We start from the raw sequence: 288,358 nt of genomic DNA on the forward strand, positions 1-288,358 counted from the left end.
TAGAATAATTCAATATGTTTTATAAGGGTTATATATAGATAGAGAGGTATTTTATTAAATTAAGAGTGCTACTTGAAACTATAAACAAACATTTTATTAAAAAAAGTATAACCATTTTTACATGATCATGGTTAGAAATAATTGTTCCCTGACTAGATGACTAGTGGCCCAGTCAGCAAATCGGCATTTGTCCAATTGTACGGAAATCTTTACAAGAAAACCCTTTTTCACAATTGATCCCAGATTTACAATATTTTAGGGAAATAAATAAAACAAAATAAACCACCACTGTCTTTGTCTCTCTCCCTCTCATTGCATTTTCCGGTCGGCGCGTGCACTCACTTTTGTTCATCAACCCCCCCCCCCCCCCTTCTTTTTCAGGTATCTACTACATTTCTTATGTTATCTTCATGTTTTTATTTTTATTTTTTGTATACAGTGTATTGTCGTTTGATAGTTTCAGTTTGATAGCTTCAGTATTTGTTTGTAAGCTGTAAATATTTGATAATAATCGATACAATTCACCTTTTAATCAAATATATATATGTATGTATGTATGTGACTTTGTGTTATGAAAATGTTTGTATATATGCGAGCAAAACGACGCCCGATTGTCGTTTTTTCAAATATAACTATGTGTTTTCTGGATAATTTATCTTTGTTTTTTTTTAAAATCCAATAGAACAGTATATTTTGGATTATTGTGATATATGTGATTATATGTCATTTTATTGATGTGATTACTAATTATTGTAGAAACTTTCAAAAAAATAGTTGTTAAACTGTACGAATATTGTCGTCTATTTGTGTTTTTAGACGGAAATGATTGGCTTGGAATATATATTTATAACGATGCATTTGATTTTATCTAACAGAAAATAAGAGATTGATCTATTATGGAACAAGAGGATGAATATAAAGATTGCATACCCATCAACATGTACCTGGGTGAAAGGCGAAAAGACTTCAGTGTAGACATCGCTAAGTTTCATCGTATAACAAGGACAAGACTTCAAAATGACAGAACAAAAACTCTGAGTAAAGATGAGGTTGAACTGTATGACGTCCGTGTTGATGGAGATGACCGTTATAAAAACTTTGTTATACAATATTATATGAGGCGAGATAATCTTTTTTCAGTAGTGGTCGCAACAAGTAACGACGACGGAGCTACCTTTACAGCTCCTTTTGAAATGCATGAGAAAGAAGGTACTCCGGACCATATGAAATTGGTTATAAAGGGGTCCGAACACATACATTTCGGGTTTGGGTATGATAAAGACAATTGGGGTGCATACAACGGGTTATGCTATGAGAAAATACTAGAAGCGTATGACTATGTGATGAAAACTTTAGGTAATTCAGAACTCGATCCACATGAGCTTAAGAAACTCGAATTTAGTTGTCACATGATAATTCAAGTATTCAGTGAATCAGCCCGGAACTTATTTGTGGCCAAAGTTTATAACAGAGTTTTAAACGAGTCATTTGTGATTGAGAATATGTTTGGGCTGTTGGTTGCTCCCTACTCTGGGAGTGGGGTTCACATACAAAACAAGCAAGAAAATTTGGAAGTTGTACTCCATTTAGTGAAGAACTGACAGATCTATTCAATCGGGGTAACCTCGAGCTTTTCACTAATGAAGATGAGTTAAATAAGTTGAATTTATCAGCTGAAGAGAGGAAATACGCTTACAGAATGGCATGCAACTGGATGCTTACCATGAAAAGTCAACAACCTTGTGATTTTGAAACTGGAGATTATGTCTTTAAATACCATACTAAAGAACTCAAGTGAAGGGGCAAAGTTAGAAAGCTTGGAGTTAGTTGTTGAGAAATTAGTTAGTGTTACAATATAGTGACTATCATTAAATCTATTAAATCTTTATCTATATAATCAGTTATTTAGTTTTACCTATTATTATCTATATATTCTAAAGTTGTAAGATTGAAATCAATGCTAAGGGTTTAGAATTGTTAGAGCTTTTATGATTTACTTAGAAGCTATTATTTTACTGCTTTATTAGGATTAAGTGGAATGTGCTGCAGTTAATTGAGTTGTTATTATGTGTATATGTATTGATTGATGTATATAGAATTTAATTCGTGAATATATATATATATATATTTATCTGATGAATCAACAATTGATTGGAGATCGGTTTCGAGTGGGGTGTTTGGATTGTATCAGATGCCGGATTTTGTTTGTATACATTTGTTGTCGATATCTAGAGGAAAGATAACTACGGCCACTTTTAATGATCTTGGGAATTGGTTGATGTTTGGGTGTGCGAAACTTGGGCAGTTGCTTGTTTGGGAGTGGAAGTCGGAAAGTTATATATTGAAGCAACAGGGTCATTATTTTGATGTTAATACCATTGTGTATTCGCCAGATTCCCAACTCTTGGCTACTGGTGCTGATGATAATAGAATTAAGGTTCGTTACTTTTTGAGATACACTGTCTACTCTTGATTAGAAGAGGGTGTTTATATCATTCTCTAGGGTTAATAGTATATATACATTTCTGGTTATTTTTCATGTTGTCACACTTCATTGTTCAGGATTGCTTTTTTTAGTAGAGATCATATGATTATTGTGTATGCAAAATTGAAGTAATCAGAAGAAAGTAATATGCAAACAAGTTACAAAAAGTGATTTCTCTGTGTTACCCTAGAGAGAAAATGCAGTATTGAAAAGAAGGTTGAGATATGATTATTCAAAAAGCTGTTTTGCGAATTGCAAAATCTTATTTGAAAGAGCAATCCTTAACACCCTTGAACATATGACTTGAAAATTTTGTAATTTGTTTGCTTGTTATAGGTATGGACTGTATCTTCGGGATTCTGTTTTGTGACATTCTCTGAGCATACAAATGCAGTTACTGCACTGCATTTTATGGCTAGCAACCACTGTTTACTAAGTGCATCCCTAGATGGAACTGTTCGTGCATGGGATCTGTTTCGTTATCGTAATTTTAGAACTTTCACCACCCTTCTTCTAGACAGTTTGTTTCCTTAGCAGCGGATCAAAGTGGGGAAGTGATTTGTGCTGGAACGCTCGATTCATTTGAGGTATCAATCCCTAAATGTGATTTTTGACTATCCTTCTTTTGTGAGCTGTTTTGACTCAGCATTTTCTGTTCTCTTTAGATCTTTGTCTGGTCTATGAAGACTGGTCGATTGTTGGATGTTCTTAGTGGGCATGAAGGTCCAGTTCATGGATTGATGTTCTCTCCTACAACTGTAAGTTGTGGATCTTTACATGTTGTAAATATTTATGTGCTTGGATTTTGCATTCGGGATTGTTCATATGATTAACACGACTTGAAGTTGTGGTAATAGTTGCTTTTCTTTTAATAAACATGTTCCGGTTTTAATTATTTGTTATGTAACAGCATGATTAGTTGGGATAGAAGTTTTATACCAACTGCAGCAAAACTCTTTGTTTTTTTAGAGCAGCAAACTATCCAACTATCCTACTCCTAATTCCTAAGCTACACGATTGTCTTGTTATCCCAGGACTTCTGAAAAACCTCCCAATAATCCACCCTTACAAATATAGGAAGTGGGCCTAGAATCTGGGTGGAATTCCCCAAGGTCAAGGGCCTTGCCGATGGGCCACCAACCCATTGGCAGCAAAACTTTATTTTTAAGGGTAAAATCAAGTATTATCCTCTTTTGAACATAATCGTGCTAATTCTATTTTACTTTTGCTAACCATTCACTTCCTTCCATGTAAATACATTCTATTAGCTAATTTTATAAACTGTTCAATTTTCAAAAAAGTCCATTTCCATTATCATTTCAAATAATAATTCATTTCTTTACTTGCTTACTTTTTCTTTTCTCCTATTACAGGCAATTCTTGCTTCATCTTCATGGGACAAAACTGTTTGGTTGTGGGATGTGTTTGATGGAAAAGGTTCTGTAGAAGCATTTCCTCACACTCATGATGTTCTTAAAGTCGTTTATCGTCCAGATGGTAAGCAATTGGCTAGCACCACATTGGATGGTCAAATTCATTTCTGGGATCCAATTGGTGGCATGCTAATGTACACCATTGAGGGGCGTCGAGACATTTCCGGAGGACGCTTGATGACTAATCGTAGAACAGCAGCCAACTCTTCATCTGGCAAATTCTTTACAACTTTGGCTTATTCTGCTGATGGCAATTACATATTAGCTGGAGGAAGTAGTAGATACATCTGTATGTATGATGTTGCTGATCAGGTTAGTTTCTTCTTTCCTTTCCTTTTTCCTGAATTTTTTGACTGATTCTGTTTGTGAAGCTAATATCACTTTTCTCTTAGATATTCAGAGTTGAGAATTTTGACCTGATTTCTTTTGAATTCGTTGATTTGAGTTATATTTCTATCACCAGCGGGGCCAAACAATAATCTTCTTAATGGAAATGGGTCAAATGAGTGGAATTTTGCTAATGGACATATCTTAATCTCTGAGAGGCTGAGACCTTATCTATTCAACATAAAGAACTACTCGTAACTTTATTATTCTAACAATAAAGTTTCCGTTATCTTTTTACCAATAATCATTCATAAAATCAGATTTTATGTTTTTAGACCAAAAGAGGTAGGTGTAATCCTGTCCAACTTGTAAAGAAATATTTGACCTGTCTGTCACCTGACTCGTTACCTTGATCGTCCTTTTGACCACCTCTGTGTTTGTCATATATCAAGGGAACGAAATCTATCAATAAGTAGCAATCAATTTTAGATTAGATATTTATGCTACGAATATACTGGATATGATGGGTGTCATCTTGTATTCTGTTGACTCGGAGGTGGACTAGTAAATATGTAGAGGTGGCAAAATAGATGGTTTTGGTAGTTAGGTCTAAAGGGTTGTTTTTGGTACTGGCCAAAATATTGTTGGTGGGGTTGGGTCGACCTTAGGATGTAAATATGTAGTAAAAACAATTAGTGTATTGCTGAAATGATTCAGAAGGCTTTATGCATAAAAGAATACACCTTGGATGATTTTCGACTAGTTTGGCCATTTTTTGTTTTAGTTCTATTTTACGGGTTTGACCTTTTAGATGGGGCTTAATTGACGTGCCTACTAGTATGCCAAAATAAGCTTTATTGTTTAATACTTAGCAAATCCCCTTGGATGATTTTCGACTAGTTTGGCCATTTTTGTTTTAGTTCTATTTTTCAGATTTTACGGGTTTGACCTTGTATATGGGGCTGAATTGACATGCCTACTAGTATGCCAAGATAAGCTTTATTGTTTAATACATAGCAAATCATATCTTTTTATTTTTGATTTCATTTCTGTTGATTGTTCATACAAAGTTGGTCAAATTCCGCCATTTTCTCATCGTTATTCAGATAGTAGACTATTTAAAATGTCATTTCTGTTGAATCTGCAGGTATTGCTGCGCAGATTTCAGATAACCCTCAATATGTCTTTGGATGGAGTTCTAGATGTTTTGAATTCCAAGAATATGACTGATGCCGGTCCTTTGAATTTAATTGATGATTGTGATAGTGATATAGATGATGGTATTGATAAACAAACACGAGTCAAGTCAAGTTATGATCTGCCAGGAGCGGTGGCTAACCGTGGAAGGCCTATAGTTAGAACCAAGTGCATAAGAATTGCACCTACCGGGCGAAGTTGGTCAGCTGCAACAACAGAAGGGGTTTTGGTTTACTCAATGGATGATAATTTTATATTTGATCCCACAGATCTTGACATAGATGTTACGCCAGAGGTAAGAAAATTTTGATTAATGTATCAGTTTATGAGTAAACGTTGCATTTACACTGATTTGTTTAAACTACAACAGATTCTGGTTCCTAGTTACCTAGTTACCTTTCTAACACATTCATTCCTGTTCTACATTAGTCTCTTATCAAGAAGAATAGCCATTCTGATAGCTTTCTATCTTTTAATTTTTGAAACAATGATAATTTGTGTATTATTCAAACAACTGAACATCTGATCTTTCCAACTTCAGACAGAGACATGCAAAAACTACTTTCGACAGCCTATATATTGCAACTGATTATGTGGCCTGGCTGTTTAGTTTATGCCACTTTCAATCATACAAAGCCCTACAAAAAATAGTTTATTTGATGGTGATGGACTCCACTAATGATAATTTCACCTTTTTTGACGCACAGGCAGTTGATGCAGCGCTTGGTGAAGATCAACCAAGCAGAGCTTTAATCTTAAGTTTACGCTTAAATGATGACGGTTTAATCAAAAAGTGTATCATTGCTGTTCCTCCTGTAGACATAAAGCCTGTAGTTGCGTCAGTCCCTTTCAAATATCTAAATAGATTGATTCAGGCTTTTGCTGAGATTTTGGAAAATTGCCCCCGTTTGGAATTTATTCTTCGATGGTGCAGGTATCATATGCATACTCCATACTAGAGGTTGTAAATTAAATTGTGCCTAGGGATCGCAAATAAACCCGTACCCTATGGGGAAATCCAAAACCCGATGTTTTTGGGCCGAGTTCGGGCCCGGGTATACGGGTTTAGGACCGGGTATGGGGATGATATTAATTTTTTTGCCGGGTCCGGGACGGGGACGGTTTTAGATGAAAACTCATATACCTGGCCCGTATACCCGAAACCCGTCCGAACTCGTTTACCCGACCCCTATATATTACATTACATAATAAATATGATATATGTGTACGATTTGAAGTGTGTCTATTTGTTTTTTTTTCAAAAAAGAAGAATAGAAAATAAAAGGAAGACTTAATAAAAAGTGAGGGTTCATTTACTTATTTCTAATGTACTGTTGTTTATTCCTAAAAAACGGTTGATGTGCTCGATTCTAAATACAAACAATAAAAATGTCCACCAAAATGAATGACAAAGAGTTTGTAAGTGGCCTGCTGGCCTTGTGAGTCGCACACTCGCACGGATAACACAACAGAAGAGATAGGATATAAAATAATAAAAATAATAACGGATCCCTGTTTATCCGCGGGAAAACCCGTTACCCGACAGTTAATTACTAAACGGGGGGGCGTTAAGTCTGGGTCCAGGATTACTAAAACCCGACCCATACCCGGCTCGTTGTCATCCAGAGGAGGGGTGTGCAATGGGTCAAGATGGGTTGACCTGAATCATTTGTTGCTCTTTCTTTGAAAATAATTTCAGTTAAGTTTTATTAAATATCATTACAGAAAATCTTTAGTAATAAACTACATATTCGAATCTAGTGATTAACGATCTACTTTGGGCAACTTATAATCCCTTCTGTTTTCAGCTTCCTGGTTTTTATATACCAACTAAATCAGATATAAAATGTTAACCGGTGTGTTGGGTAATAGGTCAGAATTAATACTTTTTGGTATGGGTCATAATGAACCGAGTTAGGTTGCATTGAAAGCACTTGTTATCGGATGAATAAAATTATCTTTGGAGACTATCAACTTGTGTCTTATACTCCTATTTAGCTATTATTTTCTGTGACCAGTAAGAAAGAAAACACAACTTAAATTGACAAGTGAATGAGTTGAAAAACAGTTTATTACATTTCACTATACTCTCTAGTTTGTTTCAGATTCGTTTGATATAAACTACAAAATATGTAATTCACTTTGCTTTACAGGAGCTGTCCAAATGCCATGGTCACTCGATTCAGCAAAACTCGCGGAATCTGCTACCTTCTCTCAAATCATTGCAGAAGGCAATTACAAGGTTACATCAAGATTTAGGTGACACATGTTCTTCGAATGAGTATATGCTTCGATATCTATGCTCCACAAGCTCCAAGCCATGATAACGTATCTACAATGTATGTTATAGTATTTGCAGGAAGCTTGCAAAGAGTTGGCTCATTACGTTTGAGATGTCAATTTTGTTAGAAATGTGTGTAGGTTATGGATATAATAGTAATTAAGGCAGGATTTTGTTGGTTTTTCGTTAAACTACGCCATGGCCTATTTGTTACAAACATTCTTAGATCATCTTCATCTATAAGGTTCTATGTTGTAAGCATTTTTCCTATTTATCAGTTATCACAAATTAACTCTTGCTGTGAATACATTGATTAATTGAATGTGTTATTTTAGTCTTTTAGATGTTGATAGAGCTAAATTTATTATGTTTGAATTTTTCTTTTAATGAGAAATAATAGGGAAGCCTAAAATAAAAGTCCTAAAAATTGACCTACGCATATATAGCTTACACCTCGCAAAATGATTTTAAGTGCAATTTCTTTTACCTGAATTCCTATTATACCCCTAATATAAAGTCTTTTAGTATTTACTGTATTTTTGAAACGGTAATATTTTAAGGGTGTTTTGTCAAACAAGTTTTTGAAAAAAAAAATTTATAAAACCAGTCAAACCGGTATTTGAAATACCGGTTTCAAATTTTGGGCTCGAAACCGGTATTTGAAATACCGGTTTCAGAAAAAGGACATTTGAACCCGGTATTTCAATTACCGGTTTCAGACTTTGTACCATCTTTTGCAGAGCAACAGTTTAAACAGTGAGCATGCAGGCTGGGATTATGACTTGATGTGACTACACACTGGTTTCCTATTACCGGGTTCACGTGAAAAAAGTACATCAAAACCTTTATCATCAAAATTTGTTACAAATGCAACTGACAGAGATATCCAATCAATTCTTCTCCTAAATCTGTCAACATAATATTTCCTAAGAATACTTAGGAGTAGCAGCAGGTAGAAGAGAAGCACAAACACCAAGTGGAATATTTCTACAATACGTACTTTGTATATCTGGCGATTTCAAATCGAAATGACCTTGATGAACCATGGTTATGCCTCCTGCCCATAAATTTGTAATTACTTTATACTTTCAGCTTATTTGACTCTTGCATGCTATGAAGTCACTCCATGAATGCAACTACGTGTATTTTAGTACTCGTATTTTGTTACCGAATGGGGACAAATGCAATAGGTAAGTATAACTATTTTAGTATTTTTACTATTATATATCTGATGATAGAGAGATACAAGTAAAATATTTAAAATACCTACAAATCAATAAATTCCAACGAATTATATATAGTTTTATCAAAATTTGTTACAAATGCCTAAAGCAATAGAATTATATATATAGTTGATTTGAAACCGGGTTTGGAAATACCGGTTTCGAAATATGTGCAATGAACCACTGTAGCCAGTCAACTCTTGTACCTCCCTTGTCACATCGTCTGTACAAAGTCTGAAACCGGTAATTGAAATACTGTACAAAGTCTGAAACCGGTAATTGAAATACCGGGTTCAAATGTCCTTTTTCTGAAACCGGTATTTCAAATACCGGTTTCGAGCCCAAAATTTGAAACCGGTATTTCAAATACCGGTTTGACTGGTTTTATAAATTTTTTTTTTTCCAAAAACTTGTTTGACAAAACACCCTTGAAATATTACCGTTTCAAAAAATTTTTCGTAATACTTCACATCCTACATTAACTAATATTGATCGGCTTTTATCAATCTTCCCCCGCCACTGAATCGGTTTATTTCGGGTTGGAGACATAAAATACTTGCTAAAGCTGAAAGCACCACGGATAGTGTATGTGTCGTGTAACCCCGCTACATGCGCACGTGATATTGATTATATTTGTTATGGTTTGGTAAGTTCTACATCTACCAATAAACTAAAACAAGATTATAGCATTAATTAAGTGACACTTAGCGCATTATTTACGCGACATGTGTCTTTTTTGTCATATTTTTATTATAAAAATTAAACTATTGAAGTAATATATTTATATTAATAAATCATTTATAGTATCCGTAATTTGCTAATTCTAATACAAGTTTCCCTATTATACTAAATTTCAAACGCCTACTTTCAATCTTATATATATATAACCTATTTAAATTAAAACTATTGGATTAATATATTAATAAATTATTTATAGTATCCGTAATTTCCTAATTTTAATACAAGTTTCCCTAATATACTAAATGTTAAACGCATACTTTCAATCTCATATATACACCTATTTAAATTAAATTATTTGGTAATTTGTACATATGTACCTCTTTAGATTTAACCAAGTTTTTTATTGAGAGTTTTATACAAGATCGAATCAAACAGTTTAATTCAAGGTATTACAGTAATTAATTTAATTAATTCTAATTTTCATATTTTTGTGTGTTTGATTGCTTATTGGATAATAAACTTATATTTGTATTATGTGTATGTGTGTTTTGTGTGAACATATAGTTTTGATTTTGTGTACATCTTAAACAATAACCTACATGATAATCAAATTATAGGTACGTTTATAATATTTATAGATTTAACTATTTAAAATCAATTATAATAAATGTTTATGAACCGTGCATCACGCATGGGTAAACTAATATTTTGAAGTCTTCATGTTAATAACTTATTATAAGTAATATTAATAATAAAAGTTGAAGAATGGAGAAAGAAAAAGAAAAAGAGACAATTTATTAATGAAAAAACGATTAATTAAATAAGATTATAATGTCTTTTGTATAATAAGCCAAAAGTTAGAGTTTAACTATAGATCTAATAAAAAAAATAAAATCTATATACCGTACTGATTAAAGATTACGTCACGTGCGTGTCATTTCCAAAACATGTTTTTAATTAATGGTAGATATACTTCTATGTATGTCAATGAATAAATATTAATAAAATACATATGAATGAATTTACTAATAGTTAAATATATATATGGATAGATGATATTAATACGTATGCCAATCTATACCACTAATATAATCATTATTGGAAACAAACAAATATATAGATAATATCTATAATATTAATAAAATACACATACATATGAATTTCTTAGTTAAATATGGATAGACGAGATTAATATAAGGTATCTATTAAATAAGATTTTAATAAATCTGATTAAATAAGGTATCTATTAAAAGTACACTTGTCGCTTTAATATAAGGACACGCCGCCTGCCTAACCCTTTCATCCGTTATTGTTCTTTGTTTGTTTTTAATTTTTTGGTATATCGATTTCTGTTGGCTCCATCACTAATAATAATATTGTTGTTAGATTAGATACATATATATATTTTGTAAGAATAATATATATAGATCCCCCATGGATTTGGATTCTGAGTCGGACAAATCATCATCAGCAGTAGCACCTATTGAAGAGAGTAATAATTTTTTTTTATCTGTTTTTGTATATCAATTTCAGCTTGTTAGAGGTATAATTAAAATTAATTAATTAATTTGCTAGCAAAACAAATATATATCATCATCATCATCGTTGATGTATAATAATTAAGTAAAGACATGATTATTAAAAGCCAAAGCCTTAACAACAACAACTAACAAATTGATCGAGATTGATTGTAACGTACAGGAGGCCCACGAAGAAAGGAAAGTATCCGCTATCTGGTACTACAATTTCGGATTCCGACATACATAGAGATTTTGCTTTAAATCATTATCCAGAGCTAAGTAGATCTCAACAGTTAGTTAGCCTCCTCCTCCTATCTAATTTGTTTATTTTCGATTTATTTAGCAAGTAAGTAAGTAAGTAACTGCTCAGTGCCCGCCTTTCGCGGATTTTGAGCCCAATACCTCGACGGTATATGGTAGAGGTTAAGATGTAGGCAGACCTTACCCCTACCAAAGTAGAGAGGCTGCTTCCAGTTTCTACCTAAATGATAGAAAAGGACCTCCGACCTTTGCATGGGATGAGGATTGAACCCTTGACCTCTGTCTCCAAGGGTCAGGGTGTTTACCACTGATCCAAACCACGCTTTGCTGTATGTATGTAGGCTGCTTCGATTTATTTGTTTATTATTAAATATATAAACAACCCACCCTTTGCTGTATGTATGCAGGCGTATGTGCTTATTAGCGGCTTGCTCCACAGTCCATTTGTGAGCCTGCCTATCTATTCCTTAAATCACTTTCATTCTTTCATATTTTGTTTCTCTACGGCTCTAAAAAATTAATGATTTTGTTGTTGTATACGTAATAGTCCAAAGGTGTGTTTTGTTTGTTCATCTGTAGTCAGGAGGAAGAATTTCAATGGTCAAATGAAGCGGTCATGAGCAAGAAGGAAATGTGAGTACCTAGCTAGTAATTTTAGTATAGATTGATTATAATGTTTTGTTTTTATTGCAATTTGATTCCTCGGTTCAGTTACTTTATTACTAATTACCGATTGAGAGATTATTGTTGTTGAAGGGAGGAGGTGAAGGCATTGGTTCTAAAGAAGGCCGAGATGATAGGCGAAGATGCCTCTGCGCTCCATGCTCATATCAGAAAGCAAAGCTGGCAACCATGCATATTGAATGACGACACAAGACATGAAATAAATAAGGCGACGAAGCGTCGGCGGGAACTCAAACTCGAAAATAAATCTGATGATGATCAAGGAGCTTGTTCAGTAACAATGTTCCATCAATCTGATGACCAAAAAAGAAAAAAAATGCTTGTGAAGAAGGCAACAGAGAAAAGGTTTCCAGACTTCGTTTGGTAATCGGGGGATAGTCAGATAGAATTAGTATATAATTAGTCTCACCACAACATCGTGAACATATATTTATAGGTGTCCTCTATCAATGCAAGCAATCTCTTAACCGTAGCTTTCATTCCTTCCATGTTACTATGTAAATAAGAAAAAAACCCCATGTATTGAAAAAAATGTTTATTAATTATACCCTTGCTACGTTAAGTTGATTCCCATCATTACACCTCAGCGTACAGTTTTTGTCATGTGGGTTTTGATTAATATGGGTTACATGGGTTGAGTTGGGTTTGGGTTCAAATTTTGGACACAATCACTAAATGGATTGTGTCTAGGTTGAGGTATATGAACCCGGTAACACACAACCCGAACACGACACGATTGCCACCCCTATATAGAACAATATAGAGAAGTTTTCATTGACCGTAACTTAATTCAATATAGTAACTGGATTCCTATTTCCCATCTGTTGTAAAGATTCTGAAAGTGGAGCCTGGTGGCTTCATAACTATGGTCTTTAGTTGACACTAAATGAACAGGCAGTCGTTAGTAAACTGAACAACATTTACACTAGACAGTGTGAGGTTTCCTGCGACAAGAACAGGGGTATAGAACCTCGATCTTGAACAATGGAACTAACTTCAACAGGAGATCCTTGATTACATAGATGTAACTTTATCAGCATGAATAGTACTTGATTACATAGATATAATGTATAAAAAGAGAATCTCTAAAAGGAAAACAGATCAAAGGGTCTAAGTTTACACAATTTAATTTGAAGTGTTAAACTCAGGCTACTAAACTTAAAAGATTAAGAGCTGTTGTGAGGAATTGAAGGCTGCATGGAAAATAAATTAAAGGGCAATGACGATGCAGAATTAAATGATCAGGAAGGCTTGGTATCATTTCTAATTAATGAAGATCAGCCCATTTTTTACAAAAGAACAAGAATTGTAAACGACATTAATTTCATTAAACGGTGTTTGAAGGAGATAGAAATGACATTGACACACAAAATACATAGTTTGAAAACAAATTAACATACTTCCAATATACATAGTTCCATGCTAGATTAAAAACGATTAGTCGTTATTAGAAGAACAAGCGGACATCTCATTATACTAACAGCGACTGCAACGCATATGTCCTCTTCTGTAGCCCATATTGTGTTTTTTAAAGTTGAATGTGCTTTCTGGATTGTGCTTTTTAGAAGCTATCGCGCTCACTCATTTCAATTACATCAAAATTCCAAGTAAATCGATTGTAGAATGGGATTTTGGCAATCTTAATAGCAGGCATGTTGAAGATAGCATCAGCAAACCCCCCATCATGTATAGTATTAAGCATCAGGTTAATGAGGCTGTCGACGTTCAATTGCACAGCAGCCTGATATGAGAAGAGAAAATTGTGAAGCATATTAAACAATAATCATATTCATAAAAAAAAAAAAAACGTCCAACACAGTATATATTAACTAATAAAACGACGTCATTTGGGCTGCTCACATTTCCAGCAAGGCTTATATCTCTGGGATCCTTATGACGATTTTCTGGTTCCATGTCCTCCTCCTCTGCTATGCGCACATCCGTATCATTCATATAGCCAGACATGGAATTAGATTCATACACACATTTCATATCCATATTCACAATCCCATCCGAACAACCACAACCAAACGTCGGCGGCGCCGGCGTCTTCTCCTCTGATGATGATGATTTGGAACCACCCTTATTATCCATGGTCGGTCGGTCGGTCGGTCTGTCGATGATTCTGATGATTTGGGAATAAAAAAAAAAACCTAATTTTCAACAACTTATATTCCCATTTTTTTTAATTTCAAACCAGTCCTCACTAAATACTTACTTGATATTTTCAGCCCTTTATCTAATCTACCCGTACATTTCAAGTTTTCAACCGCCAGTTTTTTCCTTTTCTCTTTTTTTTTTTTTTTTTTATTTTTTTTACTTTTAGAAAATAAACTTTACCTGTACAACTTATTTTTGATTGATTTATTGTCATTATTGTAGTGTTTCTATACAAACATTATTCAAATACAATATATTTATAATTAAAAGTAACGAAAAAAGACTTAACTGTATCGTTAACCATATCTTTTCTAAACGGGTCCGAGTTGAGTTTTTAGGTTATTCAGTTGATCCGTCAATACGAATAAGTTGTTTTTTATTAATATAATTATAATTAATGGTGACTCATTTGACCTCAAACTAACCCATTTGACCTAGCAACCCACGAACTCACATCCCAAAAAATGATCATTTGACCGCCAACTCACTTGACCTAAACCACTCAACTGGCCCAAAACTAACCCATTTATATATAAAGTTGAACATGTTTGTGTGTTTTATATATCTATTGATTCTAACTCGGTTAACGACCGGGTATAGATCTAGTTTCAATGGTTGCAGATTATCCTGCTAATCATAGTTAACTAGTTAAAAAAGCTCTTGATAAATTTTAACATTTGTTTGTATATTTATTTATGTATTTTAGTTTATATTTTCCCTTTTAAACGCATGTTACTACTAAGTATTTTGTGCTTCGAAAGTTCAGTTTATAGCAATACTTATTTACAAGTTAATAAATAACTTGTTTACATGATATGTGGATAATTGAATACATTAATTGATATTTACAAGATTTTCCATTTTAAAACCTAAGTGTGCTAATGTATAGTATTTTTATTTTAATAACTGGGTAATAAAAATAATCTAGTAAAGTAGTAATAAGACACATATACTGAGCTGGTATCTATAATCTATAATCTATAACCTCAATAAAACAGATTGACTTATCTATTTTAGAAAATTCAGCATTTTTTTCAATATCCCCAAACTAACTTAAAAAAACACCGATGTGTTATCTGCATTTGCATTTGGTCTGTGTGTGTTTCAAAACGTCGTCGTTTTGACAGATTTCAATATGTGTTGCTTTGGATAATCTGAGCCCCCGTGTATACGGCCACGGGGGCTTATGCTTTTATTTCATCTATATTCCATAACTATAATCCCTTATAAAACATATTGACTCTCTATTTGAGGATATTTAGCAATCTTTTCTAGCTATATCTCCATATTGCTCCTAATTCACACATTACCTCTAATTATATATCTATAAACACAATCAAACAAACACCCTACCAAGATCTAACAAACAATCACTTTTTTCTCTCCTTCTAATTTACACATACGCATATCGATTCCTCAACCACTATCACTGTTTAACCGCCACAACGCGCGGGCACTAATCCTCGTAAGCTCTAAGCATTTTTTTGGTGTTTGGATTAGCTTTTGTGTATAAGCTGATAAGCTATTGTTGGGTGTTTGGCCTAGTTTTTTTTTAAGTTAGCGTATGTTGATAAAATGAACAAAAAGGACATATTATCACATAACTTATAAGTCTATGTATTTAGTTCTTATTTAAGAGTCATAACAATAACTTTGGATAAATTTATATTTATTATAATTTTAACTTATAGTTAAGACAGAAAGTAAACAAACATGCACGAAGCTAATAACAAACATCATTATCATGGTTCAAGCCCATGAATTGAAAATTAGAATTATAAGAAGCAACTATTAGCCAAGTCGTGAAGGAATGATTCAAAAATAATGTCGATTTAAATACAAAAAATAGACCAATGTTCGTTGCCTAAACATTTATGATTGCTATTACCTTTTCAAGCTTTGTAATTTAATATACAAGTTATGGCATTGTTGCCTAACAATAAAAAAGTTGCAAGGCACATTAATATACATTTTTAAGCTTAGAAATATTTATTAGCTCTTACACTTACACATTTATTATCAGGCAACCAATCTTACTATGAAGCACAACAACAAATACCTATGTCAGCCAAACAAGATTACTATAAAGCACAGGAAATAGGTGGATGCTCTTAACCCACCCCCCCTATTTTATAGGATGGTATCCTCTTCATCTTATCTTTATTTATTGCTTTAATGTTTGTTCTTGCTTTCTTTTATATCTTCTTTCAAGATATATGTAAAACGCATCAAATCTCTTTCAATTTTTGCTATCATACTCATATCTATCTCTCTATTATAAGTAGTAATGTACACATAATTTCTCTATTGTTTATTATAATTCCCTTTATAAATTTCAAATTTCTAGTTTTTGTTGATGGGTTTTATACAGATCCAAAAATGATGAGAAGAAAGTGATAGGTTTCAAATTTAGATGATGAAGATGGTGGTGTTGGTGAAAAGTAGTGCCCCGGTATTGTCCTGGCGGCGGCTCCAGGTGGGACTGGGGTGGTGGTGGCGCGACTCCAGTGGTGTTGGTGGTGGATGGAGATGTGGGGTGGTTGTAGATGACTTTGAAGGTGTGTAATGAATTTTCCGGTGACCAGGCGGTGGCAAGAATGGGTAGCTGGCCGAAAATATTAAGAAAGTAGGAGAGAGAGAGTGTTTTGTTGTTTGTTTATTAAAGAGTATATGTAAGTGTATATGGGTTAGTGGTCCCCATCTATACCTGTACTTGTTAGTAGTCCTCATGTTTCAACTTGTGGTCCAACACGTATATGGAGGGGTGCTCCAATCGGGCTCCAAACTTGTTAGTGTTTAAAAATCAATTTATTATCCATGGTCCAACTTGTTAGTGTATACATGTACATATACATATACACTATGATGTACAGGGACGCCTGATTCGTCAGGATACCCGTCCCGGGGATGTTTGGGGGACGGAGACAACTATGATTCAACATGGGGACGTTTCGGATTTGGGGGATGGCTAGGGAAGGGTTTTGGGGACATTCCGGGGGAATTTAGGGACGTTTCCTAGCCTATTTAGGGTTTACTGTTTGTATACCCTTCAAATTAGAACCACCCATAAAAAAACTCTAAACCATCTGTGGATTGGTACGTACATGACAGCTAAAAAGTAAAAAATCTCAATTAATATCCTACACATCGATCGACTATCGAAGACGATCAACATTCATCATTCATCGGTTCATCAATCATCACCATCAAGGCATGAGGATCATATTTTGAGTTTACACTTTACATCAATATCTATCTATTTTAAGTTTTCTTTAATAAGTTTTTTTTTTTCCCGAACGGCTGCTTACATTGAATTGTAACTGATACTTTTGCTTGCAATATCATAGTATGAAGAGCAATAATGCAATGAGATTTCAGATCTATAATATTGATTAAAAGAGTTTCATTCTTTTTAAAAAAACAACTTGTCAACCTCTTGGAAAACTTATGGGCAAGAAAATATGATTGATAGTAACTGCAGTCCTCACAGGCTAGTATGGAGGTTTTTAATTTTTATAATATCCTTTTTTATAAAACAAAGCCTCATCTAATGTTGCATTTTTATTAGCTAAAGTATGTAGCTTTACTTAATTTAGTGGCCGACATTCTCATCCATATAAGAATATAATGTTTTGACCATGGTACCAATCAAACAATTGGGAAGTGTGGTATTTTAGATTGTGTTGGTAAAGCATGCTAAGCTGATCAGAGTGCAAATAATGTGTTAGAACAAAGCTTTTTTTGGCTTGATTTATGTAATTTTATACACAAAATTCATGTCAAACATTATTTTCTTTTTTTGATTGAAGGCTGAATTGAAAGGTGATTGTCTTTTTGGAGAGGAGGTTTTCGCATAGCATATAAAGGCGAACTGATAATTCAACTGAGGTTAGTTGAGTTTGTTTCCGCCAGCCTAACCCTTTCATTGGTTAGTTTTTTTCTTTGTTTGTTTATAATTTTTTTGTATATGGATTCAGTTGGCTCCAAACACAAATAATAATACTCTCATCCTCATGATTGTTGTTGTTGTTGTTGTTAGATTTTAGAGGTATATATATATATATATATATATATATAGAATAGAGATCAAATGAGAAGGTACCATAAGGAGAGAAGGGAGAGAAGGTTCGTTTTTTATTTTTTTTTTTAGCTTGTTTTTTTGAACTTTTTTTCCTTTTTTCATTCTTTCTTTAATTAACCAATTTCATATAAAACTTTTAACATTTTTAAAAATTTTTTTTTTTTTCAAAAGGGCGGAGCCCGTAAGCTATAGGCGAAGCCTCTCATAGTAGTCTCATACTATGGCAGAGCCATGATAGCTAAGGGCGAAACCCGTTTGGTAGATCACCCTATCACCGATCACCCCTTATGACCTATCACTCCTACCAGCTACCCCTTATTAATATCCTTAGATGGGGAACAACCCCATACTCATTTTTCCCATATATATATATATATATAGGGGAAGGGATATAAGGTTGTCCCATACCTAAGCTTAGGTATGGAACCCCTCACATATCATTTTTTAACCATAAAAATCATGGGGGGCCATGTGTTTTATTAATTATACAACAAATATTAAAATATTGTTAAGTAAGGGGTTCCATACCTAAGCTTGGTATGGGAGAACCTTATATTCACTTTTCCCTATATATATATATATATGTATGTATGTGACGTTGTGTTATCAAGATGTTTTGTATATATGTGAGCAAAACGACGTCCGATTGTTGTTTTTTCAAATGTATACAATCAAAATCCGGCTATAATACAATTCAAACACCCCACTCGAAAACAATCTCCAATCAACTGTTGATTCATCAAATATATATATATATATATATACTCACGAATTAAATTCTATATACATCAATCAGACCATATATACACGTAATAACAACTCAATTAACTGCAACACATTCCAATTAACCCTAATAAAGCAGTAAAATTATAGATTCTAATTAAATCATAAAAGCTCTAATCAATTCTAAACCCTTAGCATTGATTTAAATCTTATGACTTTAGAATATATAGATAATAATAGGTAAAACTAAATAACTGGTTATATAGATAAAGATTTAATACATATAATGATAGTCACTAAATTGTAAAACCAACTAATATCTCAACAGCTAACTCCAAGCTTTCAAATTGTCCCCCTACAGTTCAGTTCTTTAGTATGGTATTTAAATACATAAACTCTAGTTTCGAAATCACTAGGTCGTTGACTTTTCATGGTGAGCATCCTGTTGCATGCCATTCTGTAAGCGTATTTTTTTTCGTCAGCCGATAAATTCAACTTATTTAACTCATCTTCATTTGTGAAAAGCTCAAGGTTACCTCGATTGAATAGATGTGTAAGTTCTTCACTAAATACAGTACGACTTCCAAATGTTCTTGCGTGTTTTGTAAGTGTACCCCACTCCCAGAAGTGGGGAGTAACCAACAACCCTATCATATTCGTAATCACAAATGATTCGTTTAAAACATTGTTATAAACCTTGGCCACGAATAAGTTTTGGGGTGATTCACTAAATAACTGAATTAGCATGTGGCAACTGAACTCGAGTTTCTTAAGCTCATGTGAAGTGAGATCTGAATTACCTACGGTTTACATCACATATTCGTATGCTTCTAGTATCTTCCCATTAACACAATCGTTGTATGCATCCCAATTGTTTCTATCATACCCAAACCCGAAATATACATGTTTGGACCCTATTTGTGACCAATTTCATACGGTTCATAGTACCATCATTGTCATGCATTTCATAAGGAACTATAAAGGTAGCTCTGTCGTCCTTACTTGTTGCGACCGCTACCGAAAATAGATCATCTCGCCTCATATAATACCTTTTCGGTAGCGGTCGCAACAAGTAAGGACGACAGAGCTACTCTACCTTTTCGGTAGCGGTCGCAACTGTAGAGTAGCTCAGTTGTCCTTACTTGTTGCGACCGCTACCGAAAAGGTATTATATGAGGCGAGATGATCTATTTTCGGTAGCGGTCGCAACAAGTAAGGACGACAGAGCTACCTTTATAGTTCCTTATGAAATGCATGACAATGATGGTACTATGAACCGTATGAAATTGGTCACAAAAAGGGTCCAAACATGTATATTTCGGGTTTGGGTATGATAGAAACAATTGGGATGCATACAACGATTGTGTTAATGGGAAGATACTAGAAGCATACGAATATGTGATGTAAACCGTAGGTAATTCAGATCTCACTTCACATGAGCTTAAGAAACTCGAGTTCAGTTGCCACATGCTAATTCAGTTATTTAGTGAATCACCCCAAAACTTATTCGTGGCCAAGGTTTATAACAATGTTTTAAACGAATCATTTGTGATTACGAATATGCTAGGGTTGTTGGTTACTCCCCACTTCTGGGAGTGGGGTACACTTACAAAACACGCAAGAACATTTGGAAGTCGTATTGTATTTAGTGAAGAACTTACACATCTATTCAATCGAGGTAACCTCGAGCTTTTCACAAATGAAGATGAGTTAAATAAGTTGAATTTATCGGCTGAAGAAAAGAAATACGCTTACAGAATGGCATGCAACAGGATGCTCACCATGAAAAGTCAACGACCTTGTGATTTCGAAACTGGAGTTTATGTATTTAAATACCATACTAAAGAACTGAACTGCAGGGGGACAATTTGAAAGCTTGGAGTTAGCTGTTGAGATATTAGTTGGTTTTACAATTTAGTGACTATCATAATATGTATTAAATCTTTATCTATATAATCAGTTATTTAGTTTACCTATTATTATCTATATATTCTAAAGTTGTAAGATTGAAATCAATGCCAAGGGTTTAGAATTGAATTAGAGCTTTTATGATTTACTTAGAATCTATAATTTTACTGCTTTAGTAGGGTTAATTGGAATGTGTTGCAGTTAATTGAGTTGTTATTATGTGTATATATGTACTGATTGATGTATATAGAATTTAATTCGTGAATATATATATATTTGATGAATCAACAATTGATTGGAGATTGTTTTAGTGTTTGATGTCGGATTTTGTCTGTATACATTTGTTGTCGATATCTAGAGGGAAGATAACGACGGCTACTTTTAATGATCTTGGGAATTGGTTGACGTTTGGGTGTGCGAAACTTGGGCAGTTGCTTGTTAGGAGTGGAAGTCGAAAAGTTATATATTGAAGCAACAGGGTCATTAATTTGAAGTTAATACCATTGGGTATTCGCCAGATTCCCAACTCTTGGCTACTGGTGCTGATGATAATAGAATTAAGGTTCGTTACTTTTTGAGATACACTGTCTACTCTTGATTAGAAGAGGGTGTTTATATCATTCTCTAGGGTTAATAGTTATATATACATTTCTGGTTATTTTTCATGTTGTCACACTTCATTGTTCAGGATTGCTTTTTTTAGTAGAGATCATATGATTATTGTGTATGCAAATTGAAGTAATCAGAAGAAAGTAATATGCAAACAAGTTACAAAAAGTGATTTCTCTGTGTTACCCTAGAGAGAAAATGCAGTATTGAAAAAGAAGGTTGAGATATGATTATTCAAAAAGCTGTTTTGCGAATTGCAAAATCTTATTTGAAAGAGCAATCCTTAACACCCTTGAACATATGACTTGAAAATTTTGTAATTTGTTTGCTTGTTATAGGTATGGACTGTATCTTCGGGATTCTGTTTTGTGACATTCTCTGAGCATACAAATGCAGTTACTGCACTGCATTTTATGGCTAGCAACCACTGTTTACTAAGTGCATCCCTAGATGGAACTGTTCGTGCATGGGATCTGTTTCGTTATCGTAATTTTAGAACTTTCACCACCCCTTCTTCTAGACAGTTTGTTTCCTTAGCAGAGGATCAAAGTGGGGAAGTGATTTGTGCTGGAACGCTCGATTCATTTGAGTGATGAATCCCTCAACATGATTTTTGACTATCCTTCTTTTGTGAGTTTTGTCTTGACTCAGCATTTTCTGTTCTCTTTAGATTTTTGTCTTGTCTATGAAGACAGGTCGATTGTTGGATGTTCTTAGTGGGCATGAAGGTCCAGTTCATGGATTGATGTTCTCTCCTACAACTGTAAGTTGTGATTTCTAGTTGTATCTTTACATGTTGTAAATATTTATGTGTTTGGATTTTGCATTTCGAACTCTGTGATTAACACGACTTGAAGCTGCAGTAATAATTGTTTTTAGTTTGGATAAAAAGTTCTGGTTTTAATTATCTGTTATGTAACAGCATGATTAGTTGGGGTAGTAAGTTTTATACCAACTGCAGCAGAACTCTATCTTTTTTTAGAACGGCAAACTTACAAATATAGGAAGTGGGACTAGAAACCGGGTGGAATACCCCAAGGTCAAGTACCTTACCAATGGGTCATGTATCATTCTCTTTTGAACATAATCGTACTAATTTATTTTATTTTTTGTTAACCATTTACTTCCTTCCAAGTAAATACATTATTTCGTTCTTCTATTAGCTAATTCTAGAAACTGTTCTATTTCTGTTATTATTTCAAAAATAATTCTTTGCTTTTCTTGCTTCATCTTCATGGGACAAAACTGTTCGGTTGTGGGATGTGTTTGATGGAAAAGGTTCTGTAGAAGCATTTCCTCACACTCATGATGATCTTACAGTCGTTTGTTGTCCAGATGGTAAGCAGTTGGCTAGCAGCACATTGGATGGTCAAATTCATTTCTGGGATCCAATTAATGGCTTGTTAATGTACACCATTGAGGGGCGGCAAGACATTGCTGGAGGATGCTTGATGACTGATCGTAGAACAGCAGCCAACTCTTCATCTGGCAAATTCTTTACGACTTTGTCTTATTCTGCTGATGGCAATTACATTTTTAGCTGGAGGAAGTAGTAGATACATTTGTATGTATGATGTTGCTCCATCAGGTTAGTTTCTTCTTTCCTTTCCTTTTTCGTGAAGTTTTTTACTGATTATGTTTGTGAAGCTAATTTCACTTTTCTCCTAGGTATCCATAGTTGAGAACTTTGACCCGTTTTCTTATGAATGCGTTGATTTGGGTTATATGTTGATCACCAAATGGGGCCAGAATAGTAATCTTCTTAATGGAAATGGGTCAAAGGAGTGGAATGTTGCCAATGGACATATCTTAATCCCTGAGACCTAATCTATTCATCATAAAGAACTACTCATAACTTTTCGTAATCTTTTAACTGAATAATCATTCATACATCAGATTTTATGTTTTTAGACCAAAAGGGGTAGGTTTCATCCCAACAAACATGTAAAGAAATATTTGACCCGCCTGTCACCTGACTCGTTACCTTGATCGCCCTTTGACCTCCTCTGTGTTTGTCATATATCAAGGGAACGTAATCTATCAATTAAGTAGCAATCAATTTCAGATTATATATTTATGCTACGAATAACTGGATATGATGGGTTATGGGTAGCATCTCAAATTCTGTTGACTTGGAGGTGGACTAGTAAATATATAGAGGTGGCAAAATGGATGCTTTTGGTAATTAGGTCTAAAGGGTTTGTTTTTGGTACAGGCCAAAACATTGTTGTGGGGTTAAGACGACCTAAGGATGTTAGTATGTAGTAAAACAATTAGTGTTCAGCTGAAATGATTCAGAAGGCTTTATGAATAAAACATGTAAGAATGATTTTCGACTAGTTTGATCATTTTATTTTAGTTATGTCTTTCAGATTTTACGGGTCTGACCTTTTATATGGGGCTGAATTAACATGCCTACTAGTATGCCAAAATAAGCTTTATTGTTTAATAGATAGAGGGTTTTGGATAATCTGTTTCATACAAACTGCAACAAATCTACCTAGTTACCTTTCTAAAACATTCATTCCTGTTCTACATTAGTCTCTCTTATCAAGAAGAATAGCCATTCTGGTCGCTTTCTATCTTTTAGTTTTTGAAACAGTGATAATTTGTGTATCATTCAAACAACTGAACATCGGTGTTTCCAACATCAGACGGCAGACATACGAAAATAGCCTATTTATTGCAACTGATTATGTGGCCTGGCCGTTTAGTTTTACGCCACTTTCAATCATACAAACCCCTACAAAAATAAATTGTTTATTTCATGGTGATGAACTCCACTAATGATAATTTCACCTTTTTTGACGCATAGGCAGTTGATGCAGCGCTTGGTGAAGATCAACCGAGCAGAGCTTCAATCTTAAGTTTAATCCTCCAGTGGACATAAAGCCTGTAGTTGCGTCAGTCCCTTTCAAATATCTAAATAGATTGATTCAGGCTTTTGCTGAGCTTTTGGAAAATTGCCCACGTTTGGAATTTATTTTTCGATGGTGTCAGGTATCATATGCATACTCCATACTAGAGGTTGTAAATTGGGCCAGAGGAGAGGTGTCAGGTGTGCAATGTGTCAAGATGGGGTTGACCTGAATCAATTGTTGCTCTTTCTTTGAAAATAATTTTGGCTAAGTTTAGTTAAATATCATTACAGAAATTTTCTAGTAATAATCTAGTTATTCGAATCTAGTGATTCATGATTTACTTTGGGCAACTTATAAGTTATAACTCCTTTTGTTATTAGCTTCCTGGTTTTTATATACCAAGTCAGATATAAGATGTTAACAAGTGTGTTGGGTAATAGGTCAAAATTAATACTTTTCAGTATGGGTCAAAATGAACCGAGTTAGGTTGCATAGAAAGCACTTGTTATCAGATGAATAAAGTGATCTTGAAGGTTGTACTCTTAAAAAGTATACCTTTGGAGACTATCAGCTTGTGTCCTGTTTAGCTATTATTTTCTGTGACCAGTAAGTAAGAAAACACAACCGAAATTAACAAGTGAATGAGTTGAAAGTCAGTTTGTTACATTTCTCACTAGACTCTTTAGTTTGTTCCAGATTCGTTTGATATAAACTACAAAAAATGTAATTCATTCAGCTTTGCAGGAGCTTTTCAAATGCCATGGTCACTCAATTCAGCAAAACTCACAGAATCTGCTACCTTCTCTCAAATCATTGCAGAAGGCAATTACAAGGTTACATAAAGATTTAGGTGACACATGTTCTTCTAATGAGTATATGCTTCGATATCTATGCTCCACAAGCTCCAAGCCATGATAACTTATCTACAACATATGTTATAGTATTTGCAGGAAGCTTACCAAGAGTTGCCTCGTTACGTTTGAGATGTCAATTTTGTTAGAAATGTGTGTAGGTTATTACTATAATAGTAATTAAGGCAGGATTCTGTTGGTTTTTCCTTAGGCCATGGCCTATTTGTTACAAACATTCTTAGATAATCTTCATCTATAGTTTAAGCTTCTATTTTTTAGATGTTGATAGAGGAAAGTTTATTATGTTGAAAAAATGTTTTTTAGTGTATAAAATATCTATCAAAATGCAAGAATCAATACATGTTAGCAAATAGACTTGGAACTTTTGTATTGAACTTAAATATTTATATACTTGATTGAAATTTACTATTTTACCATTCCACTTTATATTTTTATCTTATGTTATTTTATTAACTATTTTACTTAATTACTTATACTTATTCTTAATTTTTATGTATATTAAAAACTAGCATGATAATGTCAGCTGGTGTCTTCTATTATTGCATGTAATAATTGAAATTTATAAATTTCATTACTCAATTTGATTTATACTAAAGTTTAATATTACTCGTATATGTTTAGATTTAAAAAATTAACTACAGTTTCTATGCACGATTATAATTTCAGTAATATATAAACTTGACAAGCTATTGGAACAAAGTTTACATGCCTTTATCAATGAGTCACCACCATTACAGTTTAACTTTTCATATTTAAACACCAACAATAGTTACACTATGTTCTTGAGTTTTTGTAAAAAGGGAAAATAAAAAAGAACCCAAGTGATTTTAAAACAATCGGTCATCACCAAATGATTTAGTGACAAGGAGTTTTGTTTTCTCATAAAAAGCCTCGGGTTCAAGTTATACTTTAGGCTTATTTAAAATAACTACAAGGATTCAAGATTTACTTATGGTAAGCCTTAGTGAATTTTCTTCTCCAAGTGTTTGACCCTCAAGAATTCTCATCAAGGGGTTTAGATTGGAGATCCACTCTGCGAACGACTTTTTAAAGCGGACCCGGTTAAGACAACTTATATTTGCAAATAACTTTCACCTCAAAGCAAAATAAAATAAAAATAATTAATTAAACCATAATCGGTTTATTTTTTTTTTCTATAAAAACTTGTTTCGGAAGTGAAAGTGTTAAATAATAATACGAGTATCTGTTAAACGGCCCATAATAACCAAATAAAAGGAAAAATTGAAAAATACCCTTAAAACGGCCCAAATACAATTGCCCATCCGGTCCTAAAACCCTCCGGCCTCCTCAGCCCTCACCTTCATTCCCCTGTTAACAAAATTTTAGGGTTTTTGCTCTGTTTTTTTTTTCTTGTAATATAATATAATAACTAAAATGGCCAAAGACAAGAAATTTATATTAAAGATTTCATGTTTTAGTTCAAAAGGTGAAATCTTTGCTGCAATACTTCCTGATAATACACTCAAAGTAAGTTTCTCTCTTTTAATTCAAGAATTTATATATTTTTTTATGTTTGTATTCACACATTTATTTGTCTATATGTATATATATATATTTGTTCAGCTGCAAAAAGTATAAAACTGTTTTGGGTTGAATTTGAAGTATATAGAAATGCACAAAAGGATGACTATATATATATATGTATGTATTATATATATAGCATGTTTTGTTATGAATATCTTGCCTAACTGTTATTTAACGGTAGACGAATAGTACACGAAAGCTAAAAAAAATTAAAACACATGTTAAAGATTCTAGTCTTTTAGGGTATGCCATGTTTTAAGCATAGGCGATGGAAATTTTTAAGCCGAATGGATGACTTGTATGGAAATTCTGATGCACGTTTAGGATTGGTTATGGGTTGTTATGTTTTTTGAAACCCGAAAGGCACTTTGAAGTGTTTGGATACCTAGTGCGTTTTCGCTTATTTTAGGGGTAAAACACACATAGTTTAAAGCTGGTAGGGTGCTCGTTCTGAATGAAACTTGTAAGCCATAAGTATGTAGAAATATGTGCAATCAAGCAACCAATATTAAATCAATATTGTAGTTAGAAGTTGCAATAATGATCTTTTTCAGTGTTCAGGTAAGCTATGTAGGGATTTTCCGTACTAAAACTGATGCAGAGATAAATCAATATTATTTAACTTTTAAAAGTTATATATATTTTTTATTATTAGTGGTTTCGATTTTCCAAAGTGGTCTGGTTTGCTAAATCGTAATAAAGGAGCTCTATATCTGTATCAGTCATGGACTTTGAAAAGTGAATGTAATTACGAATTTATGTTGATGTTGTTGTAATTACTAAAAAATTCCATTTCATGCTTAAAGGTGTGGAACACGAACAATGGAAATTTGTTAGCTGAATGGAAGCATTCTGATGAAGATTCTGATGTTCAGTTTTCTTGTATTGCCTGTAGCTTTGTTGGAACAAAGAAGGTAACATCTTACACCAGAAATCTCAATCGTTGCACTCTCTTACTATCACTGCTATACTGATTTTGTATTTGAGTATAGAGTTTCCTGTTTTTGTTATAAATTTTTCAGCGCAGAAAAGAAAACGGAACTTGTTTGGTGGCACTGGGAACAGATAGTGGTGAGGTTTTTACCATCAATGCTACTAATGGCGAGTTAATGTGGAAATCATCTGGAGATCATCATGGGTATGTCAGAAATATACTAATATTTTATGGGTATCCGCAATTTTAGGATTTAAACCATTTTATTTGGCAGAAAACCCCAAACGAATTTTTGAGCCGGTTATTTGTTTCTGTTGGTGATACCACATACTTTTATGAGGTGCTTCTAACATCCTGAACTTTTTTGGCTGCAGTAGAATTGTTGCTCTCTCATTTGCAAATCAAGGACCGAAAGTTTGTGTTATTAGCACTGATGGCACAACTTGTGAATTGAACTCCGGAACTGGAGAGCTTTTGAAAGAAACAAAATTTTCGAAGAAATATATCTCTACATCTGTATATATTTTTGGTGAGCGTTCAAAGTATATTGATTTCGTGAATTATCATAATCTTACATTATACACTTTTAACACATGTTTTCCTGTATGGTAGATGATAAAATATTAGCTGCAGCGAGTTCCAAGATTCGAGTCCTTAGTTTGGAAGACGGGAATGAATTACTCAAGTTTTCAACCGATTCGGTATGTTACTAAGTCTATTCTATCACTAAAACTTGCTGTAGGGTGGTTTCTGACTTGTGTTTGCAAAGTGATTATATTGAGTAAGAGCTATGGATGGTTATATACTCGTATCATTTAGCTTTTATTCTAAGATTCTCAATTTTTAGGTTTCATGTGGCAACTTGCTGCATGAGAAATATGGATTCACTGGGGTGCTTTGATTGCGGTATGAAATCAATCGCCTGGTTCAATAGGGTGACTTGAAGTCTTATAGTGTAGTTTTTTTTATTATATTTATGATAATGTGATTATTTGAGGTCGAATAATCAATTTTGGATCATTAGTTTTATATATACCTCGGAATGCACATCCAAAGTTCCAAACACCCTTTTAGTTCAACCGCGATGTCTATTGAAATTTGTTTTTGCTTCATCTTTCAGGGTCCGGTGCAGCTCATGTGTATGTTGGACAACTCAAACGCCATTATTACATCCGGACATGGTGACAATAATCTTCAAGTGTGGAAAAACAAATCAGACACCGGAAAAGTAAGCAGTGGACCTGTGTTGTCAATGAGACATCATCCTTTAGCGATTGAATGCAAGAATGGCCCCAGTGGAGATGATTTAGTTGTACTCTCAGTTTCAGAGTCGGGTATAGTTTATATATGGAACTTGAAGACCTCAACCAAAGGCAATGTAGATCCAACAAAGATTAAAGTTGAAGCTAGTAAATCTAAAACTGACATCAATGATGGTGGGAAAACCAAGAAACATCACAATTCCATACTAGCTGCTAAAATATATTCAATCAGTGGTGATGATCAGGCTACAGCCCTTATTGTTTATGGTCTATTAAACTCTCCACAGTTCGCTTTAGTAGATGTTATTTGTTCTGGGGAAGATATTATTGTAAATGCTAGTGCTGATATCCAAGAAAATATAGTGAATAACGGAAAAGGTACACAGTTTCTATTTTCTAAAATTTTTTTTTTACTTCCTGTTTTTGAAATAGTTATACTGAGCCTTGTTGATCAGCTTTCGAAGTTTATGTGAAGATGGCATTTTCAAGCTCTTTAAATTAGATTTTCAATAGCCGATTTGGCTTATATTTCGAGTTGACATGGTCAAATTGTTCAAAGTTTTTCCAAAGTGTATTCTAGTACTTACAATTTCTTAAATTACTTGGAATAATAGACAACCTTTTTATTTAACAGATAATTTATAATATGTGCTTTTTAGCTCCCAGAAAGTAAATATTTTGTATTTATTAAAACTGAACATCTAGCTTTGTCATCTTATTTATTGAATTACTAGAACTTCTGAAACATTTTAACAACTACTTATCTGGTCATCACAATTTCATAAAGCAGAAACACATTCAAACCCTATCTCCGGCAACACATATTGTTACACGTGATTATCTGTCTGATAAAAGCTGGTGAACATAATACGTTACAAAGAGCACCTTTGCACACCCCCTAATTAGTTATTATGCTTTCTTCTTCGCAGACCAGAAAGATGTGCGAAGTAAGAAACGTGCTGCATCTGATGCAGACTTTGAAACTGCCGGAGTAAACCTTGGTAAGCAATGGGCTTACTTGGTTTATGTTGTATCTTTTTTTTTTATATAAATGAGTAAAGTTTATTAAGTTAGTATAAACATGTCAAACCTGTTATCTAGAGAGTGTTTAAAATTTATAAAACCTTTTCAATATATCTATTCCAAAGTTTAAGTTATTGATTGCAGCCGTAATTTATTTGGTGCAGATATTATATTTCCAAAGTTTTGTTTGGGAAAACTAGTGTTTTGTTCGGCCTGACCCAAACTAGTGTTTTCCCTCTCTTTGATTATGTCCTTGGATTCAAAGTTATTATCTGTAGTTCTTAATATCTTAGATTGCATTGTAGATATAGATCATGCAGACCCTATGGATGGAGTTCAAATTGATGATGATATTGGTGCACCAACAATGGGTGAGAAGTTGGCCAGCTTAAATATAATAAACAATGAAGATGGGAGTGACAAGAAAGCTGAGATGTCTACTGCCAAGCCTCCGAGTGCTGATTCTGTTCATGTTTTGCTTAAACAGGCACTGCATGCAGAAGATCGGGCGCTTCTGCTTGATTGTTTATCTAGACAAAACGAAAAGGTAATGCTTGATGAAGTTTTTATAAGTAATAATTTTAAAATTGTGCTTATAAGATTATTATTATTATTTTTTAATCTGCTTCTCTTGTTTGCAGGTTATTACAAACTCAGTTGCTCTATTAAATCCATCGGACGTCTTCAAGCTTCTTGAGTCTCTCATATCCGTGATCCAATCCAGGTGCGATCTACGAATCTTATTTACGTTGAAAAATAGAGTTGAAAGTTGGACTGGTTGTGTGGCTGGTCAAAGTAGGGGTTAAAATGGGTTGGAAGTTGGATTCATTAAAAATTTTGTTTGAATGTTATACCCTTTAATTAGTAATCATCATGATAATAGAAACCATATTAGAAAATGAACAATTTTTTGGATAAAGCTGTTTAGGAGGTTGGAAGCTTTCTAATACACTTTAGGCGACACTAGGTATCAAATATAACCCAAGTTGGCCCATTTGTTATGAGTTGGAAGTGTTGTGGTTATTGATTATCTTTAAACGTGCAACGAATAATAGATCACATGTTTTGCATTGTGATTATAGGGGTTCTGTTGTAGCTTTTGCCCTACCATGGCTTAGAAGCTTACTTCTTCTACATGCAAGCAGTATAATGTCTCAAGAGTCGTCTTTGATCGCTCTCAACTCCTTGTATCAGGTAAGAACCTTTATTTGTCGATATTTGACTTTCAAAAGTAAATTCATGCCGATCTACTTCATAGTCAAGTTTCACAAACCTCAAGTCATCTATCCTTAATTTGAACAGACATGTTTCCAAAGCTGAGTAATGAATGAATATTTCGAACATTCGAAACCAACTTTATTACAACGATGAATTACCAAGCTTAAGAAAATTGTTTTGCAGGTCTACCAGACCTTATTTGACCCATATAAGAAATTACCCAATGGCCTGACCCACCCTTTCTACCACTCCTTGATCAAAATTATATTATGATATGAAGTTGATTTTTTTTTCTTTCCTGTAGCTTATTGAATCTCGAGTTTCAACTTTCAATTCAACGCTTCAACTGTCAAGTTGTTTAGACTTGCTATACACAAAGGTAAGCAACATAGCCGCTATTGTTAAACCATCAAAGAGGGAATCTTCATCTATTCATTTTCTTGGTTTTATTCTTATGTGCAGACGATTGATGGAGTTGATGAAGAAGAGCCATTGGAGCCTATTATTTATGAAGATGAGAGCGACGATGATGAGTCTGAAGAAGATGGTGACGCTATGGATACTGATGAAGAAGACAATGAAGAACTTGAAGCAGTCAGTAATGTTAGCGATCTTGAAGGAAGTGATGGCATGATTGACTATTAGTATCTTGTCTTTGTTACCTACGCGTTGTAATCCCATACCCTTCTAAGTTCTAACATTGTATGCTTATGGGTGTATACGAGTAGTATCAAAATCCTAGTCAAATTTTATGAACAAAAACCGCGAGTGATGTATCTGAGAATATACATATCTGGAGATGGCAGTTTTGACACATATCATTATGAATCTGATGTTTGGTTCACTAGATCTTTGATTTGTATCCACATTACACTTTCCAACGTTCAGTTCCTACTCCATATATCCTCCTTGTCGTACCGTCACATCGAATGTATACGTTCCAAAGTCTTTCTTTAGATTTTTATCCAAATTTTTATCCACGTCTTTTTTTTTAGACGGCAAATGTTAGATTATTCACGTCTTTATTTAGATTTTTTTCCAAATTTTTATCCACGTCTTTTTATTTTAGATGGCAAATGTTAGATTATTCTTCTTTCTTTTGAACGGCAAGTGTTAGCTGGCAAATTTAACTTGAAAGCACAAAGGAAGCTACAAAGATGAAAGATTGACATTCATAGTCAAAAAGGTCACCATGTGCCAATAAAATAATATTACAAAAAATAAAAATAAAAATGGTAATGTAGATACCGAAGTTACCATAAAACAACAAAAGTCTTTAAGCCCAAAATCCGAAATACAGCCCCAATAAATCCAAACACCACCAATTTACCACAATAAAAATAACATCAGCCACAGTCCCGTCAATTCTCATTAGTCAACTGTACTGAGTACTGACTTCATCATAATCAGTCAGTCAGCGTCAAGATATCAGGCTTCATAAGCCTATCATTTTTTTTTTTTCTATATTTATTGATTTTATTTTTCATGGAAACAAAATGCAAAGAAATTATGTGATAAACTACGAGTATACATCATTTCCGCTCGGGACCCAAGGAATTTGAGGGGAAGGGAATGATTTTTTATTTTTTATTTTTTTCTCGTCATGTTTAAGTTGATAGAAAGTTTTAGATTTTATAAAATCTTTGACCCCTTAAAAGAGAGCAAATTAAGGGACGTAAAATCTTTGAAAGTGCCTGACTTCATGTCTTCATCATGCATGTTAACCCAAAACCAAATCCCAAAATGATAAACATCAAAATATCAAATAAATCAATCAGTAGTTAACAACAAATGCCCATTTTATTTGAAATTTATAGACCAACAGGAGACAAAAGTGGACTAATTAAACATACGTACATGACACACCAAGTCATTACATACATAAATACATCCACTTATCTCGACCCAACAACATAACAAAAGGGAGCCATAAAAAACTATCCCTCAAATATAAAATCAGGTTCGTTATCATAACGAACCTGATAAACAACAAACTTTAAAACTTTGACACAAATGCAAGACACAAATACACAAAACAACAAAACAATAAATTAAGTATGACTCCTACGAGTCTCCCTAACAGTGGTACGGGTGGTACCAGTACTACCTGTACCAGTCTCCTCGGTTGTACCACCACCCATTCCCAAAGTACTTTTCACCGCTTCCGTGGCGCCCTGCGCCATACCCTTCACCGCCTCTCCAGTCTTTTGCAACACCCCACCAGTTTTTTCTTTTCCAGCCTGCGCAGTCTCTTTAGTAGACTGCGCCATATCTGAAGCCTTTTCTTTGGTGGCTTGACCCATTTGGGATGCTTTATCCTTCATTTCTCCAGCTTTTTCGGACATGTAGCTTCCGGTCTGGTCTTTCGACTCCATGGTCTTGTCCCACGCCGAACCGGCAGCTCCAGATGTCTTGTCTTTGCCTTGTTGTGCTTTGTCTCGAATGTTGTCGAACACCTGTCCGGTTTTCTCCTCGGCTTGTCCTTTGACTTCTCCGGCCTTGTATGCTTTGTTTTGTGATGCCATTTTTTGGTAAATTGGAACAGAAAAGAGTTTTTTTTTTCTTAAGTGTTTTAAAAGTTTATGATATATTTGAATAATGATGATTTGCTTTGTTGGAGAGGTGCATTGGGTTTGTAAGATTATATAGAGATGTATGGGTGTTTAGAAGCAATGACACGTGTAATGACGGTGCGACGCGTGTCATGGTTACGTGCACTTTTATTATATTTTGTTATTGTTACATGACCTATACTCGGTTCATTTCGGTCTTGAAAAAAAATCTTTTGTGCATGTGCAATATGCATGAGCATCTTATCCATTATCTCTTAGTTTATTTATTTCTAGATTTTTTGTGTTTTCTTTATTTTACCATAATTTGTTTCGTTGAAACTGTACGTGTGGGACTTATAATTTTTACAATGTTATTTACATGGTGTGAGTTCTTTCGCAAGGTCATTACATATATATACATGTCGGTATACGTATATATATATATGACTTTCTGTATTTTGTTTTTTTTTCTCATTGCATCACAAAAGTGCATCGTGTTATAGAAAAAATAAATTATATGACCGGCCTTTAACAAGTATCATCGGCACAGTATAGCAGGGCATCAAAAATTAATGGGCACCAAATTTTTATAAGATACGTTTAATAAATATAAAGATTACTCTAAGTTTAATAAATTGGTGTGAGTGTCTTAATGTAGTCAAAGCCCAATTCTAGCTAGTCAAAGTCCAATATATTTATTTACACAAACCGTAAAAGTATTGAAATCAAACATATATTCATTTACTTAATTTGATTAATTTCTTTTTTATTATTATTAATTCCTATTAATTAACTATTGAAAATGATTTATTATTCTGGTTCTAAGAACTAGAAAAATGACACTATTTAAAGCATAAATTATGATGTATTTAACAATTAGTTAAAGAGTTTTGATAAGTTTTTTTTGTTTCACGACATTATTGGCATAGTTAATTTGATGCTCTGATAAAAAGTAGTGATACAATCCATTTAGCGAAACATAATAAACCCACTTTTACTTGTTGTATACATGACTAACGTTAGTTGTACAATAATATCGATCACTACCTTTTATATAGCAATTCTGGATAGGCATTATAGATTTATATCTCAAAGCCCTCAAGAAGTTAACACTGCATTCTCTAGTTTTGAATAAAAAAAAAATAGAGGTTAAAAATAGAAATAATAAGAAAGGGTAAATAAGTATACATATAAAACGCATTCTCAAGTTAAAAAGGAAACTAACTATGTTCTTGAGTTATATTTTAAAAGAAAAGAATTAAAATGATAAGATGAGATGAGAAGAGAATAGATAAAATCCTTCCAAATCATCTCAAAAATAAGAGGAAGATTTTTAAAACAAAAACAATTAAATAAGTCTTTCAAATCATATTACTTCATTTCCTTTCCATCATTAAAAAAAAAACTCAAAAACTCAACTTATATAAAAATCATTTGGAATCTTTTCTTTTCTCCAGTAAGAAAAACTTAAGAACACATAGTAAAGAAAGGGAAAGAAAATAAAATGTTAAATACATTCTCAAGTTGAAATGATAAGAAAGAAAAGAAAAATATATGTAATTTTACAATTATATCCTTCACATAAAAGTTAATTAAAAATAAATAAATTGTACATATTTTTTCTTCTAATCAAGAAAAAAACTACATGTGGTGAAATATGGTGGTCCAATAAGACGAAGGTAAGTGACAACTTAGGCAACATGTTGTATTGTATTCCATCCGAATCCAGCCATTTTGGGCGGAAAACTTTGAGACAAAAAATGACCAAGTTTTCCATTCCTTTCAAATCTTTTCTTTTATTAAAGAAACTTAAGAATGCAAGATAGCAAATTATCCATTCCCTTTCCTTTCTTTTCTATCATAAATAAAACTCAAAAATATAGTGTAAGAGTCAAGGTCATGACTCATGGAAGAACCGAAAAAGTCAAGACTGGAATATTGGGCCATGGTATTATATTTAATCCTATCTTATAAAGCATTTTATTTTATTTTTAAATCTTAATTAAGTAAATGAATTACTTAAATTATATTTTTTCTTTATTCATTAATTTAAACATCTCTACATAATATACCCATAATACCCTTAAATTTCAACCACTCGTTTTTTTCTTACTTCTTAAATCTCAATCACTCATTTTTTTCACTCTCATTCATAAATCATTTTATTTATTTAATTCATTCAAAATCTTTTATCTCAAAAACCGTATATCGATAAATTATAAAAAATTGTATGGGTGTTTTTAAAATTTTATGCTCTTTTATTAGAGATGTCATTCGATATACTTTCGATGAATTTTTAAATCCGAAGGCGGAGCCCGTATCGCTAAAGCATTTGGCTATCATACTATGTGACTTGACCTATCACCCCCACCATCTCAACGTCGCACGCGCGGACACTATCTCTCTTATATTTAAATGTGATGGGCTCTAGAGTAAGAAGAGGTTTTGGGCTTAAGCGAAATGGTGTGTCATGTATCACGGATTACGGATTCACGGAGTATGCATGTCAAGTTTAGTTATTGATAATAATAATAATAATAATGATAATGATAATGATAATAATTTAGTTATGTTTTACTAGTTATGTTTCAGATATCGAAAAAAAAAAGATTTTTTTTCGACAACTTGAAAAGTCAAGTTTAAGGATCCTCTTGTACTAGTGTTTAAACTATGTTGTAGTGTACTTCTCCATGGCTATCTTCATAATATTTTGTATATTCTTTTATTTCTACTTAAAAAAATGTTAAAAAAACATAACCCTTTCACCAAATATTATGTTGAAAATGTTTGAGATTTTGAAGAATAAATTGAGCTCCGGGGGTGCACTACATTCCCATATTAAGAATTTGGAAAAACACAAAGCTTTTTCATTCATATTTATGATATTTAGTTACTTTTAAATCATTTTTCTTGTCCATTTTTTTATTATTTACTTAAGAACATCCAAACCCAAAACTTATAGGACATCAAAATGATGGCCACTTAAGAAAAATTAATAAAATTAACAACCAAAAGTATCAGGACTTTAAACCAAAAAATACACTCGTCATACATGTAAGCCATGTAGTGTCAATCATATTTGTTTCTTTTTTCACATTTGAAGGTCATAAAAGTAAATAACACCTACAAGTAAGGATTTACGGTTATTGACCAAGTCATTTCCCTCCAATTTAAATAATCAATTTTTTTTTCCATTTTATAAAAAAGAATAACCACCCAGTAACTTACCAACACCCCAGTGGTATTTAGGTAACCAGACAGTAATCCTTCCCTCTCAAACTCTCTTTTGATTTCATACCTTAAAAAAAAAATCCAAATGATTTTAAAATAATTTTGTGTTCTTAAGTTTTTTTTAAAAAATGAAAGAGAAATGAAAGAATAGGAAGTGGATTAATAATCTAATTGATTTTAATCTCTAAATATTCCTCCCACTTTTAGGATGATTTGAAAGGATTTAATATCTTTTAATCCAATCTCATCATTTTTTTTTTCCTTTTAATAAGGAACTCAAGAACATAGCATAAATGATCTCATTAAACAATATTCATTAACATCCTTTTTGTAATTATTATCTGTTAGTAATATTTATTTTTTTACTTAATCAACCATTAATCACTACTTAATGACTTTCAGTTGAATTTACAATAATCATGCTTTATATATTTTGTTGCAGATTAGTTTGTCTACTAACAATTAACTAAGTTAATTCTCATTAACTAACAGTTAACTAAGTTAATTAATCACTAGCGACCGATCCACGAAGTTAGGGACTACATGGAAGGGAAAACTCACCAATTTAACCGTTACAGAAGGCACGACGTTAGATTGGAGGTAAAAACTCGCCTACTTAGACTCAAAACCCTGGTCCATGATCCAAGCATCATTACAGGACTTCGGAGTGCCGCTGAGGTTTAAACCCATTAGCATTAGACAATATTGATTAACATCCTTTTTATTTTATACGAGTAGTTATTATATATTGATAATATTTATTATTTTACTTAATTAACCATTAATCACTACTTAATGACTTTCAGTTTAATTTACAATAATCTTGCTTATATATTTTCGCTGCAGATTAATTGTCACCTACTAATAATTAACTAACTTAATCATCATTATTCTTCATTATTCTCTCAATGCCTCTTCACTTCTACACTAATTGGCCAAATCATGATTCCGGCTACACCTCAAGTTTCCAGCCACCTTCACCGGAACTCTTAAATCTTCATGAAGACTTCACCGTTTACGATACTGAAATCAACAAACTTTTCGAATCGAACTTGTCATTCCCGGGGTATCTTCCATCTCCGGTTACACCCACCGGACATGTCATCAAACTGTCGCCGGAAAATCAAGATTTTCAAAGTTACACCTTTAACTATCAAAATCCTTACTACAACTTCCCATGTGATCAATTCTTTCCGGCGAAGTACACAATGCCGGTGACCCAACTGGCGGAAAACCACCAAAGTGGTGGCTATGGTGGTTATAATGTTTCAGCATGGCCTAAAAGTACATTTTTATATGATCAAGAAATTAATAATAATAATAATAATAATAATAATAATAATAATAATAATAATAATAATAATAATAAAAATAATAAGAAACAAAATGTTGTGGGAAGAAATGGTGGTGGGAGAATTTCGGCACAGAGTATGGCGGCGAGGGTGCGGCGGAGGAAGATAAGTGAGAAGACATCGGAGCTCGGAAAGTTGATTCCCGGCGGACGTAAAATGAACACGGCGGAGATGTTTCGAGCCGCTTTTAAGTATATTAAGTTCTTACAGGCTCAAATTGGTGTTCTCAAATTTATGGCTTCACTTCCGGTATGTATTAATAGTAATTCATGATTATGCATAATTGCATACACAAACATGTGTAATGTCTATATCTATCCATTATATTATGATTAGCTATATCACTATGGGAAATGATAAATCTATATCAATTTTTTTTTGTTATCTACAACAAACGTATATATTATACTGCACAGTGTATAACTATATAAAGCGTACATTGTTGTAGATAGCAAAAATTTGTTGTAAATTTATCACTCCCCATATCACTATACGTATATGTTTGTATATAATTTCTTGCACATTGAGCATGAAAACTTAATTAGGTATATATATATATGTGATTAGCATAATTTAGTTAATCAATATATTTATTATTATAGGTAGGTAATGTATATGAACAATAACCACCAAAAAATAATATATTAAGCAAAGTAGTGATATTATCTATTTTAGTAAAAATGTTAGTAAACAATTTTTTTTTAATTGGGGGATAACAATTTAAAGTATATATTTGTTTATAAAATTGTTTTAAATTTGTATATTATTATTCGCTAATTAATATTTATGTAGCTCGATTAATTACATTTCAACTCTATTCCTGTTTAAATAATTAAATTAACACCCCATGACATAACGGTTAAAACTCGTATCATGGAATCTCGCCTGGTTAGGTTATGTACACGTGAGTTAAAAAAACTCGCTTCTGCCGGTTAAACTAAATAGAGAAAACGTTATCTTTTTACAATATTTATTATGTAAATTGTTTTTTATTTAGGGGTACAATCAAATAAGAACAACCTTAAAATAAGAACACGGTGAGAATACTTAAAAACTACATTTTGATGCATTAAAAGTTCATAAAACTAACATAGTGCATAACTAGTTATCATTATTTTAGTGTTTAACAACATATTGATCCGTCAAAATCGAAAAAATCACATTTTTGTTGGATGCATCATTTTGATGAATATGCATCCAAGATGGACACAAAACATGATTTTTCTCGATTCTGATAGACCAATGTGTTGTTAAACACTGATAATTAGTTATACACTATGTTAGTTTTATGGACTTTTAATGCATCAAAATGATGTTTTTAAGTGTTCTCACCATTCTTAATTTAAGAGTGTTCTTACCGGAGTTTTACTCTTTTGATATATACCTAAAATGTGCCAAATGGAGTAATACACTTGCTATAATTTTATTTTTGATATTTACATTAGTCATTGAATGGCGAAAATATATTAACAGACTACATTAGTCATTGAATGTGATTAGAGGTGGTTGCTAGCTTGGGGCAGTTTTGATATTGGAAATTGTATGAGAGAAACAAAAAATGGAAAAGTGTAAAAAGTCTAAAATTGTATGCAGGAAAGTGAAGAAGTTTTGAATAATGGAGAAATGAAAGCATTGGTAACATGTCCATTGATGCAAGAAAAGTTGTACAAAGCAGAGAATTGCATTGGACCCGAACAGTTTGCGGAAATCCTAAAAAATGGTCATTAACGGTTTTTTGGGCAATCATTTGCCTTTTTTGATTATTTTAGTTTTGTTTATATTACCCTCCTAATTTTGCTAATTATGTTTCTAACCTAATTAGTAGTTTGATTAGGTAGTTTCCTAGCTATTTTGCAAGTGAGTTTAGGTTAATCATTCCCCAATTTTTGTGGGTATGTTGGATCATGATTATTTCCTTAATCTTGGCATTGTGTAAGCTGAATTAAGTGTGAAAACAAGGAATTTTCAACTTAAATTTTGTTTAGTATAGAATATTATTCATTATGAATTAAGGTGTGGTTTCATCAAAAATTTACTTTCACTCATACACCAGTTACACTTTTTCAAGCCAAACATCATGACAAATTATATAGTACTTAATCGATCCAAATTCAATATTAAGAAAATAGTTATAAATATGAAAACGTTAAATGAAGCATTTAAAGATTTATTTAATGTACACAAAAAAAACTATATCTCCTTATATCAAAAGTCCATTTTTAAATTTTATGGTAAATATATATTTATATTTATTTAATATATTTTAATGCACGTTCTAAACCCGAATGAATATATCCATATTCCATATGATAATAATTTGATTATGTTGTGCAATATTTTATAACCTTATTTTATGTGAACTTATGGTTCTATCTTAAACATTATTAAACTCGTTAACCGGTAGAGTCTTGATAAAGCATATTAGGGTAAAAATTCTTTCAAATTAGGAGTAACTTTACCTTTCAATTTACTCCTAAATCTTCGCCCATTATATCATCACATTCTGAAAAAAAAAAAGAAAAAAAAGTTATAAGAATGAGATACATTATCATCATATGACCATCATACTTTTTATTGTGAAAAACATGTGATGTAACACTCACTACCTTTTACTATCACTCTAACTACTTAATCCAATATTTGAATTTGATATGTATATAAGTATATAACGTCTTTTGGAATTTTTTCTAATCATAGACTTATGGGTCATGATTCATAATCAATAAATAATACTTTACATAAAAATAATTTTCAACTAAAAATATTTATATCAACAATTCATATACAATTTCATTTTCCAAAATCTCATACTTTTCAAACAAAGTTTAGATTGTATTAATTAATTACATCTTTTTTGATTGTACTCATAGAAACCAGATTATTGTTTTAATTATCCTAGTAATTAAAGGGTAGCTAAACGTAAAATTACCTTAATCTTCTCCTAATCCTCAGGGGATCAGTTATACTAATTGACCCATTCCCACGCGTTTTTTATATTCGTTAACCACCCCAAAGTAGTTAATAAGTAATTAGTACTAGTGTGTATCGATCTCTATCTCATGTTTCTATATAAGCAGCAAAGGTCCACTTTCATTCAACAACAACAATAGCTCTTCCATTTCTTTTTCTTTCACATTCATACATACATATAGATATAGATTCTTTAAATCTCAATGGCTGCTCTTAGCTTCCACTCCAACTGGCCAACACCTTCTACATTCCATCGCCGTAACACCGCGATCGTCCCTCCGCCACCACCACCCGACTTCCTGCCTCCATTCCATGACAACTACCATCATTTCTCAACTTTCAACAATAATGCCTTCACTTCTAACCACCTCTCTTTTCATAACTCAACAAATTTTCCGACACTTTCATCATCATCATTTTATAACAATAATAATGATGCATTCTCTCCATTGACAAATCTTGCTCAAGATCAATTTTATTCAAATAATCCACTCTTTGTCCCTAATAATGTATTTGATCATCATCAAGAAATCTTGCCAATGAATATTCCTATGGAATATCAAACACACCCACAATACAATTCATATGATTCATATTCTTCTTTTTTTCGTGATCAAGATTTGTGTCCAATGGACCAAATACTGCAGCCCGAATTGCCACAATTGCCCGAAATTTATAATTTTGGTAATGTGTGTAACGACATTATGGGTGATAATGTTAAACCGAAAAAGGAAAATAACAATAATGGTAATGGTGGAAAGGAGAGGATATCGGCGCAAAGTATGGCAGCAAGAGTGAGGAGAAGGAAGATAAGTGAGAAGACATCAGAGCTAGGAAAGCTCGTTCCCGGTGGTCATAAAATGACCACGGCCGAAATGTTTCAAGCCGCTTATAAATACATCAAATTCTTGCAAGCCCAAGTTGGTGTTTTGCAACTCATGTCATCCTCTCCGGTATATATATTATATCATACACTTATAAATTTTCCTTTTTTTTTAATTAACTGAATACATATTAGAGGAAAAAAAAAAGTTCCAAATATTGTAAGATTTCGACCAAAATGTTTGGACAAATTTGTTTTAAGGCCCTAGAATGCTTAATTTTTGTATAACTACACAAATATTCATGCTCTATATAAATGAAATTTGAGAGAGAAAGTCGGTCCCTTCTTTTTATTACTAATTTTTGTATGTTGTGCAGGAACTTGGCGAGGAACTTCAAGCTTTCATAACGTCCCCCGCCGTGCAAGAGAAGTTATACACCGAGGAGAAGTGCATTGTATCCCAAACACTTGCCAGGACCATAGCCGATGATGCTCAAGTAATCTAGAAAAATTATCTACAAATAAATTATGATTATTATGATATCTTAATTTAACAGTTAATTGATTAGTTTTTGGTTTCTTCAGATTGATTGGTAGTTTAGTATCATTGTTGATTAGATGATGTTGTGAATTATTGTATTTATCACAGTTTTTGTATTGACAAATATGTGATGTAATACTTTGTTCTAACAAGTTTACTTAATCGATTGATAGCTTTTTTTCACCATTTGATTATATATTGATCATCTTATGTTCTCAACTTCTCATTTATTTATATTTTGATTTGATTAATTTTGTTGTTTTTGCACAATTGCACTGCTATCATAGTTAAATAATTGGTTCGGTTATAGTAATCGATGAACTGGGCTAACCATAAGAGTAACAGTAGCATGTAGGCTTCAAAATAAAACCCAATAATAGATATTTTTCATTGTAAAGCCCAATAAATTGACATTATTCATTGTATTGAAATTGAACAGTCGAACAGATAACATCAAGATGTTCTATATTATTATCTACACAACCGTCTAAATAAGATAGCATGTTACTCGTATAATAAAACATTTTATATTATTAATCTTATATAATATCATGCTATTTTTACCTTAAAGGTTAAAAAAAAATGTTTGATATTTAACCAAAAAAGTTTGCTAAATGACTATGGTTAAGAGGTGCACAAAAAAACCAGTTAACCTAACTGACCCGTTCAGAAATCGGTTAACCTAACGGGTTACTAACCAATTATTACTGTACCGGTTGTAGGTTATTATAAACCGTAGGTTAGTAACCGATCATGGCTTTCAAAACAAGAACCGGTTAACCGATAACCCGTTTTCTTTAAGTAAAATTAACCTATAACCAGTTAACCTATATATTATTAATAATATTTAAAGAAAATGTTACAAAGAGTCCCTGTGTTTGTCATATTCGCATTTTGCCCCCTGTATTTTTTTTCGTTGCAAATGGTCCCTGGATTTTTCATTTTCGTTGCCAACAGTCCCTGACACTAACTTATGTTGATTTTGGCCGTTAAAATGCTTCACATGCGAACCATGTAAGGGTATAATCGTCTTTTCAATAAACACAGGGACTATATGTGATAAAACAATTTTTTATTTAAGAATATAATATATATATATATATATATCTGTGTCAATGTGTGTATGTGTGTTAGATCCCTTCAAGTCTTCAACAACTTCCCCCACAAACATTCCTCCATTCCCAAACACAATTCTCTAGATCTTCTACAAGAATTTCATTTGATTTTTCACTAACTCCAATCTAAAAGATACAACTTTATGTGTAAGTATACATATCAGTATACATATATGGAAGAAAACACGATTCATCCATCAATCTATAACTCAATCATCTATCCGTTCTAAATATATATACATGTATTTGTTTATATATTGCTCTGTTTCTATCTATTATCTTTATAGGATGGGATCCTATATTCTCTCAAAAACCCACCAGCCATGAAACTCAACGTCGCCGCCCACTATATTCTCTCGCCAGAAATGACAAATATCCCTCGATCTAGTTATCCCTTGCCATAAAACACAATTTCGCCGGAAAAAGCTCCTTTGAGAAAAGTCTCACCAGCCTCTTTGCTTTAAGCCGCTTCTGCCGCCGGCCATCGGAAAACCCATCCATTGGAAAAAAGCTTCTTTTCTTCTTTCCTTTTTTTCCGTTCGTTTTTATATGTGTGGGTTGATAATTTAGATATGAATAACTCAATGTCAAAAGTCAAATACAGGATTTGGGAGATGTCAATTGGCTTCGAAGTTCAGAATTTTTGTCAATTGATAGTTTATGTCAAAGTTTTTTTTCTTTCAAATTAAGTATTCTCTATGCATATTTATATGGTGATTGAATATACATACATGTCATTTTTTTCTGTTGGAATCAAGTTTAGGATTTGTATTGTTTATTACATATAGACATATGTAATATATGGATACATATATTAGAATGTATGTACAAAATTGAATTGGAATGAGAGATCTGGGGAAAAGAAAACATGTTTGGCCAGATTGTGTTGATTGTGGTGGTGGTTAGTAGAAGGAAGAATGAGGAAGGAGAAGGGTGTTTCTTTTATGTGAACGGACAATAATACCCTTACTAACGGCCTTAAATTAACGGATGTTAGTGTTAGGGAGCGCTGGCAACGAAAATGGAAAATCCAGGGACCATTTGTAATGAAAAAAAACACCGGGGGCAAAATGCGAATATCACAAACCACATGGACCATTTGTGACATTTTCTTTAATATTTATATATATCCTGTAAGTGTAAACATCAATAAAGTGAAACCCCATCGTTAATATCTCTGTAGTGGGTTTATTAACCAAATAATCAATGGAAAATAAGTTTTGAACTAATATATACATTCAATCATATTACACACATCATCATGTATCTACACATCACACACACACATACCTGTAAACCCATCGTCGGAAAATCACCATCATCGGAAACCCATCGTCGCTGCCTCTCTTTTTCTTGATTTCACCGGAAAATCACCATCATCTATCAAGTAACCGATGACGATGTATCGACATATCTAACACAAACCAACACCGGCCGGAAAAACACACACACGCCACTCACCGGATGACGATGACTGTGGGTTTCTTCTTTCTTTCTTTTCCTTTTCTGGTTAGATGACGATGACGATGACTATGGGTAATCAAGTAACCGATGACGATGTACTTTCTTTCTTTTCCTTTCTCTTTCTGCTTCTTCTTTCTAGCTGTGATCTTTTTTCTTTTGGTTGTGGTTGCGTTTGGTGGGTAGATATTTATTTGGTGTCTAGCCGGTTAAAAAAAAAATCAAATAGGTTAACCGGTATCGGTTAATCGGTTATTATTAACCGGAACCGATTACACCGGTTAAGGTTTTTCCAAACACAAACCGGTTATTAACCGGTATAGGTTAACCAAAACCGGTTACTTTTTTTTTTTTAAAAAAACCAATTTCGGTTATCATATATAAATAATCTAACTGGTTAACCAATTGTTGCACCTCTATGGTTAACTAGTAGACTAGGTTTGTTTTTTTTTTAAGTTGAATTTCGCTTGAAACTTCGTGTCGCGATTCGATAGCGAGATGTCTTGCATACGCTGTTTTAATCGGGTCCGCGCTAGAGAGCTCACTCGAAGTAGAATTGCCTATTTCAAATACCCAACTAGGAGAAAACTCTGTCTTCTCAGACTTGAACCTATATATACCTCCAAATTACTACACCAACTCATCATTGATAACTAGTAGACTATTAGTAAGTAGTAACATATTGTACATAATACTCAAATATTACTTTTATAGATGATTATATTTATGTTGTATAGTTTAATGTGTTTCTATCTTTTATTAAATGAAAATTTTGTACTCAACGACATCACAACATTATATCTCATAGCTAGGGATGGCAACGGGCCGGGTATGGGCCGGGTTTAAGTAATCCCAGACCCGGACCCGATTAAAATCCACCGACCCAGACCCGGACCCGACGGATCCCCGTTTAATTACTAACTGTCGGGTAACGGGTTTCCCTGCGGGTAATCAGGTATTTGTTATTATTATTATTATTTTCAAAATAAAGATTGGTCTAAACATTTGGATGATGCAAAATGTTACTGGGTGACTTCGGAGCAAACTTAATAAATGTATTACTTTCTCCGTCCCAATTTAAATGTTCAATTTTGACTTTTGAAGTCTCTTATTCGTAACTTTGACCGTAAACTGTTTCGTGTGTGTTATATAATAATTGATGTAAAATATATGAATAGATTGAGCTTTACATGTACTTTTCATTGATATAACTTTCATTAAGTATCATATTATACAAATAAAAATACTTACGGTCAAAGTAAGAGTGGAAAGACTTAGCAAGTCAAATTTTGACATTTAAATTGGGACGGAGATAGTATGATTTATGAACTTCTGGTTACAGTGTAACATCGACTTCGATAAGGAAAAAAATGCTAAGCTAAAATATTTGTATGTGATTTCTGAGGGGCTGAAGTATTGAATTTGATATTTTGATGATTCTAACTAATTGTATTTGGAGAACCATTAAGAAATATGCTTTAAGATGTAAACATACTATTATTATGTAATTAATATAAACGAGTCGGATATACGGGTCGGGTATGCGGGTTTTCAATCAAAACCATACCCAAACCCGGACCCAGTTAGAGTATTAAAACAATCCCCATACCCGGACCCGAACCCAGACCAAAATTGTCGGGTTTCGGATTTACCCATTAGCTGGTTCATTTGCCATCCCTACTCAGAGTTTTAATTTCAAATAAAAAAAAAACAAACTTTACTCTTATTTCAACCCGAAAAATATTTTGTTCAAGTCCAAATTTTAACCCAAAATCTTACTCTCCCTCCCATGTATCAATCATCTGTTTGTTTTTTACTTTTTACCGAAAAAGCCCTGAATTGCGGATACCAAACCAAAATTCTGAAAAAAAATTTAAAAAAATAGAAAGTCCTACCTTGTACGGTACAACTCAAATATGCACTAAATAAATTTAACAAAAACTTCTGAAACTTCTCAAAAAAAATAAAATAAATTGGGGAAAGCTTTTTATACTTTTAGGGCTAACATAAAACACGAACATTCAATCAAAAACAATAACAAATTAAAAAAAAAAAAATGGAAGAAATAACAGAAGGAATGAACAACATCTCAATTAAAACAACAAACAACAACAATGATTCTTCTTCATACAGAAAAAACAGAATCCAAGTTTCTAATACCAAAAAACCCCTCTTTTTCTATGTCAATCTCGCCAAGGTATCATTATTAATTTTTTTCATTATCTCAAATTTTTACATGCTTTTAATTTATTTATTTATTTATTTATTTATTGATTTTGATTTTTGTGTGGTGTTTTTACTTTTTTTTTTCTTTTCTTTTAGAGATACATGCAACAGCATAATGAAGTCGAACTTTCAGCTCTTGGAATGGGTATTCTTATCTCTCTTTTTTTTTTTTACTATTTTATATATATATATATAGTTTGAATTTTTGGATCAGATTGGGGGTTAATTAAGGATTGTATCATGATACTATACTATTATATATTTATTATTGTGTGTATATATATATATATATGTATGTATGTGTGTATATATATTGAGGATTGTGTATACATACTTTATGGAGGAGTGTGAGAAATTAGAGTCAACGCGAATTAATCTAGACGGTTAAAAAAAATACCCGTTAACTTAACAAAATATGACCCTAGTACATTGCGATATAAGCTTATCGGCACTTGCAAATAAGGTTGCCTGAAAGTGTAATTAGAACGACTTTTAACGCCGCCATGTATGTTAAGAATTAGTACGTTCGCCAAAGTGAGACAAATTGAAAAGGGGTTAGTCGTAGGTAAATAATACTTTGAATAACTATCATTTTTTTTGTTCTTTGTAGAATAAAGTTCGGCTTGTTGAGATAAAGTGTATGTCTGGATAAATGTACTCGTATAGATTAAGCAATATTGTTGTTTGTTGTATGTGTTGAGTGGACGCCGGACGGTGTGTTGAAAGTTATTGTTTTATAGTTAAGTCACTCTTTATGGGTTAAGTATAAAACAAACAAACCCTTGTGAGTTACTTCATTAAGATATTATGTCATTATTAAGTCAATTAAGTTGAATGAATCTCCAGCTCAATCATTTGTTTGTGTATAACTATACATGTAAAAGTTGGTTTTATTAATGGTTTGCTTTTCACGTTATCATACATACATGTTTTGAAAAATCTTGACAGTGTGTTATTATTTTCATATAGTGTTACCTTTTGTTTTTTTAGGTTTCAGTATTTTGTTGTAAACATAAAACACGCGCTATCAGAAACAATTTTTATTAATGGTTCAACCGTTTGGTCTACTGGTATTTGAAGGGACCCATCAACTAATAGGTCAATTAAATTAACAGTTCAGCTCTTTGGTCTATTGGCATTAGAAGTGACCCATTAACTAATAGGTCCCTGAGTATGGTCTCATTAAGGACAAATGTATGAATATCTGTGTAGAATAGTAACCACAAATAATCTGAATGCATACATGTGTATATAAGTATATTATCATATATTACGTCCCAGGTGGGCTATAATTGGAGATACCATTTTTCTGTTACAGAAGTTCCTATGAAATGGGAAAATGTGCCTTTTAAAAGAAAAATGAAGTAAATGGTATTTATCAGAAAACTCATCTGGGAACTCACCCTCATTTGCTTACAGTAATAATACAGAGTTAAAACACATTTTTTCAAGCTTCAAATATGCACCCTCATGATTTTTCTGCCAACGGAAAAAAATTCGATTGTTCATCGTAAGGTGTGTATTTTCCCCTTCAGTATAATTTATTTTGCGGAATTTTTTTACCATATATATTTTTCAAGTTAAACCCTTCGATAATGATTTTCTGGCTCTCGGCTCTCCCCTTGTACTAAGTTACTGGCCTCCAAATAGATCCAAACTAGCATGTGTTTATGAGGGAATAGATACCACATGCATCCATGACATTGCACTCTATTGTGAAGATTTGGTAGCATGTGGAAATTGATATATTAAATTCTAGAGGTGATGAAAGATTAAACCTTTAAATTTTAGAGGTAATGAAACTATGAAAGATTATGGAAGCAATTGGGAATTGATTTTGTGTGCATATGTGACATTGTTCTCTATTGTGAAGAGTTGGTAGCATATAACTGTTGTGGTCACTCCTATGAAATGAGCAATATTTCCCTGAACATTACCTGCGTAAGAATTACAAATTTTTTTCATGCCTGACGATATGTATCTCATGCAGCAATTGCAACCGTTGTCACGGTGGCTGAAATCTTGAAGAACAATGGCTTCGCTGTTGAGAAGAGTGAGTCATTCTGTTTATGGATATAAAGTTTATCACTTGAAACGTATTACGTATATTTAACGCTCTTGATATCTCTATGTGCAGAAATAATGACGTCAACTGTAGAAATGAATGGAGAATCTAGGGGAAGGCCAGTTCAAAAGGCCAAGGTAAGTTTTTATTCTGATATTCTGTATATACTTGTTTAGCTTGCATCTATCATTCCTTCACATAGGTATGCTTTCAAGTCAATTGCATGTAGTTGTTGAAGATACATGTCATGTTTAACTGTGTAGAAATAAACATTGCTTATTAACGAATCGATTTGTGTTGTATTTTTTTTTTTTTTTTTCAAACGGGTCAAATGGGCTGAAAGTTTTCAAAAGTTAATCTTAAGTTCATGCAACCTCTAAATCCGCTTTATACTTGATAGTAGTACTAATACAGTAGAAAGTAGAAACTGATAAGACTTTTTGCTACCATTTCATTGTGCATAGAAATATAGAATCACTTGTAGAAGTAGAAAACTGGTTGTTGTCAACCTACCTGGCACAGTGGTAAGTTGGCCCGTTTGGCCTGAACTATATATTACACCTATTAGACCACCCGCTTATTTGGGACCTCTATAGTCTATTCATAGTAATCTACTTTTCCACTTTTGACAGATTGAAATCGTGTTGGGGAAAACTGAAAATTTTGACGAGTTGATGGCTGCTGCACAAGAGGAGAGGGAATTGGGATATGCGGAGGAGCAGAGTTGAAGAGGAAAGTTTCTGCTACATTGGGTTAGTAGGCGAGTTATTAATATTCAGTGTTAGATGTTCAATTTATCGATTGGTCTGTTTGAGATGCATGGTAGCATTAAGATTTGTTTTCCTTGCCTTGAGTTACTTGAGACTATTTTCCATTGTTGTTCCTGGTTGAAACTCTTTAAAACTTGCTCAATGTTGAGTACATAAAGTTTATTTCATTCTTATGTGAAACTATTTCATGCGTACATGGCATATAAAATTTTAGGTTCAAAAATTTGAAACATACCAATACAAATGGAATTGTTTAAAATCATAACTGCGGCTGACGATAAGAGTAACACAATTCATTAGAAAAGTAATTGCAATGTAGTAAATAGACACACTCTTGTAGTCTTGTTATTTTATGATACCAGAAAAGAACATTGACAAAATGACTCTTGACTTAACCATGAAATCACTCCTATACCACCGAGTCTAAATGTTTCAACATTAAACCACGAAGTTAAGAGATTGTGAAATTCATGTAAGAATCTTGAAGTAGAATCAATGGCAGATATGATTGGTACTACTGAGAACTAGAATTCTATGGTAGACTTTTATTAAACAGTTGTTCCTTGATAAAAATAATCATTTTTTTCCTCAACCCTAAACATTAAGAAGATGCTTATAAAAACCGAAAATGAACCACAGCCGCTTTTACTCTTGCAATGAATTCCTTGTGTTTACCAAAAACTAAATTAACATAAAGTCGGTGATTTATCACTGAATATCAATCGTTGAAAACATTTTCTGAAATTCCTCGTCTCATTTTCCTATCCCTTCATGCCAAGGAGCTTTCATGTACCTTGGCACCTTGCGATCTTATTTATTTATTTACGTCTGTGTCACATGAGTTTTGATGTACGCAGGTTAGGCATTTAACCATTCTAAGACTTTTATTTTGAGACCATTTTTAAACAACTATACCACATATTTGAAGGGATGTTAGGTGGAAATATTATATATTTTTTTCTAACATTTTTTTTTTTTTTTTAACGGCTAAATCTACTTCTATTCTAAATCTAATACTCCAATTAATACACCAATTGCTCCCTGTGGAGCTTGAATAGATGAAGACGTTAGATAGTTGAACATTTGCATAACCAGTAAATATGAACATACATACATGCATGGTAGATGACCAAACAATTGTCTCCATTAAACCATCTTACAACAACCATAAAAATAATGTAAATGGAGGTTAAAGGGATATGAGGAAGGATTTTACCCATTAAATCTCTGTTTGTATGTTACATATCTCTCACTACTTGAATAAAACACACATATATACACATTGTCCATCATTGTACTAAGACTCGCCACCTGAATTTATTTTGAATTGTATTCCGAATGTACAATTGAGTAATGCTAAAATCAATCTTAGTTATTTACCTTGTTTGGCAAAACTTGTTAGTAACATCTTTGTTTTTGAAAGGTACTTGTTGTAACATCAAATAATTGAATTTTACTCCTTTTTTTTTCTTTTTTTTTTAAAGGTTTTTCATTCCTTTTCGAAGTAGTCAAACACAATTGATTGATTTTTTTTTAAGTTAGAGAGAGCAATTGATTGATTATCTTTTTTTCGAAAAGTTGAATTCCGCTTTTGAAAATTCGTGTCGTGATTTGACAGTTGAAGGTCTAGTATACGTTGTCTTAACCGGGTCCGCGTTAGAAAGCTTTCTCGAAGTAGAAATGTCTACTTCAAATACCTGCGGGAAGAAAATCTCTTACTAATTCGCCCAAAGGCACGGCGATTAATAGGGGTAAACTCTGTCCTTCAGACTTGAACCTGATCAAGCCCTTATAAAGTAATTTTTTATGTCAATCTCAATGTTTGAACACAAAACATTTTGAATGAACGATGTCTTTTCAACCACTGAGTTAATAATCAAACGCAATAATTGATTATATAATATTAGGAAAAAGACTAGTTTGGTCAAGTTATGCGGTCCATTTTCTATGTTTCTACTATGCATTTTAATGTGCTCCATTTCTATGCTTTCATTATTCGTTTTAATGTGCTCCATTTTCTATGCTTTTATTGTTGATGACATGACTTTTATATATGTGCTACATATATTATCTAGAATGAAATAGAAAAAAGAAAAAAAACTTAGGACATAATATCATTTAGCTTCATAATAATTATTGAATTCTTGCGAATGAATTGTTGGCCAATTGGTAAAGTCTTAAACCTTGATGAAATTTATTAGACTTCGAATCCCACTTTTTACATTATGGGGGTGGATTATTAGGGGAGTTTTCGAGAGCCTTTGATTTCATTTCAGACATGCGTGATTCGAGTCACGTTATACCCAATTGGAAGTCATTAACAAATTTCAGTCTGTCTAAATCAATAATAATCAAAAGGAAAAAGAAAAAAAATATATACTTATAAATTGTCTAAATAACAGTTAAATATTATAGTTTCAACTATTACTGAATGAAAAACGATTGATAATAGTTAACAAACGATTTTAAGTGCCCTTTTCTTATTTCCCAATTAATTCACTGACATTCAGACTAAGAAAAAAAATTAAAAATTGCACAAAATTTTTAATAAAAAATTGTATATCTTTTAAACTTATTTTTTAGAGTTAAATGTACGGATCGCCCGTGTGGTTTACACACAACATCACCTTTGGTCCCTATCAGCCGTCGTCCTTTACATACGAATAAGGGTAAAAGTTAGTCATTTAAGATGACGTCTGTTTGCTGGATTCCATCAATCCTCACACGTGATCTTCACATAACGTCTTTTTACTCATCTAAAGGACTAAACTTGATATTCTTTTTTCTTTACTTTCTTCTTTCCTCCTCTTTCTTCATATAAAATACAATCACCTTTATATATGAGAAAAATGATCAGACTTTATCTAACCTTAAGTACTGCCACTTTAAAAAAAATTCTAAGTTAAACCTTTGGATTTGATAAACATACATAGCACATTAGCACCCCTGAATTTTACATAATCTCCCCCATGTTTTACCTAAGATAAGTACTGCATGTTTTACCTAACCTCTCCCTATATATATATATATATATATATATACATGAAATCACAAACCCAGAAAAATAATATCTATCATGTAATTCAAAATCAAGAAAATAAAGGTTCGATGTTTCACTAGATCTATTTGATCTATTCACTATTCACTTTTCTTGGTTAATGTTTTTTGAACAAAATAATGCTAAGAAAGTTTCTAACTCCAATGATCTTTCTTTTTTCTTTTATAATTTTTAATTTGATAAGATACAAATATACGGCCCCTCAAGTTGATACCCCAACTTGACTCAAGTTGGGGAGATTTTTGCCCTCAGATAAAAATCAAAGGTCAAGATTCAAAGATGATATTTAATCATAACCCTTAATTTTCATTTAAGGGCTAAGATTTTTTCAACTTAACCCTTCAAATTAAAAGTAACTTTGAGGAGTTCTCCGCCCCAAATATACAATGAGTACGAGGCTATGTGTTGGTGCTATTACATGTCAATTCTACCCACTTGCCTACATTCCAACTCCAATAATTCAATGCTCTTTATATCGATTGATCTTGACATCATGAAATAGCAAAACGAACAAGTGTATAATCTTTTGCATATGTGTCTTCTATAGAAATATATATATATTATATATATATATGGGGATGGTAATATAAGGCTATCGGGTATCTAAGCTTAGGTGTGGAACACTCACATATTGTTTTTTTAATCCATAAAAATCATGGGGGCTCATGCATTTATTCATTAAACAATAAATAGTAAAATATTAGTATGTGAGGAGTTCCACACCTAAGCTTAGATGTCGGACATCCTTATATTCCATTTTCCATATATATATATATATAAGAAATTTCACACCTAAGCTTAGGTAACTAACAACTTTATATTCTCATCCTCATATATATGGGAAAAAGTGAATATAAGGTTATCCGACACCTAAGCTTAGGTGTGGAACCCCTCACATACAAATTTTTAAATATTTCTTGATTAATGAATAAATGTTTGTGCTCGGATGAATTTTATGGATTAAAAAAACAATATTTGAGTGTTCCACACTTAAGCTTAGGTACCTAACAGTCTTATATTATCATCCCCGTATATATATATATATATATATAATATCACCAAAACAAACTACACGCGTCCTCAGGGGAGTGGTAGGGTTCTAGTGTTAATCAACGACCAAAGTGGTGGTGGGCAGCGGTGGCTCTACGGCGGCAGAAACATCTTTAAGGATTTCTTTTTCTTTTTCGATTGAAACACTATTCAAATCTTTTTCGATTGCCAACCTGAATATCATCTGGGGTACCCCACTGTTAATCGTTCCTTCAGTGTTCTGTTGGTGGCCGACCATCAGAGTAGTGGTGGCCAGCGGCGGCTGAACGACGGTAGCCTGAATTCGAGGGTTTTCATGGGTATTCTTGGATGTATCTTTTCCAATGGTTGTCTAAAACAAATTTTAGATCAGGGTATTTGTGGTTGTAGTATGTATACTTTGTATACAGAGATATAGATTAATATGGAAATGGTGGACATGAAGATGATAGATGATTTTGGATCTTGATTAAGTTGGAAATGGATGGATATAAAGATGTTGAAGAAGAAGAAAGAAAGATAAAAAATATCAAGTTTGGTCTTTTAGACGTGAAAAAGACCTTATTACCCTCACGTGTAAGTCACGTGAAGGGTTTAACGGAATACAGAAAACGTCCGTCAAGTTAAAGGACGAAACTTGACCCTTATCCGCCTGTAAATGACGATGTCTGATAATATGAAAGCACAAAGACGAAAAGTGATGTTGTGTGTAAACTAAATAGACAATCCCAACATTTAACTCTATTTTTTTTTTAGCACATAACAAGATCAAATGACCCCCAATTCACACGTGCGAACCAACTTACCCCCAATTCACACGTGCGAACCAACTTATTCCATATAGATATCCTCAGTTTTTTTATTTAATTTATGCGATATTATAACAAGAATAACATTTTAGTTTTGGAAGTTTTTATTCGCATCATAATTTTTGATCAATATACCATAATGTACAGATTTTTGCAGTTGACTGTACAAACCAATGATGTACGGTTGTGGTAAATTTATAAAAAAAATGTGATACCGATATCATTTCCCTTTGTAAAATTATGTAATATTTTCACTTAACATCCCTAAAAATATTTTCTCTTACATTACTCCCTTAATTTTAATGATTAAATTATACTATCAATCCTTTATCTTTTAAAATATCCCCATTAACTCTTTACATCAATTACTTTTACATCTAATATCTACAACACTTGGCGTCTCATCTATCACCAACAGTTGCCCCCACCACCACATTGCGCTGTTGTAACATTAAGTTGAAATATAATAGAGTAATACTCTACCTAAATTTTGACTTTCATATCTATAAAAATCTTTACCACCTATTAAATTTTAACTTAAGCTTAAATATTTTTTTCAAATTAAATTTCCTTGAAAACAACTTTCTCTTAAATTCGCTTGAATTATCAAGGATCAAATCAATAGCATGCTAAATCAATAATATCTAAATTCGAGTGAATTGTATTCCATAAATCACAGGGGATGTTTGGTTCAGCAATTTATTAGAATTTAATGGGAAAAAAAAGTTACAATATCCCATGTTAATCTAATATGAGAATAAAATTACTTCTCATTATAGCTCAGTGGTTGAGCACCAGCTTTACATGCTGGAGGTCTTAAGTTCGAGACTTGAAAAGGACATTTGAGGGAATTTCACAATAAAATCCTCCAGTGAAGCAAGTTTGAGTCCTGCAGAGGTGGCAGGGTTTTATCCCAATTAAATGTCGTGTCTTCGGGCGGTTTAGTTGGGAGTTTCTCCTCCTACTAGGTATTGATGGTGAGGGGACTCTCTAGCGTGGATCCAGTTAAAACAACGTAAGCTAGATCCCATGTTGCTAGCAAATAATCCACACCGTTAAAAAAAATCTAATATGAAAAAATATTAAATTCCTTTTTTATCAAATACCATTAAATTCTTTAAATCAAACGATAGTCTGTTAAGTTTATAAAGTAAATGAATAACCAACCCTCTCGAATGATTTTACTACAAAAATTTGCCTAATAAGAGTTGTTAAATTCATTTTTTTTCAAAAAAAAAAAAAAATTAAAAAAGTACTTGTGTACAGGGACGATCTGCAAAAAAACAAAAAGCGTGATTTTTTCGATTTTGACGAATCAATGTGTTGTTAAACACTTAAATAATGATAATTAGTTTTGCACTATCTCAGTTTTATAAACTTTTAATGCATCAAAATGTAGTTTTTAAGTGTTACCATTTGTTCTCATTTTAATCTGGTTCTCATTTGATAGCTACCTTATATATATATATATATATATATTACACTTTTCATCCCTGAAGTTGACATGTTTTTCACTTTTCATCCCTAAAGTTTAAAAATTACAATTTTGACCCTAAAGTTGGCCAATTTTTTCAATAACCGTCCTTCACCAAACGTCGTTAAGTTTCAGCCGTTAAGTAGGTCACGTGCAAAACACGTGAGGGACTGAAAGTGCAAAAAATTACAAGTTCAGGGACGAAAAATGAAAATTACTTTTCTGTTGTCGGAAAACTTCATCTTCTCCGGCTGATTGGCCGGAAAATTCGCCGGAAAACTTGAAATGTCGATATCTCACTCGTTTCTTCGAATTAGACCATGAAACCACCACCAAACTTCTCAAAATTCATTTCCGCATGAATCCTAACAATTAAAAGATAAATGACCATGATACTTACCACATGTATATATATATATATAGTTACGATATATATATGACTTCCATGTTGATAAATTAGCATCAATCATACAGTACTATCTATGACTTCCATGTTGATATCTCTACTGATGTACATAACATTTCACAAGGTCCTAAGCATTCGTATATCATGTTACTCATTTTTTTTTATACATATGTGGCACAGGGGCCTATTTTTTTAAAAGATATTAGATGCTTTGTAACCATGTAGGATTAGAATAATAGAGTTTGAATAACAATAAAATAGCTATATCTTAAAGACGGTTATACTTGGAATACCAGTCAAGGAAACGGGTTATACTTTGAATAACAATAGAGTGTGTCTCCTGGTTTTCGTCTCTTCTGGCCGAAGACAACAAACAGAAAGCTAGATTGGGCTGTGGTCGAATGAAATCAAGGTAGGAAAGGGTTGTTCATGTGGTAAGTATATATATATGTATGTATTTGTATATTCATGTGGTAAGTATATATATATATATATGTATTTGTATACATCGTAACTATATATATATATATATATACATGTGGTAAGTATCACAGTCATTTATCTTTTAATTGTTAGGATTCGTGCGAAAATGAATTTTGAGAAGTTTGGTGGTGGTTTCGTGGTCTAATTCGAAGAAACGAGTGAGATATCGACATTCCAAGTTTTCCGGCGAATTTTCCGGCCAATCAGCCGGAGAAGATGAAGTTTTCCGACAACAGAAAAGTAATTTTCATTTTTCGTCCCTGAACTTGTAATTTTTTGCACTTTCAGTCCCTCACGTGTTTTGCACGTGACCTACTTAACGGCTGAAACTTAACGACGTTTGGTGAGGGACAGTTATTGAAAAAATTGGCCAACTTTAAGGTCAAAATTGTAATTTTTAAACTTTAGGGATGAAAAGTGAAAAACGTGTCAACTTCAGGGACGAAAACTGTAATTTACTCTCTCTATATATATATGTAAGGTAAGGTTAATGTGAGAACAACAAATATATATATATATATATATATATATAGGGGATGAAAATATAAGGCTGTTAGGTACCTGAGCTTAGATGTAGAACAATCATATATTTTTTTTTAATCCATAAATTCATGGGGGCCCAAACATTTATTCATTAATCAAGAAATATTAAAAAATTTGTATATGAGGGGTTCCACACTTAAGCTTAGGTGCCGGACAACCTTATATTCACTTTTCCATATATATATATATATATATATTAGGTATTTTACCCGTACGATGTGCGGTTATTTAAATTGATGATGAATATTGTTTGTAGATACTTGTAAAACATGTTATAAGAAAATGGTATCAAAGTTAATTAATATGTAAATTAGTAGTAAACACATTCATGTTTAATGTCATATACAAAGGAACTACGGAAATATGTCATACAATGTAAAAATAAAGGTAATTTGATGGGAATTCTCTGATTCAATGTACAACATTGTTATGTTGAGTTTTTTTTTTTTTTTTTTTTTTTTTTTATCAATAGTTAGTTTCCATTCTCAAACTTTTTGGCAAGAGTGAATTTGGGTCTTTCAAAACACAAATCTTCAATTACGTCGTGATGTGAGTTGGTTAACAATATTAAAATGAGAACAAATGAGAACACTTAAAAACTACATTTTGATGCATTAAAAGTCTGAGTTGGTTAACAATATTAAAATGAGAACCAAATTAAAATGAGAACACTTAAAAACTACATTTTGATACATTAAAAGTCTATAAAATCTTATTTAAGTGTTTAACAACACATTAATCCGTCAAAATCAAAAAAATCACGTTTTTTGTTTGATGCATCATTTTGATGAATATACATGCAAGATAGATGCACAAAAAAAACGTGATTTTTTTTATTTTGACGGATCAATATGTTGTTAAACACTTAAATAATGATAATTAGTTAATATAACACGTATCTTTGAAAAATCTTTAAACCATCCGTTGTTTTTTTGTTTGAATGAAATTATTAATTTTTATTTTAATACATAAATTAAATAATATTTAAATATAAATATAAATTGTGAGAAAAAATATGGGTATTACCTTGATCAATAAAAAGCCCTTGAGTAAGATAAATTAGTAAAAAATAGTTAATAAAAAATAAATAAATTATGTATTTAAAGTAATTTTTTGTTTGAATTGAGGTGGAAAGTGACTGCTCCTATACACTATTTTTTCTCTTTTAAGAATTAAATCATCAAAACATTAATTATCAGATTTTCACATGGCCAATAAATCCCAATTACAATAATACAATCACGACGAAGCCAGAGTCTTATTTTCTGATGAGCCAAACTTTCTTTTTTAAAAAGTATATATGAATCGATGACTAAAAAAATTAAGTCACAATAATATTTTCATGTAAAAACTTATAAATTGCAATTGATTTCCATAATAGATCGTTTTTAAAAATATAAATTGTGGGAAAAAAATATGGAGATGCCACATAGGATAAATCCTACGTGCCATATTTTTAAAATAGGTTTGATTTTTTAAAGACTTTAGAATCGTTCGGTTTCCTACTGTTTTAATAATTATATAGATATATATTATGGGGGATGGGAATATAAGGGTTGTCGGGTATCTAAGCTTAGGTGTGGAACATTCACATATTGTTTTTTTAATCCATAAAAATCATAAGACCCATACATTTATTCATTTAAAAAGAAATAATAAAATATTAGTATGTGAAGTGTCAGATAACCTTATATTCCTTTTTCCATATATTATACAAAGAAATATGTCTAATCTCAGCAAAAAAGGGGGTACGAGAAATAATAGTGGAACAACCATAGTCGTCAAATATAATCCTAATAAAGCAAGACTCTATTACATCCTGTAATGCATGTCTGTAATGCATGTCAGTTTCACCGATTACCCATCTCATTTCTCTTATAAGAAAACCATATATATTCAATTTATTTATGCTATATATATTATGCTATATGTTAGTTATATATCTTACCAAAATATATATATTTTTATGTGTTTCAGCCACTGCATTAGTTGACATTTTTTACTAGTTTTAGTAAGTTTTTTTTTATTTTCTTTACTGATGTGTTTTTTTTTTTTTTTCTTTACTGATGTGTACGGGTTTTTGTTTGGATCAAAGTTGTCTGTTGGTTATTTCTGTAAGTATGTAACTTTAATTTTTTATATTACACATGAATTATGATTGTATAAAAAAAAAAAAAAAGCTTTGCATGTCTAGTTTTAACTTTTTACCAAAAGAAATATAGTATGCAAGAAACTTTCTTTGGACATAATGTGCAGCTTTCCATTTAGAAGTTTTTTGTGTCACTTGTTTCTTAAACTTCTTATAATTAATTATGTTTTTCTTCTTCATTTTTGCAATTAAAATAAACGTATAACCTTTTTCTTATAAATGTCACAAAAATAAACTTATAATTATTTTGATGTTACCTCAATTTAATTAAGTAAGTCTTCATTCCATGTATATGCTTGTTAAAGAGATGGGTAGGAATTATTAGTTTTGATGTTGATGAGCGACTAATTAAGGTTATGCATTCGGTTATGTGATATGTTGCAAGATAGATGATGGCTCAGATACTGCTTCATGGCACTCTTCATGTAACAATTTATGAAGTTGATAAGCTTCATAGTGGTGGACGTAATATTTTCAACAAGGTACACACCATATATTTTTTGGTAGAGATTTCCTCAAGTTATCAGAACTTGATGGGTAAAGTTGCAATGCTATTGACCATTGGATCAAAATTAATGGTAAGAGATTTAAAAATGAATATTTAAACTTGATCATTGATTTCAATCTAATGGTCATGATCCTCTTCATTTTCGCGTTTTTACCTGTTTTCATAAAAAAAGGAAAAACTTTTAATTTTATACCATTAAGGTTCAAACAGAATATGAGCAAATGACAAGCTAGATGGATTAGGATTTGTAATTTAATACCCTTCCTTATGAACAAATCAAACAAATTCAGTTTAGAACATACGAGCATGGTACCCGCGCAATGCAGTGGTGGTGGTGGGAAAGACGGTCCGATGGTGGCGGTGAGAGTACTTTTTTAGAGATGAAAATAGTTGAAGGGCATAGTTGGTATATCACATGAGAAGGTGCCTAGCATGGAAAATTATTTAAGAGTATTTTTGTCTTATCAGGTTTTTAATTAAGTAAAGAGGAGAAACCCAGTTTCCTTTATAAGGGATTATAGATAAAAGTATGTAGAGTTGTATGCAAACTTTTGGTAAAAATGTCTGCAATTTTATTTTAATAGTTTGAACAAAATTTCAAGTTGTTTTGTTCTTTCATGAAACATGGGATTGACAACGATATTAATAACTGACTTATTATCACAAAGCAAATTGAATTTAACATGATGTTTTGGTGCATTTCCGGGTGACAACATCATTATAGAAGTTTGTCTTGAGTCTATTGAATATGTACTTGTAATAAACGTTAAGTTTTCGCGTATAATAAAGTCAACCTTGACTGTTGACCAAGTCAAGCTCGACCTTTGACCAGGTCGAGCTCGACCTTTGACCAGGTCGAGGTCGAGGTCAAGTCAAGGCTTTGGCCCGGTTCATGTTTAAGCCTATATATATAGATGTAAGGTTTAGGTTTCAAAAGAGAGAGAGAAAGAGAGAGTTTGAGTTACAACTCATTAATCTTCTAGTTTTTGTTTTTTCTCATACTCTTTCACTTAGGAACTTGGTATTTACTTGTAATTGCATTTACTGAAGTAATATACGGTTCGAGTTTATTCATATTCGTGTTCGTATTGATATATTGTTGTTGACTGCTTTTGTATAAGATTTTCCGCACATATACATTAGATACTTAATCTTGTTTGATCCGATGGCATAGGGACTTTCAGTATGCATGATCATTGATATGTAAATCCTTTATATAATTTCTAAGACATAGATATTTCATAAATAATATCTGTATTTAGCTTTTGTGGAAGATTTATAAACTATATATTTTATGCTTTTTACTTCCCCAAGATACAAGAGAATCAAAAGTTATATACAAAAACCAGTAACAAGATCACTTATTAACAACACACTTAGCCTAATCAACATCAACATATGGTTCAAGAAAGATATGAGGAACAGAATGTTTTAGAGGGAATTCAATCATGAAACAAGAATAAGATGAAAGTCAAATTTACCGAATAAGATGTAAATGGATCATATACATCACAAACAATGATGCGTGTGAGAGGTTTTCTTGAATCCTAGACGTTTAAGCGATGTCACATCCTTTATATATAAACCCTGTATATTGAGTGAGTTTTTGCATTGTTTCTAATATTCTAACAGATTGTGGCTAACATAGAGGAGACAGTTGGATTTGGGAAAGGAACCCCCAAAATCTATGCAACTATCGATTTAGAAAAGGCCAGAGTCGGACGAACTAGAAAGATCGAAGATAAACCCCAAAACCCAAAATGGAATGAGTCTTTCCACATTTATTGTGCTCACTCGGCTTCTAATGTCATATTCACTATCAAAGATAATAATCCCATCGGTGCAACCTTAATCGGACGAGGTTATGTTCCTGTTAAAGAACTCTTGGATGGGGATGAAGTGGACAGATGGGTCGAGATTTTAGACGAGGACAAAAATCCCATAAGTTCTGGTTCTAAAATCCATGTTAAGTTAAAGTATTTTGGTGTTACACAAGATCGCAACTGGGCTCACGGACTTAAAAGTGCCAAATATCCTGGAGTTCCATATACTTTCTTTTCTCAGAGACAAGGATGTCGAGTTTCCTTGTACCAAGATGCTCATGTTCCTGACAACTTCATCCCCAAAATACCCCTGTCTGGAGACAAGTACTACGAACCCAAAAGATGTTGGGAGGATATATTTGATGCTATAACCAACGCGAAACATTTCATTTATATCACGGGCTGGTCAGTTTATACTGAGATAACTTTGATCAGAGATTTAAGAAGGCAAAAGGCTGGAGGTGATGTCACACTCGGTGAACTTCTAAAAAAGAAAGCAAGTGACGGCGTTCGGGTTCTCATGCTTGTTTGGGATGACAGAACCTCTATAGATGTACTAAAAAAACACGGAAAGATGGCTACCCATGATGAAGATACCGAAAACTATTTTAGCAACACGGATGTTCATTGTGTGTTATGCCCACGTAACCCCGATGATGGTGGAAGTTTCATTCAGGACCTTCAAATTTCCACAATGTTCACTCACCACCAGAAAATTGTGGTGGTGGACTCTCAGATGCCGAGTGGGGACTTACAGATCCGGCGAGTGGTGAGTTTTGTAGGTGGTATTGATCTTTGTGATGGAAGATACGATTCTCAGTTCCACTCTCTTTTTCGAACACTTGATACAGCTCACCATGACGATTTCCATCAGCCGAACTACACTGGGGCTTCCATAACCAAAGGTGGACCACGAGAGCCGTGGCATGATATCCACAGTCGACTAGAGGGACCCGTGGCTTGGGACGTGCTTTTTAACTTTGAACAAAGGTGGAAAAAGCAATGTGGGAAAGACCTTCTTGTTAATTTAAGAGAGCTTGATGGCGTCCTTACCCCGCCATCTCCAGTAATGTTTCCTGATGACCAAGAGACATGGAACGTGCAATTGTTCCGCTCCATTGACGGTGGGGCTGCTTTCGGGTTCCCTGAGACACCCGAAGAGGCAGCTAAATCAGGTCTAGTGAGTGGAAAAGATAATATAATTGACCGAAGCATTCAAGATGCTTATATTCATGCTATAAGGCGAGCCAAACGCTTTATTTATATAGAAAACCAATATTTCTTAGGAAGCTCTTATGCATGGCAGTTTGATGATATTAAGGGGGAAGATGTTGGTGCTTTACATCTCATCCCAAAAGAGCTTTCGTTAAAGATCGTTAGCAAAATCGAGGCGAGAGAGAGGTTCACTATTTATGTTGTGGTACCAATGTGGCCCGAAGGGAGCCCAGAGAGTGCATCTGTTCAGGCAATATTGGACTGGCAAAGGAGGACCATGGAAATGATGTATAAAGATATTGTTCAGGCTCTTGCAGCTCAGGGTCTTCAGGAAGACCCGAGAGATTACCTCACATTTTTCTGCCTTGGTAACCGTGAGGTGAAGAGAAGCGGGGAGTATGAGCCTTCTGAAACACCTGAACCAGATTCTGACTATTTGAAAGCTCAGCAGGCCCGGCGGTTCATGATCTACGTCCATTCCAAAATGATGATTGGTAATTAGTCCTTAAACTTTTTTTTCTTTGAAAATGCGGCATTTTCAACCTATTTATGTAGAAGGGGTCAATTTGGGTCGACTTATAATGATAACCGGTTGATAAGTTTAAATTTCTGAAAATCTTGTATGTATAGTATAGTTTCACGACACGGGCCTTAAAGAAAGTGAGTTGAATGGGTAACGGGCCAAAAGTCTGGCAAGGTGTATTATAAAGCTTTACTACCACCTAAATCGGTTTTCATCATGTTGCCAGATTAATATATGAATTTTTAACATATTTAGTACACATATAGGTCGGTCAACCATTTTGACCCTTTACCCAACTAGTCATTTTTGTGAGGTATGTTCATAAAAGAATATGTTCATATAAAAAGTATATGTTTATATAACATCTTTTTAATTTGTTGTTAGATTCTAACGTTTTTGGATTTGCTCTTACATTATACTTTCCATGTCACACAGTCGATGATGAATACATAATTGTGGGATCTGCCAACATTAACCAACGTTCCATGGATGGTGCTAGAGATTCCGAGATAGCCATGGGAGCCTACCAACCTTACCATCTGTCTACCCGTGAACCTGCAAGGGGTGAAATCCACGGTTTCCGTATGGCTCTATGGTACGAACACCTCGGCATGCTTGATGACAGCTTCCAGCTCCCAGAAAGCACAGAATGTGTGAAGAAAGTTAACCAAATCGCCGACAAGTACTGGGATCTTTATGCTGGTGAGAATCTTGAACAAGACCTCCCTGGTCACTTGCTTCGCTACCCTATTGGTGTTGCTAATGAAGGTAATGTTACTGAACTGCCTGGAACCGAGTTTTTCCCTGACACAAAAGGTCGTATTCTTGGTGGCAAAGTTGTTTACTATCCTCCAATTCTTACTTCCTAAGAATGGAGGTTCATTAAGCTTCAAAAGATGTTTTCTTTTTGTGTAACTTGTGGTTTGTGTGATGTTTAAATGAGTATTATGTAGATATGGGACAACTTTTATGCAGAGATGTTCCTATAAGGGATTGTGTGTTCTACTAGTTTTGTGTTATTTATGCATTTCATTATTAGATGTAATATATGAGATTGTGTATTTCCTCATGTATGTGCCATGATTATGTTTTTCTGTCTTGTAGTTAGCTCTTTCTTGAAGTGTTCCCTTTTGTGTAGATAACTTTGTTTTTAATATCGTGTACACGTAATGTTGTGCCTAGCTATGAAATTTGCTAAGAAAAGAAAGTGTTAGTTGTAACTGTTGCGTTCTGCTATGGTGAACTAATCGATCTGTTATATTGTATTCGTTGGTTCTATACTTGTGACTGTTTTATAGTATAAACATATTTGTGCATCCAGTTTGAATTAGGTTTAAAAACAAGTTAATATTCCTATTCTTGCAAATTACAATGATTTGAAAATTGAAACAAGTTCTAATATTGCATTACTAGCTTTTTGGTAGAAGTTCAAAAACAAAGTCTTCTATTCCGCACACAATTCTTTTATCCTTAATACGACTTCATTGTGATCATAAAAAAGGTGACTAGTGCTTATCACTTATCAGAATCAATTCGGCGGTCGGACATAAAGTTACAATATAATACTAAACTATTAGATAGCCAACCAACTAAGTGAGTCCAGCAACGCACGTTCGTAGCAAAAACAAGTAGACCTGGCCTTCTTATTGTAGTACACGAGATTTGTAAGTGGGTGCAATTTCATTAGCAAGTGGCTTCAATTTCTTTAATTTTATATATATGATGTGACATGCTCAATGTATATATTAAAAAACATTATAATGTATTAAAAAAATATTATAATGTATTAAAAAAATAATTTAGTTGAGTTATTGATGTGAGTGTAAAAATTAGTATTTGTTGGGTTGGGTAAATACAAGAGAGAGAAAGTAATTTTTTAATGAATAGTATCGGTAGGTTGGGTTGTGAATGGAGATGACTTAATGACAAAATTCTTGTCCGGGTTAGGAAAGTGGCCTTTTGTTTGGAGTTACCTAAGGAACTTCCTTGAATTCATGATACTTTTGAACATGACACCAACTTTGAAACAAGATAAAGTGGGTTTGGGTTATTAGCAGGTGAATCCATCTAACCTATTCATTAAATGGATTTATATGGGTTGGGTCATTGACAAACGGGTTGAGTTATTTAGGCCTTTGTCAACGATACTTTCAAATGCTTAAGTTTTCACTTTCACGTCATAGCCAAATTATTCTTCTCATAATTTATCCAAAATTTACCCTTTACACAAAATGTTCAAGCACACCAGCCACCTTAGTAACACGTCAGCAAAATATACTAAACTACATATCCAACTTGACATATTTTCTTCTTTTGTTTTAGTTCTCGTATTATATTAGAAGATCAGCTTACAAATGGAAATGAAGGTTGCATGAGAAATGAGACCGTAAAACAAAACGTCATTTTGATAAACATTATATATCTTCCATGCCATTAATTATAACCAACCAGCTACACATTTGATTACCAAATCTATGATTTATCGCTACAATATTACAGTACTATGCAGTGACGGATCCATGATTTCACAAGATCGGGGGCTGAACTTTTTTTTGTTTAGCTTAAATTAGGTTGAAGCAAGGTAATTTTGGTTGGGAGATAATGTTAAAACATAAAAATTTATAAAGAAAATTTTGGTTAAGGATGGGGTGTTGACCACCCTACTAATACACTTCATCCGTCAATGGCAACACGCTCGGTCATACTAATCAGTGGCGGTACCACATGGGGGGCAAAGGGGGCAAGTGTCCCCCTCAGTTTAGATTTTGTTATGTATTTTCAAATTTTTCATCGATTTAAAATTTTTTTTATATAGGTTTTAATATTTTGACCCCTTTTATATTTATATATCACGAATTTTTTAATTTTGCCCCCTTCTGAGATTTTTTTCTGATACCGCCTCTGATACTAATCGTATTTATTTTAAATACACTAAAAACTGAATACTTCCATTCCATAAGTGTTTAGACATATGCTATTGAAGTAAATTATGTTATCTTTAAACCATTATAAAGTAAATAGGGATATATGGTTTTTAAAGCAACATCTTACCACTCTACTAACTAATGTTGGTTTGTTAAATTTACTTCCATTAAATATATATCATTACTTTCATTTGGATATAAATTAAATATCTTTATCTAATATATTTATGATACTTTTAATGAAATGATTTATATCATACATCCTTTAACCTTTAAAATAACTACACTACCTCTTTACATCAATAACTTTTACATTAATAACCACATGCTACCACCACCCGTTTTTGTCATTGCCGCCGCATTACGCGGGTACCCTTCTAGTTATTTAAAAAGAGAAATAATTAAGTTATTTAAATATTAATTTAAAAATTCTCTTAAAATTTTAAATATAATGTGAATTCTATTAATTATGTTTCCTAATTATGTCTTTTTGTTTTTCCAAAATATTAATCTTATAGTTATGAGTAATTTTAAGCTAATGAGTTAAAAGGAATCTTATTTAAACTTAGTAAAAAAAAATGAGAAGAAAAGAATTAAAGGGTTTTTAACTTTAGAAAATCTAAATAATAATTCAACAACAAAAAGATAGTACTAAAATTGCGTATTTATTCCTTTTTTTAACAGTAAAGCAAATTGCAAAGAGGAAAAAAATGATAAAAGAACTGCATAAAAGATGTAATTAAAAAGGTATGTCATTTTATTTTAACTAGATCAAAATAGTCACACATTCACACGTGACAACCAATCCCACATATAATATTAGCTTTTATAAGAAATCATTTTTACACGTGAGCCACGACATGGAAGGATATCATAATCTTGATATTTTTTTGAAATGGTCATTTTAACATCCAATTAAATACTTAATTCTCAATTAATTAGTGAGAAATGATAAACTTGTCTCGAGAACTATATTTAACTGTTGCACAATGAGTTATAATATATCATGTTAATAAATCATCTTAATAATCTTTGTCTCGAGGCTATGTATCAATAATTTCCTTAGTTAATTTTCTGTTCAAATATTAGTATGAAAAAAAAAAAGAAGCTTAGTTTGCCAAAAAAAATTTTCACTTTCATATCTAAAAAACTCTCTATAAACTATTAATTGTAATTCATAAATCATAGCCTGGCTTGTCAAGTATAAAGTTAATCGAAGCTATTGATTATAGTGACCATATTCTTGAAAAAAAAAACGATCCACTTTATATCATAAAACTATATTATATTCAATTCTCAAAAACGAGTAATGCTCGTATTACAAAATAACTATTATGACATGTGTTGCTCTTATTAGAATTATTAACAACAAACGATATAAAATAATCCACACATTGACATGTGCCAAGAAAACCAAGTTCCCTTAAATCTTATTAAGCTATTTATAAAAGTACTCTTTTCAAGATTAAAATGATTTTTTTTTTGAGATATTGTTCCCACGAGCCACACGATGTAGACACATATTGTCACATGCCACCTCATTTAAATAATTATTGTCCTAACCTTTACAACCAAAAAGATAAAACAAAATAAAAAGATAAAAATCCATGATAAGATATTCACACAGTATTATTTTATAAGTAAATTATATTTTTCGTCCCAACTACATATTATCCAAACATTATATTTTTTTCAAACGGCTCTCTCCCTCTCTCTTTCTCTCTACTCTCTGTCTCCAAACGGCTATTTCTCTTAATTTTTAGATCGGAGATATCAGCATATGGTTTTGAGATCCAGATTGAGTTTTGAGATTGAGAGCTTGAGATCGAATCTTCCACTTCAGTGGATCCAACCCTATTTTTTTCATCTTTGGGCCAGAGGTCCCTTCCACCTCGTGGATCTGGAAGCAGTCTCCCTACTTTTGTGTAGGGGTAAGGTCTGTCTACATCATACCTCCCTCGTAGCCCGACTTGTGTCAGGATCGAGTATCTTTTTGTTGTTGTTGTTATATTTTTTTCAAAATAAAGATTAAAAACTTTGATATATTTATTTAAATTAATTAATTATCTACTTATTTATTTCTATCCGCCATTTAATATTACGCGCGAGTCACACGACATTGACGGATACTGTCACACACATACCTCATCAATCAACTACATTAATAATGCACCATCCTAATTCTTTTTTTTCTTTAAACCAAAAATAAAATATAAAACATAACAATAATAATAATAATTGAGCAACCATATATAAATCATAGTAACATTTCATGATACTAGTGCTTCACCGATTACCCATCTCTCATCAGTAAACAATATCTTTTCATTCTATATATATATACTTTACTATCTATAATATAATAATAATTATATATCTTACTAAATTTAGCAAGTTCTTAACATATTTTTATGTGTTTCAGCTACTGCATCACTTGACATTTTTTACTAATTTTAGTTAGTTTTTTTTTTCTTGGTTTCATGTGCAGGTTTTCTATTTGGATCAAAATTGTGTGTTAGTTATTTCTGTAAGTATATAACTTTAATTTTGTATATTATCATAATATTATTCTTTTTCTTCTTATTATTAGTATATATACATGAAATGTGATTTTATGTTTAGTGTAGTATTTTTTGTTGATTTTAGTGAAGATAATGAGTATTTTTCAAGCTATAGTAAAATATATATATATAAAATGATCTTATGAACTTTTTGACTCAACTCTGACTGTTTTTAAGTAACTTTAGTTCAGATTTGTGTAAGATTTCAAGTTGATGAGGCAAAATTTTGAAACATATGAACCTGGGATGAAATTAGAGGGTTTTGGGGACATATATGGGATTGGGTTCGTCTTATCTGTTTATTAAATGAGTTGTTTTGGGTTGGACCGGTGATAAACGGGCTAACCCGTTTAAGTATATACGGATTTAGATAAAATAAAAAATGTTATATAGAGAACGGTTGTCGGTTGATGTGCTCGCAATGTATCAACTTAGAATGTAATGATAACGAGAATCTTTTGTTTATTTCTTTTAGCAATTCTTGTTATTTTGAAGTTAGACTTTTTCACAATTACTTGTAAAGTGTTTGATGGGTTGAGTATCCAACAAATTTGACATTCTTGACACCTGGAAACCCATTTCACTCGTTTAGTTAACACGTTACATGGGTTGTGTCTTGGGTTACCGTGTTTAAGCATGTCCACATTATGGTGGAGGTTTTTGACACACTTATCATGTGGTAGTGTTTTGGTTCGATGGATCTAACCCGTCATCTGTCAACCCAAACACGGCACGATTAACACCACTAGTTTTTTATAGTTAGGTAAGCAATTCTCTATAGGGTCCGTGGTTAGGGAAAAGGTAGAAATTTTCTAAGTAAACTAAACATGATCCTTTAATATAAAAAATGTATATATTTAGTTTTTACTAAAAGAAATGTAATATGTAAAAAAATTTCCTATAATCTGCAGTTTTCCTTTAAGAAGATTTGTGTTACTTGTTTCTCAAACTTCTTACAATTATGTTTTTTTTGTTCCATTTTTGTAGTTAAAATAAACTTATAACCATTTCTTTTTGTTTTAGTTTGGTTTAAATTTGGTAATTATGTTACATTTTTCCTGGAACTTGCTCCTTAATTGAAGTTGCAATAACAATCCTGAAGTTTCTTATCCGATTAGTTGGTGCTGCGGGTTTTGATTTTATTCGATTACTTTCGATATAGCTTCAGTTTAGTTTTGTGTAAACAAGTTAATTTTCATTCAATGTATGTGCTTGGTAAAGAGGTGACATTAGACTAATGTTGATGGCTGACTTATGATATGCATTTGGTTACGTTTTATGTTGCAGGGTAGATAATGGCTCAGATACTGCTCCATGGCACTCTTCATGTAACAATTTATGAAGTTGATAAGCTTAATGTCAGTAGTGGCCGTAATATTCTCAAGAAGGTACACCATATGTTTTTCCCAAATTCATTTTTTCCTAATTAACATCTCTGAAGATAACTGTTTTCGGTTACAAAAAAACTACTCTTGTTACATTGTGCTCTGGAGCTAGAATTGTATTATAATATCATTTATAAGTTTTGTGTGGATCTATATGATAAATTGATAATATCTTGATTCGAAATCATATTTGTCCTAAAACTGTGTATGGAGGGTCTTAATAGGATGCAAATGGATCATGTATATCACAAACAATGGTGCGAGAGGTTTTCTTGATTCCTAGACGTTTAACCAATGTGATATCCTTTATGACATTGTTTGTTCTTCATCTTATTTTCACTTTTCTTGTCTGTTCTTGCACATCGCATCCTGAATACGTGCAATACTTGTATACCAGAATGATACATGACTCCCTATATCGTTTTTTTCCACTTTTCTTAATAAGCCTTTTGTTATACGAATAAACCTATTGCAAGTGAACAATGTTCTATGTTGAGTAAGTTTTCTAACTGTTTCTGTTTGTTAAACAGATTGTGGCTAACATAGAGGAGACAGTTGGATTTGGAAAAGGAACCCCCAAAATTTATGCAACTATTGATCTGGAAAAGGCCAGAGTCGGACGAACTAAAAAGATCGAAGATGAACCCCAAACCCCAAAATGGAACGAGTCTTTCCACATTTATTGTGCCCACTCAGCTTCGAATGTCATATTCACTGTCAAAGATGATAATCCCATTGGTGCAACTTTAATCGGACGAGCTTATGTCCCTGTTGAAGAACTCTTAGGCGGGGATGAAGTCGACAGATGGGTCGAAATTTTAGACGAGGACAAAAATCCCATAAGTGCTGGTTCTAAAATCCATGTTAAGTTACAGTATTTTGATGTTACACAAGATCGCAACTGGGCTCACGGACTTAAAAATGCCAAATACCCCGGAGTTCCATACACGTTCTTTTCTCAAAGACGAGGATGTCGAGTTTCCTTATATCAAGATGCTCATGTTCCTGACAATTTCATTCCCAAAATACCCCTTGCTGGCGGCAAGTACTACGAGCCCAAAAGATGTTGGGAGGATATTTTTGATGCTATAACTAAAGCGGAACACTTCATTTATATTACGGGCTGGTCGGTTTACACTGAGATAAGTTTGATCAGAGATACAAGAAGGCAAAAGCCTGGGGGTGATGTCACACTCGGTGAACTGCTAAAAAAGAAAGCAAGTGACGGTGTTCGGGTTCTTATGCTTGTTTGGGATGACCGAACCTCTGTAGATATACTAAAAAAAGACGGATTGATGGCTACCCATGATGAAGATACCGAAAACTATTTTAATAACACTGATGTTCATTGTGTGTTATGCCCCCGCAACCCCGATGATGGTGGAAGCTTCATTCAGGACCTTCAAATTTCCACAATGTTCACTCACCACCAGAAAATTGTGGTGGTGGACTCTGAAATGCCGAGTGGGGACTCACAGAACCGTCGAGTGGTGAGTTTTGTAGGTGGTATTGATCTTTGTGATGGAAGATACGATTCCCAGTTCCACTCTCTTTTTCGAACACTTGATACAGCTCACCATGACGATTTCCATCAGCCGAACTACCCTGGGGCTTCTATAACCAAAGGTGGACCACGAGAGCCATGGCATGATATCCACAGTCGACTGGAGGGACCTGTTGCTTGGGACGTTCTTTTTAACTTTGAACAAAGGTGGAAAAAGCAAGGTGGGAAAGACCTTCTTGTTAATTTAAGAGAGCTTGATGGCGTCCTTACCCCGCCATCTCCAGTTATGTTTCCTGATGACCAAGAGACGTGGAATGTTCAAGTTTTCCGCTCCATTGATGGTGGGGCTGCTTTTGGGTTCCCTGACACACCCGAAGATGCTGCTAAAGCAGGTCTAGTAAGTGGAAAAGATAACATAATTGACCGAAGCATTCAAGATGCTTATATTCATGCTATAAGGCGAGCCAAACGCTTTATTTATATAGAGAACCAATATTTCTTAGGAAGCTCTTATGCATGGCAGTTTGATGATGTAAAGGGTGAAGATGTTGGTGCTTTACATCTCATCCCAAAAGAACTTTCTTTAAAGATTGTTAGCAAAATCGAGGCTGGTGAGAAGTTCACTGTTTATGTTGTGGTACCAATGTGGCCCGAAGGGATCCCAGAGAGTGCATCTGTTCAGGCAATATTGGACTGGCAAAGGAGGACCATGGAAATGATGTATAAAGATATTGTACAGGCTCTTGAAGCTCAGGGCCTTCAGGAAAACCCGAGAGATTACCTCACATTTTTCTGCCTTGGTAACCGAGAGGTAAAGAGAAGCGGAGAGTATGAACCTTCTGAAACACCTGATCCGGATTCAGACTATTTGAAAGCTCAGGAGGCCCGGCGGTTCATGATCTACGTCCATGCCAAAATGATGATTGGTTAGTAGTGCGTTTCACTTTTTTCTTTGAAAGGGTGATAATTTCAACCTATTTATGTGATAAGGGGTCTCTGGGTAAATGGTAAATAAGTTTAGATTTAGCTGTAAAGAAAGTGAGTTAAATGGGTAACGGGCCAAAAGTCCGGCTAAGTGTATTGAAATGCTTACTACCGCCTAAAATTTTTGCTTCATATAGCCGGATTAATAGTTCTACACCTCATCTCACCTAACCAAACACTTTCTGGCTCATACTTGGAAGTTTCTCAGTTTAACCTAGCCCTTTCTGACCTGTTATCCAACTAGTCTTTTTTGTGTATGCCGTATGCTCATGTATAGAGTTTGTTCAGATAAAGAGTCTGCTTTCAATTTCAACTTATTTCAAAGTTTACCCATCTACTCGTCTAGCATAACTTGATGGAGGGACTTGTGCTCTCATCTAATAAAAGGAGTCTCTCTCTTTAAATTTGCTTTGTGGCGGTTTTATTTATAAATTCTTAAATAGTCATGATTTCTTAAATACACACTTAACACACAAATATATGTATTTGAATATGTAGAAATATGAAACGTAAAGAATGAGTAAATTGAGAGCTTTTGCATTCAAAATGAAAAGTTGGTACACAAAATAACTTCTATCCGTCTAAGTCCACGTTCCCCTAAGCTTTAGCATCATTTCAACGTCATTTCTCATTGAACTCGGTAAACAGTTGGACCAATTCTTTAACAAGCCAACGTCCCTAAATTCACGTGGGTAATTTATTTTTCTACTGACCACATTGGTACCCGTGACTCGAGACCCATGTGACCCGTGAACTAACCCGATTAACCCAAAAGTTAAAGAACAGATTCTGCTACTAGTATAGTTCATTACAGTTGAAACTTGACTGTTAATTCTTACAGGCTAAGTTCTTCTTCAAGATGACTGTTAGATTGTTTTTTAATTTGCTCTTTGATTATAATGGTTTTCTGGTTTTCTCTAGATTATAACGTAATTTATATTTGTTCTTTCAATATAATTTATGTCACACAGTCGATGATGAATACATAATTGTGGGATCTGCCAACATTAACCAACGTTCCATGGACGGTGCTAGAGATTCCGAAATAGCAATGGGAGCCTACCAACCTTACCATCTCTCTACCCGTGAACCTGCAAGGGGTGAAATCCATGGTTTCCGTATGGCTCTATGGTACGAACACCTCGGCATGCTTGATGACAGCTTCCAGCTCCCAGAAAGCACAGAATGTGTGAAGAAAGTTAACCAAATCGCCGACAAGTACTGGGATCTTTATGCTAGTGAGAATCTTGAACAAGACCTCCCTGGTCACTTGCTTCGCTACCCTATTGGTGTTGCTAGTGAAGGTAATGTTACTGAACTGCCCGGAACTGAGTTTTTCCCTGATACAAAAGCTCGAGTTCTTGGTGGCAAAGTTGATTATCTTCCTCCAATTCTTACTTCTTAAGAAGTGGTTGATTAAACTTCAAAAAATGTTTTGTTTCTGTTTAACTAGTGTTTGTGGTTTGTGTGATGTTTGAATTATTATGTAGAGTTGGGACAACTTTTATGCAGAGATGTGCTTATCAGGGCTTCTGTGTTCTGCCGGTTTGTGTTATTTATGTGTACCATTAGTGGATATAATATATGAGTGTAAATCATCTTCATCTATGAGTGTTGATTTTGTTTTTGTCTTTGTAGCAATTTTCGAAAGTGTTCCCTTTTGTGTTGGTAATTTTTAATACTAGTGTGTGAAATGTTGCGACAGATCGACATCAGAAAGAGAAGATAGTCAGAGTGAGGTGACATGTTTAGAGAGTAGCAAGAAAAGAGTGTAGTTGCAACTGTTGAGTTCTGGTAATGGTGAACTAATGGATTTGTTCTGTAGTATCATATGAAATTCCTCGTCGGTTCTACATACCATCTTGTTTTAGTCCCAACCCATTGTGACCCGTTACCCAACCTGTCTGACTCCTCTCATTTGACAACTTTATCTATTCTCATATAATCTTGACTGAAAAATCTTATTTAGAGTGGCTATTTGAGTTAACATTTGTGGAATGAATTATCTGATTCTCGTGACTTCAAGGCACTATTTGCCTTTTGCGTTTAGTTATCTAGTCTAATGATTCAGAATCACATAGATTACTGGCAGAGGTGGCTCAACAGTACTATGGGACTAGGCGATCGCTTTAAGCCCCCAAATTTCTAAGGCCTCCAAATCTTGTATATTAGACTTAGTGTTTGAATTTTGGATTAAGTATCATTATATAATTTGCATTGCGGTAACGCCTTTTTGATTTTTGCATCAACATCTGCATATTTTTTTTTTATTACTTGTAGTTCAATAATAAAAAACGAGCTACTTTTTTTTTTTTTTTACTTTAGTTTATATGGTAATGAACTAGGCCCCCAAAATTAATCTCATTTGAGGTCTCCAAAAACCTTAAGCCGCCACTGATTACTGCTATTTTTCTTCTTCAAGAAGATGACAATCTTCAAGGCATTACTGTTGGATCTGCCAATACCAAAATGCATTCCATGGACGATGCTAGAGATTCTGAGATAGCCATGGGAGTCTACCAATCTTATCATCTCTCTACCCATGAAATTCACGGTTTCTGTATGGCTCTATGGCACAAACACCTCAGCATGCTTGATAACAGCTGCCAGCTCTTATTAAGTGCTGAATGTGTGAAGAAAGTTAACCATATGCCCACAAGTAATGGGAACTTTATGTTTCACTTATTGTTGTGTGATTAGGTGTAATGTTTGAATCATTTTGCAGAGGTGTTCTTATCAGAGCATATGTATTGTTGTGGATTTATGGTTTTTGCTTTATTTTTTCTGTATATTATTAGTGAATACAATTTTTGTGACTTGTGTGATTCCTACTCATGTATGTGTTATGATCTGAGATTTTCGGTCTCAGACTGCTAGTAATTTGTATCAATTTTTCAAAGTGTAACCTATTGTGCTACTTTTATCCTTATTGTAACAATTTCTCAAACTGTGCGAGTAAGTTGAGGTCCAGTTGAAGCAATTAGTGATGACTAAAAGATACCTTAAAGCATTATATCTTTGAGTAAGGTTTTCTAGATGCAATAGTTGTTGGTCCCAGTAGGATCAAGAACAAACAATATGTAATAATCTTTATATATTGAATGAATAATTGTCATTACACACTTCTAAATTGTTGTGCATATTTTCATCTTGTCTTACACATATTTGTCATGCTAAAACTATACATTACATATGACCCATATATTTATAGACAATGAATGGGTGTGTTGGTTCATTGGTACCTTTGATGAACCATTGTATCATTTTCTAATAGACATATCCTTTCCAACTAATACACAACTTTCTAACTAAATAACGGACACACCTTTTCTAACTAATAACCAACTATAACTAAGTATAAGTGACTTTAACCTTTTAACTAGACATAGACAATTAACAAGTCCAATAATAATTAGTCCACAAGGTGATGAAAAGGTGGTGTGTTTATTGTAAATGAACATAATTTGATAGTTGATACTATAAGGATTACTTTCAGTTATAAAATTCGACGATGAGATTGCACAAGGGTCTATATGACTATATGGCCAGCCAGTTAGGCACGGTTACAACTATGAGTAATTCAACTAAAACAACTTGCCTAAGTTTGAAAGAATTTGATTTGTTGATCGAGTGAAGAAGGGAAGGTCAGTAAGTTTGATGAAATAATGTAGGATAGGTAATGAGCCAGGTGTGGGTTTGGTTTTAGATAAGTCTAGAGTCTTGACGAAGTCCCACACCGAATTATATAGTTACCAAATCCAAGAGGCCATGGCTAAATAAATTATGTCCTGTTTGCAACATATCCTGCACGTACTGGGGAATCCTGTTTGGTTTAAATGATAATATTTACACATAGAGGTGTCCAAAAACTGTTTTTTTCCAAACCAAACCTGATTTCAGCCGGTTTTGGTCAAATGTGTACCTTTTCTTTGCCGAAAACCAAACCTGACCCGATCTCTACCAGGTCTGAATACCCAAAATGGTTTGGTCAAACGGGTAGGAAAACGGTTTTTGGAAACCGGGCTTGCCCAAACCGGTTTTTTTAGTGTATAAACTTTATATATATACATACCGCCGCTAGCGATAATATAAAAGAATTAAATCTGACGAGACACAACACTGAAACTTGTTATTATTAAGTCGGGTATCAACCTAGTTATTCGGGTCTAGGTCTGAGTGTGAGATTATCAATAATCAAGAAGAAATGTATATAATATGTATATGTGACATTACAGACGTGGTTTTGAGCATAGTTGTTGAACTCTTACGAGTCCATAGTCGACTTTTACGAGTCGAGTCGATTTACATAAAAAATAAGTCAACTCGCTTGATGACTCGTTTTTGTCCAGATTCTTACGAGTCGCTGTGTGAACTTGGAACGAGTCACGAGTCGCAAACTTATAATCATTGTAGTTTGATACTATGATTATACTATAATATATATTATATTTGATGGTATATTGTTTTCTGTCGTATTTATGTAGTTTTGATCTTTTTATTGCGAATTTCAAGGTAAACAGTAAGTTTATGACTGAAAACTGTTGAATATGCAGTAATTTGAAATATCTATTAAGATAATGATTTTATTTTAATAATATTTACTATTTTAGTATAATATATCAATACAATACAATATTTCTACAACAAAAATTTATATATAATTATAAAATTATATATTATCAAATATCTTGATTCTTACGATTCGAGTCACGAGTCGAAAAATCATATTTCGAATTGAGTAAAAAATACTGAGTCTCTAACTATGGTCATGAATCAAAATAATTGGATGGATTTGACAAGAGTTCTTTTGATGTTGAGGCGTTGATCCCGTACTTGTTAAAAAAGAAAAAAATAATAAATATAATTAACTAAATATGGGTTAATGTCGGCAGTGTATCTTGAACAGTTGAACTAAATACGGTGTACAAATTAATATTTACTGTTTCAACTCTCAACCCTCAATAAGAGAAACGTATTGAAATTGCTGACACTATCACACTAGTTCTTGAATCAGAATAAATTACCATGATTTTCTATACACTATGCCACCAACTACCAACTATACCACATAAGTAGACGACAACTACAATTACTACAAACATGCATGACCATATATACATTATATATAGCTGTTATTATTGCTAATTAATCATGGTAGATCACCCATTAACATTTATGTTGGATTTAAAAACCAGTTTTGTGATTTCCACACTAGCTTGGATTTCTTTCCAGAAACGACAGAAGCGGAAGTTACATTTTTGACAAGATTCGGGGGCTTTTAATTCAAATATACAGAATGGCCTTCAGAAATAACAAACACTCACTACTAGTTTGAAGAAAACTTATAATATTGAAGAATGAAGATATAGGTCATCAACTAGCTGGAATCAAAATACCAGCAAGATTGGTGTTATATATAACATATAGCTAAACTTGACCAACTTTTACAATTATTTTTATTTTTTTAACAGGTATTTGGTTGGTTTCCGTTACAACATACCGAGAATAAAAATTAAATAAGAAAACTCTTAAAATGAGAATACGGTAAGAACATTTAAAAACTACATTTTGATGCATTAAAAGTCCACAAAATTAACATAGTATTTAACAACACATTGATCTGTTAAAATCAAAAAAATCATGTTTTTTTTTTGTTTTGTTTTGTGCATTCATCTTGGATGCATATTCATCAAAATAGATGCATCCAACAAAAAACGTGATTTTTTTTTTATTTTGACGGATCAATGTGTTATTAAATACTTAAATAATGATAATTAATTATACACTATGTTAGTTTTTTAGACTTTTAATGCATCAAAATGATGTTTTTAAGTTTACTCATCGTGTTCTCATTTTAAGGGTTAATTAAATCGTTCAATTTTATCAAATTGACTTTTGCTTATATCATCATTTAGATTAACAATAAATTAAAAATCATAATAATCATTATCTAAATGTATTAATTTTCCATCAACAATTTACATTTTTTAACCCCCAATACTTAATTTATACAGTATATATTTTTAGCATCAACTTGAAGAGATTTTTTTTTAAAAGTTATAAAAGGTATTTATATTTAGTTTTTTAAAGTTTCAATTGTCACTCAAATCAAGAATCTTAATTGTTATCAAAAAATATAAAAACAATCCTAATTGTTATCTAATTATCATAGGACATGTGATTGAAAGTAAACCTATTCGTGTTATGAGTCTGCATCATAATCAAATACATATACTTGAATGTCAAGTACAGGACCACAAGTATGTTTATATTTTAATTCCTGATTATCTTTAATAATAATATCAGATTATGAGTACAACTGGTTTAAAAAATGCTATAATAGAAAAATTATTGTAGCATGTGCCTTGTGGAATGACTACGACATACAATTTCATCAATATGTCTCAGCTAACAATGACAATGACGAACTTGTGAGTAATGTAATACAACTTGCAAAGTATAACACTTAGAACCGTATACGTTCAAAATTATAAGCTTTTATGAATTAAACGTATAAACGTCCAATATTGACAATATCGTAAACCCCGTGTCTAGTGTTGGACACAGGTCTAAAATCTAGTCTAAAATCTAGTATTGTATGTATAGCAACTTATATATTTCATGTTTGTTTAGTTTATTAGTTAGTACATCTACAATTCTCGTTTAATGTTACAAACAAATAAAATCATCTTTTAGCATTTGATGAAGAATAAAACTTTTTTTGGTTAGTACGTATTTCGTTTACTCTAAAGTGGTGTTAGATGATTGTAACCAACGGCAACATTGTCACCAATCGGTAAAGAACGACAGTGGTGACTGACGTTGGGGAGAGAGACTTTGATTGATGAAGTGTTTGCTGACTAACAACGACAACGATGAGCCGTGAGTGGCAAGTGCCGCTGCAAGTTAGGGGTGGTTTGTAGGCCAGTTGTATGGTGGTGTATGCCCAAGTTTTTCATCAAAATTATAGCTATGTCCATCGGTGGAACTTGAACAACGGCACTGGAGGGGTCAAAATTTTTTTGGGTTTTAGGTTTTATCTTTTCTGCATCTATGTTTTGTTTCTGAAGAGGTGAAAACACATAAAAAAAAATTTTATTTATCTTTAAATAATATATAATTGTTAAATATGGTCCAAAATTTTGGAGGGACCAAAACCTCCTTTGGTCCTTCATATCTTCCGCCACTGGCTTTTAACAAAAATATCATTTATTTACGCTTACTTTTAACAAGTGTGAAAAAATTGCTTAATTTGTTCACACTTAAAAAAGTTTAAAAAGTATTCACCTTTAAAAGTGTAGATAAATTTGAAAAATTATAACTTTTTCACACTTAAATATGTGGGAAAAAATTTTCACTCTTATAATTAAGTGTGTAAAGGTATATTAGTTGTTCACACTTAGAAGTGTTAGGATTAATTTGTAACACTAAATTTTTTCACACAAGAGAAGTGTGGAGAATTTAAGTGTTACAATTTGACTTTCACACTTTTAAATGTAAATATGTTTGAAATTTGTTCACACTTTTAGGTGTGAACTTTTTCTTTTCACATATATAAATGTGAAATAATTATAACTTTTTAAATTTCTTCATACTTTTAAATGTGTATACTTTTTAAAATTTTTTAAGTGTGAACAAATTAAAAAAATTTTGCACACTTTTTAAAAGTAAGTATGAATAAATAACATTTTTGTTGTAGTGGATGTTTAACTGTAGATTTATTGATAGTGAGGTTGATTATTGTAAAAGAAATATTAAGGTAAAACAAATAAATAAGACTTTGACCTTTAGATCATTATAAAATTGATAGCAAGAAGATTTACAAAACACAATTATATATATTATAGTATATATACATACATATATATATATATACATATATATATAGGGGATGGTAATATAAGGCTGTCGGGTATCTAAGCTTAGGTGTGGAACAGTCACATATTGTTTTTTTAATCCATAAAAATCATGGGGGCCCATGCATTTATTCATTAAACAATAAATAGTAAAATATTAGTATGTGAGGAGTTCCACACCTAAGCTTAGGTGCCGGACAACCTTATATTCCCTTTTCCCATATATATACATATATATATATATATATATATATATATATATATATTATATAGAGAGAGGGGGGGGAAAGTTTTTTGAGTCTAGTTTATTTTGAGTCCAATTTGAGTCCATTGATTTCCTTCCATCTTCTCAAATCCCAACCACCTCCTACCACCACCACCATGATTTTTCCGACGACGACGACCATCGCCACCACGATTTACACATGTGTAAATTATATGAACTCAAAATAAGTTGGACTCAAAATAACATGCCCCTATATATATATATATATATGCCCTTTTACCATTTTTGTTTACTTGAAATTAAATTCTATTCATAATAATGACATTAATACCACCAATTCATCTCAACCTTTGATCTAATGGATCAAATAGACGATCATGGTTTTTTAGTTCTCGACATATATTTATTCACTATTTTATAACCCCATTTCTTTCCCATTTCTTCACTATTTATTCACTATTTTATTATTTTATTTTTTTTACACAAAATTAAAAAAAAAAACACATTTTATTAATAACTAAACACAAATTACATTACTTAAAATAAAAGACAATACAATAAAAAAAAGACAATACTGGAAAAAAAACAAAAAAAACATAATAATGATACGATTACTCTTCATCGTCATCATCTTTGATTGACATATTTCCTAATCCACGGTAAGCCGTTTCATTGGCCCACTACTTGTCGTGTTCTGGATATTTCACTTCCCACGTTGATTTGTCTTCTCCGCAGTTGTCGTGGTACGATTCGGCCCAAGTGCATTGGTCGGTGAACGTGTGACCGGCCTTAAAAACATTGTCGATCACCCTCTTCACTCTTTTGCTCTCATCCTGCAGAAAATAAGAATACGTCTCTTCGTGTTTCGAGACCCTGCGGCCTGGTGCTTCTATTTCCTGAACGTGTTGGTCGCATTGGTGTCTCTTTTCCGTAGGAAACCCAGAACCCCAGAGAGTTCATTTTAAAGGAGGGTGTCCTCATTGATATCGGCCATGATTCGTGTTTTCATCTCATCTTCGGTGAGACGAGGTCAGTGAACGTTCTTCTTTGATGATGATGAAGCCATTTGGAATATTAAGTGAGTTAGCAGATGAAACAAGTTTTTTGAATGGTGATGAAACTGGTAAATGCTCTGGGTTGGTATTTATAGAGTAACATTGTAGGTGGTCGTTAAGGGACTATAATTGTAAATTTTTTTTGAATTTTTGGCCGTTTGAGGGACTGTAATTGTAAATATTTTGAAGTGAACGGTGGAAGGACTCTAATTGTAAATATTTTGAATTTTGAACGTTGGATGAGCGTCTTTGACTTCAGCTATAAATACTGTCCTTACCAGATATTTCATTTCAAAACTCAAACTTTTATATATCTGCAATGGCTTCTTCATCAAATGCCCCTTACCGAAAACGTCCAATAACTGTCGATCAAGTGAATGACAATATCATGGCTGATATCCTCGACCACCAAATGTTCAAAGACCAACTTGTTGAAATTGGTCTAAAACTTCAAGCGAAAAAGAAATGGTGTCAAGAACAAATCAGTTATATACAAACGGGGCATTGTACTGAGCTTGAGTGTCAATACTTTACTTATTTGCAGGGGAAGTTTAACAAGATTCAAGAAGATGTGGAAGAAATTGCTTGTGCGGTCATCACCTTAGATGAAATAAGTAGGTTCTTTTAATGTTATGTTGTATGTTTTTCTTTATTAAGTTTGTAATGTTATTAAAATTACGAATAAACTTATTTTATTAAAGTAGACTTATTTTATTAAAATACTTAAGAACATTACAATAGTATAAGACAACACATAATTCAAACTACTAAAACACACTTAAAAAAACTAAAGCACACTTAATCAAATTAAAAAGTCTACTTCATAATCCAAAACAACTAAAAAAGAACAAAGATAAGCTGCCTGAAACAGTGTTCGTATCTGAATCCTCACCCATGCTTCTCCCGATATATCTGATGTTGCATAATTATAAGATATTGAAAAGAAGTAAAATGCCTCAAAATTGATTTTTATTTTAACTAGCTCCCCTTTGACCCCTTATAACGAAGATTAAGTACTAATTCTTAATGGGTAAATTTCTGTTTCATAAATCTCTATATATATTCTTAGTAAATTGATTCTTGATGACAACTTTTAATTATAGACGAATTAAAAATTATACATTAATGGTATGATTCGAGCAACCATCAATATGACCACTATCACAACTTAATCAATACGAAAGCTAAAAAAAAAAATATGAAAATTAACTCCATATAAATATTCATTTCAGTTTACCCTTTTTTTTCAACTTTAGTTAAATAAAAAACATAAGAATTGAATGTTAAATAATAATAATAATGATTAAATATGAACAAAGTATATAAATAAAAAACTCTTTTTGGTAGTTGATCATCGTATTTTTTATTTTTTTTGCCGTATATTTTTTTTTTGGGTTTAAAATATGTAGGGGTGTTTTCTAGGTGGTATATATATAGATAATAATAATAATAATAATAATAATAATAATAATAATAATAATAATAATAATAATAAAGATTTTTTTATTAATGGTCGGACATTATTTATTAAATAAATATTAAAAAATAGATGATTAATAAGGAGAGAGTATTAGACTAAAAGAGAGGATTAGAGGTGCCAAATGTACCATCAACCCCTCTTTTAGTTATATTATAGATAGATAAGAAGAATCTTTACAAGAAGAATTTAGTTAACATCTATGACTAACGAAAAATCATTCTATAATTTATTTTTCATTTTGAACCCTTTCTTTTTGTCATCTGCTCCCGACTCTAGTAACATCCGTTTCATCACTTTATGCTTTAAACCCAAACCCATACTATCTATATGTTCTGGTTAAAATAAAACAAGTATTAAAGTAAATATATATAAAACAATAGATTTTTCTTCACCGAAAATCATCATGCATCATGAAAACTATCGTGCAACTATATATAAATATAATCAAAAGATTAAATGAGAACCAAAAATATATCGGAAACTACCAAAACTAGTATTTCATTAATATGTGTAAGGGTATTATTGTCATTTGATAAATACAATTTAATTAATAAGTAAAAATCCCCCATGAATAGCTCATATAGTTATATAATCTCGAGCAGTTACAAAAATAGCTATCCTTTTATTAGACTTTGAATTGATATTATTTCAATTAGTGTTCCTCGCTACCATCCATTTTGACAAACTTTGAATAATTATATTTGGTAAGATATTACGGATAGCATTCAATCCATATAAAACAATTTAATATCTTTTGGGAGGTGATCCCTACGCAACATAATTTTACCAAACACAACAATATGTGTATCAGACAGTTGTACTGTACAACTATTTAATGTATATATTGTTGTGTATGATAAATTTGTGTTGTGTAGGGATCATTTCCCATATCCTTTTATGTTTATTAGGTTTTATCTTTCAATCTTTTTTATTTACGATTAAGATGTGTATCTTTTCCATTTTTTTGGTCTATTGTATTATAGCTTTAGTCTTTTTGAGTGATAAATCTACATTAGTTATGAGCTATCTACAACAATATATATATATATACACTAGGTCTTTTACCCGCACGATGTGCGGTTGTTTAATACGATTGTTCAACAAAATTTTGATTAACATCATAATATTTTGTAGATATATATAAATAGAAAAAAAACAATATTTCAAAAGTAAAATAAAGATACTATAAGCAATGAACATTAATATCATTCATAAAAGTTAACTTCTAATTATATACAAAATAAACTATATTCTTAAAATAATGATATGGAAATTCAATGGTATACAGAATCCATATATCATCATATATAATAATAAAATTGGGAAAATGAGGAGCAACTAGGCTAGAAATATGTAAGAAGAAAGCTAGAGATATGTAAGAAACATTGAAGTACTTCACATTATGTTATCATAGAAACTTATATATTTATCACAAAGCCTAAGTTTAAATTATTTTTTTATAAACATATATGAAACTTATATAAAAAGATGTATTAATATCTACTAAATGAAATTTTGGTAGTATAAACTCAAAGGATTTTAATTCTATTTCAGTTAATTAATTAGTTCAAATAAATAATTTTTCAATCTTCGATCTTCAAGTTTTTAATTGTTTGTCCATCTAATCTTTTCTAATCTTTGCAAAAGGTGAATATAATAATAATATAAAAAAGAAAGAAATACATTAATAACGATCCAAATAAAAAAATTTAAAATGAAAAAAATACATTAATAATGATCCATAAAAAAAATAAGTATTAAATATTTTTAAAAAGTGCATAATAATAGAGATTATTTGGTTTTTTGGGTTTCACCAAATTTATCATCAATGACCCATAATTAAAGTTTTAAACCAAAAACCAAATATATAATTCGTTTCAGTTAAAAATCAAATTTATAAACTGTCTGGTCCTTTATGGTTTTTTAAATGATTTGGTCTATGGGTTAACCGGGTAAAAACCAAACTGAAAACACCCCTAAGATGTGGGGCAATTTGTTCGTTAAGTAATGCGCCAAGTCTCTAGACATCACCGGAAAATAATCTAAGAAATAAAATCAAATCTTATAAGATGTAACTATTAAAGATTACACTAATCATGAAAACCCCTTTTGATATTAAGCTAAGTGGAAAAAAAAAGGCATGAAACATCCAATCAGTGACATTTATATGACAATTATCGAAGAAACAAAATACGATAGTTAACATAATAAAAACTATACCGATTATATGATGATACACGATCAAATAAAAAAGCCTAAACATTGAAAAAGAAAATTAATATTCGAAATAAAGCTTCAACTAAGACTACATAAAAATATGTAGAAAGCACAATAACAAAAATTAATTACCTTAATGATCATAATTCTTTTTGTAATAAATAGTCAAATTCTTGGTGAAAAAAATCATAATGAACCTAAATTTCTAATGTATGGATATTCCAATGGAAATATAGACTATTCTAAATTTGATTAAAATTTTTTTGCTTAAAAGGTTTGTAATAATATATTAGTAAACAAATATATTTAAATATTATACAATCTTTTGATATTATTTTGAATCATTAAGTTTAGTGATCGGATCTAATGGTTATCGTATCCATAATATATATACATTTTTATAATATGAGATTTATTTTTTAATTTTGTAAGTACACAGTTAAAATTTAATATATTTAATATTTAATTTAAAATAAATATTGTAAATAAATATGAAAATAACACTTAGGATTAAGTCCTATGTGACAATTTTATAAGCTAGTTTTTTAAGTTAAAAATGCTTTAGAATCATTCGATTAACTATTGTTTTAATAGTTATATAGATATTAGGGATGAGATAAAACTCCCAAGTCTCAAGTCCCGCCCAGATAACGTCTCAATCCTGTTACCAGAAAGTGAATATATCGAGTCCAAAGTGATATTGGGTCCAGAACAGAACAAAAAAATCTCGTAAACTACGGGATTTCCCTGTCCTGTCCCATTTCCGTCTTATATTGAACCAGGATTGGTACCACATTATTTTTGTGATTTTTGGGATCAGTATTTTTGGTATCGAAACTGATACGAAACCAATTCCATGTCCATCCTTAGTATGAAGGGAGGCAAGTGGGAAGATTTTGAAAGTAAATTTGGATGGAATGAAACGGCTGGCTTGGAGGAGGCTCAATGGGTGCATGAGATCCAGGCCCAAACATCTTTTAGGGCCCACCATTTTCATGAAAAACCTGATATTTATGATAAAACCGTTAAGACCATTAGCATCTTTTACTAAAAAACCATTAAAAACATTTGCATCCTTTTTTATGACCTGATATTTTTTACGGCATTTAAGTTTTCCAAGATCTTTTGTTTACAGTTTGTTATTGTTTCTATTTTAATTCAATTTAGTAATTTATTAAAATATATTTAATTAATTCATTTAATTACATATACACCACCAAATGTGTTTTATAGTTTTGTAAAACATTACGAGTATAATTTTTATTTTGTCATACAATACTTTGCTTTTAATGTCAAGAATACTTATCATTTTAATATATTTTATAATAATTGACTGAGCTACTTTTTATTTTCGAGCCAAACCTCCAACTTTTTTTACATCTTTAAAGACGACACTAAATGAATGCCCCCTCATTTGGTTGAAAGCATTTTAAACCCTCCTAGCGAGAAGCATAGTTATTAAACTCTAATAGTCAAAAGTTATAATTCTTACGAGTTAAGAAAAGTTAGTGTACGAGACAACTCGATTTTACGAGTCGATTCAAGCTAGCTACAACTATGACCCAATAATAATGGGTTAAGCGTTGAAATCTAACTAACTATGACCAAATGTCTATAGTGAGAATGAACTATCAGATTGGATATTGTGTGTTAAGAACTTAGTAAAAATATTCAAATCATGAACCGACCAATCAAAAACTTACACGTGACAGGTTATATGGGTTGCCACGTACGTCATATTACATAAATTGAAAAATTTATCAAGTTGTGAAATACAATGTCTAAACCTTAATTAGTTCGTTCCTAATATATAAATTTGGTTATAGTTACTTACATTCCACGGTATTTAACCCAATAGTAATTATAGTTTGATACTACATGTTATACATTACTCAATATATCATATTTATGGTTACATCGATTTTTGTGTTATATGCATTTTTTTAATCGTTTTATTATGAATACGGTGATAAATTGTAATGTTGTGGCTGAAACAAAACGAGTTTAGATCGGGTTACGAAATTGATCGATGTTACACCAAGTAGAATCTTATGGACAAGTTAAATTGTGTCTGTATGTATCACCGACTCTTTTCAAACGTAATAAATGATACTAAGCGCCCTAGCTAGCTTATAAATACATGCATGCACTTGATGAATCGTTACATATTTTAGTATCAAACAATGACAAACCTAATAACATACACTTTAGATGGTGAAAGTAAACCAGACTACAAAAAAATATGGATGTCTGATGTGGTTGTGGTGAGGAATAGGAACCTATTTCTCGGTCGTAAATGGAAATTGATAGATGTTGTAACCCTTCTTTGGATCTTAACCGTTCACTTGCTGTCACTTTTTGCACCTTTTACATTTACTTGGGGTGCCTTCTGGGCAGCACTTTGTGCCAGTTTTTTGTCTGGGTTTGGTATAACCCTCTCTTATCATCGAAATCTGGCACACCGTAGTTTTAAGTTGCCTAAATGGCTCGAATACATATTTGCTTATATTGGGGTTCAAGCTGCTCAGGTTTTTCTTATATCTATCCCTCAGTTTTTAAAATTAGTTTTTAATTATAAATATTTATATACATATCGGCTAACCTCTTACCCAAAAAAAAAATATATAACTTGATAAAGTTGGCATTAATTGGCATACTTAGGGTGTTTTGGATTATTTTTCTAATTAAATTTGATTTTTTGCGTTTCAAAACTATGTTCTGTCTTTATGAAAACGCAGATAATCAATGTTTTAGCTAAACATTTTGCTCAGTACAGAATCAACTCAAAACTCAATTTCAAAAGCCCCTTAATAAGCCACTTACAGAGAGTTAAAATATTCTAAAGTTGGTTTTTCAAAAATCAAAAGGCTTTAAACGTAGTCCATCAACATATAAACATAAAGTGCCATCATTCTTTTTATCTCATGATTTCTAACTTTTTTATTTGAAAAAACTTGAAAGGTTTCAACTTCAAAAAATCTCTAACTCAAAACCAACAAACTATCACACATATACACTTTGCAAGGTCTTAATTTTTTATGCCTAGCACATGCATGTTTATTGTTTTCATTTCAATTTTTAGTGACACATGAAATGTCACTAAAATTAGAGTTCTCACTAGAGATATATTGTTCGCATAAATTAAAACGATAGTATATTTAGAACTTTTTAAATTTTAGAAAACAAATATATACTGAGTGTAAAACTACTCATGCATATATAAATGTTAATTATATGTACCGATAACCAGATTTAGACGATTTATTATATACAGACAACATATGAATACATTGAAGTTCGTTATGCATATTCGTTTGTAATTATTAAGATTTTAAGACACTTATTCCAAACTAAAATCATATAATACATCTTTCATCCAAATTGACATATTAATTGGTAGACTTAATTATTTCAAAAACTATTTTTTTAACACCATGAGAACTTCTAATTTTTATATTGGATCACAGGTTTTTAAAGTTCATTTACAGTTTTATAAAAGAAAGTTCTTGAAATAAAGGTGTCCCCTGATATATTATATATATAGAGAAAGAGAGAGGTTAACTTTATTTTTAATTTATCTTTTCGTTCACAGAGGGACCCGATATTTTGGGTGAGCATACATAGATCACATCATCAATACGTTGATTCGGAAAAAGATCCACATTCACCCACAAACGGGTTTTGGTTTAGTCATATTGGTTGGCTGTTAGATAGTGGCTACATCGTAGAAAAGGTAAATTGTCATGGTGTTGTTAAACATTATTTTAAGTGAATTTTGTGTATTATATTCTGAAATGTTAATTAGTCGTTTTTGTTCGCACATGGATTTAACTTGCAGCTTAAGGAACGAAAAAATGTTGAAGATTTAAAGAGCCAACTATTCTATAGATTCATTAGAAGCACCTATCTATATCATCTACTTGCATTTGCGGCTGTTGTCTATGCTTTTGGTGGTTTTTCCTACCTTGTTTGGGTGGTGGTAAGTTTCCAAAAAACTGGTTTTTCGGTTGAACCAATTTATCTTGATGACCAAAAACAGTTGAATCAGTACATGGCCGAATCAATCGGTTAATTAAAGACAAAAATTACATAGATTTCATATATATAATTATTATAGAAAATGATAAATCCTTTTAAAAATTAGCCTAAAATTTTTCAAAAAAATATGAGAAGGTAACATGTTTTATTCACTAATTTTTTTTCTTAATTTTGTCTCTGATTTTATCACATGTATTCATCTAATAGTTTAGAGAATTTTTAAATCAATCTTTTAGAATGATTAACCATTTCTCAATTACTATTATATATTTAGAAAATTTTCATCTAATATTACATAAATGACATGTTTAAAGGTGTGCTTAATAATGAGTAGACACATGTCAAAATAAATTGTGTGGATTAAGAAAGAGAAAAAGTATAATCTATGTGTAAAAAATAAATTGAATAGACATGTTATTAGACATATTTTTGTATACATATGTATCACTAGCTACTGTTTATTAAAACAAAATTATTTTATAACATTTTATATTATATTGTGTATGTGTGTGTATATACACACAAGGTATTATTAGTATGATGTACGTTTTCGTTGTTTGACTTGATTATGGGTACCAACATTGCAGGGTGTGAGAATTACATTTACTTACCACTTGACGTTTCTCATTAACTCAGCATGCCATATTTGGGGAACCCAAGTTTGGAACACTGGTGATCTCTCCAAAAACAATATGTAAGGTTCCTTTCAAAAGCATTTAATTTATTGTATATCTATATATATGGGGTAAGGACGTATGAGGTTGTTAGACACCTAAGTTAGGTGAAAAAACTCTCACATAACTTTTTTAAACCATAAAAATTATGGGGGGTCAAACATTTATTCAAAATATTAAAATATTGGTATGTAAGGGATTTTCACCCAAATTTGATGCATAACAATCCCATACTCATTTTTTCTCATATATATAACACCAAATCATCATTGTATATTTCCTTAGCTTCATAATGGGATGTTGATCGAATATGTATAATTTTAGAATCTTCAGGTTGTCTTGAATTGTCCAATTTTTAAACTTTTTTCTTTTTGGCCATATGAAAACCAAACTGAATTATATATGCATTTAAAAACTTAATAGAATGTTGTCAGATTGTTATCCTAAATATATTGGAAAAAGTAAGGGTAGTGCTATCAGACACTTATTGTTTTCGATCAAATTGTTATCCTAATTTTTTAATGTATAATAATGAATTAATAATTTACTCTTAAAGTTATTTTATTCAATTTAAGTGTGTAACAGCACTACTTTCATTACCTTCACTTCTCTCATATGTATTTCGTTAATACAGATTATTTGAATTAGCTCGCAACTTTTGCAGTATTTTTTTGTCATTAAATTAAGCTCAATTATACAAATTTTAAACACTTCTTAAATGTGCATATGTAGGTTGGTGGCGTTAATTTCGTATGGAGAAGGTTGGCATAACAATCATCATGCATTTGAGTATTCAGCACGATTTGGGTTAGAATGGTGGCAATTCGATCCTTGTTGGTTCTTAATAAAGTTTCTTGAAAGATTAGGCTTAGCCACCAACGTTAAGTTGCCGACTGCTGCTCACAAGCTTAAACGATCCTTTACATCTCCTAATAATAAATCGAAGTAATTTAGTACTTTTCATGAATTCCCGTTGTATTGTCTACAATTAGTTTGAAAATGAATAAGCAATATCTATGGTGTTCGATTATGTGTGGATTGTACTCGTACGTCTTATCATTACCATGTCTTATTAGGTCGATGTAACTGTACTTGCTATGTTTTCGGTGACTTGCTGAAGAACGTGTAGGTTTTTTAATACAATTAATTCTGATGTTCAAAAAAAATTGTGAAGTAATCACTGTTTTACTTTTATTTATTATCATCGATGAACTTGTCTCTTTCTTATATGCCATGATATGTATATATGTGTTGACTGTTGAGTATACGAGTATTATTTTGTATCGAGTAATCACCATCACTTACAATTAGTGTACAATTTTACGTAACCTATAATAATTCTAACATTTTCGCTCATAATATTATTAGATACAAAATAATATAAACAAAATTATCATTCTACACTTGATGAATTAATTTACACCATTAAATCCCTTATTTTCTACATATCTCCACTACCACTTTACATTAATTACGTTTACATCAATTCACGCACTACCATCAATAGTCTGCCACCACCACGATTGCCTGCCACTACCGCCAGTCACTGCCACCACCAATTACCGTCGCATCTACGAGTACAATGCTAGTATCTATGAATGTATTTTTTTGCCCTATAAGTACTTTATACATTTACAAAAAAGTGGGTACCAAATGTCTTGGATCACCATACATGAGTCGCCTGCTAGTGAGGTGAGTTGGAGTGCTTCCATATGTTTTGTGTCATGTGATCGGGGAAGGGGGAGGTTCGGGTTCTGCCGGTAAAAAAATACGGGCATATCTTAAAATGAACACAATTGAAGTTCATTTAACATTATGGCTATGTTTAGGAAGAGTTTTTCAAGAGTTTTTCGTAAGTTTTTGCTTTTAATATTAAACAATAAGCTTCTATTGTGTTAAAAACTTTGTTTGGATAGATGCAACTAGCTTTATATTGACTAAACAGTGCACTAGCCAATATAATAGCTGAGAAAACAAAAACCCAACATGATACTGTAAGATGAACTAATAGAACAATAGTGACACAAGGGCAATGACACTGTTCATTAGCTAGCTTCATCTATAATAATATTACAATGTCCCAATGTAAATGTTTTATTTTGACTTTTAAAGTCATCCTTTAACAATTTTGACCGTAAATATTCTTATTTGTATTATATACACTTTATGAAAATATATCAATGAAAATTACATTTAAAACTCAATTCATTCATATATTATATATCAACTATTATATAACATACACGAAAATATCAACTATTATATAATATACATGTAAATATTTACGGTTAAAGTTATAAAAGAAAGACTTATAAAATCAAAATGGAAACCAAAGGAGTCATATGGTAGATTGGTAGAGTGTGAGAAATACATTAAGTTACCACATGACGTTTCTAATAAATTAACTCAGTATGCAATATTTGGGGAAGCCAAGTTTGGACCAGCAACATGATAATATCTTTTCTGTTATGAAATTACAGTTGAAGATATATTGGGCAGCTGAATTGCATTTGATGTTACTTTGAAGGCTATGAGTGATAAGTTGGTAAAACAATTAAATCTATGACATCTAAAAGTCGCAAAATGCTGCAGCAATTGAGTGGGCCGGCTAAACAATACATGTCGGCTGGTCAGAGCGTATATATATAGCAGACAGTGGGGTGGATATCTAAACATAGATTTACAAGTACATGACTTTCAATATTGCTTTTGTTGGATCGAGTATATATGGTCGAGGATGTAATGGCGAAAGTATTATTTGTTTGTGCTAACCTCAGTTGAGTTTGATAACATAATGCCTCCCTCTTTACTTGTTTAATTCGGATCGGAGTACGTATTTATTTAATTCTTGGTAGAATCAAAGATTTGGATATTTTTATGAGACCGTATGAAAACCATGCAAATTAATATCTTCTTATAAAGCAAATATCATTTTTAATTTCCAAACTTTCAATTATTAGCTAGCTAACAATTAATTAAAACCACATTACATCAATAACGTACACTAATCACGAGCACCGCCGCCACCACCACCCGTCATCGCTACCACCGTCGTCCTCTTTAAATCGCCAACACCGTCGCCACTTCCACCACCGCTGCTACCGCCACACGCCACCACCACCTATCACCGCCACCATCATTACACTTCCGTATCGCACGGGTATCATTTTAGTATTTGTTAGCAAAACTACTTTTGCACAATGAACCACTATACTCGGTTCATTTTTATTTCAACCCGATACGTTAATACAGAACTTGTAAATGTCACGTCATTATATATCTATTAAATTAAAAATACATTATACACATATAAATACAACACACATATAAAACTAAAATGTAAAACTATATCTAGTCCACAAAAGTTGGCCAACATTCTAAGGAGGTGCCTTATACCAAGACTCGACCCAGAAGGACAAGTCCTAATTACTAATTAGTGTCATATCAGCAAAAAATCATTTAAGGATTGATCCCCTTAAAACCAATCTTATACTAAGGACTATTTTTGGACCACCTTTTATTTGATTATACACGTACTCACAAATTTTAAAATAAAAAGAAAAAGCACATATTCGTTTATAGGGGGACGAATGACATAAGGACGAGTCCAAAGATAAGTCCAACCCCATGGTATTCACTTGTCATCCCGGAGACAAGTATGGAGGACGAATCCAAAGATAGAAGTACAAGGCAGCTCCTAAAGGAGCATAACGACTAGCATTTTGAAGCTTCAATGGTGACATACTGACATACCGAAATTTTGGTATGTTGGGTCAACATTTGGACATTGGAAATGGCCTTATATTGTAGATAGATTACTCGTGAATGTACGTTTTGGCGAACTATTGATAAAAAAGATTTTGAAATTTCATTGGATCTTTTGATAAGGCACGCACGCCGTAAGGATTACTTTGAAGCTTTGGTTAAATGTATCGTTTGATAAGTCATTAAAATTGAGACTATCTATACTAGCTGTTTTATATTACATTTCGAATAGTTCTTGAGTAGCAATTGACTCAATTTACACCCTTAGTTTCTCTTTATTTGTGTGTTAAGGTCAATTAATTTGTTATGATATTTTTTCTTTTAAAATTACAGATTTAAAAATACTTAACAAACAAACATTTGGATAACTAGATTGTATAAAAGACATGATCGACGACCTTAAGATTATCTAGAGAAATTCATGTATAACAATGACCATCGACTACTTTTTTTTTTTTTTTGAAAGGTAACGTTTTCGAACTTACACCTTTCATCTTGTTTTAACTCCTTATACAACGTTCTATATTTAGATGATAAAAAAACAAAAGTCATGATATCTTGATAAATCTTATCCGGAGTGACTTTAACATTAAAAAACCACACCTTTTTTCGTGCTTTCTAAATACGTACACCTCATAAAATCATTTCTTATGAAAGTACAGTAAAACAGCTTAAATGCATTTGATGTACTTTGAAGGCTATGGGGGGTAAGTTGGTAAAACAATTAAAGCTATGGGTTAAATAATATATTATATATATATATATATATATAGGGGTGGGTTGTTATTTATAGTACAAGCATTTAAAAAAGTACAAAAAGGACATGTCTAAGTTAACTTACACATGTTTGTTCCTTCCATCTCCGACCACCACCACCACCACCATGATCATCTCGAACCACCACCATGATTCTCCGGCGACGGCGACCATCTCCGGCGAGACTTACACATGTGTAACTACAACTTACACATGTGTAAGTTAACTTTCCAGCGAAAATCAGGTTCGTTTTCGGGTGGATACGGTACAGGCCAGAGGCCTTCATCCGTTCTAAGCTGACCGTCAAGGGACGCATATGGGAATCGTATGGATTTGATGAGCGGCGATCCAAGAGATGGTGATGGTTTGCTACGGTACGGGCGAATCCCTTGATGCCGACGCCGGCGCCGTGGTTGGGGTGGTCGAAGATGATGGTGGCCGGTGGTGGTTGTCTCGCGAAGGAAAAACCTAGAAATTTTAGACCCTAAAATGCTAAAAAAAAGTTGTACTTACACATGTGTAACTCTCGCCGGAGATGGCCGCCGTCGCCGGAGGATCATGGTGGTGGTCGGAGATGATCATGATGATGGTGGTGGTGGTCAGAGACGGAAGGAAGAAGGAAGAAAAATGAAGACATACATTGTACTTTTTGTATTTTTTTAAACCCTTATACTAAAAAAAACTTTCATATATATATATGTCAGCCGGTGCCAGGCGTACAAAGCGTATGGAACGTAGTTGAGGGAGATATTTTATCATAACTTATGATTTGTATAGATATATCGGGTTGATGGCAAAAAAGAATATGTCAATTAACCGAGAGAGAGATTATATTTCAATGTTTAGAAACTAAAATCATAGATAAATTTCTTTAGAAAATAAATAATTTATAACAGTCATGGATAGATCTAGAGAATTAAGTAAGGAGGAAAAAAAAAAAACTTTTTACGAGTACTTATTTTGCAAAAACGATCAATGTTGTTTTCATTTTAAACAATGGCTAAAGCTATTTATATATAGTAGTTCAAGTTATCGCTAACTCGTCGCCAATTTAATTTTACATATTAAATAAATTACTAGTTATGCCATAACTAATGATAACAAACTTTATAGCAAATTCTCACTTAAACTTGATAGTACTGGTCTACACCACATCAGAAAAATCATGGCAGTCGATTTTTAACTAATAATCTTACACAACACTCCCAACCTATCAATAATATCAACCACACTAGTTTCGGACACATAATTTGTATATATGTATAGGGATAAATATCTTGGAATGTAACAAACTTTGGAAGAATGTTTATAGTAGGAAATAAATAAAGTTTTGTGTATTGTATATAAACAACTTTAAAAAATATTTATTGTATGTAAAAAAACATACGTGTCAACCATATAGAGATGTCACTTGTCTGATTTTAATTGGTTGAATACATTTTCTTACATACAATAAACATTATTTTCGAGTTGTTTACATACAATACACACAACTTTAGTTATTTCCTACTATAGACATTCGTTCAAAGTTTGTTACATTACAAAAATACTTATCTCATATGTATATACACACACATTAGACTAAAAATATACAATAAAAAGAAACACAAACGAGTGAACGACTAGTTTACTAACTCGTTTCCACAACCATGAACAAAATACCTCTACTCCACCATGGATTGACTACAAGTTGTCAAGTTCTAAATGGTATGGTGTCATGATCAACTAGTGAAGTCCAAAACTTGGGCCAGAAATACCAACCATTATGAATTGTCTTGGTCCACATAATAGTTCATAAATTGTAAGCCCAAGAAGATCACTTCCAATGTAATCTCTTGAATTTAGATTACCTCTAAATCTCTAATGAGATATCACACAGAGAGAAACTATCCTACATTCTTCAAGTCAATGGCATTGACCCACAGGATGATGTTTTCGGTTTTGATAAGAAAACAAAGGTTGATATCCAAGAGTATCGAATTCTTTACTGTATATGTCATATGTGTATGTCTAAAAACAATATATTGAGTTAATCTTGAATGATAAGATTCAGTTGGATCAGTTCAATTCGTGTATGTTACATGGCTTTTTTCGGGTTCTCTTGTTTTGTTTTCGGTCTAAATTAATGATAGTAATAGTACGTATTTTTGTTGTTTATCCTAAAGATGTGTTGGGTGTTAGAAAAATGAATGTCAAGGTAAGTGTCAATGAGGCTTTCTTGAACTTACATTACAAAGCTTATACATGAAATAACGGTACAGATCTAAAACAGAAGAAAGAAACAATCTAACAATAAATTTAAAACAGGATTCGGTAAACTTTTATTGACACGTGAAGTTATATTTAAGTGAAACGGCTACCTTATGTTTGAAAAATTCTATCTACCAATACACGAAAAATTCTATCTACCAATACACTAAAACAAAATTGTACGTTCTTTAATCGACACATGTCATATTATCTAAGCGACATGTGTCCCTTTTAATTTATATCCTAATCCTACTTTGTTTCTTTCTTATCTATTCTTACTTAGTTACTTTCAATATATATATATATATATATATATATTTATTAAAACTTTGTTAGTTATTTAAATTGTTAACTTCTTAATTAGTTCGTACAAACTAAAACGAGTTCCAATGTCCATATTATATTCGGAAGTTTTCTTTGAATGTTTGTCAAGTTTAGTGACTATTTTAATATAAAATTCAATTAATCATTAATTTAATATCATTAACTTATATTTAAATTATAAAATTTTAGAGTTAAAAATATGAGACTTGAATTATCATTAAATTTTTAACATAGCTAATGTGATATATAATTGTTATATATTATGATATTAGATAAATTGTAGTTATAACATTACTTTTTTTTTTGAAAGGTGAATTTCGCTTTGGAACTTCGTGTCGCGATTCGACAACCGGAGGTCTAACATATGTTGTTTTAACCGGGTCCGCGTTAGAGAGCTCTCTCGAAGTAGAAATGCCTATTTTAAATATCCGATGGGGGAAAACCCCCTACTAATCCGCCCGAAGGCACGACGATCAATAGGGGTAAACCTTGCCTCCTCAGACTTGAAACTGGGTATACCCAAACCAAGCCTTCATAAAAAGACTTCCTATTTACTTCCCAAGTCTTGAACCCAAGACCTCCTGCTTGTAAGGCAGGTGTTCAACCACTTAAGCTAACTAGGAAGTACAGTTATAACATTATTTAGTCAACATATACGATATAATAGTGTTCAACATAACAAAAAGTTAAACACGTTCATTGTGTTGTATATTTAAAAATATAAATTTTATTTAGGTGCCTACATAATATGCGGGTTAATTAGCTACTCGTAGTATATAAGGTATATAGTTGCATATACTTACCAAATATTTAGAGGATAAACTTTCAATATCTAAGGTATAGTTTTTTAAAACTTGTAAGTGCAACCTTAAGCATTTGACATTCTTTTAAAAGTTAATATTCAAAGAAGTTATACGACAGTTTCTAATTAATAGAACAATAGTCGGTTACGATTATTTGTGTATTTATCTATATTTATCTACCACTTCCCAATAGATCAAGCCGAGGTAGTAGACCAAATCGTCTATCAACGTCCTCCACTTACTCTACTAGGTTGGCGAAAGCCTTGTTACGAACTATTGACCGAAGAGCCTTACTACCAGAGCTAGCGGAAGAGCTCAGCTCCTACTAGAAGCTGATAAACTAAAACAGGATTGTAGCCCTTATTTAATGACACATGGTACTGTCTTACAGCGACAAGTGTCCTTTTGATCAAATAAATTAAATTATAAATTAAAAAATTAGGCTGACGTTTAAGTCTTCGACAATAATAATAAGACTATGTTTCCTTATTATCTAATTATATGTTTCTTTATTACGAGTAAAAAATTTGAAGTACGTGTACAAATTAATCATATCACATCGATTATATTTGTTTCTTTGCTTATTATTATAAACCTTTTTGTAGGTTTACTTTTAGAAAACCAATAGTTTTTTTCGTTTTCTCTTCATATTGGCATGCTAATCGAAGACTAATGCAACTTTTACCAACCATGTGAGTCTTTTCGTAAGGTAGACAATGATTATCAGTTAACCAAGTGTTTCTTTATTAATACTTTATTTATTTGTTCCAATGTTTATGGTGTGATTTTCTTTTCTTCAATCCATTTGTTATCTATTTTTTCTCTCTCTTGGTTATGAAAATTGTACATATATATATATATGGGGAAAGATTAGGTAAAGCATGCAGTACCTATCTTAGGTAAAATAGGGGGTGATTATGTAAAATTCAGGGGGAGTTTATGTAAAATTCAGGGGGGGGGGGTTATATATGTTTATTAAATTCAAAGGTTTAATATGTAACTTTTTTTAATGTGGCAGTACCTAAGCTTAGGTAAAGTCTGCAGTACGGATCATTTTCCCTATATATATATATATATATATATATATATATATTAACATATCTTTCATTAATTAGTTTACACTTTACAGTTTGTTTATAACTTAATGCGGTTTTCTTTGCCTCATATCAAGATTGTAGTTGTTTTACGGTATTGTAGTTGTTTTTCGGTATTGTATGTGAATCATTTATAACATATACATAGTCAATTCGTACATCGTACATGTATTAAGACTAGTACTATAACTAAAAAAAAGGTTGGGGTACACTTGTCACTCCTTAAAGCCCTTTTAACTCTCTTTAAATTACTCTTGAGCTCTCTTTTTCTATTCTATATTTTTTTATTTGCTTATTAAATAAATAGTTATATTTAAAACTTTATAATAAATCAAGGTTAGTAATTTTGTCAACTAAAAAAAAAACATACGATTTTTTTTATATCACTTTAACTTTATTTTTGGTGTTTGATTCGTGTTTGCTTTTTTATTTTATATTAAACTATTATGTCATTGTTATTTTTCATCTCTTTTAATTTAGTTGTTGTTAAATATTGTTTGATTATGGCTTATTTTTCTATTATAAAGAGTTTATTTTTTTAATTTGTTTTGTTCAGGTTTTGTTATTTATTATTTTATTTTTTACTTTTATATATATATTTGAGGGTAACGAAATATATACAAAGCAAATGTTATACAAGTTGTCACAAAAGTTAAACATAACAAAACTTACAAAGTACTCGTAATTATTCTAGCTTGATAAATTCTAACAGTCAGCATGTACATCGAATATGACACTTTATTATTATTATTATTATTATATTATTGTATAATATAATATATCTAGAAAACGCGAGCGACAACTAACTTCGGATACAAGAAGTGTGTAGAGTTCTCGTGCATTATTCCTTTGATAGTAAAGCAAGCAAACATGAAACTTCTCATAACTTCTTCGATCAATAGTAGTAACCTTTTCTCACTTTTATTAGTTACTTGTATATTATCACAAAAACTTGTTCTAGCTACATATATACATATATAGTGAATATATATCATAATTAAGCATATATTGCTAATATCAAACAAAAATGACCATGTCACGTTTGATCCTCAAAAAACTCACTCAAACTCATATGATGTCACCTCTTCCATGCTCTTCTCAGCTCATTTACCGTTTCTCCTCGGCCACCGATCACCATGAAAAGCCAGACACAAAAGAGGTTACGATTTCTGATTCGTTAAAGAAGTCCGAACTCTCTTCTCCAAGAAAGCGAAATCGGAATAGATCACTTTGGTGGAAAAACAACTATGAAAATTTCCCATTTCATCCTCTATCAGGTAGTAAATTTCACTCTTATTACATACAAAAATACTTGTCTTATAGTGCACACGAAAGGAGTTATTAGAAGCAAAGAACGTCTGAATCGAAACTAACTTCAATAAAAAAAAAAAAAAAGATATTTATGTTATTGGCCCGATTGTTTAAACCTCTACTTATTAACTATGGCTATATATAGACAAAATTTGTAAAACAGTAGCCTAAAGATTAAAATTGCAAAATAAACAACTAAAAAAAATTAAAACAACAGCCTAAAACTGCACATATTTGGATAACCAAAAAAAAAAAAAAAAATGTAATTAGCTAAAAGCAATAGCTAAAGAGAGAAAAAAAAAATAGTAGCATTAAAAACAAAAGTATAGAAAAAAGTAAGTGGGATGTGAGTGCTGGGTTAATCTACATAGGGGTGAAATGGGTTGGGCTGGGTTTAGTTTAAATATTATATAGAAAAAAAAGTTTTGGATCATATGTGTTCTGCGGTCCCTCTTTTGTGGGCTGATAGTATCTGTTAGGAATTAATGTAAATTGACACCCTTAATTAAAAAAAGAAAAAAAAGAAATATGCTACATTATTTTTTATGTTTAAACAATTATATTAATACAAAGAGGAATGTTTCTTGAGACTAGGAATTGGGAATGCGGTCGTGGAAGCGGCGGCAAACATGAATAGACTAGTCGAAAAACTATCTCCAACTCATTTGATACGAAAATTCAAAGAGAAAGACGAAATGTATAGCATAAAGTATCAAATGCCAGGGTTGACAAAAGATGATGTAAAAATTACGGTTGAAGATGGCGTATTATGCATTAGAGGACAACATCGTGAAGAGGAAGAAGGAAAAGGTTCAGACGACGATGAGTTTTGGTCCGTGGCGAGCTATGGCTACTACAACACTAGTTTGATGCTACCGGAAGATGCGAAAGTGGAGGATATCAAGGCCGAGATGAAAGATGGAATGTTGCATGTTGTGATACCGAAAGATAAGACCAAGAAGAAGCATATCAAGGAGGTTCATGTTGACTAGCTAGCTAATATCTTAATTAGATTATACGTTGATATGATGTTGAGTGTTATTATAATGAAGGGATCGGTATGTTGTCCAAAGTAAGTATCAAATAAAGGATTTATTTCGAAGTGGCATTATGACTATTTTGTTATTGATAGTTTCATCTAGGAAGGTGATATATATTTTTACCAAAATTTTCATTAGTGTACTATATACTATACAAGTCAATTTTCATAGTTTCGATGATGATATATATATTAAAATAAGTGGTAGATATACCACTTCTTTTTCATTAATTAATTTGCGAATACTATACATTTAATCTAAATATTTATAATTAAACATCTTTATTTCTATATTTACGAAATGTGAAATGTAACTCTCATATTTTAATAGTTTTCTGGATTGTAACTATTTTTGACCGAATGTATATAGTAGGAAAAAATTAAAGTTGTGTGTATTATATGTAAGCAACTCAAAAAAATGTTTATTGTATGTAAGAAAACATACGTAACAACCATATACAGGTGTCACTTATCAGATTTTAATTGGTTGAAACGAAATTTTTACATACAATAAATATTATTTCGAGTTGTTTACATACAATACACACAACTTTAGTTATTTCCTACTATAGACATTCATTCAAAGTTTCTTATAATTCAGGAAACTAATCCCGGCCCATATATACTAGTCAAAGAATATGTCAATATTTTTCTTAACAGTAACTTTGGCTTCAACGTCACATAATTTTGTATTTACTCGATCGATTCTAATAACTATTGAGCCGTTTTGAGAAAATTCAATTTTCTATCCATTGGAATATTTTGCTCACCTTAATTTGAACTTAAAAAATGTTTCTAAGTTCCTCCAAGTATTAATCCATGTTGGGGTTAGGTGTCATTTGAAGTAGCAAATTAACTTCGTTAGTTCGTTATATATAATATAGAAAGAGATAAAGTTTGTTACTCCGTACATCGATTAACATTTTATTTGAACTTGGAGAGGGATCATATCGATATCTATAATCTATATCTATAGTTTATAGTTAATTATAAAGTATGTTGGCAGTTCAATTTTTAGATTGTGTTAAAAATTTTGATTTTGAATATTTTATAGAATTCTACACTACTTTTTTTTTTATATCAAATACTTACACTATTCGATGTTTATTATCTCCACTACCATTACACCCTGAATGTCGATCACAAATACCCTTCTAGCATTTTTTAAAGCATTTATTCCTCCGTCATCTTTTTAACTTGAACAATTGATGTTAACTAAAAGATTTTGGATGTTTTTCTTAATCATTTATACAACGGGAGAAACGAATATGTACTAATTTTTAATACATAAAAAAATGGAGGTTCAATAATTTATTTAAAATATTAAAATATGAGATTTTTTAACTCAAATTAGGTATGTAACAACTTCATATATGAAATGTTAAAAGAAATGGAAAGTGTCATATAAATAATTTTATATAAGAAATGTAAAAAAAATAAAATGTAAAACGCACCAAAATTATAATATAATATTATATATGAAATGTAAAAAGAAATGGAAAGTATCATATAAATAATTTTAGAAAATAAGTATAAGAACTTTACGAGCTAACCCCCTGTTAGAAAAAAGGACCTGATTTGCAGCATTTTTTGTAACTTTCATTAAACATCATAATAGAACTTAACAATCGTGAACTGATGGGGACCATTATTGTAAAAGATTTAACGACAGGGGCTAATATTGCAGAAAAAGAGGGCTACAAGGAAACCAAGTAACGTTTAACTACGTACAACTTAGCTTTTACAAGTTATATATTATATGGGAAATGATTAATCCTCCTAAGCAAATAGCCTAATAAATCTCTTAACTAAGAGATGATGACATGTGGAAAAATCAGGGGACAAGATTAGGAAAGAGAATTAGTGGATACCACATGTTACCTTCTTAATAATTTAAGAGAATTATTAGGCTATTTAGTTAGAAAGATTTATTATTTTCCATATAGATTATATTGACCCGCTCATGTTGGCTTTCATATAGGTCAATTAATTTTATAAGAGATTATAGATATACAATCATAAATTTAAAAAAATAAAAAATTCTTAGATCAGTTTTCCATTCGGTTTTTAATATTTATTGCTAAGTAATCACAATTACATTTTGAGTTTACAATCAATGTTACACCTCGATCTTAGCCACCTTCACCTACGTCTCTCATGGATTCTATACATACTGACCTTATCAACATAATCTATATCTATAATCTCTTGTAAAATGAATTATAAAATGAATTGACGTCTTATTTTAAAAAATTTAAATTTTTTTTTAATATTCCAAAATTTTCCTTAAACAACCGTAACAAATTTATTTAAAATCTTTTATAAAACAAATTGACCTCCTATTATAAGAAATTTAGCATTTTTTTAATATCCTCAAATTACCCTTAAGTAACTCTAACAAATTTATTTAAAATAATTAATTTTTGCACCTTATTATCTTTTGCATTTAATCCTCGACTTATACTTAGAATGATAACCACAGTTAGATGTCTCATCGTCACATCTTATTAAAGTAACTTAAACGGCTTTTATTACCATTACGACATCTCACACGTTATAAACTGTTAACGCTGCAACGCGCGAGCACCCTTCTAATATATTACAAAGCAAATCTCATTTTGAGTTTTAACATTAATTTCTAAATTTTAACATTTAATTTTAAGTTTCAACAATTTAACCAAACCACATTACATCAATAACTTGTACTACTTGTCACCGTCACCGCCGCCGCTGCGCGCCGTCACCGCCGCCACCATGATTATATCTCCGCCACCGCCAACATCACCGCCGCCACCACAACCCGTCACCATCACCACTACCGTTATCACACCGCCATATTGTATGGGCATAACTCTAATCTATTATAAGGTATTTTGGATCATTTTTCATTAGGAAGTGATGTATCTACAACAATTTTTAGCCATTTACAACAATGCGTGCTTTATACAGTTGTACACTGTATAGTATAACATGTACATTTATTGTGAATAGCAAAAAACAGTTGTAGATATATCCCTCCCTTTTTCATTGGTACTTAATTTGACGCTGATCAAGTGCGACTCTCGAGTACGTACATCAAGATAGTGACGTTTTCACTTCAACAATTCTTGACTAACTTCAACGGAAGATCCTTTCAAAAAAAAGATTTTTCCTTTGAAAAAAACTTCAACGGAATATGCTTTGAATTCTTTGCGAAATATGATTTATTCCAAAATAGCTCAACATTTATTGTGATATGATGACATAAATCACCAAAAAGCTTTAATGGTACAAACCACAAAAAAATGGCACCAACGTTAGTAGAGCCATGTTAATTATAAATCAGACCGGCCAAAAGGTAGTTCTAGCCTCTAATGTAACGTGTGTATCTTAATACTCAAATTGGAATTTTTCTTTTTTATTACTAATAATAATATATCGATCCTATCTTTAGACATATTTAAATGTCGACCGATCAAGCTTTTCCAGTGTTGTCGGTACCTTTCCAAGCATATATTTTTTTAAAGTGTGTATAAATTGATAAATTTATTTGTAGTCTTCAAAAGTATGTATGAAAATATGTGAATAAATTGAAATTTTTTTATGTAGGGTAGTTAGTTAACAGTTTATTTGAACAAGCTTACGTACTTGTTGAATGCTTTCATTATTTATAAACACGTAATATTTTCATCTCTCTATATATATATCCCTACAACTCTTACAATTCCAAAACACATAACAATTTTGTAACCATCCAAAAATGACAAACATTACATCGATTTCTAAAAATGTAGAAGAAGGCAAATATGGCAAAATAATGTTCTCGGACGTGATGGTTACGAGGAAGAGAAACCGTCGTGAATGGAGGAATATTGACATCCAAATGCTTGTTGGGATGGTAGTTATTCATCTACTTACACTCTTTGCACCATTTACCTTTACTTGGGGTGCATTTTGGACTGCTGTTTTCATATATCAACTTTACGGCAATTTTGGTATAACAGTCTCATATCATCGTAACCTTGCACACCGAAGTTTCAAGCTGCCTAAGTGGCTCGAGTACCTCTTTGCTTATCTCGGTGTCCTCGCTTTACAGGTTCGTTTAATTAATTAGTTTCTTGCCTATATGGTTAATTATATAAGTATATGTATGTATGTTTACTAAAATAGTTATGCTCATACATACTTTTTATGTATAAATAGAGGGATCCAATATTTTGGGTGAGCATTCATAGATTTCACCATCAATATGTTGATACTGAGAAAGACACACACTCTCCTACCTTCGGATTTTGGTTTAGTCATATTGGTTGGGTCTTAGATAGCGGATACATCATTGAAAAGGTACGTACTTCTCCCATGTTCAATCATGTTTAAAAAAAAAAAATTACCTAGATAAGTACGTGTACGATGATTTTCATGATGTACACTACTGGTTTCTTTTATTTATTTTACTTGTACTACTTGTTATATTGGATTATTGGGTGATGATTAATTAACTCCTAGATATGATTACTAATGAGCTTATTATCTCTATTGCAGTATCAAGAACGGAATAACGTAGAGGATTTAAAGAGCCAGGCATTTTATAGGTTCCTTAAAAAAACCTACGCATTGCATGCATTTGGACATGCAGCTCTCATTTACACTATTGGAGGATTTACCTACTTAGTTTGGATTGTGGTAAGACTCAACTATATATATTTCTAATAATATGTTTAAGTATTTAACATGTTTAAATAAAGTATATTGTAAAAAAAAGAAGAAACCGACAACATTCTCCAAAAAATAATTGTCAGTCGTAGGTCATGTATAATATATTTATATTTATTGCAAGCTAAATATACTGTACATTCCATTGGTTTTATTAAAAATGTCTAATTTTGAATTTCAAAGGTTTTTTCTTTTTACAACTTTAACCAAAAATATATTTGTATGCATTGCATAATACTTTATGAATATTATATAAATACTTTATGAATATTATATGAATTGATCGAAGTTTAAATGTATTTTAATTGGGTATAACTATTATCAATTAATTATTATACAATCCAATTAAAATATTTAAGTTCAAACTTATAATGATAGACTTTATTTAAAACTTATCTGAGGGAGGAACTATTTCTAAAGAATATTACGAGTATGAAACTCTTGATTTTTCCTAATCAATTGCAAATTTAAATCTCGCAAATTAATGATTATAGTTTGATGTGTAAAGTACTCGTATATATTTAAAGATCGAGTTATGAATATAACATTTGCTTATTTCCAACTTTGTATTGGATCGCACATGCAGTAGTTTAATTATACTAGCTAGACGATATATAATCAATCAATTATACGAGTATAATAAAGCATAAAACTCCGTATATTGTAGGGAGTTGCAACAACATTTGGATTACATGGGTCATTCCTCGTAAACTCGGTTTGTCATATATGGGGCAAGCAAGCTTGGAACACCGGTGATCTCTCAAAAAATAACTGGCAAGTTAATTTAGCCAAAAACTTATTCATTAATCATTATTATTATATATTGGTGTCGATCGACAAATATAATCTAAGTGTTTACCTTTTACATGTTATATATATATATATATAGGTTGATTGCATTTTTTACTTTTGGAGAAGGATGGCATAATAATCACCATGCATTTGAGTTTTCGGCCCGACATGGGATGAATTGGTGGCAATATGACTCTGGTTGGTATACCATAAGGTTTCTTGAAATAATTGGGCTAGCCACAAATGTTAAGTTGCCAACTGAGGCTCACAAACTTAAGAAATCGTTTGCGGATAGTAGCAAGCTTAAGTGAGATATATACCCATTCCAATTAAGGCATGAAATAATGTATCTTTAATTAAGTTGTTGTAAGTGTACGTGTCTTGTTAATTGTTTAGGGATATCGCCATCTTTGTAAGCATTCACTATATGTGTACGTGATTTGACTATATGTACTTTTAGTTTGGGCTAAACCTGGAAAAGTGAAAATGTATCAAATAATAACCAAAAATCTATAGTATGTCGAGAAAAGACAATTTATATCTCTGTTTGGGTCCGACCCGACCCTTTTATTACTCTGTTCAGACTCTGTTTGGATTGTTCCTTTCATTTGTTGGTTGGTTTCAATCCACCACAAAGTCAGGCCCAATAATACTATTCTTTGACGCAAAATACGGAGCAAACAAACAAGTAACCCATCTTTTTAAACTTTGATTGGGCCTACTTGTTATATTTTAACAAGACCCTACTTGTTAAGCTGTAAATTTGTTATTTACTTATTTCATAATTAATAGTTACTCATATTTCTTAAACATTTTTTGTTCAAGTAACATCTATATAAATGACCATGTCTCATTGTCTCTTATATACACTAAAAAATTAATAATATTATTATTAAACCATTGAAATTCAAAATCCTAATTTACTCATCAAAATATTAGTATTATTCACTATAACTTATATACACTTAAAACATATATATAAATAATATATTTTATATTCTAATCAACAATTTCAGTTTACATGGTCAAACATATCTATTTTCTATATTATGTAGTTCAGTTTAGTTATACTCTAGCTAATCATAAAATGTAAAATTACTAGCTTAATAACAAGAGTATTGCGCGGACAAATAAAAAAAAAATTATTTTGATATACCAATAAAAACGAAGCATAAGGAAAACAAAACTAAAATAAGTATAATAAATAATGTAACATGTTTTTCGAAATCAAATGTTATTCCCAAAAAATGATACGAGTATATGATTAGATCTTCAAAAGATATGTAATTTTACATTAAGTTTGGCTATTTTTGAGAAACTTGGGATTTAAAAGTCAAAACTTTAATATGATGTCATAAATACAATTACATAGAAAAGATTATTAATAAGAAAAACCCTAAAAATGCCAAATAAGATTTTTTTTCTTTTCTTAAAATAATCATGTGATCAAAATTTTGTTTTATTAATATTATATATTTCTTGATTTACAGTTATAAATAGAAAATGTATAAAAAATATAGCAAATCAAAACGGAAAAAATAATACATGATCAATTTGTATATCATATGAATATTAAGACTAGTTGTTATTAATATAAAGCTGGAATTTATAAAGTACATCTGATAAAGGTTTCTTACTTTTTCGAGGGGTTTAAATTGAGTATTTATTCTACAATTCCGCTTAATAAAGGGGTTTAAATTGAGTATTTATTCTACAATTCCGCTTAATAAAACGTAGAAAACATATGCTTAGAACTCTTAGAACTCTTGATATTCACAAGAACGTTTAGAAAACATTTAAAATATTAGAAACATCCTATCGCTAAGTTGATTTTATTTTTCCCTTTTAGTAAAAACCCCCAAACCCCATAATAATGTCTAACTTTTCTCAAAAGACTTCTCACTGAAATCACAGCAAGTTTAACTAATTAACATATGTTACATAACATTATTCTTTGCACTTATTTAGCATATAGTTGTAGTTTAACGTATTTGAATGATAAACACGCATGAAAGCAAGAAAAGGGTGAAAAAGGAATCATGCGCCGACTCTGCAAAAGTGATGACCAGAAAAAACAAGACTTGAAAAGTAAACATATTTTACATTCCTTCAAAAATTAACCAAAAATGTAAAATTGATAAAAAAGACTACAAAAAAGACAAAAACAACAGGAAAAAAAAGAAAATAAAAAACTTCTTTCTACTCTGCAGGCAGGGCTTTTAGATTAACTGGTGGTGTACCACACCGGGGTATCTCACCGCATCTCCCAGCACTCTTTGTTGCTCTATCTACAATACAAATAAAATAAAAACAGTTTTAGTGATCATATAATTATTTTCTGAATTACATCTCAAAATTAGTAAGAACAAAAAATGCTTAAAATTAACAAATGCCATTTAGTCTAATGGTATTTATTTAAACTGACTGATTAACAATCAGTTGTGGATTTCAAAAAGACGAAAGACTATTTTCAAAAAGACAACTATATAGAGAGACTATTTTCAAAAAGACGAGAAACTTGAGACAAATATTGTCTCATTCTTCAAATAACAATATTATTCATGGAACTTACTTGAAAAAGTTGGTAAAAAAAATAAGATAAGAAACAAGGTAAAGAAAACGAACTTACTTGAAAAAGTTCATGCAACTTATTCTTCAAATAACAATATTCATGTTCAAGTACCTCTAATGCCCTCATGCACCTACACATCCACGCACGTACATTGTTTGTCAAAATATAATTAATTAAATTGCCATATAAATATTTCAACAAACTTAATAATAAGAATATACACATACGCTGATCGGTTATTTTGTTCAACAGCACCACGAAATGCAGCACATACGTTTCGGACCCTTTTGGCACCAATGCTAGAACTGCTTCCCATCAATTGATTTAAATGTATTCCGAGTTTTACGTAATCCCACATTTCTCTTTCCAACCTTCCATTAGCACATTTCAACAACATATATAAAGTTAGACATAGTCAAAAAGATTAAAGAAACGTTAATTAATAGCTACATTTGTATCATTTTAATATTTATCGTATATTAAAATGATAATTATAGATATATATATAGTAACGTTAATTAATCTAGAACACCCTTATTTTATATCAACAACAAATATAAATGGTTTATTGTTGTTGTGTCAAAACGTAAATGTAGGAGAATAATTATTATTATACGAGTAGATATATACTTACAATAAGTTTCTTAGGTTGCGTAGTTGTTTTTCGGACTCGTGAAAGTAGATGGTAATGACTTCGGAAACAAAGTTAGGGGAGGTTTGGTCTTGAAGCTGTTGGAGTTGCAAGAATTGCTCGTCGAGGACACCTTGGTGAAAGAGCAACGAAAGCAAGCGATTCATGTCGGTTCGCAGACGAACTGCACCGAATCCAAGCAGGCACAATGGGACACCCGTTTTTGCCTTTTGGTTTACCCTTAACTAGCTACAAACTTAAATCCACAAGTTTGCTTATAATTTGGTGTGTCTTTTCTGTAGTAGTGTTCGAGGATAAGTAATGAATTATATATACAGGTGGGGTGGTGTTTTCTATTTATATATAGCGTTGAGGACTAAAAGTTCCACTCATGACCGTGACTAATTCTTTTCTTTTAATTTTGTGGTGTAATATTCGAAAATATTTAAAGTTGATCTTTGAATTAATTATTCTATCCATCTTAATTTTAGGAATCGGGCTACATAGCTGGTTATGGTTCATTTACGTTAATCTCTAGTTAAAAAAAAAAGTTATTACAAATACAAATAGAGTGCAGTATAATGTATATAAAACACATTGTGTCAACCGGCAAGAACCGCGCGAATCAAGGAGTGTAGTGATTCACGCGGTTGTCCCAAAGACCTAGTATGTTGTATGAAAATTGAAATTCATATTTTAAGAAGACCTATTTATACTCTCTTATAAAGGAAACTGACACCTTGCTCCTTAAACTTTTAAGAACTTGATATGTCTAATTTATCACCCATCTTAATATATCTCTATCTTCATTTTATACACTGTGATTAAATACGCTTATAAAAATTTCAGACTCTACCTCCCCCTCACACACAATGACACAAAACACATAGCAAAAATCTCATCTCATAATCTGCCCCCTTCCCCTTTCACATCTCACCTCGAAAGTTTTCACAACACTTCGAATGTTGTCTATTTTTGCCGTTATAACACGCGATGACCAATCTACTATTTTTTATAGACGGTCTAAATGTTGTCAATTAATTAAAACATATCTAAATGTTACCATATTTTCATAAAGCCCTGAAAAGTATACTACTTATATATAATCATCATGACTGAGATTTGAATTCATAAAATAATGTTCTCTATTGTCGTTTTTTTCCGAAATTTTGCTGAATATAGATTTATAGCTAAGAGCAAGCATGGTAAACATGATCGATGAAATGAAAATTTATGTGTAAAGCAATCGTTTGTATCAACTTATAAAACGTTATACTCTAAAGAATTGCAACATTGTGTTACTTCTTCGTTTTAATTAGGCGGTACGTCCAGGGACGGCTCCAGCTTGGGGGTAGCGGGGTCAGTTGCCCCCACTCTAATTTTAGTACAATGTAATTTTTCAAAATTTAAATGGTATATTTGTAATTTCTTTGTAAAAGTAAGAAAAAATAAGTATGAAATAGATATAAATGTTACCTTCGTTGTCAACTTGTCATAAACTTATTATTTGGATGTCATTAGTCATCAAACATTAATTTTAAGATAGATTTTTTCATTAAGAGATTAAAAAACCCGAGTTGTTTTTATTTTTAATAGAAAGAATGAAGTATAGTTTAGAGAAAAAACTTTCGTTGTTTGGGTATGTAAATGTGTAGTATATTATAGTGGAGTTGTTTATAGAAAATGTATTTTTTTTAATTTATTATATATATTTATCACAAACAATTAATTATAATTATCATAATGTAGAGAATATATATATATACAAGCTGGTTACAGTATATCTAAAGAAGTATATTTTTTGGGTTTCTTGTATTATATGATTGAATACGTTTTCATTTAATAAGATCTTGTTTGATACGTGTGGTCATTATTTATTAAGAAAAACTAATATTTTTAAATATGCATATTAAACCTGGTGTACGTCTATTATGACAAATAACTTTTAATTTTGCCTCCTCGTAAAAAATATGACAAATAACTTTTAATTTTGCCCCCTCGCAAAAAGTTTCCTAACTCCGTCCCTGAGTACGTCTACACTTTTGGTCTATTATATATAAGGATTAAAGCACATATTCTCTATCATTTATATAAAGCAATAACATCATGATATATATACTAAACATAATTACAAAATGACTCAAACATCATGTCTATTACAATAATTATTATATATGATGAATGATATACACCTTTTATTATATATATGATATGAATGATATACACCTTTTTTCCTAGAAAAAAGTTACTAACTTTTCTTTTTGATTTGCCCAAGAACCTCCTTATTTTAAGTTTTAATTCAAATCTGCTGATGCGTACCAATTTTTTTCGTTTGATCCATGTTCAAGAATGGTACATTTCATTAATAACACACAAGTGTAACTAACTTTTATGAATAAACTGATCGAGAGAAGAGAAAAGGTAGAACAAAATTCTCTTACCAATCATTTTAAACACAAAGTTGATTTTATTGATGAATTACAATTGTTTTAGTCGTTGGTTATAGTGTAAAAAGTATAGAGATAAAAAAATGAAAGAGAATTAGAAAATTGTATTATATAAAATGAGAAAATGTTACATAAAGTGGTATATCAAATTTTTGTTTTTTTTTTCTAACGGCAAAAATGATATGAGTATTTGTTAATTAAACAAAACAAGCTAACAAGATGCTAGATGTTTGATAGATATAATTATAGCTAGAGATACAACACTAAAACACGTGATGAACTTTTTATTGAGAGAATAAAGAAAAACTATAAATAACTTATAAGATATTGCTACAACACATATATATTGTCATCAAAAATGAATAGTTTTTAGATTCAAAATTAAAGAAATCAAAAAATAATTTTTCTTTGTTTTGTTTGACCGGGGAAAGTCATAAAAAGTATGTTTTAAGAAAAAAAGTTCACGTTTTATTTTTTATTTTTATTTTTAAACAACGAGTTACTTGTTATTAGTTAGCAATTAGCATTCAAGAATCAAGACACCACAGTGACATTCAATTGGGCAGTATGCAAAGCTCGAATCACGCATGCCTGAAATGAAACTTAGGACTCTCAAAAACCCCATAACAATCCACTCCTACAAATATAGGAAGTGAGATTTGAATCCTGGTGGATTTTTTTAAGGTCAACGACCTTACCAATGAGTCACCAACCTATTGGCTCACATTTTATTTTTTGCAACAACATTTTGTCGCCATAAATATATTGTGACACTTGAATCTTAATTTCACGACTACATTTGTTGTGGAAAAAACCTTTTTCATGATAGCAACAAACATAAAAATTTATATACGCTTTTTTAGAGGGTACAAGATAAATTGTGTCATATATATTTATCTTGGTGAATGTAGCACATCAAATTGGATTTTACCGTATAAATCAGCTCATATTAACAGTAGTGGTACCATATGAGGAAAAAAAAGATTTGAAAATTTAGATTTTGTTATGTACTTTTAGATTTTTATGAATTCTTAAAATATTCTTATAAATTTTAATATTTTGACCCCTTTCGTATTTACTTTTTACGAATGTTTAAGTTTGCCTCTTATGTAATTTTTTTAGTACCACCTCTACATATAGTGAGCTTCAATGATGTTACTGATTATTAGATATGTAACTTTATAAAGGTTATTTTGTTTAAAAGTAATTACAGGATGGTGAACCATGTTTTGGCTCATTATAACGACCTAACCGTGCTTTGCTCGTGTTCGGTTCCAACTTTATGAAACTGGTAATTCTTGAAATCAAGAGTTTTTGTGAGTATACCAACTTAATGATTATCAGTTAATATATGGGTGAAGGAATATGTGTCTATCATATATCTAAGTTTGGGTATAAAACTTTTCATATGTCATTTTTTTAAATTATAAAATTTACAGGTGCCATGTAATTTGTTTATTTTATAACAAATATTAAAAAATTGATATGTTAGAGGATCTATAGCTAAACTTGAGTACATGATAGCCACATATTTATTTTAACTTAATATATATATGGGGGAAGTGAGTATAGGGTTGTCCCTCATCTAAGCTTAGATGAAGAACCCCTCACAATTTGGTTTTTTAATCCATAAATATCATGGGGCCCCATCATTTGTTTAAAATACATATATTATTAAAATATTTGTGTGTGAGTTCTCCATCTAAGCTTAGATGAGGAACAACCTCATACTCACTTTTCCATATATATATATATATATATATAGGTATATATATATATATAGGTTTCTCTAACATGACAAGGCACATGTTTAAAAAATTAAATAAGTTACAACTTTTATAAATAAAGAAAAATTCACAAAGAAATTCTTCAATTCAATTAAAGATATAAAATCTAGAAAACCGTCACAATATTTTGGAAATCGGTGGAGCTCCTTTCCATCCCTCCCCCATACGGCATCGAACTATTCATCAAGATTATTCAAAATTATGCCGATGTCCGACATTATTAGTCTCTTTTGTTTCTAGTGAGTTGATTGATGGCCCATACTATTTTTTGTGGTTGTTTTTGTTTATTTGTGTTTTTTTTTTTTCGTTTTACAGTCGCGTATATATATATATATGTATATATAAATTGCAGAAGAGAGAAAGAGAGGGGGGGGGGGGTGATTCCCTCAAGTTAATTCCCCAACTTGAATCAAGTTGGAAAAATCTTGACCTTTGATTTTTATCTTAGGGTCAAGATTACCATAATATGACTAGTCATGTTAGAAGTAATTTAAGGGAATTCCTTCTCAAGAGAAAGTCACATGGAAAACTGTGAGAAGAGAAAGTCAATTAGTACACCCACTTAGAATTATTTTAAATTGAATTTTCAATTTAAACCCTAAATTATTACCATGTTTACAATTTAGTTACGTTAGTTTTATGTTTTTTTAGGTTAGTTTTATACAATTATGTTTAGGAAAATGATTAATCAACCTAAATCATATGCCTAAAAATCAACCTAAACTTTAAGAATTTGACATGTGGATTTTACTAATTCTCTTTCCTAATCTTGCTCCCTAATTTTTCCACATGCCATCATCTTACTATTAGGCATATCTTTAGGCATACCAATTAAGTTGATTTATCATTATCCTTATGTTTAACATAATATAAAGTTTTATCTTTTTTAAATATATTATTTATCTTATCTATACTATATTATCAAGCAAAAAAGGTTTAAACTTTCAACTTTCAATTTCAACAATGTACACATGATAATGCATGATGTACCACACATCAATGCCCCATAACTTTCAACTTTCATTTTCATTTCTCTCTTCAAATCCCAGTCACTCATTTTTTCCTTTCTCCTCCATAAATTATTTTATTCCTCTAATTCATTCAAAATCATTTATCTCAAAAACTGTAAATCGATAAATTATAAAATATTTATGGTTGTTCTTAAAATTTCATACTCTTTCACTAGAGATGTCATTTGATATACTTTCGATGAATTTTTAAATCCAAGGGCGGATCCCGTACGGCTAAAGCATTTGGCTATCACACTCTATAACCTATTACACTTTATTACCTATCATCCCCACCATCTCACTGCCGCAACGCGCGGGTACTTACTCTCGTTGAATAAAAAAACAATTGTTTAAAAACTAATTTATATGATTTATAAGAATAAATAAATAATAAAAAAATTATGTTTTACGTTCTGCATGTTTTTGCAACCATAACGGCACAAAACTAATAAATTGATAAAAACTGATGTATTATTTATGTGGCTTTCTGAATGGTTTTGCATAGATCTATCATACCGGATGTTATGATGTTTGGTTTGTTTACAAAATCTAATAGTGTCATATGGCTAAAGAAGTACTTAAAAATATGCATTATTCATTCAATTGTTATGTTATGATGACACATCTTTATGTCTACAATTTAAACACATTAAATATTTTTCAAATAAGTAATATGGTAGATATATTTTTATAGCGTAAATTATAAAAGTGAAGTGGTTGGTATGTATTTGTGAATAAATAATTGGAATGGTGGAAGCAAACTAAGCATGATTAGTAAAGAGAATGTTAGTAAAATCGAGAAGAATGTTGGCCATAAACCAAACATTCCAAAATAAAATACAAATAGGTCTAGTGAGCACCCAAGGGGCTAGGCTTAATATGGTCTGGGTGCAGAGCAGTGGTACTTCAGGAATAAAACCTGGCTGGGGTCTTTGGCAGCGGTGGGTGCGCGTGCATATATCGGCAGGGTGCGACAATACCCTGCAGCTTAGCCGCTAATGTCACTTCCAGTATATAGTCACATAACCCATACCATAAAGTGGCCAACACCTGCTCCATGCCACTCAGCAACCTTTCCAACATATATATACTTAATTAACTCTATATTTGTAGGGATGAGAATATAAGACTGATATTTTAGTTTAGGTGTGGAACACTTATATATTTTTTTTTAATCTAAAAATCATGGGGGCCTATTCATTTATTCATTAAACAAGAAATAATAAAATATTAGTATAATAGGTTCGCTCAAACTTTTAGCATATCAAATATCTATTTCTTTAAAACTAATATCACATTAAGTTATGTCACTTTACTATTATTAAGAATTTGAAAAATTTAATAAATAAATAAATATAACACGCAATGTCATTTTCTACAGTTTTAGGTTTCAATACTTCGACGGTGTATATAACAAACATTTGGTTTAATAAAAGTATATAATGTTCACGGGAAATTGTGATAATCACTTTAGGTATTAATCAATTTTGTACATTAGAGTTCTAAAAGAAAAAAAAAATTATATAAAAAGAAGTGGACATCGAGAGTGTGCGGTTTAGTAAAGTAACTTTTCGTGCAATTATTTTATTAGCATTGGTTTGGCAAGAAGCATGAGTTTATTTTTCTTTGTAACAAGCCCATGCTTGCTTACTCTAGGCATTACCTTATCTAGTTAACCTTTTTTATTACTCCAATTTCTTCAATTTTACTTTACACATTGATTCAATCAAAAGTTTGTGGTTGAGGGTTTTTTAAAAATTGATATTTATAATATGCTTATAATCCAATAATTACTCAAATAATGGAGTATATGAGGTCATTACCTCATCATTTAACTACGGGTTTAACATGATAGGTACATTGTTGGACTAAATATTATTTTCCATGTAAGAAAATTTGTAGGCATAATTGCATAAATTGTTGGACTAAATATTATTTTCCATGTATAAAACTTATGGAATCGAGATCTTAACTTGGTTTTAACATGATAGGGACATTTTAAAATTTTGTGAAAAGAAATAAAATTATTCTTTATACAATAATACGAAGACACCGACCTAAATATTTTAAATAAGTTTGATATATCTTGATCTAAGGTAATGGATGGTCGACTTATTAGAGGCCCCCGAATATGTCATACGATAAGAGAGGTAAGCCGCAATGAGGTAAGCCGCAATGAGGTAAGCCGCAATTAATAAGACATTGACACTGGCCGGGGATTTAAACCCATGAACTCCGTTTTTATTTTCCTAGGAAATTAAACCAAACCTAAAATTTTGGTTTTGAGAAATCCAAAACCCAAGTAGGCAGTTTTTTGTTTGGTTCAGCTTTTGGGGTAAATGTGGCTGCCTTTACAACTTTTTGTTTATTTATTTGGTTTATGGAGTAGCGTTTCAATAATAATTACCTAACAAAAATCAATAAACAATTATTCATACTTGTCACACCCCGCCAAATCATTTTGACGAGTTATGACTACAAAGGATCATAACACAAATTGTACAAGAGAACGACCACTAAACGTGTCGTTTTTATTCATTAATACCAACGTTTCAAGACATAACCTTACAATAAAGTAACTAGGGAATATATAAGAGTTCTTATTTATTATCTAGTACATGACTCTTGAATACTTGAGATTCCTACTCCACTCCATGAAATTCCATAACACTAGTTTCCTGAGAAATACATGCTAAAACGTCAACATAAAGTTGGTGAGTCATAGGTTTATCATATCAACATAGTTTATGGATCACAAGGTTTTTATATACATAATATATATAATACTATAGTACTGAGCTTCTAATACCGAAGCTTAACGATGTTACATTTACCCCATGCGTAGTACTTTCATCCTCAAGTACTATGAATCAAATATCATGCACCCGTTTGATCATGCCGATCAAGTTAGCGCTACTAACTCGGGTGGGGGTGTCAAACCCAATAGATCTATTCACAAATATTCGCGCTTAAGTCCATAATTGACGGTATTGAAATAGGGGATTTAATAGGATGAAAAACAACTCAGGCAATATATAGTAATAAAGTACTTGTGTCCAATCTTAAAATAAATAAAAGTGCATGTATTCTCACCAAAAAAAAATAAAATATTTAAAAGGGACTATGAACTCACCTTAGCTTGATATCGAGAAAATGGTGATTCGAAGTTGAGTATTCCGGAATTATGTGTGTCCTAAATAAATCATGTGATTTTATAAGTCAAAAGGTCACTTAAATTCTATCCGTTTTACATTACTGTCCATATTACCAACACCAAGTTTATTTATTTGTAAAACTCAAAATCTAAATTATAGTATGAATCAAGAAACCCATAATACTAGTATAGTCAGAAGGTTTTCATTATTTTAGTTATTCTTCATATGTAGGCCTATATGCCAATAATCACTATATATTCAAAATTAGAATCTCCTGATGAACTCATATTAGTAGTGTCTATACAAATAAACCCCATGTGAATAATCCATCAGCAAGTTTGATAAGAGCACTATATTATCTTATTACATAGTAATAACAGTGGGATCAGTTTTAATTTGTTAGTGTCTCTAAAACTCGAAGTTTGAATTTAAACATAAGTCGAGATATCCATAATTATTGAATAGGCATGAGATCGTCGTTATATAATTTTGTTCGTATTGATATATTAACCTTTCATGTCTCTAAACTTGGACCTCCTGAGACATTTGCACTTGATCATATACATGTTCACTAGTAGGTCATGTAAGCAAAAGTCTCTCATCTATGGTTTCTTAAGTCAATCAATTTATTTAACATGTGTAACATTATTTGGCCAGGTATATATAACTAATATGTGGGCTTAAGCATGTAGTCTTTTAGGTCCTCCCCTGTCCATGTTCATTACTTAAGGTCATTTGAATTATGCTTATAAGATTAGAACACTAATTAGCATTTCATGTTTAGAATCCATTTCTCCTGAAGTTTACTCATAGCATTGACAAAGCGATATCGTGACAAGAGTTTTTAGAATCGTTACATCGGTGAGCAGGGCCAAAAGACTTACAGCAACAGGAATCGAGAAGCGTAGGGATAATTCTAAGATGAAACGAGCTCCTGAGTTACGGTGACTGAAAACGCGTGATAGAGAGCTAGCAGAAACGTTTGGTGACTCAAGACTAGAACCCAAAATAGCAACGAAGCTCAAAAAATGACAACCGCGGCTAACTGAAAGTCATGGTCATAGTGTTTATGATGTTATGGTGAGATGAGCTATATTTTTCTGGTTTGAGAACAGGGGTAAAACAGGGAGGGTAAGGTGGAGTTTAAGTATTATAAATGATTGTTTAGCAATGGTGTTTTTGGTGCATTTGAGCTGGAGAATGGGATGATTATTTATAAGAGGATTAGAGCCGATCAGGAGAGTGATGAGGAATGTGTTGAACTGGTTTTATTGGTGATTCAAGAAAGGTGTCTCCTGGGTGGAAGAGTCCTGTAAACATGGTGCCTCCTTGTAACCGATCGACTTAAAGAAACAATGGGAAATGGGGTGCTTTATCTTGTAACGTGTATATGATCAATAGAATATTTTGGTTAGTATAAGAAGGAAGAGATGTCAAGAATATAATCTGACAAGATGGAGACTATTGGTAAAAAGATAATCTGGCTGTCATGTTTAGAAAACTCATGTGTTCTACTTGTTATTTGTCGTATTGTATTTTGAACCTTTCCTTGTTTTTGCTATAATTGGGCTCTTTTATATACTGGTGTTGATGGTGTAATGAATGAACTTGTAAAATCTTAGATTCTCATTCATGTTGCTATTGATGATATATATTCTATCATGTATCTTGAATTTTTGATTTAACTGTTTGATGATTGACATAAGGGTTGAGTAAAAGTACCAAAAGTCATAATTTTGTTCATAAGAAATTGTCACTATTTTTACAAGTGATATGATAGTCAATCAAACTATATATTGCTCTAAATAAAATATAGTTTCCAAAAGATTTACTTAACATTTGGTATTTTCTTTTAGTATTCAGTAAAATAAAATCTTATCATACCATATTTAACTAATTAGAATATAATCTAGAATAGATATTGACTTGGAAATTTGACGATTGCTACAATATTAGTTTGATTTTCGGACTTCCATATAGAATTTTCGTATGGTGTTTTTAAAACACTAGAAACAGCCTTGCTCATGATTAAGCTCAATGGGATGGTTGTATTAAGGTGGACGGAATGAAGAGATATAAAAAAAGGTATTTTGAAATATCTTAAGTGAACATATTTCATCAAGGTAAGTACCTCAAGGAGGGAAAGAAAATATCTTGATATAAAGGAATTTTTGTCATTTTTATATTTTTTTTTAATTGAAAAAAAAGGTGTGAAATGGGGAAATGAAACAGGGAAAGGTTGCATGAGAGAGTATAACTGTTTGATGCATAGGAAAAGATAAATTATAAGAAATAGATAGTTTGTAATGAAAAAAGAGAAAGATTTAATGAGAAATACTATCATTGTTTGGTTGCATTAGGTAATAGAAATGGTAACAGAGAGGTGAAAATTCTTTTCATTTTATATTAGTCGAAGACAACAAAAATGATAACGGAGAGGTGAAAATGATTTTCATTCTTTTCATTTTATATTAATCGAAGACAATATGTGCTACTTTGGGCCTTGGGCCTGTATTTCGGTTGTGGTTGGGCATGCAATTACTTGTAGATTGGTAACTACTTATTCAGTGATTTAACATGTCAATAGTACTATACTAGGGAATGATGGATTGTCTCGTTGGAAGTTGTCATTTGAATTGTTTGCAATTTAGCATGTAGTCTTTTTTATAGAGTTAATTTTTAATTTGATAGATTAAATTGGATAGTTATCAGCAGGGGCAGCCCAATAGTGCACTTGGGCTAGGCGATAGCCTGAGGCCCCCGCCCCCATGTAGACAAGATCCCAAAATTTTAAGGTTATTAGGCTAGGATTATTATGTTATTGGGCTTTTTTGTAATATAAAACATTCTGTGCTTAAACTAGAAGGCACCACAAATCCACAATCAGCCGTCCTAAAAATATTTTTGGATACGGGGTGGTCTTAAAATATTGGAGGATGATAAAAAGAGACTTGAAATCGCAAACACACACATAGCATTGAAAACTTAATCTTGATCCTTCACATCTTTAACAACGAATAAATTAAAATCGCAAACACACACATAGCATTGAAAACTTAATTATGATGATTTAAAATTAATGATCGACACCATCATTTTAATGATCGACACCATCGCCTTTGCATCCAAACACTTCACGGCGGCTATGAGCGATGATAAGAAGTGTGTAGTTATCTGAGCATGAGTCAAGCTAGTTCCGAAATCAAAGAATGAAGTGATGAGTCGATCATTTGAACTTGTTAAGAGAAACAAATGACCTTTTAAGTTTGTGAGCTTCGGTTGGCAACTTAACATTGGTGGCTAACCCCAATACTTCAAGCAACCTTATAAAATACCAACCAAGGTCAATTTGCCACCACTCTAACCCATGTCGAGCTGAATATTCAAATGCATGATGATTGTTATGCCATCCTTCACCAAAAGTAAGAAGTGCCACCCACCTATACATATACATATATCACATTAATTAGTTAAGTACGTATGTACTACATATATATTTCTTAAGTTGTTTAATTTTCACGGCAAACTTGACTTGAGTGACATTTTCTCTTCATATACATATCTTCAATTCAATTCCAGAGGAATTCAAATAATTCATTTAGTGGAGGTGTGTACCAATTATTCTTGGAGAGATCACCGGTGTTCCAAGCTTGATATCCCCATATGTGACAAGCTGAATTCACTAACCACGTCACATGGTAACCCCATGTGGTGAAAACACCCTACACATATATATTATACATACATATAATCATGTTACATATCTATACAATGAATTCTAATCAAACGTGCATTCTATTAGACTGGGAAGGTAGTTAATCAAAAACTTACCACAATCCATACAAAGTAGGTGAATCCACCAAAAGTGTAAATAAGGGCCATGTATGCAAATAAATGGTATGCATAAGTTCTTCTAAGGAACCTATAGAATGCTTGACTCTTTAAATCCTCTACATTGTTACGTTCTTGATACTGAAATCATATATGTACATGTACATAATCCAATTAAACAAGAAAAATATGATACAATAATAATTAGGCAAATTAATTAAATGACCTTTATTTTATTTTTCATAATGTTAACTACTGAACACAAAGTACCTTTTCTATAATGTAGCCGGTATCAAAGAGCCAGCCCATATGACTAAACCAGAACCCAAATGTTGGAGAGTGTGGATCTTTCTCTGTTTCGACGTATTGATGATGAAATCTATGAATGCTCACCCAAAATATTGGATCCCTCTAAATGCAAATATACAATTTTATTCAGAAGCAGGTTAATTAATTAATTATTTAGTATGTATAGAGTAGTTTAATTCTAATAGAAAGAAAAATGCACCTGGCAAGCTAGGACTCCAAGATAAGCAAAAATGTACTCGAGCCACTTGGGCAGCTTGAGACTGCGGTGAGATAGATTACGGTGATATGAGATAGTTATACCAAATATCCCCATTAACACGTATGCGCAGAAGGCAGTCCAAAATGCCTTCCAAGTGAACGTAAAGGGTGCAAAACACGCAAGAATATGAAAGCTTAGAATCCCCATACCCATCTTAACGTCTATGTCCCTCCATTTGCGTCCCCAGAAGTGGTTTCTCTTCCTAGTTTGCACCACATCAGAGAACAATATTTTGCCATTTCTTGACATAGTCATCAGGGGTTTTTTTTTGCATATGAATGAGTATATGAAGTGGGTATATATAAACTAATAAACATGCATCTATTTGGCTTTTAGTGCTAATTAATAGCTTATTTTGTGTGTACCTTTATGTATACATATAAATGAAGTGTGTATATGAGTTGATGCTTTTGTATGATTTGAGGTACACTAATTTGCAAGGTAAGGGTTTATGGAGATTTAGAGAGGCTAGCTTGTTGAAACAAATGTGCAATGAAGTCTAACAAGAAAATTAACTTTGGTTCTTTTATCTTTAAAATAGTGTACTAGGTATGTACAATTGTATTGCAACTTCGTAGACTTTCGATTTTATATAAGGGATTTGGCTAACTTAACATTAAGTATATAGATATATATTGAACTAAGATCTTTTGTTTATTACTAGACTTATGCTCGCGCAATGCGTGGTAATGGGGTTAGTGATCGCGGAGGTGATGGTGGGGGCGGCAGTGGGGATAATGATGGGGACGACGATGGTAGTGAATGTAAAAAAATTGATGTTAAAGGTGGTATTATAGTTATATTAAGTGTTGGGGGATCTATACTGTAAATTATTTTATTAAGGGTATTATAGATATATTAGATGGAGATGTTTAAATTAGTGAATAAAGAAAATAGGTATTTTTGGTTTTTGAAAGGTAAAAAGTTTAAATAAAAAAAAGATGGTTTATTTTATTAGATATTAGATATAGATATAGATTATGAGATATATATTACCTAACTAATACACTCAAATAAACGTCCTGCATGAGTTTACACGGAGAGGTTTACTTTAATTTTTCCATATATTTAACACTTGAATCATAAAACATGCATCTTTAATTATCTTTTATTGAATGATAAATAATTGACGAAATGATCAGTTATAAAAGTTAGGTGGTTTAAAAATAAGAAAGTTAAAGAAATAATTGTACTGATCATTTAACATCTTCTTCTGAATAGCATGACCTCCTTACAATATCAGTCTTGTGTGGATTGCTTTCATTATATTGCTACATTGATTAATGGAATTTGATCTGCATCCACTTCTTTTAATTCAAGTGGAAAGAGTTCCATCCGAATACTTGTATAGCTCATAAATTCATTTGGATTAAGTTTTTTTCTCCCTTTCCTTTCTGAATAAATTACTGGCAACCAACTCAATCAATATTGTGCATGTTCAGAATTCATCCAAGCCAATTATTCAACCCCTTAATTTTAAATAAATCATATCTTAATTGCATCTAAAATGTCCCAATGATATTAACTTAAATCATCAACTTAACATATTGTTAGATTAATCATTACTATACAACTGCCTTAACTATACCCCAACGAATTGTCTAATGATCTTCAATTAGATAATGCATGTAAGCTTTTTTACAATTGTACTATTGAGCAAAATCATAATGAAGCAAAAACTGTACATCTAAAAAGTGCCCATAGACTGGTGCATTGACCAACAAATAGTACAATATTTTTAATTAATGATTACGACGTGACTTGAAGTTGAAAAGATTGAGTACATCCATAACATGGCATCCGTTATATTCATTCATGTAAGTACACTATATTTGTACCACTCATTTATTAGATATATATTTGCTTTTATCAGTTGTTCAACTCCAAAAAAGAACATCATGTTTAAACTATTTCGTGTAACAATTTAAGACTAGAGGCTAGCTAGAGAAATTAAAAGTTCTTCTGGCCATAGATATTTGGATTTAAATTTACATGTTTAGACTTCAATCTTGATTTGTTTTATTGTCTGTGAAAAGTGAATTATTGATGAATGGTGCTATACTGGATTAAGATCCTCTAAAGTTGCTTTCAACTTTACTAGTAAAGTTGGAAGCATCTTGACCTTTGGATTGAAATTTAAAAATTATGTTTGAATCTTGACCCTTGATTTTAATCCAACGGTTAAAATCACCAACTTTATTAATAAAATTATAAATAACTTTAGAAGATTTCAATCCCTGTTATATTAAAAAATATCATCATCACTAGTGAGTGGGCATGTAAAGATAAAAGTTGAGTTTAATTGAGAATTAATGTTGAAATTAGAGTTAAATCAATGCTTTAGGTATGTCTGTGTGTGAAAAAGGAGATTGAAAATGATATATATTTACATGAAGCATATGATTAATGGAAAAGACTTGTTTATATTTGTAAAGTCAAGAGATTTTTATACAAGAGTTTTGTATTTACATCTACTCCTTGAATTATATAATAAGTATAGAATGTAATCTAGAATACAACTTAATATTTTTAGTTCGAATAGAAAACCCTTTAGGCCCATGTACTATATTGGTATATCAAAAGTGTATACCATCCTCACACATTGATCAAAAAATATAGTCTTATCTAATGAGTAGCTCATTATACAAAGGTTATGTGTTCTACGTAACAGTATTTACAGCTCCTTATGCTTACCCATACTAGTAGTAGAAAATGCTCGAATTAGATATACATACGCCTTTCCACACCACCACATGGTCCATTTAGGTACCTACAGGAGGATCCGCCTTTACCAAACAGTCTTCCCCACCCCCATTACGCGCTATGTACTGCGATATAGATCTAAACCCTTTCTTGGGAAACAACTTATGGGTCTTTTCATTTGTCTTTAACAAGTTTCGAACCTATAACTTTACTAGATGTCCACAAAAATACAACAATATATCGACCAACTAAACCATGAAACAATATATGAATCAAACATGATCGGAGAGCCAATGAAGTACGTTTTCATGTTCTAGCAAATCTAATTATACTCGATATTTGGTTGTGGAAAATCTAAAACTTAGATGCGCTGTTTTTTTAGTTTGATTTAGTATTTAGGTTAATTTTTTACAGCCTTTTCGATTTTTTCATTATTATTTTGGTTTTTGCTCACCTTTAATAGGTAGCATTTCTCTAATTATAATAGAAATCAATAAACAAATAATTGATATTTCTTTTTTGGCTTCTATATATGTTCGTTTTTCATTTTTGGACTTCCATTGAAAGTGGATGCGTTTTCTTATGTGGTGTTTCTGAAAAGTAGCCTTGCGTAAAGGTGCAAGAAAAACCCGATTAACGGAACCGACCCGATTTTTAACCGGTAACCGAAACCGGATGGTAACCGGAATAGTAAAAACCGATTATAGGTTACCAGAAACCGTCGGTAACCGATTATTTTTTTCAAAACCAAAATCGATTATTATTCTGTCAACCTATAACCGGTTAACCGATTAATCACATATTATATACATATTATATATATGGGGGAAATGAATATGAGGCTGTTAGGCATCTAAGTTGGGTGAAAAACCCCTCACATACTTTTTTTAAACCATAAAAATCATGGTGGCCAACATTAATTCAAAATATTAAAATATTGGTATGTGAGGGTTTTTTACCTAAGTTGGGTGTATAACAACCTCATACTCACTTTTTTGTTTCTCTCTCTCTCTCTCCATATATATATATGGATGAGAATATGAGACTGTTAGACACCTAAGTTTGGTGAAAACCCTCACATATCTTTTTTTAAACCATAAAAATCATGGGGCCCATACATTTGTTCAAAATATTAAAAAGTTAGTATGTGAGAGGTTTTTCACCCAAGTTGGGTGCATAACAGTCTCATACTCATTTTTATAGAATAGAAAGAATCTTTATAAAATGTAAATATTTTTTAAAAAATAAATATTTAAAAAATATTAAAAAGTTTTTTAAAAATTATAATTTATTACTAAATAATAGTCATTAGAAATATTAATTTTTATTAAATAATACTAATTGATAAAGTATAGTTTTATAGCCTAAAATATTAATTATAAGGGTAAATTACAAAAATGGTACATGAAGTATAATAAAAATTACAGATTTCATACCTGTACTTGGGGCAATTAACAGCACAACTAACGGATGTTAGGTCCAGGTATGGTCCGAGTGGAAAAATGGTAAGTTTGGGTATGACGGACGTAAATAATAAACCATGGGTATGATTTGTGCAATATGATGGATAGTTTAGGTACCACTTTTGTAATTAACCCTATTATATATATATATATATATATATATATATAGGTGAGATAAATTGAGTCTAGCTAATTTGAGTTCAAAAATAGTCTATGTAACTTACACATGTGTAAGTGAACTCCGACCACCACCATCATCATCTCCGGCCACCACCATGATCCTCCGGTGACGGCGACCATCTCTGGCGAGACTTACACATGTGTAAGTTAACTTTCCGGTGATGATGGTGGTTGGTGGTGGTTGTCAAAAATTATGATTCGGAGCGGGCTTTGCCCTTAAGGATATTCATAAACCAAAGCCGGTGGGGGTGATTGGTCATTGAGGGTAATAGGTCATTAAGGGTAATAGGTCATAGTGTGATAGGTCATAGAGGGTGATAGGTCATAGGGGGAGATGGAAGAAAATAAATGGACTTTTTTTAGACTCAAAATAAGTTGGACTCATTTTATCTTTTCCCTGTATATGTACACATTGATATATAACCGGAAAGGTCGCACCATCAGATAATTTCGTAAGCTTATATATATATATATTAATGCTTCTTTCATCAGATCCAACATCAATTTTTGGTTGTTTTTGAGATTTAGGATGATGAATTTTGTTTTGTATTTAGAAAATGATGTTTGTTTGGAATATGGATTCGTCGCCCAGACTTGTCGAAAATTATTCTTTTTCCCCATTGTTCACCACTTCCTTAATATTATAATGGGCGGTTAAAAAAAACAAATAGGTTAACCGGTATATCGAAATCAGTTAGATAGGTTCCAGTTTTAAAACCAAGAAACCGGTTATTAACCGGTACAAATTAATCGTAACCAGTTATTACTATTTTAAAAAATAACTGAAATCGGTTAATGATATTAATAACCAAAATCGGTTAACCGCCTCTTGCTCCTCTAGTTTTGCGTAGTTGTGCGTTGCATCGATGTGGGGATCTCATAATAGTAATTGATACTTTGGGCTTTGGGTCGTTGTGGTTCGGTTAATGTTGGTCTTAGCTACTTGGTAGATTGGATTTGACAATGTCAAGAGTTTCGCTTTGATTTTGTTGACCGAGCAATCAATCCTTGCCACCTAGCCACACACTTCCATTTAATTTGTTTTTCTCGGCTGGAAGTCTGGAACATGACAATTTGAGAAAACAACATTATCTTTTCATTCCCTTTTTCATTTGATAGATACTGTAGATAACAAATAGAGGGCAGCCAATCAGAGATGAATAACAATGTTTATGATACTTTTGTGGCTATTGGAGCTCCACATGTGAGATCGAGATAAACACATCTTTTTGTGGGTACCTATTTACTTCTTCTCTATCATTTTCTAACTTCACACACACACTAACATTAACACAAAACCCTATCTTCATCACTAAATCATCTCTTTCATCATAATCTATCTGCATCTAAAAAGTAAATCCATCCATCATCTTCACCTTTATCACTCCTTCTACAAAACCTACTAATCATTTTCATATAAACAATAAAGATTCATTATTTTTTAAGAATTTGGGTCTTGGAGTATTGTGAGAGTTGAAGAAGAAGAAGATTGTTATCCATTTCATCCATGGATTTGATTTTGCTATTTAAAGGTTGTATTTCTCTACTTAATTTTATTTTATTGTACACATTATGAATATTTTATATGATACTATGATTATTTGTGTTTTTTCTTTTGATATGATTTATGAGTAGTGTAATATGGTGTTTGGCTAGGCATTATAATGAAACCCACTTTGTGATGACATTGTTTAATTGATGGTTAAAGGTTGATTATTTGTGATTTTTGTGATTGTTAACTTTCAAAGTCAAATTTTGACTAGTTAATGAATTAGGATAACATTATACATATGGATGCATTGCGATTGGCGGATTGGATGGACGTATACATGTTGTTGATTATTCACGATTGCGTTTATGACTGTAAAGTCACATGTTACCTTTGAGTTTGATTAGTTAAATATGATTCGTAAAATTAATGAGTTGTAATTGTATTACAAGATGACCATCTAAGTGTTTATATAACTTATTAGCTTGGATTGGATACATAAAGGGACACCAAATTGAATTTTTGATCCAAACCTTCTGAGTCTTTTTTCATGTCAAACGGTGGAAATGGAAAATATTTGTGAACGCAATACTTATTTCCATTGTTTCTAGTGATTTTAGTGTCTAAATATTTTATTGTAGATGACCGATTAGTTAAATAAGTTGGATGATTAAGTACATAGTTTCTCAAGTAAAAGTCAATGGTTTTCAAGTCATAACTAGTCAACCAATTTGCATTGTTTTATTATAGTTAACCATGGTCGTCACAATGTGAAAAGAATTTGCCTAGCCAAGCACTTTTGCTCATTATTAATTGTGTGTTTATTTTCTATGTTTGCATTTTTAGTTTGAATTAATCAATCAAACATCTCTTTTTATATAACAAAGTGCATTGGTTCAATTTTTTTTTCTTTTTGCATAAAGTTTTCAATTTATCACTTTCTTGTTTGACATCCGAGTCATCAAGTTTTGACTTTCCATCCATTTCATCTTATCTTCCATATCCTTTTATTGACAGTAGGCCATTGATTTTTCAACGACGTTTTCGTGTCATCGTCAATATGATTAGACTTAATTATATTATAATGTAAAGTATCAAGTGTTTTGTTAAAATATCTTTACTAAATATAGTCATGGAAATTAATGTTTATTTAGCAAATATATATAAATATATATATATATATATAAAATTCATTATATATACATATTTATATACGAGCATGGTACCCGCGTAATGCGTCGGCAGTTTAGTGGTGTTGGTGTTGGTGACGAGTGGTGATGACATCGCCTATTTGTGTCGAGTGATGTAAGTTGATGTAAAGATAAGAGTGGAGATATTTTATAAGATAAGGACTTAGAATATAAATTAGCAAGATAATGGTTTAGAGTGTATATTATTTCATTAAGGGCAAATTTGGTAATCTCTAATAACTCTTTCTATAGGGGGTGTTTATTAAGAGCAATTTCGTACTTTCGTACGTAACTATTGTGTAACACTTTCTATTTTAAGGGGGTGTATAATCTTTATATATACATATTTATATGAGAAAAGTGAGTATGAGACTGTTATGCACCCAACTTGGGTGAAAAACCACTCACATACCAATATTTTAATATTTTGAATATATGTTTGGCCCCCATGATTTTTATGGTTTAAAACAGGTATGTGAGAGTTTTCACCCAACTTAGGTGCCTAACAACCTCATATTCCCTTCCCCCTTATATATATAACATATATTATATTATTATGTATATTAAATAATAAAATCCAATTAAAATGAGTTGGTTTGATTTTGAGGTAATCTCCATCTATGGCCGAGTACCATTTTTTCTTCTACCATATATAGAAGAGCCTTATGTAAATGATTATCCTAGTGAAATCCTTAAAGAATCCATATACCTTCAATGAAAACACTCCATATTCCCTTTTAAATTCTTTCAAAATAAAAAAACCCAACGCACCTCATTGACTAACTATTTAACGACTTGTTTCTTCTTCTCTTTAACCTCTCATGGCTTCTTCTTCTTCTTATCACTAACTACTAAACCATTTCTTCTTCTTTTGCTCGTGGGTTTTTGAGAATCGCACGGTTGAAATACCCATTGCTCCGACCGAGTCACATCATGAATCACACGATACAACCCGAGTCACCTTCCGATTCTCTCTTTTTCTCTATGTTATAACTCGACTCGTACGAGTCTAACAACTATGTTTACATATATTAATATGAAAAATAGACAATATATATATAGTTATTCTTATAAAATTGAAGTTAAAATCATCATCATAAAGAAAGTTGAAGTTAAAATCAACAATCATGGTAAGCAAGTATTTTTCAGGAGAAATATCAACAGTCGTGACATTGTGGATTTTTGGTACGACATGAGAAATGTTTAATTGTACATGTCAGCTATTTCATCTAGGACATTTATACACGACATTGTGGATTTTTGGAGCTAGTGGACGATTAACCCAAACATCACAGAGTTTTTGCCCTTTCAATACAAATGAGCAGGTATTTTTCAAGAGAAATATCAACAGTCGTGATAAGCAATATTAGCTATGAAGAAGTGATAGAAGCTTTTACATTTGTAACACGAAACTTGTATAACCCACGACTCTCCCACCACTAGAAAATACGCCTGAAAAAGCGTTTTGAGCTTTTGATCATGGTGGCAAAATCCATAGGCAACCATTGGGTTGCTGAAGCTTTTGATTAAGTTATGAATAATGTATTTGTAATTGATGACATGTAGGAAGGCTTTGTAGAACGACATTTTTGGAATTGAGGCGAATATATAAAGCAAAGCAGATCGTCCGGTGGGAGTTCGAACTTGAATGATAATAATCGGAGATTATGGCGTGATTGAAACAACAGGGTTGTACACTAGTCAAATCCTAAATATGCATAATCATGTAAAAGGCTGATGAGGTGAAATGTTTGACCCAACAATCATATTTTAATCGATATGGCGAAGAGCGGTTGGACTACACTCCCGACCATCACATGAGGCGGTACAGGTTGAGATATTAAATAGTAAATTTGGTTTAGTTCTGCAGTGCATGACTAAACCGCTCCTCGCTCGGTACGACCTCCGGTGAGGGTCGGGGGTGTACTTCAATAGCTCCTCACCATATCCATTAAAATAAGCATTTCACCTAATCAGCACATGCTCCTGCATATTCAGGATTTGATTGGTGTACAACCGTGATCTCGATCACGCCATAATCCCCAGTTATCATCATTCAAGTCCGAACTCCCATCGAACGATCCGCTTCGCTCTATAAATTCGCCCCAATTCCATCAATGTGCTTCTACAAAGTCTTCATGCATGTCATCAATTAGAAATCCATTATTCAATCAAAAACTTCAGCAACCCAATGGTTGTGTATGGATTCCGCAACCATCATCATCAAAAGCTCAAGAAACTTTTTCAGTCATATTTTCTCGTGGTGGAAGAGTCGTGGGTTATACAAGTTTCGTGTTACATTTGTAAAAGTTTCTTTCAATTCTTCATAATTAATATGTTGCATATATATCACGGCTGTGTTGATCTTTCTCTTGATAATAATACCTGCTTATTCATATTGAATGGGCAAAAACTCAGTGATATTTAGGTTGATCGTCAACTAGTTTAAAAAAGTCCCCAAAGTCATGTCTAGATCTCCTAAGTGAAATAGCTGACATGTACAATTTCTCATGTAATATCTCAACACATAATCGTCGTCTCTAAGTTGGATTGAAGTGACTTGACAATCATTAACCACGAAAACTTCTAATCCTACTTCGCATAACCTACCATTATGAATCAGTCGTCAAAGAGACTTGACAAATCAATCGAGAAAATCTCTACATTCATTCACAATATGGAAAGTAATTCTTTGAATTCAATCATTATCCATTCTGGTTCCGGATGAAAAAAAGAAAATCAAACATAATATACATATGCACTTAAAATATGATTTTTGATGATTTCAACCATTTTTATTATTAATATTTAGATAAACATTGAAGCAAAAAAGATAATGGTTTCTTACTTACTTGATCTAGTTATATACTACACGGTCGTCCTTGGGATCGAACCGGTGGCCGAACTAAGCCCCACCAGTCTACCTTGAGCATTATGTCAAAGAACACATAATGTTGATGAGTAGATTTGAACCTTGGTCATCTTTAACAAAGGCCACACGTTAACCATTTGAATAAGCACCTTTGCGTTAATGATTTAAAAATTTGTCATACAAATATAAAATTAGTTAGAAGAACTAAAATAAAGAAAATAGTATAATTTTAAAATTGTAAATGAAAATTATAAGCATAGCCAAGAAACTTTGCTTTGGTGGTCCAAGAGAAATTAGGAGGCTTTGCAAATTTGGAGGAATCATGTTGAAATTCTGACATTGACGTTTAATTACTAATTGAAACCACTTGGTCTCAAGTGGCAACTAGGCCCTCATAGAGGGCCTTGATGGAAGGGAAGTTGGCTTGGAGACTTATTATTGAATCTTGATTCTCCATGGTTTCGAGCATTTACCTCTTGAGCGTATCAGCATATACTCCTATTCTGCAAGAGTGTGCAGGTTTCAACTTCCAGCATAGTGCCCACGGTCGATGTGACTGTTGGGGCTCGAATCATTAATATTTAACATTCGTCGTTCAAAATTTTTTTTGGAAAATTTGAAGCAAAAATAACTACTAACAACTAACATTTAACATTTTTCAAGCCGTTCCAAAACATAAATTTAACGTTTAAAATTCCGTTCTATCTTCATGGTTTTTTAACACACCCATTTAAAGCCATGAAAAGATATACATCCATTGATTATAAAACTTGACTGGATCGGTCGAGATCTGAGGACTGAAGTCGGGATCGGCTCATATGATCGGTCAACGGCAGTTAGCAGCAGTCTACGACCGTCAAAAACGTTCAAAATCTGAAAACTCGGCAAAAGAGAAGATAAAAGGGAAAGAGAACGATGATGGTGATGATCGATTCCATGGTGGTATGGTGGTGCGTTATTGTGATAAGAAAAGAGAAAGATATAGATTTAATAGGCATAGTTCTATAGGGGAGAAAGATACAAACATAAAAAGAAGATATAAATTACTAATTTGATGGGAAATTGGGATTAGTGATTAGTGACATCCAACTGTTTTTTTTTTTCTTCCATACATAATTTCTATTTTATCCCTTAAATTCTTGAATCTCTTTATTTTGCCATCTATATTTACTTAACTCTGTATATAATCTCATAAATATTACGAGTATTTTTATCTATAATTTAACTAATCCGGTATTTCCCCGATTTTTCAAAAACTCATGTCTTCCCACCTTGCCGATCCGATCCCAATCGACGTGTTCTAATACCTTGAACATGACATTCATTATATTCATTCATGTAAATACACCTAATATTTCTACCACTCAGTAATTTGATATATCTGCTTTTTTCAGTTGTTGGACTGCAAAAGAGAACATCATGTTTAAACTATTTCATGTAATGGTTTAAGCCTAGAGGCTAGATCAAATAGAAGTTGTTCTCGCCAAAGATATTTGGATTTAAATTTACGTGTTTCGTATAGACCTTAATTTTGATTTGTTTTACTATGCAAAGTGAGTTATTGACTAATGGTGGTATACCACAAGAATATTATCCTCTAATATAAAGATAAAAGTTGAGCTTAATTGAGAAATGAGAATTAATGGTGGAATTAGGGTTAAGTGTGTGTTTTAGGTATGTTTGTGTGTGAAAAAGGGGATTGGAGATGATAAATATCTTCATTAAGTATATGATTAATGGAAAAGACTTGTTTATATTTGTAAAGTCTAAGAGAATTATATACAAGAGTTTCCTATTAAAATCTAACCCCTTGAATTATTTAATAAGTATAAAATGTAGTATCAAATACAATTTAACAACACATCGTTCGTTCTAATAGGGGACCCTCTCATCCCATATACTATAATGGTATCAAAACACCATCCTTACACATTAATCACAAGATATAGTTTCGTATTTGCCTTTAACAAGTTTCAAACCTATAACTTGCGACGTTCATTTAAATGCCCATATGGTCACATGATGAAGGTAACCACTCAGGTATTTCATCTCGTTGGCCCATTGGTCCATGTATCACATGATGTTTTACACGATTACAGTATACAACACTTCAAAGCATAAAGGTGACGAATAGACAAAAATGTGTGCGCGCAGATATGTATTATGTTTCCACTCATTTATTGACACTCAAAGTGTAATTAGGTGAAACGACCATGTAATATTCTTCTCTTTCTCTTCCCCTTCTCTCTTCTTTTTTTTCCCAGATTCCATATTTTATGGTACAGATATCACCTCCCTTATTTTACAGGAAGCAAAAGGTCCGGCATATGATGGGGATTTTACATCAAGCATTAGTTTAGGTGTGCATATGATGGGAGTTAAATTGACTCACTTCTTGTGTGTGGATTAAAAGACTTTCTTTGAAGCATTTCTTTGAATGAATTTCTACTGTATACAAAAAAACTTCTCATATGAATGACATTTTAATTTAACTTTAAAGACTGTGATATACATATATTCTGTAGACCTCAAACTCTCAAGGTGGGTATTTGAACCGAAAATCTAATGATAAAGTTTTGGGCTGTTTGTATGGGTTTTTTTGGTTTCAGATTTTATGTGACGTTTTTAAAAGGATTTGTATGAGTTTTGGGTTGTTTTTTTCAGAGAGATATTTTGGATGAGTTTGGATTGGTTTATGCCCAAGCCCTTAGACGTAAGATTGCTCCACCTATTACAGCTAATGTGGACTACCAGTCAAAGAACTTACCGGCAAAACTTCATATTGATGCAGAAGATCCCAAGAATGTGGTTAGCCTGTTTATAAAGTTTTCTTTCTACCGTCCAAATGTATATCTTACAGATAACAAGGTGGGTGGTTTAGATAATGGGTCAAAATGGGTTTGGGTCATAGCAGGTTCTGGTATATGTCAAACAGGCCAGGTTGGGTTGACGAGAAGCGTGTTTTTAGAAGTAGCTTTCTGACTTCTTTTACAGATAATCAGTACATCATATACTATATGCATGTTGTTTTTTGACATCAGTAATATTAGAGTGGTTAATTATATCTATATATGCAGGTTAAACCTATATTGTTGTTTGAAACGTTAGTCATGACGATTTAAATTGTGCAGGGAGATCATAAGAAACAACTCAACTGCACAGAAAACTTTAACACGAGTATTCTTTTGGAGTGAAATGATTATGTTAGTACAAATTTTAAAGAATTTATTATATATATGGTGGAATAATCTGAAAGGGTATGCTAATCTGAATACTAATTAGGGATTAGTTTCCTGGAATGTAACTATCTTTGACCGAATGTCTATAGTAGGATAACTCTAAAATTGTGTGTATTGTATGTAAGTAACTTCGAAAAAATGTTTATTGTATGTAAGAAAACATACGTGGCAACCATATACAGGTGCCACTTGTCAGATTTTAATTGGTTGAAACGAAATTCTTACATACAATAAACATTATTTAGAGTTGTTTACATACAATACACACAACTTTAGTTATTTCCTACTATAGACATTTGTTCAAAGTTTCTTACATTCCAGGAAACTAATCCCTACTAATTAAGTAGAGCACTAAAGTTATTGGATCGATCAAGGCAAGACTCGCTGATCTTAATATTCATCGGTGATAGACTAAATTCTAGGTAGGTTTCCCTTCAGTGAGCGACTCCAGTCGATGCTCTAAATAAGACTCCAGTTTAGAGACTCCGGTCAAGCCATCGCAAAGTGCTCATGGTGCCTTCTCAAGAAATCAAATTGGAAAGGATTTGATATATAGATATCTAGAAGCAGGCATTTCAATTTTCTATATTACTCCTTAAGAGTTGATTCTTAAAAAACACTAAACAAGGATTTGATCCTCATTTAGTTGTAATGTGTGATTTTTACTTATATTAGGAGAAGGTGGTGAATTCGTTGTTCGAAAAACGGCCGAAGCAGTTTGGGATTGGCGGAGCTTTGCCTCCAAAGAATGATCTTCACATATTTTCGAGTTGTTATTTTCGGCTCATTTTATTTATTCATATTTTGCACATGCATACATTAAAATTCCTTTTTATCTGATGTCATGATGATGATGAAACATTTCTACAAAAGCAGAATGTCTTTCAGGTAGTTGAAATTATTATATACACAGACTGCTACTTAGTACATGTTGGATATGTTGCATATGTATATCGATATTTGAAAAGCTTAATTGTAATAGGTTGAATATGTATAACGTATGGATATCGAATATATATGTCGTTATTTTACTTTTTTTAAAAAGATTATACATAAACTAATCATCTCATTATCATAGAATATATGTATATATCGTATATATAAAAGTTTTCTATCAACATACAGTAATGAAGATGAGGTCAAGATATCAACTAGCTTGCAATGAAATAGCAACAATATCAATAGTCTGTTGAAATTTCCTTGATGTAAAACTTTTTATCTTTTACAAGCATGGTACCCGTGAAATTTTGAAGAATTCTTCAAGGAAACTTTAAGTTTAATTCAAGGATTTTTTTCCCGAAAAAACTAGTATATATAGTATTCGTGCAATGTGATGGCGTCGGTCTAGTGGTAAGGACATAGCTGTGCCTATGGTGGTATGGAAAGATGAGATCAATGACACATACGACGACTTAGTAACCGGCCCTATGTTATCAATCTATTCACAATATACGAGTAGTATAAAAAAAAAGTAATAAATTATTCATTACCAACGGGATTAGCAGTGTTGGGTTGGGTCAAAGGACTACGAGGTCAAGTTTATATGCCGTTTACAATCTTTTGCTAGAAAACTAAAGTATTTTTATTGATGAAAATAATAAAGAGTTTAGTGATAGCTTTTTACTATTACATCAATGGAAAAACTCAGAATATCTTCAATAAAAAGGTTGATAAAAGCTTTTTACTATTACATCAAGCTTTAAAAAAAAGCCTTGATCCATTAGATTAAAGATTTTTTATACAATAATGACTTGATGAATTTCAAGTCATTTGAGGAGACAAATACTCTTTTTCTTCTAAACTATATTACTAAAAAATGTTTCAAAAGCTTTATGAAAAACTTCATTTATCGTAAGTCTTTGATAAAAAGTTTTTATAAAACAACCAGATGCTCTAACAAGTTGGACGGTTGGTTTTGGAGGATCATAATATATCATATGCATGCGTTGATCATGCCTTTTTTTGTTTTTTCTTAATTTTGAACTTTATTAGCAATATATGAAACTAACATTGACTTCAATTCAAGTTTGAAGTGTTTGATATTTTAAAGGTCTCTTACTATAAATCAAACTCGATGGTTTTATATTTTGAAAAAATGCATATATAAAAAAATATCTTTTTGGCTTTTTCTAGGTGTTGGAAATTCAAGCAGATATATCAATTTACACCCACACAAATTTCGGAATTTTGCGGTACATCATTTTATCATTCTAAAGATATTTTTTCCAGAAATTTGTTTTTTAGTTGATCACAAGGTTATCCTTTTAAAATGCCAAAGTTTCATGACCATTATTTGTCAAAATGGCTACAACAAGTGCTCCAATTTTCCAGTCATGGACTCAAATTGTGTCAACTTCTTGTGCTGCATCAACTAGTAATTTTAGTCCTTCCATTGCCAACACTTATGGTACTCGATATCCCCTTAACTAATTCATATTATTTCGTTTCGTTTTTGTCAAATAATATAACTGAGAATTGAAACCCAAGAATAAAACATTTGTTCAGAACTTTTGTAAAGCTGATTCGTAACTTTTACATAATTAAAAAGATTCACTGAAGTTATGATTCAGCTTTACGATAAAGTTCTAAAGTTCTGAATATGTGTCTTTTTCGTGTTTTTCACCAATATTATTTAGTGCCAAATATTTGATGTTTCAAAAGTAACTAAATATATAGTTTTAATTAATGTAACATGTTCATGTGCCACTTACAGGCAGTAAAAGTTTCATGGGTTCATCCTTACAAGAACATCATCAAAGATGGAAGAATACTGTCAAGACAATTGGGAAGATAAGGGCCGCGGCTGTTGTTGATGCGCCTCCAGCCGAAGAAGTTAAAGTGTATGATTATACTCACCTTCATTATATATATATACTCCTCTGTATCTACAATTATTTTTAATATTGAACATATATTTAGTTTGCTATACAATCACACAAGTCACTAGAAATCAGAATTCTTTTAGAGTAAATTTTTTTTATTAGTTTCTTGAATTGAAAATCTACTCTATTTCTGTACTACCTAAATAATCTTAAAACCACCCGTGCTAGATAATGAACCCTACACTTATACTCAAAAGAAAGAGCCTCAACCGAGTGGGCTAACCACTCGGCCACTCATGGGCAATGCAAACATAAATGTGAAATACATAGCTATTAATAAGATAATTTTCTATATTTATTTAGATGTGTGCTTCCCAAATGGGCTGATTTCGATATTGGGCGAGCTCCAATATACTGGAAGACAATGAATGGGCTTCCTCCTAGTTCTGTAAGTTCATACCTTGACTATAACTTAACTAACATGTCAAAAATTTATACTTTGGTTTCTTGTTTCGTTGCTAAATCATCATTTTTTAATGTCGAGTTCATAGGGTGAGAGATTGAAGCTTTTTTACAATCCGACTGCTAGCAAACTTACTCCAAATGAGGAGTTTGGAATCGCATTCAACGGTACCCTGCCAAAAACTTGTTACAATTTCTACAAAATTGTTTACTTCAAGATTATCCAATATATATCATGGAACTATATTGTAAATTTGCAGGAGGGTTTAATCAACCAATTATGTGTGGCGGTGAGCCAAGAGCGATGCTTCGCAAAGATCGTGGCGTAGCAGATTCTCCTTATTACACTATCCAAATATGTGTCCCCAAGCATGGTATGTATTGTGTTGAATTTAGAGGGATTAAGTTGGGTAACCAGATCTTGATTGACTTTGGCAATCTTTTAGTGTCTTTCGTGGTTGGGTTGATCTGCAAACAATTTTTTTTTTTTTGTCCAATATTTTTTTTTCTAAAAGAAACGTCATGGGATACCCCAGTTAGGCCATGCTCATCCGAGTCAAAGACTCGCCTTTTTTGGTAACCCAGATGAAATTGAAACATAGCCCAGATTGCAACATTTTATTGAGCTGAAACTATCACTTGTATTTACTTCAAGATTTTCTATTCCCTTTCACACTGTTTAACAACAAATTTGTAATCACAGCCGTGAACTTGATATTTTCGTTTACAAACGGAGGTGAATGGGATGGTCCTTACAAACTGGAATTTCAAGTACCAAAGGCATGGCGTAATCGACAAATGGACTTCTTCAACCAGGTAATTAATAAATCTTGTAGTCTATTCAGCATTTGATCCCCAAAATTCCCAAATGATACTTTTATAAACCGCGTTAACTTAAGATGGATATAAATAGCATCTCTTTTAAATTAACGATACAGGGTCTAACTGAGGAGCTAAGCAGAGAAGGTGCGTGTGAAAAGGCCATCTTTCCTGATACAAGCATTGTCATCGATAGATGTATACTTAGCGGTAACTTGACACTTGAAGGGGTACGTAAAAAAAAATCAGCTTTTTTGGGTTTTGATCCGCATTTTGAAGCTTTCTTATTATTGTTGTAGCTAGGGACTTAACTTAGAAATGATTAATTTATATATTGTGCAGGGTGACCGTTGTGAATTAGATCTTGTAACAGGCTGCACCGATCCAGGATCTCCTGAATATAACCCTCTTGCAAACGTTGATGACGGATCATGCCCTCCTTACTCAGATAATGAAGATTAAAATCATGATTTGGATTACCTTCTTTCATCACGTATACGAATTGTTGAACCTAAGTTTAAACAGTGATTCATTGAAATCATAGGTAAGAGGTGTGTATTCATAGGTGTGCCTCTTTTTGTTAATACGATTAATATACGATATACATTTGGGAACTACTGTTTTTCTACCGTTTTTAGAATATTTGACAAATTTGTGTAATGATTTGGCCCATCCGGGCCATGTCGGTCTAAAATACTTTTTCATCTATTGGGACCGGAACACATAACCCAAGCAGCCAAGTCGTTTGCACCAGTTCCTTTTGTCACCTCTATTTAACTGTATCATGTTCTTCTAATTTGTGCATAGACGTTACTGAATTGGAACACGAAAGGCTATCTCCAATGGCAACATCAATAAGCCCAAACATACGGGCTACTTCGGTAACACGTAACTAACATACAAAGTTCACTTTGCCTTAAATCCAAACTCAATTTGCTCATGTCATATCACCATTCATACTAGAATTATATATTAAAAAAAAAGACATTTTAGCCATTATTAATGGCCTAAAGTCCTAAACATGTCTAATGACCTCAGCTCTTACATATGGATAACACTTTTTCTTGTTCCTCATTTTCACTCTCAATAATAAAAATGTGTTTAGGTCTATGATATTTGATCTTTTATTTTTAAGGTTTGAATTACGCATTCATATCGAATGGTCAAGCATAACCATGTCTATTCTAAAGAGTCTCCAAACAACCGATCACCATTTAATTTTCACGGAAGAATACCCTACCATACCAAAGCATGAACCTCATACCTTGAAGGGTAAATCTCCCTTTGGTTTTATGAGTTTTAATCTCATACATATTTTTCTTCTTTAGTTTGCATTTTTGATTTAATTATCATAGTACAAAACAACTAATAAGCCATTATTAGATATATGTTAAATGGGTCTAAGGATGATTAAATTAATTAGGTATTTATAAAAATAGATCTACTTTGATATATAAGCTAAAACAGATAAAATATGACTCGTGAACCTAATGAAAGAAGTAAGTAACTGAGCGTTGGTTGTTATTCCAAGCACCAACAAGCCGATGCACCTAAAAGTACCAACAAAACGAAGACCTCGAAATGGAGACTCCATAACGTACACAATAACGTGTCCATTCTTGGACATCTCACTTTTCCATGCAATGTATTCTTTTTTCAAGAAAAAGTGGATGAAAGAAAACCATACTGCTATTGACTTCGACTGTTCAAAAGCCACATTCTAATATTTTTTTCATAAATTTTGGACGTGACTAATTTATAAGGAAACGAAATCAAGAGGATTATTTTCTTTGTGGGCTGCACTTGGTTTGCAACATACATATAAAAAAAATATAAAAAATTAAGGCCCATCATAATTTGGCAGACCCAAAACTTAGCAATGTATAGTTTCTTTGGTGGCATAAGCCAATAGATTGGACACTAAGTCACGAACGGAAAAGGGAGCGAAACAGCAAACACAAGTTTGAGCAGATGGAACAGTTCGAGGAGATGGAAGAAGAATTGTCTGTGCACATGGAACATGTATTTCTCCCATCATATACTATTTTCGGCTAAACTTTTTGTTATATCTTTCTATGAATAATTTTTGTTAATAATGTTTGGCAAACCTTTTAGCTATTTGTATTGTTTATTAGTGATTTATGCAAGCAGCAAATTTTTTTGTTTAACTAAAAGTTTATATAAATTAATGTAAGACAATTTATCTGACAATGAGCCCAAATAGATTTGGGATTAAGACAAATTGTTTAATAAACATAAAATCGTTCCTAAAATTGTTTATTTAAACTTAAACAAAGTATGTCTATTTGATCATACCCAATTATCCACCATCCGGAAGGGGTATGTTTTTTATTATTGTCTACAATTTTTAATTTAGTTTTTTTTTTCTCGGCACCTTATTTATATTTGTTCTAATATTAGATTTTTTTTTTATTTTCAAAACCAATCGAAGTTACAACCACATATATTATTTGTGGGAATGATATTCACCTCTAACATAAAGTAATTTGGTTTATTTTGGATCGGTATTTCAACTAACAATTTAGCAAAACACATTAAATTAAAGGGATAATATATATATGCCTTTAGCAAGAAAACAAATTTCTGAAAAAAATTATATTTCTGGTCTTCAAGTTAACAACTTAACAAGTAAGTAAATTAAATATTAAATAAAGGACCGTTTACAAAAACACTCATTAGTCCAAGGGGCCTATTTGTTTCCCAATCCAATTCCAAAATCTAAAAAAAATAAATACACACACACAGTGGAACTCATCGATCTCCAGCAATTGCGAAACTTGATCTTCGTACACAAACTGTGATCACACCTGCGGTTTGTGTGCAAAGTAGGTTATCATTTCACCAGATCTCATTTATATATATATATATATATATGTATTTGTATGTATATATTCATCATTATCATTATTCTTGTGTGTGTGTATATATATATTAGTTTTTACAGTTTGAGTTATATATCTGAATGAATGATGATGATTATGATCAGGTAACTGATAAGGAAATGAGTAGCGCCACACGAACCGGTGTTCCGAATACAGACGCTGTATCTAGAGGCTATAACTTTGTATCTAATTGGGAACAGGTTCTCTTATTTTTTTCATATCTCTCTCTATGTATCTATATACTATATTATATATTATAAAGCAAATTCACTTTTCAACTTTTAACATTCAATTCAACAATAGACACATATTAATGCATAATGTACCATACATCAATGCATACAACTTTCTCTCTTCTCCATAAATCATTTTATTCCTCTAATTCTTTCAAAATCTTTTATCTTAAAAACTGTACATCGATAAAATATAAAAATTATATGGGTGTTCTTAAAATTTCATGCTCTTTCATTAGAGATGTCATTCGAGATACTTTCGACGAATTTTTAAATCCGAGTGTGGAGCCCGTACGACTAAGGCATTTGACTATGACACTCTATGACATATAACCTCCTATGACCTATCACACTTTATGACCTATCACCCTCATCATTTTACCGCCGCAACGCACGGGTACTTGCTCTCGTAGGGACTCCTTATTTTAGGGACCGTTAGGGACTCCTTCTCCGGCCACCACCACCATCATCTCTGACCACCACCACCACCACCATGATCATCTCCGACCACCACCATGATCCTCCGGCGAGGTCGACCATCTCCGGCGAGACTTACACATGTGTAAGTAACTTACACATGTTTTAAGTACAATTTTTTTTAGGTAGATCACCCATCACCGGTCACCCCTATGACCTATCACCCTCAATGACCTATCACTCCCACCAACTTTGGTTTATGAATATCCTTAAGGGCGAAGCCCACTCCGAATCATAATTTTTATTCAACTTACACAGTTGTACTTACTTACACATGTGTAAGTCTCGCCGGAGATGAATATGGCCAGAGATGTCGCTGGAGATGATCAGTGGTGATTAGATCTGATGAAAATGGACGGTCTAAATCGAGACCCTAACAGTCCCTAAAATAAGGAGTCCTTAATCTAACCCACCCCTATATATGTATGTATATGTATAGAAATTGGCATTGGTTGGTGAAACTTGAAGATTATTTGTGAAGTTGAACAGTTTAATGCTATAGAGAATAGGATATCAAAGTTAAAGTTTATCGATCTTGATATTACTATAGTTTAACGGTTTGTAGTATGTGTGTGATGGGTTTGATTCATGTAAAAACACCGAGAGAATAAGAACCGTAAGAACAGATACTGTACAGTTTAATGAAATGATTTCTATATCTTTATGCCATTTAATACAAATAGAGTATTGTGTTTGGAAAATTTTGTATGTTTTAGCTTAAGTCAAAACTTTCAAAGACTATTTTTTCTGGCTTAAAGTCTTTAGGGAGATATGTAATGCTGTGAGTGGTAAACCCTAAGAAATTTAGTTTTGATGAAACTTAAGAGTTATAACGTCAATGATATTTTTATTTGGAAGTTGAAAGGCGGAAGCTGCAGAATGTTTGAAAAACATTTGAATGATTGGGTCATGGTGATGGAATGTATAATTAAAGGCAATGGATTCCAACGAGTCAAATACAAAGGGGATGTTATCAGAAATGTTATGTAACAACTAACAACTTCTGGGTGCTCTAGTGTTGGTGGTTTAACTTATATAAACGACTGCTAAAGATTTGTCTAAGAGTTTAAAGGCTAGGGGAAATAAAGATGTTTGGTCCCGTGGTTAAAACTGAAGGATCTGGTACAAATATGAGGCAGTCTAGGAAATATGAACAGAGAAATAAGATAACGAACAACATACGACTGATGCGAGCCACTCGATGTATATTGTGTTGGAAGTTAACCATTGACATAGTTAAAAACATAGACTTAGGCAGATTATATTAGTATGTAATCAGAATGTAGTGTTATGTAATTAGATCAAACTTGAAAAGTTGCAATGGTTGGTAAATAGACAAAATTGTAGGAAAGGGTGATGATTACACCAAACACCACCACTAAAGTATACAATGGTTCACTTGTAACCATTCAACTAGTATATATAGGATCATATGTGGAAGACATATAGTAAGTATGTAATAACAGCTATTCATTCAACATACAAAAGTAAATACATATTACATGTTCTTGATCCTACTGGGACCAACATGTTAAAGATGATAATTGGTGATGGCGTAGGGGCGAGAAAATAAGGTTTTTGTTAGTTCATTACTAATGTCCACAAGACTGATGTAAGGATACTTTCTGAGAGGTTTTGGTCATTAACCAGAAATAAAGTAAGTGATGGCGTAGGGGCGAGAAAATAAGGTTTTTGTTAGTTCATTACTAATGTCCACAAGACTGATGTAAGGATACTTTCTGAGAGGTTTTGGTCATTAACCAGAAATAAAGTAAGTGATTATTTCTAGTGGTTTGGGTTTGTGCATTTTCAATTATAAACCAACCTACGTAGTAACCAAATAAGTGAAGAGCAGAGATGTAGTTACATACATGTTAGTGTGACATGGCATTTTGCTTTAGATAAGTTCATGCTACCCGCAAGAATAGTGTGTTATTTTAGGCGGGTGGTTAACCAGTGCTTGTTTTATTGGATAGAATGCTCCATTGACTGAGCAACAAGCAGCAGCTATTAAAGCACTATCTGATGCAATTGTGGAGCGGCCATTTCCTTCCAAGTTGGTGAGATCTTGTTTGTACATGACACTTACTTGAATGCATATTATGTCTATGGTATAATATGTTGATATAATCAATACTTTGATTTACAGTCGCAGGAAAGTATTGCACAAGAAAATCATGGTTTATCTATTTCTACAAAGCCTGGGACTGTGGAAGAATCTGGAGAAATAGATGGTGTTTTGGTCAATACAAACCAGGTATGGCCCATTGTGTCTACTCCCATTTATGTTATCCAAGTTTCATGCTGAATGCAACTCTCTATCTGTGTATATGCTTCTCATCATATGTATACTTTATTTGGGAGGAATCCTTGAAAGCGTAATGATTGATTATTGTGAGTCGTGCTCTGGGATGCTTACATATGTCTATAGGTGTGGGTCCTTGGTGTCTGCTATATTGTTTAAGAGGAGCTTACATTTGATAGAAGACTTTCATGTGAACCAAAGTTAGATTGATGAACAAGCTCTTCAGATCTGGAAATATAAGCTTTCTTAGCCTAGCTTTGTTGATCTAAAATATAAAATCTTGCTATGCTTAAGAGTGCATTGAAGTAGCTGGTGGCAAACGACATGCTATAGTGGCCTCGAAATATGCGTTTTATGAAGCTAAGAATAAGTACAGTAGACAAACTGACAAAGGCCTGGCTATTTAAGACCTGAGTTTGCCCAAGTTACGAAGCTGATCAAGCTTCATGTCTTCTTTCTCCCTTTTCTTCATTTTTTGTGTGATTTAGTTTGGTCTATGCGTTTAAGTTTTCAAGTATCCAAACCTAGGTGATATCGACACCAAAATTTGTTATAGTAGTAATGTGAGATCAAAATTGTAAGCTTTCATCATCTTTAATCTAAAGTATAGAAAGCTCGCAGAATGGCAGATACTGTTTGTAAATTGAATGTTAGGGTACTTTATTGAAGACTTAATGAATGGCTAATTGACCTTTATACAGTTTTACAAATGGTTTACAGATCTTGAAGCAGCAATGAAATCAGAGGTTAGTAGCATTTTCTCTTCTTTTCTTTTTTATCTTGGGGCAATCCTGGTTATCACTTAGGAATCTGATTTAAGTTATATCATAGACAGAAGAGAAGTATCAGCAATACGTTACCAGGTTAACCGAGAGGATACAAATATGTGATGGTATTCTTCAGCAGGTATACTTTCCCGTAACTTTGTCACGTCTTCAGTTTTCCATGTAAAAACTCATGGTTGCAAATTTCGGCCATATCGGCCGATATATCGGTGATATATCGGATATCGGCCTTCAACTGATACGATATATGGGTTATCGGCTGAACTTATCGTTTCGGTCAAATGTTGGTCAATATCGGTCATTATCAGTCAAAAAAGTTGACTTTTTTTTTCTTTTTTTTATTTTTATAAACCAAAAATAGGGTTTCTGACTTTAAGTTTAAAAGGTATGTAAAATTTGCTTCATAACATAGTAATTAAGATTAAAGGTATGTAAAGTTATGTCAAATTGTATATATTGTTAGTATATATATATATATATAGATGAATTCCTTCACAATTTAGGGTATCCGATATATCGCATATCGGGGGTTGGCCGATACGATACCGAAACCGATATTTACAACCTTGTAAAAACTCACTTTAGTTTTTTTTTCTAGGATACTATAGTAGACTCTCAACTTAACCACTACACTTTTCAGGTGGATGAAACCCTTGATTTGTTCAACGAATTACAAATGCAGCATGAAGTAGTTGCAACAAAAACCAAAACCCTTCATGATGCATGCGACCGATTGGTGGGTCCAGCTTGGTTTCACCTTGAAGCTTGTTTTAACGTTTTCTTTTTCATGTTTACGTGTTATAATGCAAAGTTATGGTGATACACTGATATCTGTTAAAACACATTTGAGCTTTAACTATTTCATTTTATAAGTAATATCAATTCTGATCGGCATATAACTTACTTTACTCACATCTGAGATTTAGGGTAATCAGTTCGTTCTGTATTGCAGGTAATCGAGAAGCAAAGATTGATTGAGTTTGCAGACTCTCTTCGCAGTAAACTCAATTATTTTGATGAACTAGAAAATGTAAGTTCAGTTTTACGGATCAAAGTTTGCGTCTTGTAACTGTCAACCTAGGTCTAAAAAACCCTTTGGGAGTCAAGTAGTTTCTTTACATGCCAAAAGGACAATAATTGTTTCACATTCTTATGCTTTTCTTTAATCATTTCTTGTTAGAAGTTCATGATTCTATAATCTCATATGTTTATTTAAATTTTCTATAGAGCATTTTTGTCATGTGCAACATATGATTAGCTTGAAACTGGTATTTTAAACAAGTATGGTGCAACTTTATTAAAATTCGGGAACAGTCTCTTGATACTAATTTAGTTGGCATGATTTGGTATTCTCCAAAGCAGTCCTTCATACAATTTTGTAAGGGGTGAGTGGGTGACTAGTACCTAAGTGAGGTGTTTAGGATTGGTAGCTGTAAATTGAAGTGCACAAGAAGACAAGAGTTGAATAGGATACTAATCACTTGAGCACAAGCACCCTAGTAATCTGGACATAGACAGCAGCTGTTGGAGATTCTTGTTCCTGTTAATGACCCTTGAATATCGGACCATTTTAATTATATATATATATATATTTAAGGCTGTCTGGCACCTAAGGTTAGATGTGGAACCCCTCACATACTAATTTTTTAATATCCCCCCCCCCCCCCCCCCCCCCCCCCAAAAAAAAAAAAAAAAAAAATTTATGGATTAAAAAATACATATGTGAGTGTTCCACACCTAAGCTTAGGTACCTAACAACCTTATATAATCATCCCCATATATATATATATACATATATATATTATAGCCTACATTAACTAGTTTCTACTACTGGCTTTGTTAAGGTCAGTCTTTACAAATTGTTGTTCTGATGGTTCATGTATTGGTATACTATGTGTGTGCAGGTGGCTACAAGCTTTCATTCTTCAAATACAAATGTCACAAGCGAAAACTTTCTTACGCAGCTTAAAAAGCTTGATGAGTGCATCTCGTAAGTAAATTGCTTATGATACCAGGTCTTATGCATAAGCTTGTAAATCTTAGCTGATTCGATACCCCTCCTTCCCTTTCCCCTTTCAATGCAAATTCTAGGCTCTTTGATTAGGTGAACACTGTTCTGCTGGAAACTATAATTTGAACTTCTGTATAGCATTGAACCAATGAACTTCCCTTCATCACATGTTTATTGTACTTAGTTCATGATCACTGTTCGTCTGTTCTTTTCATGTGTTAATCATTAGTATTGTGGGATACTCAGATATGTCGAAAACAATTCTCAATATGCGGAGTCCAGTGTTTATCTGGTCAAGTTTCGTCAGCTTCAAGTATGTAGCATATCATTCCTTTTGAATATTAAGTTATTCCCCAAGTTGGTTTTCCTTTATGATTGTACGATCAAAAGATTATAACGAGTTTATGAAATTACAGTCTCGGGCCCTAGGAATGATACGTGCTCATGTTCTTTCTGTACTCAAAAGTAGTACCTCTCAGGTAAACCATTTAATTCTATTGAAATGTTGATGCACTTATATTTTACTAGAATGGAAATGCTAACAGTAAATGTTTTTTTTTTTTTTTTGGCTCGCAGGTCCAAACAGCCCTGCGGGGTAGTGGTGGCAACAAAGCAGCTGTTTCTGAGGGTGTGGAGGCATCTATCATTTATGTTCGTTTTAAGGCAGCTGCAAGTGAGGTAATATCTTTCTTTCTATAGATTCTTTGTAGTAGCTCAAGAATTTATGTCGGCTTATGAACAAGGTTGTAGAACTCGTGGATCGGGATTGGATCGGCGAGGCGGGGAGACGGGATTTGAAAAATCGGGGAGATATCGGATTGGGTACTCTATAAACAAAACTTATAATTTATGAAATTATATGTAATAGAATATTAAAAATATCTACGAAACTTCTAACTTAAACATAATTGTCTCAAAACATTAACATAATTCTTTAAACTTAAACATAGAGGTAGGGGTGTTACCGAGCCGAGCTCGAGCTCGAGCTCGACAGGGCTCGAGCTCAGCTTGAAGAAAAACTGGTAGGCTCGAGCTCGGCTCGATAGTTCGACGAGCTTTCAGTATGTAGGCTCGAGCTCGACTCGGTATAGTAAAATATGGCTCGAGCTCGAAAAGCTCGAAAAAGGCCTGACCTTAGCTTGTTATGTCAATAAATATGGCTCGAGCTCAGCTCGAAACTCTAAAAGCTCGACGGGACTTGACTATTAAAGTATTATAAATACATATAAATAAATAATATATTAAAAGCTCGAAAAGCTCGATAAGTATTTGAGTCGAGCTATGTAAAGCTCGAGCTCAACTCGATAATTATTTCGAGTTTGATTTTGTGGCTCGGGCTCGAGCTCGAGTTCGATAATAGTTCGACTCGATCGAGTTGCTCGATAAAAGCTCGGCTCGTTGGCAGCCCTACATAGAGGTTTTGTTTAATTGGAAAAGGGTTTCTTTTAAAGACCTATAAAAAAAAACACTTTTGTTGACCTTGACCAAGTTTGACCGATCCTGGCCGATATTTGACCGTTATGACCAAGATTCCGATATTTGGCCGATATTCCATGCTTCACTAGACTTGGCCGATATTTGAGCCGATCCCACCCATTTCGTCTCCTTGAGAGGCCGATCCCAAGACCGATACCGAGATATCGGCCGATATCACTGATATTTACTTACAACACTGCTTATGAATCATATAATTTGTTTTTGTCGTTAGAAGAGTGGGATTGTTTAAGCTTCAGAATATTCTAAGAGTTTTGCTTATTAATCTGATGTTTGATATTGAATAAGGACAAGTCACAAGTGTAAGATATTATGCCAGAGAATGAGAACCTTCGAAGCCTGAAGTGCTAACATCTCCATTTAAGTGTCTAAAACTGTGAATCGGAGTAGTGTTTAACCAGTTACCTTCATAAACCACTTATAATGAACTGTGTTTTTGCATAAGAAATATATTTCTTGTGAACTTATGGTAGTACCATAAGGAAAGTAAGATGGCATACACTAACAAGTGGAGATCCTTAAGGTGGTTACGATCATCACTGCTCCCCCTGTATTATTGGCATAAGGATGAATAAGAGAGTCAGTTAGTATGATAATCAACTTCAAGTTTAATTAAATAGATGAATGAACCTAATAGTAGCTACTTATGCAGCTTAAACCGATACTAGAGGAAATCGAAAGAAGATCTTCAAGGAAAGAGTATGTTCAAATTCTTTCAGAATGTCACAGAATATACTGTGAACAGCGGCTATCTTTGGTGAGCTGATTTACGTTTATTTCTCACATCTTGTATATGTATAATAATATCGGTCCATGTATCAAGTTTTCTTTCTGATGCATTTGCAAATGTTCTTCTATATGTCATCTAGGTAAAAGGCATAGTATCGCAAAGGATTACAGAGTATTCCAAAAAGGAGACTTTACCTTCATTAACCAGATCTGGATGTGCGTACTTGATGCAGGTAATGCCTGGTTTTCTCTTATTAGCTATTAGTGTTTTGATTCAGGTAACCCTCATCTATATGTCACTTTTTTCATCTATTTTTACTTATTATCATATTGATGTATACAGTTGAAGGATTACTAAAAGATATTCCCTGGACAATGTTGTCTATTTCCATTACTTCTCGTGTATACTGAAGGGTAGTCAGCACGAATTTAACTTTTTTCTTGCCGTTTGCTTACCAATTCTTTGTTTCTAAATAATCTTTTACAGGTTTGTCAGCTGGAGCACCAACTGTTTGACCATTTCTTTCCATCAACCTCGGAGGATATCTCAAGTTTGGCTCCTTTAGTGTATCCTCTGTAAGTTCTGCTGCAGAACTTTTATTCCTGGCCTGTTTTATATTTGTCATCTTTTTCATTCTTAAAATGTCTATGGAATCTTTTATATCTGTTTTCTTACCTAATCGAATCAGGATAAAAGTCATAACAGAATATTGCTACGCTGACATCGTATTTAACAAATATTTGGTGACATATACTTTATATTTTGAATATTTTACTGTCTTCTGACAATCAGGCATTCGCAATGAACTTATGCTGTTGTCATCTAGGCCAATCAACAGTGCTATTTCAGCCTGAAATTTCACCTGTGATAACGCTTAAGAATATCTTTTGAAAATTTTTTTTAAGTTCAGATGTCTAATTAACCCGCATCATGTTATATCTTCTTATACTATTGAGCTCAAAGAAGTAATTAGCAATGGTGCTGTATGCAAAGGATCCATGCACATGTCTCTCATTTAGTTAACTGTTTTCCAGATGTACTTACTTGTACGATACACTGCGACCAAAGCTTATTCATGAAGCGAATTTAGATGTTCTTTGTGAACTTGTGGATATTCTTAAAATAGAAGTTATAGGAGAACATCTCAGCAGAAGAAGTGAATCTTTGGCCGGAATACGCCCTACACTGGACAGAATTCTGGCCGATATTCATGAAAGGTTAACCTTCCGTGCTCGAACACACATCCGTGATGAGGTATGTCATGTATTTAACTTACACGTTGCATTTTTCCTTAATCTCTTCTTACTTTTATTGATCTAACTTGCATGATACAGCCTACCTTTTTTATATTTCTGAGATAATTAAACTGAGAAACTGCAAAGAATTGTAGTACCCAGTGTTCCTTTAAACAACAAGTCTTTTTGGTTCCTCTAAAAACTAGTGGCTTCTCTTTAGAAAATCTTGATGTACAAACCTAAGCAATTGCACTATCTAAGCCTCTAGATGATTTGGCTGGCTGCTTCATTGCTTGAGCCTCAATGTAGAATTTGTTCTGCAGAATCTGTAATGCCATTGTAAGAAAACATTATTTACATCGAACATGATAAAGTGATAAACACCCAATGGAAGATTTTTAAGAGTTTTCTGCAGAAAAACCAATGATCCTGCCTCTAGATGATTTGGCTGGCTGCTTCATTGCTTGATCCTCAATGTAGAATTTGTTCTGCAGAATCTGTAGTGCCATTGTAAGAAAACATTATTTACATCGAACATGATAAAGTGATAAACACTCAATGGAAGATTTTTAAGAGTTTTCTGCGGAAAAATCAATGATCCTTTAGCGGATAGGCCCTCCTAACTTTCAGAAAATGACAGAAAAAGGCTTTCCTTTCTAAGAAAGTGACGATCTTTAAAGGACCAAACAAAGAATGTTACACTTAATACTATTTCTGAAACTGTACCATCTTGTGATTGGATGAGCAATTCTGCTAAATGAATACTCTTGTATGTCCATCTCAGATAGCAAATTATCTTCCACTGGATGAAGATCTAGATTACCCTGGAAAGCTGGAACAATTAGCTGAGACCAAATCTGATCATAGTACTGTAAGCTCTCAACTCAAATCTTCACTTTCTTGTTAGTTCTTTAATTGTATTTGTATCTTTTCCATTCTATTTTTTCAGTTTCTTTCATTAATGCCATTATTCTTGCTAAAGGGTCTTATCTCTTCTTTGTTCTCTATTTTTTATGTAATATGGATTGTATGGTTCATCTTTGACTATCCATTTTGTTGTGATTGTGTTTTATTGTCATGGGTTAGACAGCTAAATAAGTCACCTGGTTAGATAAGCAAAAGAGTTTACTTACTTTTGATGAAAGTAATTGTATCACAAAATCAAATATAAATTGATGTCAACATATAGTTTCTTATTGTCTATGATTGGGATCATATCTATATTTTAAATATATCTTATTCTTGATAAAGTTCTCTTTTAATAAAATGTGAGGTTTGTAAAATTAAAGATACGAATATATAGTATTTGAAATTTCTACAAATAAACAAAAGAAATAAAGAATGGGAGGAGAAGAGAGAAACAAAGTCAAAGTGAGAGGGGAAAGGGAGGGATGGTTGGTGTGGGAGGGTGTGATTGGTTAGAAAATAAGAATCTAAAGGGGTGGCTTTGGTCATGATTCATCATTTTGGATTATTTGTGTCACTGGTCAGATTGTGAGCCATTTATTACAGTCAAGGTTTATTTATTATGCCCTTCTTTGCAGGATGAAGAGTTAATTTGCATTTACCTATTTGTTCCATTTTAATATAGATGCTATTGTTTTTCTGCATTGTACATTCACCTTGCAGCTTGATCAGAGTGCAGATGTTTTCAAGACTTGGTACCCTCCACTGGAAAAAACTGTATCATGCCTTTCCAAATTATATAATTGTTTGGAGCAAGCAGTTTTTACTGGCTTGGCACAGGTATTAACAATCTCCTTCTAGACTTCTTAAGCTGTGCGTTATCGACATCCCATAAGTTTTCATCATTTCAATATATGTTATTTTTATTTAAGTTTCTTTTCTATCCTTCAGGAAGCAGTTGAGTTTTGCTCATTGTCCATTCAAGTAAGTGTATTGCGTTAATTTATATTTTTTATGCAGATACACATTTATTCAAATTTGCGATTTTTAAGTTTATGGTATAATTTCTGCAGAAAGCAAGCAAACTTGTTGCAAAAAGATCGTCACAAATGGATGGACAACTCTTTCTTATCAAGCATCTTCTTATCTTGAGAGAACAGGTCTTAACCTGTCACTCTTATCAATGTGCAATTAGTTTTTATTTTTACCACTAAGTTTGGGTACGTCTTATCAGATTGCACCTTTTGACATAGAATTCTCAGTCACACATAAGGAATTGGATTTCTCTCATTTGTTGGTTAGTATCCTTCTGAACATCTACTTTATCTGGACACTTCTTATCCATACATCCACTTTTATATTTCATTATTATAGCTCTCAGACCTAGTCACCTGCTTGTGTTTTGAATTTTTGTTTGTTTTATGCATACATATATTACTTCCTTTTAAAGTCAATTATATGGATAATGGTGATATGAAAAATGCACGCACCTCCTTTACCATTTGAAAGACTATTATATGCCTGATATCTTTTTTCTTATATACTACCGGCATAAGTATTCTGCATGTTAGGGATGCTTTATATTTTATCTGATTATTATGCATTCACATGCCTGTTCATTAGTTTATATAATCCAAGTATCTCTAAACACCAACTTCACTTTAATTTTTCTAGAGGAACCTCTAGTTTTTGGTGCATCAGGACTCCAGGAGTTTCAGTTGCCTATAGATATGATACATTATGCACTTAACTGGTAAACCGATGTTGTGAGTGGATATCTTAGCAATGAAGATAATAATTTTGTAACTAAATGTATGATTAGAGTTTCAGTTGCCTATAGATATGATACATTATGCACTTAACTGGTAAACCGATGTTGTGAGTGGATATCTTAGCAATGAAGATAATAATTTTGTAACTAAATGTATGATTTTTTTCATGATAAGATTTTTGATACATACCCAGCCCCTATGAAAGTTTATCAAAGCGAAAAATATCTAATGAAACCGGGTAAGCCCAAAGAAACTTGATGGAGCAGCTTTACATCACTTATGGGTCTGGATTTGACCCATTCAAACCTGATCCAGAGTATGGGGAGATAGAGGGGTTAGGATGGTATATAGTCTAGCAAATTTAAGATGAGGATGCTCAAAAGTTGGAGGGACATAAATGCTTCATCAAACCTCACCTTTAAATGTTCTTTTCTTGTGTCTAGTTTCTTTGTCTTGTTTTTGATGTTATTTTAATTAGCAAACTGGTATGTTTGTTGTTGAGATTTGCCTTCTCGAAAAGGCCTTATCATGTGTTTCTTTTCAGTTCCAGAGATCTAAGCCGTATATTTCCATTGTTTAATTTGGGAATTCTATCAACTTTACTGCAACAATGATGTCTTAAATTCTTTGAACAAGTGGTAGACAGCTCAAAGTTGCATATACAGTATTATCAACCTGGATGCCTGTTACATCCTTTAAAGTTCTTATGCTGTTTATATGTACCACAAGGAGGGTATGAAAACTTTTGCTTATTTATTTTTTTGTGCAGGAGCATCTTAGACGTATTCTTAGAGGTCAGACCTCGTTATTTGATTGGTCAAGATCTTCTTCTTTGGCTAGGACACTGTCCCCTCGAGTTTTGGAAAGTCAAATTGATGCAAAGAAGGTATCCAACTTATTAGTTGATTATTTCTACTTTACTATATAATTTGGGATTTCCAGTATGCATGCTTGTAAGAAGGTGAAGTATTTTATATTGCTTCTTGCATTTCTCCAACTTTTGCTTTTAAAATTTATTCCTTTTATCCTTTACATGCAGGAACTGGAGAAAAATCTTAAAACAACATGTGAGGAGTTTATCATGTCAGTCACCAAGTCAGTAGTAGATCCCATGCTTTCTTTTGTTGCAAAGGTTAGTTATCTTCACTTTTCGTCTGTCTTCAGGAGGGAAACAATTATACAACTCCCTTGCTAGTGCGCCAAGTCACTTATTAGCCAGATGTCCATGCGAATATGCCATTTTCGTCTCCTATGTCAACAAACCAAAGATGTGGATGTATTTATGAAACACTCATTGTTTTCATTATTTCTGTGAAGGTGACAACAGTCAGAGGTGCATTGTCATCTGGTGCTCAAAATCAGAAGCTAGAGTCACCTATGGGAAAAGCACTCAAGGATCAAGCCTTTGCTACACCGGATAAGGTTGCGGAAATTGTCCAGAAGGTATGCTAAGTTGCTTGTAACTTCAACTGTCCTGAGTAGGGCCTTGATAAGATGGTTGTCTAAGATCTCTAACTTTATATGATTGTAAACTTATACTTGATTGATACAGGTGAATGCAACTATGCAGAATGAGTTGCCAAGAGTGATGGAGAAAATGAAGCTTTATCTGCAAAATCCATCGACACGTGCAATACTTTTCAAACCAATCAAGTAAGATGTTATTCACATTCTCTCAAGTTCCTGTAAGAGTTGCAATGTAGAATGCGTGGACTTGAAATCATCAAAAGATTTATAAATGATTCAAGTGGATTATAAGTTAATCTCCACTAGATTAAAACTCTCCCCAGGGTGGCAAGGTGTATTTAAATGTTTACCATCTACTGAATCATTTTATTTACACACAAAACAAAATGAAAAGAGATTGTTTTTTCATTAGTCTTTGAAATCATGTTTAGTACATTAACTGGTACGAAATTTTATAAATTGAACAAAACAAGTGCTACAGGTCAACTCAGTCTGTGTGGAATACGGAATGAGATCCTCTAAAGTTAAATGCAACTTTACTAGTAATGTTGGAGGATTTTGACCCTTAGATTAAAATCAAGATTCAAAGAAGATTTTTATATCTTGACCCTTAATTTTAATTTAAAGGTAAGGATTTCTCCAACTTTACTAGTAAAGCTGATTCCAACTTCTGAGCATCCTCATCCGTGGAATACCTATTTCAACCTCACTTCTAGTAGGGCAGGCTGTATCAGAAATTGTGAATTGTGTGGCTTATTTAATTTTTTTAATTTTCTTTTGTATGCAACATTTTTCATTTTTCCATGCTCTGCTTTTTTGGAGATTTCAAGCTAATCTTATTTGTCCCCTAGTGTCACTAAAATATATTAAGATATTTATTTGGGTCTACAAGATGCTTCTCGAGCATTTGATATCAAACTTGGAAATGGAATACTGTATTCAAGTATCTTATATAGTTTGTGATGATGCAGGACAAATATCATAGAAGCCCATGAACAAGTACAGTCATTGCTAAAAAAGGAGTACTCTCAGGAGGAGATGAACAACATAAATATGATAGCTATGCAAGACCTGCAAGCACAGCTCGACAACCTCGTATAGGTTTTGATAATATTGCAAATGTTATAATAGAAATACCGAAAAACTTAAAAGTTTACATGAAATTCGATAGAACATATAAGATGGTGTATGATTTGTTAGGCTTCGTACATCATCTGATTTTTTGTTTGTGATGTTTATTAGGTTATGGGCTATTTCCCTTTGATGGTTTGTTGGAATGAACAAATATTTTCCAGTGATTGCGGATAACTTTAGCTTTCATTTATCTTTTGATTGTGGACATCGCGGAAGATATGATCTTATTATTATCTAAATAAATACAGATTAAAAGTATGTTACTAGAGTTAATTGAAAATATGCATCATCAACTAAATTTGTCAAGAATTTTGTTTTCGATACTCGAAGAAAGTTGTCGATTGATTACATACTTTAACTTACGTATTTAACTTATATTCATTAATTCCTAAATCTTCCATGTCTGTTTCTCTGTAAAATTATTAATTGATTTCTGAATACATCAGTGATTGTAAGTTTGTAACATATACAGATAGTTGTGTGTGTTACACTCTGTGAGTGAATAGTATTGATTCCATTGACGTTGAATTAGACATTCAAACTTAAAATTCTCGAGAAAACCTCAATATGTTTAATTTAACGGCCAACTTTGATGATCATTTACAATTGATACGCTATTGAAAGCAAAATGTAAAACTAAAGGTATAAACAAACCTAAGCTAGAAGGGGACCAAAGTACATTACAAGATTGCAAATTTGCAAGTGAAGATGATAATATGAGAAAGGTTGGAATCTTTGTGTCGGGATTTGAGTTGATTTGTCATGTTTATTTCATCATGATGCGTATAATTAAAATTTGTAACCATGAACAAATTAAGAAAAAGACCAAGACACTTAGGGGCAAGGGTGTAGTGTCACAAAATTGATAAATTGGCAAGTTTGGCAAAAAAAAAAAAAGTCAATGGATGTGACAAGTGGTGTAGCCAAAAATAGCCAAATTCTTGCCAAATGTGGTGCTGTAGTGTAAAACTTGCCAATTTATGGCTAAAATATATTACCAAATCAACCCTAAACTTTCATTAAACTTAAAAACACAAATAAAACATATGGGTAGTTTTGGCCGATGCTAGTGAACGTTGGGAGTTACCCTTTTTTTTAGTGAAACTCAAACGTTAGGAGCGTTTGGACTTTTTTTTTTTCCCTTTTCCAACCTCTATATATACATACACATACTTTCTAACAATATTATCTCAAATCCTTTATCTCTTTATCAAATCATTTCATTCATCACATCCAAATGCCTCATCACTGGACTAAAGAAGAGGATGTTTTGTTGACGAGGTGTTGGATTTTGAGGCGACCTGACCCTTTGACTACTTGACTATTTAATAACAACAAAAATTTATTCATAATTTAAAAACATTACAAACTTATTAAAGAAAAACATACAACATGATAGTTCCAGAACAATTCAACAACGGAAATTATTCATTGCTTTAGCCCATATGATCAGATGGTCCAAAGTCATGACGGCGGAAGCAATTTCTTGCACAGCAATTGTAATCTTATCGATCTTCCCCTGCAAATAAGTAAAGTATTGGCCCTCAAGATCAGTACAATACCTGGTTTGTATGTAAATCGATTTCTTCTCGACACCATTGTTTCTTCTCGTTAAGTTTTCGCATAACAACAAGAAGTTCTTCTTTGACCCTTTGGTGGTCGAGGATATCAGCCATGATACCCTCATGCACTTGATCAACTGTCATTTTATTTGATGAAGAAGACATTTTTAGATGGTTAAAAGTTTGTGTTTGAGATAATGTTCCAGATGAAGGACCCACTATTTAAAGAGAACTACAAGACGCTCATCTAACGTTCAAAATTCAAATATCTACACATTTAGTCCCTCCAATGGCATAATTTATATATTTACACTTTTAGTCCCTCAAACGGCCAAAAAATCAAATACATTTACACTTCCAGTCCCTGAACGGCTAGTTGTATTGTCACTCTATAAATACAAACACAGACCTCAATTTAGTTGCATTTTCATCATATATTTTCATCATTCTATAAACGCATTCTTTCTAACCAAATGGCATCCTCATCAAAAAAGAATGTCCACCGACCTTGTCTGACCGAAGATGAAATGAAGACACGAATCATGGCTGATATCAAAGAGGACACCCTTCTTCAAACTGAACTCTTTGGTGTCATGGGATACCTGAGGGAGAAAAGACGACGATGCGAGCAAAAGGTAGAGGCAATACAAGCGTCAGGCCGCAACGTTTCGAAGCACGAAGAGCACTATTCTTCATTTCTACAAGGGGAGATCAACAACTTCAAGAGTGTGGTCGACGATGTTTTTAAGGCCGGTCATACGTTGGGTGACCAGTGCACTTGGGCCGAATCGTACCATGATAATTGCGGGGAAGGCAAAAGCACGTGGGAAGTTAAATGCCCACAACATGACAAGTGGTGGCTAGACGATTACGCTTACCGTGGCTTGGGAAGTATGTCAAGCAAAAATGATGATGATGAATAATCGTACCCAGTGTATTTCGTGTTTTTATCATGTATTGTCTTTTTTAATTATGTGTTTTTTTAGTGTAAATGTGTTTTTTTAATATGAATAAAATGTGTTTTAGTGTAAAAAGTTGTATATATGTAGAAGTTGAGGGGGGAAAGTTTAAAAAAAAAACAAAAGTACACGCTCCCACATGCCAAGAATGGCCACGTGGCCTTGCCCAACGTTCATTTTCATCGGCCAAAACTAGTCGATTGCTCTTGCCAATGTTTGCCGATACAAGCCGATTCACGTGCTATAGTGTAGCCGAATTGCCGATACTTCTTGCCAATAAATAAGCCACCTACACTCTTGTCCCTTACAAGATTGAAAGTAAAGATAAAAAGTAAAGATAAATGTAGACAAAGCCAAAAAAACAATGATCCCAATATAAATATTCTAAAACAGCTACAAATATCATTGAAAGCAAGGTGCATTTCTCGTGAAGTACATTTACTGACATACCCCATATTTATTTCACATCCGAATTTTCTCGTGATGTCCTTTATTATTCACTTTACTTACTTTACTACCAATGATATAAAACCTTCATGCCACAACAATTATTTGTAACAAAAATGACTCTCGTTTTTTCTATCCTAGCTTTCATATTTGTCATTCCAACATGTCTTTCATTTACCGTTATTATGTCGGATTCAGGGGCCCCTTCTGCTCTTGTAGACGCCCCTCAAACCGGGTTCTCAATGAACAACAACGGGGCTAAAACCGACCATCATGAGCAACAAGCAGTCTACGACATCATGAAAGCTACGGGTAACGAATGGGCCACTGACATCCCAGATGTTTGTAGAGGTCGTTGGCATGGAATCGAGTGCATGCCAGATAAAAACAATGTTTTTCACGTTGTTTCGTTATCTTTTGGGGCTTTATCTGACGACACGGCTTTTCCAACTTGTGACCCGGCCCGATCCTACATTTCCCCTTCCATTACTAAACTACCACATCTCCGAACCTTGTTCTTTTATAGGTGTTTTGATGATAAGCCACAACCCATTCCATCATTTTTAGGCCAACTGGGCCCTACTTTACAAACTCTTGTTCTTAGAGAAAATGGACATGTTGGCCCAATTCCTAACGAACTTGGTAATTTAACCGGTTTAAAAGTTCTTGATTTTCATAAAAATAATCTCAATGGTTCAATTCCGGTTTCTTTTAGCCGGTTCGAAGGTTTAAAGTCGTTAGATTTGAGTAGCAACAAATTATCCGGTTCAATACCAAGTTTCACCTTTCCTCAACTCACTATACTAGACCTCAACCAAAACCACCTCACGGGCTCAATCCCGTCCACCATCGGAAGCTGCAACTCCCTAATGAAAATAGATTTAAGTCGTAACCGCCTCACGGGCCAAATACCCGTTTCCATAAACGGGCTAAAATCATTAATCTTGATGGATTTAAGCTACAATAGCCTCTCGGGCCCAATTCCAACAGCCCTAAATAACTTGGATTCCCTCCAAGCTCTCATTCTCAATGGCAATCCAATTGGGTCAACAATTTCAACCACCGTATTTGAAGGGTTAAAAAACTTAATGATCCTAATTCTCTCGGACACAAATTTAAACGGGCCAGTGCCCGAATCAATAGCCCAACTACCAAATTTACGCATACTCCATCTTGATAGAAACCGCTTAAATGGTTCCATTCCAACAAGTTTCAAGAACTTAAATGGGCTAAGTGAGTTAAGGTTAAATGATAACGAGTTAATCGGGCCAATCCCATTTGGTAAAGAAATGGTTTGGAAAATGAGAAGAAAGTTGAAGCTTCAAAACAATTTAGGACTATGTTATGATGGTCAAAGCGGGTTCGGGGGCGACTTGGGCTTGCTATCAGATTCGGGCATTGATCACTGTGACATGCCAAAACCGGGCCCGGCCCAAATGGTTCAACATGTTTCCACAGGAAATGAAGGCGATTTGGTTCGGGCTAATACATCTATTGCAAGTAGTGCAAGGAGTTATAGTGGATATTTAATTCAATTACTAATAATAGCTATGGTTGGATTATTATTATTGTAATTCACAAGTGTATAGTTTTTTTCTATAACTTTTCTAGTTTGGATGAACATTTACAATTTGCTATGATCCACTTTAAGATATATATTAATACATGTTATATGATTTTCAACATATTTTGGTCCTTTTAATTCAATAATATTGTTAAAAGCATGTTAATGTGAAAATTTTAAGGCATGATATAGGAATACTTTAGAATATACATCAAAAAATGTTACTCCGTATATGATTTATGACGTTCTTTGAATTGGTCCTTAATTCAATGTTATTATAGAAATCACGATGATGTGTAAATTTGTAAGCCATGTTATTGGAGTATATCATACGATAAATGTTACATCAAAATATATATGTTGTAATAAATAATGGACTGATGTAGTTTCAAGCTTAGAACAACTTCATACAAGTATATTTCTAGAGTCATTACAAGTCATATATATCTTCTCTATAAATAAAAGATAATTGTTATGACATCATCATTTATAAAAATAACTTATTTATCAGCTCTAAATTATTTCTTAAAGTTTAATTTTATTTTATTTAATTTCTTCATGATGTCATAAACACTTTCCTTTTTAAAAGTTATTAGAACTTTATTTTTTGTTATTTTATGATGTTTAAGTTCAATCATCTAAATAACATCATAACTAATAAAAGAAAAATGTATTTACTTTCTAATTAAATATTGCAAACCAAAAAAATTAAACATAAATAACAGAGAAAATCGTGCAATAGCCAACTTTCGTTATGATCTTATCAAAATAGCTAAGTTTTTTCCGACTATCACAAAGTAGCTAATAAAATCACAGCAAGAAACCAAAATCGTAACAAAAAACATAAAATCGCAACAAGAAAATCGCAGAAAAAAACACCTGCGAATCAAAAAAAAAAAAAAAGAAAATCGTAACTCAAGTAAAACAGTTTGAGTCGTGTTGCAAACAAATGACACCTTTAAAGAAAAAAATTAAAAAAAATTGCTAGATATATTCCACTATCCATTTCCAAAAGTCTTTCCCACTCCCCATAAATTACTTTTCCCTCTCCTGACCGGCATTTCACAAAACAACCCTCCACTGGAGTCAAGAAACCGGCGATTTTATTTTTAATTTCCGATCAACTTCAGCAAGATTCTCACTTACATCTACTATATATATATAATGCAACAATGATCTCCACGCTCTTCCTCCTCCTCCTCCTCATTTCTGCCACTTCCGCCGTCGCCGCCGCCGACATCCGCCCACCACAATCACTCTCCGCCGCCAACTCATCACAAAGATGGTCTTCACCCAACAACACCTTCATTTTCACCTTCATTTCCACCTCACCCAACACTTACTACGCCGCCATCACTTACAACAACATCCCCATCTGGAAAGCCGGCGGCGATTCCGGCGCCGCCGACTCCACCGCTACCCTCACCTTTCTCCCTGACGGCAACCTCCGTCTGGTCAACGGGTCAACCAACAATCTTGTCTGGCAGTCAAACACTGCTGACCGAGGTGTCACCACTGCCGCCCTTGAAGACTCAGGTAACTTTGTCCTCAAAAACGACACCGTTTCGGTTTGGTCTAGTTTTGAAAATCCTACTGATACTATAGTCCCTAGTCAGAATTTTAGTTTAAATAATGTTTTAAGATCTGGGTTGTATTCCTTTAGGTTAATTAGTTCTGGGAATTTAACGTTACTATGGAACGATTCGATAGTTTATTGGACTTTAGGTTTGAATTCGAGTGTTAACACGAATTTGACGTCACCAAGTTTAGGCTTACAATCTATAGGGATTTTGTCATTGTCTGATGCAAACTTACGAACATCTGTTATTGTGGCGTATAGTAGTGATTACGCCGAAGGCCCGGATATTTTTAGGTTTGCTAAGTTGGATACGGATGGAAATTTAAGGATTTATAGTTTGTCGAGCTCTGGTAATCCAAACGTGAGATGGGCCGCGGTAAGTGATCAATGTCAAGTGTTTGGGTATTGTGGGAATTTAGGTGTTTGTAGTTATAATGGGTCGAATCCAATTTGTGGGTGTCCTTCGCAAAATTTTGATTTGGTTGATCCGGGTGATGCTCGGAAAGGGTGTAGACGGAAGGTGGAGATTGAGAATTGTCCTGGGAGTGCGACGATGTTGCAGTTGGATAATGCAAGGTTTTTGACTTATCCGCCAGAATTGGCTTCTCAGGTGTTTTTTATTGGGATTTCGGCTTGTAGGTTGAATTGTCTTGTTAGTGGTTCGTGTATTGCGTCTACGTCGTTGTCGGATGGGACGGGGTTGTGTTATTTGAAAGTTCCGAGCTTTGTTAGTGGGTATCAATCCCCAGCGCTTCCTAGCACGTCATATCTTAAGGTTTGTGGACCGGTGACGCCTAATCCGTCCCTTACTACTGAGAAGGGTACACGATGGAAGCTACGTCCGTGGATTGTAGTGGTCGTGGTGGTGGGTACCCTTTTTGGTTTGGTCATGGCCGAACTAGGTTTATGGTACTGGTGCTGTAGAAATAGTCCGAAACTTGGTGTTTTATCGGCTCAATATGCACTTCTTGAGTACGCCTCTGGTGCGCCGGTACAGTTTTCATACAAAGACCTTCAACGGGCCACAAAAGGGTTCAAGGAGAAGCTTGGAGCTGGCGGGTTCGGGGCAGTTTATAGAGGGGTTCTTGCAAACCGAACAACGGTTGCAGTTAAGCAGCTCGAGGGAATTGAGCAAGGAGAGAAACAATTCCGTATGGAGGTTGCAACGATTAGTAGCACCCATCATTTAAATTTAGTGAGACTAATCGGGTTTTGCTCTGAGGGTCGTCACAGGCTTTTAGTGTACGAGTTTATGAAAAACAGTTCTCTTGACCACTTTCTATTCACCCCAGAAGAACGGTTACAATCAGGAAAGCTTTTAAATTGGCAATCCAGGTTCAATATTGGTCTTGGGACGGCTAAAGGAATCACCTACCTTCATGAAGAATGTCGAGATTGTATCGTCCATTGTGATATAAAACCTGAAAACATTCTACTGGACGAAAATTACAATGCCAAAGTTTCGGATTTTGGGCTCGCTAAATTAGTGAACCCAAAAGACCATAGGTATCGAACGTTAACCAGTGTGAGAGGGACCAGAGGGTATTTGGCTCCTGAATGGCTCGCAAACCTCCCAATAACATCTAAATCGGATGTTTACAGTTATGGGATGGTTTTGTTGGAGATTGTGTGCGGAAAACGGAACTTTGAAGTCTCTGAACAAACCAACAGGAAAAAGTTTTCTGTTTGGGCCTTTGAGGAGTACGAGAAGGGAAACATCGAAGCGATCATCGATACCAAGATTCGAAACTATGAACAAGTCGATTTGGATCAGGTTCGGCGAGTGATTGAAGTAAGTTTTTGGTGTATCCAAGAACAGCCATCCCAAAGGCCAATGATGGGAAAAGTCGTTCAAATGCTGGAAGGCGTGACGGAGATCGAGAAGCCTCCGGCTCCAAAGGCTGGCACCGCGATAGAAGGGTCAGTTGGTAGTAGTGTGAATATGACTAGCAGCGTCTCTACTTTTTCACCATCGATACTGCAACCATCAACGTCGTCTTCACTTCAAACTCTAAAAGGGTCATCATCTGCTTCAGGGATGAATGTTGAAAGGGTGTCGTCGTCACTCTTGCACTCGGATATAATGTGAAATTGGGCCTAGTCACTCTGTGTGGCATCATAATTGCAGAATCAATTGCATATTGTGGTGTTAAAATACACATGTCTGTATCTACGTATGTATTTTTATTCTTACTATTATTGGAAGTCTATATGTATAGATGTGTAAGTAGTAATCTCAGGGTTTGGTAATGTTGTATGTTGAATAGCATTCTTAACCTCTTTCAAAGCTGGTCAAGGCTGGTGGCCAAATAAGATAAATTGCTCAACCTTAATTACATCTATCAAGTTTGCCTCATCAATATATATATATTTTTATATTAATCATGAATAATCGTATTATTTAGGCCTTTTGGGTAAGAGTCTGACTGTTTTTGCTTTCGTGTTACTAATTCTAGTGGCGTGGCATTATTGTTATTATTATTATTTTCTATATCTATAGTTGGCCATGTCAACCCGTTTACTTATGCTAAGAACGTCTAATCGGTTGAAAGAGTTTAAACCACCTATTTTATTCATTGTGATCTGTATGCTTATTTGTCAATCTACATGAACTCATGTAGCTCTTGCTGAAGTTTTGGACAATTCACTGGATGAGGTACATCTCTATGTTATATATTTGTGATGTGCTACTTTTTGGTCTTGCAAGTTTCTTAATACCATTTTCCTTTTTTGTATTTAGGTTTCTGATGGAGCTAATTTTGTCAAAGTGTATATGCCAACAAACAAAAAGAAAATGACAGCAGAATGTTGTTGATTGAAGGTATCAGGTATGTGTACCTCAGTAATTTAGCGTAGGATCCTCCCTACCTACTATGTTATGGTACGTAATCATGTTTTGTTCCAAAATTTGTGAAGGTGATAAATGTTGATATATTTTGGTTTAGTTATATACTTTGTTTAGCGAATGACCGAGTTTGTTGGATGAGTTAAAAGTGTCATTTCGTTTATTAACTCATCCGGTTGCATTTAATTCATTAGAAAGTTAGTTAATTAGAAGTACTTTTTTGTTTTCTCATTGTTAAGCACAAAATGGTTCGGCTGTCCCGTTGATGCAGGGCAACCATCTTAGAATTGTAGACGAACAAAAGGCTTTTTTTTAATGTATTAACTGGCAGAATATGTGATGACAAGTATAATGAGTTAGGTGTTACTGTTCACAGGTCGAACGAATTGGGCAAGAGCCAAGAGGTCGAAAACAGGTCATCTTGAACCCATACAGATTCTCTGTCTTTATTTCTTTGAAATATATAAACATATGATATACAACAGGCCCCACTCTTCGTTGTTGGCTTTATTTTTTGATGTTTTCGGAACTTTAGTAATAGTTAACTTCATTCACGTAAATGGAGATGGATTGCCAAAAAGAATTCTTTTATCATTAAGTTAAATTTCAGGTAAATACCGCTCTTTAAATGGTTCAAGTCTCCAGGTTAGGCGGGTTTGGTAATATGTCAAAAAGATTTAAGTTGTAATAGGTCGTTTTAGTAGAGTGTTAAAATATGACTGGTCAGGTTAGATTGATTTGAACATTTTTCTTTAACTTTCAAAATAAAAATTGATCTTCTCTTAGATATAATCATTATTATCCATCCGACCCATTTGAGATACAACAAAATCCGAATTAACCCATTCTAAACAGAGGGTTTGAAATTGCTAACTCAAGTCCTTTGTCGTTCCAAGTCATCTGGGAACTTTGTTGTTTTCACTAACAAAATATCACCAAAGGGTCTTCCAGTTACACCAGACGAGATCCTACTGCCTTTGCTGGAAATGGTGTACATAATTGTTTGAAGTTCTTTTGGAAACGGTTGGATCGATTCATTTCTGTCAATTTTTTCAACAGCATATTTCAATATGATTTGGACACGTGAAACTTTTACTCTTTAGCTCTTTGATTTTATATATTCAAGATACCTAGCTTGAGAACCACACATAAGGTATTCGACTAATTTCTTAAAAAGTGTTAAAATGGAAATGGATCGCCAGAAAGAATCCTTTTATCATTAAGTTATAATTTAAGTAAATCTCTCCATCTATATGGTTTAAGTCATTCAGGTTAGGTAGGTTTGGTAATATGTAAAAAAGTTTAAGTTGCAAGAGGTCTTTCTAGTAGAGAGTTAATATATGACCAGTCGGGTTGGATTGATTTTCAATTTTAAAAGTAAATGGGTCAAAGACAAACGGGTCGATAATCTCCCCGAGTGTATTTTAATGTAAAAAACCTATTAGATCCTTTTCCATAATTAAATCAAGTATTATTGAAAATGACTTTGTAATCAGAGTATTAGACTGGCAAGAAGTATTTCATGTTTACCCGTACAAAACTTTTCAGTTTAACCTGCTATCTGGCTAGACTGACCCACCCATTTTGCCACCTATAACATTATTTAATTTCTACAGATCAACATGAGAGGACTTGATGGGATACAGGGCCCGGTATATCTTGGCACAAAATGTGTTTTAAACCGACAAGCATTATACGGTTATATATATTAATTGTATTTGAAGATTGATTTTCAATTATCATTTTACTTAATTAAAAGCGGTTGATTCATGAAAACATGTCTGGTCCAGTAATTTGTTGCACAGGCCCAAAGATATACCCTTCCTCATCCACTGGTATATATAATTGTATAAATGGACTGTGTTTATTTACAGTGTTTATGAGGACCTGTGTTAATAATCTGTCATTTGATGTGGCTTCTTACATTCTGCATTAAAGAAGGGGTTAGATGTAAGGATTTGAAACGGTATTGAGTTGGTAGTGAAGAGCCGAAGAACCACAGGATTCATTGTGAATTTCACTGTGTCTTCCATATCTCAATACAGGATTGCTTTTTCTTTTTTCTCTCCCTACCACACCATTTTGCTACAGGTTTTCTTTTTTACTTTTTTGTATATTTTTTGGATTTTACCAACTAAAATACAACAACATTATCTTATATTGTTAATTTTATAATCAATTATATGTATATTGGATTACCCTAAGTGAATTCACATCATTTGCCCAATTATGATCAGAAATTAATTTCCCTAATGTAATTTCCATAATATATATCAAACACTAAAGCAAGGGAGTCATGCATATTGGAGACCAAGATTATCTGGATGGAAGGGAAAATGTCTATGAGTTGCAGTTGCATGTATAATGATCATTTATCAGGGGTATTTTTTTTTTATTCAATTCAGTTTTCTTATTTTGATTTTGAAATAATATGTTTTTTGTTTGAAACAATTTCAATAGAAAGAGATGGGTGAGTAGGTGACCTTGATCACTAAAGTGACAATTTAGGTTCTCTATGATTCAATTTTAATACATGTGAAGCGCTTCTTATCCATCTTTTAGATATGGGTGTTTAACTTCCATTTGTAGGTAAAGGTAAAGGCTATACTTATCTTCCATTTCTGTTCTGATTTGCAGGTAAATTCCATTAGTATGGGTTTAGATACGGGTGATTTGCTGGTAAAGGTTATACTTAACTTTTCACTTGATTTGCAGTTAAATTCCATTTTTAAACACCTTCCTTCATTATTTATCCTCTTTTTTCTTTTTTTTTTTTGTGTGTGTGTGTGCAGAAAACACGATACGAACGATTGGAAGGAAATTACCTTCACAGAAGAATACCACCAATACTGATTTTCTTTCCAGTGTTGTTAAAAGCGTGTGCCCAGCCCGCCTAGGCGCAATGTGATGGCGAGGCAACCCTTTGCCGTCTTTGCTCCATTTGGGGTCTTTTCGCATTAAGATCGCCTTCGCTTTTGACAACTTTGTCGATTTCATATCTAAATGTAGCATCTCTATTTCTCTTCTTACCATGTAAATTACTAACTTCTTAGTTTATAGGCCCCGAGAATCTTATTCTATCATAGTCGTTTTCGCTCTTCTTGATAACAGCTGTTGTATTAACCATTAACCTAAAAACTGGCAAACTAAGTATGTAGCCTTAAGTTTACCATGGGTTTTCTCTATGCTTTGTTTACATTTTTTTTGTTGGATTGTAGGATATACATGTGTATTCAGTTCATTTTCTACTTGCAAACAAGTGTGGTGACTGTAAAATTATGAATGCCAAATCTGAAGTCGTAACGGGTAGTTTTTAAACAGACATTACTTTAAGTTCTCCAACTAGGAATTTTTAAACACACATTCCCACCTATTTTATATTGTTGCATTATCTTAATTTGAATATTTGAATTGTAAATGCCAACGTCTTTGACAGAGTAAATCTAGGTTTATCAGCGATATTATCTAAATTACTTGAAGTTCTTGAACTAGGATCTACTAAGTTTCAGGCTCTTTTATTAGAAAGACAAATACACACATCCACACCTATTTCCTATCTGTTGCATTATCTAAATCTGAATATTTGAATTGCTGAGAATTCCAGTTATATTATGTTAGGATGAATGCCAATGTCTTTGACAGGGTATAAAGTGTGGTCTTATAATTAGGCTGACCGTGGTAAGTTATTTTTTCATTGTATGTTGGTACAATGGTAATTAATGTGTTCTTTTTATTTGTAATTTTTAGTGTATATTTTGGGGTAATTAAAAGATTATATTATCTTTTGAAGTTGTTTGATTTTGAGCCATATATATAGCTTAGTCAATCTGATATGTTTGACTAACAACTTCAAGCAAGAATCTTGAATGTGGTTGATGAAATTGAGTTGCCTGATGTAATTCTTTCTAATGTGAAGTTCATAGAAGTGAAACGTTTTATTGAGAACTATTTTGAGGATTAAGGGTAGAGGAAAGTGTGTCATTTGTGTGGACGCTACTTAGAAAGTTTTAGACTTCTGTGCTGTGGAAATCGTGGTCATGTGGGAAAATCTGGACATTGTCCACATGTTCTTAAGCATAGCACATCCTTCGAGATTATCATAAAACGTTTAACAAGTTACAAGACAACGATTAGAGTAATATCCAGGATTCAGAAATCAATGAAACTTCAGATAATCACTTCCATGTGAGTTTAGCTGACGATTAAAACGATTGGATGCACGCTTGAGTTCGTCACAATTAAATATCAAGAGGGGTCAAAATTTTGTAACGGTTTAGCTGGAATTTGTGGCATTCAATCCACATAAATTCCTTGTATTATTATATTCTTATTTTTATGACGGATATTTTGTTTACAATCTTTATTATCTATGCAACTTCGTTAAAGTATGTAATGATTAACATGTAATCTTTGGCAGTAACTACATATTCAAGCTTTTGCTTATCGAGTTATCGGAGATTCTTGAGTAGGAGAATCATGTTTACATTTAAGGTTTGTTGTAAGTGCCTATTTGTAGCAGAGGCCTCCCCTACTAAGTTAAAGCCACTTGCAAGCTGCTCTGGATAGCTAGAAATGACAAGGTTTTCTCCAACAAAAATGTCAACTCGAGATGGATCATGGAAGAAATAAAACACACGAGCTTCCTATAGATCAAAATACACAAATATAAGTTGGAACTCTTGGTGCACTTTTGATTTGGAAGCTATGTAATCTCTGAAACTTTTCTTTCATGTATTTCTTCTAGCTTCTCGCTAATTTCTTTAATAAAATTTATATGTTGCCGTTCAAAAAAGAATAAATTTCCTTATGCTATCCTTCAAATGTACGTATGTATAAAATAGAGTGATGTCACATAAAGTACTTTTAGAAAAGGGCAGAAGGGCCAAATAAAAAGTGATGCCAGTGAGAAAGTCAACTATTTTCAATGGGGGAGTGGCATATCCACGTCACTTTTTAACCATTTATAACAATCGTACATATTTTACAGTTTGTATAGTGTTCAATGTATACATCTATCTAAGCTATAATAAGGTCCTGTATGCAATGAGTAATTAGGTCGCATGCAATTGAAATGACAAAGGCTTCGAAGATTTTATGTTGACATGCAAGTATTTGCATTCAACAGCACCATTGCGTGGGACCCAATTAGAAAGAAAAACCCACCTTTAGCCATGATTCTTCAATTAGCCACCATTATGATATGAAAATTTGTAAGTCATGTTATTGGATTAAATTACAATATATGTTACATCAAAATATATAGGTTGTAATAAATAATGGATTGATGTAGTTTTAGTGCTTAGAACAGCTTCATAAGTTATTAGTATTATGTTTCTAGAGTCATGACAAGTCTAGAATGTTTGACTAACTTATAAAATTGTTTATTCTTGTTTCATTTTCCAATGGTTGAATGCTTACAAATTTGCAAAGAATTAAGAGATCCAAAGAATAAGTTATAATAATTAATGAATCGTCGTTTTTAATTTGGAGAAATCAGAATTTGTAAGCTTATGGATTTCCTCTCGTTTGGTTGCATAAGGTGAGCTCCCTTTAAATTGTTATCATAGGTTTACCTCTATCGTTTTCTTTCCAGCTAACATGCACTCATAAGACACATGTTATACCACAATAAATAAGTTAGATTACGAAATATTCTAAAATAATTAGAACGTTGGACTTCATTAATGTTTACTAAATGTTTATATTCGTAATGATCTAATTTTATGGGTTTCATCATGTTTTTTTATAGATACATGTTGGGAAAATGTAAAATCCTATGTATATATAGATTTGATTTGATTGCATTCGTGTGCATTTGATCTTTTGTAGTTTTGTTATTGCTTGCTTTTGTTTGCGAATTTGTGTTAGTTAATATTTTGACTTTCTAATCAATGAGATGAACGAAGTGTCTAAAATTACATGATGGATTATTGGGCTAAGGAAGTTAGTGAATTCATATGCTCTTGGAAAACAATCAAAATGGATGTTTAGCTCGACGTGTCATAGTTTTTAAAGCTCTATAATTTAGTGGTTAGATATTCAAACCTTCTTGTAGCCATATTATTAATGTTTATACACCATTTCAAACTATATATATGTACCTAAAATCAGCTAACAGATAATACTTTCCACATGTTTCATTGGTTGTGTTTATTTGGCTTAAAGGGGAAAAAATCTTAACTTGGTCGGTCACTAAGGCCTTGTTTGTTTAAGACTTAATTAAATCGATTGACCGAGATAAACTTAGTACAGACGAGGGTCTCTCAATTGAGTGACTTAATACAGAAAGAACTTTAAAAAATGGGTTTCTGTACATTGTGTTTTAAGATCCAACAAATAAGTTCTTGAATTTTATCCATCTGCTTTAAAAAGAAAAAAACTAAGGGAAGTATTTACTGATTGTATTTCAATCCTTGTATGCTATATATGTCAGGAAAGGAGATGGGAAGAAGAAATCAACATGGAGAATATTTTCATTCAAGGAACTACATAGTGCTACAAACAATTTTAATTATGATAACAAACTTGGCGAAGGTGAATCTGGAACATTCTATTGGGGCCAACTTTGGAATGGATCTCAAGTAACATACTAACTCTCCCTCCATTCGTTATTTTTATCAAACATACCCATAACATCTTGGTTGTTCGACGACCTGATACCCCCTAGGCCTAATGGTTACAACATTAACGCCTTTCAAGTACAAATTAATGTACTTCGGTTTCAAAGATAATAACGGACAACCGTATAATCTTAGATAAAACATAACCCAAATTGTCCCTTTAAAAGGTAAAAAGTAGTCCTCTTATAATGGCCATTCACCTTTGTGTATAGATTGCAGTGAAGAGGTTTAATAAAGTGGATAAAGAAAGAGAATTTGCGGTTGAGATGGAGATACTTGCAAGAGTTCAACACAAGAACGTGGTTAGATTTCACGGGTATTGTGCAGAAGGACAAGAGCGTTTAATCGTATACAACTACATGCCTGGTAGAGATTTGATGTCTCATCTTCATGGGCAAAAATCTACTCGATCCCTTGAATGGAGCCAGCGCATAACTATTGCCATTGGATCCGCAGAGGGAATTGCGTAAGCTCTACCATTTACAGTTTCATGTTTTATCTTTACCTAGTCAAACGAGTACAAATTAAACCTTTCAAATAAAAAAGGAAATAGAGAATACCTAACATGTTGAAAGGTACTTCAAATGTGCCAAAAGAACGATTCATGAATATCAAACTAGTATAAGCAACTGAATACAGATTTTTTGTGTTACATTTCCATTTACTTAAACAAATCTGGTCAAATCAAATTCTCTATTCAACATGACAACTGAGCTTTATATTAAACCAAAATTAACTACAAGTGAAACAGGTGGAACGCTTTAAAATGTCTAAAAAGAGCCCACTAAATAGAACATAAAGGGTTTGGGTCAACCTAACCAAGAGCCAATCCAAAACGGCATAAACCTGTCCATTTGGTGAGCTTTAGCACATGTAATTATATCATGGAACTAGCTCTTTACACTATTGTTTCATACAGGTATCTTCATCATCATGCCACCCCGCGCATAATCCACCGAGACATCAAACCAAGTAGCATCTTGCTAGACTCGGATCTTAACCCATCACTAGCTGGTTTTGGCAATGCAAAACTAATCCCAGATGGTGCAACGCACGTGACCACTGGAGTAAAAGGCACACTGGGGTACCTTGCCCCAGAATATGCGATGTTAGGGAAAGCCTCAACTTGTTGCGACATTTACAGCTTTGGAATCCTCTTGCTTGAGCTTGCTAGTGGCAAAGAACCTGTCGAAGATATGAGCACAACCACCAAACATTCCATAACAGACTGGATTTTACCATTAGCCCGTCTAAGGAAGTTCAGTGAAATTGCAGACCCAAAGCTAAAAGGGAACTATATTAAAGAAGAGCTGAAAAGGGTAATCATTCTTGCACTAATGTGCACTCACTGTCAACCAGAGAAGAGACCTACCATTCTCGATGTGGTCCAGTTGTTGAAAGGAGAGTCAGAAGAGAAGCTGCTTGTTTTAGAAAATGATAAGCTGTTCGACGCACCTGAAGCTATGGTAAACAGTAATCAGAATCTTGCTTCTACCTTAATATAAGACACTACAAGATCTGCTCTATCTTTTGATTATGTGATAGAATTATTGTAATTCACCAAACAGTAATAAAATGGGACACCCACAATCAGTGTTCACGTTAGTTTCTACTGCTTGTTTATAATGATAATATTTTTCCCATTGTACTTCAGCCTTCCCCTATTATAGAAAGATTAGAGAAACTGGACAGTATGTATTTGGCCAGTCAATCTGGCCAACCAGCAAATTTCATTTACACCTGTTACACAAAATGCCCAACCCACCCATCGTGCCACCTCTACAAGAGACAGTTCAATGTACCACAAGCAGAGCGTCGGATAATGTACCTGTTGGTTATGGATAGATGGACATGTTATTGGTGGAGTAGTCCATGAACTTGGACCTGATATAACGTTCAATATCATGAGAATCATAATCCCCCCCAGCAAAACAGCACATCTATCCAGTACTCATTGCTTGCTTTCTGATCAAATAGATCTTTTGACTCTGCCACCAGACTAGGTATTCACATGGGCCATCTATGCACAGCAAATAGTAGAAAGTCAGCAAAGGAAATGTTTATTTTGTAACTTTTCCTTGGATGGATTGTTTCCTTCTGCACAGTTTCAATTTCTAAAGCATCCGACTCCTGATCAAGCACCTGACAGAGATCCATCACCAAATTCTCGTGGACCTTGTGCCACAAGTGAGAATCAATAAGAGTAGGCTGGGGTTTCAAGTATCAAAAGGGAAAAGGGTGTGTGAGGATCAAGCATTTGTCATTGATAAAACCCCTGGCATATGCTTCAGAAAATAATAAGCAAGTCGATTACCAGTAGTCATTACATGAACAAGCTCCGTCTTTAAAGTGGTGGAAACGAGTAGGATCTCTGATAATAAACCAACGGTCCACAACCTTACTAACCAACTTTACAAACACATGACAATCTCCACATACCCGTAAGTTCTTTATCACAAGAATTTCTTGCCCGATATCAGTTGTCAACAATGCAAAAGCAATAGCCAATCTCTCACTATGAACCAAACCACCATCATCACTACTGCTAGCATTTACAAAATCATCAAGTCTTTCAAGCATTGCATATATCTCATCTGTTTGTGGATGATTATGATCACCAGCTACAAATAGATTAGTCTTTCCTTTATGTTCGACATAACTATACCCAGGGTCTTTTTTGAGCCCTTTTTCTCTCATCATCATTCGTATGCGTAAGATGCCTTCAGTGTTGTTGACTTCCGTGTATAAGTTCGATAACAAAACATAGTAACCGATATTGGTGGGTTCATGCTCAATCACACGTTCAAATGCAAACTCAGCTAGATCAACATTCTTGTGAATCTTGCAAGCACCCAAAAGAGCTCCCCACACTGCACCATCAGGTTCCATTGGCATTGTACTTATGATCTTTTGTGCATCATCAATTCGACCTGCCCGGCCCAAAAGATCCACTACACAAGAGTAATGTTCAGGACCTGGTTTCAACCCATATTTTATTTTCATCGAATTAAAATAATGTAACCCTATATCAGTCAATCCAGCATGACTACACGCAGACAAGACACAGACAAAAACCGGCCCGTCAGGCCTTATATTGCATCTTATCATTTCACTAAAAAACCGTACTGCTGTTTCTCCTTGCCCATGCATCCCATATCCACCTATAATTGCAGTCCACGATACCAAGTTCTTTTCTTGCATGTTATCAAAAATCTCTCGTGCTTTTACTAGATTACCACATCTAGCATACATGTTAATCAAAGCATTATTCAAGAAAAGATTATGCTTAAACCTACTATTTTGTATCTTCTTTTCTATCTCTGCACCAATTCCCTTCTTGCCAAGGTGAGCACACAACGACAACACACCAACAAGCGTTATAGGATCAGGATCAATACCCGACAATTCGAATCTCTGATAAAGTTCCAACGCCTCGGTTGCATATCCATTTTGTGCATACCCTGATATCATAGCATTCCAAGTTCCCAACTTTTTAACATTCATCCCATCAAAAAACTTCCTAGCAAGTTCTTTCGATCCACACTTAACGTAAATCGTAATCAAACAATTCCCAACACAAAACTCCATATCCAACCCACATTTCATCACAAAACAATGCAAAGCCGTCGCAAACTTCAATTGTCCGTTATCCGAACAACCAGGTAGCAAACCAAGCATAGTAACCGCATCAACAGAAACACCCAAAACCCTCATTCGACAAAACAACTCATACCCTTTTAAAAACTGATCATTCCTAATATACCCAGCAACAAGTGCATTGTAACAAACAGTCAGTTTTTGTGACTGAGGACTTTCATCAAACACTTTATGTGCATCTTCAATAAACCAACATTTTGCATAAAGTGATATCAAACCAGTTTGAACAAATGGTTCTGAATGACACCCAGTTTTGATGACATGACAATGAAGCTGTTGACCTGAAATTGGGAGTGATAGATTGGCGCAAGACTTGAGGGTGATCGGAAAGGTTATGACATTCGGAGAGACGTTGGAACGGAGCATTCGGCGGTATAAATCGAGACATTGGTGATAGTTTTCTTGTTTGGTTAGTTCCCGGAGCTGGGCGTTCCATGATGTGTTGGTGATGGTGATTGTGTGATGAAGATGGCGGGAAAAGAGTTTGTTTGTGAAGTGGAAATTAAAGGGTGGTTTGGTCATTGTATGAAACTATGGGGTTGGTTTCCGTGAAAGATAAAGTTATTCAATTGGCCTATTGGGTATGTTTCTTGTGGTTAAAGCTTCTAGCTAGTAGCTCTAGGTTTTGTTAGTATTATATTAGGGCCTAATTGTCTAGAAAGTACTTCAACTTTGACACTTTTGTTTTTGCGAAACTTCAACAAAAAAAAGTTTTATTGTGACGAAAGAAACCGGCTAAAACATCTTTTGTGGGGTTCCGTATAAGTAGTCAGTTAAAAATATTTTTGAAACTTATTTCTTTTATTTTTTAACTCATTTATTTTTGATTTATCATTTCCAAATTAGAAACTTGACTAGAAGAGGAAACTTAGAGAATTGAGATGTATACTTCTTCCGACGCCGGATAAACATTTTTCCCGAAATCAACCCATATCTGAACATCACTTCCATCCACATCCAAATCAAAAATCGGAATTTAAATCCATCAAAATTGAAAAAGAAATCATCGATTTGAAACTAAACAAAATGAAGGATTTTATTTATATCAGCCCATGCTTCCATATATCCAAGAACCATCACCACTTCGATCTATACCGTTCCATAGCCGTTAACATTTTGACCACCGTCGCTATAAATTGTCAACCATCATGTCACACAACCAAACACCCCGTTCTTCAATCCGCACTACTCTCACTTTAAACTAAAATCGAAACCCAAAAGAAATCATAGCCCTCGTCACTAAAATTAAAACCCAAAAAATAAGCAAAAGATATTCTTGAGATGGTTGTGATTAATTTCTCTACATATGGCTTATCATTATTTAAAAGTACTGGATCTTGATTATAATGGTGATGATGGTGGTGGTAGATGAGATTGTGTGTAAAGAACTTTCAGATCTAGATGGTGCAAAGTGTTGTATAGCTTGGCTTGTCGGAAAAAAAGCACAAGAGATCTTCATCAAGACCAAACTCAAGGGGAAGGACATACAAAGTATTAAATTAAAATGGTATAATAGTTTAATCCTGGAACAGAAAGATGAGGAACAAGATGATGATGATGATGATGATGATGATGATGGGAAGGAGTGTTTGGATACATGTGGCAGATGAATTATTAAAATTAAGGATAAAACCAGTTGGTTACAGTACACATCAGCAAAATAAGTTCGGAGACCCACAAAAGATGTTTTAACCCGTTTCTTTCCTCACAGTAGAACTTTTTTTTGTTAGAGCCTCACAAAAAAACAAAAGTGTCAAAGTTAGAGTACTTTTCAGGCAATTAGCCCTCTTATACTATAATGCGTTTGTCGAAATAGTGAACGTCTGTAACTTATAAATGTAAAACAATGTAAAGGACCATATATATTATACCTATTTGAATAGAAAGCTAATCATGAAAAGTAACTCATGAACAGTGAACCATGCTGGTAGGCAGTTGTGCAACTGCCTACTTGATTTTTTTTTCTTTTTAGTTTTTGTCACATAACTTTAATTCTTTTACTTTTGGCACGAAAGTTTTGTTTTACTTAGTTTTTAAACTTTCATCTTTCTAACTTTTGACACGAAAGTTTCATTCTCTTTACTTTTTATCACACTTTTGTTTTACTTAGTTTTAAAACTTTTATCTTTCTAAATTTTGTCACGAAAGTTTCATTCTTTTTAATTTTTATCAAACAAATTTACTAAAGTTTCGTCCATTTTACTTTTTGCCGCATCGCTTTCGTTTCTTTTACTTTTCGCAAGAAAGTTTTGTTTTATTTACTTTTTATACTTTTATTTTCCTAACTTTTATCACAAAAGGCTTATTATTTTACTTTTCACCACATAACTTTTTTTTTTTACTTTTGTCAAGTACACGAAACTTTTAACTTTTTTACTTTTTGTCTGCTTTATTTAGTTTTTAAACTTTCATTTTTCTAACTTTTGACATAAAAGTTTTATTCTTTTTACATTAGTAAAGTTTTCGCTCTTTTACTTTTGTCACACCACTTTCGCTTCTTTTACTTTTCGCACAAAATTTTTTTTTTTTTTTTTAATACTTTTAGTATTCTAATTTTTGTCACAAAGGTTTCATTATCTTACTTTTCACCATATAACTTTTGTTTTCTTAATTTTCGACAAGTTTTTTCCACTCCTGACATGCAACTTTTAACATTTTTCCATAAGTTACAACTTACAAGCTATACCCAAAAACAGCATTAATCTGTCCGTCTAGTGAGCCCTAGTGCAGGTAACCTTGCAAGATCCCAGATGGTGCACCGCATGCGAGTATGTGACCACTAACATAAAAGGCACACTGGGGCAAAAAAATCCTCATGCTTGCTCACTAGGGGCACAACCACCAAACATTCCATCACGAACTGGATTTTACCATTATTTTTCCAAGGAAATTCAGTGAAGTTGCAGACCCAAAGCTAATAGGGAAGTAGCTATATTAAAGAACTAATAAGGGCAACCATTCTCGCAGTTGTGCACTCACGGTCTACCAGAGAAGAGACCTACAATTCTCAAGGTGGTCAAGTTGTTGAAAGGAGGATCAGATAAGAAGCTGATTGTTTTATACTTTCATTGAATGATAAGTTGTTCCACACATCTGAAGCTATGGTAAACAAGTAACCATAACTTTGTGTCTACAAAAATATAATACTAGTAAACATGAAAATCTTTAGCTTAAGTATTTCACGTTTGTTCAAGGACTGCAACGTGCTATGACATATTACCAGATAAACACAGATTCCCGTTACCTACAAAATCTTACAATCCCCGTTTGTAATGGGTGTGAATCGTACAGGGTATTAAGATGAAACAAAACAGATATTTACACTACGGTGCTGCTGTATGACTGATGAAAATAGTCGCAGCTTACAACATGTTTTAAACAGCATATTGTTCAAGTGAATGTGTCCTCACGGTCTCCCTCGGCAACGTCACCCTCTTCCAAGTTACTGAACTCCAAGAAATGTGTGGGCCTGTGATCTTCATGATAATACTCACGTGGAGTCCCTAGCTTTATCCCGTATCTCATGCTAACTGTATGCTTCACTCCCATGAAATTGTAATTCCAAGGACCGTTATCAGGGACCTAAAGCATAAAACCAAAAACATAGATTATTAACCAATGAATAACAAAATGAAAGGAAATAAAAACCTCTCCGCCACGTTTATACTTGCTTACCATATAAAATCCAAGGAAACGGTCACTTAGAAGCATTTGAACTTTTTCATAATGGGTTGGTAAATAACCATGAGGATTGCTTCCTGTATCCTTGTTTGCACGACCCCATTCATAACCTGTTGGAGTAAGCTTATATGCAGTCAGCGAGCAGGAACCCGGAGTGAAACTGCAGGTCAATATTATTGACCTCTCTCCATCCCACTGCTTATTGTTTTCCAAAATCCGAGCATGAAACGTTAGGTCCTGCACAGATGAACATGATTTAGAGGATTACCAAAAAAAAAAAAACCTAGAGCAGGTATTCAGTTTCACATTTTAAACTAAATTCCTTTAAAGCGTTACCAGTTTGAATGGATATAAATGGAATATAATCAACCCATAAGGAAAGAAGTACATGGGTCAAAAGATAGCCACACACCTAATTTGCAACATAAAGTTAAAAACGTACCTGCGGTGACAACTGAGGAAGCTCATTTGGTTGTGTGTGCATCCATCCCAGCGGTTCCAGATCGTTAAGGAAGTCATGTTCAGGGAGAGCAGATGGAAGATGGACTTGTTGATGAGTACCCCACTGAGGTGGCATAGCAATGCACCGAATTTCTTTAACTTGAGGATTATCAGGGGGACTTACGCCATACAAGTACCCAGAAATCTGAGTTCTTAAGTCTGCAATGCATATGAACTTCTTCAAAACATTCTTCGGCATGATGTATGTATACCCCGTTTCCTGCACAGAAGTTTAATCCAATACAGAATATAAACACAAGACCTTTAAAACAGAAGTCATGCTACATAACCAACAGAAATATAAGGAATGTTACCTTTATGTCCTCCGAGTTTACGTAGATGTGATTTACACGGAGATACAGGTTTGTAGCTGATATTGCCCTAACACGCCAATCCGTCTTGGAAGCAAATGCAGATTGTTCATAAGGACTCGTGGTGGTAACAATGAGCTCATCACCATGAACATTTGTTGTCCTGGTTGTGACTGCAGTCAACTGACTAGCTTCTTTCGCCTGCAATATAAATATCATATGTCACCACGAGTACCGACACAATACATAGAATTGACATAAGTGATACAGTGAAGGTACGGAAAAACAGGGCCTTAAAAATGAAGGGTATCCAGTACAATCGTCATATAGACAATATCAACAAATGACGACCAGCAATTAAAGCTCTTTTGATGTAACACTGCAAAAAGTACAATTCAGAGTGAAACAGTTGTTATAACGTACCTGTTTCTCTATTTCAGCAATTTGTTGTCGCTGCTGAGAAGGAGGTGTAATTTCAGCACCAAGAATAATATCACGTATCTCGGATTGTGTCAGCGCGGAGGTATTAACATTGTTCTTCTTTGCATAATCCGACAATATGAGATCTCTTAAAGCAACTTCAACCTGCACCAAACGAAATATTAGCCATCACTCAACCAATTTCCTTAAAAAAAAATGCTGAAGCATTTAAGGGTGAAGCTTACCTTCACCCACTGATCATCCGTAAGGGATGGCCAGATGTGATGGGGCTCCGTAACAATCGTCTTATCAGGCTTGAGCAACATCTTTGCCTTCTCATTGTTTACATGTAAAGCTCGCAAAATTAAAATTAGCCTGGAGAAAGCTGTGTAAGATGATATGCTCTTCAACCAATCATCATATATATTAAACAGAACCATTTGGGGTTCTGATGCCTTGAGAATCAGATCACCAAATTTCTCAATTTTCAAACATGCTTGGAACGGAAGCTGCAACTCACTTCCCTTGATGACAATATTCGGAAAATCGAGTAAATGGACTTCAAGGGGATCCAACATGCCTTTACGAGTGACAATGATCTGCTTAGGCTGTTCTTCAACAGGCAAAGAACGAACAAGAGCAGCCACTTCTTCTGCGGTTTTCCACTTAGCCAGTTGACCAAGACGTTTCTGACCAGCCCATACACTTGTATGAATAACCTGTAAATTGCATAATAAACAAATGAATAAAGTAGAATAGTAGCAGGAAGTCAAACCCAACACTAGTGGTGACTTTCAATCCGCTTTTTTAAATAGGCAGATACAGTTATGTCATATCTCTAACGGGTCAAAAAAGATAATTATAGGAAGTTTGATCGAAGAAACAGTACAAACTGATCCCCTAAGTGTAGTTCTTAAAACCTCCTCAACAATTTCACTCGTAACAAAGAGCATTATGCAGAAACCATAAGATTTGTTTCATTTATGACACTAGGTATCTATCAAATCTGTCCAAGTTATAGGAAGAACAAACCTTCAGAAATAGCTGCCCTGTGCGAGGATTGAATATGAAGATAGCACCATTAATGGGTTTTGTCGTAAGATTTCCTTCAAACGTCTTGTGGATGGTCACACGGTACACATTTGTATCATCAACAAACCAGATTATTTGATTGCTAAAGATTTCTCCGTAGTTCTGAGAGGAAAGGTACGGTTCAGTTGGCTCTGAAGAATACAGCTGCAACCCTTTCCTTATGCGCTCCCTCAAAACATATAAAGCCGGGTTTGACTGCAAAACAAAGAAATAATCAAGTCCTCCATATTTTAACTTATATCGTGAATTAATAGCACTTCTTAGCACCATAATAAAAAGAATATCAACGAGATAGTGCATACCTTCATAATCTTATTCATTGCCTGTGCAAGTAGTGGCTTTGACCCAGGAAACCAGTTACCAAAAGCAGAATGCAAGTTGTACGCAAGATCTAGTCCAATCATCACACCTGCAATCATATATTGAACAAATTTAGTCTGTGTCAAAGCAATAAACTACATTTGGTTTAAGTGGCGATAGGCACACCACAACACATATATCAGCTGATTTGGGTTATGAATTATACCGGGTAGCAAGACATAAAACTTGCTTAATATAACTCCTATATTATATATTTATTCACACGTTCATTTAAAATTTTAAACGTTAATCATTTTTCACATTGCATTTAACCCTTTTATTATTATAGAAAAATTAGAGAAACTGGACAGAAAGTGCTTTGCCAGTCAATCTTGCCAGCCCTTTTCCAACAGGTAAAATCAGCAAACTTCCATTCACACCTTTTACAAAAAATGCCCAACCCACCCATCGTGCCACCTCTAAAAGGGACAGTTCAATATAAAACAAGTACAAAGTCAAATAATATACCTGTTGGTGATGGATAGATGGACATGTTATCGGTGGTGTAGTCCATGAACTTAGCCCTAGTATAACGTTCAATATCATGAGAATCATAATCACCCCAGCGAAGCTGCACATCTATCCAGTACTTATTGCTCGCTTTCTGATCAAATACATCTTTTGACTCTGCCACCAGACTAGGTTTAGACATGGGCCATCTATGTGCAGCAAATAGTAGAATGTCAGCGCAGGAACTGTTCATTTTGTAACTTTTCCTCGGATGGATTGTTTCCTTCTGCACAGTCTCAATTTCCAAAGCATCCAACTCCTGATCAAGCACCTGACAAAGATCCATCACCACACTCTCATGGACCTTTTGCCACAAGTGAGCACGAAAGATCTGAATAAGAGAGATCTTCAAAGTAGGAATCTTCCCATGCATGAATATTCCAGTCAAATCCAGTTGCACTTGGAAACCAACGTAAACATTGGCTCGGTTAATGGTAGGTGACCACCACAATGTGAACCTACGGTTAGGAATTTGGTTCAGCCCTGATCTCTGAGCATTAGTCAACTTTTTGTACTTCATTGACTCCTCGAAACCTGAAGCTTTCTCCCAAAACAAACCCTCCCAAGTTGGGAAACTGCGAAACATTGGGAAAGTAAAATCACATTTCAGATTTTGGTACATGAAGTCAAAATAATACAAGTGTTGTGTTTAAGATAGAAAAAAAGACGAAGGGAAATGAAAACGTACTAGGTTCCCTTGAATAATGTATGCTCCAGTATTCCCTCAACACCACCAAGTGCTTGGATAACATCAGTTCGATAATTATTCAAGTTCCACAGTTTCCCATCATGCCTCTGGTGGGTCCACCAAAATGGGTTCTGTTTCAAAACCTGATATTGCTTAAAATCAGTTCTCACTCTCCATCCTTTGTCATATGCTAGTGTGTGTCGATCCTTCTGGAACAATGTATTGATTCTTGGTATACCACGGTCCCATGAATCCTAATATAAAGTTAGCAGCAAACATTTGTTCAGACATGTATTTACCATATAATAGAAATGTATGACAATGAAACCAAATGACACTCACCTCCAAGTCCTCAAGCGTCAGACGCCTGTTTTGTGACTGAGCTTCCTGCCTCTTCAGAGCATATTCGGCCCAAACACGTTGAGAGTCAATGAATTCGCTCTCCCACGGCTGTTGAAAGTAAAGAACAAGTCAAAAAGTCTGTTTGCCACATAAGATTTGATGACATCTCTAAGACTATGGATAATAAGATACCTGTATATAACGATAGAGATTTGGAATCAATTGGTCTTCTTCATGACTCATACCACTTCTAAAGTGTGTTACCCCAACATCCGTCTGCTGACTGTATCGAAGATCACTCTGTGGAATCAATATGTGACCCATAGATAACATACCAAGCCCTCCAATCTCCTTGGGTGTGTAGAAAATCACAGGAGGAAACCTGTAAAAGAGATTTATCACATGCTACACAAGTTCAGAAATAGTCTACACTTTATAAAGTAAATAAATCATCAAACACCCACCTGCTAGGCATTTTAGAATTTAATCCGATCTTGATACGAGTCTGGATTTTGTTTTCACATTTGACTAACAGATCAAGTAGCTCCTGTGTATGCACAGTCGCTTCACGGAAGTAAGTCATTAGACCTGCATGATACAAAGCTATTAGTTAATCCTTGTTACAGAAGAAAAAACACGGAGAAAGGTACATAAAAGTGAAAAGTCCAAACCTATTAGAGCTGTATTCCACTTGTTAACAATCTTTGTAAATGTTGTAGACCCTGAACTCATAAGAATCTGCCTCACACGATTTTCAAACACTTTCATGTGTTCATCATCAACTCGTAAGAAAGCAACCGCTGTACGCTCTTTCGTCTGTTCATTCTGCAAATTCCAAACCCCATCTTTGGTGTTGCTGAACGCCTCCTGAGTCATTCTTATTTTTGGCAATATACGAACCTCAAAGCCACACCTGCATTGCATAAACAAGTTCGTTATTGTCAAAATAGAGAACTACAAGTCAAATTAATCGAAGACAAAAAGTTATGATATGGCAGAGGATCAAGAAACATACATGCTAAATAGCAGGTTAGGATTATCTTTGCTATAAACAGAAACAAAACTGTTCTCCCACTCCAGGGTTGTAATGCTCCGAGGAAGACGATTCTTCATGTCCCAGAAAACACTTCTTCCAAGATTCACTGAGAAAAAATAGAAAGAGATCTGAGTCTCGAACGGGAGGCATATAGCCAAACTACAGCTTTCTTTTACTAGTGATAAAATAAGTAAGGCATCCAAATATAGAATTAAGAAGTTTACCATCATGTTTCATGAGCCTCATTCTTGCATCTCTAGGCCAGCACTTCTTATTATTGTACCCAACCATATTTTCATTGTTAGGATCAGGATGCTCAGTGAGATACCGCTGGATAAGATCTCGAGCCTCTTCATGTGTGAAACGGAATAAAATGTGGACTTTATCAATGTACCGAGAGTACAGACGTATTGGATGGCGTGTTTCAACTTTCGTGTCCCAAAAAGTAATGAACTCATTGGGCATTTGTGGCGGACCGGCAATCTCACTTGCACGGGTCAAACCAAGAAGCAACAGATCCAACACAAGTCCATAATATTGCACCACAAAAGAAGCAAACTGGAGACCACGTATTAACCCATATGAGTTCGTGTGACTCATATCTTTATACGACAACACAACATTGTTCTTCGCAGTGACATAATCAGCAATATTATGATCAAGAACCAATCGCAGAAGCCTGTTAAGCATCGTCAAATCGATCTTTTCAAAGAACTTCTCAAACTTCGTCTGCAGCATCACCACACACTGTCCATCACCAGTGTCCCATATACCCTGCAAATTGTTAATGCCCTGACACCATTTATAAACAAGAAGTGGTGGTGGCTCTGAATCTGCAGGCTTGATCCAATTTGGAAAAAGATGGCGTTTGTCCCCTTCAAACCATAAATATTGATCAAGGTATGCATCTGTGATCTTCTCGAGGGGCTCAATCTCATAAACTGGGATAAGATAACTGTATAAATCCATAAACTCGATGCCAACCTGCAAAAAAAATTAAAGGCAGTTAGTAATGAACTACGAACACATTACACAAAAAAAAATATGGCAAGAACTTACTTCTTTGAAAGCACGCTGCGTGAGCAAATGACGCTTGATTCTTGATAATGCTTCATGCGGATTGTCATAAGCTTGTTCAATCAAGCCCAGCTCTTCTCTTTGGAGCTGGTTTAACCGCACAGCAACACTATAAGATTCCTTAAGCCTCTCAAGAGCAAGAATAAGAAGCTTTGTGTCATGCTTGTAAGACAGAGGGGGAAAAGGTATGGGTGAGAACTTCCTAGACTCCAACCAATGCACTGTCGTAGTGTATATAGCCACAGCTTCTTCTGGGGTCACATATGGACCATCTTTCAGGTAGTTATGCTGTCGCTCCTGTAAGAAAGACATACCCAGATATGAATACATTATCCCCCAAAGAACCAATAATCAAACACATATAATCACATACACAAGCACAAAACAATCAAAGAAAAATAATATACCTGTTCTGCTTTCAGCCAAAGACGAGTCAATCTACCCAAGTTCTTCCTACAAACAGTCTTATCAACTGTGGCGCCCCTTCTAATACGCTCACGATTATAGTGAGCAACATTTGTCCACCAATCAGCTTTTGACTTCACATAACGAAGAATCATGTTCTCAATTGGAACTGGTAAACCAGGAACCTGCATACACCAATGTCAGATGAACATAACAGGCACTAAATATACATAATATCATATTATCCATGTAAACAATTTCACATATTGAAGATACCTTCCAGGGAATGTTTGCCTTCCAACAACGCCATGCTTCACTCAAGTGCTGCAAAATGGTCCTTGCCTTATTTTGCTTTATTCCCTCTGAAAGTTCAGAAAAGAAGGCCATTTAGAAAGAACGGAAGTATCTACGTTAAAAACAGCAAAACCATAACTGTGATCAAATATAGGTATAACACATAAAAATTGAGAACTGTAACCTGGCATGGCATCAAGAACATCATGCATCACAGCTGCACGAAGCTCGAGATCAAAGTGGCTTTCAACACGTTGCTTAGTAACAGTCTTAGCCACCCCTTTAGAATGTCTTCCCTCAAACTGGCGAGCGAGTAAATTTCCCAGCCACCTTTCCAGTAGGGGTACTATACCACGAAGGAAAAATAACCAAACTCTCCACATGGGAGCCCAGAAACCACAACCAGGTCCCTTCCCAACAGGCCCAGTATTAAACCGATAATAGATCAAATGCTTGAGATCCTTGCACATACGGATCTGCCTCATGAGACGGTATTTATATCGATACATACCAGTTAACTGACCAACATGAGAGAAAGTATACTGAAGGCCATCAGCCAACTGGAATGCATCAACATTCCCCAAACGGAACTGAATGTTTGCATCAACAACCAGCTTTGTTAGACGCAAGATTTCACGGCAAAGATGGAAGGCATTTCCAAAACGTGACTTCTTACGCTCCTTGGTAGTAAGCGTCTTAACAGGCTTCAGATTAAAATTATAGTCGAGATGAAGATAATTAAGATTCTTCCGGTGAATCAACAAATTGAGCATGTTGTAACCTTGCTTACAAACTTGTAGACCTGCTTCCGCCCAATCAAGCTCAGTGGTCTGGAAAAACTTAGTAGCTTGGAGTGATCTGAACAAGTGCTTCTTCTTCTGAGCTTTAGGTGGTCTATGATGCAGCTCATTCAAAACAAAACACTTCAATAATTTCTGGTAGCTAACCCGCACTTTCACTGGATATGAAGGAGGACTGTAAAAAGAAAACTAACAGTAAGCATTAAGAAGTAACAAGAAACGAGGGATCCAAGACCTCCCACATACTATATAGCAAGCTCAACAATCAATAGCATAAAACAATTGAACATTGAAAAAGATCAAAACCCTACCAATGTTCCTTGTACCACTCTGATACAAGAGGGATGTCTTCGGCACGGCGCATCCGACCAGATCTCATATTGAAGGGGCGGGGTGCAAATAGCAAAGAGATACCAGCAGCTGTAGTGTCTGTATATAAAGGAGTACTGGTAAGCAAGGGCTCAACACCATCTGGCAAAGAGAAATCATCATCGTCTTCATCATCTTCATGCAATTTCTTGTCACGCCGATCTTTGTTAGCAGAGGTTATGGGATGTATCAAGGGATCATAATAAAATGCAGGCAAATCAGGATCCTCTGTTTTTATATACATAACCATCGGCGTATGATATATGCATAACCTTACTTTTCTTGGCCTGTTGTTATACAGATGAGGGAAAGCAATCCTGTACTCAGTCCTCAAGGGTGACCGGATGATAAGTTTATTGATATCATTGAACTCGTTCCAATCCTCATCACCCTTCTCCATGTCACGGTACAAGGGTTCAAATTTTGGACCACCTAAAAAACAATGGAAGTGCTTAGGAGATGCTCAAACAAGTTTTAACATGATCAGTAAGTTGATACAAACACTTGACAGGTATGTACTAGTGTACATACAGCAATTAGCGACAGAGACGTTCAGATAAACATACCTGGTATGCACATATTAAGAGCTTTGGCAGTGAAAAAGGACTCCATATCAAACAGGTAAAAGTAATTCCTATCAATAAGATCAGACAGCAACTGTCCTGCTAATCGATGAAGTGTCGCCATGATAGGAAGTGAGAGATGCCACTTTCGATAACTTGGTCCGTTAATAAGTTTGGTCTTCACTAGAGGCTTATGGTCATAGAACCAGGTATATACAGCAGAATCTTCCTCCTCATCCAACTCTAGTTGAATGGGTTCCAAAGGATCCACATCCAGAAGATTATCAGCATAATCCAATGGAGGCTCCTCGTCATCAAAAGGAGGAAAACGCATTCTCTTGAAATGTCTTCGATCCCTCTTCTCCCTCCGCATCATGATCCACATGGTCCCCCACTGCACAAGTTCATAATGATCAAAATCATGAGGATGATACTAGAAAGTAAAAATAAGTTACTGTAGAACACCCTTTTACTTGTGACTTTTCCACTTCATAGAACTATTACTTTTAAAAAATGTCATACCTGAGCAAGATATATTGGTTCAACAACCCATGGAATCTCATTAACAAATGTGATTGCACCGGTGATGTGATATAGCACTTTAACATCACGGACCTACGTTGGAAGAAAAAATCGGTAAATCATTCAGAAAAAGACAGATTGCAAAACAACTAGAGATCAGGAAAGTTAAGAGGCCATGAGAGATGAAATAACAGCACCTGTTCCCAGGGCATGGGCATGTTTTCCAGAAGCTTGTAAACTGCATGAGGAACAAACTTGAGAGCCCCTAGGTATACACGTTTGTCATGTCGATACTTTTTCGATGACATATCACCATGATCCCTATAAACAAAACCATTTTGCAAATTTTGATGATCCCAACAAAATATACCGAGAAACTGCAGGTAGCCAGTTCACAAACAGAATTCTGATATAAAAATAATTTATTTGAAGAAAAACAAAGAGAAGCTGAGAAGCAGAAAGACAAACATAAAACGATATGCTTGCATTCTACGCAATCCATCAAATCAAAAAACTAAGCTCCAATTACATACGCACGAAATAGTGAAGAAATATGAAATCCACTCTCCTAAACCTACTTTCATCAAGTTCACATCTATAAACATGACATCAGAAGAATGGCATCCCATGTGAGGAACACAAGATGGCAGACCAGGGCTCACACAGAAAATATACTTCGAATCACACTGTGTTATAGATGATGTAACAAAGAACAAATTTGGCCAACTTACGACTATCAGGTTTTTCTGTAAGCTTCTTTGAAGAACTTATGGCTAAAGTTTTTAACCTTATCACGTTTTCAAAAAAAAAAACTAACAAAAGGGTTTCAGCTCTGATCTTATTTCCTACCCAAACACCTTATAATAGTTTATTCAAATCATCCAGCCACTTAAGCACATAGTTAGCAAATACGTAACTAACTCAAAATCATGATACCTATCATTTGTTAAGCAGCATAATCAATTACCTTTACCTCTTGGTTTGAGTGTAATCATACATAAATATACAATATCAATACAGGTATTGTACATGGCATTATAACAAGTGTTTAACTCATGTACATCTATGCATCGTGTGTAACAAAATGCATAAACCGATTAGCAGTTTATCAAGTTTAAGCACCATATAGGCATACATTAAATACATATATGAGTATATAATATATATACATCAAAAAGCAACAACCAGAAATTAGCATGCACCTCAAAATCTTCCTAGCATACTCAGTTAATTCATATACAAGCACTAACAAATGTTTAACTACCTCATGAATATCTTATATCTAAAATAATATACATATATAAATATATACACAAATATCAGATAAAAATTATTTTAAAAAAAAAAAACTAACCTAATACATCATATAGTTGCATATTTTAGCTTATAATCTCCACAGTACGAATTAATAACAAAAAAATCAGCTGAAACATAAATAAAAATACATACAATATATACATATATATACATCAAAAATCAATGGGGAAAAAAACTGACCTAATAATTTTCCGAACATGTTCAGGAGGCATATCTTCTTTCTGCGTTTCAACAAATCCAAACTTCCTTTTATCACCATATCTTTTGGAATTCAACTGCTGCCACTTCCTCGCTTTTTCTTCTAACCTAGCTTCCGCTTCTGCAGGCGACGGCAAGACAGTGTACGACGGCTGCGTTGCCGGCGGTGGCGGAATCGATCCTCCAGCTCCTCCGGTCCCAGGCGGAGCTAACGGCGGTGCTCCGCCGGTTCCCGGCGGAACAATCATCCCGTTAGTGTTGTTATTCCACATCTGTTGGTCTCCGTTCCACATGATTAGATTGGAGTATTAGTTGGAGCTAATCATGAAACCCTAACGGAACTTAAACGACGTCGTATGGTGTTTGTGTGCGTGTGTTTTGGGAGGTTTTTAAGTTATGACGGTGAGTTAGGGTTTTGGATCTGAGTGAGAGTGTGAATAAATTGGGGGAAAAATGAGAGTGGGGTGTATAGATATAGAGAGAGGGTGGGCTTGATTAGTAAGGCGGTTGTGTTATATATGGTTACGTGGTCAAGTCTTGTTGGATATTTTTGGTGTGGTTGTAGCCTATAGGATGTTAGCCATGGTATTCTCTTCGGGTCGGATGTTTTTAAAGTAAAATCAAATAGAAAATTTGGTTTGTGGATTATCCGTTTTACCCTTCTAAGCATGATTCATTAACAGGTAAATGGTTTAGTTAATCGGAAATGATTCTTTTGTGAAGTCAAGAAAAACGAAGCTAACCCAGCAAGGCTTTTAGGGTACTTTAGAAAGATTTTTCGGTGACAGGAAGAAGTTTAATCATTATCAATTAAGCAAAATCATTTTTTTTAGTAATATATAACGACATGAGACAATAAGTTACTAACTTGATCACAAAAATTAGATAGTTCAAAAATTAGACAATACTATTACTCATCATGTCTTTCTTTTTTTTAGTAAGGTAAGGAATATGAATACTTCCATTTGTCACAAGTTGAACAAGCTTCATTGTTGAGAAGACTATAAAGCGTTCCAATCCAACTCAAACCAATCGGCTTAAGGGATATTTAAAAGAGATTTAGTTTCTCCAATGTCTTTAGTTAACTTTTTTCAACTATAACCACGTTGTATTTCGGGGTTAGTGAAATTTATTGTAAGTCATGTAATCATCTTTCTTCCACTGTAGTAAAAACTATCCCATAATACCATAAAGCTTCAATGCCACTTTAAACTAAGAGCGGTGTTGATGTTTTATCGCTCAGGAGGCACTGGCGGAACCACACATAGACAAGGGGTAGTCGGGGCTACGGGCCGTAAAATTTTGTAGTATATTTTTTCTTAAAAAGTGATGTAGTTTATATTGGTGCTATGGGTCAAATATATATGAGATACCAGTCAATGTAACTAATTTTAAGCTTTCGAAAGTTTTTTCTATCAATATAACTTATAAAGATGTATTTGTGCTAATAAATATGAAAAGGTATACTCCAAAAGTGCCAAGAACTCTTAAAAAACCACCCAAAAGCGCAAAAATCCTTAATAATATGCTAAAAACTGTAACAGTCTGAAGGTTATCGTTACTTTGTGGCGATACGTGGCTAACAAAAAAATTATGTGCTAAGGGTCACATTCGATCCTGGTTCCGCCATTGTCGGAAGGAGCATCTCATAGTATGTGGCAAAGGATCAAAGGCATCTACTTTGTCACCCTAGATCCATCATAGGTTAGGTTTGAGAGCCATGGATGGATGGAAAAAACTTACTTGACCGGAAATAGGTTCCTAGAAGGCTTCCTTGAAAGGCCTTTTGAATCAAAAGGGCTTCCTTGACTAAAAGAGGCTTCTAAAAATTTTTCTAGAGGGGCTTCTAGAATGGGTTCTTGTAGTTGTCGAAGTAAAACTCTTACTCCGAGTGCATTTTATTTTATTACCGGTCATTGTTTTAGTTGTGTTTTTACCACACCTCCCAATGCCACTAAATTTTGATCATAACTCACTATGAAAGTAAATTTTGATCACAACTCTTTGTAACACTAACAACAATTAGCTTTACTCTATCATTCTGTCGTTTAAAAAAAAAGGTTTACTCTGTCAAAACCCTCATGTGCGTTCAACTTCTAAATTAAAGTTTGTGAGTTTCTTTAAAAGGATAAAAAATGTTTTGGATAATTTGTTTGATCATTATTTGGTTTTGGTTGGAGTTGCTATGTTAGGCAGTGAAAATACTTATGAACTTTCTGAAGAAGGAAACGTTGATGCTATGGATGTTGATGATGACCAAACTACTTTTTTAAGCAATTAGTAGGGGAAAAAAAGTTGGAACAAACCTCACCAAATTATGTTACAAAAACTGAGTTGGAAAGGTATTTAGTTGAGCAATGTGAGTCTATCGATAGCAACCTTGACTTGTCGGGTTGGTGGAATGAAAAAGAAGCATGGTTTCCGATTATGGCTACTATGGTGATGTGGCCAATTTATATCTATCGCTCACATCATTATTGGCCATTTTATTAAGTGTTTTAAGTCGATTTTATGTGCATTTGACGCGTTTATGGTGTTTGTTAGTGTTTTCAGGCTCTAAACAGGTTACGCGTTCATTTGGCACATTTTCAGATGATTTTTGGTCAAGATAATGATTCATGATATCAAGAGTTGTTTGAAGTGGAAAAGATGGTGAGAATTTGTGAGTTGCAAGTCGAAGAAAAGGATTCTCAGATCAGAAAATTGAGACTGCGACGCAGTGAGGGAAAGCATGAGCCACTGCGCCGCAGTGGTCTTCAAGAAACTAGCAATTCTGTCAGAGATATTGGAATGCACCACTGTGGAGGAGATCGTAACCCACTGCGCCGCAGTCATAAGAAGGTCAAACGCGCCCAGGTCAAATACGCACCACTGCGTCGCAGTGGAGGTCATCACAACCTACTGCGCCGCAGTGGGAGCACGGAGCTGAGGGTTTTGGATCGTTTTTGCATCAGATTTTGAGAAGGGTATAAATACAAACCAAAACCTAATTTTTCAATGAATCAGAGTTTCTTTCTAGGAGCTGTTCTATAAGGGATTTTTCAAGGATCAAAAACAAGTATTTCTTCCATCGATTCATTGAAGATTCACGAGCACCCACCTAGATCGTATCTACTTTTATTGTCTTACAATTTCAATTTCTCAAACGATTGGTACATCATGTTCTTCTTTTATTTTAATTATTATTTTAAATTAATCATGAGTGGCTAAACATTTAATCATCCACCTTGATGAAACTAGACGAATGATGTGATTGCTATATTTTTAATTCAAATAGTTGATTTCAATTATCATTGTGTCGAGATCTTGATAATTTAATTCTTTTATATATATTATTATGATATTGGTGGCATGTGTGTTCTTCGTTGGTGATACAAGTTGAATGCATATGTGATTTTCAAATGGTTGTTTGTCTATGAGCAATTATCACTAGTTCATGGTATGGTAGTGAATATCATTGTATTGAAAGGAATATTTTGTCAACGTGTTTTATAACGGTCGGTGGTACCACATTATCCTCACATAGGCACAATTGTTAATTCGATAGTCAAACAAACTAATTGTTGGTAAGGTTGTCTAGGCATTGGTGGTACCGGCTTGGGTAATTTAACTAACAACTTAGGTAATCGGGTAATTTGTTCACGGTTGGTGGTACCACGTGGACACTTTAATCCTTTTTACGATTATCTTTTCAACTCAAATGGATTTGATCTTAATTGAATACAATCATGTTTGAAGTCTAGTGAATTCAAGGGGGATGATCTTTATTATTATAGTCTGAAGTTTTTCCTTCCTTGTATGCGAATTGTCTTTTAAATTTCTTTTAATTTATTTGTCAACGTGAAAATTAAAGCAACACCGCTTTTTCCAAACCATTTTATCAAACAACTAGTTTAAACCAATCCCCGAGAACGAACACGGTCTTACCTCTTAACTGTATTGCAAACGGTTGGGTCCACTGCCTGATAGTGTGTAGTAGTGAGTTTTTAGGTGATTCTAGTTTATAATTTTTTGAACTTGATTTAGCACATCATATGGCGAGAGATATTTTGGCAATTCTTTCTTCCATTATAGCTCCAACATCTGCATTTAGTACATGTGGACGTGTTCTTGATGCATTTAGAAGTTCATTGACCCCTGGTGTTGTCAAGGCAATTGTATGTACTCAAAACTGACTTCAGTCCAAAGATGTTCTTATGGATATCGAAGAAAACCTTGAGGATCTTGAAGCATTTAGTAACACCCCAATATTTTAAGGTAAATAAAAATTAACCTTTTTCGTAGTTTTGACATTAAATTAATTTCCTAGTATTTTGTTTTGAGTTAAGGGGTTAATTTAGTCGGAACATTAGTGGCTAGCGGGTATTTTACCCACAAAATATGTTATGGGACGTGGCTAGCAGGGAGAAAAGCCAGCCACCAAGTTTGATGATTCATGTTTTCCCACTAAACTTTCACTCATCCTTTTTCACTATCTTCTTCCTCTAATTCTCTTGAAATCCATGCAATGGAAACTCAATTAAAGAAATTTTACTCTTAGAACAATAATTAATAACCATCTCCAATTACAATAGAAATTGAAATTGAAGGTTGTAAGGAGGTGGTGGTAGCCGAAAATTCTAGGGAGAAAAAGGAGAAGAATTGTGATTTGATAGCCTAATTCTCTTGAGGTATTGATTCCATAACCCTAGTTCTATTGCTATTTAAATTTAGGGTCTTTAATCTTAAAATTTAGGGGTTCCTATTATTTGAGATTTTTCAAGTAAAACCCTAGTTAAATTTGATTGATAAATGGTTAGTTTGATTTAAAAAGTTTGTTGATTATGAAAATCCCCATAGTAAGAATTTTATATCTAGTGGTATTTGACTAGTAATCATAAAAGGGGATTCTATCATGAGAGCTTGGATTGTTGGAAATATTGAGTAGCCAAACACCATAGTGATGGAATTTATGAATGCAAGCATATACTTGCAAGAGAGTGAGTTTTGTAGAACTCATAGATGTTATGTGTTTATTCATGTATAGGTGTTGAAGAGTGAGTTGTTGATCTTGTAGCCTTATTGTGTCAACTAGCCAATTTTGAGGTGAGTGTATATGCATATTATCATGTTCTTGTTATTAGAGGTCATAGCCTCATAGGTGGGTAAATTCCTATGACCCATGTGATAGTTGTTAAATAGAACTAGTAGGTGGGTAAATTCCTACTAGTCAATTTGTTTGTAAGAGCTAGTAGGTGGGTAAATTCCTACTAGCCACATTGTCCATGGCCATGTTGAAAATGAATGTATGTTGTTTGATTTGTATGAAAAGGCTAGCTTGCTAGGCTTATATGGTGCTTGATGCACAAAGTTGAAATGGCATGATTATGATTATATGTGTATGCATTCACTAAGCGTTGCTTATGTTTTAGTTGTTTAACTCTTTTATAGGAGTTGGTAGTAGTAAAGGCAAGGAAACTCTAGAGTGAAGTTCAATTGAAGGTTCTTGTCATCGCTAAGGTTGGCAAGTTGGATAATTTTGATGGTAGATAGTCCCTTTTTGGTACCCATTGGCTCTTGATACATGATCTTTGGTAATTATTTTTGAATGAACTTCTGAAAAGTTGTGGTTGCGTTGAAAACGTTGGTAATGATAGAATTTGTGACTAAATTAACAATTACCCAAGTAGGGTTATCGACCCGCTTGTGGAATTTTATAGTCAAAAGTCTTGTAAAAATAAAGGATTTCAATGTATTGGTGATTTATATGTTTTAAATGTCATGTTTTGGTATTTGGAAATGTTGAAGTTGAAATGGTGTTTTGGTTTTAGCAATTTGAGTCAAGTGCAGGGAAAAAAATCTGATTTTTGATCAAGTAGTTTGCTGTAGGTAGTCCCACTGCGCCACAGTGGGAGCCTGTCCTAAATCACTGCGCCGCAGTGGGCTAATGGAGTTTTGTTGCCGAGTTTATCCACTGCGCCGCAGTGGGTTTGTCGTGCCTCACTGCGCCGCAGTGACCTTTCTTTCATTATTTGCCGAGGTTTTCCACTGCGCCGGAGTGGGCACTGTTAAAAATATATATATATATATATTCGATTTTGTTTAAAAAGGTTTGGGTTCTTACACATTTGAAGTTGGTATGACTTTGTATTAATCATTTATTATTATTGTTGTTGTTGTTGTTGTTTTTATTATTATCTTATTTATAACTTTTGGCATTCTATAATTGAAAAATAAGTCGAGGCTTTATCCAATATTACTTGTCGATGATTGAACTTTTCAAGTTGGATAGATGAAACAAGATTAGTGTGGTTTTCTTTTTGTTTACTTTTGGGTGGTGCTGAAGAATGACTTGAAACAAGATTAGTGTGGTTATACTTTTGTTTACTTTGGATGATATTGAATGATAACTATTGTTATTGTTGAAAACTTGCGTTTCTTTTAAATTTCCTTATAAGTTTCTTTTGTAAATGAACTTTTTCCATATGTTTATTGAACAATGGGCATGGTTTTATTTTTAAATGTAATGGTTGAACCATGGTTTTAATATAAATTTGAACTTCATCGGATATCATTTGTATACTCGTCAAATTCTTAAGTCTAGATTGTTATTCAATAGCAACGTTTGCGTTGTTTAGGAGTACTATAACATGTTTAAGTTGAATAGAATAATGAAAATGGTTAATCATAAACCAAGTGTCGACTTAAGCTTTTTGAAGACCTTAAGCGAGATCAATTTTTTGGGGTTTTAATTCATTAACATCGAACTTAAAGTTAACGAAAGCAAAAAACGAAGTGTTGCTCAACTTATAACTACTATTAAAAAAATGTGTAAAGGTTGATTAAAAACAAATAAAAGCGTTAAATCTAATACAAATCATATAATGATATCTAGCCCAAAGTCAAACATTAAAGGTGTGTTTGTATTTGCGTTTATAAAATAAATTATGCGTTTAAAAATTGCGTTTTGAAAAAAGCATGTCCCTACTTGCTTTTCCAAAACGCAGTTTAAACTCTAATAAAACGCAGATAATCATTTTTTTTGCCAAACACATTTTTTCATTTATGCGTTATGCAAACACATTAATCAGATAATCAGTTCAAAACGCAATCACAAACACTCTATAAGCCTACTATACGAAAAATTGAGGCGTTGAATTTTTTTGGCCCCAAAACGATGACTTGGTCTACAACAATTGTAGAGCCGGCTATGCATAAACCGATTCGCAGATAACCGGTTAGTTTTGGTTTCATCGGTCCAAGTACCCGACATCTTCGGCTTGGTTACCGTTACTAATATATGATACCCGAGTTTTTGGTTTCGGTTAAAAAAATTTGACTATCCGAACCAAACCGATTTGTTTACACCCCTGACCCAGACGCTCCGGTTCTTAAAGATTTTCATCAACCAGTTTTACATCCCCCTTTATATATATACAGTTAAGTACTTTTTTTGTCCCTGTGGTTTATCGTTTTATCACTTTTCGTCCTCGCCGTTAACTTTTGGCTAAAATCATCCCCGTGGTTTGCATTTCGTCCCTGCCGTTATAACTTTACCGTTAACCCCCTCACATGCAAGTCATGTGAGGGGCATTTTCGTCTTTTCACCCATTTAAGTGCAAAAATTGTTCCTGTGGTTTCTCGTTTTTGCATTTTTCATCCTCTTCTTAAACAAAAAAAAAAGGTAACAACTTATCCAAACAAAACAAAAACCTATATATACATGTATATTTGAGAATCTACTCAATCACTTTCAAATGTTAACACGTACATATAATGTTTTAAATACAGGTATATACCGGTCGGTGTTACCGGCAATACCGGTATCGGGGTGGTACTCCGGTACAACTATTTCTGGCTTTTTTGATATTTTTCGGTATTACCGTTCCGGTATTCTCATTTTTTATTTTTTGAACTTTTTTAAAAATTATTTTTATAATATTTTAGTGTTATTTTTTCAATTTGAACTTTAAAACTTATATTTTATAATAAAGCACCAATTTGGTATTATTTTTAAGTGGATAGTAATTATATTTTGACAATTTCATTAAATTATAGTAAATTTTATAACATTTTTATAAATTAAAATAAATAAATTAAATAAACCGTACCGCCGGTGTTAAATTGCATTTTCATATGTATGTATATATAGGTTTTTGATTAAATTCTTGTTTGGAGGTTTGTTAAGGATAAGGATGAAAAATGCTAAAACGACAAACCATAAGGACGAATTTTGTACTTAAGTTGGATGAAAAGACATAAATGCCCCTGGGTTAACGGATCCAAGGACGAAATGCAAACCACGGGGATGATTTTAGCCAAAAATTAACGGTGAGGACGAAAAGTGATAAAACGATAAACCACAGGGACGAAAAAAGTGCTTAACTCTATATAAAAAAAGAAAAAGAAAAAACCCTAATAAGTTCCCAAATTCCAAAATCACAATCTCCAACTCTCTCACACAGATCATCATAAAAATCATCTGAATCAAAGAGAGTTGCAGTAAAAAAGAAGAAGAAAAATGGTGTTAGCGGAGCTAGGAGGGAGCATATCACGTGCTCTACAGCAGATGAGCAATGCAACAATTATAGATGAAAAAGTTTTAACTGTTTGTTTGAATGACATCACTCGCGCTCTTCTTCAATCTGATGTCCAGTTTCTTCTCGTTAAAAAAATGACTGATAATATTAAAAATATCGTTAATCTCGAGGATCTTGCTGCTGGTCATAATAAACGTAAAATCATCCAACAGGTATTTTTATATTATTTCACCTTTTTTTTAATATATTTACTTTTTATTGATACTGTATTATTTGAGTGAATGTACTTGTTAAAAGTTGTGTTAGTTATGTGATGTGATCGTAGCGATTTGTTATAGAGATTTTTCGTGATTACGCTGGCTAGGGACGTGTAGTGGATTAGTATATTGATCAGTGATTGAAAAATAAGACAAAATTAAAGAAGTTACACAAACATACCGGAAGGAAGATTATAATAGAACGGATAGGTGGAGTGGATTACGGATTCACGTATGATTAAGTTGATTCTCGTGTGATTGAAACTGGAGAAAGAAGAGGATTAAATCGTGTTCAAACACGTACTATTTGATCCGTTTACATAATAGCAAATGATTTTGTGGTCTTTAATTATTAGTGCTAATGTGTGCATTCATCACTTTTCATGTCTGAATAGAGCTTGTAGTTCTCCCGAATCTTGACTGTTGTATATACATAGGGTTAAAAGCAGGACCCATCAACAATTTACATGTTAGTTATTCAAGTTTGTTCTTTTTAACCTTTCGTTTGTCTTCAGAAGACGCTTTGGTTTGCGAGGTGTATACTCTACTTTTGTTACAAATTTTATGATTTCTAGATTGAGTGGATGTTACATGAGTTGCAGTTTTGACTAACGTTGATATTTGGAATTATTAAGTTATGGCTTTGCAAAAAATTATTTAATGTTGGCTGATTAGGGGTTATTTTACTATCCATATGTACATGGAGTTAGCTAATATGGATCTTTTATAGTTGATTGATTGGACTATATCTGACTGCTATAGCAAATTGGGAACGAGTGGAGAGCAACAGAACTTGGATATAGTTGATGAAATAGTTAAATGGTCTGTTGTTCATGTCACAAACTCAAATCTTAGTCATTGAATTTATACTTCAGCTAAATGTGTGGAATTTGAACTGATTCAGAAAATAGCAGTTAATTTAAGAATTTTGTGCTTTCAAATGCCTGTATAAGCCAATAAGTGTTCTATTTGTGATCAAAATAGACCATTCAATTTCTCCCATTTTCTGGTGTTAAAAAGTGTTTGGTTTTGGTGAAGTGCACATGAATGTTGTTAGGTTCACTTCGCTTTTTTAGAATTTCCAACTTTATTGTTTCACAGTGATTTGATTAATGATACTTTTTTTTGCTATTGATACCTCTAGTATACACACTCTTGATGGACAAGCGCTGTTAGTTTTCGATTGTCGTTGGTCAAATATTCAGTGAATGAATGCTCTTCTTTCTTAAGACTATCGCCAATATTCATTTTATATAATCGATACATAAACTATTTAAAAGTAGGTGGCTTCGGTGTTAACTGTCGATTGTCGTTGGTCAGTTATTCAGTTAATGAATGCTCTCTATTATAAGACTATCGGCAGTATTCATGTTATATAGTTGATACATAAACTATTTAAAAGTAGGTGGCTACACCTGCCAACTCTAGTGCTTCATTTCTTCTATTTTTCTCTGGGAATGTATGTTATCATTAATTATCAAGGGTTAGTCTAAGAACATTGTGATGGTTGACGGTGATTTATTCATTTAATCAGGCTATATTCAACGAGCTTTGCAAGATGTTAGATCCTGGAAAGCCAGCTTTCACGCCCAAGAAAAACAAACCAAGTGTTGTTATGTTTGTCGGTCTACAAGGTATATTGTTCATCTATTCAAATTTGTTTGTCAATTGTATTGTTACTTTAGCTACATTAGTTTGCTGTATATTATGTCTTTAGTCTTTACTGTCTCGATGACATGTATTTATGGAATGTGGATGATTTCAGGGTCCGGTAAAACAACCACCTGTACAAAATACGCATATCATCACCAGAAGAAGGGCTGGAAACCGGCTCTTGTTTGCGCAGATACATTCAGAGCTGGTGCTTTTGACCAGCTAAAACAAAATGCAACTAAAGCCAAGATTCCGTTCTATGGAAGGTTGTTTGTTTATCTGTTAGATGTACATCTGAGAATTTTATTTCTGGAACCCTGTTAAGAATGCTTATTGCGATGATGAGTACTAGCCAACTTTTAATCAGTTTAGGCTAGAATTTTTATTGTTACTTGAAATATTCAAATTAATAAATTAAGCTGGGCTGTGTTATGAAGGCATGTTTATGCATAAAGGGTTTGCCATGAATAGGAATAAGAATGTTCAGTTGCTTTCTATCATGTTATTAGCATATTGAAAGTTTGAAACAGACAAGTAGACAACATAAGCTTTATAGAACCATCTATTGGCTTTCTAAGAAAACCATCCGTTGGCCATATGGTGATATGCAGACTTTTATGTTTAATGAAATATAACAGCTCTTATGTTCAGAGACGGGGGATACCAATTACTATCGTACTGCTTAGTTAACATTTTGATCACTTACTAGTTACTACTACATAATATTACCCCTAATGTGTATCAACTTCATCTGCTACTATAGTTATTTGGAGTCAGACCCTGTGAAGATTGCAGTTGAAGGTGTTCAGAGGTTCAAGGAGGAGAAATGTGATCTGATTATTGTTGACACAAGTGGTCGGCATAAACAAGAAGTTGCGCTCTTTGAAGAGATGCGTCAAGTCGCTGAAGCAACGGTAAACATAAATTGTCCCGTTTATTATGTTATCTTCATTTTCTGAATTTGAATTCCCAAGGGAGTTTCTAAAGGCTTGTGTGTATGATCATGCAGAAACCGGATCTTGTTATCTTTGTCATGGATAGCAGTATTGGTCAAGCTGCATTTGATCAAGCTCAAGCGTTTAAGCAGAGTGTTGCTGTTGGAGCTGTCATTGTTACTAAAATGGACGGCCATGCTAAGGGAGGTGGAGCTCTTAGTGCGTAAGTGTCATTCTGCTAACTATGTTGTGTTGTTGGTGCTTTGTGATAAAATTAATGTTTTTCTTACCTTATAAGCCGATAAATGTAATTCTGTCTTGATAGAAGGGCAAACAGATCCTGCATTTGGTGTCTAGGTTTGAATTTATTGAATTCAACTGTTTCTTCTTACTAACCATCGTTTTCTTATTATATATGCAGAGTTGCAGCAACAAAAAGCCCAGTCATATTCATTGGAACTGGTGAACATATGGACGAGTTTGAAGTTTTTGATGTTAAACCGTTTGTCAGTCGTCTTTTAGGTTTGCATCTTTTTGTTTATTTATCATTAGTTCTCTTGATGCTAATTTCTATCTTACAGCGTTTAATATGTCCAGGTAGCGCTGTAATTGGCCAAAACAGGCTCTATTTAGAACATGTTGCTTTAGATATGGATCAGGCTGGGTTGAATGCGTACCCATGAACAACTTCCATTCACTTTTCCTTGTTTGTTTTTTTATAACTGAATATGTTAAATATGGTTAAAACTTAAAATGCCATATTGCTGAAGTATTTGTTCGTTTTTTCTGAATATATTGTCAATATAAGAGGTTATAAGCATAGAGCATTTGAATGCAATAACACGCTGCAGTTCATTTTTTACCCAATTGATATGTTTCGTTTTTAGCTAAGATTACAAAGTTCTCTGTTTGGCCTTGTTGGGTATACAATATAAATCCAAATTAACCCGGTTTCTAGTTAATGTGTCAAAACGCCCCTCTTTATTTGTTTTATATGCACTGCGAGTCTATTTGAGAGTTTGTTTTACCCTTTTGACTTCTTGAATCAGGTATGGGTGACCTGTCTGGCTTCATGGACAAAATTCAGGAAGTCGTTCCTATGGATCAGCAGCCCGAGCTTCTTCAAAAGCTCCAAGAAGGGAATTTCACTATGCGGATTATGTATGACCAATTTCAGAACTTGCTCAAAATGGGTCCTATCAACCAGGTTCACCATTCGTTCACTTTATTTAAGTTTGATATCTATGTTACGTGGTAAAATTCGAATATCATTGGGCAGTTAAATGTTTTCCTTCTCTTGTTTCTATTATGTAGGTATTCTCAATGCTTCCAGGATTTAGCTCAGAGTTGATGCCCAAAGGCCGTGAAAAGGAAAGCCAAGCAAAGATCAAACGATACATGACAATGATGGATTCAATGACTAATGAAGGTTAGTTAAACTTGGAGGTGAACAAATGAGTGGGTTTAGCAGTCGGGTTACAGGTCAAAACATTATTAGGTCACAAGTAATTATTGATATGGGCTGGAATGTATTGGCGTGCAACACTACATGTCCAAATTGTTTAACTCTTGTGAAAAATAAATTGCATAAAAAGGTGGTATAAGTGTAAAAAATATATTTGCATTCACAATAAAGGCTTAAACTTTCAATGAGTTTCCATTAATCTTAAATGAGAATGTGTTATAGATTTATAGACAGTCCTGTCTTCCCCCCCTAATAAGAATGTGATGCATCACCTTCCGGAAACCGTTGAAAACGGCCCAAAGTGAGAAACCGGTGTAACCATTAATGTATTGAATATTATTAGAAAGAAAATATATCATGTGAAAAATTATCTAGTTTTTTTAAAAAGTGATATTGGAAGTTGTATGTATTATTATGTAAGCAATTAACGTCAAATTTTTTTATGAAATTAATTTTTCTTTTTGTTGCAGAGTTGGATAGCACCAACCCAAAACTCATGAATGAATCCAGGATCATGCGGATAGCCAGAGGTGCTGGTCGTCAAGTGAGGGAAGTCATGGAAATGTTTGAAGAATATAAACGACTCGCCAAGATTTGGGGCAAAATGAAGGGTCTTAAAATCCCTAAAAAGGGAGACATGAGCGCATTATCTAGAAACATGAACGTACAACAGATGAGTAAGGTCCTTCCTCCACAAATGCTAAAGCAGATTGGTGGCATGGGCGGATTACAAAGTTTAATGAAACAAATGGGTTCCAGCAAAGATATGATGGGCATGTTTGGTGGTGGTGACAAATAGACCACCAAAGCGGCAGATTATAGACATATTAAACTTAGTTTTTTTTGGTTATGCATTGTTTTTGACAAGTTTTTTTTGGTTATGCATTGTTTTCGACATTATTGTCCATTGTAAAGACCAGGAATGTGTTCATGAACATGTATATGATCAACCAAAAATTTCTGTATGCGTTTTTTTTTTTCTTCTCTTTTGCCACTTGAGTTGAACAGTGGTTTATGTACGTTTTTTCTACTGGTTGCAAAAGACAAATAACTGACAGCGTTAAACAGTTTGTGTGTGAATCGAATATACAATTATTAATTTAAACTTTTTTTACAATTGTACTGGTGTATGTACGCTCCAATTTGCTGAGCTTTTTCATCTTTTGTTCCCGTCCCAAGTTTTCCTAAATATGCGTCAAAATAACGATAATTAGACAATTTGTAACCGTTCACCTTTTCAATTACGCTTTTTTCAGCCACATCAACATCGCCTTCTTATTTCTTTCACCTCTACTTTTCCCTTTAATCATTCACTTATCATTTGGTCCCCACTTTTATTTAATTAAAAACACAATACCCTATAATCCTTTCACTCTATATCCAATCAAAATAAAAGAAAACAAAAAAATATATATATAAAAAAGGGCCCCACATTTTGTTTTTTTACCTAGGTGATCACAATCACCTTCTTCTCTTCACCTACACTCATCACTTACACCCCTTAACCATTCACCCTTTTCACCTTTATTCTTCACATACCTCTATCACCTACCTTTACAAACGGTCTTATATCCGTCATTCCTTATCAGTTATCAGAATTCCATTTTTATCCAATTCATTCTTGTAGACCTATATCTAGTACCCATGATTGACGTTCCTTTAGGTATTGTAACCAAAGTCAATACTTGGTTCCTTTCAAACTTGACTAGCTTATCTAGCATAGCTTCAATTTAGCTTGAGTTTTTTCCCCCTCATCAATCTTATTCGGTTCTATTAATGATAAGAAGTTGATGAATAAGCATTGATTGCTTGTGGCATTTCTGGACTAAAACTCTTTTTTGGATTCTGTTATGATTTGCTTGATTGAATGACTCGATATAAATATGATATCAATGCAAGAAGCTTGAAGAAATTTCTTAGAGATTCTCTCATTTTGAGGTTCTACATCATCAATATATATCATTGTTCACATCCTGAAACTCATGGTTACATCCTGAAGATTTTTTTGTTTGACCATGCATTTGACTCTCTTATAATTTGTTTGGTTGAATGACTTAATATAAATATGATATCAATGCAAGAAGCTTGCAAACAATCTTGTTAAAAATTATCTCATTATGGTTCCAAATAATCTATATGAACTATTTCATTGTTCACATCGTGAAGCTCATAGCAACATCATGAATTTATATAGTTACACCACATATTCGACTTAACTTTGACCTGCCTAGAAACTATTGCGCACAAGTGCACATCCAACATGGCAAATGCACATTCATTTGTTTTTAGATGTAAAAGAAAGCAAAAGTTTTCATTATAATTTAAGTTCTTATTAGATAGGGTACAAAATATTTATAAATGATCACAAAAGAAATAAGAAATTATATGCTCAAAGGGAACAAAACAATAAAGTTTATGAAGGATAATATATAATAATAATAATAATAATAACAACAACAACATGTAGTAATACATAGAAAAGTGATCATTATCTTTACTATTTAATAAAGCAAAAGCCTATTTTTATTTTTAGAAAGTTCTGTCTTTGAAATACCGAAAGTGCCCTTGGACATTTTATGTTTTTAATAAATTAATTTATACTTCAACCATTATTTTCTAAAATATTTTCACTATCACTTCTACATCAACCTACAATCCTACACCATTTAACACCGCCACCACCACCAATTATACCATCACCGACAACACAAAACCGCCGTCCCCGCTGCATTGCGCGGATACCATGCTCGTTTTAAATAACAGTGACTTGTTCTACACCTATGAGTCCGCACTTATTATTACTATTACTAGTTTTTGTTTATTTAAAACTATAATTTCGATAATGAAATAACCATTTGGCATAATCTACAACAACAACAGAAAAATCAAATTTCGACCAAACGAGATTATAACAAAAGAGTGTAAAAAGTAGTAACCATACATATATATATACCATCTGATATTAAAAAAAGGAAAAAAAATGTTATTTTCTTTATGATAAAAGAATAGATAAAAAAAAAGAAAAAGAAAATTCTTCTAGATTTGTAAATTGAATTCATCTTCTTCTTTATTATACTATTATAAGAATAAATCACCTGAGAAAGAAGGGCGGGCAGCAAAGAGGAAGAGGAGGAGGAGGAATATGTTGCTGGCTGTTTTAATCGCCAACTCGGAAGGCAATATCCTTGTTGAACGGTACCCCCTCCCCTCCCCTCCCTATAATTTATTGTTAATATACATTTTTCTTTAACAACTACTTAATTTGGATCAGGACAACTAAAGATTATTTAAATCAAATCAAAACCTCACAACGAACATATAGTTTGCTAAAAAACTTAACTTTTGATGAACTTGTAAATATCGGATTGGATCTAATCCAGTATAAACTAGTTTCAACATAATTATTATAGAATTTATAGAGACTTACTTGTATAGGAATACCCAGTTATTATCTTTGTGTAAAAATTTGATCTTTTTACTAAATATTCACTGGATAAACAGCAAATGCTATAATTTCCGCTTTCAAGCCCAACACGTTACTCGGTCAGGGAAACACGAACCGAAGAAACTTGTCAAAAGTTTGTTGTATCTATGAATGAATGAATATCTTGGTGGTTCTGAATAGAGTAGGAAGCTCCTCGGTATAATTTGGATATATGCTAATTGAAGTTTTCAACTATTCTACATGGTGTCGTGCTATTGATGCTTGATCCATTTTTATAGATGTGTCAGTTATGCATGTGTAATATTTTTTTTTGCAGTTTTAATGGTGTTCCGGGCGAGGAACGACTGCATTGGCGATCATTTTTAGTTAAACTTGGTGCAGATAACCTTAAAGGTGTTAAGAGTGAAGAACTTCTTGTCGCATGCCACAAGTATGTTGTTCTTCCTTGTTTTCCTATGTTATCTGGTTTGCAAAATTTGCTGTTATACTTGTCTTGTATGAATCTGAGCTATGTACGAGAGCTGACTCATTGTAGTTTTTGTCATACGACAATACTTGACATGCTTATTGCATGACATGGTAGTAGCCTTCTACCTCTAGGCATAATTTTGTTTAGAAATGATATTTGAAGTCGGTTTTCTAAACACTACACTAATACTTCACTTTGTCCTGCCTGGTGGTTTATTCATTGTATTTCAACCCTCTTATGTACCTCCTTGTAGTCGGTTTTCAAGGAATGTATAGTGTCTTCTTTCACTCGTCTCCTTGTTGATAGTAACTTCATTTTGGTTAACGAGCAGTTTACAAATCCTTATCTTTGTGCCAACTATGGTACTATATAATTAAGGATGGCTGCACTATGCAGCAATATATCCTTTTTGGCTAAAAGGAGCGTGGTACAACCGGTTAATCAAAATGAAATTTTATCTGCAATACAGTTGGTGGGACTCCCACCAACAAAGTAACGGTTACATATTTTCAAGACTTGCCTTGGGAATACTTAATAAACCAATTCGTAACTAACAAAACCAAGAAAGCAAATGACAGTATGTTCCAGGATGCTCTTCGCTAAGAAAACCATAAACAAATCCAGATACGAAGTTGTAACCTTGAAAACATCAAGGATGTGATGGGAAATCTTCCAGAACTGCACTTCCTTTTGGTGAGGACGAATTGAATTTTTTAATGAGCAGCTTGAGCTGAACCACTACAAGTGTTGAGTTTGTGATATTTTCCTCCTCTCTAGAACCTTTCTTGTGAATTCTGTTTATTACTTGCTATATGTGATTAGGGAGCACCTCCTAATGAGGCGACTTATTTCACTCCAAGCACTATTACTTTCGGATCGCAATTGTAATTGATTGATAATACTGGTCATTGTATCCTAAGTCGATCCATGTTTGCATTGTTAGTTTTGATGCCTGTTTTGAGGGGAGACATTTAAAATGAAATGAACATAGGTTACTGTATTGTATTACACAGAATGTGTGCTTGTAGATTAATAGCTGGCTGACATTCCCACTAACCAATTTTATCTCAAGTCTTCAAGTGCTCATCCGTTATTCGCCAAACCATGAACATGTGACTTGGGATGCATTGTGCATAACATACAATTCTATGACACATAACTTTGTTACTTTCTTGATATAGTTTTCTATATAAAGTGGTGTATCTGCATCCCATCTATTGAAACCACACTGAAACTATCTTCTTGCCGCCAGTCTTAAATAATATTTTCTCTTGGCTCTCCTCACATGCTTAGGATTTTCTGCCCATTAACTTTCATCAATATTGTGTCGCCTGATATGCTGTGACATGTTTCTAGTTTAAATTGTCAAAGTGTTCAGTTTTATATACTCAAAAGTCATCTCTCATCAGCAAGTACCAGAAAATCAGCCACATGAAAGCTAATAACCAGTTATTGGATGATCAAACTCCGAAACAATAAACTTGTGCGTGTGGAACTCAGTAGTACTCCATGCCGCATTATCATCATATTGCTTTTATCTGACTAAATAAGTCTGCCAAGTAGAATGCATTTGTGACTTTAATAGATTCTTTGTATACAAATAAACATCTCTAAATGTTATATATATATATATATATATCTGATGGATACCAAAGGGCAAAGACAATCTAATAGTGTGAGGATATGCCTAATTGGCCAAGTGACTAATAATATTGTTTTAGCCAATAATGCATTAATGATTCAAAATTGACTTCTGGTTTGATTGTCATGATATATCCTTTTCTTCATAAGAAGTCCCAACTTTATGGTTTATGTTTCTATGTGGCAAATGGTAATGGATTTTTTTTCTTCGTCTTCAATCACCAAAGTCAGAAGAAGTAGCAATAGAAATTGTACGTAAATAGAGGTCTTGAAATCAAATTACTCATTTCAGATGCCTTCTATGTATTTGGTATGTTTTTGATGTATTGAATGATAGAAAGGGTATTTAGAAAAGGCTTGACTCTTGATATATCTCAAAGTTAAGCATTCACCCAGTCATTCATACATGCAAGAGCTCTATCACATTTACCGACTATTCCACATCTGAAAAGCATGAGAATACCCGCTTAAGTGAATCTCATTGTTATCGTATATAATATTTTTTAGTCGGCAAGTTCCAACTATAGTTGCTATGCATATAGATGATATATACAACTTATAAATGCCTTCATTATTATAATTTGAGTTTTAGATGATCATCATTTTGCATTTTACTGTATTGATTTTTTATACACTCTATGAAGTTACTTATCTATGTATGGGTTTGAGCTTGTGTAAATCTACTTTATCACAAAGCATTTTAGGGTGCTCATAAACAATTACTTATATGAACATCTCATAATTGTCCATCTCTGCTTTTGTATCGATTTACAAAAATCGTGATCCTTATCTGTTTGACTACCGGTATTGCCTTATCTCAAATCTGTGAAGTAGGTACCAGTGAGATTGACAGGCCGGGTGTATTACAAAATCAGTTGTTTACTAATATTGTTCTATCTATAAATTGAATGAAGTGATATCTAAAATGGGATGACTCTATATGCATTTTTTTCATGCTTACCAAGTTATACTATGTGTCAGTTCAATCTTTGATTTGTCGTTGTCTTTTCAGGTCTGTATATATTGTGTACACTGTGCTTGGACATGTCAGCATCTTTCTTGTTGGCAAGGATGAGTATGATGAACTTGCTTGTAAGCACATCTTAATTTTTTTTTTTACTCCAATCATTTATATGTTGTCTTATACTTGAATTGCTTTGTTCACTTGTTAAAAAAAAAAAAATTCCATTTTACCACTATTCTTATGCTAAAATTAATATTATCAATGATGTTGATATACTCAGATTTTATTTTGCGTGTGTGTTGAAGGGTATTTTAGATATTAAAGTAATCAATGTGTGTCAGGTCAAACATTACAATTTTCATAGAACAACTGAACAGGGTATCATTATTATCCCTCTTTTCCCCTATCCCCACATGATAAGAGAATAATGCCTCATTATTATTGTCAAATTATTTCTTTGATCTTCCAGCTGTTTATGTTTCTTTCACCTTTCTTGAAGTGTCAGAAGCAATTTTTGTTATTACCTCGGCCATAAAGGATGTATGTGGGAAGCCTCCGACAGAGCGCCTTTTCTTGGACAAGTATGGTAGGATATGCTTGTGCCTCGATGAGATTGTGTGGAAGGTGAGCTCCACTCCTTTAGTCGATAGTCTTTATTTTACTCTGAAATGTTTGTATTGAATAACCTAATTAAAATAATGCCCAACTTATGTTCGTCCTGATTCTTGAAACCCCCTTAGTACCGAAGTAAATGCAACTCTTGCTAATCACATAGGTCTATTGAATATCTAAAGTTCGTACCAACAATGATAAAATAGGGTTCCTATAGATCTCAGTGAGTGATTGATGTGTATCAGACCCGAAAGTAGCAACACAATAAGAATAAAACATAAATTAAGAAAAAGAGAAGACAATCGATAGATAATCTGGATTAATGCCCCAGTGGCCCTATCTGGATTAATGCCCCAGCAGCCCTAGTTCCTAAGAACAATAATAATAATCTCCATACCCGAAACGGTGACTTAATGGCCTTATTTAACCAAGCTGACAACTTACCCTAACTTGTTGCACAAGATACTAAATTAATAATAGTAATAACTAATAATAATAATAATATGCGCCCTCTTGTCTGGCCCAACCCAATGGGCCTCTTGATTCGTATCATTACTCCCGCTCGCAAAAACACCTTGTCCTCAAGGTGTTAGCTTCAAAAAATTGCCTTGAGTAATTCCGGGATCCCATGGGAAGTCAGTATCAAATTGAACTTCTCTTCCAACGCCTTTGCAACAAAATTTCTTTTCTAGTAACTCTTGTTTTTGATCTGTTGCAATAGGTTTCTCCTTAAAGGTCTCCGCTGCTGTTGTCTTTGTCCCAAGTAACCAACCCCAAAGCAGTTTATTAGAACACTTTACTACAGAATCATATTTGTTTTGCTTTATAGCACTACTATCACAAACATCTGCTAGTTCGGCACAGTCTTCACGTATATCTTCCACCACCACCAGTTTAACAGACACCGTGGTTTCTTTTCTTGACATGATTTTGTACCTTCAGTGACGTCCACATCTTCAACTCCAGCACTAAAAACAGCCTTGTTCTCTTATTTTTTTAAATCAAACTCCGAATCTTCTTTATAAAGAGAAGAAGTAGGATCAAAAGGAGAGAATGAATCTTGCAAACCATGAGAATCAATTTCCAAAGCCAATGACATCACATCTTTCAACTTAGAGCAGCTATATTGATGCCATTTAACAAATATCTCCCTAATTTCAGTATCTAAACCATAGATGAATAGATATATAGCGTAGATCTCAGAAATTTCTTCTAGATTTTTAACTTGATCGAATAAGATTTGAAACAAAAGGCAATATTCTTCAACAGTACCCTCTTGGCTAATAGCCATGATCTTTTCCAAGGCAGATTTCATGTTGCCCGCTGATTTTTCCCCCCGAATGAACAGTAACACGACGAATAGTAACTTTTCTGGACGAACAGTAACGCGGTGAACAGTTCGCATGATGAACTGTATTTTTTTTTTTTTTACTACCACAGGTTGCAGGAAAGATTGCTCTGATACCAATTGATGTGTATCAGACCCGAAAGTAGCAACACAATAAGAATAAAACAGAAAATAAGAAAAAGAGAAGACAATCGATAGATAATCTGGATTAATGCCCCAGTGGCCCTATCTAGATTAATGCCCCAGCAGCCCTAGTTCCTAAGAACAATAATAATAATCTCCATACCCGAAACGGTGACCTAATGGCCTTATTTAACCAAGCTGACAACTTACCCTAACTTGTTACACAAGATACTAAATTAATAATAGTAATAACTAATAATAATAATAATAATAATAATAATAATATGCGCCCTCTTGTCTGGCCCAACCCAATGGGCCTCTTGATTCGTATCAGTGATAAGGGCAGACCTCGTCCTACTTTCACTCTACTCTTTCCATTTCAATGCTATCAATGTTTCTGTTGGCCTCATTTCTAGGATGTTGGAGTAAGGTCCGTAAGGCCAGACAAAGTGAAGATGAGCAAAAAAGGATTCTTTGCATATAGTGATTCAGCCCAGTTAGTTTTACCTTCCATATAGTTTCTTCATCCCAATTATTTAATACAAACGAAGTCGGTTATATGGGGCATACTGTATGCTGAGAAGATAGTCAAAGTAAATAGATGTAAATCATCTCGCATAGACAGTTATTGTGATTTCTTTTGACCGGTTTCTTTTTCTATCATGCTGGTTCATTTGCGATATAATTATGAATGGTAATATAGGTCCCATGTGATTGGTAAATAGATAAAATGCGATAATTATTGTTAGCTCAACAAGTGTTTATGTATTTGATAATTAGGGGTTCATGTATGTGATATGGTATGGGGTCTGCAACAAAGTATTAAAGATGGAGGAAAATAGTAAAATTTTGTAGATAAAGATGCAAGTCTTGTGTAACGCCTTTTGTTGTCATTGTGTTTGTTCCACATAATGAAGTTTGTACTAATTATATCGGTTCACCATGAAGGGGCTGTTGGAGAACACAGACAAGGATAGAATCAAAAGGCTGATAAGGTTGAAGCCTCCAACTGAGTTTTGATGAAAAAAATCACCTTGCTGTATGAAATGTATTGTCTTCTCAAAAATTTTCTATTCATTGTATAAAAAGGTAATACCCAGTCCATCCACAGTGTGCCATTTTCTTTCACTTCTAAATGTTGAGTTGTTTCCAGCTTTTATGTCTGTGTGACTATGGTTACTTCATTTTGATATTTTGCTAGGTATATTTTTTCATTGTTGCTTTTTTAATATTTTTAAAAAATATTTGTGATGTTTTTTCGTAGTTTGTCAATGGGTGTGCAATCTGGTAGGGGTATGGCGTAAAATGATAGTTGGGAAACAGTAAGAAGGTGCAAATGCGATGTAAACTAACAGAACCTGAAAAGCCTTGCTGTAGCCGACTATTAGTAGTTCTGTTTTAGATAATCCAAAGTTGGTTTTCCCTGTCTACTCAAAATCTGAACCGGATCTGAATCAGAATGTTTTATTTCTCACAAAGTTTAAATTATGCTACTTTAGATATGAAAACAGTTTAAACCGGCTTCAGTTTTTACTATATTCAGAGTTTGATTTTGATTTATTGCAAAGAGAACTGTTGTTCTAGGGTACTTCTAGATTCAGCCTAGACAACACAAGAGAGTTTGATGCATGAACCACACGAGCGACTTCATTGGCCAAACAGTCGAGAGGAATCCAAGAATCAAACATGAGATTTTTCTCTGTCTTTCTTTCTAATTTGGTCTTCTCTATCGAACAACTTTATAGATCAAATTGCAATACCACATTAAATCTTTCATTTTATGAAGCTGAATGACAATTTTGCTAAATTTTGAAACAATTTACCGAATAACATCATGTATCCAGTTTACAAATCCATTTATCTATATTTCTATATCTATACTATTATATAAAAGAAATAGCACTCTCTCTCATCAAATGTTAAAATGTAACAAGGCGAATGTACAAGAATGCCCTTCCTTTATTTCAATTAAAATGCATTCCTATTTAAACTATTTTCACAATTTCACTTCAATTGAATATCCACTTATATTGTTAATACGTGTATTTTTTGTTACTGTTGGTTGATATTGAAGCTACGGTATCATCGTGGTATCTCGCTTAATTAATTGTTCACCTGATACTGTTTTTGGTAATTACGACATCGAACGGATTGTCAATGGTATCCGCTGCAACGCGCGAGTACCATACTAGTATACAACAATAATAATCATCTTAAGAAAGAAAAGATAACTTACCATTGGGCCATGTGGTTGTCCCCATTGGGCTCAAGACATTACAAGATAAGTTAGTTGTGTAATATTATAGTTGAAAGGATGAGGATAAAATTTAAAACATCACCACCAAATCCTATCAAGACGTGGTACGAGAGAGGTGAGATTTAAACAGTCATACATTAATATCGTTTTTATAAAGACATTTGACAAAACTATATGTTAATAAAATTAGTGGCATGCAAGTATGTGTGTGTAAAGAAAAAGTGCATGTCAGGCCTAAGCCAACGGTGTGTCCTTGGCCTCTTCGTTGGACTCTTCCTCATTTCCTCCATTGGCAGCACCTTGTTCGTGGCACTCGTCGAAAGAGGTAGTCCGATGGGTGGAAGGGGGACGACGAAGGGAAGACTATTAGTGTGGATCCTTTTTTGCTTTTTTTTTTTGTATAGTATGTATATATATGTGTGTATAGTTGAGGAAGAGATGAGGAAGGGTAAGTAAGAGGTAGGGTTGGTAGTGAGTGAGGAAGAGGTGATTTAGGAGAGAGAAAAGCTGATGTGGCAATGAGAAAGAAAGAGGAAAGTGTCTTGGGTTGGCTGTGGCCTCCTAAGAAGAAAAAACATATAAAAGATATTTAAATTTCTAAGCATATAATCCTAATCGATCAAGCAGGTATCTTGAACTGTTTTATTCTAAACCTATCCTCACTGGTACTTGCCCTGTCTACTGTCAAACACCTATGATTATAGGGGTAATGTTATAGCAATAATTATTATGTCGTGGGTTGGAAATTTATGGTTGTATGTATGATAGTATAAATTTCAAGCAGGCAAGCCATGATGTAGGTTGGCAGGCAGTCACTTCTGTTTCTCAAAGGGCCCAAATACCATTTGTTTCTATTAACCAAATTTAATTCACTTTCGCATGGTCCAGTTATGGATTATTTAAGCCTTCATAAATTCCAAAAGCTGTGAAAAATGTAAAAGGTACTATCAATGAAGAGTCTTGATCTTGAGTCGAACTGGCCACTGGGTATTGTCTACGAACTGGCCACTGGGGGCGTCATTATTAGTCTACGAACACATTAACTAAGACAACTCGGTTAACTTCATTTCATCGTGGATGAAATTAGACGATGTGGTTCTCAGTTATTAACATGAATTGGGTATTGTCTGAGATGAGATATTATTTGTGTTATACATTATGCTTTGCACAACTTATTTAAGAACATGCTAAATGTTGGACCGATCAAACGTGTTTAGGTCAAGCACTACAAAGAAATACCATTTGTCCACGAAGTGTAAAAAATTTTGTTAACTTGACATTTAAAAATGTGCAAAAAAAAGTTCACATTTGAAAATATGAAGAATTTATGAAAACCATAATTTTTTCACACTTATAAATGTATTAACAAAATGTTCACATTTAGAGACAAATTTACATCAGTTACATTTATATCAACTTTACTGACACTGTCACATTACATAAGTACTCTAATATAGTATTCAACAAATTTAACATTAATTAATTTGTTAGAGAAAAAATAAATTCTTCCAATGTATGATTCTTCAAATTTCAATTTTTTGACAAAGATTTCACGCCTTCTAAATTTTCATATATATTTCACTAGATAAAGTAGTAAAAATATTTTTTAAATAGATGGTTGGATTACATATTTCGTCAAAGACATCGTTTGAAGTCGACAAACTAGTAAATTTGTATGTCCATCAGTTTTAGTCACACTGCTTCCTATGGTAACGAGATTAGTTCATCGTCAGTTTTGACACTACATTACTTCTTGAACGAACTCGAAGATCAATTGAAGAACAACAAAAAATATTATTATTATTAATTCATAAATAATCAGCCGGCTGTTAAAGTTGACTTATAGAGTTCGATTATTACAAAAATATGATCAAGATGATCGGTTGAAAGATTGATTAAGATAAATCAATCTAAATCTAGGAAAATAGAATTACATAAAATATTGAGAGAAAATTATCAAGGGAAAAATATGTGTGTGAATATTATCTCGATCCAAACCCTAATCGGGTATAAGCTTTTATATATACTCCTTATCTTCCAGCTAAATAAACCGACCTCCTTCCACTTTAGCTTCTAACAACTTCAGTCCTTCAAATATACTGAATAATAAACCTGCACAACTCTTAACCCTAAAGTTAGATAAAATATACAAATACAACCCTAATTTTATATTAGTTATTTTAACACTTTTAAACTGACACATTTTACTACAAACACCTTATCATTTATTTTTTATTAGTATTAATTCAAACATATTGATTAATACTCTATCACTTTTATGTTTTACACATACAACACCACCAGTAACACTATACCCTTATAAAATGGATTGAGATCCTCAAAAGTTGCTTTCAACTTTATTAGTAAAGTTGGAAACATCTTGACCTTTGGATTGAAATTAAAGGTCAAGATTCAAAGTTCTTTGAATCTTGACCCTTGATTTTAAATCAATGGTTAGGATCTACAACTTTACCAATAAAGTTGTAATTAACTTTAGGGAATCTCAATCCTTATAAAATGGGAAGTTAGTTTAACTGGTCAGAGGCATCGCAAGTTTTACGCAAAGTCTTGAGTTCGATCTTTAGGGATGACAAGTCGTGGGGTTTTTTCCTCTGAATACTTGTAACGGCCCATGGTCAGCATCTCGTTGTCTAAGGTACGTGCAAGACTTCACCATTGTACGGTGAAATTTTCCAGATGTCAAATACCAACCGAATGTTCGAAAAAAAGATAACATCTACAACAATATTTCGTCATCCACAACAATACATATTCTATATTGTATGGTGTTGTATAATATATACGTTCGTTGTGGATAACTAAAAGATGTTATAAAACTATCACGAGTCTTATTAAAACAACCGCAAGCCCTTAACATCAACCTTCATCTACGTACGTTGTCGTCATTTTCCTTTTCTAAACCTTTTCTATATTCGTTAGAACGAAAACAATCAAACACACTAAACTATTGAGAAATTACACAATACAGATCAACTTCTTACCCCGTTTCACATTCAAATCTAAGCCTTTTTATTCCCACTACAAGTATCACCAAACCCAAAAATGATTTTTTTTTTTTAACCACTAGTAATAACCTCCAATAATGATCCCAGCAATCTCCAATGATCCATCACAACCTTCAATGTTATTTTTCATTGATTAGACGGTTGGATCTCAAGGTGAACCCACACAAGCTTGTCCTTCACTCGTCACTTAACCAACGATGGAAACTAACGAAGCCAACCAACATACGCATGTCAAAGGCGTCGCTTAAGCAACAACAACTGACGAGCACCGTGGACGCAACCTTATATTATTGTTATTACAAACTACTCTTTCTGCCAAATATAAGTGTTATCTTTTGAATATATAAAGTTTTTTTTTTTTACCTTAAATATATTAGGTTGTATTATGTAATAAAATTTATATATGAATTGATTGAATTTTAGATATGTTTTTATTGGTATGATTGTCATCGAATGTTATATAGAAACATATTTTTACGGGCAAAGTTTAAAAAATATTTTTGAAAATTAATAGGTTGAAAGAGTAATTTTTTTTAAACTTATGTTATTGACAAACAAATGGAGATAGAATAATAAATAAAAATGTATTTTTATCTATAAATCCTTACGAAGCAAATGACTCTTTTTCCCCTTTTAACTTTTAAGGCTTTTAAATTCAAAATACCCTCATGTTTATTAAAATGTGTAAAAATCAATTATTATTGTTGTAGACAAGGCTCGAACAAGGAATATATGACTTTTAAAGCACCATCTCACAAACTAATTGTTGGTTTGTTAAAAAAATTTTCATTAAATATATGACCTTACTTTCATTTAAATATAATTTAAAAATTATTTACAACATATGTCCTTCAACTCTTAAAATAATTACACTACCTTTTACATCAATAACAACTTTTACATTAATAACCACACCACTACCGCCATTCGTTTACGTCATCGTCGCCGCATCGTGCGGGTACCCTTCTAGTATCATTTTAGCAATTATTCAATTTCCAAAATGAATTTATCACTTTCTAAATAGTTCATGTCATTATGACATACATGTTTTATTTTAATGTAGTAGGAGTATCTGGTGTTCTTCTTGAATGTAGTAGCAAGTAGTATGAGTATTTGGTGTTTTGTGAATTTAATGTACGAAATAATAAGGTAGTAGTAGTACAATAGTCCTAGAGAATGAAGGGAAAACGTGTGGGTTATGATGCATCATTTCAAACCGATCGATCATATATCAATATCAATAAAAATAAATAAATAAAAAATGCATGAATAATAATTGTCATTTCGTTGGGACAACAGCCTGGGATTTTATGTCTTGTCTAAAAATCAGGGCCCCTCTCCATTATCACAAACTTTTCGGATCCTAAATCCTTCATACTCTTTTTCGTCTTTCCAAAAATAAAATATCAATCCATATTTACTTTTTTCACTTGTTAATCTATTTTCATATTGGTAGACAAATTTTTTTGTTTGTATTATAGGAATCTTAGATAAGAGCCGGTGTTAGTACGTTGAGTTTTTACTTTTCGTATAACTTGCTTTCCTTTCCCATTATTTCAAAGAGTAATATTCATATACTTGTATAATTCAGCTGGTTTATGTAATGTGCTCTAAAAGCTAGCATATAAGCTGCTCTTACACCTCAATTTCATACACGATGAATAAAATATCCAACCTCTCTATATGTGAAGAGAACAACGTATTAAAAAGGGTAATTGGATAAATGAATTTGAAATATATATATAATATCATTCCTAAAAAAAAATACGGTTTAGGCATGGTGAAAAAGTGCCAAAGTATCTAAATTTTTAAATTTTGGTAAAAGTGTAAAAAAGAGATACTTTTCCTCTTAAGGTTAAAGTCTTTTACTCAAATGTATATGAGTTTTTAAGATATACTCTCGTCATTTCATTCGTTATGGATGTTTTAAAAAACATATGGTGAAAATTAAATCATGGTTCCATTACTTTACTTTTAGAAAATGAAATCATGAGGAATTAGTGAATGACAAATGGTACATGGGATCACGGGTCATTACTAGACAGAGAGCTATTCTTGACCCGCTTTTTATAACTCACGCTAATAGATGACGCGCAAAATGAGAAGTCATACAAATACTGTCATAATTTGTAAAATCTGAAGGGTTTATGACACGCATTTTTTAGTGTCATAAAAAAAGGTAGTGTAACACGGGGCTACAATGTCTTCTTATTATATAAAATCGCCTTTACTACTAAAATAACCCAAAAAACCCCAAAATCGAACGAAATCCTCTTTGATGTTACAAATCGAAGCCCTAAAATCCACTTTGATCCTCTTTTTTACTACAAAATCCTCTTTGACGTCAATCGATTCACCTCCACCACATCGTCAATCGATCCACCACCACCACATCGTCAATCGATCCACCACCACCACAACGCTACTCACTCACCAACGTTGCTAAATTGAAGCAGATTGTGTTGGATATCAATGGTTCCAGGTTCGTTTCTTCTATTCTTTTGCCATAATCAGTTCTGAAACTCGCTAAATCGATTTGCCCTAATTTTGTCTCATAATTGATTTGCCCTAATTTTTCTTCAATCGATTTGCCCTAATTTCTGAAACTCGCTAAATCTGTTTTGTAATATGCGTTTTTGAGTGTTTATATTACAACAGCTTATCCGAAAAGGAGCTGTTGCTCGTTCATGTAATGAATTTGTGATTACAAATGCAGCCATGTCAACACCTAATTCTCCCTCACTTTGGATTCAATAACAAAGACAACATGCTATTCTTCTTTAGCCCTAAATTTTTATAGTTATTGTTTAATTGTATTATCGTGATATTATTATAATAAGAACCTATCTTTATTATTTATTTTATTTATATGGAAATTCATCAGATTGAGAAAAGAAAAGAGAAGAAAAATGGAAGAAGAGAGAGGAGGAGAAGAAGTGAAATCATTTAAAGAATTGGGAGTAATTGAAGAATTAATTGAAGCTTGTGATAGTTTAGGCTGGAAAAATCCTTCCAAAATTCAAGCTGATGTTATTCCTCATACCCTTCAAGGGTTCCTTTTTTTCCCCTTTCTTTTCCTTTTATATATATATATATATATATATAGGGGGATGAGAATATAAGGCTGTCGGGTATCTAAGCTTAGGCGTGGAACACTCACATATTGTTTTTTTAATTCATAAAAATCATGGGGGCCCATGCATTTATTCATTAAACAAGAAATAATAAAATATTAGTATGTGAGGGGTTCCACACCTAAACAAGAAATAAAAAGAATATTAGTATATATATATTGTTTATCTTGCATATCTGTATCTATAATTGTTGTGTATAATGACCATATTGTTTATTTTGCTTATCTGTATATATAATTGTTGTGTATACTGAATATATATGTATGTATAGGTAATATATATTGTTTATCTTTCATCTCTATATCTATAATTGTTGCGTATAATGAATATATATAAAAATGTATAGGTAAGGATTTGATTGGGTTAACACAGACTGGTTCTGGGAAACCAGTGCATTTGTTCTGCCAATACTTCAGTCATTATGGGAAGCTCAAGTTCAAGATCGAGTTGCTCCTGCCTTCTTTGCTTTAGTTCTGTTTCCAACTAGGTATGCACATTTTCATTTGTATATATTTTGTTAATTATTCTTTTTATGCGGTTTTAAATGTAATGTTTTCATTTTTGTAAGGAGCTTGCTATTCAAATTTCTGAGCAGTTTGAGGCTTTAGGTTCTCACATTCGTGTGAAGTCCGGTGAGCTATTACTCGTATGCATTAGTAAAAGTCATGTTTTCAAATTTACATATTGTGACCAAAAAGGGTCAATTTAGTTTGTTTGAGGTCTCGGAATTGTCCCTGTCAGCAATAAGATTAGTTGATATGTTTTGTTTGTCATTTTTGTAGCTTGTTGGAGGGGTAGATAAGTGTCCAAACTTTTGTTCACTAGACCCTGCGTGTATTGTTCGCATGGTACGTCTTATATATATATTTCTGTTAATTTAGGTTGCAACTCCTGGACGTCTTGTGGATCATTTGGCCAATACCAAAGGATTTTCTCTTCATTCTATTAAGTACTTGGTAAGAACTTGACATACTGTATATATGTTTTGTCTTGGTAAATAGGTTTTATGCTTAACTTAAGTTCTGTGTTACTTCAGGATGGTATTATTAGCAGTATATTATTTAATTTATTATATTGTTTTATTAGCATAGTTTAAGGTATCTAAATGTAAATTGTATCTCTATATATTGTGATCAATGAGAAGGGGAAAACCCTAACAATTAATACTCCTATATGGTATCACGAGTCCAGGCTTCTTAGTCGATCACAACTTCTTTCTTTTCCCTCCTTTTCTTTCTTTTGCAGTCGACAACATCACCCTACCTCTAATTTTTATTTTTTATTTTTTTCATTAAAAAAAAAAAAAGTCAGCTTCCTTGTAATCTCCTTCTCTTGATAGCAACTTCATCATCTCCACTTATTCTTCTTCTTCAATGGCTGGCGATAATGGAAAAGACGCCACCAAACAAACTGCCATCCCACTACACCCTGCAACAACGGTTACAAATATTCGTAACCAGATTCCACTAACCCTAAGTACCGAAGAGTGCAACTACAACTCATGGGTTGCACTATTCAAGGTTCAATGCACTGCCTGCCGAGTGCTTGATCACATCGTTCCCCCAGAAGCAGAATCATCCTCTGACTCATCCTCTTCAGCACATGATGAAGAATGGAAACGCATTGATGCCATCGTTCTCTAATGGATCTACAACACCATTACCACTGATCTTCTTACCACCATTCTCCATGTTGATGACACTGCTGCAACCGCTTGGAAGGCTCTTGAAAGTTTGTTCATTGATAACAAACCTACCAGGGCAATTGCACTACAACACAAACTCTCCAACATGAAGCTCTCTGCTTATCCTAATGCTGTTGCTTACTGTCGTGAGTTAAAGCTGATTTCAAATAAATTAGCCAATGTTGACGCCCCAGTTTCTGATCAGAATTTAGTTCTCCAGTTGATAGCTGGCTTAAACAAGGAATATGACAATCTTGCTACCAACTTGCAACAACTTGATAAACCTCCCAATTTTAAAGGTGCAAGCTCTCGTTTAATCATGGAAGAAAGTAGGAAGGCTAGACAAGAGGAAGAAACCCCTACTGGTCTCTATGCAGCTTCTGGTCAACAAGATCACCCGACACCTCCTACCACAGTACCGCCACCTCAGCCTTCTCTTGGTTTTGACACTCAAGGTCGCAGCTCAGATTCTAGCCGTGGTAGGGGTCGCGGTGGCCGTGGTCGGGGTCGTGGCTCCTATGGTCCTTCTCCTTCTTATGGCGTACCCGGTGCTTAGTATAGAAACTATTAGCCTTCTCCGTGGTATCCTGCACCTTGGCAACAACAATCTTGGGCCTTTCCACCATGCCCATACCCTAGTGTGCCCTTTCAGACACCTTCTCACAGTCGAGGTATTTTGGGTCCGGCTCCTAATTCCCCATATGCGGCCCCCTCTGCTAACTATGTTGCATCGCAACAATACTACACTCCTACCAACATTGATCATGCACTCCACACCATGACTTTGAACCCCGATCAGAATTGGTACATGGACTCAGCTGCTACCAACCACATGTCGCACTCCTCAGGTACACTCTCTTCTTTTAATAATATTGGTAGTTCAAAACCTATAGTTGTTGGCAATGGTTCCCAAATCCGGACATTGGGTATTGGTCACACCTCCCTACCACCTCCTTATCCTCCACTTCGCCTACCTGATATCCTAGTTTCACCTAGTTTAATTAAAAACCTTTGTTCTGTTAGATGTTTAACTACTGATAACAATATATCTATCGAATTTGATCGTTTCGGTTTTCTTGTGAAGGATTTCCAGACCAAGCTTCCTATTTTTAGATGTGACAGTTCCGGGGACCTGTACCCGCTCACTCCTCCTTCCAAGGTCATTTCTCCAATTGCTCTTGTTGCGCTCACACAAGATCGTTGGCATCAGCGTTTAGGTCACCCACACATAGATTTGTTACGTGTTTTAAATAAAAATAAGTGTGTTTCTGTTTCTGTTCCATTGAATAAAGAACTATGTCAATCGTGTGTTTTTGGAAAGTCTGTTAAATTACCCTTTCATGATTCCTTGTCATTTACTTCAATGCCTTTTGATATAATTCATAGTGATTTATGGACATCTCCCGTTCCTTCATCCGGTGGACATCGGTATTATATGTTATTGTTGGATGATTATACTAATTTTTTGTGGACTTTCCCTTTAGTTTATAAATCGGATGTGTTCCCTATTTTCACACAATTTTCCACTTTTATTAAAACTCAGTTTGATCGTCAAATTAAACAGTTTCAATGTGATAATGGTTGAGAATATAATAACAAATCTTTTCATGACTTTTGTAAACAAAACGGCATGCCGTTTCGTTTTTCTTGTCCTCACACGTCTTCCCAAAATGGTAAAGCTGAACGCAAAATTCGTTCCATCAACAACATTGTTCGCACCCTTCTAACACACTCTTATCTCCCATCCTCTTTCTGGCATCATGCATTGTCTTTGGCCACTTACCTTCTTAACATCTTACCTTCCAAAACAAAGTCACATCTCACCCCCACACAACTTCTCTATAACAAACGTCCACTGTACTCGCATCTTCGAGTTTTCGGGTGCCTATGTTATCCCCTTCTTCCTTCTACTTCTATTCACAAACTTCAAAATCGTTCTACTCCTTGCGTTTTTCTTGGTTATCCACCTAATCATCGTGGATATAAATGCTACGATCTTTCCACCAAAAAGATCATCGTATCTCGTCATGTCTTGTTTGATGAAACTATTTTTCCGTTTCGTACCTCTACTCCGTCTTCTTCCTATGATTTCCTTCACAAGAAACTTGACAATGAACTTCACCCTTCCTTCCTCACCCAACCATTTCCACCACCTGCATCCAACTCCCTACCCGATCCACCACCAGTCCCACCCAACTCTTCTCGATATGGTACCACATATTCTCGTACTCCTCGTACCAAGACCAATCCTCCAACTCAAACCGATCTATTAACCCCACCTGATGTTTCCCCACCAACCGCTCCTAACGCTTCGTCACCTAGTTCATCTAGTCAGTCATCTCCGTCACCACTCCCTCCACCACCTCCTCTACCACCACCCCTTCCACTACCACCCTCTCAAACTACTCGTGTGACTCGCAGCATGACGGTCACCCTAAAACCAAGAACTTTGTTCAACCTACATGCCGATACCGCTCTCACTTCCGTTCCCAAAACCATCACCGAAGCCATTAATAGTCCGGTTTGGAATCATGCCATGACTGAAGAGTTTTCTGCTCTTATTGATAATGAGACTTGGGAGCTTGTGCCTAGACACCCTGACATGAATATTATTCGGTGCATGTGGATTTTCAAAAATAAATTTAAATCTGACGGCACTTTGGAACGGTATAAGGCTCGTTTGGTTGGAGATGGCCGTTCTCAACAGGTCGGGGTAGATTGTGAAGATACTTTTAGCCCGGTTGTGAAACCGGCCACCATCAGGACAGTTCTTTCTACTGCTCTTTATCATCAGTGGGATATCTCTCAATTAGATGTCAAGAATGCCTTTCTTCACTGGAATTTACTTGAGACAGTTTTCATGCATCAGCCCCCTGGTTTGAAGGATCCGCGGTTTCCTCATCATATTTGTCGTCTTAAGAAATCTTTGTATGGTCTCAAGCAGGCTCCTCGAGCCTGGTACCAGCGCTTTACCGATTATGTTCTTCGACTAGGTTTTCGTTTAAGCTCATCAGACACCTCTTTGTTTGTTTATCGTTAGGGTATCCACACGGCTTACATTCTTTTATATGTGGATGATATCATTATGGTTTCTTCCTCACTTGCCTTAAAGAAGCATTTTCTAGGTCACTTGTCTTGTGAGTTTGCTATGAAGGATCTAGGTGCTCTTAATTACTTTCTGGGGATCTCAGTTACTTGCTCAAAAGACGGTTTGTTTCTCTCTCAGTCTCGATATGCCGAGGACATTCTGGCTCGCGCAAAGATGTCTGATTGCAATCCTGTTGCCACTCCGGTTGATACTGCAGGTAAGCTTAGCCGCAATGACGGCGTTCCGGTTGACGATCCCACTTTCTTTCGGAGTTTAGCAGGTGCATTACAGTACCTTACCTTCACTCGTCCGGACATCTCTTATGCCGTTCAGCAGGTTTGTATGCATATGCATGACCCGCGGGTTTCTCACTTTCTAGCCTTGAAACGGATCCTTCGCTATGTTCAAGGTACTTTACATATAGGGCTTTTCATGCGTCCTTCTATCCCTTCCACGTTGGTTGCTTATACCGATGCCGATTGGGCAGGCTGTCCGGACACCCGTCGGTCCACTTCCGGGTATTGTGTGTTTATTGGGGATAACTTAATCTCTTGGTCCTCTAAACGTCAATCTGTGGTTTCTCGTTCCAGTGCAGAAGTTGAATACAGGGGAGTTGCTAATGTTGTTGCTGAGATATGTTGGCTTCGCAATTTACTTTTAGAACTGGGTCATCATCCTCGGCATACTTCTCTGGTTTATACTGACAATATCTCTGCTGTTTATCTTGTCGGGAACCCAGTTCAACACCAACGGACGAAACACATTGAGATTGACATTCATTTTGTTCGCGAGAAAGTTCACTGGGGGCAAGTTCGAGTTCTTCATATTCCTTCCCGTCATAACTTCTCAGATATATTCACCAAAGGGTTACCTCGGGCATTATTTCTGGACTTCCGTTCCAGCCTAAGTCTTCGACACCCTCCGCCTTAGACTGCGGGGGTGTATTAGCAGTATATTATTTATATTTATTATATTGTTTTATTAGCATAGTTCAAGGTATCTAAATGTAAATTGTATCTCTATATATTGTAATGGGAAAACCCTAACAATTAATACTCCTATAGGTATATTATTGTCATGGTTGTTAGAAGCATGCCTAGGCTCAGAGACTCAATTGCAGAATTCGATGTCGTTGAACCAACATCAATTATCACAAATGGCCCAGCAATCAACAACAACAAAATCAGCAACAGCAGATTGGGCATCAGCAGCAACAATTGCCAACTCAGCAACAACTTTTGCAGCAACAGTAACCAAGAATAAGAGGATCTACGGGTCAAAAAGGAAAATTCAAGCCAAGGGACGGAAGCCAACAATCATCTGCTTGGTAAAAGGAAATTCAAGATTTGGTTGCGCATGTGAGTTGGTTTTAGACTCTGTATTTGATTAGGGAAATATCTATTTCAGATTTTGCATTTGAAATAGGGATACCAATTTCCAGTTTTAGGAATGACTTCTAGTTACTATATTATGTGGTTTTGATATTTACTACCTCGGCACTATTGTATTTCTTATTACTACTTCAAGAGAGCTGCACGGATGACTCGGGTAGTCTTGTTGTATACTCAGTGGTCAATGTGAAAGCTGTTAAACTAACTTGTGAATTACTATCGATATGTAATTTTTGTCGTTAATTAACTTGTGACTTATCGTGAATTAGTACTTGAATTAACCTCATTGTTTTGATATATATATATATATATGAAATGCGTTATTTTGATATTTGTGCTTTTAATTTTGTATTATCAGGTTTTTAATTCTCATTTAATAGAAAATTAGGAACCGAAAAAAATTAATTAAAAAAAAAATAGGTTATGACACGCAAAAACGCACGTCAGAAAAGAGAGTCATAAACCGAGGGTCATAAACCGAGTGTCATAGAAGGATGACGCCCAAATGCGGGTCATGAAAATTTATGACTGATCCATCCTTGACGCGCATTGCGCGTCAAGAATAGCTGTTTTTCTAGTAGTGCTACTTTATAACTCGTTTATAGAGAAAGGAACTAATGGTAACGAGTCAAACCACATGATCTTCAAAGACATTCTTCATCAATGGATTATACAAGAGAGGTCATTTAAATGCGGTATTAATTTAAGGGGTTAACACATTAGAATGTAAGAAACTTATACGAATTGATCATGTGCATTGTATGTACTCGCGTATATGCAAAATATAAAATATTAATAAAAAAAGACAAATACAATATAAATTTAAATGCAAAATACAAAATACATTAAAACTAAAAAACCATTGATAAAGCTTTTTATAAACAAAATACGAATATATATTATTATGTAGTTCCCAAATGTGTTGCGCGAGTCCTCGTTGAATTAAGGGCATGATTTGTATCTCCTTGTCGCAGTAGTTGGTATTATTAATGTTGGGTTATATAACTATTATCAAATCAAATCACAAAGCACGCAGCGGAATATAAATTTTATGTAGTTAATTAATTAATCAAGAGAGAAAACGTGTACTTTAAATTAGAGAGAATAAAGTAAGAAACTTTATAATAAGGTTTAAAGTTAAACCTCTCTACGATCGCACACACAACGTTAGAATGTAGGTATGCTAGTACTTGATCACGAACCGAACAACCTTTGTTAACACCCCTTTAATTCGAACTAACCAAAACCCGAAACCCTTTGTTTTTGGTAGAAACGGCTGAAGCCAAGAGAGAGGGAGAAAGAGAGATTTTTAGGGTTTTAGAAAACCTTATGAATTGTGTGTAGAAAACAATTAAACTTAGGCCTCTATTTATAGGATTAGGTAACTTGTTTACAAAGTTAAGGGTTTTCAAAACCCCCTTTCTCCTAAATTTCGCCCCCCCCCCCCTAGAAGATTCTAGAGGGGTTTCCTAATTGTTTCCTAATTACAACTCTCCTTCGTTAAGTCCGTTAATTAAGTACCATTAACTATTAACCCTTTTAACGGACGATCGTTAGTTTTTCGTGATCTAATTAATTAATAAGTTACATTTAATATATTAATCAATTATATTTACATTCGTGTTGAACGTGTGACCCCGTAGGCTTAAATACTTTTCGGACATACGTTCATTTTACGTGATCATATTCTAACAATTAATACCCGCTAATTAAAGCGATTTATTCATGTGTTCGACCTTTAAAGGTGGTGGATGGTCATAATATGGGTTAGGGGTACTTATCATATATGTATGTATTTTATTTGAAATTTTATATTATATAATATGATACACGTAACTGAGTTTGTTTATGATCTGCCATCTTCTTGTGATCTTGATGATGGTTCATTTACCCTAAAGCACATCACAAAATGCTTATTCAACATCCTTCCTTCACTTTCTTGGACTTTCTTGCGTACTTGTTTATTTAGTCGAGTGTTGCATAAGAAAGTTTACCCCTTTCAGAAGCTTGTCACTTAGATAATAATCGTGATGGTATTTGTGGTTCACCTAAAATGCACTCGGTGGTGCATTCATCGGAATATCATGTGACCGTTTTGGAATCTAATGGATCAGTATCAAGTAATTTATAGATTTTAAGACTAGGGTTTGTTTGTATTTTTAACCATTAAGTGTCTGAATTGATCGATAAAGTGATTGAATGGATAAATAATATCTGTATGGATTAAGTTAATATAGTTGTTTTTTGTTTATTAATACAAAAAACCAAACACTTTGATGAGTTAATGAAATAAGTACTTTTGATTAAGTCTCAAATAAACACTACCTAAGTAAGTAATTTAGTGTTAATTTAGAATAGAATAGGCAAATTATTAACTATATATATTTGTGTAATCTACAATAAGACTTGTAGTAGCTACGGAACTACAGTTAAAATCCACTGCAAGTGCACGCTTGGCTGGCTCCATTACACACGCATCCAACTGTCCCTTTGGTCCTTTAGCTTTCCGCCTGCAGCTGTCCTTTTATTTTCTTCTAAAATCATTTGATCTTCAAAGTATGGCACCCATCTTCACTTATTTGTACTCCATATAATTGATCCACAATCTTCATCGTGGTATTTTAACTACCATTAATAATTTTAAATTCACTCATGTGAAAATTAAGTTCTACGCTTTACCATTTGTTTAAATCCTATTAGCCATCCCATGTCTCACAACACACAATATCTGGCACTATCATATCATGTTTCTCTTATGTCTTAACAATGACAACCATGATCCATGTCTCATCTAATATACTGTATTCATAAAATCACAAAAAGTGGACTATATAACGGTTAGAAACTCTTGCAGCAAATTGTGCCTCTTCGACAATGATTGTGGTAAGCATGTTGGAACTATGTTAGTGTGACCGTCACTGATCATGTATCATTCTTGATATGATAATTGACGATAACTGAAATCCCTATGTCTAAGTAAATATATGATGGTCGTATTTACTCTTAGAGACGTAGTATATAGAGTTTCCCATTAGGTGATTATAACTAAGAGGACTAATGGTACACACATTAAACACCAGAAGGGTTGAATGTGTAATTACTCTCATTATAAATAGAAGATAATTAACCCTAAGTTAAGGTTAATCCCTACACACATAATACCCTAAATTTCGTGTGTGTATTCCTCTCTAATTCGTGCATCATGTTCCAGCCAAATTTATCATCCCATTATTATTCAATCGCCTTACCCGAAATCAATAGCAATTATGCTTTATGCTCTTACAGGTTCCACAGGACGATTGAGGATGTTTTATCACTCGAATCGAATCATGTTTATTCCAACAAAGCATTCATGCCTAGCGAGTGGGCTATATAACGGTTGGAAACTCTTGCAGCAAGCCGTGCCTCGTCGACAATGATTGTGACAAGCATTCATGCCTAGCTCACGCGTTGCGGTAGGCATGAGATATTTTTTTTTAAACGACATTCTATCCTAATCCTAAATGACACGTATGCCTAAAAATCAGGACTCTCGAAATGCCTTTCCCATTGCCATCAACCTTATATTCAAAAAATATGAAATGAAAAGAAAGAAAGAAATTGTTCAGTACCGCCTTCCGCGGGTTTTAAGCTCCAATACTTCGACGGTGTACGAGGGAGGTAAAGATGTACGCAAACCTTATCTCTACCTAAGTAGAGAGACCAGGTACTTCTATTAATGGTATAGAAAAAAACCCTCCAACTTTTGCATGTAATCGATAAGGATCGAACCCAAATTTTTGTCTGCAACGGCTAGGATGTTTACCACAATCCAACCTTATATACTGCTTATAAATTATGAAATGATTCGTATTAATTTCCGGCATTTAAGTTATACTTACATATACGGAATTTCCAATCAATCATGTCTTACGTGAGATGTAATGAATAAAACTGTATATCTTTCTGTGCAAATTAAGGCTGCTGCTTTTTTTATTTCACCCATGTTACTTACCTTCACGTACCCTGTCTCTCCCTTCTTTAGACTAGTAGTAGTAGTGGTCCTCACTCCTCACACACACACACCATTTCAATGTCCTACCTACCTTTCCAATTCTATCTCTATCTGCTATGCTCACGGGCCGGAATATATATAATCTCCATCTAGCTCATGAATCAACCGTATCTTATGTAATATATATATTACAAACATATATATTTCGTATTTATTTTACATTTGTCTGAATACCTATACGATTTACGGATTGATTCACTGGATTGTATATATACATGTACAAACAAAATCACTCCAAACATGCCATGATACCACACAAAAATGTACTCCAAAATTGTGTTATATAAGTAACATGGCCTCTATATCATCCAACTCACTGCCTCACCTCCATCACAAACCCCCTCTTTCTCTCTCTCTCTCTAAAATCACTATATATATATGCATATATAGAAGCTAGGTGATGAATGTAGCTAGCTAGCTAGAAGATGCATATATATAAAATATATATAAATGAAGAATTAATATACAAGTCCTCCTCATGTTTTTCCACAGCTTTCTTGAACTTTTTAGTCACACATATCATCGATACATATATACAAACTTTTGTATCGATAATTAACCGCTAGCTAGTTAATTAATGTGTGTTTTTGCTAAAAAGCTCAAGAAAGCTGTGGGAGGAAATGAGCATTCATGGACTTCTTAATGTGAAATATTGCTACCTAGCTACCAGATCAATATAATGCATATCGTGAACAACTCACTCACTCACTCAAAAAACCTCTTCAAATTTTCATTTGTTACAAATGTATCTCAAAAGGTGGATGCACGGTGGCTAATCTGTCAATCTTGTATATACTTCTTTAATTTGTAAGTTTCTTAATTATCTACGTACGTACGTACACATGCGTTTTTTTGCTAAAAGATATGTCGACATTTAATTACACTAAAAAATTTTAGACATACATACACAATACCTATATACAAACATCTTAAAGTTTGGAAATGCATGTGTTGTGTTTGGTAAATTTTGTACTAAGTTTTTATATATAAATAATTTATTTCTAATTTATATAAAACAAAAATAAGTAATTAAAAACATCTCAAGATCGAGTACTGTTTAGACAAAGTTATGAATTGTGGAATGAACCAATTAAGAAGTTAAATACATAGTTTCCTGATTCTGTTTCTTCAAGTGTATATATGTTAACTTTCAGTGCTTACAGGTTTTAAATTGAATCACCGCAATTACTGTATCTTTTTTTTTTTTTTTTTTCCAATTAAGATGGACCATGTTATTTTCACGTCCAACAAAATTAATGTCGGGTTACCCGAAATTACCCAACGACCCAGCTCCGTGAATAACGGAACTCTGTAGCCAAAGCCACCAATTGAGCAAAATCCGTTGTCCATATGCCCATTGTGATAAATAAAACTTAACTCATCAAAAATATCTTTACATTTTCCTATGACCTCAAAAATATCTTTACATTTTCCTATTTCCTATATATATATTTTTTTGAACTGCAACCTTTAATCAATTTCATTAGAAAAAATCAGAAGCTAGCACAGTATACAGAAAATGTTAAAACGTAAAATTTCACCAATTATTATGTAGAGCAATTTTTTATCCATAAGTAAGGTGATGATTGGATGTTTTGAAAAACACCTTCACCGCATATACATTTTTAATTTGCTTTCATAAATTAGTTTGTTTCTTGATTTTTCCGTTATTAAGCTCCAAATTAATAGATTTTAGGAAAATAACATTGATCACCTTTTTTAATCTTCTCAGATCAGTGCGTGGCTTGTTTCATAAATTTTCAACAGATCCATCAAAAAGTAGTTCATTTTCCAATATCAATTGGCAAGATGGATTAATTCGATCTTTTATTAATATTTTTTTTACAAACCCTAAAGTTTGACCAATATAACTATATATATTGATTGAAGTTATTTTGTAACATTTAAGTTTTTTAAGGTATCATTATTTTTAATGGGCCGGTGTTCAAATTTATTTCAAACCTAACATATATAATCCCCATCTTATATCTTTTATATATATATATATATATATATTATATACACTATAACACAGTTGAACTAATAACCTATTAACTAATTAAATCGCTCAATTTCATCAAATTGACTATCGCTTATGTCATCATTTAGATTAACTATAAATTAAAAATACTAATAATCATTATCCAAATACATTATTATATTAATATTTATATTAAATTGTAGAAAAAGTCTCATTAATTTACTTTTTTTTATTTATTTCCATCAATAATTTACACTTTTTAACCCTTAATACTTAGTTTATATTTATTTTTAGCCATAACTTGAGAGAATTTTTTAAAATATACATTTATGTAATTAATTAAACAAGTTTAAACGTATGACATATTGTTTACAAAAAATTATTCAAACCTAATGACTTATTAACAAATATTTGATTAGATTTTTATAAATTATAAATATTAATACTTACTTTAATATTTAATATAAACACAGTTTGAACGCTAGATACATATCCCAAACATAATAACAGATGACGATATACAACATCCTTATCTTAAACACAATAGGAATCACAGAACATGGGACGATCACAGAAGAAATCACAATTTACAACAGAAGATTACTTGAATAGTAAATCCAAATGAATATAAACTCCATTCAAGATTCATTTTATCTCTCAATAAAAAAGGTACATATTTTTCTCCTTTTTTATATATTAGTTTTGGGTATTAATGTTTAAAGTTACAATTGTTATTCAAATCAAGAGTCCTAACTGTTATCAAAGAATAGAAAACAATCATAATTGTTATCTAATTATCATAGGACATGTGATTGAAAATAAACCTATGCGTGTTATGGGTTTGCATCATGATCAAGTACATATACTTAGTTTAATGTCAAGTACAGGATCACAAGTATGTTTATATTTTAATTCTTAACTATCTTTCATAATAATATCACATTATGAGTACAACTGGTTTCAAAAAATTCTATTAAAGAGAAATTATTATATTATGTGCCTTGTGGAATGACTACGACAAACAATTTCATCAATAAGTATCAGCTAATTATGACAGTGACGAACCTGTGATTATTATACTACAACTTGCAAAGTATAACACTTAGAACCATATATCTTCAAAATTATAAGCTTTTATAACTTAAATATATGAAAATCTAATATTGATAATATCGTAAATCCGTGTCCAGTGTTGGACACGGGTCTAAAATCTAGTATATTTTTGATTTGAAGAATTAGCCACGTGACTTAATTGGTATAATATAAATATTGATCGACTTATTACTCTTTCTGATGTGTAATAACAGTTCAACCGATTTAAAAATATTCATGACCTCTTTAATTTTTTAAGGCAAATTAAGGCTTATAAGTTATCACCATATATATATCACTAGAGGGGAACCCACGCGTTGCAGCGGTAACTCTAAAAAAAGTTGTGGTTATATGTGGAGGGGGTAAATGAGTGATAACCCTCTAGTCTCATATAACGTTTTAGAACCCAAAACTTATACCGTTTAAAACTTATGTCCGATAACCCACCCATACATTGTGGCAAAAATCTCGCTAAAACAATTTGTAATGTACATAATGTAGTTCTCAAAAATGGTAGTAAACTATTATACACCACATACAAAATGAAAGATTATATGCAGTCATGCAGATAAAATGGATGTTTGAATTAGATTGATATAAATTATAACTATAGATACGATGACTATAAAACTAACCCAAATTCTCTCGCATAGGCTAAATAAGTCACATGTCCACAAGACTGTCTTGGTTCAACCATATATGTAGATACACGGTTAACAAATAACGGCTATGGACTAATGAAAGATGTACCTTCAGTACAAGACTACAAACCCAATCTTTTGTTGCAATTATATACCTATAAATTCTGGTCTAGCCTGTCAGAATCAGTCCCTGGGTACATATATAGATTCAAGATAACCCAATCTTTTGTACCAATCGTTTCTCTCCTGATTCCATTTGCTTACTGCTGCTCTTTTAGATCGATTGCATACCCGGCTGAACACTATTCGAAAAGAATACCATCAGCCTGCATAATAAATTTCACCTCTTAAAAAAAATAAAATGAACAATATGCTCATAGTACCCATAAACTTGCTTTTTATGGAACAATGATTGCCATACACAAACTATACAAAAATCCTGTTGCAATTACATACCTTATCATCATTTAATCCAACATCCTAAAAGAAAGCTCAAACGACTCTGCCAAAGTAAAATCACAAAAAGTACCAAATTAAAGCTTTGAAAAGTGAGCGTGAACAAAAACACAGAAAGTGAGATATTTTCGTAATAATTTATTTTTTGTTAATATAAGTAAAGCATTACAATCTGTGCTAAAAAAGAGTAAAGCATAACAATATGGACAATAAAGCATTTATTAGTCAAACATATCCCACCAAGCCCAGTCAACCCAAACTAAAAACATCCTGCACAAACCATTTTACATATTTCCGACCACCTCTATTGAAAAATTCCCAAAAGAGGTACAACATACAATTATGCGGATGTTCAAAGAATAAAACTTTCAAGTTGTCAACTTTGATAAAGCAAAACCTGAGGCGTATATGTGATATACTATCTATAGAGACATTGAGTTGCAAAGCATGTATTTCATCTATAAAGAAACTGCCCTGCAAAGCATGTATTTCATCTATAAAGAAACTGCCCTGCAAAGTATGTATTCATGTACAATTGAAATGGTTAACTGCGCTCCTGATATAATTTAGTTAGCATAACTAAACGGAAAACGGAATCAGGTTTAACTCATGAATGTCATAAATTCTGTTCTAGTAAATTATGAGTAATATAACCCCGAATGACTCATACGACTACATAGTAGTACCTCAATTCTGAAAGGACAATGACTCCAATCACAGCTCTATTTACACGCCAGATTTTAGTTTATCAAAGATAAAAATGATCCAAAATAATAAATAAAATAAATTTGACACTACATCCCTATGTTATTGAATTGCAAAAATCTTTACACAAACAACTACATATACTTTCAAAATCAGCCAGTCAATTCAAATGTGCATCAAGATGTGAAGATGTGGATAATAACAATATCCAAAAAAATGCTCAAAAATTATTTAACAAAGATAATTATAAAAAAGGAATTTGAAAATACCATATTCTCAGCCATCGTCTTCCAATTTACGACGATCTAAAAGGTTCAATTAATGTGCTGATATGCAGCGCTATCACCGCCCCATCTTCGCCACCACCACCACCCCAATATCTGCCGTGGCGCTGCCGCCATCACCACCCCAGATCCGCCGGATTTTTTAGGGTTTTTTTCAGATCTTTTGTTGACTTAAAAGCATACATCAAATCATCGCAGTTCCATATAGAAAATCAAAAGAAGACTCGGATTTGCAAATAAAAAAATTCTGCAAAAGAGAAGAGAAGAGGTGCTCCGGATGGTGATGCCAATTTATGGCAGAGGTGCACCGGAGCAGAAGAGAAGACAGGGAGGAGGGAGGCGCCGGTGAGTTTTTCGTTTGTGTAGGTTTTTTGTTATGGTAGAGGTGCACCGGAGCAGAAGAGAAGATAGGGGGAGGGAGGCGACGGTGAGTTTTTCATTTGTGTGGGTATTTTGTTGAATCGAGGTGAATGAACCAAAATATTCTAAACTCAAATCACACAACATCCATGGACGACGGCGGCGGCGGATTAAATGGACGACGACGACGGAGGTAGGTATGGTGGCGGAGATGGTGGCCGGGCAGTGAAAGGAGGGAGAGAGGTATGGCAGTTGCGGTGGATGGCGAGAGTGACGTGTGAATGAGATATTAGTTAGGGTTACTTAAGTGTTGTTAAGCATAGGGGTATTTTTGGTAGGAAAAAAAGGCTGAATTTTTTAATCCAATATACTTTAATAGGGATTATAGATAGGTATTTTTTTTTGAACAAATATCATACGTATTTTATATACTAACTTAATTATACATGAAAAGTCATTGGAGATCGAGGTTTATTAGGCCTCATATATATATATACCCGAATCAAAAAGACTCATCTTAATAGTTAATTAGTTTATCGATCTGGATTCTGGATAATTAATTAACCTGAATACTATTATAATAGGAGATGATGATCAGGTTACAGATGCAATCCAATGTCACCGGACCGCCTATAAGTCATTTAATTAGATTCCAATTTCTAAAACAAAACCCGATATTATGTACGTGTTTTTGTATAATTTGACACGTCATGACCTTTTTTTTTTTATAAGATAAAATTTTATGATAAATGTACGTTTAGCAGAACCTATTTTTTTTAGTGAAGTAGATCAATATATTTGATCGTGTAATTAATAAGTTCTTAATGATCTTATGAGGTAGGATTAATTAGGATTTCCTTAAATTGTACTATACCAAATTGTTTGGTCTTGATACATTATCAACCACGGGATTAAATCAAAAATCATGATATTAAGATCAAGTTTAAATCTTGATATTTTTGAAGCTGTCCCAACTTGACCTTAGGAAAATTTGACAGGATCGCACTTTCTGGTTTCTTTTGAATTGTCGATCGGCTTTGTTTGTCTTTCACCATGAATTGTCTTCTACTACTTTCCTTCACCCAATGTCAATTATTAGCTAGTTAATTAGCCTGATAGTAATTGTTCATCTTTTTTATATAAATTTTTACATGTGACTTAGGAATAAAAACAAACATCCTCATCGTCAAATGTTCATGAGGTCATAACTCAACCGACAACAGATAGTCGGTTGTATAAACTGAATCCCATTATTATGAGCCAAACAAACGGTACCAAAGAAAAAAGCACACTAGGCTCCCCAACAACTATAAAAACCATGGATCATTGACTAGACATGATTTCACATCGATATTATATATTAAATGTTATGGTTTCACGTCTTACAAATAAAAAAGTTTTTGAGGTTAGTTTAATATTGGGTTAGGTTTTACCTATAATATAATGAGAGTTTCCTCTTATAGGCCGGGAAGTAAAGGTTATATATCGATCGAGTTGGTCTTCCACCCGTATTGAAAGGGATACAAATCCTTAAAGCAACTTTATAAGTAATGCTAAAACAATCTTAACTCTTGTATTACAATTAATTAAAGATCAAGAAGCATAGATTAAGTTTGAATCTTAACCGTAATTCAAAACATAGAGTTTGCTTCAACTTTACCTATAAAGTTAAATCTAATTATCCTTATCCTATTAAAAGTAAGGAGATATACGTTTCTTGCCCTATCTTAAACAATCATTTAGAGTGAGTGAGTAACTACCATCGCTTTATTTAAACTTTTTTTAGAAATTACATAACAAATTTAATTTTTTCTAGAAAAGTACAATATCAAAAGTTCACATTCAAAATTTTATGATAAAAGGTACAAATATATATATATATATATATGCACAATAATGACAACTCATATGACTATCATTAGCAAAACCCTTTTTTTTAATGACAAATCTTAGTTGTTAGTAGCTAGTAATTAAACGTTAATTTCTGGGTTTGAATATGTGACATTTAGATAAGCTAAGTCTCTCAACTCAATCTTGAGCCATTAGACCAAAATTGGATCTTTTCACCTTAGTAATCTTGATCTCATCTTGTTCAATCAAAACTCGTTTTACAATTGTCATAGAATTTAAAAACCAAACACAATACAAAAGCTTTAAATAATAATCTGAGCGACACATTACTGAATTTTCGGAATATCTCGTGATGTAAAAAATTTCTAAAATATTACAAAGAAATGGAGATGAAGACAAGAATATATAATGGCGTGTATGGATCGATGGGGAGCCCATGCCATGGGGGGAAGGCAGAAAGAAAGACAGAAGAGAGGAATCACGAGGTGTGCATATATATATAATTAAAGATGGAAGGTTATAAAAGACAGACAGAAGCATAAGATGTTATGGAGGGTACTAAGGTACCACCCTAGAAATGCACCTAAGCTGTTACAAACATATACGTGTGCATGCATGTACTTCAATTCCGACCATATGAATTTTTTTATTTTATTTTTGCTAACAACTACATTTGTTATATGATAAAATTAAATTGGTTTTAAGAATATAAGGTTGTGAAAAGGAATGAAAGAGGATGGCTTATTTGGGCTCAAGCATGAGCATGATTAGATTGAGTGTGGTGTTTCTACAATTTCTTGCAACTATTTTATTTTGTGTGGGTATCTATTTCCACGTTTCTATTCTATATATACCTCCTATTTGTGCACTATTGTATTTTAAGAGGTAAGAGGTATATTTAGGAATAGGAGGTGAGAGTATAGTAGGAGGCTCCTTTATTTTGATGTACGCTTTTTCAATCTTTTCTTGTTGGGCCTTTATATCAATAAGAGAGATAGTATCTGCGTGTTATGGCGGTGAGATGGTGGGGGTATTAAGTCATATGAGGTGATAAGTAATAGAGTGTGATAAACAAATGTCTTGGTTATACGGGCTCCGCTCTCGAATTTAAAAATTCGTCTAAAGTATATCAAATGACCTTTCTAACGAAAGAGCATAAAATAATTTTTACAATTTATCGATATACGGTTTTTCAGATAAAAGATTTTGAATGAATTAGAGGTATAAAATGATTTATGGAGAATAGAGAAAAAAATGAGTGGTTAAGATTTGATAAAAGAGAACAAAATGAGTGGTTTAGATTAAAGGGTATATTAGGTATATTAGGCAGAAATGTTTAAAATAGTAAATAAAGAAGAAAGGTAATTTAGCTAGTTCAAATCATATTTTCTTTAAAAAAAAAAATCCTCATTTATAAGATAATATAAATATAAAGTGATTACAGTTATGATATAATAATAATAAAAAAAATAAAAATAAACCTAGCTTAAAATAAAATTATAAAAAACAAAACTGAAAATGATTGCAAAATGATCAATCCAAGAAAGTCCATATTGTGCTCTATATTAAAAGTAAGAAAAATAACTTGAAATGTTAGACTAATAATATTTTTAATGTTTTTACTTCATGTCAAATGTAGATAAAAAGTTTTGACTAAAAGTGTAAAGTAAATATTATTTAAAATTAAAGTTATAAGAATGGTCTATTACATATTTCAAAATTAAGTTTTTCGATATTATGTTACAATCTTTATCAAGCAATTTTAAATGAGAAAAATGAGTATGTGGCTGTTATGCACTTAACTTGAGTGAAAAACTCTTCACATACCAATATTTTAATATTTTGAATAAATGTTTGGCCTTTTATGATATTTATGGTTTAAAAAAAGGTATGTGGGGGGTTTTTCATCCAAACTTAGGTGTTTATGGTTTAAAAAAAGGTATGTAAATGTTTTTTCCATCCATCTTAAATACATAACAGCCTCATATTCCCTTTCCCCATTTTAAATATATATATGATCATACAAACGGTTAATGTGTTGATGTCATAGAATGATTGAAAAATGTTGAACCTTGAAAATTGCAAAAGAACAATATTAAAGCATGAGAAAATCACATGATTAGCCTAATTTCATTGCGATTGTATCGAATTAGCCAAAAAATTTTGGATTTTCATTAAGTAACCAACAAAATCGCAATAAACTGACAAAATCGCAATGAAATCTACAAAATCGCAATGAGAACTTCAAAATCGTAATAAGATTTTGTAAAATCGCAACGAGATTCTAAGAATCGCAATGCGATTCTAAGAAACTCTATGCGATTCTGATAATCTCGTAGAGATTCTGCAAAAAGAATCTCGTAGAGATTATGCATGCATAAGAATTGCATTGCGATTCTCAGAATCTCATTGCGATTTCCATAATCTCGTTGCGATTATTCATAATCTTATTGCGATTTTGTAAAATCTTATTGCGATTTTAATGTTCTCATTACAATTTTGAAGATCTCATTGCGATTTTGTCAAATTATTACGATTTTGCTGGCTATTCTGTGAAAATTCAAAAAAACTTGACTAATGTGATATGATCTCAATAAAATTTGGCTAATCAAGTGATTTTCTCTTAAAGCAAAGTGAGGTGATGTACGTTAGTAAATTAACTTTATTAATAATAAAAAAAAATCACATAGATATATGATACTTGTAATGAGTAATCGTTTGTACATGCTGGCCTAAGAGTCATCGTGGGCCAAAAATCAACCCGGCCCGGTTGTAGACTGGACCAACATGAGAAACAAAAGATTCATATACAGGAGACCGAAAACAGACCCTGATTTTATGGTTTTGTTCCGGTCTTGAATTCTTGTCGGGTTGGGTTTCCTACTGAAGGCCGGCTATAGCTTGGGCTACTGAAACCATGCATCATCACCGAAATCAGTAGTAGATATTACGTTATGGTTCTAATTGCTTAGGTCTTAATGTTTGGTTACAATCCTTTCACACCTGCAATTAGATTCACCATCCTGATATATTTTTTAAGATTAATTAGAAGAATCACGTATTTTTTGTCTAAGTTTTTTAAGTTTCTTCTCAAGATTAGAAGAATCACATTTTTTTTTTGTCATACATTAAGCTCAATTTTAAAATGTTAAATGCGCTTTATGAAACACGGGAACAGTACCCGCGCGTTACGCCGGTGATGGAGGTGGCGGTGATGTAATGGCGGAGGCGGTGGTGGCGGTGGCGGCGAGCGGCGGTGGTGGCGGAGATTGGTGGTGGTAGTGGCGCCGGTGAGTAGTGGAAGTTATTGATATAATGTGCCTATGATGTATGGTATATCATGCATTATAATGTGTACATTGTTGAAACTTAAAATCAATATTGAAATTATAAGTTTAATGAAATTTTAAGTTCAATATTGAAAATCAAATATAAATTTACTTTATAATGTAATATAGATATAGATAATTGGAAGCTGCATTAAAATGGCTATAAAAGGTAAACAATTCGAATGAAGAAGTATTTGACTAAATCTTTTTCTAATCGCTGACGAATTTAAATATTGCCTTATGAATTCGGATGAAATTAATCAGATCAAGTAGATAAGTTGATCAACATCGTTTCGAGATTTTAGTAAAGCTAGATAACATCTACCAATATACTAAAACAAGATTGAGATGTTCTTGAAACGACACGTGTCGTAACCTTTGATTGACACCTTTTAATTTATTTATTTTATTAAATTAGCTTTTTAAATTGTATATAAATTCATTTTTCTAATTAAAATTAGAATTAAACTCTAACTCTTGGCTTATTATAACAAAAGACATTATAACCTTATTTGATTGATTATTTTATCATTAATAAATTGTCTATTTGTCATTCGCAATTCTTCAACTCCTATTACTTATGTTACTTATAAAAGGTTATTAACATGAATACTTCAAAATTTTGAGTTTATGATCCGAAGTCAAAAGTCTATTTGCCGTCATCTACTATGCTTACATGTTCCGATTTTGATTTCATTCTAAAAAACTAAAGGTAAATCCAAAACTCTAACTAAGCATATATTATATTTATCATTACTATTTATTATAATTAGTTTCGATCATCGATTAACCATAATCACAATTTATTTCATACTCATGAATCATGTATGAGCCATATTCGAAATTTTTTATTATATAATCAATATAGCTACCGTATATCGTACGGCTATTAGAACTAGTAAAACATATATATATATATATATATATAGAAACAGTTCAAGTTAGAAGATCATACAGAAGCGGTATTTTTGAGTTAACCAGGTTTTCAGTTTCGTATTGAAAATTAGGCACATGCACTGGATCGAAATTTAACGGGCTTTATTAGTTTCAGTCTTTTTCGTGCCGATTTAATGGTTTTCTTGGGCCAGCCTATGTTTTGGATCACCCCTACTTGTTGTTTCAAAAAACGTAAAAGTAGAAATTTAAATACAAAATGAAAAAATCATTCGACGTTCGTATTCGTATATATAATAGACAAATGCCTGCCTGATAAAAGGCATACTATAAAAAGTCTCTGAGTGGGCAAAATTAAAAAATCCATAAAAATAAATCTAAAAATGAGCAAAATGTTAAAAACCTATATGAAAAATGAAAAATTTAAAAATACATGACAAAATCTAAATTCCGATGGGCGTTGGCCCCCTTTTGTCCGCGATGCGGCGGCGGCGACGGATAGTGGTGGCGGCAGCAGCGATGGTTGATGTAAAAGAGAATGACATAGTTATTTTAAGGTTGGGGGATTTATGTTGTAAATTAATTTATTAGGGGTATTATAGGTATATTAGATGAATATGTTTAAATTGAAAGAAAAATATTTTATAATGTAGTAAAAATAAAGATAAAGATAAAGATAATTCAAAAGGTATATTCTCAACTTCCATAAAACAAATTCAAAATATATATTTAAGTTATTCAAAAGGCACTTAAAGCGGTAATACTATATTTTTGAGTTTAAAACATTAGAAAAGAAAAGATAAGAGTGGATAGAAAAAGAAAAGGAAAAAGTTATAATTTTAGAAATGCATTCTTGAGTTTATGTGGAGAGATAGAAAAAAAAAATACAAATATTGTTATACCAACTTTGACCCCACCATCTCTTGACCTATCCAATTTTATTCATTCATCTCCCCCATCAAAATAACCACCGATCTTTCATAATTTATCTCTGATAACTTGAAAAAGCCATCTTTTTCTCTGCTTTTTATTCACCTTTTGATTACAAACACAAGAATCATATCCCCACCATCTCTACAATACTTATTAGTGGTGTTATCATAAACAACTACAACAATTGCAACACTTGATTTGTTTCCTATTTCATAGCTCATATATATTTTCAGTTGCAGCAGCAACAACAATAAACACACAGGGATAGATTGGTACTTTTACACATGGATGCAAACTTTTCCATTTAAATCTAGTCAAATTTGGCTGGAAAATTTTGAAAAAAAAACCCCTTAAGTTATTATATCATATCATTCCATTTCTTTTCCTGTTTAAAAAACTCAATAATGAAAAAAATAGGTTTTTTCTTATCATTTACTTTTTTATCACTCTTTACAAAAACTTAAGAATGCAGTATAAAGATATGAGTGCATGACTATTTATATATGGAAGGTGATATAGGTAGTAATATTTTGGGAAATGCTAAATACAACCCTAAGGGCTGTATTTAACGTGCATAAAAAAACTTGTACCTTCCATATTAAAAGTCCGTCCCTGATTTTCATAATAAATGTACAAACAATTTATGCACCTTAAATGTATTTAACAAACCCCTAATATTTTTGATGTATATACCAATACTACATTCATGTATAACCAGCTTAATATCTTGTACAATCAGATTTATACATAATGATTCATCTATCAAAATCAATGTAAATTTGTACATTAGTACATATATATTGTTTCCATTTATATCAATCAGTTATAAAACTTATATATAATTATCCATATATCAAAATCATTCAATTTTATACTCTACTCATGACATCATTAGACATTAGTTATTTGTTAAGCTTAATATATATCTGGCGGTCAAACTCAATCAGTCAAGCATCATAGAAATCAAATACCCATGGGCTAAGATCCAAAATACACATAAAAAAACAAGACAAAAAGCCAAAATCAAATTTACAAAAGAGCCCATTGGGCTTACTAGGGTTTAAGCATTTAACCCAAAAGCCCATCATATCTCCATCAAGGCATCAACCTCTGAAAAACCCCTGAAATGTACGGAGTACTTGTTTGTTTTTTTTCAAATAATCACTGTTAAGATTTTATAGAATTTATCTACCTAAATAAAAGGAAGAAGGGGAAGAATATTACTTTAACCCTAGTTTCAGTTTTCTTCAAATTCAACTTCTGGGTTATCTCCTGCTTCACTTGTAAGTCTTCTTTCTTTTTTTCTTCAAATATGATAAAATATGTTTGCAGTTTAGTATAAATTTAGTTTCATGTATCATGTTCAATGTCCAGAGTAAAATGTTGTTGTTGTTTTTTTTTAATTTTTATTGTTGTTGTTGTTGTTGTTATGTCTAGTAAATATGTTTTGTACCTTAAACGGGTAAACGAATGAGGTTTTTCGTGTAAAGATAGTATTATGTTGTACCTAAACAAGGGGTATTTCCGTGACAGTTTTCCAAACATTTTTGTATCCTCCCTAAGATAAAGTAATAAAGAAAGAAACAGCTCACGGCCGCCTTCCGCGGGTTTTGAGCCCCAATACCTTGACGATGGTGTATGGGGAGGTTAAGATGTAGACAGACCTTAGTCCGTTACCTCTACCTAGGTAGATGGGCGGCTTCCAAGTTTTACCTAAATGGTAGAAAAGGACCTCCGGCCTTTGTATGAGATGTTTACCCAAAACCAGGATGCCTGACCATTGGTTTTGTCTATCATTCAATATGCTTTTAGTATTTTAATAATATCTTTGTAGGTTGGGTTTAAGGATAAATGGTTGTTAATGTTATGATGTTAATGTTATGATCCTATCAAATTGAAATCCCTCGTGTTGGTCATGTTGAACCAATCAAAATTCTTTGAACACCATCAACTAAAATTGGGGGCCTTTAATTTTTATTGACAATTTTATGACTTGAGACAACATGAGAGGATACCAACATGTTGCTAAGGTGTAAATAGTACGAAGGATTTTGGTGCTTGAGACTCTTGTGTTGCATCTTTTTGAACTTGAATGCCCTGTTTTTTAAAAAGAGTTCGATACATTTGATTTCACTTTTCTCTGGATTCATTTTCGCATAATGTTACGAGTAAAAGAGATAATGGAAACTAAAAACCAGCAATTGGGTGTTTGGCATTGCGGATTAAAGTTATCTATATCATCATTGGGTTATCAAGTCGTGCAGATATAACTAGTCTTTAGTGTTAGTTAGCTATCTGACTTTTTATGGTGAAATAAAGATTGAGACCCTCTCAAGTTGAAACCAACGTCACAGGTCTTTTCTCGCCCAATTGAAAAAGATAGGAGCCCTAAAGTCTGTTTTTTTGGCAAGACAAAATGACTGGTCATGTTGGTATTAACTTGAAGTCTTTACACATATGCAGTTCTGGATAAATAGTTTAAGTGTCGTTGTAGCAAAACTGATTTTTGATTATATGAATATTTACGGTTGCTGCTTTCAATATTCTTATATAATCATAATCCGCAAAACACTCAGAAAACAGTTTGTTAGCTCATTTTAAAACAATCTTATGCATTCCATTTTGTTGTAGATATATTCTTCCATATCACATAGTAACATCCAAATATGCAATGCCAAACATCCCCCTAACGTATGTGATATTTTGGGACTATTTGCACTATTCTAACCTTATGACTTATGGTTGTGTTTATGCAAATTTGTAAAACTAGCTTATTTTGACATTTATATTACATTTTTGTATTTTCAGAATTTCATGGGTAACCCTATAATCAAAAATGAACCACGTGATGATGAGGCACAGGCAACAAGCAAGAGAAAGAATTCTGTAATATGGGAACATGTCACACTTAAGAGTGTCGATGTAAAATGTACCACTAGCCACCTTAAGCAACATGTTACCTTTGAAAATTGCCCTCAAATGTCTTCACGTACCCTTGTTTCAAACACTAATGGTGCTCTCCCTAAAAAACGATACATAAGTACATCTGGATCTGCAATTGGTTCATTGAATCAGCCTTGTTGCAGATATGAGATTGCAAAGATGATTATTATGCATGAATATCCACTTGACATGATGGACCATCTTGGATTTTTGGATTGTGTCAGAGCTCTGCAACCTCAATTCAACGTCTTGTCCCGTGATACTATTGAAAGTGATTGTTCTGCTTTTTATGCAAGGGAAAAACAGGCCCTTTCGAATCGTATTTCTAGCATCCCAGGACGTGTTAGTCTTTCTTTGGATATGTGGTCTACAGATCAAAGTGTATGTTATGTCTGCATAGCGGGTCAATTCATTGATAACAATTGGAAGTTGAATCGAAAGATTCTTGGTGTTAAGCTGTTATCATTTCCCGAATCTGGATCTATTTTCAATCATGCAGTCCTTTCTTGCATAACTGAATGGAATTTAGAGTCAAAGCTATTTACAGTGTCTCTTGATGAATCTTTTTCAAATGAAACCGTGACAAAATACCTCAGAGGGATACTTTCTAGCAACAACCCGCTAGTTCTTAAAGGTCAACTCATGATTAGCAGTTGCTATTCTCGGGTTTTGACTCATCTTGCTCAAGATGCTTTAATTTCAACGAAGGAAACGGTTAAAAAAGTTCGTGATATTGTGAAGTATGTAGTGACAGCTGAAAGTCAACAAAAAAGATTCAATGATTTGAAACAAAAACTTCAGGTACCAAGTACCAAAAGTCTCGATCTTGACAGCCAAACGCAATGGAACACAACTTACCACATGTTAGTTGCTGCATCCGAATTAAAAGAGGTATTTCCATGTTTGGATGACTTTGAACCTAGTTACATAAAAAGCCCATCAATGGAAGAATGGAAAGAAGTTGAAGTTCTTTGTGTTTTCTTGAAACTCTTGTTTGATGCAGCCAATATTTTGGTGGGTCCCACATTTCTGACCACGGATGTGTTTTTTCATGAAGTGTGGAAAATCCAACTTGCGCTTACAAATGCATCAATGATTGGAGATAGGTTTATTAGGAAGTTGACAAAACCGATGCATGAAAGGTTTAGCAAGTACTGGAAAGATAACTCTCTGGTTTTTGCAATTGCAGTGATTATGGATCCCCGTTTTAAGATGAAGCTTGTGGAGTTTAGTTTTTCAAAAACCTACAGTTCTGAAGCTGAGAATCAGATAAAAGTTGTACGTGATGCTGTTGAGGAACTTTATCTTGATTATGTGGTGCAAATGCTTCCTACACCGACATTTGTTGTTAAGGAAAATGAGAATGGGAATGATATCGAGATTGGGAATGGAAGTGAAAATGAAGAGCGTTCAGTGAAAGAAGCCATTTTTCTTTCAACAGATGACGGGCTTTCTGATTTTGATATCTACATCTCTGAAACCGCAAGCCTTCAAAACAGGAAATCTGAATTAGATCAGTATTTGGAAGAATCAGTGCTACCCCGTGTGCATGCATTTGATGTTTTGGGCTGGTGGAAGGTGAACAGACAAAAATACCCGACGCTTTCTAAAATGGCTTTTGATATCTTGTGTATTCCTGTCTCTACAGTTTCTCAAGAATTCGTGTTTGACAGTAGGCGTAAGAAGATGAATAGATATCAATGTTCGTTAAGTCCATCGACTCTTGAATCACTTGTTTGTGCTAAAGATTGGTTGCAGCATGGATCTTCTTAGTTTACAGTCTTGTTGTAGATCTTTAATCATTCCATCATTTTTGGATCATTGAAATTTGAAGGAAGGCAAACGATTCTTCAATTTCGTGTTTGTGGGGTACTGTAAAGTAATGTGGTTATCTGGTATATCTTTTTGTCCTGTTGCAACTTGAGAGCTTAAAACGCATGTTTTGTATGCTGTGTAACTCATTGCTAGAGGCATCTAGCGTTGATGAAAGATTAAATTTTGTTTCTGATAACAATATATAACTCTTTACAATGTATGACGACATCATTTCGTATAGAACATCTAAACCTTAGCTGTTTGTTTAGAATAAGATTCAAGTACATCATTTCGATTTTTGACCACCAGGCTGGTCGGATTGGGTGTTTTAAGAAAATCAGTTTGATAACAACCAGTTGGTTCTTAGTAACCGAACCCGTAGAGAATCGCATGAACCCTATGGTCGGACCGGAACCAGAACGGGTTCAAATCGGATTTGGACCTGTCAATTGGCCTATTTTGTTACTTTGGTTTTGAAGTTTTTAACATAAATCTTAATTCGTTTTTCTTTAATAAATGCTGTTTTTAGTTGTTTATCCTGTGGATTATTGTGCTAAAATTTGGTTTTGTTTTGTGATGATTGAAATTAGAATTTAATATTAATGAACTTATGTTATCATTTAAGTTAGAGTTATTTTAGAATTACTGTAGTAAAATATATTTGTTTTGATGGCTGGTCGATATAAGATCGGTTCAATGTCCGGTATGATTTTCAAAATATTGCTTTTGAGTCACTCACCAATAAAATTTGGCAGCATCTAGGAGAGAGATGCATCTTTCCCTATTATCACATTCTTGCAAGTTGTAAGCTTTCATCCTGAGATCATTTGCGACATCCACACCTTGAATTGGGTAACTATATCTAAAATTATTTGTTCTTATGCAGCGTAATCGTGAGAATACTACATAGGATGGTTAATTACAGTTAAGTACATAAGATCCTTACCATTGTATGCCATGTGTTTGCTATTATTCTGTGTCGCTGGTCTATGAACATCTGGAGAAGCTTGATCTAGTGGTTGACATGCAATTATGTAACCTAATGTCCAGGTTACCCACGAATGACGTCAGAAAAATAGTCATTGTAATACACGGGCAAGCATTGATTGCACAATATCCATTTACAAGACCAACATAAGGTCATAAAATAACCTTCGCAATGAAAAAAAGTAAATGGAGGGAACCCTAACCCTAGTATCACAATTGGATACCCATCAACTAATCACATTTGCTTTGTTAAAATTAAACTAATCACATAAGATAAACCACATAAAGACTAAAGAAAATTATAAACTGCAACTAAAAACATACATATACATATACATTTTATGATAAAATTAATTTTGAACAGGCTTGTCTGCTACTAAACGGACGTTACTCAATGACTCTTTAAACGCTTGCCAAGCAACCATGTAATGTTCTTGAGACGTCATACCTTCCTCCACGACTTGTAAAGCCCGTTTATGCAAGTGTACATACCGCTGGACCATGTTTGTGATATCCATGTTATCAGAGCCAAAATCAGGTACATACAGCCGTTTAAAATCTTTCCTCCATCTAGACAATATATATTGACTTGGGATTTCTTCTATCCCATTATGGTTTAGTACCGCCAATGCATGTCTACATAAATAACCTTTGAAATTATAACAGCTACATATGCATCTGATCTCGACACCTATTTTATCATACATTACTTCAACATTTCTTATGGTATTTCCCTCAGTTTCTTGCTCCGTGACCATGTAAGTGATGATAGACCCACTAGTATTCACTTGTGACACATTGAAACAAGTTGACATCATTTCGACCTCATACTGGAAACGGGAAAATATTTCTTTTGTGTATACTGTGGAAAGCTGTGACTCATAGGTGCACATCGTTCTTAACTTTGGGGCTGACTCTCTTGACTCACAATCATCGAATGATTCTTTTTGCATTTTGTTTTGAAAAACTAAATCATGCATCTCGAAGAATTCTTTTAAAGAGGTTTGTTGATGGACATACCCGTGGAAAAACGAAACCATGGACTCACCCGGTTGAAAAGTGAACATCCCTGCGAAAAACGTGTCTTTCAAGTAAACTGGGGCCCACCACTCTCGGTCTTCAAACAATTTCCGTAACCATTCGTTGTCGATCATATCAAATCGTTGGATCATTTCACCCCACAACATTTCAAACTCATCCACTTTCAATGAATTATAGATTATGCCATTAAGTATTGATCGAAATTCCTCGGACTCTAAATTACCAGAGTTCTCGATAATGCTATCCACAACAAGAGGCAAACAAAAACGATGATGAGCCCGAGGAAAAATTTCAGAAATAGCATTTTGCAAGGTCGTTCTCTGGTCTGTAATTAGGGTTTGTGGAGGGCGTCCTGACATGCAAGTTAACCATGTTCTTAATAACCATGTATATGTTTCTTGACTTTCATCAGCAAGCAAACCATATCCGAGTGATATAGTTTGACCATGGTGATTCACACCGACAAACACCACTAGCGGTACTTTATATTTGTTTGTCAAACATGTTGTATCTAATGCAACCACATCTCCAAAGTACCCATATGAAGCCCGTGCCCTAGAATCGATCCAAAAGACGTTTCTTACACAACCTTCATCCATGAAATCCATGATGTAAAAAAAGTTCGGGTTTATTAGCTGAACCCTACAAAAATAATCAATCATAACTTGGGCATCTCCTTTGTTCAGGTTTAAACGTATATTCTTTGAAAGCTCGATATCCAAGTCTGTTTCATTTGAACTTCCATAACAAACTGAATCTAGAACAGGGGTTCGATAGAGCTTGATTGTTCTCACTTCCACATCTAAAGTTGGATCAAATTTACGTTTTGATCCATATTCCGTTATTTTACGTGACCTGGCACTTTGGAGTCGATCAGGATCAAACGAATGATTGTGATCAAGTTTAGCTTCATCCAACCGCCATTTACCAGTATACACTAATCTCAACCTAATCATTGCCAAACAACCCGTTCTTGTTTCCTTTCTTCTACTACTTGCTTCCTTTAAAGTCTTGAAACCTTCACAGTTGCAACAAAGAACTGCACCCCTTTTCTCTTTGCTGTTACGTTTTGTCCATGAAGATTTGACCCGGATAGCAAATCCGGTTTCTTTAGCATAAGAATAATAATACTTATACGCATCTTCATATGTATCGAATTCCATCCCTGTAACTGGTGGAGGGTTGTCTTTGTCTCCTTGATCACCGTGCACACAATTGTTATTGTTATTAGTTTCAATCCCGAGCATTTGAACACTCTCGGGATCATGGCCGTTGGTTTCAAACTCGCCCACTTGGTTCTTATCTTCAAGATCATTACTTTCAAAATCGAGAACTTGCTCACTGTCATTTTCATTGCTTTCAAGGTCAAGGACTAGATCACTGTCATTCTCCAAGTCATCACCTTCAATCCCAAACAGTGATTCAGTATCCACGTCGTTGTTTACAATTTCCAATACTTGTTCTCTGTCAATTTCATGATCACCACCATCGTCCTCGAGAAGATCTTCACTTTTATCAGAACTGTCTTCCATCTCAAATGAGAATCCACCTACATGAGCATAAGTTAATTAAGAACAAAGAAATTAGGAACCTTAACAGCATACAAAAAGAGCATGTGTATATATGTGTGTGTGAGATTGGAGTTAACATCTTGTTCCATCTTTGCCCTAGCAAACTGCTCAAAGGTGCCTCAAAACTATATTACTAATTAATAGTAATGACTAATGAAGAATGGAAGCATAAATAATACACCCACACCCCTATGCAATTGCAAAATTTATCAGGCAGCCGTTTAAGGTAAGTGATTAACTTGACCATAGGACTCTTATATCCATAAAGATTGATCCGTTAAGACGCATTTACTAACGTACCCCAACTCCCAATGGTATACACAAACCCACCAAAAGTACAAACCAGTGCATGAGAAACCAAAACGTACATGCCTATGGATTACAATTACTAATCGGCTCAGTGTAGTTTTTGTGTACATCTAAGTTATTACACGATTTGCTTTGTGTTCTGCCTAAATCATTAATAAATTCATCAACTTTAACGTATTATATGAACATTGACATTATATAAAAATCCAGCATTTTTATAGACTGAGTTGCACCACACACACACACACACAAAAGGTACTTGAACCGGAGAAATGAAAAACTATGTCATCACTTCATGCAAAAAGAAGAAAAACCGAATGCACGATCCAAGACGTATCCAACTTGTCACATTTCGCCATTGTGTGCATCTGCCTTCAAAACCAATTATTGTATGTATCCGGTTACCACTTCACTTGGTAACCAACATTTTTACTAACTTGACAACCATACAAGTTGCCACGTCATCAAAACTGATTACGATTTAAAAGTTATAAGAGCTCACATACATGAAAAACACGTAATTCAACTTAAAATAAAGCTCGATATACATATTACCAAATCGCGACAAGTTTGATACTTTTCGATTCACTTAGCCAGTTAGAAAAAAGTAAATTAACTAATAGAGTATCTTTAAAATATACCCATTTTTAGTAGCAATGTAATAAAGCTATCTTGTACTAATTATAAATTAGGAATTAAAAAATTACTAGTAATTAATATGGAAAATTAAGCTAAAATAAATGTAAAGACAACTAAAGGGAGAATGTGAAATAGATTACTGGTACATCTATCTAATTGTGAATATACATAATGATTAAGGAAATTAAAAATAATAATAATAAAGAAAGAAAGCAGAAATTAAATAAAGAATTAAATTAATTAATTAAAATTAAAGGTGAAAGGAAGTAGGAGGGAGGAAATGTAAATTAAAGAAACGTACTTGACTACGGTGATCGGAGAAAGGGTGGACCGGCGGAACTGTGGCAGATTATGATGGTTTTCTGGGAATTTTAGTTAGTGTGATCTGAATAATTAAAGATTTCCAGTTGTTTTCTCTCGATTTATTATAATTCCACCGGTAAGAAAAATGTATACCTTTTTTTCTTCTCTCATATGACAATTTTATTGATTTTATTTAATATTTTGTAATACTTGTAAATTGTAATGCTAAAATAGATTAGAGATAAAATGAGAGGTTATGCAGCTATATTTAAATTCATTTCTGCTATTGAATAATTATTTTGAGAATAAAAAAAAATGGCATGATCAACACTTAAACTTAAGAAGGGAAGAATCATAAGACCTTTTAATACTAATAAATAAATGGGTTTAACAACTATCACCTGGTTTGTGAGGATGATGATTTTGTATTTACACATGTGATTTTTAGGAGGGTTTGGTAAGGAAGAAATAAACAATCCTACAATATGGGTGCATATAAGAAAGAGTGTCGGCCTTGTCGATGGGTAGGCTGGGCTTAAGCTGAGAGCAACATATAAATTAGGTGCAACAAAATTTCAGCCCAAGCTATTATTTATACTACATATTAAAAATTATAGCTCCCGTTGAAAATTACAGGGGGAAATGTCTATTATGCCCTCGCTTATTAACATATCACGTAACAAATATATGCGCCAACACATTTACGGTAATTTTATTAATTCACGTCCAAATATAGCCCCCTCTTATTAATAAATCACGTAACAAATATAGTCATCCCCTTTCATCTATCCCTTCTTATGGTATTTTATTAATTTATTCTTATTACTTACTATAATAAAGGAATAGTATGTGAATAGTGTTTTTTGTCATTATCTGCATTTTAATGATAAATAAAAGAATTAGCAGTTATGAAAAAAAAATGAATTTGGTATAGTGGTTGGTCTTTATGGTTATGAAGGTGGAGGTCATAGGTTCAAACCCTTTCCCAACTTTATATAAATTGTGGTTTTTTCTTAATCTTTTGTAACATTTTATTTTTTTTATACCTTTATTACATTTTACATTTTTATATAACTTTTTAAAATACTATACATTTTGTAATTTATTACTTTTTTGGCTTTTTTTATATTTCTTTTTTGCATTATATATCTTTTGTATTCTTTTAAACATTTATTTTTTCAACTTTTTTCACATGTAAGATTTGTTTTTTTATAACTTCTTCATTTGGTGTTCGTAATTTTTTTTTTGGTTTTGTCTTTAAAATCTTTTGGTTCAGTATATTGTTTTTGCATTTTTGTTAACATTTCGTTTTTAATACTTTTTATCGCCCATAAATTGTTGATTTATTTAAACCACTCATAAACGCAAATGTTTTCAAAAACTCACGCCGCCCATCGGGTGGCATGAAATTCCTAGTTGATTATAAGTTTTCAGTTATGATGACAGTTCATCTACATGTCCTGTGCACACAAACTAATTATGATAATTATATTATTATATTGATAGATGATCATAATTGATTTAAAATCATCAATTAAATGGCAAACTTTTTGAACAAGCTTTATATTGAGTCCCCAAATGGCAAAAACCGGTACATCTACCAATGCTTTTTCATCGCGCAAAAGAAAAAATCGTTGAGGCTCGCACACACAGCCATAAACGCATGCTAATTCCAAATCGTTGAGGCTCGCACACACAGCCCCGAATGACAAGGCTTTACCATGGTATCCCGCAGCAATGTGTGGGTACCATGCTAGTATATATAAATTAGATGCAACAAAATTTTCTTTTTCATAGTTTAATCAGATCAATATTTCTTTAATTCTTAACATAATATCTAATATCATCAATTATCCTTCACGTGCAAACTTATTGTTGGGAAGAATAATGTTGAAAATGGAGTAATTGAAATCTTATTTATGAAATACTATAAGTCAAGAGAGATTAAACAAGTTTGCAGTTTTAAGTATTGAAAGTAAATTTTTAGCTAAAGTAAATGATATGAAAAAATAATCGAAATTTTTGCTTCAAAAAATGCACATAGAAATCATTTTAAGTTATTCTATGTAGTAATATTAGTTCAAAGTTTAACTCATCGGATTGTAAATTTATAACTTATTATATAATTTAAAAATTAGCATGGGATGAGCAGCCTAACTTAACTAAATTCCAAACCCTTAAATTATTTATGTTGTATTATATATATAACTTGAAATGGACATATTTTCTACCATCTTGCCATGAACATCTAAATTTTTAAGACCGGCTCTAATAAGAAAAAGAAAGTAAGATTGGGAGCACCCTTAGTTTGGGGCTTTGGGCCATGAATACCAAAATTTCGCTACTATCTCATGTCATAGACTCATAAATTTCAATTTACACGATGATGTGTTTTAGGTGTTTTCCTTTTGAATAACTTATAACGAATTATGATATACATCTTTATAGTATAGAAAAGTGCAAGACTTATATAGTGAAGTGTTTGTATTTTCGAATACCACTTACAGTTAAAAACATAAATAATACAAAAAATAAAAACTTAAAACAAGAAAATAGAGAATTGTTTATTGAATTGAAACAGAAATAAATAATCAAGGATATAAAAGGCCACGTGGCGGGCATGATGAGTTAGCATCACAAAAACAGAACCTCTGGTTCCCACCATCATCAACAACAACCGAGAATCACCAACAGTTAGTGTGTTTTTTGTTCATAATATAATATAATATCAACTATTTATGGCTGCGGCTTTTTGTCTTAATTCTCCACCTCTCAATTTTCCGGCCTCATCATATCCATCCACCCGCCTCCGAAAACTATCACTCACACGTCCTACTACTTTCTTAACTAAAGCTACTTCTCAAAACGACAACAACGATGACGAAACGCCGTCGTTTAATCCCTTTGGTTTCGTAACCGATAATCCTTCTAGCCGTAGCGCTATTCAACTTCCTGAAGTTCCCGCTGAAGACGGCAACGTCGGCCAAATGCTATATGTATTACAGTACCATTTTTTTTTTGTGGTTTTTAGAATTAAATAATTAACAAATAATTATAAGAGTGGCATAATGATTAACTATTAATAAAGTGTATCAGGTTCCATTATTGTGAACACTTATATATTATGTATAGTAGGTTAATAATATGTAGGAAATAATTTGAGAGGAAGTTAGTTACTGTAATATAGTATTTAAAATATAAATAAATGAATTTGAGTTAATGAGGTTAATTAAAATATTTTAACTTTTGTTGTTAAAATGATTGTGATTTAGAGAATAGAAGATAAGGGAAAAGAATATGGTTCTTACATCAAATCCGGAGGCTTTGTATGGTTTGTCAGGGAAACAGGTACATATAAAGTTAGATATCTATAAAACAAAACATACATAAATATTAACATCTAAACTATTCTTAGTAATAATGTAATTTAAAATTTGAGACCTGCAGGTTCGTCTGATGCTCGGCTTGGTCCACGTGGAACTGTTGTTTTCCTTCATGGTGCTCCAACGCAATCTTTCAGTTACCGAGTTGTGATGTCCGAGGTTTTCTTTCTGATCCCTTTATGTAATGTTTGACGCTTTCGTCCGTCTTTAGGCAGAGAAGGGAATATATATGCCATTTGGGTCAATAATAACGGCTTCCTTAGTAAATGATGTTATTAACCTATATTCTGAATAGATGATTAATAGGACTCGATTAGCCCGCCATATTGTAATGGTTATTCTTCTTCATGTTTATGTTTAGTTGGCGGCTTCTGGTTTCCACTGTTACGCACCTGATTGGATAGGATTTGGTTTCAGTGACAAGCCACAGCCAGGATATGGCTTTGACTACACTGGTGTGTGGGAGGACTATTCATATATGAACATAAATTCCTACTTTTTGTTTTGTTTAGCTATATGAAGCTCACATCCCTAGATCTGACCTAAATTTCTTCGACAGAGAAGGAGTACCACGAACAACTGGATAAGTTGCTCGATAAACTGGAGATCAAATCTCCTTTCTCACTAGTGGTTCAGGTACGAACTAATTTGACATTTTTATTTTTTATTTTAGGTTTAATGGATTTGAATGTTTCTTAAGCTCTTAATGATGTTTCCATCAAACCTTGTACACCTCATTAGAGCATTAGCAAAATGTATGTTTATCTATAGACTTCAAGCTAATTGTTAACATTAAAACAACTATGGATAGATGTTAAACATCAGAAATCTCGCTGTTGATAGTTTTTCAGTGGGGTATCATATTGACAGTAGTTCCTAGCATATTTCCACCTACAAAAAGCATAGCTTTGTCCTTAACTGTATAGGTATGTAAGTGAAACTTCCGTATGTGCACAACACAACTTTAGGAAGTAATTATCAACGATAGATAAATTGAAAATACTAACTGTGATTTGTGTGTCAAACCTTACATGATTTAGTCATATAGGTGTTGGGAATTGATATACTTGAATTCATTTCATTTCCTAAATTAAAATGAGTATGTTCTTTTCAAACTGTTCGTATCTGATCACCAGATATCAACTTTATGTTTTATGAAAAGATCAAGATACCCTGTTCATTCTTTAAGAATCATGACAATTTCCAAAGCTGTAATCAAATTGTGCCACATTTTTACATGGTCTTTGTTCTCTTACACATTATGCAGAACACATACCTGATACCTTCATATAAGCCACATCCCACAGCTTTTGAACTCCTTAGTTCAATTTTAATTACTTTTTAAAAATCAAGTTGTAGATAAATAACCCTGGTAGGTGTAAACGGGCTAATCGGTCATGTCATGTTTATAGATCATTCATGTCATGCTACATCATGGAACAGTGAACCAATGAGGATTTATCTGGTTGTACTTTTCATGTTTCTGGTATATATGGATCGGTAGTATAATTCCTGTTTTATTTGCTGAAATTTGTATGTTCTTTTACCATGAAGGATATGGACTCCTTGCCTATCTATTAGTCTTCGTGAAATCCATCTATCTAAGATTTCTCTACTCTATTGTAGGGATTTCTTGTTGGTTCTTATGGATTAACATGGGCCTTGAAAAATCCGAGCAGGATATCCAAACTTGTCATAATGAATACTCCTTTGACAGCTGGGTCCCCTGTTCCAGGACTGTTTCAACAGCTCAGGTTCAAATTCTGCAACAAATTTTTTTTTTTTTTTTTGTTAATAGCACTTATAATTGAAATATGCATCACCGTGCAACATGTAGAACATGTTTTATCAAATAACAAGATTTTGCCTCTTTATTTACAGAATTCCTCTTCTTGGTGAATTCACTTGCCAAAATGCTATAATGGCCGAGCGCTTTATTGAAGCAGGTAGCGCGTACGTATCCAATAGTGCATTTATATACTATGGACTGAATTTGAGAGTTTGACAGATGCCAAAATTTAATAAGAATAGGGGGTGATGGATGATCATCGAACGTTTAGCCTAATGAGTAATTGACAGTTATGGTAATTTGCATTTGACCGTCAATCTTACATTTACAATAAGAAAGTAAGATATCTTCTTAGTTGCCACTTCACAAAATTAAAATAGATCATCATTTTACCAGTGGGTCATTTATTCCGCAGTTTATTAATGAATGGGTTTCAAGTTATCAGGTGACATCATCTATTGATGACCATCTTCAGATAGTGACACTTCTGAATCATTTACTTTTGAATGAGTCAGTTCGAGTTATTTTTATCTAGATAAAGTAAAATTAGTAAAGAAGATATAGTAGGATAGCGGAACTGTGTTGTTCACAAATTATAATTTCTTGTTTGCCAAGTTTCCTTGTTGCCTAAAGCACAAGTCAATTCTGCATAAAAAAAGTAGAAATGCAAGCAGATCATGTAGTTCAAAGCATGTTTTTAATGCATAAAACCCCCAAAAAAATTTCTTCAAAGAATTAGATCGTTATTTTAAAGTTACATAGTTATTTGTAATAACATCTGATACTGTGTTTACTTGTAAATGCCGATCAAATTAGGTAAAAAGTGTCTTAAGTCAATTTGAACCGATCTATGTTATACATTTTTCTACCTCTACTTCTAATGCATTGTTATGTGGCAATAGTATCTTTGACCAAGTATGTAATGTCAGAGCTGCAATCTTTTTACTAAAGCTGTTCGTATGGCAGTTATGTCCTGAAGGTGGAAAAGGCTGATGTTTATCGACTACCATATTTGAAAAGCAGTGGACCTGGTTTTGGTTTGTAAACTCTTCTTTTCTCTGTTCTCTCTTTAATGATTAGTTGATTACTAAGTAAACAGTACCAAATGACTAACAAATAATTTTGTTAACATTTGTTTCTTGAAAATGAGATTGTGCATTAGACAAAGTATGGACAATGACTAGATTAATTATAAGAGTCTAATTCTCTGTACTTGATGTTGTAGCTTTGCTTGAAGCAGCCAAAAGAATTAACTTCAAAGGAACATCAGGCCAGATAGCTGACGGCTTTGCATCCGGAAAGTATGACTTCATTGCAAAATCCAAGTCTTTTAGGATTGCATTATTTTAAAAACCAGTCTACATACCTGCAGTTCTTGTGTATCTTCAAATTTTCAAAGTTAGCTTCTTGGTGGCAGGTGGGATATACCAACACTAGTTGCGTGGGGTATATCCGACAAGTATCTTCCTCAATCAATTGCAGAGGAGTTCCAAAAAGGAAACCCATCTGCTGTAACTTTGAAATTAATCGAAGGGGCTGGTCATATGCCTCAAGAAGACTGGTAAGTTTGTTAAAACGTTTATCTATATTACAAACCACACTGGCATATACCCAAACCTTGAATTGGCCATGATTTTGACAATCGTATAGGATGCACGTAATACCATCATTGTCTATGGTACTGGTTACCATAAATATTGCAAGTCTAACTTAATATATTAAATTTCTTTCAGGCCTGAGAAGGTTATTGATGCCCTGAGATACTTTCTTTGATTATGATACAGTTGTAAATTGTAAGTATACATTTGTATTGTGCAGTTGAAACACATGTAGTTTACTGTATAGCATTCTAAATTCACTGTATGTATCTCCTTTTAAAGTAAGCAGACAAGAGCCATCCCATTGACTACTTAAAGAGTATGCAATGACAGTAAACGGGTAATTTGTTATAGTTCATAACAAATCCATTTGATTAGAATATTCGCTCAATGCACTCTAGAAAACATGTCAGGGATAAACGTTAGACCGACTTCACAAACCCAACAAGATATATCTGCTCATTAGGCACTTATTACTTTCAACTAACAAAACTAATGGAGGTGTTAAACTTAACCATGGGCTTTTGGCACTTATTGCAAACCCAACAAAATTTTTCCAGATGCTATAAATTTGATTTTCCTAATTACTTGATTTTGAGTTTAGACTTTGGACACATGGGCTTGAGTATTCAAGAGTGATAACTGAACCACTTCACCATTTTAACTGTGTGGGGCATGCATGGTTATGAAAAATTTGAGCCAAATCCTAGTGTATATTAACTATTTGGTTTTCACCACACTCATGACACTCATATCTAGATCCTAATATCCGTTAGAGCTTTTTTGTTATTTTTGTAATCTTCAGGGTATGATACCTTATAGCTTCCATCTAATTATTGTTTTTCCTTCAAGACCCAATTATTTCTATATAGCATTTCTACCCAATTATTTTAACAATGCAGAAAGACACCCATTTCCACCCATCTATTTGATTCCTATGTATAGAAATAGAAAATTGGTTCCCTATTGCATCACTATCTTAATAAGTTACAACAGGTAAAATTTTATTGTGCCATGGCCAGATGCACAAAAATAAGATTAGAGTCCTTAAGAAGGCTGCTCAAATACTTGTTACAAAACATATACTCGTATTAAGAGTTGGCCCCAAAGTTTTTTCCAAACTAGAAACTGAGCTAGCCAAAAGACTATTTTGCTCTCGTCTTGGTATGCCCGCCGGCCTGAACCTTCTTATCGACCTCCATTTTTCCCTTCACCTGAACCCTCTTTTCTTCTTCCCATTCTTCATCAATGCCACTATCATCACTTTCACTTTCATCTTCATTTTCCTGTGATTTCTTTCTTGCAGAAGGCTTCTTGTTTTCTTTACTTCCTTTCGTCTTCTTTGTGGTTGCAGCTTTTTTAACAGCTTTTCCTTTTACCACTTCATCTTCCATATAATCTTCATCATCATCATCACTATCTTCATTAAGTTTTTTATGAGACTTGCGCTTTATAGGAGGCCTTTTACTGTTACTCTGAGCTCTGTTCCCTCTTTTTGGTTTTTCACTGTATGCAATTTCTTCATCCTCACTTTCTGCTTCATCAGCTTCGCCTTTGCTCTTCTTACTAGACTTTGTCAATGTTTTGATCGTTATTTTGGCTGCTTGGTCTTCACTTAGCTTTTGCAACTCCGGTACGTATGCAGATGTCTAAAAGAGAGGGCAGACATCTTCAAATTTCAATCAATGAAACAGTAAAAACTTGAGTTGGCAAGATGGGTAAAAGAGTTCTGGTTGGAATATATCATTTTCTAGTAGCCAGGTCATGTTGGAATGACCCACAAAGTATTTAATGACTTCTTGTTTGACCCGATTCCATTTCAACAAAAATATTTTCTTTTAACCTATTTGAAACCGAACAACCCATCTGCAAATGTGTAAACTTGCCACTGTTATATATATTATCAGAGACGTACCCTGCCTCCAGCTTCAATAAACTCAATCTTGTGTCCTGCCATAAAAAGGAAGAAGTTGAAAGGTTTGAGTACAAGAGTAGGTCTGAACAAACTTGACTTAAAAATGAGGAGCTTTTGTCAAGATACCATCTTACCATTTATTTTTCCAGGTTTTTTCCCCCATCTTGAATGACACAACCAATCAGCAGGCAAGCGATCATAGTCGGCATTAACTTCAACTGCAAACTCAATAACCTGCAAGTATTGTTTTAACATTCACACTAACTGTTTAAAAGATAAATCAACAACGGAGGTGACACAATCAGAGGGTTGGGTAATGGGCTTGAGTTAAGTAGGTATTTTGGTATGGGTTGAAATGGGTCAGGTAGGGGTGACTCCTTTATCCAATAAAAGAGTATTTAATCTGCGTTTAGTCTAAGTTTTGGGCAACTCTGGTCCCTGTTTCCTTTTGCGGTATGCTCTCTTATCTAACTGCTAGAGATAAAAGGTAATCAAAATAAACCCATTCACGAGTAAAATAAAGTTAGATAAGTATTGTTAGGCACCTCTTTGAGAGACTTATGTAGTGCTGCACACTGTTCTTTGGAAATGCTGGAGGCAATTTGTAGCGGATGAATCCTTGACTGCAGAACAAATAAATTACAGTATTGCACGAGAACTGATAATTTGGTTAAAGGGTACATTAAAACTGCCATATGAATAAATAGAATCTAGATAAAACTGTAAATAGGGATGCCAGTAAAACACAATTTAAGGAGAGAAGATGCTAGAATACCTGTGGAGGCCATATGGGTGGGGCGGGTAACAGGTCGAAACATGTTTGGCTTGACCCACAAACACATTTTTGTCCAATTTCTTGGAATAAGTAATGTGTTACGTCGGATTATAAAATCTTTAGCCTTACAATAATACGTAATAATAATAATGTAGTTCTGTAAATAGACTGATTTAAAAGTTTATTTGAATATAAAATTTTTGACCCGTTTGAATCGGTTAACTTGTTTCCTTTTTAGCTAAATATAGTTTATGCACATCTTGCTCCAAAGAGACATCATTTTAAATAAACATACTTCTAGGTTAACCCAATCCAAATATTACAACACACACACACACACACAGCGAGGGTTGCGTTTAGAAGGCAAATAACTGACCTGATATAGTACTTCATCTGCAATCCAGTTGCCAACACCTGAGATAAAACCCTGCCATAATGCATTGCACCAAGGAGCATATAAAAACAAAGTTAAATGTATACCAACATGATTGTACTAGAAATGGGTTGGGTCGGTCAAACAGGTCGAACGTAATGTATCTGGGATGCCTAAAACTCTGTCATTCTATTTCAATAAGAAAGTGTTGCTGTAAATTTGTAAAATATAGAAATTGCATCTTAGTCAACCTGCCTCAACCCGTTACAGTTTTTCCCATTTTGACCCTTTACCCACTATGACTCAGACTTGGTTCTAACCTGATCAAGTATAAGTTTCTTAATGGAAGTCTTCTTCTTGCTCATTGATTTAAATAGCTCGTCCTCCGTCATTGGCTCCAATAAGGCATCCGGACCAAGCGCAAATATTGGTGGTTCATAAGCTGGCTGTACTCGCAAGCATTCAAAATTTAGCCTTATACCAAAATTAAAAAAGAAACAAATTTTGTGCAAGTAGTATCATCATACATTTTTAAGTAACCGCACTCTTGCAAATCGAATCTTGTCAGTAAAAGAAACCTCCAAACCGTCATCAAGCTGGTATAACAATTAAATGATTATTAATTTATCATCAATAACTTACTGCAATAGAAGAACAGGCATACCACATATGTAATGCGATCAATTCGCAACATAGCATAAAATTTTTTGCATATATAAGGGACGCGGTCCTTACTTCTATAAAGAACTTGGAGTATTTGGAAGGCCAGTTATCTATGTCCTTGACTGAAGACCTGTAGTCAAAAACCAACCAGGAATCAACATTATTATTAGCAACGTATGCACAATTCAAAAATGTGCATAGAAGACTTTGCAAAACATTTATAAACCGACATTGTAGCAGCAACATCTTTGATATAAAAATATGTTATCTATTTTCATTAAGATTGGACATATCATTTAGGAACCTATTGTTTCTTGATAGGAAGAAAAAAAAGCCTGGCCCTTCACCTTTTATACTTTGCAGCAGCAACACCTTTGATATACATTTCACCTGTCAAGCCTGAAATATATATCCACCAATCATTAGCAGTATGATACCAATATCTAAACATTTAAAACTTAGCCAACCTGGGATTAGCCAACTTGGTAGATGCTATTGTCTCTTAGGGAGAAAGGTCGGGATTCAATCCCTGACATAAGTGATTTTAGGATTATTTTGGGTAGTTTAGTATTTGAGTAAATTTGTCGTTCAACAAAGAAAAACAAGGCTAGATATCTGCATTGTGTATACAATCATGATAACTACAACCTGCGGGATATAAAGTGACCCGAATCATAAGTTATTATATACCTATATATATATATGCATTTTTTGGGATGTTGTTATGTTTAATATAGAATACTTTTAGAGTTTTGCTAAACGCGGCCCTAAGGTTTGCAGTTAAGGTGCATTAAATAGTTGTTACCGTAGACTTTTGATATGAAGGTTACAATCCTTTTATGCAAGTTAGCTGTAGCCCTTCATTTAGAAATTTCCATACTTTTATGCATGTCCTAATAAGTAATTGAAACGATGCGGAAACTGTACTAACCGAACTGAAAAGACGGAAAAGGAGGTGAATCAAGCTGAATCCACATATGCTTCCCTTTCCTATGAGCCGCCACGATTGTTTTTCCTGTTAGAGAAGCTTCAAAATCTGAACGTGAGACGTCGACAATGACCTTAACATCGTCTGCAATAACCGACCTTATAATTTTCTTTCCTATACAGTTTAAATGAATGGCTCTCCGAACTGCTTCAACTTCTGGTAATTCCGGCATTGGTAACGGTCTTTCCCACGTTTTTTTTTTCTTTTTAATGACCTGGATTTTTGTAAAGACTTCTATGTATATAGATTTTTTATGGGAGTATTTTTGGGTTTTAGTAGTATAATAGAATGAATAGTCTAACTGTATTGTCTGGTATATTGACATGCAACGCTTCTATATTTTTCTAGCCAATTATATGATGCCACGTCATCATCCATTGACTTGGTCATTTTCGTTTTCACTTTTTAGACTTCTAGAAGTAAACTATATATTATTTCATCCTAAAATTGCTATCTATTTTACTTAGTGCTGTCAATTTCGACCCAACTCGAAACCTAAATCCGAACTCAACCAGAAAAAAATCAGGTTAGGGTTGAGTATTTTCGACCCACCAACCTGATTTTTTCTGGGTTGGGTCCGAGTTGGGTTGTTGGGTTGTCAGGTCGACCCGCCAACCCAATATCTTTAAAATAATTGAATTATATATAATAGTTCATACTCCACATTACACTAATTCATACTTCCTATTCTCATTTTTTATACTTTTAACCTAAAGTAACTTCAAATATGAAATAAAAGGAGGATTTAAAATTCTGTGAGATGGTAAGTGATGTAGGATGAGGCGGTAAGTTTGTTAACTTTGTGCCAAGTATTAACAATACCCTCGTATTTCTTTCTTTTTTGTACCATTCGTTTTCGGCTTACACCATCAATGATAAAACTTTATATTGGTTGATTTATTCCATTTTATATTTATATATATTTGCTTCTCGGGTCACATGGGTTGGGTCATGGGTTGGGTCATGGGTTGGCGGGTTGTGGGTCAGGGTTGAAATTTCTGACCTGAAACTTTTAGTGGGTTGGGTTAGGGTCGGAGTTTTTCAACCCACCAACCCGCCAATCCGAACCCGAACCATTGACAGCCCTAATTTTACTACGAGTAGTTTAGTATGTGTTAAAATGACACTTTAGTATGTTTTCTTAAAATGTGTGATTATATAAAGTGGAACAGACGGATGAAGTATTTGATTAACAAATTAAATATAACCATTTCAGAATCTTTGTCGATTTATTTTTAAAATACAAAGACAACCTATAAGTCTATAACTTACCTTAATTTTTTTCGAATATCGTTAAGTCAAAAGTCCTTATCAGTGACGGTCCGATTATGGATGTGTGCTGGCAGCTTAGCCACACAGAGTCACAGACACAGTCACACAGGATACTAGAGCACCAAGTTTTATATGTAGGCTTAATTATATACATTTATTTTAGGTGTCGACTGTCATAAGCCCAGCCCATAAAAATTTAAATTTGTTTTGAGCCCGGTACTTTTTGTCTCTTCTTATTTTTTGACAAGGCTGATTCTTTTTTATCTTATTGTAAACTGATCTTTATTCATTTTCAAGTGGGTAAATGATAAACTTACAACAAAATTTTATCATATACCACAAATACAAAATTGTCCTATACCACAAATACAAATATGTTATTGGATAATATATAACGGTTTAAAACTAATAATTGTTGTATATGACAAAGATGTATTGTAAATTTATCATTACTCAGATTGTAGCAATACAAAGAAGTTATGGCACATTTTAAAATCCAGGAAACGACCCCATTGTGGTCGATAAAGCATTGCTTGCCTATCTGAAGCTTCAAATAATAAGATGGGGTGTAGAGATTATTCAATTTAATTTGTACAAGGAATAAGTAGAAAATACACCGAAAATCCAAAGTATACATTTATAATGATCTAAGTGTGAACTTTCAAGCACGTTGAATTCAATTTAGAGGTTACGAGTAGGGTTATAAATATAAGAACGTTTGATGAATTCAATATGAAACTGTCTATGTTTGTTTATGGGAAATGCTAAATACAGCCCTAAGGGCTATATTTAACGTGCATAAAAATACTTGTACCTTCCATATTAAAAGCCCTACCCCTTGATTTTCATGGTAAATGTACAAATAATTTATGCACCTTAAATACAGCTCTAAGGGCGCAAACCCCTTTGTTTATTTGGTAAATGAATGAACTAATTAAGTTGAACAAAGTTATCTAAAAGGTTTTGATTGATAACCAACACAAACAAATGTCACGTTTTTTATTTACATTTTTACGTTTATATATGATATATTAATCTATACCTCTATATAAAACAAATTACCCTCTCCGTTTTAAGTAATTAAGATTTTGAAATGGACCATATTATCTCTCTTCTTTATTACTTGTTCTAATTTAAATATTTTCACATATTTACCTATAATACTCTTAATGAAATAAATTACAACATATATCCTCCAACCCTTCAAGAACCATATTGACCCCTCTTACATCAATTAATTTACATTTACCACCATGCCACCATTATCGCACCGCCGCACATTGCCGCTGCCACTGTCGCCGTCGTCATACACTCGTCGCTACCACTATCACCGTTGCATGGCGTGAGCATCCATCTAGTATATATATATAGGGACTGTTAAGAAGTAAAAGATACACCAAGCCTCGTTCTATTGCTTAAAATGCAAGTAGATATTTATTTTGTGACATTTCATAATAAAAACATTAACATTTATATATTGAGACGGAGGACATATCTAAGTGAAAATATATATAACGTCAACGCGTACCATTTTTTATTGGAAAAGGAAAACTACATTTGCTTTGTGAGGTAATCGATCGTAAAAATGAACATATACTTGTGGAGAGAAGATTCTGAGGTGGATGTGGAACATATGAGGTAATCGATCGTACAAGAGACAAATGTACTTGTGACAAGTCTAATCAACTCATATGAGGCTTGTGAAAACTGTTATGTCCACAACAAGTCCAACATTTAAAACCGTATATATCAAGTTATTTTAAAAACAATAATGTATAGACAACTCATTTTATAATTTTGGGATCTTCTGACATGGGAAAACAGTGAATTTACTTTTTATCAGCATCAAAATGGGTGTATAATCAACTGTAGATTCAGAGGCTATTTGCGTGTATTCAAAGCTCTGGTTAAAATGGTGATATGCATGCTATAACTTTGCTATTAAAAAAAACTTGCAGAATACGTATTATTATTATTATTATTATTATTATTATTATTATTGTTATGTTATACTTGTTGCTATGAAAAGAAAGGATTAATAATATGTTAGTTATCTATACAATTTGTTTTAACAAGAAGTTAGTGGTAAGTATTCGAGACATCACATTAACTTCCAATTAGACGATTCCGAAGCTCTAAGCGCATATGTGCCTGAAATGAAACCCAAGACTAAAAAAAAATTCCCAATAATGCACTTCTACAAATATAAGAAATGAGATTTAAATCCCGATAAATTTGTCCAAAGTGTAAACCCTTACCAACGATTCATCAACCCATTCACTTTAATTATCTACATTTGATGCACTGGTTTTAATAGCTTTGACGTTTCAACACTACATATAGTACATGCATTTTAGGTTATACATTATATTTGTAAATGTACACTAAAATATCCTCATATCAATACACTTAGGGGGAGGGAGTCGGAGAGTTCAATCCTCTCAACCCTTAATTTTATCCAATCAAATTACTCTATTTCATTTCAACCCTCCAACCTTTTTTTAGTGGCATCCGAAACTCCCAACCTTTTTTTCATATTTTAATAATTTATCCTTAACTTTATAAACTTTACATAACTAACCCTTTTTAATATAAACTAATCAAATATATAAGGAAAACACATACATTTCATTTAGATATTAAAAATTTAAAGATACAAAACATAAAATAAAATAAAATAAAACCACATACATTTTATTACGAAATGTTGAGCTTGCCGTGTCGTCTTCAACCGCGTCAAGAACACTTTGCAAAAAAGGTAGGCTACTACTCGTGGATAAATTTGGAAACGGCAAAGGAATTGAAAATTCTGAAGCTGAAGAAATTGCTTCGGACGACGATGATGATGAAGATGATAGATCCATATGATGAAAATATGTTAATATTTGTGTTTGAAATGAGAAATATAGAGTAAAAATGGTGTTTGGTTGTGATTTTGGTGTAATAGGTTCGGCCCTTTATATAGAAATTTAAAAAAAAAAAAGTTGGCCAGACTTGTCACAAATGGTCCCTGGAGCGTCTTAATTTGCACCGACAGTCCCTTTAACGGTCAAATGACCGTTTGAAAAGTTTCACAAATGGTCTCTGTCTTCTCCAACTCTCCGCGAGATACATACTTGCCGGCTCCATCTCGCGCCCAGCTCCCCTCACCGGCAACCGGAGCTCGCTCCATTTCACGAGCTCGCCGCCAACTCTCTCCTCCATCTCGCTTCGGCTCCCTCCCGTTATGTATATTGTTGATGTCTACATCAAGAATGGTAGTACCTCTCAATATAAATTGATAATTCAATCATATTCCCCACTAACTAAGAAAAGTGATCGATTTTGAGTTGGCAGTCTTGCAAGGACGGTACTAATTTTTATGTAGATAAATGATTTTTAGCTACTTCAAAGTGATGGTGATAGGGTCGTGTTCTAATGGTAACAAAGCGGTGTAATTGCATCAACAATGATGTCCAACGGTTTTTCAAGAACTAATCTCTATATGTCTGTAAGTGTAATCTAGAGGGGGTGAATAGATGACACCAATTTTTACTTCTTTTTGATTACTTATGTTTGAAAAATTTATTTGAAACTTGTTTGTGCTTAGCTTCACTCTATCAAACAATATATATACGTATGTTTGTAATAAACTTAAAATAAGTAAAGAGATAGAGTAAGAAATATATCACCACACATATGAACACCACGATGTATAGTGGTTCGGGTGAATGTTAACGAATTCACCGTAATCCACTCCTTGATTCACAAATCAAGAGTTAGTAGCACTAAATCCTCCAAAACCGGTGGAGAGTCCGCGGGTACAATCTTGACACTTCAAGACTCACTAATTCCTAACCACTAGGAAATATCAATTCTCGACACTTCAAGAATTATCACCACTCTAACCACTAGAGTTGATAAACACTCAAGAAGACCTATTCACCAAGCTCTTCTATCACTACTCACACTCACTAGTGTGATATTACAACTTGTAGTGAATTGACAATTATACAAATTTTCACTTACTACAATTTTTCACTCTTGCTAATTTGTCAAATTGAAAGTAGATATGTATCTGAAAATGATCACTTCGAATCTCAGGAGGTTTTGTGTATGCAAGAGGTGAGAATACTTGAAGCCAATATTGGAATATATAGGAAGAGAAAAATTCAGCCTGTTAGAACAGACAGACGCATAAGCAGCCGTGCTCAGTGGCCATGCTTCCTGCAGATTCACTTTATCACTTGGTTCTTGGCAAAAGTTTCAATCCGTTCAAGCAATGTCAAAATCAAACCCAAGCATCTTTCCATTGCCATAAGAGCATATAAATACTATTTAGAAAGAACATTAGATGCTTACTTCTAATGGAGATATCTTGAAGAGGGAAGATCACATGAGGGTTTTGAAAATGAGTAAAGTCACTTTGTTTTGTTTGAGGAAGAAGGGATAAGATTTTGCTTTTTCAAATGGTAATTTTATTTCCAGAAATCTGAGATAAAACACTTTATAAGTGTTAATATATTAGACCCAACCCATTTGACTTTCATTGACCCTCCAACACTTAGTGAATTTTTAGGCCAAAATGTGTGAAAAACATAAAGTGAACATATGCAAATTCTAACAAATTGGAACTCCTAGATATGTTAGAATAAGCATATTCTGAAGGTTACAAGTCACGAAAAAATCAAACGGGCCTTACACATTTGAACAAATTTGGACAGACCTACTGCGGCCACAAGCACGGCAGGCCGCGCTTGCAACAGTACTCAGCTATAGTGCTACACATTTGCTCAAACATGAAGTTTGCGGTTTTTAGCTTGGAAATAGCGTATACATGCATAAATCAATATTTATATCCTTTAACAATCGTTTCGTGTATTGTTAATCATCATTAAAACGTGAGAGACGTCTTTATTCACTTCATCATGCCTAATATGCACCAACAATCTCTATATAACTAAGAGATGATATATTTTTGCTTAATTGACAATCATAAGAGTATGTTATGTAGGATTTTTTATGATGCGTCATTTTTCCATTAATTTCTTAATTTTAAGCATCTCATGTCATTTAAATTATTATGTTTATATTTTGAAAAATACTTATTATATTATATTTATTTTAATGAATAGATATCATAAAGATTTTTTTAGATTTACAAATATTTATCTTTTATTGGTCATGTTTTAACATATTATCATAAATTATGAATTATAATATAACTATAAGTTATTGTATGTTTTATTTATGTTCTCAGTCAATACTACATAACGTGTGAGTTTAATCTAGTATATATATAAGGGAAATGATTAATCCGTCTAACTAAATATATAGCCTAATAATCCTCGTAACTATGAGATGATATGTGAAAAAATCAGGGGGCAAGATTAAGAAAGTGAATAAGTGGATACCGCATGTTACATACTTAATGTTTTAGAAGGATTTTTATGTTAATTTTTAAGAATTCTCTATCTTTGTGTAATATCGTCACATCATCCTAACTGTTATCCATCTGTTGTTAGTATCTCGAATGTTATACGTAAACAACCACCTATGAATGTTGTATATATAATCCTAATTATTAAAAAAAAATGACATGATATGGGTTTTAAACCTCCCCCCCTTACTTTATACATGACTAAAAATAGCCAACTCGTCTCAATTGATATTTGTTAATTTTTTCATATCCCACTAATAGTAATTAATGAACCAATTGTTTTCGTCTAACTTTCTCTAAATATTTGATCGTCTTTTATACTTACACCAGTCTTAATACCCGTACAATATATGATAACTATATAGATTGTATCATAAAGAAATTTAAATATGCTTTATACATGATTCGTGAGTATGAAATAAATTACAGTTAAGGTAAAGCTAAGTTATAATAAACAATAATGAGTAATGATAAATATAATATATGTTTAGTTATAGTTTTGGATTTACCTAAATTTTTTACAATTATATCAAAATCGTAACTTGTAAACATAATGATGACGAAAAATAGCTTTGTGATTTTGGATCGTAAAATTCAAATCTTTGAAGTTTTCACGTTAATAATTTATTGTTATAAGTATAAATAATATAAGTAATAGAAGTTAAAGAATTGAAAAAGAAAAAGAAACAATTTTATTATTCTATTAGTCCATAGTTAGATAAATTAATTTAAGTCTAATAAGAAAATTGAATCTATATATAATTTAAAAAACTAATTTAATAAATAAATTAAATAGACATATATTAATCGAGGATTATATCACATGTTGTTTCAAAAATATCTCAATCATATTTTATTTTATTGGTAAATCAAAACTTCCACTATGTAATCAATGTAACTAGTTTTTAGCGTCCTTTTAATTTGACCTAAATGAACGGTGGCATATTTCAAACATCTTTTAATTAACTCTATATGCCCCATTATGAATTAACATAACTGATTTAACATATTTTGTGCGTTTTTTATTTTTTATATATTTTTTATTTTTATTTTTTTATGAAAGGATATACTTTATATTCAAACTAAAGACAGGTTCAAAAAATATTTTTTTTTCTTTTTTTTTTTCCATCCATGAATTGATTTTAAAATACTTTGGATAAGTAACTAATATTCGTGAAGGTTGATATGTATCTTTCAGATTTTCGGGAGAACTGACAAAATTGAATAGGTATTTTTTTATACATCTCTAGAAATATTAAATTCGTGAGAGTGGTGTAATTACACCCGAGTTTAGTATATATAGTTGCATTAGTTTTATACGTTTTTTTTTATAAATTATATTGTTAATAACAATTCATCACAATAATATTAATTATAAATTTATAAGAAAGGTGAATTTGTGTCTGCTATGCACCTAAGTTTATATGTAAAATTTTTACATACTAACTTTTTAATATTTATTTTATAAGTGTATAATACGTGAGTAATTATTAATTTAAAAATATTTTTTTTATCTAATTATATTATATATATATGTATATATATATATATATATGAGTTTATGCTTAAATTTACTACTAGATTTAACCACCACATATCAACAAGGCCTGTCGATAAAAAAAATTCATCAAGTTTTTAATAATGCGTGAATAAATTTGATGAATACGTTGTCTTAACATTTTCGTTAACAAAACATGTTATTATGTGTAGATAATGAAGATGATAGTTGGTGGTGTTTTTTATATTGTTCTTTCTGTAGTTGTCATTATTGTTACCGTCTGATTCAAGTTATTACATGTTATATAAGAAAAGATTGATTATCTAAACACAAAGTTATTAGAGTGTATGTAAACACAAAGAAGTGTGTAACCTCTCAAACAATTTTACTATGTAAAAAGTGAAATGGTTAAATTATTTATAAATGTATACAAAATATGTAATTTACAATGTATCCCCTTTTGGCTTATAAATTGTTAACCAGTATGACTTTTAATTGTTGATTACATAACGAGTCACTGGGTAAAATTTGTCTTAATATGAGTTGAATTTATTTTTTTATATACTTTATGTTTAATTCTTTGAGGGTGGACGGAGTGCATAAAGGAGTAAGGTGGTGACAGATCGGTGACCAGGTGGAATACCGCACCACCCTATAGGTACCTATGGGAATCAAAATGTGATGGTGGTGCCCGGTTTCTTCCCTACCTCTCACTTTATTTGGTTTTTTTTTTTTTGTCTTATTTTAAGTAGGGATAGATGGGTACAAAATGTTAAAGTACTTCTTGCTTGTGGGGAGGGATGAAAAAAGTGGGGAAACACTCCATCCACCCTTATATTTAAAAAATTTTCCTCGTAATAATGTTAATTACCTTGTGTTTTGTTGACATTTTACTTGAATTTCAAAAAAAGTTATGTTCATTTTTTAATGATAGATGCTTTTTTAAATTGAGTTTTTATTGAGTACTTGAGCTATTCTTTAGAAACTTGTGTTAGCTCATGCAATGTACGGACCAAAAACCTAAAGGTTGATACATTTCTATTTTCTCTCACTCTTATGGTTTTTTGTAATGTTAGTTTTTTGTTAGGCTTCATCACAGGATGACTAACATACCTTTTCTTTTGTACATGTACAAAGAAAAACGTACAATACTTATCTCGTGATTAAACCCTTTTTTGTCCCTTTTATTCCATCTAATAAGTTAAATAAGATTAATTATTGAAAGTAATATATGGAAAGTAATAGAGTAGAAACTAATACATGGAAAGTAATATATGGAAACTAGATATATAGAAACTAATATATGTCTAATATCCCCCCACAAGCTAAGGTCGGGGAGCGACCTTAAGCTTGGATCTTATGCCGAGGAATCGAGCAGAGAAAAGTGGCTTTGTGGAGACATTTGCAATCTGGTCATATGTGGAAACGACCAAATACAATCCTCAGCACTGCAAGACCACCACCGCCACAACCGTTCCATTACGTCATCATCATCATCGATGTGATTAAGATGGAGTCACACTCGAAAAAACAAAAACTTGAGGAAAAAAAGAGAAAAAAAACAGTTGAAAAAGCAGAAAAGTGTGACCGTGCACGAAACAATTGCTTGAAAATTGTCGAAATGGCCAGACTAGGTGACTATGTCAAATTAGACCGTTATGTATGCATTGTGAACAAAATTACACGAAGAGGTGATACAATTGAAATATCTACTTCATTGATGGATGGAGATGATCCGAAAGCGCGCAATCCTCCATGTAAAATCATGCATAAATATGACGTTCTAAAGGTTTACTTTCAAGATAAAATCATATATCGATATAACTGTATAGAGGAAAAGAATGTATTCCTTAGAATGCATGACTCAACCATAGCCAACCGTGTAAAGATGCCAAAGGATGAGAAACATAAAAGGCAAATTAAACACGCTGCAGATGGAATGCTTGGTATTACTGTTAAATTGGCTATGGTACCATGAAAAACCTTATAGGTTATTGTATTTTATTTTAATTAATAGGGATTTAAGAGGCTATATTTATAGAGTATCCTAAACTAATACATGGAAAGTAATATATGAAAACTAAATATATAGAACTAATATATGTCTAATAATTATGAAGTAATATAAATTAAGTATATAATGTCGGAACCTATTGTATCAGACACTATGTGTATATTTGTTTGAATAAAAGACTTAAAGTCCGGTTAATATATGGATGTATATGTATATTTTATTAAATCTATACTCTATTAATAAACAAACTACCTCACTTTTCTTTTAACACCTCTATCTTTAAAATGTCTTTTATGTCCTCCTAATTTACACTACCTTATTTTTTTCTCCATCACGCTCATTACACACACATACGTTCAGCCGATTTCTGATTTTCTCTCCCTCTCCCCTTCTCTGATTTTCTCCCTCCATAAACACCATCCACCACCGCCCCAAATACCACCATCCACCGCCGCAATCCACCTTCTATGTACGCTATCCCCCATAAACACCATCCACCACCGCCCAAAAACCACCATCCACTGCCGCCGGCTTATTTTTTTTTCTTTTTCATCGTCGCCGCCCCACAAACCACCATCAAACCACCGGCGTTTTTTTCTTATTCCCCGCTGCATCGCGCGGGTACAACGCTAGTATATACATACGCAATCGACATACCTTTTTATGAAAGTACAGTAACAAGGCATAAAACTTAATTAGGAAACAATCAAAACTTATATTAAAAAGTAATTAGGAAATAATAAAAACTTATTTGAAAATTAGCTAGGAAACAAAACACAAACTTATCACAAGGCTTGCATCTGAATGACGCAGAGGTGTTAGATAAACTTCCTGCATTAAGCACCTACAAGATAATAATGTTGGCAAACATAAAGTCAACTATAATCAAAACTATACAAGAGGTAAACAAAAGCAAGACTAAAAACCCTAACCCTTAAGTAATTCTGGGCAGGCACACATGTTATGACATGGTTCATCACGGTAATCTTTGGCCCGCCTACAAAGACATCCCTATAACTGCATCGATAGTCCCCTTTGCCCTCAAACTTCTTTATGTCATTAAAGGACGAATCATCTATGCGAAGGGGAAAAAATAACCATAAGTTGAAAGTCCCAAGTTTGCAACGATCAAAACAGATTAAATAAAAGATATAAGATAAAAAGTAAACACGTTTAAGTATATATGTATATATTAATTAAACAGTGAATACATGGTTGGTTTACAAAGAAGAAGAAAAAAGAAAATACTTGTTAAGTTTTTGACACACAAAAACTTAAATGTTCTACAATAATAAGAAACACACAAAGTGATAATTGCAGAACTGCACCAACAAGAGTTGCGGCTAGGTCAAGTGATTCCTTATATAGGCAGAGATGGGAATCACATGACAACCCAATAAATGTTGACACCTCAAGGTTGTCAACAATCTATTGGTGGATCTCTCAGATCTGCAGGGCTCTCTATCTTCATCTTGTTTGTTTCCAAATCTGGTATGAGAGAGAAAGACCCAGGTACCGTTTTGGTACATGATCACATGTCTTCAATCTTCTTGATCAACACGTGTCTTGGGACCAATATTCTTATCTTTATTTTCCCGCTAATTTCTTACTTACAAAAACTAGGCAATGAGTCATCGAACTTATCTTTAAATTGAAGATAATATTGATCGCTGAAAGATCGCTGACGAAGCCACTCGCTGAGGAATTGTTGAAGAAGAGACTTGCTGAGTCTCTCAGCGAATCCATATCTCAACATAAGTACATTCACAAAAACATATAGATCGTTAAAAAAAAACATGTGCAACTGTGCATTATGTACTACCTAATGGTTGTTGGTGACCCATTGGTAAGGTATTTGAACTTGGGAAATCCACCAGGGTTCAAATCCTACTTCCTTCATTTGTTGGAGTGGATTATCAGGGGGGTTTTCAAGAGTCCCGGGTTTCATCTCAGGCATGCGTGGTTCGAGCTCCGCATACTGCCCAATTGGATGTCACTGTGGTGTCTCAAATGCTAACTACTAACAACTAACTCGTTGTTCAAAAAAATGTAGTAACTCATATGTGGACATTGTACACATGGTCGAAAGATTAAAATTATACCATCAATTACCAGGACATGTGATTTACTACTACCTTAGAGGGGGAGTAGAAACGGGGTTAGAGTTTACCGCTAGTGGTGTCGCGCGGGTACACCGCCGCCACCATTTTTCCGCATGAGAGAGACAGCCAAAATCGGGGATGAGCACCGATTGAAGGGAAAGATGAGAGAGGAGAGAAAAAGGAGAAAGAGTGAATTTGATTGGTTGAAAAAAAGTGGGGGACCCACAATAATATGTTTTTTTGAAAAAAATTATGATCAATGGAGTTTATACATATATATATACATATATATATAACATATGTATATATGTATACATGTATAATATGTATGAAAAAGAAAGTAGATGCTTCTCGATCTGTTCTATTTTTTTAGTTTTTTAATTTATTCTTAATTACATTTCAGTCTCTGTAAATTATTTATTTATTTACATATCAGTCTATGTAAACTATTTGTTTATTTATGTTAATTACATATCAGTCCGTGTACTTTATTTTTTTATATTATTGATTGTATTTATATGTATGTTTTAGTTTATATAGTTTGGAAAATAGTATTAAAAATAATTAAAAAGAAATGATGAGGTGTAGACTGGGGAAGTTTGGGGAAAATGGCGCCACTGATTTGGGGAAGATTGAGGTGAAAGATTTTTATTAGTTAGTGATGATATAGAAAAGTGGTAAAGATTGGGGAAGGGATGATGTTTTAGTTTGTTTTTTAATAACTATCGATTGACATATGTATATCAATATTTATTTAACTCAAAATTTTAACTTAATATATGCATAAACACAAGACATAGAGACAGATCAGACCAAAAAAAAAAGAGTTAACACTATTCACACCATATAGTCTTTGTCCTTTGATGAAGCTCCCTTTGCCATTGATGAAGCAGAGAATGATTAGAGAAGGAAGAGCATAGAGAAAAAAGAGTGTGATTTGATGTGTTAGTAAAAATATGGATACGGAGCTTGTATGGAGTTTGTGATTTCATGTGTAGATAAATGATTTCTAGCTACATCATAGTGATGGTGATAGGATGATAGCGTCGTGTTTTTAGTAGCATCAATAGTGACGTACAACGGATTTTGAATGACTACTTATTTCTATTTTTTCTGGCTTTTATGGTTTTTTTGTAAGGTTGTTTTTTGTCTCTTTTATAGTTTTATTCCATCTAATAGGTTAAATAAGATTATGAAGCAATTTAAATAAAAGTATATAATGACATTGAACAAAAGGCTGAAGTAGAAATAGAGAAAATTAGAGAAGGAAGGATAGATGTAGCGGCAGACACTCTCATGTAAAAAACTATATAAAAAACCAAGAAAAACGAAGGAAAAAACCAAGAAAAAAGGGGAAAAAAAGACAAGAAAAATTGGATCGAATATGACAATATACAAATTGTGATGGGGGTTAAAATAGACACTGTTCATAACGACGATCTAGTTGAGAACACAAAAGGTAAAAAATAATTATGAAAAAACCCAAGGAATAAAGTGTGATAAAAACCAAGAACTAACCTTAGTTAAACCAAAAATGCTTTTGCGGGAAAACCAAGAAAAACGCGTCCAAAGATTTGCAATATCGAATATATATTTACGTGGTGCAAGAAACAAAATAAAAGCGAAGGAAAAACAAAAATGTTGAGTAAAAGTTTTGAATATATTAAAAAATCTTGAAGAATCAAAAGAAAGAAGAAATATATCAAACGACATCTCATATGAGGAAATCCAAGTAGCGTTGCGAGGTACAAGATGAACCAATAGAAGACATCACAAAAGCAAAAAACTATGCAAAAAAGCAAGAAAAACGAAGGAAAAAAAAACTCAAACGGGATCTAATATGACGAAACAGAAATAGTGATGGGGTTAAAATGAACCAATTAAACATTGCCACGTGGGCGGTAACACTGTTCATAACGACTACCTAGTTGAGAACACAAAAATAAAAAAGACTATGAAAAAACCCAAGGAATAAAAGTGTGATAAAAACCAAGAAATAACGTTAGTAAAACCAAAAATGTTTTTGCGAGAAAACGAAGAAAATTGGGTCAAAAATTTTCAATATTGAAAATATACATTTACGTTGTGCAAAAAACCAAAATAAAAACGAAGGAAAAACAAAATTTTGAGTACATTTTTCGAATATAATAAAAAAACCTAGAAGAATCGAAAGAAAGAAAAAAAAATCAAACGGCATCTGATATGGTGAAATTCAAGTAGTGTTGCGTGGTATAAAATGAACAATAGAAGGGAACACAAAAGCAAAAAAAAACCATGCAAAAAACCAAGAAAAACGAAGGAAAAAAAAAAAACTCAAACGAGATCTAACATGACAAAATACAAATAGTGATGGGAGTTAAAATGGATCAATTAAACAGTGTCACATGGGAGGTGACACCGTTCATAACGACGACCTAGTTGAGAACACAAAAGTAAAAAAAAAACTATGAAAAAACCCAAGGAGAACCGAAATAAAAATAAAACTCTAACGACATCCGATATGACGAAATCCAAGTAGAGATATGGGGGTATAAGATGAACCACTAGAAGAGAACACAAAAAAAAAACCTATGGAAAAAACCAAAAAAAAAAAAACAAAAGAACAAAAACGTAAATGAGATCCAATATGGTAAAATCCAAAATAGTGATGCGGGATTAAAGGGTACCAATAGAACAGTGACGAAATCCGAGTAGAGATGCGGGTTATAAGTTGAACCATTAGAAGAAAATACAAATGAATAAAAAAATTATGGGAAAAACCGAGGAAAAACGAAAGAACATATACCTTAACGGGATCCAATATGATAAAACCAAATAGTGATGCGGGATAAAGAAGGACCAATAGAATAGTGCACGTGAGGGTGACACTATTCATCCGATGGTCTTTAATATTATAGTAATGTGTACATATTTATGAATGTTAAGTTTGTCTTCCCGTTAATGTATGGATGTATATTTTATTAAATCTAGCATAACACGCAATGCGATGATGACGACAGTGGTGGTCTGGTGGTGGCGGTGATCGGTTGTGATGGTAACGACGATTGGTGGTGGTGGTGGTGGGGTTGAGTGATGTGGGTTAATGTAAATGTAACTTATGTAAAGGTTGTAGTTGAGTATATTTGAAGATATAAGTTTAGGGTGTAAATTAATAAGATAAAAGTTTAGCATGTAAATTAATTCATTAACGATAAAAAAGATTATTTCTGGTATACAATATACAATATATATATATATATATATATGTAGTCTTAGTTTTGATAAATTTAAACAAATGACTAATACGGTAATCGAACAATACGGCGATGATGATGATGTGATGATGCTGACAGATGGTCATAGTGGTAGCGACGTCAAATGGTATAAATAATTAATGTAAATGTGTTTGATTTAAAGGAGATAGTAAATATATTATATTATAAAAAACTTATGACGTAATTTAATTTTAAGAGTTGATGATTTAATACATTAAGGATAGTTTGGTCAATTTGTGTGTTTTTTTTTAACATATCTACCAATAAACTAAAACAAGTTTTAAAACGACAAGTGACTTTTTAACCAAAACTACTTAAAAACTATTTATAAATTCCTTATTTTTTTTCCATTTATTTATATCTGTATTTAAACAAGGATACTTAACAGTTAACAAATTTGTTATTTAAATAAAGATATCGGTATTTTATTAATAATCTATTTACAAAATTCAACGGAAGATAACTATGGATATCTATTAGTTTCCTAATAAAGTTCTTAGAACTTCTACATCCGACGCCTATATATATATTCTTACGAATTATGTTACCCCCATCGTTCTTTTTTTTTTTTTTATCTCTTACAAAACATATGATTGGTAAGCTTCTAATTAATAATTTGTTTTCTTAAGTTATTATTATTAATGTTCTGATTATTATCATTATATTTTAATAGTATCTTATGTTAACCGATTGTTATACGTGGTTTTGTTTATCCGTAATAAATCAACTAGATTTTAATTTTAAGCAACAAAACAAAGAAGGTTACAGGTGAGTTATTTGGGATTTTGGTCATAGTTTGTGTCATCTTTACTCCTCGAGCCAAACCATGTCTAAATAGAATCCTTATCATCATATATTTTTAATCATCATAGAAAACATATGATTTAAGTCATTCAACATAGATTATAAGGATTATCTCTACATATAAAGAAGAAACTTTTTTTATAAATAAAATAAAATATAAATATGTCAATCCGTGCATACGCATGAGTATTAATACTAATCCTATGAGTGTATATATATCGCGTACAATTCTTTCATCATTTTGGTTGAAGTATTGAGACACATACATTAGTGTGTACATACAGTATGTGTTTTTTTAAAGTATTTTATATAATGTTTCTAGATTTATTGTTGTATTGAAGTTTTGTTTCTAATGTTTTTTATGATTTTATAAAGATCAATGAGATTGTGTTTATTGGTTTCACTGTGTATTTTATTTTATGGCTTCGGTTAAACACTATGATCTTACGAATTTATCTAATTTATTGGTATTGCGTTTTGAAAATTGATTATTCGTTTAACTGCGTTTTGAAAAAGCATATATGTAAATGCTTTTCTAAAACTACGTTTTTATAGCATATGATCCTTTTTTCATACAAACAACTTTTTAGATTATTTACGCTTTATAAACGCAATAATCAAATAATCACTTCAAAATGTAATCCGAAACAACCTTTTAATATGTGACCCTTATATATGTTTGTGAAGGTATTATTCGGTTATAAGACACAATTTCTTCAACCCAATAAAGACTAAACCATTGAATTGGTTTAATTCAATTATGAAAAGGTATGTTCTTATCAAGTTAAGCTTTTATAGTTTCTCTTACATTTTTAATTAACAAAAAATTTATGTATTTTAGTAATACCATTTAACAATTAACATAAATGTGATGATAATCTATAAGTTGTTTTTTTTTTTCTTTTTTGAACCTACAAGTAAAAAAAAAGAAAAAGAAAAGAATTGTCCGCTATCGTTTTTCACAGGTTTGACTTAATATCTCGACGATGTATGGAAAATGTTAAGATATAGACAGACCTTATTTTTACCTATGTAGTTATTTATCTACTTACTAGAACCGTGTATATTAATTGATATTATATTTGTTCAATTTATTTTAGGTTTTTAATTCATATTATAACTATGTTTAATTTTCATATAATAAAATTTTTTTGTAATATACATAGTTAATCCGTAATATATATATATATATATATATATATAGGGACAATCAAATAAGAACAGTTTTAAAATAAGAACGGTGAGAACACTTAAAAAACATTATTTTAATGCATTAAAAGTCCATAAAACTTACATAGTGCATAACTAATTATCATTATTTAAGTGTTTAACAACACATTGATCCGTCAAAATCGAAAAATCACGTTTTTTGGTGGATGCATTATTTTGAAGAATATGCATCCAATATGGATGCACAAAACAAAAAACATGATTTTCTTGATTTTGACAGGCCAATGTGTTGTTATACACTTAAATAATGATAATTAGTTAAGCACTATGTTAGTTTTATGGACTTTTAATGCATCAAAATGATGTTTTTTAAGTGTTCTCACCGTTCTTATTTTAAAACTGTTCTCACTGGAGTGTTACCCTATATATATATATATATATGATATATATATATATATAGACACATTGTAGGTGGAAAGTTTTCTTTTTTACTTTTCGAAAAAAAAAAAAGGTCCAAAGTTTTTAGAGTTGAGCATCCGATGATATGGGTAAAATAGGCATCTGACAAAATTAAGGTAAATGAGGATTGATGATCATTATTGTTTTGGTAGACTTGACAGTAGGTTAGTAAATGTCAATAAATCCAAGCCCTTGATCACCAATGCGCCTGATCATAATTTTGTCAACCGATCGTACGGTTCACAGTTTATATTTATAACGTAACAGACAATAAATATATACACATTTACCTTCTCTTCACTCCTCCCGCCAAAAACTAGCACACCAAAAAAATTGAAATTCTCATTACAAATTCTTCTAGGATTTTTTTATTCATAACCATTAATATTATGAACAATGCATGGTAAAATGTTACTCGTATAAAAGTACTGATGGCCTTCCCAAAAGTAATATTCAACGTACAATACGTTAAGGCATTTATCCATAGTTTTAAAGGGGTACAAATTGCAAAATCATTATTTATACTCGTATGAATGAATAAATTAAGTTAATGTTAGAGGAAGATTTTTTTTTTAAAATTTGGCAAAAAAACACTAAAGTTGACATCTACGAAAATCATTCGTTGCTATTTTAAGCAAGAAAGGGGGTAAAAAGATGTAGTGGATGGTGTGACGAGGCATATTTTCAAAAGACTACTTGAAAGATATTGTTGATCATACATTTTCATAATTAAAAATCATTGATTTCTTTTTAATCATTTTAATTATTGTGGTTTTTCAGTTTTTTCAAAACTTCATTCATGACTTCATTGACAAAAATTTTCCTAATAATCATGACTTGGATATGTTTACATTTGGTTGTAGCCGGACAAAAAAAAGAAGCGAGTTGATTTTATAATAAAATATCTTTTCAATTAAAGTATATATATATGAGAGATTTCTTTTATTGGTTTCTAGTAGTATTCAGTATTCACTATGAAATATGAACATGTATTTACTTTAGGGAAATTCTAAATTACAGTTGTATTTAACGTGTATAAAAAAATTTGTACTTTTTATATTAAAAGTCTGCCCTCTAATTTTAATGGTAAATGTACAAACAATTTATGCACCTTAAACACAGCTCTATTTAACAAACCCCTTTACTTTATTACTTGTAATTTTATTTTTTGGGTTTGATATCCATTATATAAAATATAAAATAAAACTCTATATACCAAACGATATATTTTGTAATTCCCTAACTTTAAACCAAACACAGCCTAAGTACATTCAACAAACTGAAACTATAAATGTGATAACCTACAACTACAAGATTAATTTGTTGACTATTACGAGTATATTTTATCTTTTGAATAATATCCGTTGACTATTTGTCATATAAGGAAGTAGTAGAAGTTGAATTCAAGTCAAAGATTTATACTTTGATGTATCTATTGTGAATTATCACAAGGTTATATGAAAGAAAAATTAGTTTCAAAATGAAAGTCATTCAATTCTTTCATTCAAGTATTGTTTTGCTTCTTTTTTTTTATGTGTTGAAATTACATGAAATGAAAACAATGCTAGTCTATTTTATTCAATTCTTTAAGAAAGTCTACTCTCTCTTCTTTTTTTTTTTTATTTTATTTATTTAGAGCTATGGTATAGACCTATAGTCACAAAAAAGTTGTTATAACATAAAAAACTAATTATTTGATGATATGACATTCTTCCATGAACTATTTCTATTTGATCCTCAATACATATAGGGAACTCTCAAATAATCATAATCATTCAAATTCACATTTACACAAGCAAACACAATACAAATTAGTAACAAGAACCACTCAAGACAAAAATAGAAAGTAAAAAAAAAAATTACAAACAAAATAAACAAATAATAATCTCATTAACCACTACAAAAACACAAACAAAGTTAATCATGAAATTAATTAACACACTAATAAATGACTAATAACCCTACTTATAAAACTCAGTAGTAATAATTAACCAACTTAATTAGACTAGTACATTACAAAGCCTAATCAAATCGAACCGGGTCAAGAAGAAGACGGGTCATTTTTCGGCGAATGAAGAGGAAACAGAACCAACAACTCGGGCTCGTATCGACGAGGAGTATTAACCGGACTCGGGTGCAAATAAAACCCTTTTTCGGCAATGGCTCTTTCTTCTTCACCTTCCACAGGAGTCTTTGGACTACTGTTTCCTCTTCCGTACACATGATCCAATGTAGAAACAGGGGATGATGACGTCATCATTGCCTGTCTAGCGGAAGAAGGTGACATCATGCCAAACTGATTGTAATGAAACCGGTTGTTGAGTGTGATCTCTAGCTTTCGGGCGGTGGTTTGTCTACGTTCATGAAGTTTGAACCCGGATGTACGGGTTGGTGGGGTGGTGGGTGTGGCACCGGTGAGACGTTGAACGACTGCTCGAAAGTTTGATGGGTCGGCTTGGACAAAAGTGGTGGAGTTGGGGTGGTCGGAAGCCATGTATGATGTGAGAGTGTGTGTATGTTATGAGAGAGATGGTTACAAGATATAATAATGGTGATATATATAGTGGATTTATAAGTCCATTATCCCATGCCCATGGGAGTGAAATATATTTTACGAACAATTTTTTATCATACATAATAAAATGTATGTTTTATACGGTTCTATATTCTACGATATAGAAGTAAGCACCCAATATTATTTTTACGGTTTTTGGGACTTAGTACTTCGATGGTATATGAAGGAGGTTAAGATTTCATATAAGGACGGTGTAAAAATGCTAACTTCCAAATTGTATCTAAAGATAAAATAGAACCTACAGACTTACAAGGCTTGAGGATGGAATCTTTGATCTCCGTTTACAAACAATGAGTATTAACGACTTATCCAACAATGTTGTTTTTTGTATACTATGTAATATAGCATGTGTACTTCCTATAACAGCTCAATGGTTGAACACCAACTTTTCATGCTGTAGATCTTGAGTTCGAGATATGGGAAGGACATTTCAAGTTATTTCACAACTAAAGTCCTCCAATAAACATGTTGAAGTCTTGCAAAGGGGGCATAATTTTATCCGAATAAAATGTAGTGCCTTCGGACGGTTTAATTGAGAGTTTCTCGTCCTACTAGGTATTGAGGGTAAGGAAGCTCTCTAGCACGTACGAATCCGGTTAAAATAACGTAAGCTAGATACCCTGTTGCGAGTAAATGATCCATACCTTTAAAAAAATTTTTTTTTAATATAACACATATATCTGATATGTATTTGTTTAAAGGCATTATAGATTTATCATTGTCCATTATTTAATGGTAATAGAGTCTTGTTTTTTTTCAAAATGACATAAATCATTATATATCTTACAATGAACAAAAAAAACTTAGGTAGACCGTCACATATAACTTTAAAAAAAAGTTCCGTCAGAATCGTAGAAAGGTAATGTAACGGCACACAATGAATTTATATGTATGATAATGTGGGCCAATGTGATTTATAACATTGGTGTAAAATGTCGTGTAATTGAATGAGAGTGAAGATTCAAATTCGAAGAATTTATTACCATTGTACTCGTGTATTTAAATTCATAATGTTATCCATGATTTTATCGAAATATCAGAAAAGGATTTTTGAAAAGCAATTAAAAATTTAATTTAATTTCTTGTATAAGCATAGAAAGGTAATGTAACGGCACTATACATATCAAATGGTTTATAAACATGAAAATAGGTGAATCTGTTGTTAAATTCAGATATATATATATATACTCAGCCTAATAGGAGCATACTCATGACCATTTTGAACCTTAGTCAGCCTTAGATGTATAATGTATTATCTAAAAATGTTCAAACTTTAAGCTCGTGAACTCTAATAAGGACCACCAGATTCCTTGAGCGGTTAATATGTAAGGATAATTACCACAAAGTGGCTAGTGATCAGACCTAAAATTTTTATTAAAATAGACAAGTTTCGATTTAAATAAACATCTTGAATTAATTAGAAAAAAAAGTTGAAAAGTAATCACGTAAACATCTCGACTAGGACCAATTTATTTAAGTCAAAGTCCTCCTTATTAGTTAATGTGAGTAGAAAAATCTCATCAACTATATATAGGGTATAACTATAACTACAT

General features: G+C 33.2%; 27 protein-coding genes, 3 long non-coding RNA genes and 2 pseudogenes across 34 annotated transcripts; 23 read left to right on the plus strand and 9 right to left on the minus strand.

The window, feature by feature from the left end:
- The first annotated feature begins 896 nt into the window (after window positions 1-896).
- On the plus strand, window positions 897-8,030 carry LOC122607204 (annotated as a pseudogene).
- Window positions 8,031-13,398: 5,368 nt separating this feature from the next.
- LOC122607878 lies at window positions 13,399-14,215 on the minus strand. The gene is made up of 2 exons (XM_043780946.1): window positions 13,953-14,215; window positions 13,399-13,833 (listed from the first exon to the last, which is right to left on the minus strand). Exons 1-2 carry the CDS (start codon window positions 14,184-14,186, stop codon window positions 13,654-13,656), a joined length of 414 nt encoding a protein of 137 aa, XP_043636881.1. The 5' UTR covers window positions 14,187-14,215; the 3' UTR covers window positions 13,399-13,653.
- A 6,159-nt stretch (window positions 14,216-20,374) lies between these two features.
- LOC122607876 lies at window positions 20,375-25,563 on the plus strand (annotated as a pseudogene).
- A 1,012-nt stretch (window positions 25,564-26,575) lies between these two features.
- On the plus strand, window positions 26,576-32,135 carry LOC122607284 (WD repeat-containing protein 43). The gene is made up of 12 exons (XM_043780224.1): window positions 26,576-26,794; window positions 27,658-27,765; window positions 27,874-27,989; window positions 28,160-28,314; window positions 28,398-28,486; window positions 28,906-29,425; window positions 29,977-30,048; window positions 30,376-30,617; window positions 30,712-30,794; window positions 31,153-31,264; window positions 31,593-31,667; window positions 31,751-32,135. Exons 1-12 carry the CDS (start codon window positions 26,702-26,704, stop codon window positions 31,931-31,933), a joined length of 1,848 nt encoding a protein of 615 aa, XP_043636159.1. The 5' UTR covers window positions 26,576-26,701; the 3' UTR covers window positions 31,934-32,135.
- A 1,064-nt stretch (window positions 32,136-33,199) lies between these two features.
- On the minus strand, window positions 33,200-33,888 carry LOC122608664 (late embryogenesis abundant protein Dc3-like). The gene has a single exon (XM_043781754.1). The coding sequence runs from the start codon at window positions 33,811-33,813 to the stop codon at window positions 33,340-33,342; it is 474 nt and encodes a 157-aa protein (XP_043637689.1). The 5' UTR covers window positions 33,814-33,888; the 3' UTR covers window positions 33,200-33,339.
- Window positions 33,889-38,501: 4,613 nt separating this feature from the next.
- LOC122607205 (transcription factor bHLH52-like) lies at window positions 38,502-40,151 on the plus strand. The gene is made up of 2 exons (XM_043780133.1): window positions 38,502-38,672; window positions 40,017-40,151. Exons 1-2 carry the CDS (start codon window positions 38,502-38,504, stop codon window positions 40,149-40,151), a joined length of 306 nt encoding a protein of 101 aa, XP_043636068.1.
- Window positions 40,152-41,596: 1,445 nt separating this feature from the next.
- Window positions 41,597-42,813, plus strand: LOC122607211 (transcription factor bHLH52-like). The gene is made up of 3 exons (XM_043780141.1): window positions 41,597-42,346; window positions 42,606-42,713; window positions 42,802-42,813. Exons 1-3 carry the CDS (start codon window positions 41,597-41,599, stop codon window positions 42,811-42,813), a joined length of 870 nt encoding a protein of 289 aa, XP_043636076.1.
- A 4,486-nt stretch (window positions 42,814-47,299) lies between these two features.
- LOC122607514 (uncharacterized protein At2g34160-like) lies at window positions 47,300-50,574 on the plus strand. Its single transcript, XM_043780503.1, has 5 exons — window positions 47,300-47,530; window positions 47,656-47,704; window positions 49,550-49,612; window positions 49,697-49,761; window positions 50,257-50,574. Exons 1-5 carry the CDS (start codon window positions 47,390-47,392, stop codon window positions 50,350-50,352), a joined length of 414 nt encoding a protein of 137 aa, XP_043636438.1. The 5' UTR covers window positions 47,300-47,389; the 3' UTR covers window positions 50,353-50,574.
- A 10,084-nt stretch (window positions 50,575-60,658) lies between these two features.
- Window positions 60,659-65,513, plus strand: LOC122606851 (phospholipase D alpha 1-like). The gene is made up of 3 exons (XM_043779728.1): window positions 60,659-60,827; window positions 62,486-64,385; window positions 64,850-65,513. The coding sequence occupies exons 1-3, from the start codon at window positions 60,735-60,737 to the stop codon at window positions 65,281-65,283; spliced, it is 2,427 nt and encodes an 808-aa protein (XP_043635663.1). The 5' UTR covers window positions 60,659-60,734; the 3' UTR covers window positions 65,284-65,513.
- Window positions 65,514-69,584: 4,071 nt separating this feature from the next.
- LOC122606850 (phospholipase D alpha 1) lies at window positions 69,585-75,399 on the plus strand. The gene is made up of 5 exons (XM_043779727.1): window positions 69,585-69,648; window positions 69,827-69,865; window positions 71,187-71,287; window positions 71,815-73,714; window positions 74,744-75,399. The coding sequence occupies exons 3-5, from the start codon at window positions 71,195-71,197 to the stop codon at window positions 75,175-75,177; spliced, it is 2,427 nt and encodes an 808-aa protein (XP_043635662.1). The 5' UTR covers window positions 69,585-69,648; window positions 69,827-69,865; window positions 71,187-71,194; the 3' UTR covers window positions 75,178-75,399.
- Window positions 75,400-88,789: 13,390 nt separating this feature from the next.
- LOC122608475 (palmitoyl-monogalactosyldiacylglycerol delta-7 desaturase, chloroplastic-like) lies at window positions 88,790-92,267 on the plus strand. The gene is made up of 5 exons (XM_043781580.1): window positions 88,790-89,134; window positions 90,199-90,339; window positions 90,445-90,585; window positions 91,232-91,338; window positions 92,051-92,267. Exons 1-5 carry the CDS (start codon window positions 88,790-88,792, stop codon window positions 92,265-92,267), a joined length of 951 nt encoding a protein of 316 aa, XP_043637515.1.
- A 9,013-nt stretch (window positions 92,268-101,280) lies between these two features.
- On the plus strand, window positions 101,281-102,706 carry LOC122609535 (26.5 kDa heat shock protein, mitochondrial). Its single transcript, XM_043782571.1, has 2 exons — window positions 101,281-101,587; window positions 102,216-102,706. The coding sequence occupies exons 1-2, from the start codon at window positions 101,338-101,340 to the stop codon at window positions 102,611-102,613; spliced, it is 648 nt and encodes a 215-aa protein (XP_043638506.1). The 5' UTR covers window positions 101,281-101,337; the 3' UTR covers window positions 102,614-102,706.
- A 3,693-nt stretch (window positions 102,707-106,399) lies between these two features.
- On the plus strand, window positions 106,400-108,455 carry LOC122608431 (palmitoyl-monogalactosyldiacylglycerol delta-7 desaturase, chloroplastic-like). The gene is made up of 5 exons (XM_043781540.1): window positions 106,400-106,735; window positions 106,843-106,983; window positions 107,182-107,322; window positions 108,020-108,126; window positions 108,242-108,455. The coding sequence occupies exons 1-5, from the start codon at window positions 106,400-106,402 to the stop codon at window positions 108,453-108,455; spliced, it is 939 nt and encodes a 312-aa protein (XP_043637475.1).
- Window positions 108,456-110,363: 1,908 nt separating this feature from the next.
- On the minus strand, window positions 110,364-111,568 carry LOC122607212 (pseudo histidine-containing phosphotransfer protein 6). Its single transcript, XM_043780142.1, has 4 exons — window positions 111,351-111,568; window positions 110,944-111,087; window positions 110,774-110,846; window positions 110,364-110,432 (listed from the first exon to the last, which is right to left on the minus strand). Exons 1-4 carry the CDS (start codon window positions 111,512-111,514, stop codon window positions 110,364-110,366), a joined length of 450 nt encoding a protein of 149 aa, XP_043636077.1. The 5' UTR covers window positions 111,515-111,568.
- An 11,404-nt stretch (window positions 111,569-122,972) lies between these two features.
- On the minus strand, window positions 122,973-124,394 carry LOC122607213 (palmitoyl-monogalactosyldiacylglycerol delta-7 desaturase, chloroplastic-like). The gene is made up of 5 exons (XM_043780143.1): window positions 124,086-124,394; window positions 123,848-123,988; window positions 123,578-123,718; window positions 123,362-123,468; window positions 122,973-123,186 (listed from the first exon to the last, which is right to left on the minus strand). Exons 1-5 carry the CDS (start codon window positions 124,392-124,394, stop codon window positions 122,973-122,975), a joined length of 912 nt encoding a protein of 303 aa, XP_043636078.1.
- A 5,182-nt stretch (window positions 124,395-129,576) lies between these two features.
- Window positions 129,577-137,129, plus strand: LOC122606680. Its single transcript, XR_006324977.1, has 2 exons — window positions 129,577-130,023; window positions 136,351-137,129. It is a non-coding gene; the product is annotated as an uncharacterized LOC122606680 (long non-coding RNA).
- A 2,435-nt stretch (window positions 137,130-139,564) lies between these two features.
- Window positions 139,565-141,998, plus strand: LOC122608272 (protein POST-ILLUMINATION CHLOROPHYLL FLUORESCENCE INCREASE, chloroplastic). Its single transcript, XM_043781358.1, has 8 exons — window positions 139,565-139,688; window positions 139,995-140,121; window positions 140,467-140,551; window positions 140,655-140,733; window positions 140,826-140,939; window positions 141,269-141,381; window positions 141,504-141,614; window positions 141,727-141,998. Exons 1-8 carry the CDS (start codon window positions 139,583-139,585, stop codon window positions 141,844-141,846), a joined length of 855 nt encoding a protein of 284 aa, XP_043637293.1. The 5' UTR covers window positions 139,565-139,582; the 3' UTR covers window positions 141,847-141,998.
- Window positions 141,999-144,392: 2,394 nt separating this feature from the next.
- On the plus strand, window positions 144,393-159,026 carry LOC122608279 (conserved oligomeric Golgi complex subunit 3). Of its 2 annotated transcripts, none has more exons than XM_043781365.1 (25): window positions 144,393-144,487; window positions 146,974-147,057; window positions 147,147-147,254; window positions 148,004-148,048; window positions 148,134-148,208; window positions 148,728-148,823; window positions 149,040-149,117; window positions 149,992-150,077; window positions 150,345-150,411; window positions 150,515-150,577; window positions 150,675-150,776; window positions 152,245-152,349; window positions 152,462-152,554; window positions 152,809-152,897; window positions 153,357-153,576; window positions 154,342-154,428; window positions 155,187-155,303; window positions 155,415-155,447; window positions 155,537-155,623; window positions 155,698-155,760; window positions 157,005-157,121; window positions 157,275-157,367; window positions 157,553-157,678; window positions 157,788-157,888; window positions 158,674-159,026. In XM_043781365.1, the coding sequence occupies exons 1-25, from the start codon at window positions 144,407-144,409 to the stop codon at window positions 158,801-158,803; spliced, it is 2,346 nt and encodes a 781-aa protein (XP_043637300.1). In that variant the 5' UTR covers window positions 144,393-144,406; the 3' UTR covers window positions 158,804-159,026. The 2 variants fall into 2 exon arrangements, with proteins under 2 accessions (XP_043637300.1, XP_043637301.1); XM_043781366.1 differs by having other exon boundaries at window positions 155,196-155,303.
- A 2,894-nt stretch (window positions 159,027-161,920) lies between these two features.
- On the plus strand, window positions 161,921-163,489 carry LOC122607215 (protein TOO MANY MOUTHS). Its single transcript, XM_043780146.1, has one exon. The coding sequence runs from the start codon at window positions 161,921-161,923 to the stop codon at window positions 163,376-163,378; it is 1,458 nt and encodes a 485-aa protein (XP_043636081.1). The 3' UTR covers window positions 163,379-163,489.
- Window positions 163,490-164,388: 899 nt separating this feature from the next.
- On the plus strand, window positions 164,389-167,303 carry LOC122608119 (G-type lectin S-receptor-like serine/threonine-protein kinase At1g34300). Its single transcript, XM_043781211.1, has one exon. It carries the CDS (start codon window positions 164,541-164,543, stop codon window positions 167,034-167,036), a length of 2,496 nt encoding a protein of 831 aa, XP_043637146.1. The 5' UTR covers window positions 164,389-164,540; the 3' UTR covers window positions 167,037-167,303.
- An 885-nt stretch (window positions 167,304-168,188) lies between these two features.
- LOC122608499 lies at window positions 168,189-170,962 on the plus strand. Of its 3 annotated transcripts, XR_006325235.1 has the most exons (5): window positions 168,189-168,207; window positions 169,409-169,883; window positions 170,079-170,173; window positions 170,430-170,471; window positions 170,585-170,962. It is a non-coding gene; the product is annotated as an uncharacterized LOC122608499 (long non-coding RNA). The 3 variants fall into 3 exon arrangements; XR_006325234.1 differs by lacking the exon at window positions 168,189-168,207 and having other exon boundaries at window positions 169,208-169,883; XR_006325233.1 differs by lacking the exons at window positions 168,189-168,207; window positions 169,409-169,883 and having other exon boundaries at window positions 169,922-170,173.
- Window positions 170,963-173,302: 2,340 nt separating this feature from the next.
- LOC122607216 (PTI1-like tyrosine-protein kinase At3g15890) lies at window positions 173,303-176,613 on the plus strand. Its single transcript, XM_043780147.1, has 5 exons — window positions 173,303-173,331; window positions 174,226-174,373; window positions 174,625-174,878; window positions 175,332-175,878; window positions 176,518-176,613. Exons 1-5 carry the CDS (start codon window positions 173,303-173,305, stop codon window positions 176,611-176,613), a joined length of 1,074 nt encoding a protein of 357 aa, XP_043636082.1.
- On the minus strand, window positions 175,043-178,591 carry LOC122607217 (putative pentatricopeptide repeat-containing protein At3g11460, mitochondrial). Its single transcript, XM_043780148.1, has 2 exons — window positions 176,241-178,591; window positions 175,043-175,873 (listed from the first exon to the last, which is right to left on the minus strand). The coding sequence occupies exon 1, from the start codon at window positions 178,589-178,591 to the stop codon at window positions 176,723-176,725; it is 1,869 nt and encodes a 622-aa protein (XP_043636083.1). The 3' UTR covers window positions 175,043-175,873; window positions 176,241-176,722.
- Window positions 178,592-181,241: 2,650 nt separating this feature from the next.
- LOC122607300 (pre-mRNA-processing-splicing factor 8A) lies at window positions 181,242-193,032 on the minus strand. The gene is made up of 25 exons (XM_043780245.1): window positions 192,538-193,032; window positions 191,238-191,361; window positions 191,041-191,133; window positions 190,522-190,912; window positions 189,898-190,387; window positions 188,971-189,761; window positions 188,769-188,854; window positions 188,495-188,677; window positions 188,070-188,384; window positions 187,235-187,994; window positions 186,990-187,116; window positions 186,646-186,887; window positions 186,439-186,562; window positions 186,167-186,356; window positions 185,975-186,082; window positions 185,633-185,886; window positions 184,903-185,519; window positions 184,377-184,483; window positions 184,015-184,269; window positions 183,228-183,701; window positions 182,986-183,147; window positions 182,566-182,763; window positions 182,193-182,471; window positions 181,745-181,987; window positions 181,242-181,651 (listed from the first exon to the last, which is right to left on the minus strand). The coding sequence occupies exons 1-25, from the start codon at window positions 192,846-192,848 to the stop codon at window positions 181,460-181,462; spliced, it is 7,116 nt and encodes a 2,371-aa protein (XP_043636180.1). The 5' UTR covers window positions 192,849-193,032; the 3' UTR covers window positions 181,242-181,459.
- A 7,940-nt stretch (window positions 193,033-200,972) lies between these two features.
- LOC122607843 (signal recognition particle 54 kDa protein 2-like) lies at window positions 200,973-206,349 on the plus strand. Its single transcript, XM_043780904.1, has 9 exons — window positions 200,973-201,286; window positions 202,866-202,965; window positions 203,097-203,250; window positions 203,748-203,898; window positions 203,994-204,142; window positions 204,341-204,441; window positions 204,969-205,126; window positions 205,234-205,348; window positions 205,855-206,349. Exons 1-9 carry the CDS (start codon window positions 201,056-201,058, stop codon window positions 206,181-206,183), a joined length of 1,488 nt encoding a protein of 495 aa, XP_043636839.1. The 5' UTR covers window positions 200,973-201,055; the 3' UTR covers window positions 206,184-206,349.
- A 2,041-nt stretch (window positions 206,350-208,390) lies between these two features.
- Window positions 208,391-215,200, plus strand: LOC122607612 (TSET complex member tstD-like). The gene is made up of 5 exons (XM_043780626.1): window positions 208,391-208,579; window positions 209,146-209,259; window positions 211,952-212,031; window positions 212,403-212,527; window positions 214,935-215,200. The coding sequence occupies exons 1-5, from the start codon at window positions 208,527-208,529 to the stop codon at window positions 215,004-215,006; spliced, it is 444 nt and encodes a 147-aa protein (XP_043636561.1). The 5' UTR covers window positions 208,391-208,526; the 3' UTR covers window positions 215,007-215,200.
- Window positions 215,201-233,086: 17,886 nt separating this feature from the next.
- LOC122608309 lies at window positions 233,087-238,584 on the plus strand. The gene is made up of 2 exons (XR_006325204.1): window positions 233,087-233,427; window positions 237,978-238,584. It is a non-coding gene; the product is annotated as an uncharacterized LOC122608309 (long non-coding RNA).
- A 7,380-nt stretch (window positions 238,585-245,964) lies between these two features.
- Window positions 245,965-250,105, plus strand: LOC122607679 (zinc finger BED domain-containing protein DAYSLEEPER-like). Its single transcript, XM_043780699.1, has 2 exons — window positions 245,965-246,429; window positions 247,955-250,105. Exon 2 carries the CDS (start codon window positions 247,961-247,963, stop codon window positions 249,860-249,862), a length of 1,902 nt encoding a protein of 633 aa, XP_043636634.1. The 5' UTR covers window positions 245,965-246,429; window positions 247,955-247,960; the 3' UTR covers window positions 249,863-250,105.
- Window positions 250,106-250,971: 866 nt separating this feature from the next.
- On the minus strand, window positions 250,972-254,945 carry LOC122607450 (protein FAR1-RELATED SEQUENCE 8-like). Of its 2 annotated transcripts, XM_043780427.1 has the most exons (3): window positions 254,753-254,945; window positions 251,912-253,481; window positions 250,972-251,527 (listed from the first exon to the last, which is right to left on the minus strand). In XM_043780427.1, exons 2-3 carry the CDS (start codon window positions 253,462-253,464, stop codon window positions 251,242-251,244), a joined length of 1,839 nt encoding a protein of 612 aa, XP_043636362.1. In that variant the 5' UTR covers window positions 253,465-253,481; window positions 254,753-254,945; the 3' UTR covers window positions 250,972-251,241. The 2 variants fall into 2 exon arrangements, with proteins under 2 accessions (XP_043636362.1, XP_043636361.1); XM_043780426.1 differs by having other exon boundaries at window positions 250,972-253,481; window positions 254,753-254,932.
- A 2,512-nt stretch (window positions 254,946-257,457) lies between these two features.
- On the plus strand, window positions 257,458-261,841 carry LOC122606949 (cis-3-alkyl-4-alkyloxetan-2-one decarboxylase). The gene is made up of 11 exons (XM_043779849.1): window positions 257,458-257,750; window positions 258,027-258,102; window positions 258,202-258,296; window positions 258,499-258,592; window positions 258,697-258,773; window positions 259,764-259,891; window positions 260,019-260,090; window positions 260,893-260,963; window positions 261,152-261,227; window positions 261,344-261,487; window positions 261,660-261,841. Exons 1-11 carry the CDS (start codon window positions 257,493-257,495, stop codon window positions 261,697-261,699), a joined length of 1,131 nt encoding a protein of 376 aa, XP_043635784.1. The 5' UTR covers window positions 257,458-257,492; the 3' UTR covers window positions 261,700-261,841.
- A 625-nt stretch (window positions 261,842-262,466) lies between these two features.
- LOC122608353 (formamidopyrimidine-DNA glycosylase-like) lies at window positions 262,467-266,464 on the minus strand. Its single transcript, XM_043781447.1, has 10 exons — window positions 266,182-266,464; window positions 265,598-265,649; window positions 265,323-265,380; window positions 265,115-265,183; window positions 264,908-265,033; window positions 264,591-264,641; window positions 263,985-264,062; window positions 263,574-263,673; window positions 263,440-263,474; window positions 262,467-263,173 (listed from the first exon to the last, which is right to left on the minus strand). The coding sequence occupies exons 1-10, from the start codon at window positions 266,408-266,410 to the stop codon at window positions 262,670-262,672; spliced, it is 1,302 nt and encodes a 433-aa protein (XP_043637382.1). The 5' UTR covers window positions 266,411-266,464; the 3' UTR covers window positions 262,467-262,669.
- Window positions 266,465-286,143: 19,679 nt separating this feature from the next.
- Window positions 286,144-286,748, minus strand: LOC122608729 (VQ motif-containing protein 19-like). The gene has a single exon (XM_043781822.1). The coding sequence runs from the start codon at window positions 286,722-286,724 to the stop codon at window positions 286,272-286,274; it is 453 nt and encodes a 150-aa protein (XP_043637757.1). The 5' UTR covers window positions 286,725-286,748; the 3' UTR covers window positions 286,144-286,271.
- Window positions 286,749-288,358: the final 1,610 nt, after the last annotated feature.

This window comes from Erigeron canadensis, chromosome 7, assembly GCF_010389155.1.
Source record: "Erigeron canadensis isolate Cc75 chromosome 7, C_canadensis_v1, whole genome shotgun sequence".
NCBI classification, from domain to species: Eukaryota; Viridiplantae; Streptophyta; class Magnoliopsida; order Asterales; family Asteraceae; genus Erigeron; species Erigeron canadensis.

Excerpts from the sequence above, each read along its gene's own strand:
- LOC122607878 (XM_043780946.1), bottom strand. The coding sequence starts at position 14,186 with ATGGATAATAAGGGTGGTTCCAAATCATCATCATCAGAGGAGAAGACG. Across the intron at positions 13,834-13,952 it reads ATATAAGCCTTGCTGGAAAT|GCTGCTGTGCAATTGAACGT; the intron begins GTGAGCAGCCCA and ends TTCTCATATCAG.
- LOC122607284 (XM_043780224.1), top strand. The coding sequence starts at position 26,702 with ATGGCCAAAGACAAGAAATTTATATTAAAGATTTCATGTTTTAGTTCA. Across the intron at positions 28,487-28,905 it reads TCAAGTTTTCAACCGATTCG|GGTCCGGTGCAGCTCATGTG; the intron begins GTATGTTACTAA and ends TTCATCTTTCAG. Across the intron at positions 31,668-31,750 it reads TAGACTTGCTATACACAAAG|ACGATTGATGGAGTTGATGA; the intron begins GTAAGCAACATA and ends TCTTATGTGCAG.
- LOC122608664 (XM_043781754.1), bottom strand. The coding sequence starts at position 33,813 with ATGGCATCACAAAACAAAGCATACAAGGCCGGAGAAGTCAAAGGACAA.
- LOC122607205 (XM_043780133.1), top strand. The coding sequence starts at position 38,502 with ATGGCGGCGAGGGTGCGGCGGAGGAAGATAAGTGAGAAGACATCGGAG. Across the intron at positions 38,673-40,016 it reads AATTTATGGCTTCACTTCCG|GAAAGTGAAGAAGTTTTGAA; the intron begins GTATGTATTAAT and ends AATTGTATGCAG.
- LOC122607211 (XM_043780141.1), top strand. The coding sequence starts at position 41,597 with ATGGCTGCTCTTAGCTTCCACTCCAACTGGCCAACACCTTCTACATTC. Across the intron at positions 42,347-42,605 it reads AACTCATGTCATCCTCTCCG|GAACTTCAAGCTTTCATAAC; the intron begins GTATATATATTA and ends GAACTTGGCGAG.
- LOC122607514 (XM_043780503.1), top strand. The coding sequence starts at position 47,390 with ATGGAAGAAATAACAGAAGGAATGAACAACATCTCAATTAAAACAACA. Across the intron at positions 47,531-47,655 it reads TCTATGTCAATCTCGCCAAG|AGATACATGCAACAGCATAA; the intron begins GTATCATTATTA and ends CTTTTCTTTTAG. Across the intron at positions 47,705-49,549 it reads ACTTTCAGCTCTTGGAATGG|CAATTGCAACCGTTGTCACG; the intron begins GTATTCTTATCT and ends TATCTCATGCAG.
- LOC122606851 (XM_043779728.1), top strand. The coding sequence starts at position 60,735 with ATGATGGCTCAGATACTGCTTCATGGCACTCTTCATGTAACAATTTAT. Across the intron at positions 60,828-62,485 it reads GACGTAATATTTTCAACAAG|ATTGTGGCTAACATAGAGGA; the intron begins GTACACACCATA and ends ATATTCTAACAG. Across the intron at positions 64,386-64,849 it reads CCATTCCAAAATGATGATTG|TCGATGATGAATACATAATT; the intron begins GTAATTAGTCCT and ends CATGTCACACAG.
- LOC122606850 (XM_043779727.1), top strand. The coding sequence starts at position 71,195 with ATGGCTCAGATACTGCTCCATGGCACTCTTCATGTAACAATTTATGAA. Across the intron at positions 71,288-71,814 it reads GCCGTAATATTCTCAAGAAG|ATTGTGGCTAACATAGAGGA; the intron begins GTACACCATATG and ends TTTGTTAAACAG. Across the intron at positions 73,715-74,743 it reads CCATGCCAAAATGATGATTG|TCGATGATGAATACATAATT; the intron begins GTTAGTAGTGCG and ends TATGTCACACAG.
- LOC122608475 (XM_043781580.1), top strand. The coding sequence starts at position 88,790 with ATGACAAACCTAATAACATACACTTTAGATGGTGAAAGTAAACCAGAC. Across the intron at positions 90,340-90,444 it reads GTGGCTACATCGTAGAAAAG|CTTAAGGAACGAAAAAATGT; the intron begins GTAAATTGTCAT and ends TTTAACTTGCAG. Across the intron at positions 90,586-91,231 it reads CCTACCTTGTTTGGGTGGTG|GGTGTGAGAATTACATTTAC; the intron begins GTAAGTTTCCAA and ends CCAACATTGCAG.
- LOC122609535 (XM_043782571.1), top strand. The coding sequence starts at position 101,338 with ATGACCATGTCACGTTTGATCCTCAAAAAACTCACTCAAACTCATATG. Across the intron at positions 101,588-102,215 it reads CCCATTTCATCCTCTATCAG|GAATTGGGAATGCGGTCGTG; the intron begins GTAGTAAATTTC and ends TCTTGAGACTAG.
- LOC122608431 (XM_043781540.1), top strand. The coding sequence starts at position 106,400 with ATGACAAACATTACATCGATTTCTAAAAATGTAGAAGAAGGCAAATAT. Across the intron at positions 106,984-107,181 it reads GCGGATACATCATTGAAAAG|TATCAAGAACGGAATAACGT; the intron begins GTACGTACTTCT and ends TCTCTATTGCAG. Across the intron at positions 108,127-108,241 it reads GATCTCTCAAAAAATAACTG|GTTGATTGCATTTTTTACTT; the intron begins GCAAGTTAATTT and ends ATATATATATAG.
- LOC122607212 (XM_043780142.1), bottom strand. The coding sequence starts at position 111,514 with ATGAATCGCTTGCTTTCGTTGCTCTTTCACCAAGGTGTCCTCGACGAG. Across the intron at positions 111,088-111,350 it reads CGCAACCTAAGAAACTTATT|GTTGGAAAGAGAAATGTGGG; the intron begins GTAAGTATATAT and ends TGCTAATGGAAG. Across the intron at positions 110,847-110,943 it reads GAACAAAATAACCGATCAGC|GTGCATGAGGGCATTAGAGG; the intron begins GTATGTGTATAT and ends GTGGATGTGTAG.
- LOC122607213 (XM_043780143.1), bottom strand. The coding sequence starts at position 124,394 with ATGTCAAGAAATGGCAAAATATTGTTCTCTGATGTGGTGCAAACTAGG. Across the intron at positions 123,719-123,847 it reads CCGGCTACATTATAGAAAAG|TATCAAGAACGTAACAATGT; the intron begins GTACTTTGTGTT and ends ATATGATTTCAG. Across the intron at positions 123,469-123,577 it reads CCTACTTTGTATGGATTGTG|GGTGTTTTCACCACATGGGG; the intron begins GTAAGTTTTTGA and ends ATATATGTGTAG.
- LOC122608272 (XM_043781358.1), top strand. The coding sequence starts at position 139,583 with ATGGCTACAACAAGTGCTCCAATTTTCCAGTCATGGACTCAAATTGTG. Across the intron at positions 140,122-140,466 it reads CCAGCCGAAGAAGTTAAAGT|ATGTGTGCTTCCCAAATGGG; the intron begins GTATGATTATAC and ends ATATTTATTTAG. Across the intron at positions 141,615-141,726 it reads GTAACTTGACACTTGAAGGG|GGTGACCGTTGTGAATTAGA; the intron begins GTACGTAAAAAA and ends TATATTGTGCAG.
- LOC122608279 (XM_043781365.1), top strand. The coding sequence starts at position 144,407 with ATGAGTAGCGCCACACGAACCGGTGTTCCGAATACAGACGCTGTATCT. Across the intron at positions 152,555-152,808 it reads GATGTGCGTACTTGATGCAG|GTTTGTCAGCTGGAGCACCA; the intron begins GTAATGCCTGGT and ends AATCTTTTACAG. Across the intron at positions 152,898-153,356 it reads GCTCCTTTAGTGTATCCTCT|ATGTACTTACTTGTACGATA; the intron begins GTAAGTTCTGCT and ends ACTGTTTTCCAG.
- LOC122607215 (XM_043780146.1), top strand. The coding sequence starts at position 161,921 with ATGACTCTCGTTTTTTCTATCCTAGCTTTCATATTTGTCATTCCAACA.
- LOC122608119 (XM_043781211.1), top strand. The coding sequence starts at position 164,541 with ATGATCTCCACGCTCTTCCTCCTCCTCCTCCTCATTTCTGCCACTTCC.
- LOC122607216 (XM_043780147.1), top strand. The coding sequence starts at position 173,303 with ATGGATTTCCTCTCGTTTGGTTGCATAAG. Across the intron at positions 173,332-174,225 it reads CTCTCGTTTGGTTGCATAAG|GAAAGGAGATGGGAAGAAGA; the intron begins GTGAGCTCCCTT and ends TATATATGTCAG. Across the intron at positions 175,879-176,517 it reads TCGACGCACCTGAAGCTATG|TTTCAATTTCTAAAGCATCC; the intron begins GTAAACAGTAAT and ends CCTTCTGCACAG.
- LOC122607217 (XM_043780148.1), bottom strand. The coding sequence starts at position 178,591 with ATGACCAAACCACCCTTTAATTTCCACTTCACAAACAAACTCTTTTCC.
- LOC122607300 (XM_043780245.1), bottom strand. The coding sequence starts at position 192,848 with ATGTGGAACGGAGACCAACAGATGTGGAATAACAACACTAACGGGATG. Across the intron at positions 188,678-188,768 it reads AGGCAAACATTCCCTGGAAG|GTTCCTGGTTTACCAGTTCC; the intron begins GTATCTTCAATA and ends TGGTGTATGCAG. Across the intron at positions 184,484-184,902 it reads CATCTATCCATCACCAACAG|GTGTGATGATTGGACTAGAT; the intron begins GTATATTATTTG and ends ATATGATTGCAG.
- LOC122607843 (XM_043780904.1), top strand. The coding sequence starts at position 201,056 with ATGGTGTTAGCGGAGCTAGGAGGGAGCATATCACGTGCTCTACAGCAG. Across the intron at positions 203,899-203,993 it reads GTCAAGTCGCTGAAGCAACG|AAACCGGATCTTGTTATCTT; the intron begins GTAAACATAAAT and ends ATGATCATGCAG. Across the intron at positions 205,349-205,854 it reads GGATTCAATGACTAATGAAG|AGTTGGATAGCACCAACCCA; the intron begins GTTAGTTAAACT and ends TTTTTGTTGCAG.
- LOC122607612 (XM_043780626.1), top strand. The coding sequence starts at position 208,527 with ATGTTGCTGGCTGTTTTAATCGCCAACTCGGAAGGCAATATCCTTGTT. Across the intron at positions 208,580-209,145 it reads GGCAATATCCTTGTTGAACG|TTTTAATGGTGTTCCGGGCG; the intron begins GTACCCCCTCCC and ends TTTTTTTTGCAG. Across the intron at positions 212,032-212,402 it reads TGAGTATGATGAACTTGCTT|TGTCAGAAGCAATTTTTGTT; the intron begins GTAAGCACATCT and ends CCTTTCTTGAAG.
- LOC122607679 (XM_043780699.1), top strand. The coding sequence starts at position 247,961 with ATGGGTAACCCTATAATCAAAAATGAACCACGTGATGATGAGGCACAG.
- LOC122607450 (XM_043780426.1), bottom strand. The coding sequence starts at position 253,464 with ATGGAAGACAGTTCTGATAAAAGTGAAGATCTTCTCGAGGACGATGGT.
- LOC122606949 (XM_043779849.1), top strand. The coding sequence starts at position 257,493 with ATGGCTGCGGCTTTTTGTCTTAATTCTCCACCTCTCAATTTTCCGGCC. Across the intron at positions 260,964-261,151 it reads AAGCAGTGGACCTGGTTTTG|CTTTGCTTGAAGCAGCCAAA; the intron begins GTTTGTAAACTC and ends TTGATGTTGTAG. Across the intron at positions 261,228-261,343 it reads GACGGCTTTGCATCCGGAAA|GTGGGATATACCAACACTAG; the intron begins GTATGACTTCAT and ends TCTTGGTGGCAG.
- LOC122608353 (XM_043781447.1), bottom strand. The coding sequence starts at position 266,410 with ATGCCGGAATTACCAGAAGTTGAAGCAGTTCGGAGAGCCATTCATTTA. Across the intron at positions 265,650-266,181 it reads TTTTCCGTCTTTTCAGTTCG|GCTTGACAGGTGAAATGTAT; the intron begins GTTAGTACAGTT and ends TATATATTTCAG. Across the intron at positions 263,475-263,573 it reads AAAACCTGGAAAAATAAATG|GACACAAGATTGAGTTTATT; the intron begins GTAAGATGGTAT and ends TTTTTATGGCAG.
- LOC122608729 (XM_043781822.1), bottom strand. The coding sequence starts at position 286,724 with ATGGCTTCCGACCACCCCAACTCCACCACTTTTGTCCAAGCCGACCCA.